Genomic DNA, 224,900 nt, shown 5'->3' with positions numbered 1-224,900 from the left:
ATGTTCCACGGAAAACAGCCAAAGTTGAAACCTTTTTGTCCGGTTGACGTTTTTTGTCCCACTGTTTTCTCAGAGAACGTTTTCTTTTGGAATTTGATCATCCGGATGGAACGACACACAGACAGACTTCTAAAAGCAATTTTTCAGGACAAACCGACACAGCGACAGAGTTGGACATTTAAAAAAAACAGCAGGGGACAGACAGACTCTGGATTTTTGACAATAACTGAAAGGTGGACATCCGGAGGACAAAACAGACTTACCTATCAACGAAAAATGTATTTTGGACATCCGGACACACCGACAGACGTGGAATTTTTGAGATCTTGGAAAAAAAAACGATAGAAATGCTGATTTTGGACATTCGGACATCCGGACACACCGAAAAAACGATGTTGAAGAAAATTTGAGTCTAGAAGGTTCCGAAACCGGGCCGGGCCTTGAAAATTTTTTTGAAGATCTGTTTCAAAAAATTACATTTTTTTCAATTTTTTTTCAATTTTACATCGAAAATTTGAACGGTTTCGATGATTTTTCAGAATTTCTTCCAATTTTGAATAGTTTGACTTTTTCGCGTAAAAATTCAAAATATTTTGAAAAAATTTGACTTTTAAATTTTGGCGCCAAGTACCCGGGAGTATGATTTTAGCCCTTTTTTGTCCCTCAAAAAAAATGTTTTGAAATTTTTTTTGATCTACCGCTTCCCCCCCCCTGTACCCCTCTTCAAACCATTTTCCCCTAAGTTCCAAGCTGAGCTCTTACGTCGGTGCTCCTCTCACAAAAATCCCCAATAAAATATAATGTGTGCTCAAAAAATCCCCTTCGGAAAACCTCACTTTTCAACAAGTTCTACAGTAATCTCTGCGTCTCTCATGATCTCTATACTCTCTCTCTCTCACTCTCACTTCGAAAGATAAAGTACTTGGGGAGGCTCCGCCCATTTGCCGTGGAGCCTCGAAGAGAGTGTGTGTGTGCCAAACTATTATCTCCTCCTCCCTCCTCCATCCCAATTCCATTCTTTTGCAAGTGCACAATAGTGTGGAGCTGTGTGTGCATTTTCTCTTGCAATCACTTTATTTTTCGTTAATTACCCAACCTCAATTAATTAGTTGAATCTGAATCAATCATGTCGCTCGAATACGAGAAGGATCCAGGATGGCAATACTTGAAGAGATCCAGAGAGCAACAGCTCGCTGTGAGTTAATCATCTTAATTTGGAAAATGTGGATACTGTAGTAAACTCGGGGTACTGTATTTACTAAAGATTTAATTTAAAATCGCTGAATTAGTTGTATACTGTAGTAAACTTAGGGGTACTGTAAAAAGTCACATTTTTAATTTAAAAATTGCTTAAGGCGACTTAGTAAACTGGGTACTGTAGCAGGGACATCTGTAGAAAACTTTTGGTACTGTAGAGTACAGTATCTGGGTTCTGTAGAAAGTACAGTACACCTGACAAAGCTTCCACATTTCATATTTAATGAATATTAATTAAAAAGTGCTTATTATTTTCGAATTTTTTTACAGTAAGCTTAATTTATCTACAGTAGGAATTTGAACTTCATTGGTACAGTAGCAGTTACAATATTTTGTTCTAACCTACTGTGCATTTCAAGCGTACAGTATGCTTATTTACTACAGTAATCAAATCTTGTACTGATTCAAACATTAGCCACAATACTCCTAAACTTTTGTAACTTTTTGGTATACAGTAAGCTTAGTTCGACTATAAGGACAAGCTTCTGTGACTTTTTGGTTTACTGTAAGCTTAGCTGGACTACTGTACACTAGACATGGTTACGGTATGTCGAACAACTGTAGCGATTTAAAAATTCCGGAAGTCGGGTACAGTACACGTAGGTTTGAGCCCTTGGCACCCTGAAACTCTATGAACATTTTGTTACAATAGCTTAATTTATAAGTACAGTAGACATGGTTACAGTATACTTGTCAAAAATTTCTGGGAATCGGAGCCTACCGTAGTCAACAGCTGCAGGATTTTCAGAAATACATTTTTGTTAAAGATTTTGGAAAATCATCAATTTTTGAAGTGTTTGGCATCCCGAAATTCTATTTTCAGGATCAATCCCGCCCGTATGACTCGAAGAAGAACGTGTGGGTCCCCGACCCGGAGGAAGGATACATTGAGGGAGAGATCAAGGGTCCCGGACCAAAAGCTGATACGGTCATCGTGACGGCCGGCGGAAAAGATGTGACATTGAAGAAGGACTTGGTCCAAGAGATGAATCCACCAAAATTCGAGAAGACCGAAGACATGTCCAATCTGACTTTCCTCAACGACGCCTCCGTGTTGGCTAACTTGCGTTCCCGTTACGCCGCCATGCTTATCTACGTTAGTTTTGCTTTTTTTTTCTTTTCTAGGAAAAAGTTTCTTTCGGGGAGAGGGGGATTTGAGTGTTGCGTCGTAAGACAAATAGTGTGTCTTAGTGTGTGTGTGCGCCCACGCAGGAGCTATCTTAAGTGGAGCTAAGGGATATAAGGATTTATAGAGAGAGAGAGAGAGAAAAGACACGGGCGGTGCATTTGGATAGGCGACAAAGATCGGCAGATAATTGGGGCACAATAGAGAGCATTAAAATGAAAAGATTAAGCTGAGAGAAGTTCAGAAGTGAGATGATTGAAAAAGCTGAGGCAATGAGATATTGGAATTCTAGGCCACCATCTTTGAACAGCAAAAACTTTGCTCAAAAAAAGGAGAAGTTTAAGTTTTTTTTTGGTATATATCAATGTTGAGAATTGGCTGAAACTTTGCAGAGACACACTTTCGACCCTGCTCTACCATATGGGGCTTTCAAAATCTGGAAAACTCTACACATTTTTGGAATTTTTGGGACTAAAAAGTCTGAAAATCGCCGTATTATGTTTCCCGTGTCTTCATTCCCCTTGAAAGCGCCACGCGGAAAATTTGACACATTTTCAGACTTTTTCAGACTAAATTATCTTGAAAATGAGCAGAATTTTGGCATTCTTTGCACAACCATAGTTGGATTAAAACCTCAGCTCTCTTTTGGTTCAAAAATATTGTGACCTAACTTTCCGAGTTTTGGGATTCTAGGCCACCAACCTCAAACTGTCATGATTATCCTCAGAATTAACGTTTTGAGATTTTGAAAACATAGCCTATAATGTGGACAGTTGTGTGGCCTAAAATTACACCACTTGGGATTCTAGGCCACCAACTTTAAACAGTCATAATTCTACTGAAAATCATTATTTTAAAACTTAGATCAGACATATGAGTAGAGCAAGATCTGAGCATTCTTTTGGTATAAAAACTATGTAGTCTGAAAGTTCAAATTCTCATTGTTCTTAAGTACAATTGGCACCAATCGAAAACGCGCATGTTCAGCTACATTTTGGTATAATCATAGGTTGGAAATATAAGTTTTTAGATGAGTTATGATGCTTTGAAGGGATGGATGAAGAAATTGGGCATACTAGAAAAAAAACTGGGACCGCTGCGACAATCATTTAAAAAAAAGCATTTTCTTTCAGACCTACTCTGGACTCTTCTGCGTCGTCATCAACCCCTACAAACGTCTTCCAATCTACACCGACTCTGTCGCCCGTATGTTCATGGGAAAGCGTCGTACCGAGATGCCACCTCACTTGTTCGCCGTCTCCGACGAGGCCTACCGTAACATGCTTCAAGACCACGAGAATCAGTCTATGCTGATTACTGGAGAATCTGGAGCCGGAAAGACTGAGAACACCAAGAAGGTTATCGCCTACTTCGCCACCGTCGGAGCATCCCAAAAGGCGCCGCCAAAGGATGGAGAGAAGGAGGTCACACTCGAAGACCAGATCGTTCAGACCAATCCAGTATTGGAAGCCTTTGGTAACGCCAAAACCGTCCGTAACAACAATTCGTCCCGTTTCGGAAAGTTCATCCGTATCATGTTCAACAAGCACGGAAAACTCGCTTCTTGCGATATTGAACATTGTAGGTTACTGTAGGGGGTACGGTAGTTATCCAAACCGTGTAATGTTGCAGATCTTCTCGAGAAGTCTCGTGTCATCCGTCAAGCGCCAGGAGAGCGTTGCTACCACATTTTCTACCAAATCTTCTCCGAGTTCAAGCCAAAACTTCGTGAGGAGCTTCTTCTCAATAAGCCAATCGGAGAATATTGGTTCGTCGCTCAAGCCGAGTTGATGATTGATGGTAAGTATGGGCGTTTTAGTTATGCTGTTTTGGCTCTTTTTGGAAAATCGTTGACCCTGATCCTAAGCTCCTTGTGCCTAAGTTCCTTAATTCTCAGATTCTTAACCCGGAACCGAAGTATCTTGAGCCCAAAACGCAAATCTTTAAGCCTAAGCCTAAGATCCTTAAGACAAGGATCCTTAATCTTGAGCCTAAATGTCTTGAGCCAAATCAGAAGTCTTTAAGCATAAGAACCTTGAGCCAGGAACCTTTGAGTTGAGCCTTAGATCATTAAACCTAAGCCTAAGGTTCTCTAGTTCTAGATCCGTAAGTCTGAAGGTCGGACCCTGAAATCCTTGAGTCTAAGATTCTTAAGCCTAAGCCCATTAGGCCTGAGATTCTTAAGCCTAAGCCCATTAGGCCTGAGATTCTTAAGCCTAAGCCCATTAGGCCTGAGATTCTTAAGCCTAAGCACAAGATCCTTCGAACCTAGTCTAAGATCCTGAAGCCTAAGCGTAAAACCTTCGCAATCGCGCCCTACCGACACCTCATCTCCCCATTTTCCAGGAATCGACGACACCGAAGAATTCCAGCTGACCGACGAGGCATTCGACGTCCTGAAATTCTCGGAAACCGAGAAGATGGATTGTTACAGACTCATGTCGGGTCACATGCACATGGGTAACATGAAGTTCAAGCAACGTCCACGCGAGGAGCAAGCCGAGCCAGACGGTCAAGAAGAGGCGGAACGCGCGTGCAACATGTACGGCGTCGACGTCGATCAATTCTTGAAGGCGTTGGTGTCGCCAAGAGTGAAGGTCGGAACCGAGTGGGTGTCCAAGGGACAGAACGTCGAACAAGTCCACTGGGCTATCGGAGCCATGGCCAAGGGACTCTACGCCAGAGTCTTCAACTGGCTCGTCAAGAAGTGTAACCTCACTCTCGACCAGAAGGGAATCGACCGTGACTACTTCATCGGAGTGTTGGATATCGCCGGATTCGAAATTTTCGACTTCAACTCGTTCGAACAGTTGTGGATCAACTTTGTCAATGAGAAACTCCAACAATTCTTCAACCATCACATGTTCGTGTTGGAGCAGGAGGAGTACGCCCGTGAGGGTATCCAATGGACCTTCATCGATTTCGGTTTGGATCTCCAGGCTTGTATCGAGTTGATTGAGAAACCACTTGGAATCATTTCCATGTTGGATGAAGAGTGTATCGTACCAAAGGCTACCGACATGACTTTGGCTCAAAAGCTCACCGACCAACATCTCGGCAAACATCCAAACTTCGAGAAGCCAAAGCCACCAAAGGGAAAGCAAGGAGACGCTCATTTCGCTATGCGGCACTACGCCGGAACTGTCAGATACAACGTGCTCAACTGGCTCGAGAAGAACAAAGACCCCCTCAACGACACCGTCGTCACTGTCATGAAGGCGTCGAAGAAGAACGACTTGCTCGTCGAGATCTGGCAAGACTACACCACTCAGGAGGAGGCCGCCGTCGCTGCCAAATCCGGTGGAGGACGTAAGGGAGGAAAGTCGGGATCTTTCATGACTGTCTCCATGATGTACAGAGAGTCGCTCAACAAGTTGATGACTATGCTCCACAAGACTCACCCTCACTTCATCCGTTGCATCATCCCTAACGAGAAGAAGCAGTCGGGTATGATCGACGCGGGACTTGTGCTCAACCAGCTGACATGTAACGGAGTGTTGGAAGGAATCAGAATTTGTAGAAAGGGATTCCCGAACAGAACTCTCCATCCAGACTTTGTCCATCGTTACGCGATTCTTGCTGCCAAGGAAGCAAAGTCATCTGATGACCCGAAGACCGCCGCTGGAGCCATCCTTCAATCTCTTATCAACTCCAAGAAGTTGAACGATGAGCAATTCAGAATCGGTCACACCAAGGTCTTCTTCAAGGCCGGAGTTGTCGCCCACATCGAAGACTTGAGAGACGAGAAGTTGAACCAGATCATCACCGGATTCCAATCGGCAATCCGTTGGTACTCAGCCTCCGCTGATGCCGGAGCAAGACGCAAGCAGCTCAACTCCTACATCATTCTTCAACGCAACATCAGATCGTGGTGCGTCCTCCGTACCTGGGATTGGTTCTTGTTGTTCGGAAAACTTCGTCCACAACTTAAATGCGGAAAGATGGCCGAGGAGATGGCAAAGATGGCCGAGGAGCAGAAGATTCTCGAGGCAGAAGCCAAGAAGGCAGAGGCCGCTAGAAAGATCCAAGAGGACGCCTACACCAAGTTGTCCGCTGAACGATCCAAGTTGTTGGAGGCTCTTGAGCTCACTCAAGGAGGATCCGCAGCTGTCGAGGAGAAGCTCACAAGACTCAATAGTGCCCGTCAAGAAGTTGAGAAATCGTTGAACGACGCCAACGACAGACTTTCGGAGCACGAGGAGAAGAATGCTGATTTGGAGAAGCAGCGTAGAAAGGCCCAACAAGAAGTTGAGAACTTGAAGAAGTCTATCGAAGCAGTCGACGGTAACCTGAACAAGTCTCTCGAGGAGAAAGCCGCCAAGGAAAACCAGATCCGTTCCCTTCAAGACGAGATGAACTCTCAGGATGAGACGATTGGAAAGATCAACAAGGAGAAGAAGTTGTTGGAGGAGAACAACCGTCAACTCATCGACGATCTCCAGGCCGAGGAGGCAAAACAAGCTCAGGCCAACAGACTTCGTGCCAAGCTCGAGCAGACATTGGACGAGATGGAGGAGGCTGTGGAGAGAGAGAAGAGAATCCGTGCGGAGACGGAGAAGTCGAAGAGAAAGGTCGAGGGAGAGCTCAAGGGAGCTCAGGAGTCGATCGATGAGCTCTCGGCTATCAAGTTGGAGGCAGATGCATCGCTTAAGAAGAAGGAGGCTGATATCCATGCTTTGGGAGTCCGTATTGAGGATGAGCAAGCTTTGGCTAACAGACTCACCCGTCAATCCAAGGAAAATGCGCAGAGAATCATTGAGATCGAGGATGAGCTCGAGCATGAGAGACAATCGAGATCCAAGGCTGACCGTGCCCGTGCAGAGCTTCAACGTGAGCTTGACGAGCTCAACGAGAGACTCGACGAGCAGAACAAGCAGTTGGAGGCTCAACAGGACAATAACAAGAAGAAGGACTCGGAGATCATCAAGTTCAGAAGAGACCTCGACGAGAAGAACATGGCCAACGAAGACCAGATGGCTATGATCCGCAGAAAGAACAACGACCAGATTCAAGATCTTACCAATACCTTGGACGCTCTTCAGAAGGGTAAGGCCAAGATTGAGAAGGAGAAGGGAGTCCTTCAGAAGGAGTTGGATGATATCAACGCTCAAGTCGACCAGGAGACCAAGTCACGTGTCGAGCAAGAGAGACTCGCTAAGCAGTACGAGATCCAAGTCGCCGAGCTCCAACAGAAGGTTGACGAGCAATCCAGACAGATTGGAGAGTTCACTTCTACCAAGGGACGTTTGTCGAATGACAACTCTGATCTTGCAAGACAAGTCGAGGAGTTGGAGATCCACTTGGCTACCATCAACAGAGCCAAGACAGCGTTCAGCTCTCAGCTGGTTGAGGCTAAGAAGGCCGCCGAGGACGAGCTTCACGAGAGACAAGAATTCCACGCGGCGTGCAAGAATTTGGAGCATGAACTCGACCAGTGCCACGAGCTCTTGGAGGAACAGATCAACGGAAAGGATGATATCCAGAGACAATTGTCTCGTATCAACTCGGAGATCTCTCAATGGAAGGCGAGATATGAGGGCGAGGGATTGGTCGGATCCGAGGAGTTGGAGGAGTTGAAGAGAAAGCAGATGAACAGAGTCATGGATCTCCAGGAGGCTCTCAGTGCTGCTCAGAATAAGGTGATCTCGTTGGAGAAGGCGAAGGGAAAACTGTTGGCAGAGACTGAGGACGCGAGATCTGATGTGGATCGTCACTTGACGGTTATTGCGTCGTTGGAGAAGAAGCAGAGAGCATTCGACAAGATTGTTGATGACTGGAAGAGAAAGGTTGATGATATTCAGAAGGAGATCGATGCGACCACCAGAGACTCCAGAAACACCTCTACTGAAGTCTTCAAACTCCGCTCGTCTATGGACAACCTCAGCGAGCAAATCGAGACGCTGAGAAGAGAGAACAAGATCTACTCCCAAGAGATCCGCGACATCAACGAGCAAATCAGTCAGGGAGGAAGAACTTACCAAGAAGTGCACAAGTCGGTCAGAAGATTGGAGCAAGAAAAGGACGAGCTCCAACACGCGCTCGACGAGGCAGAAGCCGCGCTTGAAGCCGAGGAGAGCAAGGTGCTCCGACTCCAGATCGAGGTTCAACAGATCCGATCGGAGATTGAGAAGAGGATTCAGGAGAAGGAGGAAGAGTTCGAGAATACCAGAAAGAACCATCAACGTGCACTCGAATCCATCCAAGCTTCCCTTGAGACTGAGGCGAAGAGCAAGGCAGAGTTGGCTAGAGCTAAAAAGAAGTTGGAGACCGACATCAACCAGTTGGAGATCGCTTTGGATCACGCCAACAAGGCCAACGTCGACGCTCAGAAGAACTTGAAGAAACTCTTCGACCAAGTCAAGGAGCTTCAAGGAGTCGTTGATGATGAGCAAAGAAGGCGTGAGGAGATCCGAGAGAACTATTTGGCCGCCGAGAAGAGATTGGCTGTCGCCTTATCCGAGTCGGAGGACCTCGCCCATAGAATCGATGCATCTGAGAAGCATAAGAAGCAGTTGGAGATCGAGCAGGCCGAGTTGAAGTCGTCGAACACTGAGTTGATCGGAAACAACGCCGCCTTGTCGGCCATGAAGAGAAAGGTCGAGAACGAGGTTCAAATCGCTAGAGTGAGTTTTTTGGAGACTTTTTGAATTTTTATGAAACCGTAAGTGGGCGGGGCTATTAGGAAGTGAAAAACGGTTGAAAGTCGCTAAAAACTGAAAAAATCGGTATTTGACTTGTCCACGTGGAGTACACGGCGTAGTAACGGTTCTTTGGAGTTTTTAGGCGGTTTTACTCGGTTTTTTGAAGTTTTTTTCGAAGCAGTGAGTGGGCGGAGCTAAGGAATACAGGCTATAAGTTCAATTGAAACTTTATAAGAGATACAATCGCGCTCCACCGAACAATGACAACCAAGATGTTTGAGATCCGTGTACTCCACGTGGACAAGTCGCTTTACAAGACTTTCTGATTTTTATCGAATTTTCGCGTTTTTTTGAACCAGAAACCGTAAAAATTATTGTTTTAATAAGCAGGTAGTAAAAACAGTCAAAAATTGCTAAAAACTGAAAAAATCGGTATTTTGAGTTTTCCACGTGGAGTACACAGCGAATTAACGGTTTTTTGCGGTTTTAGGTGTTTTTTTACCAGATTTTTTGTTGAAAAATGTATTAAATCATAGTAATTTACAACATAGTGATAAAAAATTCAAAATTTTCGAAAAATCGATAAAAAACAACAACTTGAAACGTCGCGTTGCGTGTGCGTAGCGGATTATTTTGAAAGATACGAAAAATGTATGTAAAAATCCTTGACACAACTCTTTTTGAGACCGTTGTGCGACGGAGCGCATAAGGTTTCTCCGTGCCGCACAGGAATGCTGTGAGTAAGCGAGCTTATCCACGTGAACTACACGGCGGAAAAGATGTTTTTACGGGGTTTCTAGCTGAGAAAATGTTTCAAACTATCTCCGCCCACATTTTTTGTGTCACAGAAACCGTGCCGCGCAGAAAACGTTATTAGCTCTGTACAGCTCTTACAACTGCGCTCCATCGATGTCTCTTTTTCTCTGCGTCTCTCAATTTTGCACACAATTTTCTTCGGTTTCGGTAGAAACCATGCCGCACAGAAAACTTTATCGATTTTTCTTAATTCTTACCATCAAATTTTCAGAACGAATTGGACGAGTACTTGAACGAGTTGAAGGCGTCCGAGGAGCGTGCCCGCAAGGCCGCCGCCGACGCCGACCGTCTCGCTGAAGAGGTCCGTCAGGAGCAAGAGCACGCCGTGCACGTCGACAGACAACGCAAATCGCTCGAGCTGAACGCCAAGGAACTCCAGGCCAAGATCGATGACGCCGAGCGTGCCATGATTCAGTGTAAGACTTCATTTTAGTAGGGCTGTTACTTGCGGCAATCGCCGGCAAGCCGGCGCCGCTTATTTTCACGTTAATTGCATGAAAAGCAAGTTCATTTCCAAAACTTGCTTCCATCGCCGGTTTTCATTACCAAATCGGCGTCAAACGCCGCTTTTTTGAATCGAAAATCTACTGAAAATGAATGAAAATGATAAAAACCTGCGTTAAACGCCGGTTTTAAAAATTGTATTTGCCGCAATCGCCGGTTTCATTTCCGGCGTGGGCGACAATCGCCGGAAATGAAACCGGCGATTGCCGCCCGAAAACGCCTGTTTTAACAGCCCTACATTTTAGTGAAAAATACAATTTCAAAATTTTCAAAATTTTCAGTCGGAGCAAAGGCTCTGGCCAAGGTCGAGGAGCGTGTGCGTAGCATCGAAGCGGAGTTGCACTCGGAGACTCGTAGACACCAGGAGGCCGTGAAGGGCTTCACCAAACAGGAGAGACGTGCTCGTGAACTTCAATTCCAGGTTGAGGAGGACAAGAAGGCGTTCGACAGACTTCAGGAGAACGTCGAGAAACTTCAACAGAAGATTCGCGTCCAGAAGAGACAAATCGAAGAGGCTGTGAGTTTTTAGCTGCGTCTAGTGGAGCGTACTTGCATATGTAGTAGGTGTGAAAATTTTGTGTAGTCCTCGAAGACAATCGCAAGCATGTTCTCAACCAAATTTTGTCATTTTTATACCCGGAAGTCTAGCGAAGCGCGTTTGCACTCCATTTAGCAGGCTGAGTCGCCGCTCAGCCAAATCGACAAATCGACATTTGTTGTTGCTATTTTCGATGAAACTTTCCAAAAAATATCAATTTCATTAAAAACGGAAAAAGGCAAATTTTCAGCGCACAAAAAAATTTTGTTAAATTTTTGAATTTCGTGCTGTATGACCCTGTACATAGTAGACAGCGGAATTTGAGTTTTGAGTCATTAGAGCTTAAACTTCGTGTAGTCCTCGTGGACAATTGCAAAATTTTGACTTCGTAGTTTTTGGTGCCTTTCTCAGCCTGTCTTCAACCAAATTCTGTGATTTTTATACCAAACGATAGCTCTGGCAATTCGCTACAAAATATAAACAATAAATGTTGCAATATGTTTATTTTTGACGCTGAAATAAAAGGTAGAAACATCAAAATTTCAAAAAACTACCAGAAAATGACATTTTTTGAAACCACGGTTTTTCAGAGTATACGGAGCCTATTTTTCTGATTTTTATACCAAAATATAGCTTTGAAAATGTGCAAGATAATTTTTTATCAGGATAGGCTCGCCTTCATTCAAAATGGACAAAAAAAAGCTGAAATTGTGAAAAAATTTATACTGCAATTTCTCATTTCCATCAGAGGTTTTTCAGTCTGGATTCGACCAAATTTTCCGATTTTTATACCAAAAGATAGCTCTTGAATTTTGCTATCAAACTATTCTAAGGATTTTTGTATAGTCGAAAAATTGAAGACCCGGAAAACTGGTTTTTTCAACTTTGTAACTTAACTCTATCATTTTTATACCGTTACATACAGTACCGCTCAAAAGTGTATCTAGTTCTGCCTTTTTTCAGTAGAAAACGCCTAACTTTGAGAGTGTGCCATAGTAAAACTAACGGTCCCACAAAATAACTTTTTATGGGATCGAACAGACCAAAAATATAACTCCATTTTTGTAGTTGACAGCTTTTTTGTACAGACACTCCCTGGAGAGTTACTCGACAAAAAAAAGTATATTCTCTCCTCAAATCCACCAGTGCAAAATAGTGCGATTTTTGAGCTGTCCCCTTAAAATGACCATAACTCTCTTGTGAGTGTCCGTACAAAAAAGTTGTCAACTACAAAAATGGAGCTCTACTTTTGATCTGTACGATCCATTTAAAATCTACTAGATGGGACAATAAGTATTACCATGACACACCACACTCTTAAACTCGGACCTTTTCAACTGAAAAACCAAAGCTCAATATTTTTTGAGCGGTACTGTAGCTATTAATATTTTTTGACCGTTTTTATTATTTTCACATTACTAGAGTCATCAGGGCCATCACTTTGTGTAGTCCTTGTGGACTATCCCAAAACTTTGACAAAAAACCCGAAAATCCAAATTCCCTACTTCAAACTCCAATTTCTTATCCAAATCTAAACCAATTTTCATAATTTTTTAAACTAATAGATAGCCCTTAAAATTCTCCACATTTTTCATTAAAAATTATCTTTGCAGGAAGAGGTCGCCACCCAGAATCTGTCCAAATTCCGACAGATCCAACTCGCTCTCGAGAATGCCGAAGAGCGTGCCGAGGTCGCCGAGAACTCGCTTGTCCGTATGCGCGGACAGGTCGTTCGTTCGGCTACCGCCAAGTAATTCCCCGTCTGAAAACTTCACCAAAATGCCCCGCCCCCTTTTGACCATCTGAATCCTCTTTCGATTTTTCTCCCCTCACAACATTTTCTCATAGTTTTGTAATTTCCATTTTCCTTTTTTTACATATAAAATTTCTTTTTTGTTATTACATTTACATTTCCCCCCCCCCCCACCCAGTGAACGATTCTCCGTGTCATCTGAATCCCCCTGACGCTCCACACGTCAGGAAATTCAGAAGACGTCTAGCGATCGACCCCCGCCCCCTTGTTCTTCCGCTTTTTAATGATTAGTAGTAGTCAATCAAAATAAAATTCCTTTTAACATGAAAAATTTTGAAAAACCCAAAAAAAAGTGTCTCTAAAAAACGGTGTACCAGAAATAAAGATGTAATTAAGCCATTTCTCTGTGTAAATACACTTCTTTTTCTTAACTTTTTGTCTATTTGCTCTGATAAGAGACCGGGGGGATACTTCAGAGCTCACCACAGATTTTCTCAAGGGTTTCGCGCGGGAAGGTTTTCTAGGAATCGCCTGAGATTAGCAAAGAAACAATAAAAAACTTAAGTTTACTTTAAGTCGCAAATATACTTTTGATGGGGGAAAGCGCCTCTGCGCCTACGCGACAGAAATATTTTAAGAATGATTAAAAATGAGTCCCTTTCCCGCGTTTGGTTTAGAAGTTTGGATTTATCGTTTTGGGAGAGATTTTGCTATGAAAAAACCACAATTCATGAAAATTCAAGGTATTTAAAACGATTATCAGAAAAAAAAAACCATTAAAAAGAGACTGAGGAGCGCCAGTATCGTATTTTCATTATCTACAGTACTCTCGCAAACAGTACGTATTACAGTACCCCCGGTCCTTGAATTCTCAAGATTCCGTTATCTACAGTAATCCCCTGGCTCTACAGTACTATCACATCCTAGCTACAGTATAAATAACTCCTCTTGGCAATAAACGTAAATCTGCATTACTGCAGTAATCTCACGATCATCTATAGTAGCCCTACACTTTTTTCAATGCATCTTTAAGCTACAGTATGAACTTGTACTGCTAAAACGTCAAAGATGTGTAAAAAATAGAAAAAATGAACCTTTGAGAGAGAAAAAAACCAAGCCTAAGGGAAATCAAATCAAGAGACTTTCACTTTTTGAAAATTTTCATTAAAAATAGTCAAAATTCTCTCGTATGCTTCAATTTTTTCGATGTTCAAAAACAAAGTCGAAAGCTCGGCTTTTTTTTGAAAGCTTCACACGAATCGCACATTTGTAATAAAGTTTTTTTCAAAAAATTTCAAGTTCCTTAAGGGGCCGGGCCAATCGGGCCTATTTTTCTCCCTGTAAGAGGATTGTCCTTTGCAAACTAAATGTGAACCTGAATAACTCCCTTTCGACATCCCCAAGACAAAACTTTTGCGAAACTAGAGCCTTCGAGCTCTCCCCTCTAATTAATATCCGCTTGCTCACCCTGAGAAAGGGGGGATTGCTAATCCGGGTTTCTCTGTGAAACACCGATAATGGCAGGTGGGGAATAGAACACTTCCTTAGAATATGAATCCCCCGTTAGTTATCAGTATATCCCCACCTGCCATTACATTTCCGGATTGATAATGATTTGGAGCTTCGGGGAACTAAGGGCAGGTGGACACCCCATTAGCATACTGGACTTGTTCTATAAATTTGAGATCAGAAGATCGGTTATCAAAGTAGATATATGTATCTCAGGATATATTTATGGAGATAGTGCGCTCTAATCGCGGTTATCAGGGTTACGGTAGGGAAAAGGCAAGATTCTAGGATTTTTGACTAAAAAAAATAGGTCCGCTTACTATCTGGCACACGCGACTGTGTCAAATAGCTCTGAAAAGAAGTACAGACAGAAAAAAAAACAGTTGATATGAATGTTTATTATGAAATTTTACTATGACAACAAGACAGCAGATTAGAGAGATCTTTCCATTTTTCTTGAACTTCCTGATGCAATACAAAGACCACACATTCCATGGAATTGATTAAGTGACCGAAAAGCATCTAGATGAATGGTGCTGTAAATTCAGAAATTATCTAACAGAAAACGTTGGCATTACATTTAAAGATGCACACGGCACAACTATCAGTTCAAAATCTACTTAAATGTTTTTGCTATAAAACCCCAAAATTTTACTGAATTCGGTAGAAAACGGCTGATTTACTAATTTTTGAATACTGTATGAGGACCTTCATTGCTATCCCATCCCTTTAAGCTACAGTAAAAATCCCTTGGGTTATTTGGGTGCGTGGGGGGGGGCGTGAGGCAATGAAAAGTGAAAACTCACAAAATAGATATATTAATCCCGTAGTTTTGAGTTAGCCATTCTGTTGACATGGAGTAGTATCTGAAACAAAATTTGCTTTAATTGGATATTTTCCAGAAATAATTATTTTTCAGGACTAAACTGGTGGAATATGTACTCACCACTGGATTCTCCTTATGCTCCATTTTCTTTGATCTTCACTTCCATTCTCTTTTCTTCGCCAATTCCACCGAACATAAAAGATGGAGCAAGTTTGGTTTTCGGTCATTGCACCTAAACTGAGTAAAACTGTGAATAAGAAGAAAACCTTTAACATGCAGACAGAATGCACAAGCAAACGATACAAACTCACTTGCTGGGAAGGTTTGACGGTGGTGACCAGGTGAGAATATCACTAGCAATCCATGTAAGTATTCTGACTATAATAAGTGGTGTGTCCTCGAAAAAGTGAAGGTCAGATATAAGAATACTGTCAAGAACCCGTCTATGAAAATTGAGCAATATGTTACTTTGAAAAGATTCCGACTCAATGCACTTTATCTATTCCTGAAAAAACCAGTAAAAGAAATTTTGATAACCACCAATAGTTACATTGTTGTTTTTCTCAGCTTATATTGAAACAGATGTTTACAGTGCAAACTGAAGATAAGTAAGAGGCCAAGTGATTTATAAAAGACCTGTGATTTATAAAAGAAAACTATTTAAAAATTTTATATAATAGTGTCTAGTAGTCGCCATTTTCATTATATTTACAGTACCGCTTAAAAGTATATTAAATTTTAGTTTTTTTCAGTTGAAAAGGTCCAACTTTGAGAGTTTGTCATGGTAATACTTATTGTTCCATCAAATAGATTTTTAATGGATCGTACAGATCAAAGGTAGAACTTTATTTTTGTAGTTGACAACTTTTTTGTACGGGCACTCCCTAGAGAGTTATAGTCATTTTAAGACAAGAACTCAAAAAGCGCCCTGAAATTGGTCGAGGGAGAAATTACTTTGACGATATGTAACTCTCCAGGGAGTGTCCATACAAAAACGTTGTCAACTACAAAAATGGAGCTATACCTTTATTATGTATGGTTTATACATAATCTATTCTGTGGGACAATCAGTGATACCGAAAGGTCACTTTCAACTGAAAATGGCGAAAGTTCGTTTCTTTTTGCACGTTACATATAGGACGCTGGCTACAGTACGATTTTCGATGAGATTTTGGCAAGAAAATTGAAAAAAATGGCTGAAAAAGAGCCAAAAACCGTGAAAAATGACATTTTGAGTGAACTGCCGGTTTGCAGCCAAAATTGCATAATCCGCATAGTTTTTGTGCTCAAAATAAAATCATTTAAACTCAACATTTCAACAATTTAGGCAAAAACTAGAAAAATGAAGTAAAATTACCTCGGAATATCATTTTCATGCCTGATATTGCGAAATAACTCAAAAAATTACCTTGAAATAACATTTTTGTAATTTTCAGCCCCAAAACCATGGTTTTATGCTAGAACTGTCGGTTTCATCCAACAAACTTGAAAAAATGACATTTTAAAGTGAAAATTGCTCCGAAAATGGATTTTTAAGTCCAAAACCACATTTAAAGATTTTACAGAATTTGAAAAGAGCAATTTTACACATTTCCCGAACTATTGATCCCATACTCACTTTTTCTCACAGAATTTGCATGCCGAACGCAGAAGTTGGACTTTTTGATCTCAGCATTCAGTTTAGCGTAGGTGCCGAGTGACACTGGAAAACACGGTTTTGATTTAGGTATTTCAGAAAAAAAAAGAAAAATGAAACTCACGACTTCTCGGTGTAGCAGTTTGGGATAATCACAAGTGTTGTTGCTGCCCGATGAAAAATGGAGGCATTGTGCCACGCGATTCAAGGCATCCTTATCTGCCTTATTGAGCTAAAAATCAGAAGAATATTATCAAAATTATGAAAATTCAACATACGTTTTCATTTTCCATCAATTTTCTGTTTCCTTGATTGCAGATCACAGGGTTGGCTACTTTTGGATCGTTGACTGGTTTACCAGTCAGCGCAATGATTTCACCTGCAAAAATACTATACTTTTGGAAGAGCCTTTAGCCATAGAGCGCACTAACTCTTTCACTAACCTATCTGTACATATTTGAGTCCTACCGTAACCCTTATAGCCCCATTTATCAGTGAAGCACACTTACCTTGTTAACAACCCGAATTAACCATATAAATATAGAGAATAATTATATTGTTTTAGAATTTTAAAAGAATCAGCACCGATACATTGCTGGGACGACACCTGCACATAGTGTCTAAGGATAGTGGAAGTTATCACTCCGCTTCCTTTTATACTCGTTATCTAGGCTCCGCCCACTTATCACTGGTACCTCTAGACTCCGCCCACTGATATGTAGTTTGGAAAGCAATTTGTTCATGCATGAGTAGAAATCCTGGTTATCAGTATATGCCACCTGCCAGTCTCCGGTCCCGCTCTATAATCTTCTTGGGGAACGGGAAGGAAAAGGGGGATTGGTGATAATCCGGGGACACCTGATTAGCATATTTGGTCTGTGGAGATTGCTCATGTATAAACCTGGATTTGAGATCGAAAGATCAGTTATCATAGTACACATAGGGTGAAGGCGAAAGTGGAGGGTGTCTCGCTTCTCTGCGTCATTTGATGAGTCATGTCTTCACGGTACTGTCAACAACTTAGTGTGTATTGATAAATTTTTTTGAAAAAGTTTTGGTTATGAAAGAAATTCGAGAATTAAAAAATTTGTAGATTTTTTGAAATTTGAAAATTTAAATATGAAACCGAACAGATAGACTTATTATGAGAGATGACGGTTTACAGATATCAGGACCATCCGATAAACCAACATATGTGGACATTCGGACAAAACAGAGATACAGACAGACAATTTTTTAATGATAAGGATTTGGAGAAGATGGTGTGAAAGAGCTATGCTTAGAGAACGGACTTGAAATTGAATAAACAGAAAAACATAAAATAACTAATTTTCAAAAACAATTTCAATGAATTTTTGGAAGCTGATATATTTTTTTTATTTTTCGAAGTATTATAATCTTTTTACAAATTTGAGTAAAATATCGTGAAGGATGATTGTGCTCCGGTGTTTAATATTGCCGGTTCATGAAGTCGTGCCGGGGGAGTTTTAAAAGCGCATCAAATTTGTTCGAAATGGTCTTGAAGCGGAAAACATGATTTGCAGTTCTTTTCAGTCCTGCAAAGCTCGAAAACACGGCATTTGATCTTTTTCAACTACGAGGCCATTCCGCAAAATTCCCTCTTAAAGGAGGACTGAAGTCATATTTTTTATTTCAGATTCTGATACTTTAGAAAATACTGAGCAACTTCCATCGTTGGAGCATGTGCCAAAAATCGCTCTAAATGCCCTAAATTCCCGTTTTCCCAGAATTTTCTGAAGTATCAGAATCTAAAATAAAAAATATGACTGACTTCAGTCCTCCTTTAATTAGATGCGCCATTAGCACCCCCCGGCACAAGTTTGTGAAACGATAATAACTAAAATGTTTTTTTTTCTAAATAGCCCTAATAATCTGGATCCAGTTGTCGTATAAGTGACATGCCCTTCGCCGAAATGAATAAAAACATGAATTGCCCCCTTTGGACATCACCCCCTCTCTTTAAATCACGTTGGTATGGGGAGGCCGATTTCGGTAGGCGGAGCTTCGCCAAAAGTGTCCCCTAACTTAAAATCACTAATTTCAAATATAAATTTTGCGAAACTAGAGTCCTAGAGCTCTCCCCTCTAATTAATATCCGCTTGCTCACCCTGAGAAAAGGGGGATTGCTAATCCGAGTCTCTCTGTGGAACACCGATAATGGCAGGTGGGGAGTAGAACACTTCCTTAGAATAGGAATTCTTAGTTATCAGTATACACCACCTGCCATTCCATTTCCAGGGGATTGATAATGATCCGAAGCTCTTGGGGAACGGGCAGGTGGACACCTCATTAGCATACTGGACTTGCTCTATGAATTTGAGATCAGAAGATCGGTTATCTTAGTAGATATATGTATCTCAGGATATATTTATGGAGATAGTGCGCTCTAATCGCGGTTATCAGGGTTACGGTAACTCAAAGTACTGTAACCCGGCAATTTGAATTTTTGAGTGTTGCCGGTTTTTTGTCTGAACATTGAAGATTTCAGCGTTAAAATATGGTATAGATAATGAAATTGCAGTGTTTGGATCAAAAACCACTTAAAAATCCAACTTTTGAGCTGTTAGTGGAAAAATAGGTGAAAATTTGAATTTTCGAGTGTTTCTGACTCAAAAACTGCATTTTTATCATCTATACCATATTTTAAAGCTGGATTTGTCGATTTTCAATAGAAAAGTCATTTAACTGCTCAATTATTTCTGGCGCACGCGACGCGAGAGATCAGAAGATCGGTTATCATAATAGATATATAATTCAGGTTATGGATAGTGGAGAAAGTGCGCTCTAATCGCGGTTATCAGAGTTACGGTAAGGAGTAGACAAGATTCTGAGCTTCTTGACTAACAAGAATAGGCACCCTGCGATTGTCTTTGCGCTGTGCCAAGTAGTTCCTAAAATACGCGACGCGACCGCAGCGCCTCAGTCGGATTTCTCGCGTCAAGTTGTTGCTGAGAATACCGTGAAGACATGACTCATCAAATTCATTTATTTATTTAATATATATCATAACTGATATTGAAATCTCGGGGACCAATAATATATGGCAGGAATAAACGGCAGTCCCGTTTATTTCTATTATTTGGAAAGAGCGGTGCAGATGTTATCTAAAAATACTTTTTTTAAAGTATAGTACGTGATATATATAAAAGCTTACTGTGATAACTAGACACCGGGCAAGAGAGATTCTTCCACTTTTCTTAAACTTCTTGATAGATTTCACCACAGAATCATGTGTCCCATTATCATGAAGAAATACTGTAAATTCAGAAATTATCTTTAAGAATGTAATGAAAAGTGTGCCTCACGATATATTGCATCCAATATTTTTGGCTTAACCAAATCCATTTTAGTGATATGGAGTATGATCTGAAACAATATTTGATTTATATTTTTCCAGATAGAAGTATTTTCAGAACTAAAGTACTTACAACTGGATTCTCCTTTTTTTCAATGTCATGACTATTGTCAAGATGATTGGGGTCCAGACACCAGCAGATTTAATGAGGTCTTTGAAGCAAGTTTGGTTTCTGCCATTGGTACTAAACGGAAAACTGTTAATAAGAGGTCACAATGAGTAAACTAACTCTCTGGGGCATTTTCCTTTAAACAATCCATTGCTTTCCGTTGTCTTTCAGTGCGTCCTTCCACATTTTTCTTATTTTGGAGGAGTGGGAGATAGAGAACATCTAAAAATGAGATATTGTTTATGAAGACTGAAAATGCGTTTTAGGAAACTTACTGAGAAGAGGAATGGCCCAAAGTTTTATACCAGCTGCCATGATGTTTGGAAGAAATTGGATTCTTTACATTCAACAATCCATTGTTCTTGACCACCTGGTTGTTGCTCGTATCCTTGATTCTTAAAACAGAATGATCATTTGAATTACTGGCCAAGTGAATATTGGAAAAATTGTTAATGTTTTCATACAAACGTGTATGAGAGGTTTCAAAACATCTCAATTTTAAAATATAGACGCATAGCAACTATTCCAACCAAATTATCCATTACTAGCCAAAGATACAGAATTTGGAACTATTCATCCCAAACTCACTTTTTTCTCACAGAATTTGCATTCCGAACGCAGACTTTTGGACTTTTCGATAGAGGCACTGGAAAATACGTATTGATTTTGGTATTTCTATCGGAAAAATTGAACTCACAGCGTTTCTTCTCTGGGTTTCTTGGACTTCACAATGTAGCAGTTGGAATTTTATCACAATGTTGTTGCTGCCCGATGAAAAATGGAGACATTGGGCCAGGTGATTCAAGACATCTTTATCTGCCTTATTGATCTAAAAAAACAGAAGAATATTATCAAAATTATGAAAATTTCAACATACGTTCTCATTTTCCATCAATTTTTATTAGTATCATGATGGTGTTCAGATTCGTTTCGATCCTTGGCTGGTTTACCAGTCAGAGCAACGACATCGCAGCTTATCGCCTGCAAACATGCTCTACGTTTAGAAAAACATTCATCAGTAGAGCTCAGTAACTAGCGGCAGTTATCAACGGAACATACTTACCTTGTTAACAACCCAAAGTAACGATATAAAATTTATCAGTAGAAGAAGGAAAAAATCATCAAAAAAAATCAGAAGAATATTATCAAAATTATGAAAATTCAACATACGTTCTCATTTTCCATCAGTTTCCTGTTTCCTTGATTGCAGATCACAGGGTTGGCCACTTTTGGATCGTTGACTAGTTTACCAGTCAGCGCAATGATATCACCTGCAAACATACTATACTTTTGGGAGAACATTTAGCAATAGAGCGCACTAACTCCTAAGATTACGGTAGTAACCTATTTTTACCTATTTCAGCCCTACCGTACCCCTAATAGCCACAGTTATCAGTAGAGCACACTTACCTTGTTAACAACCCGTAGTAACGATATAAATATAGAGAATAATTATATTATTTTAGAATTCTAAAAGAATCAGCGCCGATACATTACTGGGACGACACCTGCACATAGTATCTAAGAATAGTTGAAGTTATCACTCCGCTTCCTTTTATACTCGTTATCTAGGCTCCGCCCACTTATCACTGACATCTCTAGACTCCGGCCACTGATATGTAGTTTGGAACATGAATTCGGTCATGCATGGGTGGGTACCGTAGTTATCATTATATGCCACCTGCCATTCCCCGGTCCCGCTCTATAATCTTCTTCGGGGAATGGGGGAAAAGGGGGATTGGTGATAATCCGGGGACACCTGATTAGCATATTTGGCCTGTTGAGACTGCTCATGCAGAAACACGAATTTGAGATCGAAAGATCAGTCATCAGGCTTGTGGAATGCTTGTCAAGATAGAATTGTTTGAAATTCGAAGTAAAAGTCAAATAAATAGTTCGAAAAAAGGATTTTATTGAAATTAAATTGAATGACCAAATTAATTGAAGTTTTTCAAACTACTTTATTGTGTAGCAGACTGCATCCGCACAACGTGATTTGCATACATTTCCCTCCGAGACACTTCCGTCGATTGTAATGAAAAATTTCGAAACATTTCCTTAATTGCCAATTGATACGGTTTATGAACAGCAAGCATTGCTATAGTAGTCACTGATCCATGCAACGTTATAGACAGTATAGCGAAATTAATCATTCCTTGATTATAGTAATTAGTGATAATTGAGGACAGTACGGTGATAGCTGGGCCGATGATAGTACAAAATGGGATAACCAATTGAATCACTAATGCCGACATAAAGATTCTATGAATTTGATAGGTTTGAGGGGACATCCGATGGTTCTTCAGTAGTTTTGCAGTATTCCAATAAATGTAGACTAACAGAGCAATGAGTCCACTGAAACAGATAAGTAGCCATACTATAATTACAGTGAGATGGTAGGTGATGTCCTCGACCAGTACTAATATAGGAGCATTGTAGATGTAAGAAGGGAGACATGGTAGTCGCTGTAATCGGCAAACTCTTTGACTGATCTACCGTATTAAGCGACTTACCTGAAAAACACGTTGCTTAGCCGGTTCCTGATCGGGACACAAGTATTTGAAGGGTAGTACATAAAGGATGACAGTCATGTAAAGAGAAACTATCCATTTCCTTCGAATCATTGACCAATAGTGTTTACCACGAAATTCGCAGACTATGAAGAATCGGCTTTCGAATAACACTATTATCGCGGTTATCATGACTGAAAAATTTGATACTTCGAGTAAAGGGTACCATCTGTCGCGGCTCTTCTCGAATATTCCGGAACTTACATCCACAAAGAGCAAAAACTATAAGAGTTTGATCTATCGTAGCAATTCCATAATGTCTCAATACACCTAATGGATACCCCGCAAATGATGGTAACAATAAAAGCGGCATAGTCAATAAACCAATAGAATAATAGAATAATAGAATGATGGTAACATGTAAATTTACCAAATACCACTTCACTTCTTTCATTTGTATCGGTGTTTTTGTAAGAATTATATAAAGTCCAAAGAAATATACTGGTGTGGATAATACCGTATTTGTATGCAATGCGATGGTCAAGAATTGAGGGATATCGATGAAGTTGACAAGTGGGATACATGAACTGTTCATTGTGCAGAAATATACTGACACAATTAGTGAAAATAAATAAATAAATATGGAGGCGGTGAGTTCTCAAAACATGTGCAAAACGATATTATCAGTTATTTTATTCACCTTTTGGTCTAAACATACATAGAATTATGAAAACTCAAACTACGTGCACGTTATCGAATATTGATCTCCAATAGTAATTCCGTAGCTAATCAAACCATGACTTAAAGTGACATTAACTAAAACTTTGGCGGAAAAAGATTTCATGATCGATTTCCAGCTGTCATTTGTCATCGTAGTTTGAAGTAAGTTTATAAAAATCTATGTTTAGACCAAAAGGTGAATAAAATAATGGAAAATATCGTTTTGCACATGTTTTGAAAACTCACCGCCTCCACATTTATTTATTTTCACTTATTGTGTCAGTATATTTCTGCCCAATGAACAGATCCTGCATCCCTCTGGTCAATTTCTTCGATACCCCCCAATTCCTTACCATCGCATTGCATACAAATACGGTATTATCCACACCAATTTATTTCTTTGGACTTTATATAATTCTTACAAAAACACCAATACAAATGAAAGAAGTGAAGTGGTATTTAGTCAATTTACATATTACCATCATTCTATTCGATTACACCGTTGGTTTATTGACTATGCCGTTTGTACTGTTGCCAGCGTTTGCTTGGTATACATTGGGTTTATTACAGTATTATGGAATTTCTTTGATTGGTCAAGCTATTCTATTTTTAGGTCTTTGTGGATGTAAGTTTGAGACCAGAAATGTTGAAAGCGAAAAGCGCGAAAGGCGCAAAAGATGGTAGCATTTACTCTAAACTTCAAATTTTTCAGTCATGATAACCGCGATAATAGTGTTATTCGAAAGCCGATTCTTCATAGTCTGCGAATTCCGTGGTAAACACTATTGGTCAATGATTCGAAGGAAATGGATAGCTTTTCTTTACGTGATTGTTATCCTGTATTTTGTACCATTCAAATACTTGTGTCCCGATCAGGAACCGGCGAAGCAACGTCTTTTTGAGGTAAGTCGCCTAATTGTGCATACGGTAGATCAGCCATAAAGTTTTCCGGTTTCAGCGACTACCGTGTCTCCCTTCTTATATCTACAATGCTCCTATATTTGTACTTGTCGAGGACCTCACCTACCATCTCGGTGTAATTATAGTATGGATATCTGTCTGTTTCATCGGACTCATCTTTCAATTAATCTACATTCACTGGAATACTGTACAACAACTGAAGACCCAGCGGATGTCCCGTAAAACTTATCTAATGCAGAGAAACTTTTTCTTCGCATTAGTGATTCAGTTGGCTATCCCATTGTGTACTATTATTGGCCCAGCGTTAGCCGCTTTATTCTCAATTATTGTTCTGACTTATAGGGTGCGAACCCCAAGTCAGATGAGTTTGGCGAGAACAGGAAAGAGATAGAGATGAATTACGAACAACTTTATTAGACTTTACTAACCAAAAGGTTCTTTCCTTTTATCCTTCGACGATTCCTTCTTCTTGTCCATAGGCGACATCGACGGCGAGGACATCTCAGACGGCGGGTTGGCAGGGAGGTGTTGACGGCTTCTTGAAGCAAGAGTGAAGTTTCCCGTTGATTCCATTTCCTTATATGCAGAAAGATGTGGGGCAGATGGTTATCGAAAGGTCGAATCGTCATAGGCCAAGGTCACGTTCATTCGGTAGACTGATTGTAGTTGGAGTTGACCGGAGGAGAAGTTGGAAGGTTACGTAGAATTGGTTAATGAATTGTTTGTGTAAAGTTGTAGTCTATTGGAGACGATTGTTATTTGTAAGAGCCTGTGTGGCTTTGGTGATTTAGCTAGGTCGTGAATTAAGACCTATTAATTCCGCGACAATTATCACTAATTACTATAATCCATACTTGTCAAGGGCCGGGCCGGGCCGGGCCGGGCCGGGCTTTTTTTCCAAAACTTCAGGCCCGGCCCGGCCCGGCCCAAGCCCGGCCCGGCCATGGCCGGCCCGGCCCGGCCCCTCAGGCCCCTCTTTTGGAGAGAATTTTTTTTTCAAATTTTTTTCAAAATTTTTTTCGAATTTGAGCAAAGTTGGACTAAGTTCAACTTTGATTTTTTTCATAGAATAATGCATGTGTGTCTGAGTTCATATTCATATCGAAAGAATATTTTCAAAGATTTTTTTTCAAGTTTTATAATATAATTACTTTCGCCATTTTTTAATTGTTTAATTTAATTGCCCAAACTGTTTCGCCGCTCGATCTCAGCGGGGTTTCGACCGAATTTAATATTTTTTCGTTATGAAAATGAACTCCCGAAGACACACAGATTATTCTGGGAAAAAATCAGATTTTACCTATTTACACCTTCAAGTTTTCCATTGCCGGAGGCGTCTCGCTGAAAAATTCAGCCCATCTTTCGAAAAATATACTAAATCATGATGAAAAAACTATTAAAAACGAGTATATTGGGAAATTTTTCCCCATGAAAAATTGAATTTGTGGAAAAAATTTGAAAATTTTTCTCAAAAATCCCATATCCCTGAAAAGAGGGGCCTGAGGGGCCGGGCCCGGGCCGAAGCTTTTCAGGCCCGGCCCGGCCCGGCCCCAGGGGCCGGGCCGGGCCGGGCCGGGCCCGGGGGCCGGACCCTCATTTGACAAGTATGCTATAATCAAGGAATGATTAATTTCACTATACTGTCTATAACTCTTCATGGATCAGTGACTACTATAACTATGCTTATTGTTCATAAACCGTATCGATTGGCAATTAAGGAAATGTTTCGAAAATTTTCATTGCAATCGACGGAAGTGCCTCGTATAATAATGTATACAAATCACGTTGCGCGTATGGAGTCTACAGAACATTTAAGATTAAAAATGGCAGCTGGATTTCGATCGTAAAATATTTCGTGCGAAAGTTTCAGCTAATGTCACTCAATAGTGGAGATCAATATTTGAAAATGTGCACGTAGTTTGAGTTTTTATAAATCTATGTTTAGCAGAAAAGGTGAATAAAGTAACTGATAATATCGTTTTGCACATGTTTTGAAAACTCACCGCCTCCATATTTATTTATTTTCACTTATTGTGTCAGTATACTTCTGCACAATGAACAGATCCTGCATCCCTCTGGTCAATTTCTTCGATACCCCCCAATTCCTTACCATCGCATTGCATACAAATACGGTATTATCTACACCAATTTATTTCTTTGGACTTTATATAATTCTTACAAAAACACCGATACAAATGAAAGAAGTGAAGTGGTATTTAGTGAATTTACATGTTACTATCATTCTATTCGATTACACCTTGGGTTTATTGACTATGCCGATTGTTCTGTTACCAGCGTTTGCTGGGTATCCATTAGGTGTATTGAGACATTATGGGGTGTCTACGATAGATCAAACGTGTATAGGTTTTACTCTTATTGGGTGTAAGGTTAAGAATATTCTAGAAAACTGTGATGCTCCAAATTTTTCAGTCATGATAACCGCGATAATAGTGTTATTCGAAAGTCGATTCTTCATAGTCTGCGAATTCCGTGGTGAACTCTATTGGTCAATGATTCGAAGGAAATGGATAGTTGCTCTTTACTTGACTGTTATCATTTATGTACTACCCTTTAAATACTTGTGTCCCGATCAAGAATAGGCTAAGCAACATCTTTTTGAGGTAAGTCGCCTAATTGTGCATACGGATGATCAGCCATAAAGTTTTCCGGTTACAGCGACTACCATGCCTCCCTTCTTATATCTACAATGCACCAATATTAGTACTGGTCGAAGACATCACCTACCATCTCGGTATAATGATAGTATGGCTATTTGTCTGTTTCAACGGACTCATCGCTCTTTTAGTCTACATTTATTGGAATACTGCAAAACTACTGAAGAATCATCGGATGTCTCCTCAAACCTATCAAATTCATAGAGTGTTTATCACCGCATTAGTAATTCAACTGGTTATCCCATTTTGTACTATTATCGGCCCTGGTGTCGTCGTATTAACTTCAATTATCACTGATTACTATAATCAAGGAGTGACTAATGTTAGTGTACTGTTTATAAATTTGCATGGATCAGTGACTACTATAGCGATGCTTATTGTTCATAAACCGTATCGATTGGCAATTAAGGAAATGTTCCGAAAATTTTCATTGCAATCGACGGAAGTGTCTCGAAGGGAAATGTATGCTAACAACGTTGCGCGGATGATGCAGTCTACTACACAATAAAATAAATTTGAAATATCAATAAAGCGCACTTTCTTCACATTATTCCACAACTATTTTTTTGGTCTCGAATCCGTGTTCATGCATGAGCAAACTCAACAGACAAAATATGTTAACCAGGTTTCCACCTGCTCTGTGTTCCTTAGAGAAGACCCGGATTATTATCAATCCTCCGTTCCCCAAGAAGATTATAGAGCGGTGGACCGGAAATGGAGTTGCAGGTGGCATAATCTGATAACTAAGATTTCTACTCATGCATAACTGATTTTTCGATCTCAAACTCAGTGGAGATTAATATCGGAAAAAAAAGCTCAACACACTGGTCAGAGAGAGGAAGAAGTAGTTGTTCTATTGTTTCAAGCCGTGCGCGTTTTGGTATTCTAGGCCACCGGATGGAAAACTAGGCCACTCGAAAATTGCTGAAAACTTGTTATTCGACTGGCTTTTAGTGGTTTTAAAAGGTTCGGCGAAAATAAAAAAGACACCTTGCTTTACAGGACGTGTTGCACTGAAGGCACGACAGAGGATACCAAATGTTAAATTGTTTTTAAAAATGAAGAAAAAAAGTTTTCAGAGTAAAAAATCGTCAAATTTTAACGCATAGTAACTCGTTTCCCTGCAGTTCAAATTTTTCAAATATACATTTTTCTGATAGATTACGAATAGATCTACATTTTTACAATTAAAAGTTTTTTGATATTTATTCACGCTTTTGAGATACAGACGCTCAAAGTTAGGGCGCTAGGAGAGAGCGAGAGAGCGTGCGAAACGAGGAGGGTGTCTAGTTTCTCTGCGTTTCCTCTCCTCTCGCCGCGCGCGCCGTGGAAGTTGGCTACCTTTAAAGGCGCATATCTCAAAAGTGGGAGGAGCTATCAAAAAGTTGTAAACTACAAAAATAGAGATCTAGACTTGTTCTACAAGAATAATGTAAATTGGTGACACCTCGCGCAGAAAATGACACCAAGGGGACATGTCAAAGTTAACCAACTTTTTGTCTGGTGCTACCTTTAAAGACGTATATTGAAAGAAATCTTTATTTCTAAGCTTATTTCAAAACAAAAAATTGCAAACAACAACCCATATAAAATCAAATAAAACTCCGTTGCTCTTCATACAACTGCACTGATTTCAGACTTGACGATTTCGTCTCGATATTGTGATCGTTGTCGACGAACCGTTGAAGCACTAGTTTTGCGTCACGTTTTCTGAAATTATCGATTGATTTTTGGGGAAATTATTTTAAAAAAACCAACAAAAATTCATTCCACATTCTGCCAACAATCTCGGTGCAGACGATGTCTCCGGTGTGGTTGTTAATCATTTTTAGAAGCTGAAAAATGGAAGAAAAAATTGGTGGCCTAGAAATCCCCTAGGGGGTTCTTAGGCCATACAATAATAATATCCGGAGTGAATTTGTGCAGACAAAACTCTGAAAGTAAAATCGCGTGTTGCTCCTTTCGATACACTTTCTTCTTCTCCTCGTCTGGCTTCTTCTCCTCATTCTCATCCACTTCTTGATTGTCGAGGAATCTAGAAAGATCAAATATATATTGGTTGTATAGATCAAAACTAGAGCTTCATTTTTGTAGTTGACAACTTTTTGATAGCTCCGCCCACTTTTGAGATATGCGCCTTTAAAGGTGGTGCGCCCTGAGAGCGAGACGCAGAGAAACAAATCTTTAAAGGCGCATATCTCAAAAGTGGGCGGAGCTATCAAAAAGTTGTCAACTACAAAAATGGAGCCCTGGATTTGATCTACAAGAAAAACATAAATTTGAAAAAATTAAACCGCAGGGAAGCGAGTTACAAGGCTCCAAAGTTCAAAAAATGGAAAAAAAAACTCACTGTTGCAAAAACTCGACAATTTTATGGCTGCTGAACATGTTATAAATCAGGAAGCAAGAATCGAAAAATGTGACGAAAAACACCAAGAGGAACCTGTAATTAAATTATCCAAATTATTATAATTAGTGGTGGCCTAGAAACCCAAAATTTGGATTTCTAGGCCATCAAAAAGCTGCAATTTTTTCAACACAAAAAAACGCGTTGGTGCTTAAAACTTGGTTTAAAGAGTTTGTTTTACGATTTCAACGGCGGTGGCCGAGTTTTGGTTTTCTAGGCCACGAAGTGAAATTCTAGGCCACCAACCTTAAATCGCTTAAAACTTGGTTTCCGACTAAGTTTGAGTGGTTTTAATAGCTTTTAGACGATTTTAACGACGCTGGCCGAGTTTTGGTTTTCTAGGCCACCAGATGGAAAACTAGTCTTCCAGACTCACCAAATATACAAAAACAAGAAGATCTTCTCGTTGAACATGTTCAATGTGAGCACACATTGAATTGAGTGCCTCTGGAGGTTGCCGAGTACTCGGACCTGCAAAAAAATTTTGAAAAATTAGCGTTGGAGCGCACTTCCTCCCCCTCTCACCTGAAAATCACACATAGCAATTCGGGGGAAATTTCCCGAGTGTTCCCAATCGGTCCCATGAAGAATATCATCTAGAATACGCATCCCCCAGTACGGATCATTTTGACCGAGGAATTTGTTGGTCGAGTAGAATTGGAGGAGCGAGTTGAGCATGTAGATGAACTTTGTCACCAGGTAGACGCTGGAATAAGGTTTTTCAAAATATGAACTTCATTTTTGTCGTTGACAACTTTTTGATAGCTGCGCCCACATTTGAGATATGCGCCTTTAAAGATTCTAAATGGGCTTCTGTAGCTTTCGCAGGACCCAAAAATCCCAAAATATCAAAAATAGTCATGATTGTACTTGTTTGAAGCGTTTTGACACGCTGATTCCAAGATACTTATTTTCAAAAAATTTGTGTCAAAAATGGAGGAGTTATGTACAACGGTATAAATGAAAAATGACATTTTCAAAAAATTTCGAAAATCTGTAACTTTTTGAGTTTTGAGTATTCATTGAGATCCTGTGACGGTACCCAGCGTCAAAAATAAGAAAAAGTAGTCACGGGCTACATTTTTGTAGTTGACAACTTTTTGATAGCTCCGCCCACTTTTGAAATATGCACCTTTAAAAATGGGGACTTAGTGCGCCGCTCTCTCACCTTCAACATTTAAAGGCGCATATCTCAAAAGTGGGTGGAGCTATCAAAAAGTTGTCAACTACAAAAATGAAGTCCTTGATTTTATCTACCAGAAAAATGTATGTATTTCACCCCAATAATTTTTAATTACAGAAAAAATATGCCAAAATTGTGACGCTAAACGAAAAAGTGGTATTTTCACAATCTCAAGCGCTTTTTGAAAGAAGCTATGCTACTTTTTGAGGCCATGGCCTAAAAAAACCTCGGCCATCTCCCCTTACTTTGTGATAAATTTGCCGTGTTGCATTCCGAAAATCCTCTGAATCTTCGCCATCTTCGTCGTCTCCTCCTCGGTACGACGTTTTCGAAGATTGTTGGAAATGTGGCGACAGATGATGTCGATTTGCTTTTTTCGGTCTTCTGACTGAAAATTTTAAGCTTAACAGTCATTTTTAGACGGAAAAAAACACTTGTTTCGATGTCAAAAAATGAAGAAAAAAAAGTTTTTAAAGTGAAAAATTATAAAAGTTTTAAGCCTCTATCTCGCTTCCCTGCAGCCTAACATTTTAAAATTTACATTTTTCTTGTAGATCAAAAATAGGGCTACATTTTTGTAGTTGGAAGTTTTTTGATATTTATTCACGCTTTTGAGATACAGACGCTCAAAGTTAGGGCGCTGGGAGAGGGCGAGAGAGCGTGCGAAACGAGGAGGGTGTCTCGCTTCTCTGCGTCTCCTCCCTTCTCTCCAGCGCGCGCCTAGGAAATAGGCTATCTTTAAAAGCGCATAACTCAGTTGGGTGAAGAGATAGAAAAAAGTTGTCAACTACAAAAATGTAGTCCTATTTTTGATCTATAAGGAAAATGTAAATTTGAAAAAATTAGACTGCAAGGAAGCGAGTTACAAGACTTTGAAGTTCGGCAATTTTACACTTTAAAAACTTTTTAAAATTGATATATATTGATATATACACTAAGTTTGACCCCATTGTCCTCCTAAAATAAAAAATCTTACCTCGGCTCCCTCGGCTTTCTGCGCGGTCTCCACCAACTTGATAATATTGATTCCAGATTTAGTCGATAACATACTCCAAAATATCACCGGCAAATAGAAGAACGCCGCCTCGATAGCCATAATAAAAGGTGCCCATTGGTAGTAAATAAGCTGTTGGGACACCCTTTCCTCAACTGTAAGTGGCACCTTGTCATTGGGTTTGACCCAATACGTGTTGTACACAAAACAATAGTCTTCGGCATACTGTTCCCACGCTTTGGTGAACTGGAAATTATAAATATTTGGGGTGGAATGTATATTTTTCTTGTAGATCACATCAAGGGCTACATTTTTGCAGTTGACAACTTTTTGATAGCTCCGCCCACTTTTGAGATATGCGCCTTTCTAGATGGGGTTACTGTAGCTTTCGCGTCGGGACCCAAAAACCCAAAAATTCGAATCTGGTCATAATTATACTTTTTCGAAGCGTCTTGACACGCTGATTTCAAAAATCTTGGTTTCAAAAAGTTTGTATCAAAAATGGAGGAGTTACAAAGGCTTTAGTGAAAAATGAAGAAAAAACATTTCAAAAAGTTTCGAAAATCTGTAACTTTTCACGTTTTGAGTATTTGGAGTTGAATTTCGGCTCATTTTATAGCCTACGTTTTGTACTACCTTTTAAAAAATAATTTCAACATAATAAAAAACTTTAATAATTTAAGCTTTAAGCAGAGAGACAAAAACTAAAGGCATCTCAAATGTCTTCCACTCAAGCTGTGATTTTAAAGACGCATATCTCAAAAGTGGGCGGAGCTATTAAAAAACTACAAACTACAAAAATATACTCCGAGACACCCTCCATCAAACCAACCTGCGCGGGCACCCAACACTGCAACGGCGATCCGACATACTGTCTCGCAGTGATCGTCAACGACATTCCCATAATAATAAGTGTCGAATAGTAATAATTGAGACGGTCCGTGCCGAGATCATCCAATCTCGGCTTGACCGTCGAAAACATGCTTCCCAACATATTCATGTTGCCACCACCAATAGAAGTGCCCTTCGCACGTGGATTCAGATGGTGACGATGGATTCTAGAGGGGACGGCTCTAAACTAAAAAGTGTACACCACTGCCACTGAGAAGGGGAATGTTTCTCGAGAGGCTTTTCTCGACGACACAATCACTTATATCAACAGAAAGACACTGATATGCCTCTGTTATACAGGGGGGCAAATAGTGTAGTGAAGAGGAGTTCGCGCTCTTAGATTAGTAGTTGGAGAGGAGGAGGGGACCGCGCAAGAAATTCTCTTTTTTTTTGAGAGCAAAGGCTAACTATGTTAAGGAGATATTGCGAAAATGCGCTCCGTGGCGAAACAATTTTTTTTTTGCACTTTTTTTGGTTTCACGGTATTGCGGCCTAACGCGCTCCGTCGCACAACAGTTGACATGAGGAGACATTCGGAAAGTGCGCTCTGTAGCAAAAAGTTGAAAAAAAACCATTTGATCAAAATCGAAAGTCCTGGTGGTCCACTCAGAGTACACGATGCACTTTTCAGTAGAGCGTGTTTGCATCATTCTAAAATTCAAATAGTTGGTTTCTGGTGTCTTTTTAATAGTGTCGAAACGTTAAAATTGGTTTTGAAAAAATCGACGAAAACATAAATTTTTCAAAAAAAAATTTTTTTACTTATAATTTTTTGAAACATTTATGTTTTAATCGATTTTTTACCAATTTTAACGTTACAACACTACTAAAATCCACTAAAAACCCACTAAAAACCGATTATTTATAGTGGAGAATGATGCAAACGCGCTCTACTGAGAAATCCACCGTGTACTCTGAGTGGACAACCAGAACTTGCGATTTTGAACGAAATAGGTAGAACTAAATAGTTTTGGACTGAATTATAATGGAAAAACTTTTTAAAAAATCAGAAAACACTAAAAATATGAAGATTTGGTCTCCACTTGTCCACGTGGAGTACACGACTGAGATTCGTGCTGAAACCTGGGGTTTTTGAGTTATTTTCTTTGTGAATCTAAAACCAGAGCGTTTGAAATTTTTATTAGTATAAAAATCGTGAAAATTGGTTCAGTAATCATGTTTCAAAAGTTTTTAGTAACTCTCAACTGTTTTGTTTTTCAGATTTTCAGGCTTAAATTTGATTACATTCAAATGTCAATTATATGGATAGATAGCCCGTAAAATTTGGTACATTTTGATATATCAATTAATATAAGAAGCATCCACTATAAGTCTGAAATTTTCAGCTGAAAATCAACTCAAACAAAAATCCTTTTTCAAACTTCCGCCAAAATCCATAAACGCGCCAGCTCCCTTACTGACGCATGATTGGTGTCGCTGACGCATAACTCGTTTTTTCGCGAATTTCTATTTTTTCTGCTGAATTTCAAGAGTTTTCCATCGTAAAAAAGCGAAAATGGCTGATATGCAGAAGTTCGAAGAGGAAGTTAACAAGCTCAAGACCCTTGAAAAAGGTAATTTATCGATTTTTATCGCCAAAAAAATTCAATTTTTCGCTTTCAGACCGCGAAAAGTACTTCTCAAGTCGCCAGGAGATGGAAATGAGATTGACGGAGAGCAGAAATGTGAAAGCGGTGAGAAAACGGCTGAAATTATTGATTTTTAACACTTTTTTTGGGAATTTAGGAACTCGATTTGATGGACACCGACTCGAAAGTCTACAAACTCATCGGCGCCGTCCTCGTCCGTCAGGAGTTGGAAGAGGCGCGGTCAACTGTCGAGAAACGTCTTGAATTCATCGAATCTGAGATGTAAGCAGTTGGAAAATCGCAGAAATTTGGAATTTTTCCGAAAAATTCCAGAATTTTCCATGGAAAATGGAATTTTTGAGTGAAAAATCGATTTTTTGGCTTAATCAGTGACATTGAGACGTTGAAAATCCAATTTTCCAACTGAAAGTGATTAATTTCGTTGCAGAATCTAGAAAAATCGCAGAAATTTGAATTTTTTCCGAAAAATTCCAGAAATTTCCGTGGAATATGGAATTTTTTGAGTGAAAAATCGATTTTTGAACTGAGAAAACTACATTTCAGAGGTTTTACAGATTGAAAACACAATTTTTCAGCTGAAATTGACTGTTTTTGTTGCAGAATCTCGAAAAATCGGGAAATCGATATTTTTCATTCGACATATTGGCTTTTAGCCAATTTTCATCAAATTTCCACTCTAAAAGCTGAAAAAAAAGAGATTTTAAATCTTTGAAATTGCTATTTTTGAGATTTTCTTGTAGTTTTTGTGATGAAAATCGCGAAAATTTGGAGTTTTTGAGTGAAAAATCGATTTTTTTGGCTCAATCAGTGATATTCAGACATTGTAGACCCGATTTTTCATCTGAAAACGGCAAATTTACACTCAGAAACTGAATTTTGCACCAAACATGAAGAAAATTTGAATTTTTCCAAAAAAAAAAACCAGAAATTTCAGTAGAAAATGGAATTTTCGAGTGAAAAATCGATTTTTGACTTAGTCAGTGTTATTCAGACGGTCTAGACTCGATTTTTCAGTTGAAATTGACTAATTTAGTTGCAGAATCTTGATTGTCTTGGAAAATCGATATTTTTCATTCTTCATACTCGTTTTCAGCCGATTTTCATCAGATTTTCACCTGTAAAAGCTGAAAAATGCGAAGAAAATCGTCTTTTTGCGATTTTTCTCGAATTTATCAGTTTTCTAGGCAGAATTTTCCACATTTTCGGTTAAAAACTGGTTTTTTCCACAGCGATACCCAATTTCAAGCAAAAAAGTGATTTTACATCAGAAAAATGCTGTTTTTGTGATGAAAATTGATTTTTTCCAGAGATTTTCGATCTAAAATTCCAATTTCTTTGAAAATCCTGATTTTACATGTTTTTTTTTCTTTAAAAAATAGTGTTTTTCTAGATTTTTCTCAAAAAATCTCACTTTCCCTTCCATTTTCCATCTGAAAATCCCGATTTTTCAAATTCCAGATTGATTTTTCCGAGGTTTCTGATCCAAAACTCCAATTTCTGAAGTTTTAGGACTTAAAAAAAAAAAATATCCGTATTTTAATGTTTTTTTTGTTGAAAAAATGACTTTTTTACTCAATTTTCCTTAAATAATCTTATTTTTCCTCGAATTTCCTGAAAATCCCGATTTCAGAGGGTTTTTAAATTTTTTTTTGAAAAATCTGTGTTTTTAAAAATTTTTCAAAAAAAAAAAAAACCATTTCTTGAAGTAAAAAACCTTGAAAATCCGGATTTTTCAATGAAAAAAGCCCGCAGAAACTTCAAAAATTGGAGTTTTGTATCAAAAACATCTGCAAAATCTCATTTTCCCTCCCATTTCCATCTGAAAATCCCAATTTTTCCAGAAAACGAGTCGAGGCTTCCATCGCCGACGTGACCAAAAAGTCGTCGGATCAACGTGACAAAGTGATGAATATCCAGAAGACGTTCCAAATGATGGCCCAACAAGCACAACAAGCCGCCGCACAGAAAAAATAATCTCGATTTGACTGATTCTCATCCAATTTTTCCCCATTTTCTGTCCTTTTTTCACCGATTTTGCCCCCGAAATTGTTATTTTTCCCCATTTTTTCCCCATTTTTCTACTATAAAACCGCTTTTTCTTTTATTTCATCTCTCCGAACTGGTTTTTTTCGTTTTTTTTTTCGTTTGTTTGTGTCCCGATCACTTTTCATATCGATTTTTATTTTTTCCCATGTGTTGTTAACTGGTGGTTGAGGAGAAAATTGGGAGTTTTTCAGGAAAAAAACTTGAAAAATCGGATGCAATTTTGCTTTTCATGAGAAAATCACAAAAAGTTTAACTTTTTTGTCGGAAAAACTGGAAAATTGTGAGAAATGCACGTTTTCAGCTCGAAAAATTATTGGCTTTTGATGCAAAATTCAGTTTTTAAGTGTAAATATGTAGATTTCAACCGAAAATATGGGAAAATTCAGTCCAGAAAATGGATTAATTTGCGGGAAATCGATTTTCTTCTCATTTTTCAGCTTTTAAAGGGGAAATCTGACGAAAATCGGCTGAAAACGAGTATATCGAATGAAAAATATCGATTTTTGTCAATTTCAGCTGGAAAATTTGGGTTTTTTCAGTTCAAAAATCGATTTTTCGCTCAAAAATTCCATTTTCCCCGGAAATTTCTGAAATTTAATGTCGGAAATTTTTGAATCCGGGCCGACCGGGCCGGGCCAAGAGGAATTTCGGCCCGGCCCGATTTTCGACAAGTCTGAAAATCTCAATTTTTCATTTTCTTCACATTGACTTGCAAACATGGTTTAGTCTAAAATTTTCAACTAAAATCTGCTTTCTTTTGAGCAAAAATCCCATTTTTTCCCACTTTTCCTTAATTATTCACTCAAAAAACTTTTCTTCTCTTGGTTTTCACCATTTTCAACCGAAAAATCATAGTTTTCACTTAGAAAATGTGGTTTTATTGAAGTTTTTGACCCGAAAACTTGAAAATTCTCTAATTTTCAACCTGAAATCTGGGATTTTGAGCGAAAATTGCAATTTCCACACTTTTGGCGATTCCTATCGAAAAAAGTCCTAGTTTTTGCTGTTTTATACTGAATTTTTCATTATTTTTAGGTGAAAAATCGGTATTTTTCACATTTTTTGGTCAAAAACTCAACTTTTCCCTCAAAAACAACTATTTTTATCTGAAAAACGCCATTTTTATACACTTTTTCGCCGAAAAACTCCAGATTTTCCCTTAATTCTATTATTTTTTTTCCTTTTTTTACACAAAATTCTCATTTTCAGAATCTGAAATTCAGATGTACGGTGCCGGTGGCGGTGGTTACTACTACACACCTCAATACGCTCCGCCCATTCAACAACAGTATCCACCTACCGTACCCCTACAGTACCCCCAACAATACGCCCCTCAGCTACAGTATGCTCCTCCCCAACCACTACAGTATGCTTACGCTGTCGCCCCGCCCCCTCCGACTCCGCCCCCTCTTCGACCAGAACTACAGTATCCCGCACAGGAACAGTACCGCCCACCGCCGTCACCGACTCCTGTGAATTGTACACGAATTTATGGAATTATAATTGGATTGTCGAAAGACGGAAACGCAAATTATTTATTCTATTCGCAAGAAGTCGGTGGATTGGCTTATATTGATAAGAATGTCAAAGAGTTGCATATTGGAAGATGGCTACAGTACGATTTTTGAAGGGATTTAGGGGGAAAATTGGGGAAAAACTCGGAAAAATGACCTTAAAATGTCATTTTTGGAGTTTTTAATCCTAAATCAAATTTTTATGCTGAAACTGCCGAAAAAATCCGAATGAAATGGCTCAAAAAGGACCAACAATGTTTTTCAGTCGATAGTAAAGTTTTTGGGGATCAAAATGTCATTTTTTCAACTCAAAACCCCTTTTTTCGAACAGTTTTAGGCGAAAATGGCCTCAAAACGGCATTTTTGAGCCTAAAATTGCGAAAAAGCGCAGAAAAATGACCTAAAAATGACATTTTTATGCTGCATCATCCGGTTTTCAGCCAAAAATCCGAATTTTGAGCCTAAAATTGAGAAAAAAAACCGGTAAAAACTGCTCCAGAAACGGGGTTTTCAGCAAAAAAAAACGGTGGCTACAGTACGATTTTGAAGGGATTTAGGGGGAAAATTGGGGAAAAAAGGATGAAAATAAGCCAAAAATTGTGAAAAATGACCTAATAGGGACTGAAAACGATTTGGAGCCTAAAATTGCGAAAAAACGAAAAATGACCTAGAAATGACATTTTGAGTGAAAATTGCTCCGGAAATGGATTTTTCAGTCCAAAATCACATTTTGATGCTGAAACTGTCGGTTTTCAGCCAAAAAATCCGATTTTTGAGCCTTAAATTGCGAACAAGAAACGGGGATAAATGACGTATTTTTTTGAAAATTTCACATAAAACAATGAGGGAGAAATCGAAAATTTATTTCAAAATGTGTAGAAAAATATAGACATTTCTATAAATAATACTCAAAAACTGTCACTAAGAGCGAATTTTCAGAACCCAAAATGATCAAAATTGGTCACTGCTGACCGAACTTTTCGTTTTTGTGTTTCTAGGCCACGGAAAACTCTTCCATCCGTTCGTTTCACCATTGTTATTAAATATTTTATTTTGTTTTCAATGTTGTCATTATGATAATACTGAAAAACGAAAGCAGTTGAATAAAAACAATGAAAAAAGCGTTATAAATGATCCGTTTCTTTTTTTCATTATTTTTCTTCAGTACCTTCGTTTTAACAATATGATAAGGCTGACAACATTGAAAATAAAATAAAATATTTAATAATAATGGTGAAACGAACGACTGGAAGAACTTTTCGTGGCCTAGAAACACAAAAACGAAAAGTTCGGTCAGCAGTGACCAATTTTGATCATTTTGGGTTCTGACAATTCGCTCTTAGTGAGAGTTTTTGAGTATTATTTATAGAAATGTCTATATTTTTCTACACATTTTGGAATACATTCTCTATTTCCCTCCGAAATCTCAAAAATCTCATTTTTTTGAGTCCACCACTACAAACTACACACATTTCTTTCCAGACTCGTAGTACAATCGCCCGAATTCCACGGTGAATTCATATTGGATAACACGAATTGTGTGGGATTCGAGATCCGTGATACACTGCCCGATCCGATGTACGCGTCGGCAAAATTCTATCCGTCGAGACACGATCCGAATAATGGAGAACTTATAGTAAGGGAGAAAGTGCGCTCCATTGAGAATTTCGTCGAATTTTGCGTTGATTTTCATTTAAAATCACTGAAAATCTTCTTAAAAAGGTGAAAATCCACTTGAAATGTTTAAAAATCAACTTAAAGATTATAAATTTTAAGGCGATTTTAACTGATTTTAACTGCTTTTCAATTATGTCAAGTCGATGTCCACCGATTTTTACCGGTTTTAAGCCGATTTTTGTCGAGTTTAAGTCGATTTTCATCGATTTTCGATCCGAATAATGGAGAACTTATAGTAAGGGAGAAAGTGCGCTCCATTGAGAATTTCGTCGAATTTTGCGTCGATTTTCATAGATTATCAGTGATTTTTATTGATTTTGAGTCGCTTTTTATCGTTTTTGAATCGGTTTTTATCGACTTTCAGTCGATTTTCACCGGTTTTTAGTCGATTTTCATAGATTTTCAGTGATTTTGATCGATTTTAAGTCGATTTTAATAGATTTTTATCGAGTTTTAGTTGATTTTTATCGATTTTGAGTCCATTTTTACAGGTTTTAGGTCGATTTTCATAGATTTTCAGTGATGTTTTATCATTTTTGAGTCGATTTTAATTGATTTTCAGTCGATTTTGAATCAAATTTTATCGATTTTCAGTGATTTTTATCGATTTTGAATAGAATTTCATCGATTTTGAATAGGTTTTTATCGATTTTAAGTCGATTTTGGTCGATTTAAGTCGATTTTGATCGACTTTGAATCGGTTTTTATCGACTTCAAGTCGGTTTTTATCGATTTTGAGTCAATTTTTAACAAATTTGAGTCGATTTTTATCGAGTTTGAGTTTGTTTTTATCGATTTTCATCGATTTTCAGTGATTTTTTAAAAATTTTAAGTCGATTTTGATCGATTTTGAGTCGTTTTCCATCTATTTGATCGATTTTGAATAGCATTTTATCGATTTTAAGTAATTTTTCACAAAAAATTCAGTGGAGCGCACTTCGCGGACATCCGGACAAACCGACACACACACACACACTTCTCTAATTTCCAGATAACAGCCCGATTCAGTATCCACGCGAATCACCAAACGATGAAGTTCGATGTGCACAGTTACGACATTGAATTCTTGCATATAATCGATGATTTTCAAATGATCAAAGGATCCGATCAGTTTTATGATGGACGCAGTTTCATTGTCGAGGTATTGATTGTGTGGAGAAAAATTATAGAAAATGGGCTAAAAATGACTTAAAAAACGAAAAAATGGTCCAAAAACAGGCGTTTCACACTTTTTTCAACCAAAAATAGTGAAAATTGAGGTTTGTTTCGATTTTTGATGAAAAATCTCGATTTTCCCACATTTTTCGCACAAAAAAACGCCAAAAAACTGAAAAGTGGGCGTGGTCACACGGCGACCTACAGTAATCCTAACCTAATGGGATTACGGTAGGCAAGAAGGTGGCGGAAAACGGAGGAGCGAGAAAGTGTAGAAGTCATTCCTGACACTAAAAATGACAAAAATACGAATAATTTGAAAGAAAAATCGATAAAATCGACGAAAAATACGTCAAAAATTTGAAAAAATCAATAAAAATTGGCAAAAATTGCTCCAAATAATACAAATTTTATCCACAAATATAGGCATCGGGGCGGGGCGTTTTCAACTACCAATATCAAAAAGTTAATCAAAAATAATTCGAATGCAAACGCGCTCCACCGAAAAAATCAAAATTTGAAGCGGGAAATTCAAATTTTTGTGTAAAATTCAAATTTTGCAGCAGGAAATTCAAATTTTTGAGTAAAAATTCAAATTTTTCGGTAAAAATTCAAATTTCTCGGCGAATTTTACAAATTTCAGTGCAGCGCGCTTGCATACTCCTCAAAACTCTATTTTCACACTTTTTTTCACTTGAAAATAGTGGAAAACTGCAATTTTTCGATTTTCTAATGAGAAAATCTTGGTTTTTCCGATATTTTTCGCTCAAAAACGCCAAAAATGTTGATTTTTACTAAAAATGACACTTTTTTAATAGTTTTAAACCTCAAAAACCTGAATTTTCAGCTAACAAATCTCATTTTCCAGGCGCAAGCATCACTCGGCGGTTGGTTGGTTCTGAGAGTACACGAAGATTCGAATCGTCAATTCAGTTGTGATGCTGTAAGCATTAATCCAGGAAAACGTCGAGTATGTGACTGAAATCATGGCTTTATGGAGATTCTGGGTCGTTTTTACACAAAAAATCCCGATTTTAAGACTGAAAATTAAGATTTTTCACGATTTTTTCATATAAAAAGTTGGAAAAATCGAAAAAAATGTCGATTTTCAGCCAGAAAAATGAATATTTTCTAAATTTTGAGCCACGTTTTCAGCCGCCTACTCCACTTTTTTCCTATAAATTCCCGTCCCAATATTTTCAGCTATTGTATCCAATCATCGACTTCAACGTTCAATTTTTGGAGGATTGCTGTCCGGCACTGATTCCGGTGAGGAAAATTGAATTTTCAGCGATTTTTAACGGAAAAATTGCGAAAAAATCACTTTTTCACGATAAAAATGAAGATTTTTCCGAATTCCGTCGACAGATTCTGAATCCTGACGTCTTCACCTTTCTATCCGTATCAAAATTTTAGATTTCAGAAAAAGGGGCGTGGCCAAAACAGGCTCCGCCCCTCCGAAACTAGAATTTTTGCAATTTTTTGTTGAAAAATTGCGGTTTTAGTGAGAAAAAATGGGCGGAGCCTCTCATTGACATCAAAAATTGTATTTTTTATAAAAGGGGGCGTGGCCAAAACAGGCTCCGCCCATTTTTATGTTAAAACCGCGTTTTTTCAGTGAGAAGTGGGCGGAGCCTATTCAAAATATGTGGGCGTGGCCTGAGGAGGCTCCGCCCCTTTTCCCCATAAATCTCCCCAATTTTCAGATTATGACTGGCGACGGATGGCCACATCCACCACAAGGCGCACCACAACAACCGGTTTTTCATGAGGAGGCGGGTCATTTCGGGGAAATGTAAGTGGAATTTTCTGAAAATGGGCGGAGCCTAGCATCCTGACCACGCCCACTTTTTAAAAATTGAAAAAAGGTCGAAACTACTCGAAAATAGACCGATTTTGAGCAAAAAATGGAATTTTCGTTTAAAAATGGGCGGAGCTTGCGCAGCTACGCCCCATTTTCTTAAATTTGGGGGCGGAGCCTAGCACACAGGCCACGCCCACTTTTTAAAAATTGAAAAAAGGTCGAAACTACTCGAAAATAGACCGATTTTGAGCAAAAAATGGAATTTTCGTTTAAAAATGGGCGGAGCTTGCGCAGCTACGCCCCATTTTCTTAAATTTGGGGGCGGAGCCTAGCACACAGGCCACGCCCACTTTTTAATATTTGAAAAATATCAATTTTGAGCAGAAAATCTCGTTTATTCGAATTTTTTGCTAAGCCACGCCCATTTTTTCTATGATTTTTGTGTTTTCAGTCACCCATCATCCTCTGCCAACTCTTATCTCGCCCCATCTCAAATTGAGCTCCAAGAAATCACTGAGAGCATGAGTGCCACGTCGATTTCACAGCAGGCTCCGCCCACCACTCAAATGGCTCCGCCCCCTCCACCACAACCAACTGTTGACGTCACTGGAGATTCAGATGAGGAGATAGACGACGAGGATTCTGAAGGAACGATGGGAACGGCGACGATTCCGGCGAAAGAATACATGAAAGATGTCGCTGGAAAGATGTATCAACGGTTGATTGATGAGAGACCGTTGACTGGGCAAACGGTAGGCGGGATTCGGGGTGGAAAATAGGCTGAAAATGAGACAAAATTCATAAAAATCAGACGAAATTGACTGAAAATGATCTAAAAACCGTGAAAAATGACCTAAAATGACCCAAAATGAGCTGAAAATAGGCGGAAAATCAGAGCAAAATGGGCGGAGCCTAGCCAGGACGGATTTTGTGGACAACAGGACACATAGTCACAGAGACAGACAAAAAAAACGTTTTGGGGGTGAAAATGTGAGAAAAATGACTGAAAATAAGCCATAAACAGTGAAAAATGACTGGAAATGAGCTGAAAATGGGCGGAGCTTAGCCACAAGTATACAGGACATCTGGACGCAAAGTCACACAGATAGACCCATAATTTCAGTCGCAATACGCTCGTCGTTCAAAATATCGACAAATACGTTAAAAATGAGCTAAAATTGCTGAAAATCAGACAAAAATGGCTGAAAATAAGCCAAAAACCGTGAAAAATGACCCAAAATAGGCTGAAAATTGTCTGAAAATGACGAAAATTGATCCAAAATGGGCCAGATGCATAACAAGCTTAAGCTCCGCCCATTTTCTATTAATTTTCGTCATTTTTAGACAATTTTCAGTTCATTTTAAGTTATTTTCACGGTTTTTGGCTTTATTTCAGCTGTTTTTGTCTGATTTTCAGCAATTTTGGCTCATTTTCAGCGTATTGCGACAGAAATTATGGGTCTATCTGTGTGACTTTGTGTCCAGATGCCCTGTGGCTAAGCTCCGCCCATTTTCAGCTCATTTTAGGTCATTTTTCACTGTTTTTGGCTTATTTTCAGTCATTTTTCTCCCATTTTCAGAAATTTCGGCTCATTTGACTCTAATTTCAGCCACAATCCGCCCTGTGTGTCGTCGTCCAACAGATCGACAAATGCGCTCTACTGTACACGGCGAAACGAGACGTTCAAAATGTGTTATTATACGAGAAGAAGTGCGAGGGACTCCCCAATGGACGGTCCCTTGAACTCGGCACGATTGCATTCTTCGAAATTTTGCCACGTTTAATGGAGACGCAGGACGAATTGTTGCCGAGAGCACCGTATTCACATATTGCTGGTGAGGAGCAGAATGAGTGTGAAAATTGGGGGGAAAAGTACAGAAAAAATCACGAAAATGAGCGAAAAATCCAGAAAAATCGGCCAAAAAACGGTAAAAAACTATGAATTTTACGGTTTTTGTACCCGAAATCTTGATTTTAGTGCGGAAAATGGTTTTTTTTTCAATTTTTTTTGAAATGGTTTGAAAATTCTGGAAAAATCGGCCTAAAATCACTAATTTTACGATTTTTCTACTCAAAAACTTGATTTTAGAGCGAAAACTGTCTGAAAACTTATCGGGTGTGTCATTTTTACAATCTGATGGCCTAGAAACACCCCTGGGGACTAGTTTTCCGAAATTGCGGGTTTCTAGGCCACCAGAGAGAGAATTCGTAAAAATTCCAAAAAAATCGGCCGAAAACTAGGAATTTTATGATTTTTCTTTTTAAATTCTTGATTTGATGAGTGGAATACAAAAAAAAATTGACCAAAAACGTTGAAAATGATTGTTTTTGCGATTTTTTCTACTCAAAAACTTGATTTTAGTTCGGAAAATGGCTTTTTTCAGCCTGATGGCCTAGAAATACCCCCGGGGACTAGTTTTTCCATAAAGTCTGACTTCTAGGCCACCAGATAAAGAATGAGTGAAAATACCAGAAAAGGCGGTCAAAAAACGGTCAAAAACTATGAATTTTACGATTTTTGTACGAAAAAACTCTCTGAAAACGGTTTTTTTTCAGTATGATGGCCTAGAAACACCGTCAGGGACTAGTTTTCTTATAAAGTTACATTTCTAGGCCACCAGAGAAAGAATGAGTCCCAAAAACGTGATAATCAGTTCAAAAACTGCATTTTCCCACTGCAAAATGTTCATTTTCAGTGAAAAATCCATCGTTTCCCTCATAAAATTGCTCAAAAACTTAAAAATCCTCAATTTTAAGTCAAAATCTGTGAATTTTAGGCAAAAACTTCCGTTTTAATCAAAAAAATTTTATAACCAGTTAAAATACTGATATTTCCCTTTTAAAATTGCGTAAAAACCTGAAAAAACCCTCATTTTTAAACCAAAATCTACGAATTTCAGTAAAAAACTTGGATTTTCTGCTTTTTTTAGTCAAAAAATGCGTTTTTTTTTTTCAAATGAAATTTCCAATTTTCAGTCCGCCGAAAGTACTCTTTAAGCCTAAACCCTAATAATCGAAATCTGCAATTTCCCACTGCAAAATGTTCTTTTTCAGTGAAAAATCCACGTTTTCCTTTGGATAATTGCTCAAAAACTTGGAAAATACTCATTTCTGAGCCGAAAACGGTTCTTACAACCGCGCTCTACCGAAACAAAAGAAAATAGTGTGCGAAATTGAGAGACGCAGAGAAAAAGAGACAATTTTCAAAGGCATTTCGGTGGAGCGCAGTTGTTACCTCATTAATATCTTTTTCAGTGAAAAATCCATCTTTTCCACTGGAAAATTGCTTGAAAACCTGAAAAACCCTCATTTTTAAACCAAATCTATGAATTTCAGTTAAAAACTTGGGTTTTCTGCTTTTTTTAGTCAAAAAATGCTTATTTTCAAAGAAATTTCCAATTTTCAGTCCGAATGAAGCCATCCACCCCCGAATCTCTCGAAAAAATCGCTCGTTTCCAACAAAAAGTTCGTTGTTTCGGAGGTCTAATTGAGATGAAAGTGAGAATTGCTCTGACTCAACCGAATACAGTGTCAATATATCATCCGAAAGACGAAGAATTGGTGAATGGAGACGATAAAACATTCTATTATCTGAAAGCGACGAACGGAGTGATCGTATCGATTCCATCCGAACGATTGGAACCACATTTGGACGCGAATTTTCAGGCGGAATTCGATTTGATCGCGTGGGTTACTTATCGAAAAGCGATTGGAAAAGTTCAGATGCATATCGGACGGAATGGAGAGGCGAGTCGAAAGTGGACGAATGGAAGGATCGATGAGTTGCCACCGCTTTCAGCAAACAGCTATTTGATGAATGGTACGGATGAAAGTGCTGAAAATCCGGGATTTTCGACCCAAAAATCACCGTTTTTCGATCATTTTCCGCTCAAAATTACCAAAAAAATCGAGTTTTTCGACAAAAAACCCTGAAAAAAACGTGAAAAACCCGAACTTTCAGACCGAAAAATGCTGAAAGTGTGATTATGGCCGAACTTTTTCTGTTTTGGGTTTCTAGGCCACCGATCTTGATATGAGAAACCCGAAATAGAGCCAACAATTAGTTGATGAATGGTATGGCTGAAAAAGCTGAAAAACCGGAATTTCAGTTCGAAAAACACTCAAAATCCTCAAAAACTTGTCTGAAACTCGGCGAGAAAGCTGGAAATCGAGTTTTTAGCCCAGAAATCCAATAGTTTGGATAAAAATCACCCAAAAGTATACTTTTTGAATAAAAATTCCCAAAACCTGCGAAAAAACTGAATTTTCTGTCCGAAAAACCCCTCTAAATCCTCCAAAATTTGTCGACTTCGATATTTCAGTGAAAATCCCCAAAAACCACATTCAGGTAGCAATTATTTGTGATACGGGAAATTTGGGATTTTTGAGCCGAAAATTCCCAATTTTTGATCAATATTACCATTTTTAGGTGTACAAATTGATAATTCTCAAATATGTCAATTTTATACTAATTTTTCGCTTTTTGAAGTTTAGAACTGTAATTTTCAGCTTTTAGGGTTGCCACCGCTTTCAGCTAACAGCTATTTGATGAATGGTACGGATGAAAATGCTGAAATCCGGGATTTACAGTCCGAAAAACACTCAAAATCTTTCAAAATGTGTCTGAAAATCGACGAAAAAGCTGAACCCCGGAATTTTTTGAGCTGAAAATCCCCAATTTTCGATCAAAATTACCAAAAAATCGAGTTTTTTCGACAAAAAAACCCTGAAAAAACGTGAAAAACGCGAATTTTCAGTCCAAAAAATGCTGAAAGTGTGATTATGGCCGAACTTTTACTCTTTTGGGTTTCTAGGCCACCGATCATGAGATGAGAAACCCCAAATAGAGCCAACAATTATTTGATGAATGGTACGATAAATCGGGATTTTTAGGCTTAAAATCCACAAATTTCGATCAAAATTATTCAAAAATCGAGTTTTTTGAACAAAATGTCCGAAAACTGCCGAAACCCCGAACTTTCAGACCGAAAACCAGTCAAAATCGTTCAAAATTTGTCTAACAAGGGAACCTTTTAAGTGGGACCTAATGCCAGTGAAAACGACCTATACAGATCGAAAGAGGATGTTTGAAAACCTATAAATAAACTTTCAAAAGTTGCTTACGTGACGTGTAAGTGACTGAAATCTCGATCTGAAAATTGACCATTTTTACCATTGATTTGCTGTATCTCCTACCACGTTTGTAAAGACTACGGCAGCAGTATAAAAACGTGTTCGATTGGCGCAGGTGGTTAGAGCCTAGGAGGAGAAAAGTTTTGCCCTGGTTCGACCCCCGCACCATTTTTTCTTTTTTTTTTGTTGATCTTTCCCACTTTTTTCAATGAGTTTTTGGAATCTATCATAAATCATAAATTTCAGCACTTTCATCTGTCAACTGGCAGAAGTTTCTCATTAATCATCATTTGAAATGGATTCAGAAGGGAATCACGTTGGTGGTGGTACAAAAAACTTATATGATAGATTCCAAAAAATGACAGAAAAAAGTGGGAAAAATCAACAAAAAAAAGAAAAAATGGTGCGGGGGTCGAACCAGGGCAAAACTTTTCTCCTCCTAGGCTCTAACCACCTGCGCCAATCGAACACGTTTTTATACTGCTGCCGTAGTCTTTACAAACGTGGTAGGAGATACATCAAATCAATGGTAAAATTGGTCAATTTTCAGATCGAGATTTCAGCCACTTACAGGTCACGTAAGCAACTTTTGAAAGTTAATTTATAGGTTTTCAAACATCCTCTTTCGACCTGTATAGGTCGTTTTTGCTGGCATTAGGTCCCACTTAAAAGCTTCCCTTGTAAAACCGGCTGAAAATTGGTTGAAATAGCGATTTTCATTTGTCCACGAGGAGTACACAAGTAATTTTTGAGTGTCGGGACATTCTGAAACCATAAAAGGATGAAAATTAAAGTCTTAAAAGCCAAAAATATCACTTTTCTCTTAAAATCGATATTTTGGCTTTTAAGACAGTAATCTTCAGCCTTTATGGTTTCAGAATGTCCCAGAACTCCAAAAAATTACTTGTGTACTCCTCGTGGACAAATCAATATCTCTATTTAAACCACTTTCAGCTAGTTTTCGACAAATTTTGAACGATTTTGAGTGGTTTTTTGGAATGAAAATTCAGGTTTTCCACAGTTTTCAAGAATTTTTATTTCAAAAATTGAATTTTTGGAGTTTTTTGAGGGGGAAATGTGGAAAAAGCGAGATTTTTGTGTTTGAAAATCAAAAAATCTCGATTTTTACAATTTTGATATCAATTTTAAGTCAAAAAAACTCAAAACTTCTCATTTTTCAGTGATGAGGGATTTTGTCGATTTCAGCTTAAAAATTGATATAAAAAACCAATTTTTACAAAAATCGTGATAATGGTCGAGTTTTGGGTTTCTAGGCCACCAACTTCGAATTCTCAGCCAAAAAGATTGCAAATTTTTCTAAAAATGTGAAAAAATGGCCATTTTTAACCTAAAAATCACGAAAAAACTTATTTTTGAGTCTAAACCCCGCCCACAAACTACAAACTACACATTTCCAGTGACAAAACGCCGATAAGCTCCGCCCAACTTCTTCTCATCGGACCGTCTTCTTGTGTATATTAATTTCTTAATTCTCTTAGTACATTCCCACTTATTTGCCTCTAACTTGTCTATTTTCCCCGCGGAATTCCATTTACTTTGAGTATTCAAGTGCGCTCCACCGAAATTTGTAAAATTCGCCGAGAAATTTGAATTTTTACTCAAAAATTTGAATTTGCCGCTGCAAAATTTGAATTTTTTCGCTGGAGCGCGCTTGCATTCGAATTATTTTTGATTAACTTTTTGATATTGGTAGTTGAAAACGCCCCCGCCCCGATGCCTACATTTGTGGATAAAATTTGTATTATTTTGAGCAATTTTTGCCAATTTTTATTGATTTTTTCAATTATTTTCAAATTTTTGACGTATTTTTCGTCGATTTTATCGATTTTTCTCTCAAATTTTTCGTATTTTTTGTCATTTTTAGTGTCAGGAATGACTTCTACACTTTCTCGCTCCTCCGTTTTCCGCCACCTTCTTGCCTACCGTAATCCCATTAGGTTAGGATTACTGTAGGCGCCGTGTGACCACGCCTCCTTTAACACTAAACCCCGCCCACTTTTCAGGTTAAACACGCGAAAAATGTCGGAAGTGGATAAGGCTCAACTGGCAGCGATCAATAAAGACGTGCAGGCGAATGACACGATTTTTGGAAAAATTATAAGAAAAGAGATTCCGGCGAAAGTGATTTTCGAGGATGATGAGGTGTGAAAATCGAGAAAAAACGCATTTTTATGGAGAAAAATTGGGTTTTTTGGCGTTTTTTGAGTGAAAAATGTGGAAAAATCGGTATTTTTCACTAGAAAAGTGTGAAATTGAGTTTTTCAAAAGCTGAAAACCGGGATTTTTGACCTAAAAATCCACAATTTTCGATCAAAATTATCATTTTTAAGTTAAAAAATTGACATTTTTGGATTTCAAATTCGGTTTTCGGAAATTTTTTTTCGAAAAAAAGGTACATTTTTAGCGTTTTTTGAGTGGAAAATGTGGAAAATCGAGATTTTTTCACTAGAGAAGTGCCAAAAACTGGTTTTTACTAGTTTTTCGGTGTGAAAACTCTCTAAAAATCGATTTTTCGGTTAAAATCCGATTTTTATTCGAAATTTGGACACAAATCGGTTCGAATTCATCATTTTAGACAGGAAAATTGATTTTCCTGTGGAAAAACTGAAAATTTCTTTTGAAAATGATGCCAAAAACTCGAATTTTTAGTTCGATTTACAGATTTCACCCTTTTTTAAATGACAAATACGGAAAAATTCTGGTTTTTTTCGCATTTTTCGCTCAAAAAAACTTCAAAATTCGATTTTTTGAATGAAAATCTCAAAAACTGCGCAAAAACCCGAATTTTCAGTTCAAAAAATGCTAAATGTGTGGTTATGGCCGAACTTTTACTGAGAGAGCTGGCCTAGAAACCCAAAACTGGAAAAAGTTCGGCCATTGTCACACTTTCAGGATTTTTTGGACTGAAAATCGTGTTTTGGCGCAGTTTTCGGGTTTTTTGATGAAAAAATAGTTTTTTTGAAGTTTTTTGAGCGAAAAATGCAAAAAACCTGAATTTTTCCGTATTTTTTATTTAAAAATGTGTGAAAACTGTAAATCGAACAAAAAATAAGGAATTTTCAGTTTTTCCATAGGGAAACCACTTTTCCTGTCAAAAACGAACCGATTTGTGTCCAAATTTAGAATAAAAATCGATTTTGACCGAAAAAATCGATTTTTAGAGGTTTTTCACACCGAAAAACAGGTAAAATCCAGTTTTTTGCAGGAAAAACAGGATAAACTCAATTTGAGAAACCGCTGGCCTAGAAACCCAAAATAGAAAAAGTTCGGCCATGATCACACTCTCAGCATTTTTCGGACTCTAAAATCGTTTTTTTTCGGAGTTTTTGAGATTATTATTCAAAAAAAACGACTTTTTTGGCGTTTTCTGACCAAAAAATGTGGAAAACCACCGATTTTTCCCTATTTTTGACTGGAAAATTGTTTTTTTTTTCAAAATTCTTCAATATTTATAAATTTCCAGGCGCTCGCATTCCACGACGTGACCCCACAGGCACCAATTCACTTCTTGGTGATTCCGAAACGTCGTATCGATATGCTCGAGAATGCGATCGACTCGGATGCGGCACTCATCGGAAAACTTATGGTCACTGCTGCAAAGGTAAAAGAATTTGAGAAAATCGATAAATTTTGAGAAAAAATCGATAAAAATCGACTCAAAATCAACAAAACTCGGTTGAAATCGACGATTTTTGTCGATTTTTCAGCGAAAAACACAGAAATTGCATTAGAGCGCACTTGCATCACTCTGAAATTCAAATTCCTCATAAAAATTGGCAAAAATGACTTATCGATTCAAATTTCCCGCTAAAAGTTCCATTATTTTCATTAGAGCGTATTTTCCACTTTCAAAAATTAAAATTTTTTTAAAATGTCCATTGGAGCGCATTTGCATCACGCGAATATTCAAATTCACTATTCAAGTCGATAAAATGTCGATAAACTTCCGAAAATTTGAAAAAAAAAGCGATAAAAACCACTTGTACCCACGTTTTCACCAAAAGTTCATTAGAGCGCGTTTACATGCTCCCTGAGTTTGAATTTTTCAAAAAAAAAATCTGAAAATTTGAAAAAAATCGATAAAAAACAATTTTATCGACTTTTACACCCAGATTTCCCGTTTTTTCACCAAAAGTTCATTAGAGCGCGTTTGCATTCTTCCTGATTTTAAAATTTTCAAATTCCAGGTCGCCAAATCGCTCAACATGGCCGACGGCTACCGTGTCGTCGTCAACAACGGAAAAGACGGATGTCAATCGGTGTTCCATCTTCATCTCCACGTTTTGGGCGGTCGTCAACTTCAATGGCCACCGGGATAACTCATTTCTCGTATTTTTTCCAGAAATTTCCAGATTTTCCGTGAAAAATTGCTCCAATAAACTATTTTCCCCGATTTTTTGTCATTTTTTGCCATTTTCCCCCAATTTTTCCCATTTCTCGTCTCAAAAATGGCACTAATCGATAGAGTGTTGTCGATTATCTCGATTCCTGACAAAAATACAAACGATTCGACTGGAAACTCGACGGATTTATACGAAGAATGGGCGCGGGGTGATGGACAATGTGAGTCGCGCCGCCGCCGCCGTCAGCGAGAGGGTTTATCACTGCCCTCCACCCTTGTCTCTTTCGGCCGCCCGGTTAGCTCAGTCGGTAGAGCACCAGACTCTTAATCTGGTTGTCGCGGGTTCGAGCCCCGCATTGGGCTGAAGTCTTTTTGCGTTTTTTGATTTTGTTTATATTTATGTAGAACTTGTAATAGAGTGCGAAAATGTGTTTCAAATGGAAAAAATCGCTCAAAATAGCTTTTTCTCCACGAAATTACACTCAAAATGTGTTTTTCCGTATAAATGTAATATTTGCGAAATGGTGCGGTTGCCAAGTGTTTTTACATTAATTTTGGAGTTTAAAAACGCGGAAAATTTGAAAAATTTAAATTTTTAAACCTACAATTTGAAGGTGCACGCGACGCGACCGCAACGCCTCAATGATTTTTTTTTTCAAATTATCGATTTTTATGTTTTCCAGTGCTGCTCCCCCTCATGCTCATCATGATCTTCTTGTTCTGTTCGATATGCGCTCTAATCCAAATATCGATTTTTGTGATTTTCCTGTGTATTCGTCAACTAATCGGCGATAACGACGTCGTGGAGGAGGCGTTCTCGGAGAGGATCCAGAGTTCGCGGCGAGACCCATCGGAGAGAAGTGAGAAATTGGTAAGTGATTGATAGGGGACGGGGACTAGTTTTGGTTTTCTAGGCCGCCAGGCGTTACGTCTTTCAGATGGGAACAGACGCAGAGTCAAGTACACCGCTGGGAGGTGATGGGACACCGAGGAGCCGGAAGTCGCAACTCTCGTCCCCTGCTACTGGAACTCAATCTGTATAGAGAACATAATAAATACATTCTTTTAAAAAACTGGTAATTTTTCAAAAAAAAAAATTTAATGCAACAATCTCCTTACTTTGACATATCCCTGTGGGGCCAGAATTGTGCGAAATGTCCCAAATTTGCATTTTTCTGATAGATCAAGAATAGGGCTACATTTTTGTAGTTGAAAGTTTTTTGATAGCTCCGCCCACTTTTGAGATATGCGCCTTTAAAGATAGCCTACTTCCAGGGCGCGCGCGGAGAGAGGGAGGAGACGCAGAGAAGCGAGACGCCCTCCTCTTTTCGCACGCTCTCTCGCCCTCTCTAGGCGAGCTAACTTTGAGCTTCTGTATCTCAAAAGTGGGCGGAGCTATCAAAAAGTTGTAAACTACAAAAATGTAGTCCTTGTTTTGATCTACCAGAAAATTATAAATTTGGGACATTGGGGACACAATATAACACCAAGGGGACATGTCAAAGTTGAGCCGTTTTTTCAAAAAAGCTCAATTTTCCGTTAAAAAACACTTGTTTTGCAGTTTGTTTAAAGAAATTTCTCGATTTCTTCAAAATCCCGAACTACTTTATTTCCATAATCTTAATCCCTCGAACCAGAGAAAAAATATCGATAAATCTCAATACAAAAATCTCCACAACCGAGTATACCAACTCTGGTTCAAGTCACGTATGTAGTCGTCACGGATCTGAAAAATCGATGTTTTCAGTAATTTGTTAAAATCCTAAAAGCTACCTGTTTAGTCTTCTCCAATTCGCCCTCCATTTTGAACAGCTGGATTTCAGAAGATCGGATGCGGTCGGCCGCCGCGGAGAATTGCTGAAAACTTGGTTTTCATGCTTGGTGGCCTTGTGGGGGATCTAGGCCACCTTAAATAAGAATGCAAAAAAAGTTTTGGAGTAGGGAGGAATCGAACCCGAGACCCTTTGTGCGCGGGGCAAAAGCGCAGCCACTGCGCCATGAGGCACACGGATTAATAGGAGGCGCAGGGTGGTGATAAATGCGGCCTTTCTTGCTGCGCCGCCGACGCCGCCTTTCCCCGCTCGCTACCATGGCGCAACTGGTAAGGAGACCGGCCACCAATCTCGCGTCCCGGGTTCGATTCTTTTCCCCCGCCATTATTTTTTGTTTTCTTTTCTGAGCACGTTGACATATCAGGTTTAGTGAATAACTCGATGTTTTGGGGTATTCCAGGTCAAAACCTACCGTATTCTCAATCTGTTGTGTCGCAATGAAATCGTTGGACTCGAATTGTACTTTAATCTTGAAATGATTCTTCGCCTTCCGATAATCACTTAGCACAGTCTCCACCTCTTTTTGAAGGGATTCCGAGTCTTGAAGGGACCGCTCGAACTCTTCGTACGCCTTCTTGAAAACCTTCTTTTGCTCCTCGGTTTTTCTGGAAACAACACCTTTTTTGGTTCCAAAGATCATATTGAGCAAGAAATCCGTGTGAAATTTTAAGTTTTGTGCAAAAAAGGAAAATAAACAACATTCCTCCTACCTAATTATCCAATTATTTCCACCATTTTCACCTGTCTCACGCCTACCTTCTCAATTGCTCCGCCTCCTCCTGAATCCTCTTCTCCTCCAGTCTTTTCAGCTCCATCTCACGCCGATGTTTCCGCCATTTTGTGCGCTCTCGAATACCACGACTACTCGCTTCCGAGGATCTGAGAAGAATTTTAGTTCTCAGGCGGTGATCAGCGGAAAAAATAAGAAAAACAAAAATTATTGGCGTCGTGAAAGAATCGAACCCGGGATGTGAGATTGGTGGTCAGCGTTGTTACCTGTTGCGCCATGGGAGGCGGGTGGTAGAAGTGGCGGCGGCGCCGCCAAAGGGCGCGCTTATCACCACCTTGGTGTCTCCTTCCATTTGTGTGTCGTGTGGCGCAGTGGCTGCGCTTTTGCCCCGCGCGCAAAGGGTCGTGGGTTCGATTCCTTCCACGTCCAAACTTTTTTGCATTCTTTTTTTTTCTTTTTTTTCGATTCCCCAAGCCTACTGTAGCTCCCAAACCCCTCTAAACACCGGCTCCGTCCGTTTTCGAGGAGTCTCTCTTTCTCTTTTTGTGTTGTGTTTGGTTGAAACGATAATTGGAGTGGTTTTTCTCTCAATTTTTTGAACATCTGCCGTTCAGTCATCACAGCCAACGGGCACCAATTAGAATGGCGCCGACCTTTAAACGTGGGTTCCGCGAGGTGGGGGGGGGGTCTTCCTACCTCGTCAGCTCCTCCTTTTTCTTCTTTTGCTTACCGCTGCCTTTTTTGGCTTTCTTGAGCCACCAGACGGCATTTTATTTCGATTTTTGTAGATATTGTTAGAAATGATGGATTTGTAGATTTTTAGGGAAAAAAGAATAAAAATTGGGATTCACGTGAATATGATTTTTTTTTTGAAAATTCTGAAAATTTGAAGATGTTCCGAGAAGTCACGTTTTGATCAAACTGTTTAAATTTAAACTTTTCTTGTAGATCAAAACTAGATCTCTATTTTTGTAATTGACAACTTTTTTCTAGGAGCGCACCCTGGGGTACTGTAGCACTTCGTAAACTAGTTGGCAGACGGCGCGCGCGCAAAGTCGCTAGGCTTCGGAGAACTACAGTAACCCAGGAAGGGGTCCTAAAAAAAAGTTGTCAACTACAAAAATGGAGATCTAGGTTTGATCTACCAGAGAAATATAAATTTGAGACGATTGAGGTATAATGAAGCCCACGGCGCCATGTTGAAGTTTGCCTATTTTTCAATTTTTTCTAAATTTTAAATCTTTTTTTTGAGTTTTTAAAAATTTAGTCATTTTGTGTTGAAAGTTTGAAACATTTAAACATAATTATTGTTTGATCTACACCTGAAAAACTTGTTTCAAAAACAAAAACTCATATTAATTTCCTAATGAACGGTGTATGTGCTTGAAGTGGTTTTTTCCACCTGGACACTTTTTTCCAATTTTTTCCATTTTATGAAATTTTTATCAGAGATCATAGGGAAGTGCGCTCTAATGCAAAGTTTCCTAGAAAAAAGGAAGAGTTTCCATTTTCAACTGATCACTTGGTTCGGTTCCTAAGTAAAAAATAAATATTTTCAACTGGACACCGTTTTTTTTTTTTCGTTCTAATTATTTGTTCAGCCACCCGGTTTCGGATGGTTTCGTGTCAAACAGACACACACATAAAACTTTTATTTTTGATCATAAATCGACGTTAATTTTAGATTCTAATTTGGACAAAAAAGTAAGTTTTGACATTTCAAAGACTTATTCGCAAAACCTGATATGTCACCATGCTCAGAATAAAAAACAAAAAATAATGGCGGCGAAAAAGAATCGAACCCGGGATGGGAGATTGGTGGCCAGACTCCTTAACCATTGCGCCATGGTGACAATGGTGAAGGCGCCGCGGTACAATGGCACCTGGCGAGAAAGGCTGCATTTATCACCACCTTGGTGTGTTCTCCCTCCTGTGTGCCGCATGGCGCAGTGGCTGCGTTTTTGCCCTAGACCCAAATGGTCGCGGGTTCGATTCCTCCCTACCCCAAATCTTTTTTGCATCTTTTTCCCAATACATCGGCGACAGATTTATCATTATTATTTCTCATTTCTCTTTTTGCAAAACCTACAATACACAATATTTCGAAACCAGTTAACCCTCTCCAAGGCCTAGAAACCACTTTACGTCACATGTAATGAGTCAATATGTACACACGGACGGTGGTTTTGGCATCTCGGGGTGGAAAAGAGAAGATTCGAGATGGTATCTAAACCGTTGTGAGGAAATATTGTTGATGTTTGTTAGGTTCTGGTACTTACCTTTCTTTCCTTCCAAAAAATCGTTTTGTGACTAGAAATAAGTGTTTATTCTTGTAACTGTGTGCTCAGTTTAACTTGAAATGCCAGAAAAAAGAATGCAAAAAAAGTTTGACAGTAGGTGGGAGTCGAACCTGCGACCCTTTGTGTGTGGGGCAAAATCGTAGCCACTGCGCCATGCGGCACTCGAAAGAGTGGGCACACCAAGGTGGTGATAAGCGCGCTCTTTGGTGGCTTGGTGGCGGCGCTTACCCCCGCTACCTATGGCGCAACTGGTAAGGAGTCTGACCACCAATCTCGCGTCCCGGGTTCGATTCCTCTACCCCGCTATTATTTTTTGTTTTCTTTTCTGAGCTCGATGACATATCTCTTTTTGATTAAAACCTCGATTTTTGACCAATTCCCTTTGATCTACCCAACCAATCACATGAAACACCACAATATCTAATACATATGACCCTTCTCCCAAAAAATTGACCAACTGCTGTCTGACTCATGTTACCTGAACCTTGGTGAGGGAAGAAGAGATATCTAAAATGATGTTTATCATCGGTTTTTGTGTGCAGTTTGGTCTTTAGGCTGTTTTTAGGCTTTTTAGGTCTTTTTAGGTTGTTAGATGACAATAAAATGAGTAGTTTTCAAGATCCAGAAGATTTGGCGCCAAAATTGAAAATTCAAAAAAAAAATTTTTTTTTGAATTTTTTTGAAATTTGAAAAAAATTGGTTTAAAGAGTTTTTCGACCCCTTTTCCCTTGCCAACTACTTTCCAACGAAACCGCGCAAAACTTTTTTTGTTGGGATTTCGAAAAAAGTTGCAATAGTGCATGCACTTTTTTTGCCCGTCCCGCTTACGCAAAAGTTCCCGAAAAAGTTTTTGTGTGCCAGTTACCCCGTTACCCTCGGCGCCCCCCTCCCTATACAAAAAAACCCGTTCGTGAACCCCTGGCATATTTGTTCAGTACATATATAATAGTGCAGAGCTGCGTCTCCAGTATCTTCTGCTTTTTTTCTTCTTTTTTCGTGTGTTGCGTCGTCTATTTGGAGGAGCACACACTGTGCTGTGCCAGTAGACTGTGAGACGGTGCCACCCGGTGACCATGCACTTTCACACCGGAGGGGGAACAAACAGAGCAGCTCCGAGAGCGGCGCCTGGCGGAGCACTTGGGCAGCGGCGGCCGAGAGCAGGAAACGCGAAACGGTTTCAAGTTCATGATAACAGTTTTTGGAGGAAAATGTGATAAGAAGTAGTTTTTGAACTATTGGACATTGAGAAAAAGATGAAAAAAAGGTTTTGAGTAGGGTGGAATCGAACCCGCGACCCTTTGAGTGTGGGGCAAAAACGCAGCCACTGCGCCATGCGAGACACAAAGCGGAGGGCGCGCCAAGGTGGTGATAAATGCGGCCTTTCTCGCCGGGTGGCGTCGTACGGCGCCGCCTTCACCCACGCCACCATGACGCAGCTGGTTAGGAGTCCGGCCACCAATCTTGCATCCCGGGTTCGATTCTTTTTCCTCGTCGTTATTTTTTGTTTTTTATTCTGAGCATGGTGACATATCAAAATAAGATTGTTTTGGGGTTTTCTAGGTCAAAACTTTCTTTATTTCGCGCCAAGCCCTGTTAGGTGTCTGAGCGTAGAGGCTGTAATTTTTGATAGGTATAGGTAGTACTTGTCTTTACCTTTAATTTAAGCTATTTTGGGTTCATAAAACCTTAAATAGTCAGAGTTACAAAGATTTGAAAACTTGGGTTTTTCTGAATTTTTCAAAATTTAAAAATTTTGAGTTTTTGACAATATTTCAGATCCCGTGACGCTTTAACCTACATGCCCAGTTTTTCAAAATTTATGTTTTTTTGTAGATCAAAACTAGATCTCCATTTTTGTAGTCGACAACATTTTTGTAGGACATCACCCTGGGGTACTGTAGCTTTCCGAAAATCGGTTGAGCGCACAAAGCCGCTTGGCTTCGGAATTCTACAGTAACCTAGGGTGAGGTCCTACAAAGTAGTTGTCAACTACGAAAATGGAGATCTAGATTTGATCTACCAAAAAAACTTTAAGTTGAAAAAATTGAGCTGAGGGGAAGCCCGCGGCACTCTGTTGAAGTTTGCCTATTTTTTTTCTATTTTTCCAAGTTTTCGAAAAAAAATAAAAAAATCACTTTTTTGCATACCCTTTCCAAAAGTGCTGCTCTTTGCTCTATTATTATTACAGTATCACCGTAGACACAAAACCGCTGCCACTTATTCAATAACGCTCGAAACACAAAAAAATCTCCCCGACGAAAATTCGAGCCAATTACTCTATCCTCCTCCGATTGTTGCCATTCGTTGTGCACATTCAGTCCCTCCATCATCATTCACGTAAGTTTCAATTCTTCTATTCAAAAGAGCACATTCGCCCCCCTATCGCCCCCTGATAAGGAAACTGGTACCTCCTGGAACCGAGCTGACTCGACGCATTTTTTGAGGCGGCGGAGAGAGCAAGGGCATGTACTTTGTTAAGAGAGCATTTTCACTTTTCATTATTATTTTGTTGATCTACAGTACCTGGAGCGCAAGGTCTAGGGACCTTAGGCCTAACCGCCCACATGGCAGAGTGCTCCAAGGAGGTGGCGCTCCCAAAACCAGGTTCGATTTTCTGAACATTTTTACAAGGAATAGGTCAACCATGTCCTTAGCTTTAATTTAAGCTATTTTTGAATTGCTACACCCTCGAATAGGCGGAGTTACAAAGGTTTGAAAATTTCAAGCGGAATTTCGAATTTTTGCGAATCGCATGAGCTTGTCATGTTTTAACCTACGGACCCACTGTCTCAAGTTTATATTAACCTTGTAGATCAAAACAAGGGCTACATTTTTGTAGTTGACAAATTTTTGATAGCTCTGCCCACTTTTGAGATATGCGTCTTTAAAGATAGCGTGGCCGAGTGGTCTAAGGCGGTGGCGGTCCCACACCTCCCCGATTATCCCAGGTTCAATTTCCTCGCCACCAATCATTTTTTGGAAATTTTTGCAATTTTTAGGTAGGCCATGTCTTTAGCTCCATTTTAAGCTATTTTTAAGCTCTCACACCCCCGAATATGCAGAGTTACAGAGGTTTTTAAAATCTCCCTTTTTTCGAATAATAACTCATCTTTAACCTGTCCCCTTTGTGTCACATTTTGTCCCACTTGTCCCAAATTTATATTAATCTTGTAGATCAATACCAGGGCTACATTTTTGTAGTTGACAACTTTTTGATAGCTCCGCCCACTTTTGAGATATGCGCCTTTAAAGCATAAGCGCCCGCGTGGCCGAGTGGTCCTCATCGCCTCCACCCAGACCATCCCAGGTTCGAGTCCACTCCCAGGATTTTTACCGCTTATTCTTTGATACCCATCGGTTTACTTCCTTCTATAACTTATAAGACTTGTCATATGTTTGCGGTCCCCCCCGGGCGGGCGGCGCCGACCCCACCGCGTACCAGGCGTACGGTTCCTATTTGGATTTCCACAAAAAGGGGGAAAAGAAGAAGAAGTTGACGAGAAAGAGAGCGGGGGAAAAAAGGCGATGGCCTCCTCCTGGCGGTTACGCAAACTTTTTGCCTGTCTTGAGCAAATATTAGAGGGGGGCGAAATCGAAAGAGAGAGAGAGAGACGACGACCCCGAATGGAAGGTGTCTCTGAATTCAAGATGATCTAAGATGGTATTGAATAGGCGAAGACGTTGTTGGAGGTCATATGTACACTTTGGAATTGGTTTTTTTGAAAAAAGGTTTTTGAACGAAGAAAAAAATTTTAGGTCAAAAATTCAAAAAAAATTTTTTTGACATTTTTTAAAAACCAATTTTGGCATGATTTCCTGGGCAATTCCAACTTGAAATTGTCTAAAATTTTATAATGCCTGTGTAGATCAAACCTAGACCTTCATTTTTGTAGTTGACCACTTTTTTATAGAATGCGATCCTGGGTTACTGTAGCCTTACCCAGCGGAGGAAGTTGATGCGCATTCTTCATGTGGTGTAGAAGTGCGGCAACTTCCGCTGACTACAGTACCCCAGGAAGGGATCCTAGAAAAAAGTTGTCAACTACAAAATTAAAGATCTACATTTGATCTACCAGAAAAATATGAATTTATAACGGTTTGACAAAATCTGGTAGAATTGACGTCATGAGAAATTTAGAAAAAAAATTCTAGCAATTTTTTTTTCAAAACTTATTTATTACTTATTCGGTACTATATATTTAAAATTTTTATTTATTTCTACATTTTTCATACTGTAGTACCGTGCAGCATACTGTAGCCACCAGCATACTGTAGTCCTTCCACCAGGAAGTGCCGAGTAGCACCTGACCTCCGGTTGGTCAATAGTGAGAGCACCCAGGGGGTTCTTAGGTTGTTTAGTTGTGCGTTGTGGACATCTGGACATCCAGACACGTTGCGGACACACAGACAGACAAATTGCGGGAAACTGCCCACGTGGAAACATTGGTCATTTGCGCTCTCTTTTCTCCCTTTGTGTTTGTTCATTCTTCCGATGGGTTAGTGCGGACATCCGGATTTTGGGACGGACAGATGGACGAAAAACTATTTTATTAAATATAGATTAAAAAAACTCGAATAGGAACTTTGAAAACTTCGAAAAAATTTTAATCTCAAAATTTTTCAAAAAAAAAAGTTTGTTTGAAACTTTTTTGCCAATTTTGACATGGCGCCCTGGGCTATTCTAATCGGAAATTGTGTGAAATTTTTTAATGAATGTGTAGATCAAACCTAGACTTTTATTTTTCTAGTAGACAACTTTTCTCTAGCAGTGCTCCCTGGGTTACTGCAGCTTTGTGAAGTAGTAGATGTTTCAGGCGTAACTTTTTTCACAACATTTTTTCAAAATTTCGAAAAGGTACCGGGCCGTCGTATCAAATCCGAATATTTTGAAATTAATATAGTTAGATAGAGAATTTCTTAAACTCTATTTTTGTAGTTGATCATTTTTCTCTAGATGTGCTCCCTGGGTTACTGTAGGTTCGCAAAGGTGCCGCACTTCTACACCACTCTCAACTTTCGCAGCTTACTTAGGAAGCTTAGGAAGGCTACAGTAACCCAGGAAGGGGTCCTAGAAAAAAGTTGTCTACTACAAAAGTGGAGATCTAGATTTGATCTACAAGGAAAATGTAAATTTGAAACGGTTTGACTAAATCTGGTAGAATTGACGACGTCATGATGACAAAGTTGAGAAAAACTTTTTCCGAATTTTTTTTGTTGATTTTTAAAATTTTCATACTGTAGTTCCGTACAACGTACTGTAGCCATTAGGTAAAATCAACCAGCCATTAAATTAGGCACTTTCCAAAAATTTAGGAAAAGTTTTTAAAAAAGTCCTATAAGCTCAAATTTTTTGGCGTAACTTGAAGGCAAAACCATTTTCTGATGCTACAGTACTCCCACACACACGCTAACCATATATCTAACAGGTGAGCCAACACAGTGGCTCCTCAATTTCACCAATTCCCACAAACTACACGCCGGTCACCCCAACTTCACGTACTTTTACGCAGCGCAAGAAAACGAGTTACCGCTCAAAAAACTGACCGCCCATGTTTGTCCTCCTCGAAGACGATTCTCTCTCTCTGTGATATCTATTTTGTAAAAGAGTAAACCAATCCCCCCTCCTTCCAAAAAGTCAGCCCCGGAAGTGAACAGTTCGCGACCCCCCTTCTCTCTTCTTCCAACAAAACTTGTGTCAACATACAGTGGTAGGAGCGAAAAGGTACCGCCGGCGGGGCCGCGGGAGGCGCCAGCCCCAACCAAAAAAAAACCATCCGAAACTCTCTTCCTACTCCGAAGCCCATCCCACCTGCCATATCCATCCTGGACGACGCTTCCTGGTGGTGACCTTCCGGGGTCTTCTGGTGGGGGGCTACAGCGGGTCCTGGAGTCTTGGAGCCTAAGTTCTTATAGTCTAAGCCTAAGTTTCTGAATCCTGAATCTATGACCCTGTAGCCTAAGCCTAAGGTTCTCCTCCTTAGGACTAAGCCTTAAAACTTATTTGTAACCAATTTTTTCCTAAGTCTATGGGCCTAAGAATTGAATTTTATGGATAAGGTCTTGTAGCCTAAGCCTGATGTTCTGAATCCTCAGCAAAGGCCTAAGACCTTGAAATTTGGTAATAATGGTCTCAAGCCTAAGCCTAAGGTCCGGTAGCTTAAGCCGTGCATGACCAGAAACCTATCTGGGTCTAAGCCTAACTATAAGTCTTAAGTCCTCCCTGAGCCTAAGAATCTGCTCTTTTAGCCTAAGTATTTTGGTTAAACCTAAGACTTAGATCTTCTTACAAAGTTTGCCTAAGCTCGAGCCTCAGGGCCTGGAGTCCAAGCCTAAAGTTCTCTTCCTTAAGCCTAAGCCTTCCAACCCCTATATTTCCTAAGCATAAGCCTAAATTTGAAAAATTCAAGTCTGAGGTCTTTCCTAAGACTCTTGGCTCTGTCTAAGCCTCAGGTCTTCCAGTTTTGAGCTTCAAAAGTCCTTAAGTGTACGCCTAACCCTAAAATCCTGGAGTTTAGGACCCTGCAGCCTTAGCCTAAATACCTTTAACCTACAATTTCCCCTAACTATACTTTCCTTATCTACCTGTCCTCTCTGTATTGCCCTTTTCCTTATCAATCAATTTTTTTCTCGTGATAAAATTTCCCATTTCCATCTGGAGGCGGGGAAAAGTGCATTTCCTTACTCTTACTTATATTCACACGGTTTCTTTTCACTTTCTCTGTTTCCTTGGTGTTTGTCTCCTCTCATTATTCTTTTTCTTTGGATTTGTCTGAAAACTTTCAGAAAAATTCTGATTTTTGTTGAGCCTGAGTCTTAAGGTCTTGTCTAGAATCAAAATTTTGAAAAAATATGAGCCTTACAGTAAGATTTTGTAATTTTAACCCAAAAATTAAGCTTAAACTTGGAAGTTTCAGCTCAAAACTGGAAGATTTGAGGTTTTGGCAGAACCAAGACCATCAGGAAGGACCTCAGACCTAAATTTCTGAACTTTAGGCTTAGACTTAGAAAAAATTGAGTTTGAAGGCTTAGGCTTAAGGAAGACAGCTTTAGGCGAGATTTAGGATTAAGGACCTTAGGCCTAAGCTAGGCTGAAAACTTGAATAAATAAAAAATTTTGGTTAAATCTAAGCCTGTGGGGCTACTTAAGCTTATAAACTCCTAAACACTACAAAATTTTTGTTGAAACTTTTTGGTCTTTCTTATTTCTCATCGTTTTTTCACCAATTTTCTCCTAATTTCCTCTCATCTTACCATGTTTTTTTCCAGATATTCCCAAAAATGAATTGCGAATCGCTGCTCACCGCTCTCGACGTCTCCACACTCCTCTCCTCCCTCTCCTCACCCGACAAAGAGCTTCGACGTAAGCGAAGACGTGGCGAGGTGGCGAATCCATCGAACACTCTCGACGCCTTGGTCGCCCGAAAAGCCGACGATCAACCATTCGAAAAGAGATATCTGAGTGAACAAGAGGCGATCGAAGGACCCGATGATGAGATCGAGATGAAGAAGATGGAGTTGGATCCAGATGTTTCGACGAGAACGTGTTCGACGTGTGGATATCAGGGCAAATGGGTGTCCGAGATGATTCGTCATAAGAGAGTTCACACTTCGGAGCGGCCGTTTAAGTGCAGATATTGCTCGAGGACAAGCAAGTGGAAGGCCGACTTGATTAGACATGTTGCAAGTGAGTTGGAACTGAACATACGGCCTTAAACCTGAGATATCGCTAAAGCCTTAACCTAAGGGAAGTTTGTGAGCTCATAACTCGGCTCGCAGAGACATTCAGCAGATTTTGACTGCAAAAATGGACTCCACGTAGTCGAAATTACCTATGACCGAATTTATAGATCGTTTGAAAGTGGCGTCTCCAAAGACTTCCCTTGTGAGATATCGCTAAAGCCTTAGCCTAAGGGCTCGACTAGAACTAACGGCAGGAATTTCGGTTAAGCCTAAGCTTCCGATACCTTGTTTGAGCCTTAGATCCACAAAGCTCCGTTGAGCCATATATTAAGAACGCCATTGAGCTTAGGTCTGAATGGATACACAAATTTTGAGCCAAAAAATTTTTGACACATTTCTTGGTGACATCCTATTTTAAAAATTACAGAAGGGCTTAACCTAGGCTTAAAAGCCTCGCCAAGCTCAAAAGTGTGCAAGCTGGCATTTTTTTGAAAAGGCTTTTTGGAACGCGTTTTTGCGCCAAAGTTTTCTTGAAAACCGATAATATTTGATATTCGAAATTTTCGAGTCTTCCTTAAGCCTAAGCCTGAAATTAGAAACCTTATAATGATTAAGCCTAAGGCTAAGGATCTTGACAGCCTGAAGCCTAAGCCTAACAAAAATTTTCTGTCAAAGGGACCTCCATCAAGCCCTAATCTCAATCTCTTTCCTTCCAGAAACCCATGGAATTCGCGTTGTCTCCAAATACAGTCGCTCCAAAGTCTTCGACACTAACAGCACCTCCATCGACTCCTCGTGCTCATCAGACTCCGATCGTTGTTCCTCGCTCCCCGATAAGCGACAAGTCTTCTATCGCTGTCAACTGTGTTCGTTTGAAGACGAGCGGGTTTCCGTCTTGACACATCACATCACTCACGTACATAACACGTCTCCATGCGTGTGTCGGTGTGGTGCAAAGTTTGAGGATGTGCAGGGAGCACTGGCACATTCGAATGGAAATGGCACATGTGGACATGTCGATATGATTTATAATGTCATGCCCACTTATGAGAAAGGTGAGCTTAAGTCTTTGCACCTGAATTTTCAGGAAAAAGAATTTGATGGGTGATTTTTTAAAGGGTCTCGGCCTCCTAAGCACATCACTAGGCCTAAATTTTCCAAATTTTCGACGTTTTAGGCCCCTAGCGACTCATGTAAACTCGAACCTAGGTAAGTACAAATTTTAGTTTAAGCGTAATTAAGCCTAAATGAATAAATTAAGCAAAATCTCAATTAAACCTGTTAAAACCTGTTAAAACTATTAATCCAAAGCCTAAGAGACTGCAAATGCGATAAGATACTAAATTCGGTTAATTCGGTTAAGATATTTCTTAAAAGTTTGGTTAAGCTTAATCCTAAGGACCTGAATCGCTAGTCTAAGGACCTGTAGCCTAAGCCGAAAGCTCTTGTCCTTAAGCCTAAGCCTTAGAACCCAATTGTTCTCTTAAGCCTGATTCTAAAGTTCAGAAATCTTGCAGTTTTGAGTTTCAAACGTCCTCAAATTTAAGCCTAAGCCTAAAACCCTGGAGCCTCAGACCCTGTTCCATCCTAACCTCCAAAAATTTCCAGCCTCCCCACTATCTCCATGTCGAAGCGAGTCGTCCTCCGACTCTGGCATCCAAACCGACCCCGAAGAGGATCTGCTCCAAACGATTCCATCGGCTCTCCCAACACCACAACTCGGTGCATCACCACTCCTACTCTCGCCAACTCTTCCAGTCCTTCAATCCCCTCAATCCTTCCTTCCAGACATCCATACCGCCCTTTTAAGTCTCCAGCCGAATCCTTTGATGTCACTTTATTTGGCCTCTTTGCTCCAATCCTCACTTTTAAGTGGGCCCCCGGCTCTCCAGTTTCCCCCGATGGTACCTATGGTCCCACAGGAGGAGGTGATTGATGTGGAGATGTGAAAATCTAGGCCGTGGCCTAGAAACCCTAAATCTTCCATTTTACGTTAACTCAGGTGTCCTATAAGCATTATGAACCATTTTTTGGCGACAAATTGAAAACATTTTTTTGTCAAATTTTTTTGTTGTCCGTCCCCCTACCTACTTAGCCCCTGTCACCCCGTTCCAACCAAATCTTAGGTATCTACTCACTACTGAATCTCGTCCCCTTCCCCCCTCTCAGCTTTTCCTGGTGAAACCCAATTTTTTTTTTAAATTTCCAAACATTTTTTTGCTAATTTTATTTTTTAAGCATATATGTTGTACTACGAGTCATACTTTTATCACATCTCTCTCCCGCTTCTACAATATATTTATTGGTGTGTTATTAGGTGGCCTAGAATCGGATTCTAGGCCACCAAAGTTATTTTGGTCTTCGTGTTTCCTTTATTGTCAAGTATTAACTGAACTGTGAAAGCATAAATTTGTGATTTTTTGAGTGAAAAGTGCAGTCCAACAAGCTCAAGTTCCCATGACACCTAATTAATGTCTGGAACAAAAAAAAATGAAAAAAAATCTGAAAATGTGCTTTGAGCCTAATAAAAAAACTATAAAAACCTGTTTGCAGGCACTTCTAATCAAAATCAGACATATCCCCGTACTCCTCACAAAAAACAAAAAATATTAGCGGGGCGAAGGAATTGAACCCCGGTTGGTCAGATTACCGGACAGGCTCCCTACCAGTTGAGCTACAAGGGCGCGCCGGCTGCGCGGAACAGGGGGTTGTGATAAGGGTGGCGTCGCCGCCCTCTTTTCCGCATCCCCTCCGCCACCCTTATCACCATCCTCAGTTCCAGGCCGCCGAACCGCACCTATAGCTCAAATGGTAAGGAGTCTGACCGGGAAAACGTGTCTCAAGAGTTCGATTCCCACCGAGTGCGAATATTTTTTGCTTTTTGTAAGGAGTACAGTGGTAGGTCTGGTTTTGATTAGAAGTGGCGGGAAACCGGTTTTTGATAGTTTCAGAACACTTTCAGACAAAACTTTTGCTGAGATTAAAGCACATTCTAGATAACGTTTCTCTAAAAATAAAAACCGGTTAAATATTGAAATTTGAGATTTTAAGAAAATGTTTCTGCTTCACCAGGTTTAAGAGATCAGGCACATTTTTTTCTTGAATTTTTAGATTCTAATAGAAAATTATTTCGGGTATCGTACAGTATAACTAAACATTCTAAATAAGAGTGTGGGAGAACGGGAGGGTGCAGAGAAATCAGACGCTCTAGCTTCTCTGCGTCTCCACTCCCTCTCACTTCCTCTCTTCCTTAAGGAGTTGCAATCTTTAAAGGAGCATATCTCAAAAGTGGGCGGAGCTATAAAAAAGTTGTTAACTACAAAAATGGAGAACAAGATTTGATCTACCAAAAAATATAAATTTTAAACTGTTGGCGCAAAATGTGACACCAAGGGGACATGTCAAAGTAGTGCCATTTTGGAAAAAAAATGGAAAAAAAGTAATGGTTTTTTTTCAAACACGTATATCTCAAAAGTGGGCGGAGCTACCAAGAAGTTGTCAACTACAAAAATGAAGATCAGGAGTTGATCAACCAGAAAAATATAAATGGGACATAGTTGGGACAAAATGTGACACCAAGGGGACATGTCAAAGTCAAGCAAGCCTTTTTGAACCAATTGATCCCCCGTACTTCAGGGACCCCAAATCTCATAAAAAATTTTTACGTCAGACCTAATAATGATCTAATGACCAAAGTACGTGTGCTCCCCAAAACAAGTAATCAGACTAATATAGCTGAGATTCTCTGAATTCACGGATCACTGATTTCAAAGAGTTCCCCGATTTCCTCGTACGTGATTTTCACATGAAAATATAATTTTTTCGAAATTTTTCAAAAAACTAAGTTAGGTTTTTTAAATGACTCTGTTCTAAAGATTCAACACTCCTTAGAGGACTAGTTTGGGTTTCTAGGCCATCGTTTTTTTCAACAACTTGTGTGTGTGTGTGTGTGTGTGTGTGTTGTTAACAACTTGTGTTTTTTTGTTGAAATTTCAGTTTTTTAATTTTTTGGGAAAATGCTCCCCGTCACCCTTTAGATCCTCTGGGACCCGTTGAGTGCACCTGACATTTTTCTTATAATTTCTTGTTTTCTGATTCCAGCAGACCAGTCTGGTCATCAATTAAGTGTCACGTCTTCTGATGACTTAATTAGTTGATTAGAGCTGAGCACAGAGGGAGAGGGAAGTCACAAGATAAGGGGTGTATATAAAAAAGGGAAAATCTTGAAAAAACATTTTTGGATCGTGTGTTTTTTTTTCAACAACTTGTGGGTGTGTTCTCAACAAGTTGTGTTTCTTGGGAAATCGTTGTTTTTTGTGTGTTTGTGTGTTGTCAACATTGTTTTTAGTTTCTTGTTTTTTTTGACGGAAATCGTGTGTTTTTGACCTTGTGGGCGTGTGGGTGTGCTTTTCAACAACTTGTGTTTTTCAACAACTTGTGTTTCTTCCGACAAGTTATGCTTTGATTTTCAACCCCTTGTGATTTTCGTTTTTCTTCGTTTTCGCGAAAGTCGTGTGTTTCTGCTTCCACAACTTGTGTTTTTCTCAACAACTTGTGTTTTTTCCTTTTTTTTGTTGTTTTTGCTGGAAAATGTTCGTTTTTCTTCCCACAACTTGTGTTTTGCTGCTTACCACAAGTTGTGTTAATTTCAACAACTTGTGTTTTTTGAGTGTTTTTCCTCAATTTTCAACAACTTGTGTTTCTGTTCCCACAACATGTGTTCTGACTACCACAAGTTGTATTTTCGATTTTCAACAACTTGTGTTTTTCAACAACTTGTGTTTCATTGAAAATCGTGTGTTACTGACCTTGTGGGCGAGTGTCGATGTGATTTTCAACAACTTGTGGTTTTTTTTTCGTTTTTGTTGGAAATCGTGTGTTTTTGGTGTCAACAACTTGTGTTTTTTTACTATTTTTCTTCCCACAACCTGTATTTTTTTCCCAATTTTCCCCAGTTTTTCAGATGGACACCTCCGATTCCAATCGATTCGTCGCCCTCATCAACACATACTTCCACATCTACCTCATTTGCGGTCTCCTCTTCCAGCTCTTGCTCCTCATCCTCATTACCAAAAAATCACCCGCCAATCTGAGTGATCTCAAAATATTTCTATATAATACGACATTTTGTCAGCTTCTAAACATACTCACCGCCTATTTTATTCAGTACAGGTTATTGATTTTTCATTTGACCTACCTATCAGCTCGGCACTGTTCTTACAACTGCGCTCCACCGAATTTCCCTTGAAAAATGTCTCTTTTTCTCTGAGTCTCTCAATTTCGCACACAATTTTCATTGGTTTCGGTAGAGCGCAGTTGTAAGAAGCGTGTGCCGTGCGAATACTTTTTTTCTTCCAGAGCGTTACCCAACTCGACGACAATGGCGGTGCTGGCGAACGGATTGTGCAGAAAATTTGGACCGCATGTGTGTTTTGGATGTTATCACGTATTTGTGGTAAGGAAATAGTTAAAATTGGAAAAAAAACCTTATTTGAGATTCCGTAAAAAAAAATGGCTTAACTTTAACATATCCCCTTTGTATCACATTTTGTCCCCAATGTCCCAAATTTATATTTTTCTTGTAGATCAAAAATCGTGCTACATTTTTGTAGTTGACAACTTTTTGCTAGCTATTCACGCTTTTGAGTTATGTGCCTTCAAAGTTTGGTACCTGGAAACGCTAGAGAGAGAAGACGCAGAGAAGCTAGGCGCCCTCCTCGTTTCGCACGCTCTCTCGCCCTTCCTCAGCGCGTTAACTTTGAGGCTCCGTATCTCAAAAGCGTGAATAGCTATCAAAAAGTTGTCAACTACAAAAATGTAGCTTGATTTTTGATCTACCAGAAAACTATAAAATTAGGACAGTTGGAAAAAATGTGACACCAAGGGGACATGTCAAAATTTGGGAAATTTTGAAAAAATTTAAAAATAAAAATGATTTCTTTAATTCTAGTATTTTCTCATCCGATCCGATATCTTGGCCAATATTTGTGTACTCCTCGAGGACAAGTAGAAATCGGGAGAAAATTTTGGTTAAGCTCGTTTTTGGGCGATTTTTTCCTGGTTTTTGCTATTTTTTATCAAATTTCAATAGATTTTTAATCTTTTATGTAATTCAGGGTATCAGTTCAAGTGTCGCCATGTCTATCACGACTACAGTAGTCTTTCGATACTCGCTAATCAAAAATTGGCGGCTCCGACGGAATTCATTGATAGCGTTGGTACTCGGTAGTCATATTCCGCCGCTCATCGCTACAGTAACCCATTTTTCTGGTTTACATTGCCTAACTTTCCCCTCTTCCAGCTCACACCCTTCACGGCCCCATGGAATTTCGAAATAGTACGGGAGCAGTCTATCCGAGAGCATCCCTCCCACGACCTATCGATTTATACCCCATTTTCGGGATTCGCCGACACCAAATCCCTCCAATTCTTATTTGTGACAGGCGCGGTGGCCGTTGGTGCCTACGGTGTTCCAATGGTATCGGTTTTTATTATTCGAAAAATTCTGGAACTCACTAAAACTCACTCGAAGTTATCGAATAATACGAAGAGGCATACCAGGACTTTGATGAAGGTAAGGGGGGCGGAGCGGGGACTAAGAGTTTTCTAGGCCACCATTATTTCAGGGACTCGCTTGCCAAGCAATGCTTCCACTCATCTCATATTTTCCTATAATGACGTTATACCTGATAACACAATTCACAGCCGAGGAGTTTTTGATTACTGGTAAGTGTCCTCTTGGTGTCACATTTTGTCCCAATTGTCTCCAATTTGTAATCGTTGTGTAGATCAAGAATCGGGCTTCATTTTTGTAGTTGACAACTTTTTGATAGCACCGCCCACTTTTGAGATATGCGCCCTTAAAAGTGACCGCTTGTGACGTCGCCACTTGAAAGTTGGCTATCTTTAAAGACGCATATCTCAAAAGTGGGCGGAGCTATCAAAAAGTTGTCAACTACAAAAATAAAGATCAGGGTTAGATCTACCAGAAAAATATAAATATGGGACAGTTGAGACAAAATGTGACACCAAGGGGACATGTCAAAATTTTGGAAATTTTTGAAAAATCGGGACACAGAAAGGGAGGGACACACATTTGTTAACGCAACAATAACCATGGGAAAGTGTGGCCGCCATAGCTCAGTCGGTTAGAGCGTGGGTCTAATAAGCCCAAGGTCGCAGGTTCGACCCCTGCTGGCGGCAAATGTTTTTTTGGTTTTTGTAAAATCATAACATTTTAAAACCATTGGTATATTTTTTATATAGAAAAAGTGAAAAACTTTTTTGAAAGTTTTCTGATGTGGAAACATTAGAAAACCTAGTTTCCCCCAAATTTTGGGATTCTAGGCCACCGATTTAACCAACTTGAAGTCGCATCCCTAAAAACTGTAAATTTTCAATTTTGAAGTCGAAAACCGTTTTTTTTTTGTTAAATAATACATTTTAATTTTTATGGCCTAGTTTCCCGTGTTTTGAGTTTTTAGGCCACTTTTTTTTGTGTTTTATTCAAATTTTTAAGTTTCATATAATTAGGACTTTGAAATTTTTTATTTTTGGCCAAAAACGAACTTTTTTGTTCGTAAGAGAATGTATGAAATTTTTTATGGCTGTTTTAATGGAATTCTTGGCTACCAAGTCATAAGACGTGATATATATGTTAATTTGTACCGTTTAAATCCGTTAAACAGTGGGAAAAACAACCTTCCGCGTACGAAAACGGCATTTTTATGGTCTGACTTTTGACATGTCCCATTGGTGTCACATTTTGTCCCAATTGTTTCAAAACTATATTTATCTAGTAGATTGAAACATGGGCTACATTTTTGTAGTTGACAACTTTTTGATAGCTCCGCCCTCTTTTGAGATATGCCCCTTTAAAAGAAAGGCTCCTAAGTAGCTAATGGGGTAAGCTGATCGCGCGCTATATTTAAAGGCACATATCTCAAAAGTGGGCGGAGCTATCAAAAAGATGTCAATTACAAAAGTGTAGCTCTTGATGTGATCTACCAGAATAATACAAATTGGGGACAGTGGGGACAAAATGGGCTCCGAGTTTTTCAATTTTCAAAAAACTTTTTTTTTCAATTTTCAAAACTTAAAAATTTCAGAACACCTGCTAAACATAATGACATGTCTACCAGCCCTAATTGATCCGTTCATCTCCTTCTACTTCATCGTCCCATATCGTCACGCAATCCTTCGTGTCGTCGGAAAAAAAGCGAATTCAACAATTGTCGACGTGTCAACAGCACACAAGAGCACACTTCACGAGTGATTTAATGGGATTAACAGTTGGCGTCTCGACTCTTAGTACCCCTCTATGCCATGTTATATTATATGAAAATGTTTCTTAAAATTGTCTTATTTCTATTCTCCGCCTCATTTCTCACTATAACCCACTCCAAACCATTCGAGCAACATGTCATCCGAGACCGTGTGTTCGTTGAAATCGAGGCTGTTCACTCGATTGGTTTGGGTGCTGAAATTCAAATTGTCCATGCCGTAGTCCCCCTCTCCACTGTCCCTGTGGAAGAGGCACTTGGTTCGGAGAGTGTTTGGTATATACCCGAGCAGCAGGAGTTTCCGAAATTGGTAAGTAAGCTAAAATCGATTTGTTTTGACATGTCCCCATGGTGTCACATTTTGCCCCAGAACTCCCGAAATTGTATTTTTCTTGTAGATCACCACTTGGGCTTCATTTTTGTAGTTGGAAGTTTTTTGATAGCTCTTCACGCTTTTGAGATATGCGCCTTTAAAGATGTGTCCCCTATGTGTCACATTTTGTCCCAGATGTCCCAATTTATACTTTTCTGGTAGATCAAACCACGGGCTACATTTTTGTAGTTGAAAACTTTTCTCTATCTCTCCACCCTGTCGAGTTATGCGTCTTTAAAGATTGAGAGACGAGAGAGCGTGCGAAACGAGGAGGGCGTATCGCTTCTCTGCGTCTCCTCCCCCTCTCTCGGCTGGCGCCTTCGAAATAGGCATTCTTTAAAGGCGTATATCTCAAAAGTGGGCGGAGCTATCAAAAAGTTGTCAACTACAAAAATTTAGCCCTGGTTTTGATCTACAAGAAAAATATAAACTTGCGACAATTGGGACAAAATGTGACACCAAGGAGACATGTCAAAATATGGGATATTGTTTTGTCAAAATTCCAAAATGGACTTTTTTATGCGGATTTTTTAAATGAAATGGATTTTTGTAATTTCAGTGGATTTACAACAATATTGATTTTTAAAAAGTTCCTGAGCCGGGATCCGTGTACTTCTCGTGGACAAGTAGGACATTTTGATTTTGAATATTGTATTAATAGGATTTTGTGTGGATTTTAAGAAGAGTTTAAAAAGTTTTTCACATTTTTCAATGCTGCTATGTGAAATACGTCATCAAAACTCCAAAAAATAAGAAATTATTAAAACCGCCAAAAAATTTTTTTCAAAAAAATTGTAACATTTTTTCCGTTTGAAATTTGATCGTACCTCAAGTTCAACTTTGCTAAATTTATACTTTTCTGGTAGATCAAAAATAGCGCTAAATTTTTGTAGTTGACAATTTTTTAATAGCTCCGCCCACTTCTGAGATATGCGCCTTTAAAGATAGCACAACGATTGTGAAAAGACGCAGAGAAGCTAGACATCTTTAAAGGCGTATAGCTCAAAAATGTGAATAGCTAACAAAAAGTTGTCAACTACAAAAATATAGCCCTGGTTTTGATCTACAAGAAAAATATAAAATTGGGACAGTTGGGACAACATGTGACACCAAGGGGACATGTCAAACTTGCAGGCCTACCTAACCTCCCACGGATGGTTCTTCCTTCGAGAGCATCAATTCAGTCGGCTCAAAAAAAGAGCATTCGCAAAGCCCGCCCCAAAAAATGCTCAATTGGATGTGACGAGTCTGGTACGACTGGTACCATCCACATTTGAGAATGTGCAGTTTATTAAGAAAGGTATGTAGATCAAATTGCATTTTTCGAAAATATGATTTTCAGGACCAATGGGTGCGTATATCTACAGTGACGGTGGAAAGTTGCAGAAAAACTCGCAATTTGAGGTAAGAATTGCCTTTTTGGGCAAAAATAACATATATTTTGACATGTCCCCTTGGTGTCACGTTTTGTCCCAAATGTCCCAAATTTATATTTTTCTGGTAGATCAAAAACCGGGCTACATTTTTGTAGTTGAAAACTTTTCTCTATCTCTTCACCCTGTCGAGTTATGCGCCTTTAAAGATTGGGAGACGGGAGAACGAGCGACGCAGACAGTCAGCCGCTCTCGTTTCTCTGCGTCTCTCCTTCCAGGTGCCTTATTTTCAAACGCTTATATCTCATCACCCTTAATAGCTATCAAAAAGTTGTCAACTACAAAAATGTAGCCCTATTTTTGATCTACCAGAAAGGTACAAATCTAAGACAGTGGAGACAAAATGTGACACCAAGGGGACATATCAAAGTTGAGGCATTTTGGAATTAAAAAAGCTGAAAATGGCCAAAAATAGGCAAAAAATGACTGAAAAATCACATTTTTTGGGTCGCAATATGCTTGGAATGGTAAAATTTGGTGAAAAATCACCAAAAATTGGCGGAAAATCAGAAAAAATGGCTAATAATGACAAGAAATAAGCTAAAAATCAGTAAAATTACTATTTTTGAAGAAAATGTGCTGAAATGGCCAGTAATTGGTTGAAAATCCCATTTCGTGGTCAAAAGTATGCTGGAAGTAGGCTAAAAATCACCAAAAACGACCAAAAATAGGAAACATGTCTTCAAAGACGCATATCTCAAAAGTGGGCGGAGCTATCAAAAAGTTGTCAACTACAAAAATGTAGCCCATGTCTTAATCTACTAAATAAATATAGTTTTGAAACAATTGGGACAAAATGTGACACCAAGGGGACATGTCAAAAGTCAGACCATAAAAATGCCGTTTTCGTACGCGGAAGGTTGTTTTTCCCACTGTTTAACGGATTTAACGGTACAAATTAACATATATATCACGTCTTACTAAAATTTCGAAACAAAAACGCTTATATCTCAAAAGTGGGCGGAGCTACCAAAAAGTTGTCAACTACAAAAATTTAGCCCGATTTTTGTTCTATCTATTGAGATTAATTTTAAGACTAAAGCTTTAAAAATGGCTTCAAGACGGGCTATCAAAGTCAAAAAACTTTTAAAATTTGACTTCCAGGCGGTCCCATCGACTCTCACCCGTACCACGGACACTCAAATCGTAAAAACTGGAAATTTGGCGGCGTATATCTACACAGAAGTGCCTGAACCTCATTCCTACGTCCCTGGCGACGAATCCCTGTACTGGCTTATTCGGGCGGTCCCATCTGACACCAAGGGCTCCAGAAGTTTCACGACACGCCTCCATGATGGATCACTTTTGTTGTATCACGGAATGCCGATGCTTATTAAATTGAAGAATTGATTTATTGATTGATTTTTGAAAAAGTTTTGATCTACACTTGACACCCGTCGTCGTTTAATGCGAAATCTGAATTCTCGGCGAAATGAATATTGATTAGTTTTCCGTCTCGCGTTGAGTGGTACTCGCCGACACTGTTCCAGCAGCGAGTCTTGTGGGCGGAGATCTGGAAAATGGAATAAAACACAAGTTGTTGAAAAAAACACAAGTTGTTGAAAAAAACACAAGTTGTTGAAAAAAACACAAGTTGTTGAAAAGCACACACACACACGCCCACAAGGTCAATAACACACGATTCTCGATGAAACACAAGTTGTTGAGAATCGAACCACAAATTGTTTTTTTAATAAATATTATTGTGGAAACCCAAAAAGACACGCACACAAGTTGTGGGAACTAGAAACACAAGTTGTGGTAAAAAACACAAGTTGTTGGAAATCGAAAACACAACTTGTGTTTTTTTTTCAACAAATTATGTTTTTTTTCAACAACTTGTGTTTTTTTTCAACAGCTTGTGTTTTTTTTTCAACAGCTTGTGTTTTTTTTCAACAACTTGTGTTTTTTTTTCAACAACTTGTGTTTTTTTTCAACAAGTTGTGTTTTTTTCAACAACTTGTGTTTTTTTCAACAACTTGTGTTTTTTTCAACAACTTGTGTTTTTTTCAACAACTTGTGTTTTTTTTTCAACAAGTTCTGTTTTTTTCAACAACTTGTGTTTTTTTCAACAACTTGTGTTTTTTTTCAACAAGTTCTGTTTTTTTCAACAACTTGTGTTTTTTTCAACAACTTGTGTTTTTTTTCAACAACTTGTGTTTTTTTCAACAAGTTGTGTTTTTTTCAACAAGTTGTGTTTTTTTCAACAAGTTGTGTTTTTTTCAACAAGTTGTGTTTTTTTTCAACAAGTTGTGTTTTTTCAACAAGTTGTGTTTTTTTCAACAAGTTGTGTTTTTTTTCAACAAGTTGTGTTTTTTTCAACAAGTTGTGTTTTTTTCAACAAGTTGTGTTTTTTTTTTCAACAACTTGTGTTTGTTTTTCAACAACTTGTGTTTTTTTCAACAAGTTGTGTTTTTTTCAACAACTTGTGTTCTTTTCAAGAACTTGTGTTCTTTTCAACAATTTGTGTTTTTTATCAACAAATTTTGTTTTTTTCAACAACTTGTGTTTTTTTCAACAACTTGTGTTTTTTTTCAACAAGTTGTGTTTATTTTCAACAACTTGTGTTTTTTTCAACAACTTGTGTTTTTTAATTTTTTTCCCCAAAAACTAACATCACATCTCTCGGGTCCGGGACACAGCATTCCGTGATTCTCGTTTGCCGAATGGAATGTGTAGTACGATTCCTTATAACAATCACTTATCATTTTCGAGTATGTCATATTGATAGGAAGACTTCTTAGATGACGTCGAATCGATGATTTCCAGCTCATTCTGGAAATTTTTTTTGAATTTTTTTCAAAAAAAAGTTTGTAAATGCGCTCTATTGACAATTTAAAAAAAAACATTGTCTGCGTCTCTTATCACATTTACAACTATAAGAGAAAGAAGGAGACGCAGACGACGAGAGTGTCTCGCTGTCTGCGCCCTGTTCCTCTTCCCTCTCTCTCGCCTCCCGGAATTTAAAGGCGCATATCTCAAAAGTGGGCGGAGCTATCAAAAAGTGATCAACTACAAAAATGTAGCTCTTCATTTGATCTACAACATATCAAAAACCTGGATCCATGGCTTTTTACCTAATCCCATACCGCCCTCTTAAAGTTCAATCTCAATAGAGCGCACTTGCTGACCTGTTGAAATCCTTCTCGATCATCTTAATATTCTTATTCGAAATCAATGGTTTTTCTGCGTCCGCGCCAGTTGTTGGGTTGTATTGCGGCACACGTTCGTGATCTACACCCATACCGTCGAGCTGTAATAATTTTTTTTAAAATTTATTGCAAAAAAGTGAAAATTTGATATGTGTCCTTGGGGTCGCATTTTGTTACCAATTGTCCCGAATTTATATTTTTCTTGTAGATCAAACCTAGAGCTACATTTTTCTAGTTGAAAGTTTTTTGATCACTCCGCCCACTTTTGAGATATGCGCCTTTAAAGTGACACTCCTCTTTTCGCACGCTCTCTTGCCTCCCAATCTTTAAAGGCGCATAACTCAAAAGCGGGCGGAGCTATCAAAAAGTTTTCAACAAGAAAAATGTAGCCCTTGACTTGATCTACAAGAAAAATATAAAATTGGGACACCAGGGACAACATGTGACACCAAGGGGACATGTCAAAGTTGAGCGATCTACACAAACCATATCAATGTGTTTCAGATGAGTGATCGAATTGAACGATGCCTCAACCTCCAACTTTTTGAGACTCTTATGTGTCCAATGAATCCACGTATTGTTTACTTTCGACGGGATCGCTATCATTTTTCCAGTCTCCGTCGCCTGTTCGAATTGGATGCTTCGCAAAACGTGCTCTATTGAGAACACGTTGGCACGCTTGTCTGGAAGAGATTCGGGTTACGGTTGGAAAAGTTGGAAAGACGTAAGTTACAGTGGTCTAGGTTACGGTAGCCTTAGCTAAGAACACTGTAAGCTAGGTTATGGTAGGCTTATCTAAGGATACTGTAGACAAAGGTTACGGTAGGCCCCCGAATTACCATACTTGTCAACCGGGCCGGCTCGTAACTCGCGTCAAAATGAATATTATGAGCTGAAAAATATACCAAAATGTAGATCTCGACGAGTTCTATGTCCGTGATCTACTACGGGCCAGATGGCTATTCATTATTGTGCCGCGGGCCGGGCTAGAATGGCTTTTTTTGGCCATTTTCGCGTTTTTTGGCACTTTTTCCCGGCCCGCGGCACATTAACGCGAATAGCCATCCGGCCCGTAGTAGGTCAGGAACATAGAACTCGTCGAGATCTACATTTTGGTATATTTTTCAGCTCATAATATTCATTTTGACGCGAGTTACGAGCCGGCCCGTGTCGGCCCGTTTCGGCCCGGTTGACAAGTATGCGGATTACTGTATTATGTCAAAAAACTACCACTTACACGCCCTCGTCCTCGTATTCTCCTTCGAATACGTGAAATAGGCGACCGTCGGATTCTCGGCGGCCAGAAATCGGAACTCATTCACATAGTTATTGGCCATTCGGGGGATTATCAAGTCGTCCAAGTCGACGAATGCCACGAATTCTGCCGATTCCTGGAAAATTCGAATAAAATACTGAAAAATTGACTTTTCAGCCAAAAAATTGAAGAAAAACGGTCAAAAACGGTGATTTTTGAGTTGGTGGCCTAGAAAATCGAATTTTGGGAAAGTCAGGACACGGACTAGTTTTCATGGCCTAGGATACCAAAACTCGGCCATCTGATGAAAATAGCGTAAAATGATGAAATTGGCTATTTCTGATGGCCTAGAACACTAAAATTTTGGGGAAAGTTTTTTCAAAATTTTTGGGTTTTTGGTGGCCTAACTTTTGCAAAACTTCGGCCACCTTCCATGTTGTCGGTTGAAAACCTTGATGGCCTAGTTTTGGGTTTCTAGGCCATGAAAACCAGTAGGCCACCATATAAATTTCGACGATTTTTACCATTTTTGACCGTTTTTCATCATTTTTTCGCTATTTTTAGTGGATGGCCGAGTTTTGGATTTCTAGGTCATCGAAATTCGACTAGCAAAATATAGTACGTGGTGACCTAGCTTTCCCAAAATTCGGTTTTCTAGGCCACCAACGTGCCAATTTCATCATTTTCTCGCTATTTTCAGTCAATGGCCGAGTTTTGGGGGACTAGGCCATGAAAACTAGTCCGTGGCCTAGCTTTCCCAAAATTTGGTTTTCTAGGTCACCAACTCAAAATCGTCGGTTTTTGGTCGTTTTTCTTCAATTTTTTGGCTAATTTTTTGATTTTTTGAAAATTTTGGGGTGTGGCCTAGGATTTTTAGGATTTTCCTAGGCCATCTGATCAAAACACACGTTATACCGAATCCTAATGGCGTAGATTTCTCAAAATTTGGTTTTCTAGGCCACCATTACGGGGGTTTCCATATTTCCGACTGAAAACCTCGATGGCCGAGTTTTGGGTTTCTAGGCCTTGAGAACCAGTCCGTGGCCTAACTTTTTCAAAATGTGGTTTTCTAGGCCATCAACTCAAAAACGTTGGTTAGACTGTTTCTCTTCAAATTTGTTGGTTTTTTTTCCAGATTTTTTTGAAATTTTGCGGTGTGGTGGCCTAGAAAAAGCTAGGCCACTGTCTCAAAACGAACCTTGTAGCGTAACAAACAATCGGTTTGTGCGGCCGCTTGACTCCTAAACTCGACATTAAGATTCGGATTGAAATCTCGCTCGTCTCGATTCAACAAATTAATTCGATTCCATGGTTTCAGAGTGACGTATCCCTCCACCTCGTAAACTCTCAAAATCTCGAACATCGGTGAGACAACACTTCGAATGTAGAGATGCGCGTGGGCTCCGAATCGTTTGTAGACGTGAAGAGAGACAAGGAGATTCTGCCAGTTTTCTGCGGCGAACAAGGGGGAGATACACATTACGACGGGCACGGGGTCGGTGGACACCACTTCGAATGGGATCTGGAATTTCGTGAAAATCGGTGGAAAATCTGGGTTTTTATGTGAAAATTTGAAGAAAAACGGTCAAAAAACGGTGAATTTTGAGTTGGTGGCCTAGAAAATCAACTTTTATGAAAGTTAGGCCACGGACTGGTTTCCATGGCCTAGGATCCCGAAACTCGGCCATCAATGTTTTCAGTCGGAAAAGAATATGAAAAAAATGAAGAAATTGTCGATTTTGACGCTTGTGGCCTAGAAAACCAGATTTTGAGATGGCTAGGCCACCAACGAGTTTTTCCTCCAAAGCCACAAAAAATTTTTTGACTGGTGGCCGAGTTTTTGCAAAAGTTAGGCCAGAAAATAGTTATAAAAACTGTCAAAAACGGTGAATTTTGAGTTGGTGGCCTAGAAAACCAAATTTTGGGAAAGTTAGGCCACGGACTAGTTTTCATGGCCTAGAAAACCAAAACTCGGCCATCACGATTTTCAGCCGAATTTATGGAGAAAAAACCGTCGAAATTGGCTATGGTGGCCTAGAAAACCCAAATTTTGGGGAAAGTTAGGCCACCGGAATGTTTATGGCCGAATTCTGACGACCTAGGATCCCAAAACTCGGCCATCGACTGAAAACAGTGAAAAATGATGAAATTAGCTATTTTTACGTTGGTGGCCTAGAAAACCAAATTTTGAGAAAGTTAGGCCACCTATCTTTTTTCATTATTTCTATGGGTTTTCTATGGTTTTTTGGAAAATCGGTTTTTTTTTTTTGAAGAATTTCGAAAAAAAATTGGTGGCCGAGGTTTTGCAAAAGTTCGGCCATCGGCGGGTTTTTGTGATTAAACGATCAATCAACGCTAGAAAAACACAAAACTCAAAAAAAAATCGACTGTTCACGAAAAAAAGTCGGTGGCCTAACTTTTGCAAAACCTCGGCCACCAGTTAAATTCGCCGATTCTCCGGATTTTTCCATGTTTTTAAAAAGCTATTTCAGTGTAGTGACCGAGTAGAGTTTCCTAGGCCATCCAATCCGCTGGTGGCCGAGTTTTCACAAAATTTGTTTTTCTAGGCCATCAATCGGTTTTCGACCGAATTTTATCGATTTTTTTCAAAAAAAAAACTCACGGCCGCATGATTTCCTCCCAATGACACAAATAGTAACGATGGATTCAACACAACCTCGGCAGTCGCCGTCATTGCTATCCATTTGCATGCGTCGTGAATCGTAACTCTGAAATTTTGAGATGGTGGCCGAATTTTTCAAGTGGGTAAAGTTAGTCCCCGCGTTCAAAAAAAAATTGCGAAAATGTCAAATTTTCGAACTTCTGGAGATAATTTTTTGATGGCCTAACTTTGTAAAATTAGTGGCCGCGTTCAAAAAAATTTTTCAAAAAATTTTTTTTTCAAAAATTAAAAAAAAAATTTCCCGACCATGGTGGCCTAACTTTCTCACCTCTCCAACTCGGCCACGGCCATGACACGATTCGTGTCATTGATAACCAACAATTCGAGTTGTTTTACGTGTTCCAATACCTCGAAGTCGGCAGTCGCCAGAATGACCATCGACGAATCGCCCAAACTTTTCGACGTGTTATAATAGAAGGCCGAGTAGACGAACACGTCGTACGGGGCCGAGTGAAACACTTCTTGGTTTTCTAGGTCATCTGGGTCCAAGCGTCTGCAATTTGGGGGGCGGTTTTGGGAAAAAATTTGGAAAAAAAACAAAGAAAAATTGTCGATTTTTAGTCATTTTCACCTAAAAAACCATGGTGGCCGAGTTTTGGGTTTCTAGGCCACAAACGTTTTTTTTTGGGTTTTTTGTGGCTTTGGGGGAAGAACTCGTTGCTGGCCTAACTTTCTCAAAATTTGGTTTTCTAGGTCATCTGGATCAAGGCGGCTGGAATTTAGGGGGCGTTTTTTGGGAAAAAATTTGGAAAAAAAACAAAGAAAAATTATCGATTTTTGGTCATTTTCACCTAAAAACCATGGTGGCCGAGTTTCGGGTTTCTAGGCCACCTACGTGAAAAATACTGATTTTTCGATGACATGGTGGCCTAGAAAACGCGAAAACTAGGCCCTCTTAAAAATATCGATTTTTGTAATTTTTCCCTAAAAACCATGGTGGCCGAGTTTTGTATTTTTAGGCCACCAGCGTGCCGAAAATATGGAAAAACTGTCGAAATTGGCTAGGGTGGCCTAGAAAACCAAATATCTGGAAAGTTAGGCCACGGAGGGTTTCAAAATTTTTTGGTGGCCTAACTTTTGCAAAAACTCGGCCACCAGTCAAAGTTACAAAATTTTTCGATTTTCACCCTTATAGAACAGAACAACCTCGGTGGCCGAATTTTGGGTTTCTAGGCCACCAACGATTCTTTGTGATTTTTGTAGCTTTTTGGAGGTTTCTAGGCCACCAAAACTCGGCCACAATCATTCCAGTGGCCTAGCTTTCCCAAAATTTGGTTTTCTAGGCCACCAACGTCAAAAATAGCAAATTTCATTATTTTCTCGCTATTTTCAGTCAATGGCCGAGTTTTGGGGGACTAGGCCATGAAAACTAGTCCGTGGCCTAGCTTTCCCAAAATTTGGTTTTCTAGGCCACCAACTCAAAAATCACCGTTTTTGGCCGTTTTTCTTCAATTTTTCGGCTAAAAATGCCATTTTTTTCAATTTTTACCGAATTTTTGCTCCTCAACTCACACAAACTGTAATAAAAGTGCGGCAACAAAAAATAAGAATGAGAAAAAGAAGACGACGGAGAGAATCGACGGAATTATTCGTGGAAGCATATTTGTGTCTCAGGTGAACAAAAATCGAAAAATGAAACAAAAGGGGAAAGAAGTGCGCCGTGCGCCGCGCGGGTTGCCCTGTCACGTCTTCTAATCGCCGCCACGGATCTTCTGAAGACGTCAGGAAGATTCTGATGATGTACTAGGGGATAGTCAGTGGGGAGGGGGGACGTTTTCATTTTGGCGAAAAATTTAAAAAAACGATCAAAAAGTGTCATAAAACAGCGAAATTACGTCTGAAAATGGCAAAAAATCGATTTTTTGCCTTTTAAACGGTTAATATATAAGTTATGGGTAAATAGAACATGATAGGGGGTCGATTTTAAGGAAAAAACGGGAATTTTAGGACCAAAAATCCATAAAAATCAGCAGAAAACGGAGCTGGCGGAAGGCGGGGAGAAGAAGAAGAACACGAATTGAGATATAAGAAACGAGAGAGAGAGAGAGAGAATTAGATTGCGATGGCGAAGACGTAGACGATTGCCAACATGGTTTTCGCTTCCCATCGGTACATGTACGAGACTGAAAATATTTTCAAATTTAAAAGGTTTTTCAGATTTTTCAGTCGAAAATTTGAAGAAAAACGGTCAAAAACGGATGAAAATGGTAATTTTTGAGTTCGTGGCCTAGAAAACCAAATTTTGGAAAAGTTCGGCCATGGATTTGTTTTCGTGGCCTAGGATCCCAAAACTCGGCCATCAAGGTATTACGCCGAAAATATGTGAAAAACGGGCGAAATTGACAATGATGGCCTAGAAAATCAAATTTTGAGAAATCTAGGCCACGTACTAGTTTCAGGTGGCCGAAGTCTGATGACCTAAGATTCCAAAACTCGGCCATCGAGTGAAAATAGTGAAAAATGGTGAAATTGGGTATTTTTGACGTGGGTAACCTAGAAAATCAAATTTTGAGAAAGTGAGGCCACCGACCTTTTTATTGGTTTTCTGTGGTTTTTGGGAAAATCAGAGAATTTCTATAAAAGATTGGTGGCCGAGGTTTTGCAATAGTTCGGCCACCACCGGTTTTTGAAGTCTTTTTTCAGAATTCATGAAAGAAACGAAAAATCAATGCTCGAAAAGCACAAAACTTGAAAAAATCTGAAAAAATCTACTTTTCCGAAAAAAAGTTGGTGGCCTAACTATCGCAAAACCTCGGCCACCGGTCAAAATCAACAATTTTCTTTGATTTTTGACACTTTCAGAGCATAAAAACAAGTGAAATTCTTGAAAAAAACTGTTGAAAACCCAAAAATCAAAAAAAAAAGTTGGTGGCCTAACTTTTGCAAAACCTCGGCCACCAGTCAAATTCGCTGATTTTCCGGGGTTTTTTTTCTGATTTTCAAGGTACTTCAGTGCGAGCAGAGTTTCCTAGGCCACCCAATCCGTTGGTGGCCGAGTTTTCGCAAAATTTGGTTTTCTAGGCCATCAAATCGAAAACGTCGGTTTTTGACCGAATTTCTTCGATTTTTCTCATTTTTTCACCTAAAACACGTAATTTTTCCAGTAAAAACCCAAATTTTCCCCCGATTTTCGCCGTAAACTCACAATCGGTGACCTTATTCCAGTAGGAAATGGTGCTAACATTCAGTCCGGAACCGCTGGAAATTTGCAAAAACGACGAGGTGACGACGTATTTGTACGGTTTGCCGGCGGCGACCAACTTCTTCGTTATCTGCTCGACGGCCTTCTGATTCCATTGGACACTGTCTTTGTGGGTGTATGTCGCGTTCGCACCAACCGTCTCGTCGAGAACCTGAAAATTGGGATTTTATGGGGAAAAATGTTTTTTTTTTAAATGAAAATCACGATTTTTATATATTCAGGTCGAAAAACTCAAAAACTTTAGAAAATTTGAGAAAAAACGGGCAAAAACCAACGTTTTGAGTTGGTGGCCTAGAAAACCAAATTTTGCGAAAACTCGGTCACCGGGGGATTGGTGGCCGAGGTTTGACGGCCTAGAAAACCCATTAGCCCTAAAAATAGCTCGAAAATAGCTCAAAAAACAATGCAAAAACAGTGATTTTGACCGGTGGCCGAGTTTTTGCAAAAGTTAGGCCACCAATTTTTTTTCTTCAATTTTCGATTTTTTTTTTTAAGTTTAGGTCCAAAAAAGCGTTTTCTGGTCATTTCCGACAAAAATTGACGTTTTCTGCGTTTTTTTTTTCAGTGAAAAACAACGGTTTTCATGAAAAATTAGAATTTTCCACATTTTTCGAAGTAAAAACCGCAATATCATCTATTTTACTCAAAACTTCTGTAATTTTCTTTGATTTTTCTATAGAAACCATGAAAAATTCAGATTTTTCGATAAAATCTGCGAGAAATCAATGAAATTTCGATTTTTATTGCCAAAAATGTGGAAAATTTCAGATATTTCAGTTGAATTCGAAAAAACGCAGAAAAATTGATGGTTTTAAGCAAAAAACTGCAATTTTCATCGATTTTTTTTGTTGTTTTTTTTGCAGTTTTTCGCTCAAAACCATCAATTTTTCAGTGTTTTTCTCGATTTAAACTGAAAAATCTGAAAATGTTCACATGTCTCTCTGTAAAAATCGATTTTCCCTTCAAACTACAAACTACAAACCTGCTTTATGATCATATGAACATCTTCCTCTGGGAGAGCCATCTTGTTATAATTCGACCGGTGTTATAAACTAAAAATTGGGAAATTTTTCGCTGAAAAAATCTGAAAAAAGCGACAAAAACAGATATTAAACCGATTTGAAACGGTGAAAATCACAAAACAATTTCAAAATTTTCGAAAATTTAAATAATTTATGATTGTGGAACATGGAATGAATAAATAATCGGCGGGGACTAGAGATTTTTAGACACAAAAAGACGGAAAATACTAATCTGGAAGAGAAAATACATTAGGGAGAGGGAGGAAGTGCGCTCCAATGAGAATAGAGTGGTGTAGTCCCCGAGGATAAGAGGAAACTGGATTTTTAGAGTTTTTAAGCGGAATTTTTGACAAAAAACGATGATTTTCGCTATTTTTGACGGAAATCGGGCGTGTTTTCGATGTTTTTAGTTCAAAGCTACTAAAACTCCAGGAAAACATGTAAAAACATACAAAAAAGCGAAAAAAGCAAAAAATAGCCGAAAATCCGACTTGTCCACGAGGAGTACACGGATGAATACTCTACTTTTGCAGTTTTTCGATAAATTTTCGTGAAATTTTCCCGTTTTCGGGCAGTTTTCAGGGAAAACATGCAAAAACATAAGAAAATGCGAAAAACAGCGAAAAATGTAAATTTCCAACTTGTCCACGAGGAGTACACGGAGGAATTTTTGATTTTTTATTGGTTTTGGCGATTTTCAGTGGAAATCCGGTATTTTCAGGGCGTTTTTCAACTTAAAAAGTGAAACACAGCTGAAAATACTTCAAAAACCCCAAAAAACAGGAAAAAATCCAACTTGTCCACGAGGAGTACACGGCGGAATTTTCGATTATTCTTCGATTTTCGTCATTTTTTCTCGTTTTTTTCAATTTTTTTCGCATTTCACATAAACTTTCCTCATTAGAGCACTCATTCACACCTCTAAATTAGAAATCAACGGTTAAAATGGAGAAAATGAAAAATTGAATCGATCGATTATCGATTGATTCTTAAGCCTCCGGCTCAAAATCGACATGAGTCAGACAGTTGCTCAAATCCTTTCCGAGTTCTGGAGTGCCAGCGCACAGCACTTTTCTCGACATGACATCGAACGGAGCGCCCGTCGGATCGGTGACCACGCCCCCCGCTTCGAGGACGATGACGGCGGGCGCGGCGACGTCCCACGCGTGGATACCGTACTCCACGTAGCCGTCACAGCTTCCTTGAGCGACCATTACCATGTTGATGGCAGCCGATCCGAATGAGCGGTGACTGCAAGAAAAAAGTTTAAAAATTTATTAAAAAAAAGGGCGGGGCTCAAATTTTAAGCTCAAAATTGGAATTTTTGGCTTAAGATCGATCTCTAGCAGAGTTTGGCAAATGCGCGCTAATGAGAACTACACCGACATTAAAACGGCAAGTTCGCAAGTGCGCTCCAATGATAAATCTTGATTTTCCGTAATTTTCAAGCGATTTTAAGCCAAATTTGACTGAAAAATCCGTTGAAAAGCGGAAAAATGACTCAATTTTAAGCCACTTTTCCGTTTCTCAACGGATTTTTCAGTCAAATTTGGCTTAAAATCCCTTAAAATGGCGAAAAAACGAGATTGTCCACGTGGACTACACGGCGTTATTACCATTAGAACGTATTTGACAGATTACTAGCTAGGGCGCTTTTGACGCGTTTTCTGCGCTGTCGTTGAGAAAAAATCCAGCCTGGCGCACCTTTGACGCGATTTTCTAGTTATAATTGATGAACTTGGAACTGGGGCGCCTCTAGCGCGTTTTTTAAAATTCTAATTCTAAAGAGTCTGGCGTTCCGTTGACGCGATTTTCAAGCTCAAATTCATGAAAAACATAGTCGGGGGCGTCTGCAGCGCTTTTTTGAGACGAAAAAAAAAATCGAAAATCTCGACTGTCTGGCGTACTTTTGACGCGTTTCTAAGCAAAAATCCCCAAAAATTGTAATTCTGGCGCACCTTTGACGCGTTTTTGAGCTGCGTATCCACATTTTCATTAGAGCGCACTTTGGAACACATGGCCTAACTTTTCACCATGAGGGAAACCTAGGCCACCAATTAGCTCCATGGCCTAGTTTTCTCTCTTCACCGATTTTTAGGCCACCAAGCGGTTTACTTGTTTTTTATGCTCTGAAAGCGTCAAAAATCAAAAAAAAAGTTGATTTTGATCGGTGGCCGAGGTTTTGAAAAAGTTAGGCCACCAATTTTTTTTCGAATTTTTTCGTGATTTTTCGACCACCAATGGCGTAACTTTCTCCTTTTTTTGGATTTCTAGGCCACAGAGCTCTCCTGGTGGCCTAGTTTTCTCTCTTTGCGAATTCTAGTCCCCCTAGAATTTACCCATGACACTGCTTATCGAACATCACCGCGCGATAGCTGTCGACGAACGATTTCTGCATTATTGGAGATCGAATCGAGCCGAGTTGAAGGATGAGCACACTTTCCGCAATTGCTGGAACACCGATTTGCAGTGAAAATTTGAATTTTTTCAATGAAAAAATGGGCAAAAATGACAAAAAATGGTCAGAAAACGTGCAAAATCCAGTGTTCTCAATGGCGGGAAGTGTGAAAATCCAAATTTTTTTCGATTTTTTTTGGTAAAAAACCGGTTTTTTTCAAAAATTTCAAATTTTTCGTCAAAAAACCGTTTAAACAAACCCTCGCACACCGGCCAACACTTGATTTCGCATGTTTCCTGGGCAATGTCGAGCCAACGATCGCCGAATTGAACTCGGTTGTGAAGGCCGAGTGATTGGCAGAGGACCGCCTTCGAGAGCACTGAGAAATAGGGAAAATTGGGTTTTCTAGGCCACCGATTTTGGGTTTCTAGGCCACGGCCACTATTTTTTCTACTGTGAAAAAATGGAGTTTTTGGGGTGAAAAAGGCCAACAACATTAGAACAAAAATCGCATTTTTTGGGAATTTGGGCCAATTTGGGATTCTAGGCCGCCGAAAGATGGGAACCACGGATCACAGGTTTTCTAGGCCACCGAATTGGAATTCTAGGCCACCAGTTCTACGGCCATCAGTTGAGATATCTAAGATACAAATTTGAAATTTTTATGCCACCAATTTCCGATTTTTAGGCCACCAATTTGGGTTTCTAGGCTACGGCCACTTTTTGGGATCTTAGGCCATTGATTTGGGATTCTAGGTCATCGGGTTTTCTAGGCCACGGCCACCATTGTTAGGGTTCTAGGCCACCACCACCAATTCATGAGATTGAAAACGCGCTCCAACGAACTTTTGCCGCTAAATATGAAATTTTGAGTAAAAATTTCAAAATTCGCGCCTCGGGGTTCAATGGAGCGCAATTGCAGCCAATTTTCAACCAAAAAACTCAAAAATTGACATTTTCTGTGCAAAAAAAAGGTGAAAATGGCACTCAAAAATTCGAATTTCCGCCGACTAACATTGATTTTTGGAAGCTCGAATGGGGAATCCATTCTTGAATGCTCCTTTTCCCACTTGTCCCAAATAGAGTTCATTCGTTATCGGATTGTAGACAATTCCAGCGCGAAGCTTCTTTCCGATCGCCAATCCGACGCAGATCGCAATCATTGGGATTCTGAATTGATTGAGAATTTTAGAGTGAAAAATTGAGAAAAATACACAATTTTTGAGTGAAAAATGATTGGAAAGGTCAATTTTCAAGCCAAAAATACCATTTTTGAGTGAAAAATGAATCAAAAAACCAATTTTCAAGGAAAAAAATGCAATTTTTAAGTTTAAAATTTTAAAGGGAATTTTAAACCCAAAATTTGAGACTTTCAGTGAAAAAGGGTCACAAGGTGCAGTTTCAAGCCAAAAATCCATTTTTGTGAAAAACAGCTGAAAAAGTGAATTTTCAATCCACAAATGCAATTTTTGAATGAAAAATAGCTCAAAAAGTACAGTTTGAAGCCAAAAATTCATTTTTAAGTGAAAAATGGTTTTAAAAAAGTGAATTTTCAAGCAGAAAACGCAAATCTTAAACGAAAAACGGTTCGAGGTAAATTTTTAAGCCAAAAATTCAATTTTTAGTCGAAAATGACTCCAAAATTCCGTTCTTCAACCTACAAAGACTAATTTCGAGTAAAAAATGAGGAAAAAAGTGAATTTTCAACCCAAAAATCCATTTTTTGTGAAAAACGGCTGAAAAAAGTCAATTTTCAAGCAAAAAATGCACTTTTTCAGTGGACAATAGTTCGAAAAGTGAATTTCCAAAGCAAAAAATACAATTTTAAGTGAAAAACGGCTCGATAAGTCTATTTTCAAGCGAAAAATCCATTTTTGAGTGAAAAAAAGTGAATTTTCAAGCCAAAAATGCACATTTTCTGCTCACCGATGCACAAAATTGGTGGTTCCATCGATCGGATCGATAATCCACGTCGGCGCATCGGTCCATTCGATTTTGGCGCCACCGGCGACAGATTCCTCGCCAATGAATCTGAAAATAATCAATTTTAATGGTGAAAACGCGTCAAAAGGTGCGCCAAAGCACAGAAATTCTCATTTTTATTCTAATTTTGGCGTTTTCCACCCCTCTCCCTCCAATTTTTCACAGTCGAACGACTTCTCCAGTTACCATGGCGACACACAGCATACATATGCTGTTCTCTCCCTCTTTTCGTCGTTTTATACACGTCTGGCGCACCTTTGCCGCGCTTTTTAAGTTAAAGTTCATGAAAATGAAGGCTGGGGCACTTTTGACGCGTATCTGAGCAAAAATTATAAAAATTGCAATTCCGGCGCACCTTTGACGCGTTTTTAAGCAAAAATTCTAAAAATTGCAATTCTGGCGCACTTTTGGCGCGTTTCTAAACAAAAATTCCAAAAATTGTAAATCTGGCGCACTTTTGACGCGTTTTCCATGTTAAAGTTCATGAAAATGGAGGCTGGGGTGCCTTTGACGCGTTTTTAAGCAAAAATTCTAAAAATTGCAATTCTGGCGCACTTTTGGCGCGTTTCTGAACAAAAATTCCAAAAATTGTAAATCTGGCGCACTTTTGACGCGTTTTTAAGCAAAAATTTCAAAATTGCAATTCTGGCGCACCTTTGACGCGTTTTTAAGCAAAAATTCTAAAAATTGCAATTCTGGCGCACTTTTGGCGCGTTTCTAAACAAAAATTCCAAAAATTGTAAATCTGGCGCACTTTTGACGCGTTTTCCATGTTAAAGTTCATGAAAATGGAGGCTGGGGTGCCTTTGACGCGTTTTTAAGCAAAAATTCTAAAAATTGCAATTCTGGCGCACTTTTGGCGCGTTTCTGAACAAAAATTCCAAAAATTGTAAATCTGGCGCACTTTTGACGCGTTTTTAAGCAAAAATTTCAAAATTGCAATTCTGGCGCACTTTTGACGCGTTTTCCATGTTAAAGTTCATGAAAATGGAGGCTGGGGTGCCTTTGACGCGATTTTCAAGCTCAAGTTTATAAAAAACTGAATTTAAAGTAAAATTATTTACTTTTTTAATAAAATTCTTTTTTTTTTCACTAAAATAATCCGAATTTTCACTTTTCGAGCAAAAATTTCCAAATTTTCGCCGTACCGATGCCCTTTGAATCTGTCGGATAGACCCTGAATAAGAAGTTTCTCGACTGCTTGATCCGTTTCCGTCACCAAATCGGTATTCGATAATTTCGTCTCCACTTTACTTTCAGCCGAGTCGAATGCGGTGCGGACGAGCTGGAAATTGAGAATTTTTCAACGAAAATTAGCTGAAAAATCGGTTTTAAAGTAATTTTTGTCGAAAAATGGTCAAAAGCATGAATTTTTCTGTTAAAAATCAGTGTCAAAACTTCATTGAAAATTATCTTTATAAAATTGGAGGCTGGCGCACGTTCGACGCGATTTTCAAGTTATGATTAATGAAATAAAGGAGCTGGGGCGCCTCCAGCGCGTTTTCTAAAATCAATTTTCGGAGTCTGGCGTTCCTTTGACGCGAGACGCGACTTTCAATTTATGAAAAACTTAGCTGGGGCACCTTTGACGCGTTTCGAAGCAAAAAAATCCAAAAATTGTAATTCTGGCGCACTTTTGACGCGTTTTTAAGAGAAAAATCCAAAAATTGTAATTCTGGCGCACTTTTGACGCGTTTTTGAGCGAAAATTCAGCAAAAAATCCGATTTTTCATAAAAAATATCGAAAAACGCCGTTTTTGCTCCATTTTTAGCCCTATACTAACCGTTCCCGCCTTCTTAACCAATTCGATGGCAAAGTCGACAAAGACTTGTTCTTCCTCGTGAACCGGCTCGAATACCATCTGGAATAATGAATTTGATGAAAAATTAATGAATAGTGAAAATTCGGGGAAAATGATGAAAAATTAAGGTTTTGATGTGGAAAATGGGGATTTTTAATCGGAAAAATGAAAAAAAAGAGGTCGGTAGATCAAACGTGTATGATAGGTCAAATATTGAAAAACTCGAAATTCATAATGGAAAATGCTGCATTTTTCCAATAAAATGGATAAAAAACGTGGATTTTAACCGGTAAAATTCAAAATCTTATGTTTTTTTTTTCTCAAAAATGGTAATTTTGGCTCGAAAATGCTCATTTTTATCAAATTTCGGCGTTTGCCACCCATAAACATCTCTTTTTTGGGAACCTGGAAAAAATGTGAATCTCTAAGCAAAAACTTGGAAAAATAAGCTAAAAACTGATTTTTTCACTATCAAAAGCAAAAAAACCGACATTTAAGCGAAAAATAACTCTGAAAACGGGAATTTTTACCATTTTTCAAAAGAAAAAGTTGATTTTCTACCGAAATCTAGGAAAACTAACAGAGTGTGCATTTTCCGGGTGAAAAACGAAAAAAAAAAAAAGGAAAATTCAGAGAATTTTCGGGAAAAATAGACTATAAACAGGAAAAAATAATGATTCCGGCGCAAAAAAGAGCAAAAATTGCTCCAAAAAGGCAAAAAAAACGAGCAGAAATCCATTAAGGGCGCGGGGGCGCCCTTGAGAAGGGGACGACGAGAGAGTGTGTGAGAGTGGGGAGACGCAGAGAAATAGAGAGAAAGAGAGAGAAAGACACGCAGAAAGAGAGAATTCGAGAAGGAAAATGTGATAAGAGAAAAGAGAAAAGATATTTACATTTGGAATGAAATGAATCATACCAATCAGAGAGAGAGAGAGGAAGGAATTATGATGAGAAAATAATTGTTTATTTATTTAAATGTAAATAAATAATTTTAAATTTTATAACAAAGATATCAAATTTTTATAAACTAAGAGAAATCGTGCAAAAATGGCAAGAAATCGTGTGGATTTTATGGGAAAAATGGCATTTTGTGCCATTTTCAGAATTCTCATCCGAAATAAACCAAATCGACGTGCTCTCTCCACTTCTTCCGCTCGATGATTCTCTCCAAATCGCCGTGTGTCAAGTCTAATTTGACACAAACGATTAGTGGCGGCTTCGCGGTTCTGGAAAGAGGGAAAAGAGCATACTTGCAAAATATCGGCCCGGCCCGGTCGGCCCGGAGTCAAAAAATGAGCACAATTTTTCACAAAATTTTTTGAAATTTTCATCAAAAATAGTCAAAAATCTTATGTACACTTGAGTTTTATCGATATGTAAAACATAGTGGAAAATTCGACTTTTTTGCGAAAAAATCAAAAAAAATTCAAATTTTCAAGTTTTTGTATTAGCCGAGCAAATTCGTTACAACTGCGCCCCACCGCAAACGAGAGAATATCGGTGAGAGACGCAGATTTTTTTCTCGCGCCAACAATTATTTTCACAGTTTTTGACCTATTTTCACTATTTTTTCGAAAGTTTTTATGTAATTTGTTCTTAAAAACAGCGAAAATAGGTCAAAAATGGTAGAAATATTTGTTCGCGCGAGAAAAAATTCTGCGTCTCTCACCGATACTCTCTCATTTGCGGTGGGGCGCAGTTGTAAGAGGGGGTGGGCCGCTAATACTGTGACCCGGCCCGTTACAAGTAAAGAGGGTTAGTCTTACAATTGCACTGAATAACATTCATCTTCTTGAAAACCTACTCAATATTGACAATCGGCACTTTATGAGTGACAATTCTCTGTTTTTCATCGAATTCCTCATGAATTCCTCGCCCGATTTTCGATTCGTCAATATCACAAAACTCTCGTACTTTCAGCTTCTCATCATCGTCTAGACATCTGGAAATCGTGATTTTTGTGCTGAAAATGTGAATTTTCCCTCTAAAAATCAATTTTCCGGTAACAAAATGTCATTTTTCGCTATAAAAACGCTCAAAACCCATTTTTTCTGTCCAAAATGTCATTTTTAGTGCTGAAAATCGTTTCAAATGCGAATTTTTACTGTAAAACATCATAATTCAGGCAGAAAAGTGTCATTTTTGGCATTAAAAATGAGGTTTTCAGTGATTTTTGGCTTAAAAATGTCATTTTTCGCTTTAAAACCCCATTTTCAGTCATAAAACGGACTTAAAAAGTCGTTTTCCCTGCTTCCCAGCACTCCAAATCGTGAATTTATCCCATTTCGCAATGTATTGCTCTTTGAGTCGTTTCAGACGGAAATTCCAGATGGTTTGTTCGGTGACACTATGAGATGCACAATCCGGATGATAACGGTACATCACCACGTCTTCAGGGACCTGGAAATTTGAATTTTTATGATTTTGGAGTGGTAAATCGGTGAAAAACTTTGAAAAGTTGTCTTAAAATCACATTTTTCACCGACAAAACGACTTTTTTCGGATTTTCAAACATAAAAATGTCAAAATTCCAGAAAAACAACAGAACTTGAGTCAGAAAATGCGAAAAAGCCTAAAAATCAGAGTTGCAACGGGCCGGGCCGGGCCGGGCCGAAATCAGAATTTCTCCGGCCCGGATTTTCAGTACTAAAAAAATTCAACTTTTTTTTTTCGAAAATTTTCCGATTTTTTTGGGAAAAAATTTTTAAAGGGGGACACAACTAGTTCTAAATTGAGGGTTTTTTATATGAATCGATTCTGAAAGTGAGGGAAAAGATACATTTCTTTTGGTTTCATGTCTGAAAATGTGTCTAAAGCGAGTTATGAGACCTCAAAATGTCAAAAATCGATGCTAGTCGTGCATATTTTAGTACATTTCAATAGAATTTCTCCTCGTCCTACACGTGAAAGCAATATTTTCAAAAATTGTCAAGAAAATATTCGAAAAATGAACATTTATGAATGCATTTCACGTTCAGACGAGTAGAATTTCTATTGAAATGTACTGAAAATATGACGACGGGGAGCGATTTTTTGGAATTTTGAGGTCTCATATTACCCATCCGCCGGTGGCTGACCACTCGCTCAAAGTTCGGCCCGGGGACGCGGAGTGGGTCTCGACGCGACTACCGTAGTATAAAACTTTTTTATGGCGAAAGTACGGTCAAGAGCCGCCGTTAATCGAAATTCCGCAACGAGACCCACTCCGCGTCCCCGGGCCGAACTTTGAGCGAGTGGTCAGCCACCGGCGGATGGGTAATAACTCGCTTAAAGGCGTATTGTGGTCTGTTGTGATGTTTTCAAATTATAATGTATGAGTTTCGGCGAGTTTATTTTCATAGTTCAAGAATTTTTCAATTCGGTCCACAACCCGCTGAGAGCGAGAGCCGGAAAGTTTGGTCATTGAAAGGGTCGCAGAAAATTGGGGGCCGTGGCCTAGAAATTCGACTTCGAAAAAGTTGATTTTTTGAATTTTGACGGTATTTTCGATTATTTTTGTTGTATTTCTTCAATAATTTCCATAGAAAACGGCAAATATTGATAGAAAAACACTAAAAACTATCGAAAATAACGCCAGAAATAGCAGAATACTGAAAAAAACCAACGGATAGTTTGGCCAGCGAGAATTTTCTAGAAATTTTACTTCTGTAAAGTAGTTTTTTCAGTATTCTGCTATTTCTGGCGTTATTTTCGATAGTTTTTAGTGTTTTTCTATCAATATTGCCGTTTTCTATGGAAATTATTGAAGAAATACAACAAAAATAATCGAAAATACCGTCAAAATTCAAAAAATCAACTTTTTCGAAGTCGAATTTCTAGGCCACGGCCCCCAATTTTCTGCGACCCTTTCAATGACCAAACTTTCCGGCGCTCGCTCTCAGCGGGTTGTGGACCGAAAATTCTTGAACTATGAAAATGAACTCACCGAAACACATACATTATAATATGAAAACATCACAACAGACCACAATACGCCTTTAAAACTGATTTTTTATATTCTTGAGAAAAAATTTGGAAAATTTTCAGACAAAAAAATTATAGAGAAAAAAATTCAAAAATTCAAATTCGGGTCGACCGGGCCGGGCCAGCCCGGAATTTTGCAAGTATGCTAAAAATTGTAAAAATTGGGGAAAAATGGAATTTTCGCGTCAAAAAATGCTGAAATTCTTATTTTTCTGATCGAAAATTCGTTTTTCAGTCCATTTTCAGCCACAAATTCCTTCTTACTTGATTTTTGAACTTTCTGGACTCCAAAATCAGATTTTTGCTCTAAAATTGAGTTTTGAGCTCAGAAATGGCTTTTCTGAACATTTATTATTATTTTTGGAGCAATTTTGGTCTAAAAACGTGTAAAAATTGCAATTTATAGCTGAGAATCACATTTTACCCCGAAAAATAACATAAAATGTGTCAAAACATGTCAGTTTTCAGCAATTTTAAGGTAAAAACACATATTTTTCGACCTTTCGGACTTCAAAAATGTTAATTTCGCTCTGAAATTACTATTCTGGGCAAATTTCCGACATTTTTCGGCTAAAAATGAGAAAAAACTCGATTTTATGTCTAAAAATGAGAAAAAACTCGATTTTATGTCTAAAAATGACATTTTTCAGCTCAAAATTCCATCAAAATCCGTCAAAAATGACCTTATCAAAGATGCATTCGTTGACATCTAAACACTTATAGAAGAAATCTAAATCCTCTGGAAATCCATTGGAAACATCTGTCCTGAATCCACCGACACGATCAAATAGCGCTCTACTGATAAACCAAGTGGGCGCGATTAAAGGGGGTCCGTGTGATGTGTACACTTGAGTCTTTATCTGTTCTCCTTTTATCGAATTCGCCCATTTCGTGTAGCGACTCGTCGAGTTTTCAGGAAATCGATGGAATTGACCGCCTGGAATGAGCAAAACTTGAGGAAAATCATTGCAAGTGAAGACCGGGAAACCCGAAATTCGGAAAATTAAACGAAGCTCAAATTTTGCCGTATTTTAGCCCTCATAATGGAAGAAATATGTATTTTCATCTGAAACTGTAAAAATGTCCGCAAAAACTGATTTTAAGCGACTTTCAGCTACAAATCGGTTAATTATCGCCACAAAATCACGATCACAGATTTTCCAGACGCTAATTTTAGTTTATTCAGTAAAAATCCTGATTTCTCTGACACAAATTAAGAAAATATGGGCTAGAAATCGGAAAGTTAGTACATTTTTATATTCTTTTGATTTCACTGTTTTTTCTGGTGTTTAGATACAAGAAAACCAGCTAAAACTGAGAAATGTGACGTAAGTTGTATGTGCCTTTAACTTTGTCATAGACATAAAACTCATCATATCTCCCATTATAGTGTACTTTCAGCTCATTACACTGAGTTTGAAGGGAGTTACGTCACATTTCTCAGTTTTAGCTGGTTTTCTTGTATCTAAACACCAGAAAAAACAGTGAAATCAAAAGAATATAAAAATGTACTAATTTTCCGATTTCTAGCCCATATTTTCTTAATTTGTGTCAGAGAAATCAGGATTTTTAGTAGAAAAACTACTAAAATTAACGTCTGGAAAATCTGTGATCGTGATTTTGTGGCGATAATTAACCGATTAGTATTTGCACGGCACGCTTCTTACAACCGCGCTCTATCGAAACCGCGAGAAAATTGTGTGCGAAAATGAGAGACTCAGAGAAAACGAGACATTTTTCAAGGGGATTTCGGTGGAGCGCAGTTGTAACAGCTGTGTTGAGCTAATAGCTGAAATTCAAAATCATCTTTTCCAGATATTTTTCAAAGTTTCAGATGAAAAAGACAACTTTCACCTATTATAAGGGCTAAATTTCGAAAATCTTGAGAGAAACCGTATAAATCTACTCGATTCACCTACAAAAACAAGATCATCACTGGATTTCGAAAGCCGCCTCGCCATCTCCAACTGACATCTGATTCTATCAGGAGTGCTGACGTCATCTGCATCATTAAAACACAAATAACGCCCCCGAGACGAACGGACTGCACAATCTTTCGCCGCACCGACGCCTCCTGGTTGAGAGACATGAGAAACGACTACTTTCATACCGAGTTCCTCGAATTCCAGACGGGAATTCTCGAGGATTCGGACAGTGTCGTCCAAAGATCCGTCATCGGCTAGACAGATCTGGAAATTGGGGAGTTTTTGATGGAATTTTGATGATTTTAGGCCATTTTTTGAGTTTTTTGGAGCTTTTTTGTCAAAAATTGTCAGTTCTATGAAAAAACTCAAAATCCCTGAAAAATTCCCATAAAGCGCGAATTTTCAGACTCAAAAAATGGTCAAATTGTGATCATGGCCGAACTTTTCCGTTTGGGGTTCTAGGCCAGCGATCTTAAGTCGCAGAAACCGCTGGCCTAGAAACCCAAACAGAAAAAAATCGGTCATGATCACAATTTGACCATTTTTTGGGTCTGAAAATTCGCGCTTTATGGGAATTTTCCAAGTTTTTGAGCGTTTTCATAGGAATTTTCATATTTTTCTACTACAAAAATCTAAAAAAATGATTTAAGCTGAAATATTAAATTTTGATTTATATTCAATGCTTTTCGAGTCAAAAACTCATTAAAAACTGTCAAACTTGAGATTTTTCAAAAAATTTGACAGTTTTTGGGTAATTTTCTCATTTTTTGTCATTTTTTTCACTGAATTCGGAAAATGTTCGTTTGCTTTCATCAAAAACCAAAATTTTTAGCTGATTTTTCTAATTTTTTGGACTAAAATCAAAATTAAGACAATTTTACCATTTTCCTATCCATTTTTGCGATTTTAAGCATTTTAAGCTTCTGAAAATGCTGATTTTCACACTTTTAACTATATTTTTCATTCAAAACCAGTTAAAACTTCCCAAAATCTACTTTCCCACCGATCTTATCTCAATTTTCTCACGATTTGCCTAATCCCTACCCTTCCCTGACCCATTTTTATTGATTTTTCCACCTGTTCACACCTCAATTCTCGCATTCTCGACAGCCGTTTGTGCCAAGAGACCATTCAACGTCTCCCGCAAGAATTTCTCCGCATTCCGTGCGGGAATAATTACAGAAACGTCGTATTCATACATTTTTCCGGCTGAAAAATCGATTTTTCAAGTTTTTAGACCGAAAAATTGCGAAAAGTCGCTGAAAACGGGCGGAAATTCGATTTTCAGTGACGAAAAATATTCAAAATTCGTTGAAAAAATAAACTGCACGCGGTACGACACTCCGATGTTCCGTATGTCTGCGTCTCTCGCTTTTACACACTCTCTCGCCGTCTCTAGCGTCCGTTTATTCTCCGCCGTTTTCCATCGTTTTTCAAGTTTTTAAATTATTTTTTTTTGTGTTTTCGATTAAAAAACGAATAAATTATTGATTTCTATCTCAAAATTCAGAATTCCAGACCAAAAAATCAATAAATCTAGTCGCTGCCCCATATCGATGCTCAATCACACATTTTGCTCATTCCTGCCGTGAAAATTGTTGAAAAAGGGTCAAAATTATCGATTTAAGGAGAGAAAACCGGAAAGGTAGGCGGTTTGTATGGAAAAAACAGAGGAAAATTAAGAAAAATTAAATTTGAAGCTTGAAAAAATCCAATTTTTGAATTTAAAATGTGATTTTTCTGCTGGGAAACTTGTTTCTAGGCAATCCAGAGTCGAAAAAATGCTTAAAACTAGCTGAAAATACCCAAAAATATGGTTTTTCATCAACTTTTCACACTTTTTGTGTAATTTCCAAAAATTCAATTTCAAACTGAAAAATGCGATTTTCGGGTTGAATAAGTGATTTTTGGGTATTTTGCAGTCAAAAAATCATTTAAAATTGCCGAAAAACTGCCAAAAAGGGATTTTTTCAACGTTTTTTACATACCAGTGTAATTGCCGATTTTGGAAAATTTTCGACCGAAAAATCCATTTTTGACTGTAAAAACAGTAAATTTAAAAACAGTAAAAAAACAGTAAAATCTCATTTTTTTCGTCAAAATTGAGGGGTAGAATGGAAATTTTCGACATCATATCAAAAAAATGAGAAATTTGGGATGGAAATCAGTATTTTTGACTGAAAAAATCGCTGAAAATTTGGTTTTCGACGTAATTTTGGTGGGAAAATGTTCAAAAACGGAGATTTTTTGGATAAAACCTTAATTTTTTATTACAAATTTGAAAACAGCAATTATTCCAATAGTCTGGCGTTCCTTTGACGCGATTTTCAAGCTCAAATCAATGAAAAACTCAGCTGGGGCACCTGCAGCGCTTTTTTTTTTAACGGAAATTTTAAAAAGCTAGAGCGTCTGGCGCACCTTTGACGCGTTTTCAATTTCATCCGATTTTTCCTGAAAAACCGATGATAAACCCCATTTTTAACCGATTTTTCTTCAAAAAACGCTTCAAAATCCGATTTTTTGTTTAAAAAATCTTCTTTGAACCCTAAATTCATTGAAAAAAGCTCAAAAAATAGTTGAAACCCGTCATTTTCAACCGAACTAGTAGATTTTTCTCAAAAAAAAAGCCATTTTTCTTCCAAAAACCGTTTTTTTTTTTCGCTATAAAAAGCTTTTCCCGGAAATCCCTTGAAAAAAACCCAAAAATAGCAGAAAACTGTCATTTCAAACCGGTTTTTCTCGGAAAAACGTTGAAAACTCCCATTTTTGACTGATTTTTCCCGAAAAAAACCCACAAAAATCCCAGTTTTCTGATATTTTCCAGGGTTGGGAAATCCCGGGCTGACGAAAAATTCTTCCGGCCCGGCCCGGCCCGGTCGGCCCGGATTCAAAAAAAGTACACCATTTTTTCACATATTTCTGCAAAATTTTCATTTAAAAAAAGTCAAAATTCTCAAAATTTCTCGTACGCTAATGTTTTTACCGATATTCTAGAACACAGTCGAAAAATCCACTTTTTTGCAAAAAAAATCAAAAAAAAATTCAAGATTTTTTCAAAAAATTTCAAATTTCTACAGGAGCCGGGCCGAGGAAAATTTCTCAGTCGGCCCGAAATTTCCCAACCCTGATATTTTCCGTCTGAAAACCGTCATAAGATGTAACAGATGGTCTCCTCCGAGATGGACACAGCAATCGAGCTTAAAGTAGAGCTTTTTAGCTTAAAATGGATTATTTTACCCTGAGATCACTTGAAACCGTGTTTTTAGACAGAAAAAAAGCCGAATTTGACAGAAAAACTTCAAAAATACGGCATGAAATCGTATTTATTACTTTAAAAATGCTGTTAAAAGCACTTTTTCATTCAATTTAACTCAAACAAATCGTCAAAACCCGTCTCTTTAAATTTTTCTCAGAATCCCTTAAAAAATCTTTAAAAATAGTTTAAAAAAAACATTTTCAAACGATTTTTCTTGAAAAAAACACTTTAAAATCCCTTTTTTAAGCCCTGGAACCCTTTTAAAACTTCTCAAAACTTGTTTACCGTCATTTTTGACCGATTTTTCTCGGAAAAACGCCTTAAAATCCCATTTTTCCCATTATTTTTCGTCTGAAATACCCTCTTAACTACATTTTCAGAAATGGACACAGCAATTTTTACTTCGTTCTATTCTCAAAAATCGGAAAATTAGTCATTTTAAACCGGTTTTTCTCGGAAAAACGTTGAAAACTTCCATTTTTGACCGATTTTTTTTGAAAAAACCATAAAAATCCCGTTTTTCTGATATTTTCCGTCTGAAAACCGTCATAAGATGTTACAGATGGTCTCCTCCGAAATGGACACAGCAATCGAGGCGCGGTCTATAGCGACGTCTCCGCTCTCCTCCTCTTCACTCTCATCTCCGTTATGTAAAATCCAAAAGATAAACTTTTGGTAATCCAATGGGAACATTTGAATCTCTACAAATTCTATCCGATGGCTCTTTGCTCTTCGTGGACGATTCGATGTATGTTGTATCCGATGTCCGTTGTCAAAAGTCGACTTCAACTACAACGACAGAATAATGAGTATAATGGGATGAGGGACGCTTTTGTCAAGATTATCAAGCATGAGGGCATTGGGGCTCTATATAAAGTGAGTTTTGACTGAAAAATCGTATTGTTTTACCTTGAGATCGATCGAAATTGTGTTTTTTTTCGACGACTGAAAATGACGAATTTAAACTGAAACGGGTATTAACACAATTTTCTGTATCAAGACGAGTTTCTTGACGAGTTTGAGCTGAGAATGGCTGAAAATTGCATTTAAGCAGTGATTTTAAACAGAAAATTAACGATTTCCGAGTGAAACCTTTTTCCAGCATTTTGAGGTTATAAAATGCTGAATTTCAATGGGTTTTTTGGTCATTTTTCCACAAAAATGCTTTTTCTCATTTTCCCATCTGAAAATAACAGATTTTTAATGTTTTTTTTGTCATTTTTCCACTAAAAATGGCTTTCTGGAATAGTTTTCAAAAATCCCATTAAATTCTCTTGAAACGCTATTTTTCAGTCTGAAAAAATGGGAATTTTATGTCGAAAAAAAAAAAAAGATACACAGATTAATTTCTGAACTTTTTGGGGAAAACCACCACTTCGGCTTATCTCAATACAGTTTTCCCAGCTTTCCAATGATATATGTCACGTCCTATAACTCCAGACCGAGTCCATGACCTTCCCTAGTAAATTCGAAAAAAATCGGTTTTTCCCATAGAAAACTTCGAAAAATCTTGCTTAAAAATAGTTTTCATCCCAAAAAATCACAATTTTCGCTGTCAAAATTCATCTATAAAATGCGCGTATTCTTCCAGGGTTTCTGGATGACTCTTCCCCAACTGTCGGCCTCATTTCTCTACTCATCAGCGTATGAACGTGTTCGTGATCTCCTCCAAACTCATCTTCACATCACAAATCATTCCGTCGTCTCCGCGTTGGCCGGTGGAATCGCCTCACCGTGTGCACAACTCATTTTCGTACCCACTGATATAGTTGCTCAGCATATGATGGTTCATAATAATCCAGCCGCGTTTGGAGGTGCCAAACCGCCCGTTTTTATCTCTAAAAAACTGTAATTTTCAGGTGGAAAAAAGAATATTCCAGTAGCCGACGCGATCCGGAAGGATGGTCTCGAAGGGAAACGGACGTTGGGGTTACGAGTGATTCGGGCGGTTTATAAAGTTGACGGAATTTCAGGGTTTTATAGGTGAGGGACTAAGTTTCTGACGGCAGAGAAAGTTTGGCCAGCTTTTGTCATTAGAGCGCATTTACTCACCCAAAACAAATTCTTTCCAGAGGCTTCCTATCAGCCATCATGTTATATATACCATCGACAATGGTCTTCTGGTCGACATACTATAATTCGTTGTCAGTGTTTCGGATGATTCGGGAAAAGGTGAGCCTGAAAGTGGCCTAAAATGCTCAAAAGCTGGCCTGAAACCGCTTTTGAAGGGCCTGAAAAAAGGCCTGAAAGTGGCCTAAAATGCTCAAAAGCTGGCCTGAAACCGCTTTTGTAGGGCCTGAAAAAAGGCCTGAAATCAGCCTAAAATGCTCAAAAGCTGGCCTGAAACCGCTTTTGTAGGGCCTGAAAAAAGGCCTGAAATCAGCCTAAAATGCTCAAAAGCTGGCCTGAAACCGCTTTTGTAGGGCCTAAATGAATTCTGAAATGCCTGAAAAAAGGCCTGAAATCAGCCTAAAATGCTCAAAATCAGGCCTGAAACCGCTTGTGAACGGCCTAAATGAATTCTGAAGTGCCTGAAAAAGGCCTGAAATCAGCCTAAAATGCTCAAAATCAGGCCTGAAACCGCTTGTGAACGGCCTAAATGAATTCTGAAATGCCTAAAATCATCCTAAAACGCTCGACAACAGCCTGAAATGCCTAAAATTAACCGAAACCCCGCCCCCTTTTCTTCCAGGTAACCGAACTGGAATACGGTGTGAAACCGATGTCACCATCAGAAGTTGACGATCGGAATCTATTTTTGGATCAAGCGATCAGCGGATCGATTGGAGGTGTCGCCAGTGCGATGGTCACGAATCCACTGGAAATGCTTCGTATTCGGTTACAAGTTAGTCCGAATTTAGGCCTTTTCAGGCCTTTTTTAGGTCAAAATTTCGATTATTTTTAGGTCCACCGAACGACATATCGAGAAACAATCGTCAGATTGTGGAAGTATGAGAAGGCGCAAGTTTTTACAAAGGTAAGAGCGAAACATTTTGTTTGGTGGCCTAGAAAACCAAATTTCGGCGGTTTCTAGGCCATTAGGCTCGAAATCGATGAAAAATTCATATTTTTGAGAATTTTTGCGGTCTGAAAATTGTCAAAAACGGTCCTAGTACGGAATGGTGACCTAGCAAACCAATTTTGGGAAAACTAGTCCCCCGAAATTTGGATTCCTAGGCCACCGACTCAAAATTGTTGTTTTTTGATCATTTTTGCATTATTTTGAGCTCAAATTTGCTTGAAAGTGCACGTTGAAATCGTTTTTTTCGGTAGAATTGCGATTTTTCTGACTCGCGGACTAGTTTTTTCTGGAAATTTGGGTTTCTAGGCCACAGACTCAAAGTCGTCGGTTTCTGATGATTTTTGCTCGATTTTCCATGAAAATCTCGTTTTTAACGTGTTTGGAATCGTTTTCCAGTTGTTTTGTCAACTTTTTTTCGTGGGGGGACTAGTTTTTCCGAAAATTTGGATTTCTAGGCCACCAACTCAAAATTTTTGGTTTTCGGCTGTTTTTGATTATTTTTTGACCCATTTTTTTCCAAGATTTTTCGAGTGAGGGACTAGTTTTTTCTGGAAATTTGGGTTTCTAGGCCACGGAATTTTTTTCTTCAAATAACCTAATTTTTATCGTTTTTTCCACATTTTTCACTAAAAACTCTTATTTTTCCATCATTTTCATCTCAAAATCCTGCCAATTCACCCTTTTTCCACAGGGTCTCGCCCCCCGGATGGTCAACAACGCTCTCTACTCGAGTCTCGTCATGTTGGCCTACGAGAGTGTGAAGCGGTTCTCTGTGTTACCCGAATTCAAGCATAAAATTGTTTGGTGATCCCGATTCCTGCCGATTTTCACAAAAAAAAATTGAGATTTTTGAGTGAAAAATTGGCTTTTTTTGGCCATTTTTCACCCGAAAACTCAATTTTCTTACCGATTTTCTATTGCTCACACGTGTATCTATAAATTTCCTCTTCGTTTTGGTGGCCTAGTTTTTGCATAACGTGGAAACTCGGCCACCAGAATGAAAATTAGTCCAATTTTAGCGTTTTTTGTCCCAAAAATTGTAAATTTTGTGTGTTTTATGTGATCATATCACTATTTTTCGCGATTTTTCTCCTTTTTTTGAGGTTTTTCACCCCAAAATCCCAAAAAATCCACTTTCCCCGCCTAAATCCGTTCTCATAGAACGTATACCCACTCTATTGTATATTCAAGCGCGCTCCATTGAGAATTTCAGCGGTTTTTCACTAAAAATTCAAATTTACTGCTTAAATTATCAATGGAGCGCACTTTCATCGCTGTCCAACATCCACTGTCTGGTTTTTCTCCTCTTTGTCTTTTTTCATTCTCATTCAAATTCAAAATTTTAATTTCTATCGATTTTTCGAGTATAAATTTCAGATTTTTATTAATTTTTTCAGGTTTTTTGGTGTTTTAAACGGTTTTTCGAACCGATTGATGTATATTTTTGTGTATTTCATGTATTTTGTAGTATGGAGTTGTGTAAAACGCGCTCTATCGGAAATCTGAAAACTGGGAGGTCCAGTAGAGCGCGATTGCATCATAACGTTAATTTTTTGTAAAAATTTGAGTTTTCAGCTGAAAATATGGATTTTTCCGGTTTTTGACACGAAAAACGCAAAATTTCCACACTTTTCCATCCAAAAACCTCATTTCAGCAATTTTTGACCTCAAAAACGCATAAATTTCTGATAAAAGTGCGCTCCAACGAATTGTCCGGGATTTTCAGTAATTTTGAAGCGTTTGGCACTGAAAGCACTGAAAATTCGTCGAATTTTTTGAACATTACCCTAAAAATTGCGAAAAACGCAGATTTTTTTAATCGAAAATCCGGTTTTTTTTGCAAAAAAAAACTCTAAATTTCGATTATTAGCTCAAAATCCAAATTTTTCACTCGAAAACCACAAAATTCCCTTCCATCTCAAAAATCGTAAATCGTTTTCACTTGAATATCGCATTTTTCGATTTTAGGCCACGCCTCTAAGCCCCGCCCCTTCTAGAAGATGTCATACCGCCGCGTGGCATCTCGCTTCGACCGCGTCAATCAATGGCTTCAATTCTCGAGACAATGGCATGTGATCGATGCGAATCAACAGGTAGGAGAAAGTGCGCTCTATTGGACTTTGGGGTTTAGAAGAGGACACCGTGTTTTTTTGTAGTTTAGAAATTTGGGAGGTGGTTCCGCACGTAATGGTCTGTTAGTGGAGAAGAAAGAGAGAGAAAGTGACGGAGAGAGAAGTAAACAAGGTCTGGTCGAGGGTTCAGTGACCAAACATTGTAAAAATAAATAGAAAACAAGAAAAAAAATAACGAAAAATAGAAAAAATACAAATTTTTAGATAAGAAATGAGGGATTTATAGACATTCTTAACAGAAAATTAAGTAAAAACCTTTTTCCAGCATTTTGAGGTTATAAAATGCTGTATTTCAATGGTTTTTTGGACATTTTTCCACAAAAATGTCCTTTTCTTAAGGTTTTTCTCATTTTCCCACATGAAAATGACCATACTTGTCATTTGACGGGCCGGCCCGAGGAAAAATTTTACCGGCCCGGGTGGAAATTTTTTTTTAATTTTTGCACCCCAAAAATAATTTTAAAGTGCTTTTTTATCACTAAATTCACTGTAGAACTAATAAAAATCATCAATTTAGTCGAATTTTTGAAGAAAATGCCCCAAAAACCACTTTTTTCAAAAATTAACGCTGAAAAAAAAAAGCTTTTCGCCTAGAAACCGCTGGCCTAGGAAACCAAACAGAAAAAGTTCGGCCATGATGTCACTTTCAGCATTTTTTGGACTGAAAATTTCCGATTTTTGCACATTTTGAAACATTTTCCCGAAATATATAAATCCACATTTTCTCCCGTATTCCAGGACGCGGAACTCCTCGGCGACAAGATTGCCCGTTATCTGGCCGGTAAGCACAAGCCAATCTACCATCCGGAAACCGATTGTGGCGACCATGTCGTCGTGACGAATTGTAAAGATATCGCAATGCACGCATTCGATTGGAAACACACAGTTTACAAGTTCAATATGGAATATCCGAAGAGTAAAGCCGACATTCCCGCGTGGCAGATTCACGAATACGATCCGTGTCGTATCGCGTTTTTGAGCGTTTATAGGGTAAGAAATCAGTCGAATTTGAGGTTTTTAGGCTGAAAAAACCGCACAAAACCACAAAAACCGAAAAAAAGGCGGTGGCCGACTTTCGGGTTTCTAGGCTACCATCGGGGATTCTAAGCCATGTTTCGAAAAATTATATTTGCGGTGGAAAACAACTTTTTAGCGAGTTTTCACCGATTTTGCACTTAAAATAGACAATTTATGGCGATTTTTAATTGAAATTCACCTGATTTTGGCCAATTTCCACGAATTTTTACCATTTTTGCTCAAAAAATGACATTTTAGTCGCTCGGCAACAATCTGCTCCGACGTCGTCTAATCCAACGTCTTCATCTGTTTCCCGACTCGGAGATGCCAGAATTCGTGCGTCAAAACGTCGGAAGTCAACTGCGTCAAGTGCAAGAAGTGGTGAAACGTGCCGACGAATACACGCCGGAAGAACGCGCGCGCTTCCCGAAAGTCGTAAAATTCGCCGAGGGACACGTCGTCGACTGGGAGAAGAGCATTCAGAATCCGGGAAGACACTCGAAACCGGTCCCCGGACAGAAGGAGAAATAAGAATATCCGTTGATTAGGTCTCTTGTAGAATTGTTCCCAATTTATTCAGATTTTGGTTGTTTTGTTGACTTTTTTGATGAATTTAAACCTATTTTATTTATATTTGTCGCACTAGTTTTGTATTTGTATCTGGTGTATACCTACCTATAAGCAAAAGTTGCTACAACGACTAATCTGCGCCGGTCAAAGTTTTTTGTATATTTGCTGATTTACAGTTATGCGTTATTGCTCATTTAATTTTTCCACTGCAAAATCTGCAAAATCAGCAAATCTTGGCCGGCGCAGATTTGTCGTTTTTGCTTTTTTTAGCAGCTTTGGATGTACTATTACTTTCAGCCCTACTACAAGTTCCAGACTTTGACCGAAATCCGCTGGAGTCCATTCAAACACTCCCGCTTACTCAGCTCTTCGTTCAGGGAGAAAACGAAGCGACGTTGCTTCCGAATTCTGCTACAATCTGAGAGAAGATCCAAGGACTGTGGTTCCCAAGGGATCTCATAATCATCACAGCTTGAAATACCGCTTCAAGTTCATTTTTTGGAGGAAGGTGGTCTACTCGAAATCGTAGATCACTCCCGATTGCGCGAAAAGTATTTACAACAACTTTACAACTCCTTCTTGCTCATTTTGACGACGAATCAGTGTGCGTAAATGTGGAGGCAGCGGAATTGTCAAAACATGTGCAAAACGATATCACCCTGCTAATTTTATAAATCGTTTTGTCTAAACATGGCTTTATACGAACTCAAACGACGTGCACCTTTTCAAATATTGATCTCCTCTGAGTTTGAGATCAAAAGATTTGTTATCATAGTACGTTCATGCATGAGTATAGCTCTCAGTTATCAGCATATGCCACCTGCCGTTGTCGGGTCCCGCACTATAATTTTCTAAAGGGAACGGGGAAAAGGGGGTATTGATAATAATCCGGGTCTCAAAAGAGCACAGAGCAGGTGGACACCTGATTAGCATATTTGGTCTGTGGAGATCGCTCATGCATGAACACGGATTTGAGATCGAAAGATCAGTTATCAGGCTTGTGAAGATAGTACGCACTATTGATTAACGCAAGAGTTAGGGTTACAGTAGGTAGTAATATTTGTTATTCAAATACCAAATTATTTAAAACTTTTAAAACTATTTTATTGTGTAGTAGACATCATCCGCGCAACGTGATTAGCATACATTTCCCTCCGAGCCACTTCCGTCGATTGCAATGAAAATTTTTGAAACATTTCCTTAATTGCCAATCGATACGGTTTATGAACAATAAGCATAGCTACAGTAGTCACTGATCCATGCAAAGTTATAGACAGTATAACGAAATTAATAATTCCTTGATTATAGTGATTAGTGATAATTGAAGTTAATACGGCGATAGCGGGGCCGATAAGAGTACAGAATGGGATAACCAGTTGAATTACTAATGCGGACATAAAGATTCTATGAATTTGATAGGTTTGAGGGGACATCCGATGGTTCTTCAATAGTTTTGCAGTGTTCCAGTAGATGTAAATTAAAAGGGCGATAAGTCCGTTGAAACATACAACTAGCCATACTATAATTACAGTGAGATGGTAGGTAATGTCCTCGACCAGTACTAATATTGGAGCATTGTAGATGTAAGAAGGGAGACATGGTAGTCGCTGTAACCGGATTAAAGGAGGACTGAAGTCATATTTTGACTTTTGCATATTTCGATACTCCAGACAATTTAAAGAAAAATTTATCACTGCGTCTATACGAAAAGTTTCTTAGAATTTCCTAAAATATCGAAATCTCCAATAAACAAAATATCGCTTCAGTCCTCCTTTAAGTGACTTACCTGAAAAAGACGTTGCTTAGCCGGTTCCTGATCGGGACACAAGTGTTTGAAGGGTAGTACATAAAGGATAACAATCAAGTAAAGAGAAACTACCCATTTCTTTCGAATCATTGACCAATAGCGTTTGCCACGGAATTCGCAGACTATGTGGAAGCGGCTCTCGAATAATACTATTATCGCGGTTATCATGACTGCAAAATTTAGAGTTTAGAGTAAATGGTACCGACTGTTGCGTTTTCAGCGCGGCACGGTCTCCTCAGCTTCTTGTAAAGCTAGGTGAGGCATTGCGCTTCGAGCTTTCAACATTTCTAGAATACTCCGAAACTTACATCCACAAAGAGTAAAAACTATAAGAGTTTGATCTATCGTAGCGACTCCATAATGCCGTAATAAACCCAATGGATACCCGGCAAATGATGGTAGCAATAGAATCGGCATAGTCAATAAACCAATGGAGTAATCGAATAGAATGATAGTAACATGTAAATTTACCAAATACCATTTCACTTCTTTCATTTGTATTGGTGTTTTTGTAAGAATTATATAAAGTCCAAAGAAATAAATTGGTGTAGATAATACCGTGTTTGTATGCAATGCGATGGTCAAAAACTGAGGCGTATCGAAGAAATTGACAAGAGGGGTACAGGATTTATTCATTGTTCAGAAGTATACTGACACAATAAGAAGAAATATACAAATAAGTGTGGAGGCGGCGACGGCGGAAGTTGAATTCTCAAAACATGTGCAAACTTATCCATTATTTTATTCACCTTTTTTCTAAGCATAGATTTTTATAAACACAAACTACGTGCGCATTTTCAAATATTGATCTCCAATATTAAGTGACATTAACAAAAACTTTGGCACAAAAAATTTTACGATAGAAATCCAGCTGTCATTTTTAATCTTAAATGTTCTTTGTTCCAGATTCCTATGCTTTATAAAATAAAAAAATAAAAATAAAACGAAAAAAAGTACTACTCTGAGTCTAGTTATGATCTACCAGAATAGTATAAATTTGGTTGGTTCAACTTTATTCCACATACAATGTATCATTAATTCAATGTGTAGACTCTATCCGCGCAACGTGATTTGTATACATCAACATACGAGGCACATCCGTCGATTGCAATGAAAATTTCCGAAACATTTCCTTAATTGCCAATCGATACGGTTTATGAACAATAAGCATAGCTACAGTAGTCCCTGATCCATGCAAAGTTACAGACAGTACACTAACATTAACAATTCCTTGATTATAGTAATTAGCGATAATTGAGAATAACGCGACAAAAGCTGGGACGATAAGAGTACACAATGGGATAGCCATCTGAATCACTAATGCGGAGATAAAGTTTCTCTGAATTTGATAGGTTTGAAGGGACATCCGATGGTTCTTCAATAGTTTTGCGGTGTTCCAGTAAATGTAAATTAAAAGAAAGATGAGTCCGATGAGAAAGGAAAGTACCCATACTATAAGTACAGTGAGATGGTAGGTGATGCCCTCGACAAGTACAAATACTGGGGCATTGTAGATATAAAAAGGGAGACATGGTAGTCGCTGTAACCGAAAAACTTTATCCCTGATCTACCGCTTGCATAATTAAGCGACTTACCTTAAAAAGACGTTGCTTAGCCTGTTCCTGGTCGGGACACAAGTATTTGAAGGGTAGTACATAAAGGATAACAATCATGTAAAGAGAAACTATCCATTTCTTTCGAATCATTGACCAATACCGTTTACCACGGAATTCGCAGACTATGAAGAAGCGGCTCTCGAATAACACTATTATCGCGGTTATCATGACTGCAAAATTTGGAATTTATAGTTAATGGTACCGACTGTTGCGTCTCCAGCGCAGTTTTCTAGAATATTCCGAAACTTACATCCATAAGAGTTTGATCTATCGTAGAAACTCCATAATGTCTCAATACACCCAATGGATATCCAGCAAACGATGGTAATAGAACAATCGGCATAGTCAATAAACCCAAGGTGTAATCGAATAGAATGATAGTAACATGTAAATTCACTAAATACCACTTTACTTCTTTCATTTGTATCGGTGTTTTTGTTAGAATAATATAAAGTCCAAAGAAATAAATAGGTGTGGATAATACTGTATTTGTATGTAATGCGATGGTAAGGAATTGAGGCGTATCGAAGAAGTTGACTAGATGGGTACAGGATCTGTTCATTGTTCTAGCATACAGTGCGTCCAATAATCTTAAGACACCCCCTTAAAATGAAGATTCCGAGAGAATGGGATATGATCTGAAAAAACTGTGAATGCAGTTTGATTCAGAATGGTTGAAAACCCCTACAAACAGATTTTCAGAAAAAAATACCTATTTCTGAGCACGTGACCTCAAAAAAACACTTTTTTGGTCGTCCAAAAATGATAAGACACCCTCGATTTTTTCGATTTTTCACGCATATCACTAGTATGAACGAGCTCCAAAACATTATTGATTATTCAAAAACACAAAAAAACCATGCACAATTAAATAACTGGTCTCTACTCCATTATTCTGAACAACTTCAGCCATCCTACTTTTCATGCTTCCAACGACACTTGCAGTTTTTTAATGAAAATGGTTAACTTTGTGACTGTGACACGGCCTTCTTGATAGTCTCACAATATTAATTGTTGGTGGACTATACAGATCACAAATAGAGCTTCATTTTTGTAGTTGATAACTTTTTTGTACGGGCTCATCCTGAGAAGTTATCAATCGTCAAAGTAATTGCTCGCAATTGTTGCCATTTTTCAGTGCTAAAATGGGAGATTTTTGAGCTGTCTACATAGACTGACTGTAACTTCTCAGGATGAGCCCGTACAAAAAAGTTGTCAACTACAAAAATGAAGCTCTATTTGTGATCTGTATAGTCCACCAATAATTAATATTGTGAGACTATCAAGAAGGCCGTGCCACAGTCACAAAGTTAACCATTTTCATTAAAAAACTGCAAGTGTCGTTGGAAGCATGAAAAGTAGGATGGCTGAAGTTGTTCAGAATAATGGAGTAGAGACCAGTTATTTAATTGTGCATGGTTTTTTTGTGTTTTTGAATAATCAATAATGTTTTGGAGCTCGTTCATACTAGTGATATGCGTGAAAAATCGAAAAAATCGAGGGTGTCTTATCATTTTTGGACGACCAAAAAAGTGTTTTTTTGAGGTCACGTGCTCAGAAATAGGTATTTTTTTCTGAAAATCTGTTTGTAGGGGTTTTCAAAGATTCTGAATCGAACTGCATTCACAGTTTTTTTCAGATCATATCCCATTCTCTCGGAATCTTCATTTTAAGGGGGTGTCTTAAGATTATTGGACGCACTGTATGCTAGAACAATAAGTGAAAATAAACAAATAAATTTGAAGGCGGCGACGGCGGAAGTTGCATTCTCAAAACATGTGCAAAACGATATTATCAATTATTTTATTCACCTTTTTGTCTAAACATAGATTTTTATAAACTCTCCTCAAACTACGATCAAAAATGACAGCTGGAAATCGATCATAAAATCATTTGTGCCAAGCAAAAATATGCGGCGGCTCTCTACCGTACTTTTGCCATTAAACAGTTTTATACTACGGTAGTCGCAACGAGACCCACTCCGCGTCCCCTGGCCGAACTTTGAGCGAGCGGTCAGCCACCGGAGAATGGGTAATAACTTAAACTTTGGTACAAAAGATTTTATGATCGATTTCCAGCTGCCATTTTTGATAGTAGTTTGAGGAGAGTTTATAAAAATCTATGTTTAGACAAAAAGGGTGAATAAAATAATGGATAATATCGTTTTGCACATGTTTTGAGAATTCAACTTCCGCCGTCGCCGCCTCCACATTTATTTATTTCTTTCTTTATATGTTGCTAGTATATTCCTGCACAATGAACAGTTCATGTATCCCACTTGTCAACTTCATCGATATCCCTCAATTCTTGACCATCGCATTGCATACAAATACGGTATTATCCACACCAGTATATTTCTTTGGACTTTATATAATTCTTACAAAAACACCGATACTAATGAAAGAAGTGAAATGGTATTTAGTCAATTTACATGTTACTATCATTCTATTTGATTATTCCATTGGTTTATTGACTATGCCGATTCTATTGTTACCATCATTTGCCGGGTATCCATTAGGCTTGTTACGGCATTATGGAGTTTCTACAATAGATCAAACTCTTATAGTTTTTTGTCTTTGTGGATGTAAGTTTCGGAATATTCTAGAAAACTGCGCTGGAGGCACGACAGTCGGTACCATTTACTCTAAACTCTAAATTTTGCAGTCATGATAACCGCGATAATAGTATTATTCGAGAGCCGCTTCCACATAGTCTGCGAATTCCGTGGTAAACGGTATTGGTCAATGATTCGAAAGAAATGGATAGCTTTTCTTTACATGATTGTTATCCTTTATGTACTACCCTTCAAATACTTGTGTCCCGATCAGGAACCGGCTAAGCAACGTGTTTTTAAGGTGAATCGCTTAATACGGTAGATGACACAAAAAGTTTTTCGGTTACAGCGACTACCATGCCTCCCTTCTTACATCTACAATGCTCCAGTATTAGTACTGGTCGAGGACATCACTTACCATCTCACTGTACTTGTAGTATGACTGTTTGTCTGTTTCAACGGACTTATCACCCTTTTAATCTACATTTATTGGAATACTGCAAAACTACTGAAGAACCATCGGATGTCCCTTCAAACCTATCAAATTCATAGAATCTTTATGTCGGCATTAGTGATTCAGCTGGTTATCCCATTTTGTACTCTTATCGGCCCAGCTATCGCCGTATTAACTTCAATTATCACTAATTACTATAATCAGGGAATTGTTAATGTTAGTGTACTGTCTGTAACTTTGCATGGATCAGTGACTACTGTAGCTATGCTTATTGTTCATAAACCGTATCGATTGGCAGTTAAGGAAATGTTTCGAAAATTTTCATTTCAATCGGCGGATGTGTCTCGGAGGGAAATGTATACAAATCACGTTGTGCGGATGGAGTCTATTACACAATAAAGTAGTTTGAAAATTTTTAAATAATTTGCTCAAATAATTTTATTTGGATAAAATACTGTTTTCAAACATTTTATTTAACTTTTACCTTTAATTTCAAACAATTTCCCCAACTCCCTACCGTAATCCTACCTATCACGTTTATCAATAGAGCGCACTATCCTCACAAGTATTCCACAAGTCTGATAACTGATCTTTCGATCTCAAATCCGTGTTCATGCATGAGCAATCTCATCAGGGCAAAATATGCTAATCAGGTGTCCCAGGATTATTATCAATCCCCCTTTTCCTCCGTTCCCCAAGAAGATTATAGAGCGGGACCAGAGAATGGCAGGTGGCATCTACTGATAACTAAGGTACCCACCCATGCATGACCGAATTCATGTTCCAAACTACATATCAGTGGGTGGAGTCTAGAGATGTCAGTGATAAGTGGGCGGAGCATAGATAACGTGTATAAAAGGAAGAGGAGTGATAGCTTCCGCTATCCTTAGACGCTATGTGCAGGTGTCGTCCCAGTAATGTATCGGTGCTGATTCTTTTAGAATTCTAAAATAAATATATTTATTCTCTATATTTATATGGTTAATACGGGTTGTTAACAAGGTAAGTGTGTTTCATTGATATATAGGGCTATAAGGGTTACGGTAGGGTTGGAATAGGGACAATAGTACAGTAAGCTTAGGAGTTGATGTAACACGCATAGATGTCTATCGATCTGTCCGTCTCGATGTCCGTTGTGGAAATGCAAAAAGCGCTACTATCTATGTTCCGGACTCAAAAGTTTTATTCGAATTTTAGGTCCCCGCCAAGACAGTAGTCGGGACTCAATAATTCAAATTATTAAGTCCCGACTAGCACCTACTTATATCACAATAATCAAACTTTCAAATAATTTTACCCTCAATGTCTTCTCATTTTTCCAAATGCTTTTTATAGAAGCTCATGATATCAACACTCACAATCATCACGATCCCTCTGGAAGATGTCAACTTTGTAGAATAGTCTTCCACCTGGCACTATTTGCTCTTGGTTGTGTTCTGCTCGTCAATCTTTGGCATGCTTCAAAGCAACTATCCTGTAATATATGCAGTAGCTTTGGCCCATTCCTAAATTTTATCAAACTGTAAGTTTCTGGGGATTATTGTATTACTTTGTAAAACTTCAGAACGTATTGGTTTGGCTCAACACTCTCACGGGTCTACGCGCAGAAGAATCCACAGTTGTTTGCTACCTCAACCCAGAAAAAGTGAGTTCAAGTCTATAAAGAAACATTTTGATTCAGAAGTTTCATTGTTCTGAACATTCTGACTGTTCTAAAATTTCCATACTTGCAAACCCGGCCGGCTCGTAACTCCCTTGAAACCATAGTTGTCAAGGCCCGTGCAAAAGTCAAATTTTTTCAAATTTTTTCAAATTTTTAGAATTTTTTAGATTTTTTTCGCGAAAAAGTCAAATTTTCGACTATCAGTCAGAATTAGAGGAAATTCTGAAAAATAGTAAAAAATGGTCACGTTTAATATGAAAAATTGAAAAAAATTCGAAAAAAAAATGAAAAAAAAACGGTTCATTTTTTGAAGCCGGGCCTTCGGCCCCTTTCGCGTTTTTTGGCACTTTTTCCCAGCCCACGGCACATTAACGAATAGCCATCCGATCCGGAGACATAAAACTCGCTGAGATCTACATTTTGGTATATTTTTCAGCAGATAATATTGAGTTTCAAGGGAGTTACCCGTGTCGGCCCGGTTTGCAAGTTTGGAAAATTACACCGGTCTAAACAAGGGTTGGGAAATTCCGAGCCGGGTCCAGCCGACTGAAGAATTGTCCTCGGCCCGGCCCGGCTCCTGTAGAAATTTGAAATATTTTTTTAAAAAAATTTATTTTTTTTTGGAACATCGATAAAAATTGAAGCGTACGAGAATATTGGAGAATTTTGACTATTTTTTGATGAAAATTTTTTTTAAAAATTGAGAAAAAATTGTGCACATTTTTGAATCCGGCCCGGGCTGGCCCGGAATTTCCCAACCCTGGTCTAAAAATTTCCCTACTTCATCCTAAATTTCAGTACATGTGGATATGCGTTGGCGCATTCGGGGTGTTTTCAAGAAACCGTTCAAATAGTGCGTGTAGACAATGGAAAGATAGTGGAGGAAACCAACATTGCTGCTTTGAATCGGACAAACTCAAATAAAAAGTAAGTGCTTATCAAAAAATCATGAATAAAATGATAATTTTGGTCAGATACAGTAAAAAAGGGATATAAAAGTCCTTTGTTTTTTGTAGTTTTTTAAAAATTTAAGTCCCATCCCTTACATAATTGTTCGTCATTGGTCAAAAAATTAGTATTTTTTTCAAAGAAAACGCGTTTCTGGCCGTTCACCGTGTTTCTAGGCTGACTAGGGAAGGATCCCGAGTCGAGTTGGAGTTACAGATCGAGATATATATCACTAGAACCAAAATTTTGCGCTGATTTCAAATTTGTATTCCAATTTTGCAAAACGATTCTGTGAAAAAAAGTTATTTGCGTTTTCGTAGCTTCTCAGTGCAAAAATGAGCATTTTCAAGACTCCCAAAATTAAAGTTTTTCTCATTAAAAAAAATTTTTTGTGCTGTACGTGTATTTCCAATCATGAAGATTGTATTGTTTGCGTTGGGACAGAAAATTCTCAGGCAAATTTTTTGTAGATGCCTCATTTTTGAAAATTCAAGTAACTCCACAATTTTTTTCTGAAAATAAAATCTGAAATCAAATTATGCTAAAATCATTTTTACATCCGTACTCATACGTACAACACAAAAAAATTGAAAAAAAAAGAAAAACGTTAATTTTGGGAGTCTTGAAAATGCTCATTCTTGCACTGAGAAGCCAGAAAAACGCAAATAACTTTTTTCACAGAATTGTTTTGCAAAAACAGAATACAAATTTGAAATCAGCAAAAAATTTCGGTTCTAGTGATATATATCTCGACCTGTAACTCCATCTCGACTCGGGATCCTCCCCTAGTGAGCCAAACTTTTGGGCTACTTTGACTAATTTTGACAACTAAAGTGAACAATTCTGAAAAAATGCATTAAATTGTGACATTGTTGCATGTAGAATGAGTCTAGCGCACATTTAGCGCGAATTTTCAAGAATTTCGGCTAAGTTTTGCACCAAAATGGCTCAAAACTTGTTAAAAAGCGTTTTTATCTAAATTTCTGCAAAACTAGCGAATTTTACGTCAAAAAACTTGACAATTTTTCAAATGTAAAATCCGTCACCACAGCGATCTCCCTTTGTTTACAGAAATCCAAACGAAAAAGTAGCAGTGACTGTGAGAACGACAAATGGGTTCAACTTGTGCGACTCCAACAAGTAAGTTTTCCGAAATGTGAATAATGCCACAAAAACAGTTTCAGGCAACAATCCTCTGCAACTTAAACGTCTTATCATCACGAACGAACCATTTGAAAGATGTAAGAGAAACGCAACTTAACAAACGAACAACACCAAATCTACATCAAGTAAGTTAGCTTAGGAGATAGTACGCTCTATTGATAAACGTGACCATTAGGGTTACGGTAGCACCTTTATCAAAAAATTTTATATGTATTTCCATATCATGCGGTGCTGCTTCAACATTCAAATTGGCGGTTTGGAAAATGTGGACTCAATCGGGTAAGTAGAATGCATTTCGCCACCTTTGATACCTTCGTATCGCCGCAGTGATATGGGGGAGTCGATACTCAGCGAATATTTAAATTTTTACAGACTATAAACAACAACCAAAACAAGAAGACGATGATTGGAGGGAATAAATCAGGTACGTGGCTTTCTAGACTTTTTGAAAACGGAATTTCGAAATTAAGTCGCTATTGCAGAGTTTCAACGGGTAGAGAAAATGAAAACCAAGAGTCCATATAAAAAGTTGGTATGAAAATTCGGTAAGTCAAAAATCTAAATTATTATCTTATTTACTGAATTTACAGATCAAAAATGCACATTTGAACATCGTCGGTGACTGTACAGAATCAATATATTTTAGACTTGAAGAACCGGACGTCGATCAGTAGGCACCACGATTATTGAGAAAACAGAAAATGAGTGAGTAACTAGAAACATCGTCCTGGTTTTACCTTTTTATGCCATCTGAATAATATAAACCAATTTCAGAAAATGACCACAATGGACGTAAGCGCTAACAAGAAGAGCCAATGCGGTGAGAGGTTAGTAATGGATAGTTTTTGAAACTGGAACGTTTTGAAACCTTTTAAAGTGTCTCAGTTTCCAAACGCCCAGCTACAGTACAGGTTAAAAGGCTGTAAACTTTGGTCATTTTCAGTTGAAAATGTCCAACTTTGAGAGAGGTGTCATGATAATTCTGATTGTCCCATCAATTTGATTTTTGAAGAACTATATAATTTCCATACTTGCCAACCGGGCCGGCTCGTAACTCGCGTCAAAATGAATATTATGAGCTGAAAAATATACCAAATGTAGATCTCGACGAGTTCTATGTCCGTGACTTACTACGGGCCGGATGGCTATCCGTTAATGTGCCGCGGGCCGGGAAAAAGTGCCAAAAACGTAAAATGGTCAAAAAAGCTGTTCTAGCGCGGCCCACGGCATATTTACGAATATCCATCCGGCCCGTAGTAGGTCACGGGCATAGAACTCGCCGAGATCTACATTTTGGTATATTTTTCAGCTCATAATATTGAGTTTAAAGCGAGTTACGAGCCGGCCCGTTTCGGCCCGGTTGACAAGTATGATAATTTCAACTGAAAATTTCAACTAAAAACGGCAATTTACAAACATTTTGACCGGTACTGTATGTCCTAGTTGATACTCAGCGAATTTGAATGAAATCATGTCTAAACTTTGACCATTCTCGATAAAAGTGTGATTTTGATGCACCAAAATTGTTATTTCCATTTTTTTTGAGTGACTAATTCTTTTTGCAGACATATAGTGTAAGGAAACCACACCTATCAACACAAGTAGACTATAGACAAGTACATCATGGACTTTATCAGGTATGTAATGGCTTTCACAGTTCCCAAAGGTCCGAATCCCCCTGTAACATTTCGAAACTTGCAGAGACAATACAAAATGAAAGGAAAGGCATGAGGAGTTATAATTATGGAGATTTTGGCTGCTTTCTTGGATTTGGTGATTGTCATCTCAATAAATTGATTTATTCCATCCGATGTGTCATATAATTCTAGTTTTTCAGTACTGTCATCAGTTGGTTTGGCGCCAGAGGCGCTGCGGTCGCGTCGCGGGAGCTATTCTTGTTAGACAAGGAAAGGCGTTTAAGCGTAGAATCTTGCCTACCGTAACCTTAATGACAGCGATTAGAGCGACTATCTCCACTACCCATAATTTAAGATATATCTACTATGATAACCGATCTTCTGATCTCAGATTCATATATGCTAATCAGGTCCACCTGTTCCCCCGGAGCGCTGGATCATTATCAATCCCCTTCGCGTCCGGAAATGGAATAGCAGGTGGGGATATACTGATAACTAAGGGGGATTTCAATTCTAATGAGGTATTCTACTCACTAATCTCACCCCACCTGCCATTACCGGTGTTCCATAGAGAGACCCGGATTAGCAATTCCCCCTTTCTCAGGGTGAGCAAGCGGATATTAATTAGAGGGGAGAGCTCTAGGGAAGGGTTTCGCAAAATTATTGCCTGGATAGTCTTACTAGGGAAGGCCTCGGGGTTTTTTTAATTCCGGGTACCGGGATTCCCGGTTTTTTTTTGACATTCCGGTTCCGGTTTTGGATTCCGGATTTTTAAAATATGATTCCGGATCCGGATTCCGGATTCCGGTTTTTTGAGTCTTCTTTTTCCGGAATTCAGAAGTTGAAATTTGGAAATTGTTTTGAGTTTAAAAGGCAGCTATAGTAATTCTTTTTCGGTTTTGATCCTCAAAAGTAGTTTAAAACTTTATATATATATATATATATATATATATATATATATATATATATAACACTCGAAAGACTGGCTTGCCCTTGCAAATTCATCGAATCATTCCGAATTCCGGATTCCGAAATTCCGGAATTCCGGTTCCGGATTCCGTATTCCGGAAAATGGAACAATGGCATTCCGTACAACTCTGGTGCCAACCGGACTGCAATTTTGTTTAGACGATAATGGGTTTGGCATCCTTTAATTAGTATAATTGTGTGCGTCTAATCCTCTACCTTCCGCTCTGGACCATTTTCTCATAGGACACAACGGTCTATACACAATTAGCATTCTTCCTGGTATCCCATATGCTCCACCTCCCTCCTCCTCCTCACCGACGACCTCTCCTATAGCACAGAACGGTTAGGATTATCCTGCTAGCCCGCCCTCCATCACATCTCCTATTACTTCCCGTCCATTTCTGTTCATTTCACGATGGTTCTGAGTAAGCCATTACCCTTGCAAAGTTTACCAAGTCTCGTGCTCAAAAAAGTGATACGCTTCATGCCGCTAGATGGACAGTAAGTTTTCAAATTCAGATATTATTATACTTGTCAACCGGGCCGGCTCGTAACTCGCGGCAAAATGAATATTATGAGCTGAAAAATATACCAAATTGTAGATCTCGACGAGTTCTATGCCCGTGACCTACTACGGGCCGGATGCCTATTCGTTAATGTGCCGCGAGCCGGGAAAAAGTGCCAAAAACGCGAAAATGGCCAAAAAAGGCCATTCTAGCCCGGCCCGCGGCATATTAACGAATAGCCATCCGGCCCGTAGTAGGGCACGGGCATAGAACTCGTCGAGATCTACATTTTGGTATATTTTTCAGCTCATAATATTGAGTTTTAAGCATAGTTGTAAAACCCCGGCTTCAAAAATGGCCCTTTTTTTTCAATTTTTTTTTCGAAATTTTTTCAATGTTTCATCGAAACTATGACCATTTTTTTTTCAGCTCATAATATTCATTTTGACGCGAGTTACGACCCGGCCCGGGTTGGCCCGGTTTGCAAGTATAGATATCATTTGTCTCCACTCGAACCCCTCAAATAACCCATCCTTTTGCAGAGCCCTCCTAACCCGTTGCTCCTTGAAAACCAAGTATCTGGTGAACGCGTGTAAATCATATGAATTGATACTAGACGTTACCATAGGAGAACGAAATTGCTACATACACTATGCATTACTACGTGGCAGAGATGGAGTACGGATGTCGGGGATATACCGTAGCACTGATCTCCTCTTGGACAGGTATGTGCCCGGGTGGCGTTGACCGCCTCGCATTTTCAGCCGATATTTGAAAATGCGACGAGAAAGAGTGTGCGAAATGGAGAGACGCAGACACACTCTCTCTCTCTCGATTCTACACACTCTCTCTCGTCGCATTTTCGCCCACTTTGAAATCTTTCAGCGCCCAAAGCGCCTCCATAGGCACATCCCTGCTCTTGGATTCCAACTATGAAAACTGTGGTACCGCGGAAAAAGAAGTGAAACAGACACTTGATTTAATAGATGCGTTTTGTGACTCTCTTGACGCAAAGGTTGTTAGTCTTGAATTAAACAGTGACTGTATTGAGGATCAAATGCCGATGATTATCCATCGGGTACGCAAGCAACAACCGCTACTAAAACATCTCACATTCAACGCGTTTAATCCTTCTGAAAATATTCGAAGGCTTGTCATGCATAGTATCAAGACTGATGAGTTAATGATTGATGTTATATTTAATTGCGACTACTTCTCCAAGAATTCTATCAACTGTGAAAGATTAATGATGGAACGACGTAACGAATGGTTCAAGTTATCCTCGACTACTGCAACAAGAGTCATATTGTGTAAGGCTAAATGGACAGAACAGCAGGCGAATGTTTCCCTGAAAGAATGGGTCAGAGGAGACCATCCGAACTTGTTAACCTTTACCGTCGACGTCATAGATCATTTTAGCCCTGAATTGATGATTGATGGATTGGAGATGCTGAATGCAGAAGAATGGAAGAATTGTGAGCAGGAGGGGTGGGTTCATTGTTTATTTTTCGAGTGCTAGTCGGTTTTGGTTTCGGCGGTACGAAAACCTGAATTTTTCAATATAAAAACCATACTTGCAAACCGGACCGGCGCGTAACTCGCTTGAAACTGAGTCATATGAGCTGAAAAATATACCAAAATGTAGATCTTGACGAGTTCTATGTCCGTGGCCTACTACGGGCCGGATGGCTATTCGTTCATGTGCCGCGGGCCGGAAAAAGTGCCAAAAACGTGAAAATGGCCAAAAAAAGCATTCTAGCCCGGCCCGCGGCATATTAACGAATAGCCATCCGGCCCCTAATAAGAACCATACTTGCAAAGCGGGCCGGCGCGTAACTTGCGTCAAACTCAATATTATGGGCTGAAAAATATACCAAAATGTAGATGTCGATGAGTTCTATGTCTGTGGCCTACTACGGGCCGGATGGTTATTCGTTAGTGTGCAGCGGGCTTCCAAAAAACGCGAAAATGTTCAAAAAAGCTATTCTAGCCGGGCCCGCGGCACATTAACGAATAGCCATCCAGCCCGTAGTTAGTCACGGAGATAGAACTCGCCGAGATCTACATTTTGGTATATTTTTCAGCTCATAATATTGAGTTTGACGCGAGTTTGACGCGAAGGCCCGTGTCGGCCCGGTTTGCAAGTATGTAAAAAACCAGCCTATCTGCCCCGCCTTCGTCGGTTCATCCGGCTGGTCCCTCTTCATTTACGTGGCATCTCAAATGTGCCCTCATAGCTGAGTGATCTAAAACGGCGGTCGCTGTCCAAAGCAGTTCGGTTTTGCCCACCCCCCGAGTGCCTCAGACAACGCCCAATTGTCTTTTATATATATTATAAAAGAATGATATGAATAACGCATTTTTCAGCTTCAGTGGAGGATCGGACCACATACATGAAAACTTCATTCGAAATGTTAATGGCACCATTGCAGCATTCTGTATCCGGGTTCGACCTTTTGGAGATGTTCTATCTTATCTTCGGTTTGCTGTGCTCAAACATTGAATCTTTATATTTGATTTGAAATTCTGTAGGGAATACTGCAAAACCTGTAATAGAAGATTCCAACAATTGAATCAGCCCTCCTAAGGATGGGAACTTCCTTTTATTTCAGGTTTTACAGTATATGTCAATTTACCTATCGTGTTACATTATTTTTTACCAATGTTTGCGTCTACTTATAAACATACTCGCAAACTGGGCCGAAACGGGCCGGTGCGTAACTCACTTCAAACTCAATATTATGAGCTGAAAAATATACCAAAATGTAGATCTCGACGAGTTCTATGCCTGTGACCTACTACGGGACCGGATGGCTATTCGTTAGTGTGTCGCGGCAGGGAAAGTGTCAGAAAACGGCCGAAAAGCCATTCTAGCCCGGCCCGCGGCACAATAATGAATAGCCATCCGGCCCGTAGTGGGCCACGGAGATAGAACTCGTCGAGATCTACATTTTGGTATATTTTTCAGCTCATAATATTGAGGTTTAAGTGAGTTACGAGCAGGCTTGGTCGGAGTCGGAGAATCGGAAAATCCGATTCTCCGATTCTCCGACTTTTTTCGGAGAAATTATCCGACGGATAATTCTCCGACTTTTTTTTTCGGAGAAATTATCCGTCGGATAATTCTCCGATTTTTCATTTCGGAGAAATTCTCCGATTCTCCGAAAAAAAAGTCGGAGAATTTCGGAGAATACCGGAGACGACGACACTCAAAACCCTGTTTTTGTTGTATTTTCACTGGTAAAAGCTTTGAATGATGATTAAACATGTTTTAGAAAGGTGAATTCAGAAAAAAGCAACAGGAAATCCCTTTTAGAAGCATTTTTGGGGGCATTTTTGGATTCTCCGAAATTCTCCGATTCTCCGAGAAAAAAAGTCGGAGAAAATTTCGGATATCCGATTCTCCGAGTTTTTTTTCGGAGAAAAAGTCGGATATCCGATTCTCCGACTTTTTTTTCCGAAAAAATTTCGATTCTCCGATTCTCCGAAAATTTTTCTCCGACCAAGCCTGGTTACAAGCCGGCCCGTTTCGGCCCGGTTTACAAGTATGCTTATAATAATCACGACTTGAGAATGTGTTATGAAGAAAACAAAAGCTTTCTATTTTATCATTGATCTACTTTTAATTATCTTACATTGTTCTCGCTAAACAAAGTAACTTCAAAACATGTATATTTTTTCAATAAAACGTAAATTCTTACAATTTCCAATTTAAGTAAAGGGGCTCTGGAAAATGTGCTCAATCTACGGGTCCACTTAGTAGAAGTCTTTATTCAGGCTTCGGGACATTTCGCCACTAGACGTTTCGCCACCGGACATTTCGCCACTAGACGTTTCGCCACCGGACATTTCGCCACCAAAAAAATGGAGAATTTCCGAAGCTTTTTAGAGAAAAAGCTCATTACTTTAATATACATAATCAAAGCGTACTAGGGGTATGTTTTTTCCTTAAAAAGCTTAGGAAATTCTCCATTTTTTTGGTGGCGAAATGTCCGGTGGCGAAACGTCTAGTGGCGAAATGTCCCGGAGCCTTTATTCATTATTGTATTTGCTAACAACACACCGCAGCATTCTTGCCGGTACCCCCATCTTACCGTATGCTCCACCGCTCTCCTCCTCGTCGACGACCTCTTCCACAGCACACAACGGTCGTAACTGTCCCGCTCGGCTGCGTCACGTCTCCTATTATCGATTCTTCCCGCTATTTTTGCTTTTTTCACGATGGTACTGAGTAAGCCGTTGCCACTGAGAAAGTTGCCAATGGTTGTATTCAGAAAAGTGTTATCCCACTTGTCGCCAAATGAATTGTAAGTTTTTGTGTCAATAAACTATTTCGTATTTCCATTTCCTTTAGAATTCTCCTGGCTCAATGCTCGAAGATAACCAAATCTTTCGTCCGAGCTTATTATCCGAAGAAATTGACGATGTCAATGTCCTTCTGTCATTTCGAGATTCAAATCTTTGAAGAATGTGGTAAATGTTATGAGTATTCTGCCACTTCTCCTGATCCTTTTCGCCATCCAACAGTCTATTGTTGCTATCCGACGGAGGAATCAATAAAAAGAACACTCGAGTTGATGGATACATTTTATGATACACTCGGTGCAAAATTGCTGTTGGTCAAGTTATATTCTCTTGGAGAAGTTGATGCTTCAATTATTATCGATCGGGTACACAGGAATCAACCAGTGTTGCAAAGACTCAAGTGGAAAGTACTGCAAGTATCTGAAAGTACTAAAAATTCCATTTTGGGGAAGTTGAAGTGCAAAGAGCTTATTCTTGAATTCTCCAAATGGTTCAAACTCTCCGACTTGTTATCATCCACGTGTGACAAATTCGGATTGGAACGATCTACATGGACTGGAGAAGATTTGAACACTTTCTTGAAGGAATGGGTCAAGGGTCGACTTCCAAACTTATCTTTTTTCTGGATTGATACCAATTCGCTTTTTGATCAAGAATCAGCGAAAAATGGATTGGAGCTGTTGGATTCAAACCTGTAAGTCGGATATTGCCGGATATATACCTTTAAATCGACATTTTCAGATTTGTTCAGCCTGACGATTGGACACTCAAGTGGAAATTCATCCGGAATGTAAATGGAAGTTTCGCCGCATTTCATTTCAATTCAGATGATGGGCTTTTTCTTTCATATTTCAAGTTTGTTGAACTTCCGTGTCCTAGAAACACGAAAACGGAAAATTTGACCAGTAGTGACTACTTTGACCGTTTTCGGGCTGAAAATTCGCTGTTTTTAGAACCATTATCATAGGAATTCCCAAATTTTTATACATTTTTCGAAATACATTCTCAATTTTTCCCAGAACCCCCTTTTTCTGGAAACGCAAACTTTTGCTCTTCCTACTTTTGCAGTTTGCCACAGGATGATGTTTTTGGTAACAAAGATATCACTGCAATGCGGCAACATTGCAAAAGTGGGAGGAGCGAAAACTTGCGTTCTTATTTTCGAATTTTCAAAGAATACCTATAATTGATGAAATAAAATAATTCTGAATATTCAACTGGTTTAATGAAATTCGTCGCTCGTATTATCATTTCTTCTTTATTATGTCATTTTATGAAAACACAACCGTTGTGCGACGGAGCGCGTTACGCCTCGCACTGGCGTGATGAAGTTAAAGATGTACAACATGCGTCAAGGTTATTCAATAAGAGCCCAAAAAGAGACAGGAATGCGTGTAGAAAAGTGAATAGACCCTCTAGATATACTTAAGGAATTGAAGGATGAAGAAAGAGAGAGCAATCGAAAGAAGACCAATTATATACATCGCCTTATCTCTGCTAACACTCGGGCGGTTCTCAGCAAGAACATGTCCATTAAATCCGATGAGCTCCGGGCTCAACGATCGATAATTGATCAGGACGGAGTCGGCGCCAAAGGAAAGTTCCTCATGGAGAAATTCGCATATGGCGATGGTGTATTCCTCGGTGAGAACCGGCGTCAACGGAGTCGACGTGGTGACTTCGAGAACGGCGTGAGGGTCGGTGAGACGGCCACGTGTCATACGGCAGTTGGTGTCAATCTGTGGGAAAAGGAGCGTTTTTGAGAGTTTGAGAGCCTCTATTGGGGGTCTTACCGCCACAAAAATCTGACTTTCCGGTCTTTTCATTACTTTGGCCATGTGGACGGCAAAGCGGGACCTGGAAATGGTTGGGTTTTGGTATGCTTCTAGAGACATTGTCATGAAAAATCGAACTTTTTCTTTAAAATAAGCATTTTTCCATGAAAATCGGTTTTTAATCGGTAAATTATGAATTTGGACAGCTTTTTGTCTAAAAATATGATTTTTAGCTCAAAAATCGCACTTTTTCGCAAAAAAAACGAATTGTTTGATCAGAAAAACTGAATTGTTACCTAAATAGAGCAAATCTTCCGGGAAAACAGCTAAATTTTCGCTCAAGCAGCTGGTTTTACCTCAATTTTCACATTAAAAGAATATTTCCCACTTGAATTAAGCTTGGAATCAGATAATTCAACTTAAAATACTGGTTTCGTTCAGAAAATGTGCAGTTTTTTTTAAATTTTATTAAAATCCAGTTTTTCAGGTCGAAATTTCAATTTTTGAGCTAAAAATCGCATATTTTTAGTCAAAATACAGTCCAAATTCTCAATTTCTCAATGATTTTCTGTTTTTTGTCTCTCCTTCTCACTTCAAACTCATCCGGCACATTTTTGTGCATCGTTTGCATTTTGATGACTGGCATTCTAAAAAATTTCCTTAAAATTTGAAGAAAAAAGGAAAAAATGAATGAAAAAAGGTATTTTTATGCGGTTTCTACCGTAAAAACTTCAAAAAATTTCAAAAAAATTGGGGAAAAAACCAATAAAGTTATTCTACTGGCTAAAACACGAATAAATCAATAGAAATCAACTGGAATTAAAGTCCACAAAGAGATCTCAACGCCTCTCCGACATCTCCGTTGGTGTCGATGAGTTTTGCGCGTACAGTGGCCTCCGGAAGCTCCAATTCGTTCATTATCAACTGTAAATCCTCCTTTTTGATATTGATTTTCGGACGAGCCGGTGCGGACGCGTTGAACAGATTTCCCAGCGCGTCGGTGTTCAATTTCAGGTCGTCGCCGTCCTCTTTTGTGTCGGAAACCTGAAAAATTGGGGTTTTTGGCTCAGAAAAACGGAAAATGGGTTTGGAACCTTACTTCCGGGATGTAATGCTCATCAAAGTCACTTTCCTCGCCGCTTGAGCTCATTTTCTAGGTGAAAATTCGATTTATTCGATAAAAATTTACTTTTGAGGCTCCGAATTCATTTTTTCGTCGTTTTTTTCTCAATAACCATCCAAAACTACATAAAACACCTCGTTTTTCTTCCGAAATCGTTTTTTCATAGAATTTTGAGGGAAAATTGAGTTTGTGAGATTAGAAACACAATTTTGAGTTTAAAATGAGCTTGCAAAGCTCAAAACCCCGATTTTCCCTCAAAATTCGCTTAAAAACAGAATTTTTGGCAAAAAATAAAGGAAAATCGAAATTTTTCATGATTTATTGACTGAAGATCGTGTTTTTGGCAGAAAATTGTGAATTTTTAGACAAAAATCGTGAAGACCTAGGTTCCGAGTCGAAAATTGTAGTTTTCACTCTGAAAACCGCATTTTTCAGCAAAAAATTCGAGTTTATAGATAGGAATTGCCGTCTTTCAAAAAAAGCTGGGGTTTAGACATAAAAACAGAGATTTTACGTGAAAAACCGTGTTTTTCAGCCGAAAATGATGATTTTACCATGAAAATCAGCGGTTTTCGCGAAAAATCCTTCAACAAGGCAATTCTGGCTGAAATTAATGGATTTTAGGAGAAGATATGTGATTTTTGAGTAAAAAAAGCAGAACAATGAACCGAAAACCATTTTTTTGCGGTTTTTTTCAGGGAAAAATTGAACATTTTGATGAAAAATCGGGTTTGTGAATTTCGCAAGCTCATTTTCAGCTCAGACACACACAATTTTTCACTGAAAATGAGCGATTCTAAGCTCGAAAACCCAATTTTCTTTTAAAATCTAATGAAAAATAAGTTGTTTTCGTCAAAAATAAAAATATTGGAAAAACGGAGTCTTTTATGTAGTATTGGGTGGTTTTTGAGAAAAAAACGACGAAAAAAATGACTTCGGAGCCTCAAAAGCAACTTTGTCGTCCAGAATTTTTTGCAAAATCCAGAAATTTCTATGGAATCAGAGAGAAAAGTGAGAAAAGAGATTGTTACACTACTCGGCGCCGGCTATTTGCTCTCTTCGTGCACCTCGCAACACCAATAGGTCAAAATGCGCTGACTCACTTTCGACAACTCCTCGCTTCCCCAGTTGTGCTTGTCTACTTGCTGCTTCTCCTCTTCATCGGCCATTTTCTGAATGAAAACTTGATTATTTTTGAAAAATTCTTAGATTTATCGATTTTTCAGCTCTTCCGCTAGCGATTTACAAAAAAAATTATTGAAAAATGATGAAAAATGAGGGAGAAAACTTGATTTGAAAAAAAAATTCCGAAAAAAATAAATAAATTTCTGCCAACGACACTCCGAAATCACGTGGCGCGTGTTGTTTATCACGTGGTATTAAAACCGCGCGAAATTTGAATTCTAGGTTTTGGCGCTAAACTATAAGCGCGCGTAAAAACGGAGCATCGTTGGGCACTTTTTAATTATTAATGGTCCCATTTCTGGGGACCACCGGGGCCGGTTTTCGTCAATTTTTTTTTGTTTTCCGGTTGTTTTTCGGTGAAAAGAATAAAAAATTAGGTAAAAATGGGCAAAAATGCTATTGAATAGTAGAAAACCTTGGTTTTAGGCTGCCTAGCACAATTTTGTTGAAAATAACATGTAAATTGAGCAATTTTCAAAGTTTTGAGTCATTTACGATGTGAAAAACGGCCAATTTTCTATCGAATTTATGGAATTTCTCAAAAAATCAAGATAAATAGGTGTTTTCCTGGAGAAACTCATTTTTTCCCACAAAACCTCCGATTTTTCTAGAGAAATACTCATTTTTATCAATTTTTCAGTTTTTTCACTCATCGATCGTGAATTCTTTTCCAAAATCACGTTTTCTGATAATTAATTTGACATTTTAACGAAAATACACTAATTCTGCCGATTTTTCTCCAAAACTGCTAATTTTCAGTGCAAAATCAGTATTTTAGGCTGAAAATAACGTTTTTCAGATTGAAAATTCATGAAATTCCACGTAAAATCTTGATTTTTATGTCGAAAACCCAGATTTTCTCGAAAAATGTCAATTTCCATCGAATCTTCCAGCGATATGCTCAATTTCTAGCTGAAAAATGCGGTTTTCAGAGTGAAAAACTAAAATTTTCGACCCGAATTCTTCATAAGTGGCGATTTTTGTCGGAAAATTTGAAATTGTCTGCCAAAAACACGATTTTCGCTCAAATTTCGTTATTTTCTTACTAAAAACCGTCAAAACATTGTCACCTTCCTTTCGCATTCGTCACCTTTCTAAATGTTTTTATTCAAAAGAGAAGACAAAAAAAATGCATTTCGTCATGATTCTCTCCCTGAAAAATCACATAAAAGTGACGATTTTGATGGTTTTATGCATTTTTTGGTCAGAAAAACTGGGGGTTTTTAGTCGGAAAAGTTGGTTTTTGGCTCAATGACGTATTTTTTGCAGTTCCAGACGCAGAAAACTGCTCTGAATTCATTTTTTCGTCGTTTTCTTCTCAAAAACCACCCAAAACTACATAAAACACCGCGTTCAAGACCTCCAAACCTAGATTTCCTTCCGAAACCTTTATTTTCGGCAAAAGACTCGTTTTCTCATCAAATTTTGAGGGTAAATCGGGGTTTTGGAGCTCAGAACCGCTCGCAAGCTCATTTTCAGCTCGGAATCACAATTTTTTGCTGAAAAAATTACTGTTTCTGAAATGAAAGGAGATTGCGAGTGGTTCTAAGCTGAAAAACCCGATTTCCGATCAAAAATTTATTGAAAAATGAGTTTTTTCTCCAAAAATAAAGATATCGAAAAACAAACTAGGTTAAGAAGTCTTGAAAGGAGAAAACCGGGTGTTTTACGAAGTTTTGGGTGGTTTTTGAGAAGAAAACGACGAACAAATGAATTGGGAGCAGTTTTTCGCGACACTGGAACTGGAAACTTAAACGTTTCAGAATCTCGAAAAATCTCGAGTTTTTGACATAAAAATTCAGATTTTACGTCAAAATTCAAGAATTTTCAGTCTGAAAATCGTGTTTTTCAGGCCAAAATGATAGTTTTCAAGAAAAATCCGAGAAATTAGGGGATTTTGGCTGAAATTAGATTTTCCAGCCAATTTTCAGCTTTATGAAGCCAATTTCCCGCTATTTCCCTCCTAAAACTACACTATATCCCATCCGAATCTCCTACTACTGTCGAAAAAATAAAGTTTCGACAAGGATTTTCAAAAAAAATTTCGCGCGCTGAAACGCGCAAGCGCATAAAGTTGTGGGCGGAGCTTAAACTGCAAGCGGCGCGGTTCTTAATTTGGAAAAAACAACTGGAATTAGAACCGCGCCGCTTATTTAAGCTTGCAATTTAAGCTCCGCCCACAACTTTATGCGCTTGCGCGTTTCAGCGCGCGAATTTTTTTTGAAAATTCTTGTCGAAACTTTATTTTTTCGACAGTACCAAACCACACAACTTTCTCCTCCTCCTTATTCTCATATTATGCAACACCCCAGAATTTTCACTTTCACAAAGAGAAAATTTCGAAACCTTCCGTTTTCACACTTCAAATTTCACACCACCCCGTCGTTTCCTCTCTAAGCCACTTAAAAGGTGTAATAATGAGTCAGTCGTCATCGTTGCCTAACGTCATCTGAATCCTCCTTCCGAATCGATTCGAAATTACCTTATTGAATGATTTTCCTCGAATACCAGCCAATTTTCAGTGTAAAATCATCATTTTCGGCTGAAAAACACAGTTTTTCGACGTAAAATCTTGATTTTCATGTCAAAATTTCAGATTTCTTCGAAAAAAGACAACTTCATCTGTAAACTCGAATTTCTCAGCGATCTACTCAATTTCAAGCTGAGAAATGCGATTTTCAAACGATTTCTGTCGGAAAATTCGAAATTATCTGCCAAAAACACGATTTTCAGCTTAAAAATCGTGGAAAATGCCGGTTTTTGCCCAAATTATGTTTGCCGTCCTAACGTCATCTGAATCCTCCTCCTTCCGAATCGATTCGATATATTCGAATCGGTCGTGACCAGTTAGGGGGGAGGAGGACAGGTTCTTGTGTCTGTGGGTTATTCCATTGCTGTCCACCCGCACATCTGCGGTTTTAACGTTCCTTCTTCTCCTCCTCGTAGTCGCCTTCGTCGTTTTATAGTGGTCTTGCCGTGATTTCCATTATGAAAACTCCAAAAACCACATGTTTTTTGGCGTTTTGAGCGATTTTTTTTGATTCCAGGGCTATCAGAATCGCCTATTACGCATAAATAGGTCAAAAACTACCGATAGAGGTGATTTTTAAGCATCTTGGGTTGATTTTGGCTGAAAATAAGCTTGTTAGTCGAAGCAGATTTTCCGATTTCTAGACGGTCTTAAATGTGTGGATTTGAGAGTTTTCCGTGCAAAAATCGCATTTTTAAAGTGATTATTGAGTCAATCATCTCTATGATTCTGAAAATAGGATAGAATTATAGAGAATTCCATCTTCACTGTCAATCTAGGGCTGAAATTCTCAGTTCTACAGTAAAATGCTCAGAAATGTACACGTTTGAGAGATTCTCGTAAGGAAAATCTTCATTTTCAAAGTTTTTCTGTCGAAATCGGTCAAGATTCGGAAATTCTGTGATCACCATCAATCTCAACTAGAAACTGCTGGTTTTGAGACTGTTTTCAGTCGTAAACTCGCCGATTTTCAGATTTCAAACGATATGAGCTGAAAATTGCAGTTTTCTTATCCGGGTGGTTCGTATGCAGTTCTTAATGAGGACGGTTCTGAAACCGAAAACCTCAACGTCCTCTCAATATTCCTCCAGACGGCTTATACTCGTATTGCTCCAAATTGAGACCACCCAAAACTAATCCGCTGTGTGACATCTGTCCTTCCCGCCTTCATTACATACATATTGTTCTATTCCCCCTCGGATTCCACACCAGAGTTTTTGGGAAGTAAACTCGGAAGTTAGACGGAAGTCAGTTTTATTTCGACAATATGGAACGAAATTCAAAAATATGAAGTTAATATGTTGTATTGATGGTATTACTACCCATGGAGCATAAAAAATTCCGATATTTTTCTTATCCCCTACCAGTAGACCCGAAAAAGCAGCCGAATTTGAAACCCGGAAGTCGGAAGTGAAGACTTTTTCAAGTCTACTGGTAGGGGATAAGAAAAATTTCGGAATTTTTTATGTTCGAAGGGAAGTAATACCATCAATACAACATATTAACTTCATATTTTTGAAGTTTGTTTCATATTGTCGAAATAAAACTCACTTCCGTCTAACTTCCGAGTTCACTTCCCAACAACTCTGTTCCACACATCTGTTGCATTATCTGAGTCTCTCAGTCTGAGAGTCTCAGACCATAAAAGTGTCAAATTCTGTCAGAAAAACGGCTGTGTTTTTTGATTTTTCGATGATTAACATTTGTGGCAACAGAGATAATCAATAAATGAGGTCTCTCTCTCTCTCTGATGACCACATTCCCTCTGTCAAGGACGTTCTTTCGCTCTTAGTCACCCCTTCCTTCCCCCCCCCCCTCAAGTACACAACACAACCAGGCGGTCGGTCTCTTTTTTATCAACATTGCCCTTCCCCACCGTCGATTTGCGCGGTCCATTCACCCACCCGCATCGATTGGGTCCGTCGTCACTAAACGGCGTAATGTGTTGGTGTTGGACAGTTGTGTTTTCCACAATTGGATTCTTGACGGTTTTCTGTAGAAAGTTCTGATTCTTCGTCCAAAATCGCGTTTTTACTGAAAAAATCTCGATTTTCTGATTAAAAAACGGCGAAAAATGATGCTGAATTGATCGAAATCGCTCAAAATTGGATAAACAGTCGGGTTTTAAGTTTTCCCACCAATTTCTAGCGATTTTGATCAATTCAGAATCAATAGACGTAGTTTGGGTCTGGACATGCCTGTTCCTCATTTATCGCCGTTTTTCCAAACAGAAAATCAACTTTTTTCAGTGAAAACGCTATTTTCTACCATTTTTCACCGGAAAACTTGAGATTTTCACGATTTTCTCCCACCTGCCAGTTGGTTTTCCCAGAAAATCGGCTGATTCTCAATAGAGCACAGTTTCATCACTTCAGACTGTCTTTTTCTAGAAATTTTGAGATTTCTTCCTCTGGAAATGCTTTTAGAGCATGTTTTCATTCTTTAGAGATTTGTAATTTCTCTCTGAAATCACTTTTCGATTAAAATTGAGCTGTATCATTTTTCCTCGCTCTAAATCTGAAAATTTGCTATTTTCCACTGAAAAAACATGATTTTCCCCTTTCTGACTTCAAATTTTAACTTAAGTCATGAAAATTCTAATTTTCTACAACACTTATTGATGAAAATCGAGTTTTTATTGCAATTTTCCTCGATTTTCGAGCCCAAAACCTCAGATTTTGAGGTTCCAAGGAAAATGGCGATTTTAATAGTTACAAAGAGTTACAAAGAGCAATTAACAGGAAAAAAACTGAGAAAATGCAAAAATTCTATGAAAATCTGAACATTTCACTCAAAAAACCTGATTTTTCAGTTCAAAAACACAAAATTAGGCATTGGTGGCCGATGTTTTTCAAATTTGGGTTTCTAGGCCACCAGACGGAAAGCTCTTCCACCTCCGTTTACCAGGATTTTCCACGTCAAACCTTTTGTTTTCCCGAAAAATCGAAATTTTTCTGAATAGAGCATGTTTTCCTCCCTCTAAATCACATTTTTCACTAAAATAACTAATTTCTCAATAGAGCGCACATCCCTGATCATTTGTAAGCCACCAACTCCAAAATCGTGGCCTAGAAAACCAAAAATCGGCCATCAAACCCGTTCTTACTGTTTTATCTCATTTTTCTATCAAAAAGCTTCAAATTTTCACTAAAATCGTTGCTTTTTGATAGAAAAATTGAGCTGAAAACGGTAAAAATCCCTTAATGGCCGACTTGTGGTGCTCTCGATCACGATTTTCAGGGTTCGGTGGCCTAGAATCCCGAAACTCGGTCATCATCCCGATTTTTGGGTGTCTGAACCAGTTTTCAAGCTGAAATCGACCGAAATCGCTAGATGGCCGAGTTTCGGATTCCTAGGCCACCAAAGTTTAGACAACAAAAAACCACTAACTTGATTAACACTGTCCCCCTATCACACTGATAGAGTCAATATATCAGTTGTTTGTCTTCTCTGTCCACATGACAATAGCCCCCCTTCCTTCCTTCCCCTTCTTCATCATCATTACAAAAACGTTCGAAAATCGTTTTTTTTTAATGTGGAAGGGTGTGCCCCCAATTTCTTCTTCCTTCGGTTTTTCGACACTATCTTGATTTTCCTCCCGCTAGTCGGTGTAGGTCAAAAAACTTAGTTTGACTTGACTAACGCGAAAAACATATTGCCACATCCATATGTCAGTTATGCATCAGTAATCTGACATTTTTGGGTTTCGTTTTTCCGTTTTTCGGGGTATTTTTTAGCCCCCAAAATTATAGGAGAAGACTCCTAAAATATCGGAGAAACAGTGTAAAAGTGAGAAGAATGGGTGATTAACCGATTCTCCAGGTCGCCTTTCACTTTCTCTCATGATAACCTCCTTTTACGGGAGAATCGCCACACTGTTGGAGACGTTTTACCCGGCGGAAAATGAGAAAAAGAAAAATGGAGAGAAGATGAAGCCGTGCGGTGACGGATGATGTCCGGCCAGCTAGATTCTTCGTCGTCTCCTTTTTCTTTTCTCATAGACGTAGACGATGCCTTATTTGCATTTATACGACCGACTACTGTCCCGGTCTGTAGCGTTTTGTGTAACTTTTGTGTTGGAAAGTTCACAATATAGCGATTTTTCTTCAGAAAACTCGAGATTTTGAGGTTTTTACCGTCTTAAAATTGCATTTTTAAGCGATTTTTGAGTCAATCTATGATTCTGAAAATGAGCTAAACCTTCCTTTCGGTCTGTTTGTTGTTGGGATATTCACTCCATTTGGTATCGTTTTGGGTCAAATTTGATGCAGGCTGGCTTTGATCCGAATTTTTGACGTTTTCCACGGTTTCCCGTCCAAAAGCGGCGTGTATCGGTAATATAGACCCAGACCGGCAATTTCCATAGACCCAGACCGGCAATTTCCCACAGATATCTGGATTCAAACGGCTTTTTTGCTGAAAAATCGAGTAGAACAGCAATTTTCAGCTCAAACTGAAAATCAGCGGGTTTATGACTAAAATCAGTCTCAAAACCAACAATTTCTAGTTGAAAACTGACGTCTTTAGGATTCTGAATCAGGGATGTGCCTATGGAGGCGCTTTGGGCGCTGAAAGATTTCAAAGTGGGCGAAAATGCGACGAGAGAGAGTGTGTAAAATCGAGAGAGTGTGTCTGCGTCTCTCCATTTCGCACACTCTTTCTCGTCGCATTTTCAAATTTCGGCTGAAAATGCGAGGCGCTCAACGCCACCCGGGCACATACCTGTTCTGAATCTCATTCTCCAGATTCCCAGGATCAGAATGAAGACCTGGAGAATCAGATTCAGAATCCTGACGGCGTCAGTTTTCGAATTTTATGAATTTTGAATTCAGAATCCTGATCTATGTGCAAAACTGCCCCTGAAAACGATTGACCGACTCATTTGAGCCATTTTCGTCTCGAAAACTCGAGAATTTGAGGTTTTTCCGTCCAAAAATCGTATTTTTAAAGCGATTTTTGACCGACTACTGTCCCGGACGGCTTGTCGCTCGGTTTTCCACTTTTTTTTCTCGTTTTGTGTAACTTTTGTGTTGAAAAGTTCACAATTTGCGGTGTGACAGTATAGTTCAGCTAGCAGAGTGGCTACTGTAGCATTTTCATTGTTGATGTAACTTTCTGGCCGACAGATTGAGAGAAGGGGAGAAGTGTTGTGAAAACATTCGTCACTTCACAAAATTGCATTTTGTGTGAAGTTCTCGAGCGGAAGAAGCTTTTTTAAGACAATTTCAACAGGAAAGTCGGAATTTTCATTCTTTCATTGGTCTGAAAAAGACGAAACACATATATATCAAGTTCGGATGAAATTTTCAGCAGAAAACCGGAATTTCTATTCAAAATCACTGTTCTAATGGGTTTTCAGCAACTTAAATATTGAAACTTTGACTGTGGAGCAATAAAAGTTGAATAATAGGCATTTTCCAACTTTTTCTGCTTCACAGTCAGAAATTCAGTATTTATCTCGCTAAAATCCATTAAAACAGTGATTTTGACTTGAAATTTTGGTTTTCTGCTGGTACATTGCATTGATTTTTACCCCAAAAACTTGGATTTTTGCTAAAAATGGTAAAATCCATAGCCAGACGGTGAAAACAAGTTTCAGAACTGGTATTCAGCTGTAAAACTCAAGTTTTCGAGTGATTTTGAGCGTAAAAACTCGATTTATGCTGAAAAAAGATTCCACTTTTCGTCATTTTCAGCTCTAAATGGACCATTTTTGAGTGAAATTAAATCTATCTGAGAATGTCGAGACACAATGGGAGCTTTGAGAATCGTGATCACCCTCAATTTCAACTAGAAATTGTTGGTTTTGAGACTGTTTTCAGTCGTAAACTCACCGATTTTCAGTTTGAGCTGAAAATTGCAGTTTTCCAGCCAAAAACCTCAAATTCAGAGGCTTCCAATTGTGAAAAATCCATTCGAGACCTCCAACAACCCAAAATCAGTCGTTGATGGCCGATCTTTTTCAAATTTGGGTTCCTAGGCCACGAGACGAAAAACTCTTCCACAAGTTTTTCTGTCGAATAACGACGGAAATCTTGTTCCGAAATCTCTGGAAGCTTTTCGAATCGAATCGCTATGAGCGATTTGCTAATAAAAAGTAGAAATCTCGAAATCCTGCAGGTTTTCCGTTTTTTTCTCCTTCGATTTAGCTAATAGCCATTGTTCTCCGTCCCATCCCCCCTCCAGTTAGCAACCACCTCCAATTTCACCTTCAAACCAACAGTCTCAATCTCTTTTCATCATGAATTTGACCTTCTGATCTCAGAATTTTCTCGAAACATAGATTTTGAGGAATACTCCGTCACTTAACGTTCTCTGAGCGTTTACAAGCGTTGTATTCTGAATCCGAGAATCTATTGTGGATTTCAGAATCTTGCATCAATTTCTCTGGAAAACTTGAAATTATGAGGTTTTTCGTCCAAAAATCGCATTTTTAAGCGATTTTTGAGACAATTATCTCGATTTCTAGATGTTTCTCATGAAAATTGCTATGATTCAATCTCAGGGCTGAAATTCTCAAAAATCGTGATTTCTCACCTCAGAATGCGAAGAAAATAACATTCTTGAGAGATTCTGCCGAAAATTTCAGTTTTACTTGATTTTCGAGCTCAAAAACCCTGAAAATCCTCTCAAATCTCGAGTTTTCAGCCCGAAAAATGCAAAAAAGTGGTCTTATGACCGAACTTTTTCAAATTTGGGTTTCTAGGCCATGAGACGGAAAACTCTTCCATCTCCAATTACACGCCAGTTTTCGTCATTTGAAGATGAGAATTGTTATGAACCGTCGAAGAGCATTCCCACTCGTGGCCTAGAAACCCAAAGTTCGGCCAGCAATGCCTAATTTTTCATTTTTGAGTGAAAGTTTCAGATTTTCAGAGTCCGCATGCGTGGCCTAGAAACCCAAAATTGAAAAAATTCGGCCACCAATGCCTAATTTTGCGTTTTTGAACTGAAAAATCAGGTTTGAGTGAAATTTTCAAATTATGAGAGTTCGAAGTCATTTCTGACCGAACTTTCTCAAATTTGGGTTTCTAGGCCACGAGACGGAGAGCTCTTCCACCTCCGCTATTCGATGACTTTTAACCTATTCCGTCACAATTACTTCATTAATGCATTCAATTCCATTCAATTCCATTACATAACGGTAAATCATAAACCAGTTATCCGAATTGTTACATAATTGCGGAACCCCCCACTCCGCTTATGACGAATAATCGAGAGAAGTAGCTAAACTCTTCTCTGACGACGACAGCGTCAAGTAATCGGATTCCATTTCCAATTTTCTACTATTTTCCTTATCCTATTCCATCCACATCGCCCATCTCCTTCGTCGTCGTCTTCAATTTCTTCTTCGTTTCCTTTCATTCCTATGGTATTACTAATAAAAAAACCCTGAAAATTCTACCAAATTGCGAATTTTCAGCCAAAAAATGCAAAAAAGTGGTCTTATGGCTTACTTTTTCATTTTGGGTTTCTAGGCCACTCATGCGTACTCTGAAATTCTGAAAATTTCACTCAAAAACCCGATTTTTCAGCTCAAAAATGCAAAATTAGGCATTGCTGACCGATTTTGGATTTCTAGGCCACGAGGGGGAATGCTCTTCCACGGTTCTGATGTGAAATCGGTGGTGGAAGAGCTTTCCGTCTCGTGGCCTAGGAACCCAATTTAGAAAATGATCGGCCAGCAATGACTAATTTTGGGTATTTGTGCGGGAAGATCAAGTTTTTTGAGTGAAATGTTCAGATTTTCAGAGTCCGCATGCGTGGCCTAGAAACCCAAAATTGAAAAAATTCGGCCACCAATGCCTAATTTTGCGTTTTTGAACTGAAAAATCAGGTTTTTTGAGTGAAATGTTCAGATTTTCATAGAATTTTTGCATGTTCTCAGTTTTCTCTTGTTAATTGCTCTTTGTAACTCTTTGTAACTATTACAATCGCCATTTTCCTTGAAATTACCAAATAAATTTCCAGAAATGTCGTCGTACTCGTTGTTCCTCTTGGCCGCCGTCGTCGCCCTTCTCGCCTTCACACCGTCTGTCTCAGCCGAAGGAGACGATCTTCTCGAATACGTCAAATCGATTGAGCCATTGACTATTCGCAGATCTCCACTCGCTTGTCCACTTCCAGTCGTCGGATCCGCTTGTCCTGAGGAGAATGTCTTCTGGTACTTCAAGTGTTGTGGACAGATTGCCGATCAGTGTTGTTTCCGTCTTCAGGTACAGAGAATTGATGGAAAAGAGCAAAAAATACCGAAAAATTGGAATTTTTTGATCAAAAATGATGAAATCGACTATCGTGAAAAAAGTTATTCGCGTTTTTGTGGCTTCTCAGTGCAAAAATGAGCATTTTCAAGACTCCCAAAATTAACGTTTTTCTTATTTTTTTCTATTTTTTTTTGTGTTGTACGTGCAGTTCCAATAATGTTGATTGTATTATTCGTGTTGGAACATCAGAAAATTTTCAGACAAATTTTTTGTAGATGCGTCATTTTTGAAAATTTAAAAAACGTCACAAAAATTTTTCTGAAAATAAATTCTGAAATCAAACTATGCCAAAACCATCTTCACATCCGTAGTCATACGTACAAAACGAAAAAATTTGAAAAAAATGAGGAGAAACGTTATTTTTGGGAGTCTTGAAAATGCTCATATTTGCACTGGGAAGCCACAAAATCGCAAATAACTTTTTTCACAGAATCGTTCTGCAGAAACAGAATACAGATTTGAAATCAGCGCAAAATTTCGATTCTAGTGATATATATCTTGACATGTAACTCCATCTTGACTCGGGATCCTTCCCTAGTGAATGACTTTTTTTCAGCTTTTCAGCGGTTAAAAATGCCCAAATTGATGGCCGAGTTTTTCAAAAAGTTAGGCCACCGATTCAATTTGGTGGCCTAGAAGTTCAAAAAGTGGTGGCCTACACTTTAGATGGACTAGACGGACTAGAAACTCAAATTTTTTGGTGGCCGAGTTTTTGCAAAAGTTAGGCCACCGATATTTTTTTTGAAAATTTTAAGAAAAAGTAGCTGAAAATCACTGAAAAACCGAGGTTTTGGCGAAATTGTTTCTAGACTTTCTCACGAAAATTATAGCGAAATGACGATGTGGAAAACATGTGGAAAATTGCAATTTTTGTGATTTTTTCCTGAAAAATCATAAAATTTAGCCGTGTACTCCTCGTGAACAAGAGCAATAAATTTTTGGAAAAAATGTGAATTTTTATAGATTTTCCTCAATTTTTCGCCAAATTGAGTGTTTTCTAACGATCTTTCATGGAAATTCAAAAAAAAATCATTGAAACCATGAAAATCATGAAATTTAGCAGTGTACTCCTCGTGGACAAGAGGAATTTTTTTTTGGAAAAAAATAGTCAATTTTGGTAGATTTTTATAGATTTTTTACACTTCTTTTGTCAAATTGAGTGTCTCTAGATGATTTCTCGTGAAAATTCGAAAAAAATTGATCAAAATCAGAGCAGTTAACGAAAATCAACCGTGTACTCCTCGTGGACAAGAGGAATTTTTTTGGAAAATTTGTGGTTTTTGGACGATTTTTCTTGATTTTTCGACAAATCAAATGTTTTTGATGATCTATTGTAAAAAATCGCAAAAATCTGATGTGAAATTGAAGAAATTAACGAAAATCAGCCATGTACTCCTCGTGGACAAGAGGAATTTTTTAGTCGATTTTTTTCAAATTTTTAAATTTCCAGGACTGGGTGACCGTACTCCTCCTCTTCCTCGCCGTCTGCACCATCCTCTCGATCATCATCAACTGCGTCCGATGCTTCTGTTGCGCCTAAATCCTCTCCGTCTCCTCTCCTTCTAAATTTTCCAATTTCTATGTAATTTCACTTTTTTTTTCTCCTCAAAAATCACATTTCTTTCTCTCGGGCAACGCCGATTTCCGCATTTTTATGTATTTTTTCTGAAATTTTCTCATTTTTTTTGTCTGAAAATCTTTTTTTTTCAAAATTTCAGCCAATTGCCATAATTTGCTCATTTTCATTTTCAGTATAATCCAATCCTCCTCCTACAGTATTCCCCTCTTGCCTCTTTCTCTCTCTCTCATTTATTATCGATTATTACTATATACAATGAAAAAAGAAACGAGTAGGCGTAATTAGCATAGTTAATTAGGTATCTCCTCCCATCCAATTAAGCCCAAATTCGAATTGTACAATCCCAACTGGCGGAGCAAACGGCGGTTCCGTCTGGAGACGTTCGGAGGCAGCTGATACGGTTCTCGTGACCGTAGAGCACAGAGTGACGGACACATTTTAGGGAATCCCACACGCCGACACGGTAGTCACCGTAACCCGCGAATAGAATGCGACCTGCAAAATTTGAAAATTTGAAAAAAAACACGGAAAAAAAATTTTTTTTGGTGGCCGAGTTTTTGCAAAAGTTAGGCCACCGATTTATTTTGGTGGCCTAGAACCACAAAAAATGGTGGCCGAGGTTTTAGTGGCCTAGAAACATCGGAAAATCGAAAAAAAAATAATAAATTTTGGTGGCCGAGTTTTTGCAAAAGTTAGGCCACGGACAATTTGGTGGCCTAGGATTGCAATTTTTTTTTTCAAATTTTAGTCTTAAAAAATGGTGGCCGAGGTTTACATAGCTTGTAATATCCGGAAATCCAAAAAAATGTCAAAAAATTTTTGGTGGCCGAGTTTTTGCGAAAGTTAGGCCACCGATTTATTTTGGTGGCCTAGAAACTCAAAAACTGGTGGCCGAGGTTCTGGTGGTCTAGAGACATCGGAAAATCAAAAAAAAATTGCAGTTTTTTTGTGGCCGAGTTTTTGCGAAAGTTAGGCCACCGATTTTTTTTCGAAACTTACCACTCAAACTGAAATCCACTCCGTTGACAGGGAACAATATCGACTCCTTCTCGTAGACACAAACTTGTCGATCGGCGCGTAGATCAAATAGGCGGCACTGAAAAATGTAGAAAATGCGCTCCGTTGAAAACTGTGAATTGGTTTGGCGGGAATTCAAAATTTTTTTCGAAAATTTTTTTTTGAACTTCGCGGGGTGTCCAATAGAGCAAATTTGAAAATTTGACCTACCGTAGCGTCATCTGACCCGGTGGCAAACGCATCGCCATTCGGATGGAATCTAACTGTATTGATGTCTGCTTCGTGTCCTTCGAACGATTGGACACACTGTCCCGAACGAATGTCCCAGACTAAAGAGTGCTTATCGGCACCGGCTGAGATGAACGTGTTGCCGGTGTCGCATTTGGGCACGTCGATGGCGAAGACGTCGCCGGTGTGGCCGTGGAAGTTCTGGAACACGTTTAATAGGGATGCAAAAAAGAATTGGAGGGAGTTGGGGTCGAACCAAAAACCCTTCGAGTGTGGCGCGCCGCCATTGACCACTCGGCCATCCGTGTCTACTCTTTAGTTCGAGCAGAGGGCGTAGATAAAGGTGGCGGCGGTCGGCGCCTGTGGAGGTGGACAAGCCGCCTACCAATCTAGCGACCCTGGTTCGACACCACCACCCCCTCTAAACTAGTTTTTAGCAAATGTTTATTTTTTTGTTAACTCTTATCCTTGAAATCAGGCCGTACCTGAATCAACTGTCCACTCTCCACATCCCAAATGGCGCAAGTCGAATCCCCGCTTCCAGTCAAAATGAGATTGTCGGAGCGGAGGAATGTGCAGCATGACATGTACGAGGTGTGGGTGGCCACTTGACGCTTCTTCTGGATGATGTCGTCCTCGAAAGACAATGGGACCACGCTGCACTTGTTGTCGAGGCCTCTGAAATAAAACATTTTGGTTTAAAGTTTCAAAATTTTTTTTTTGAAAATTTTGAATTTCCCGGAAAATCTTGTCCACGCAGAATACAAATTTTCTGTACATTAGAGCGCGTTTACTCACCCGCAAGCGATCATTTGACTCGACGGCGAGAAGGCGCACGCCATCACCCAAGTGGTTGGCATCGTCAACGCGTGCTCCTTGTTCGTGGTGAATCCGTCCCACACGATCACTTTTCCGTCCTGGAAATTGGTTCATTAGAGATAATTAAGTATAATTAACTCGCGAACAGGCATTAAAACAAATTTTCATTAAAAAAATTTTTGGCTGAAAAATGAAGTTTTTAAGTCAACTTTGACACGTTGCCATACGGTCCCCTGTGAACGAGCCGTAAAATTTTTATTATAGTTTGATAGATCAAACCAAGATCTTCATTTTTTTAGTTGACACCTTTTTAAGAGCTCCGCCCAATTTTTAGATATGCGCCTTTAAAGATGGCCTACTTAAACAAGGCAAGCTACAGTACCCTCTCATTAAAGGCGTATATCTCAAAGGTGGGCGGAGCTATCAAAAAGTTTTCAACTGCAAAAATATAGAGCGAGTTTTGATCTACAAAACTATCTGAAAATGTTTAATTTTGTGACAAAAAAAATAAAAAGTTACAATGTTTCAAAGTTGACCAAAAATGTTTTTTTTTCGAAAAATTCAGAAAATTTTTTAATGGATTTTTTTCAAAAAAAAAGACCCCCTACCTGGGAAGACGACACAATATGTCTCTTATCCAACGACCAATCCATACATAGCACCTTTCCAACGTGTCCCTTCAAAATCCGGCGTTGCTTAACACCAAGGATTCCCATCACGTCGAGCCGTTCGGCGGCTTGTTGGACTGAAATTCAAAACTTGTCTGGCTGTGTGTCTGTGTGTCCTTTGCTTACTTGGAATGTCATTGAGTTTATGTCTCTCCTGATCCAACTTCTTTCGGAGCTCCTCGGCTTCATTCGCCAACTGCTCCAAGTATTCCGAGCTGTAAAATTCCATTTTAAAAAAGGTTACGTCCTCAAAAAATATATTGGTTGTGTAGATCACATCAAGGGCTATATTTTTGCAGTTGAAAGTTTTTTGATAGCTATTCACGTTTTTGAGATACGGAGGGTCAAAGATTGGGCGCTGGGAGAGGACGAGAGAGCGTGCGAAAAGAGGAGGGTGTCTCGCTTCTCCGCGTCTCCTCCTCTCTCCCCGCGCGCCCACTGGAAGTTGGCTATCTTTGAAGGCGCATATTTCGAAAGCGTGAAGAGCTATCAAAAAACTTTCAATTGCAAAAATATAGCCCTGGTTTTGATCTACAAGAAAAATATAAATTTGGGACAACTGGAGCAAAATGTGACACCAAGGGGACATGTCAAAGTTGACTAATTTTCGATGGTTGACTTACCCCTTCTCAGTGGTCGTTGGCTGCGAATTCTCGACCATTTTCGACGAAGAAGACGATTCGCCGGCGTTCCCACTCATTTTTGTCAGTTTTTTTGTTGTTTTAATTTAAATTGAGATCGGTTTAGTGAGAAATGAAGAAAATGAGATTATGCAAAATTGAAGGGGGTGTGACACAAGAATTGGATGAGACGGGGGATTTTAGACGGTTTGTTGTAGGTTTAGAGGCTCATTCCCTGAAAAAACAAAAAAAAATTGGAAAATTGGATTGAAAACCAAGAAAAAAGGAACAAAAAAGAAAGAAAAGCCGATTTCAAAGGATAAAACTGGAAGTGAAAAAATGACTAACTTTGAGCCGGTGCCATATCAACCCCTTTGAGTAAATTCTTACAAATTTATATTTTTTTATTGAACAAAAATAGGGCTATATTTTTGTAGTTGACCACTTTTTGATAGCTCCACCCACTTTTGAGATATGCGCCTTTAAAGCCAGACGGCTGGAAAGCGCGCACAAGAAAGCTAGACATCTTTAAAGACGCATATCTCAAAAGTGGGTAAAGCTATCAAAATACTGTTAACTACAAAAATATAGCCCTATTTTTGGTCAATTAGAAAAATATAAATTTGGGGCACCTGGGACAAAATGTGACACCAAGGGGACATGTCAAAGTTGACGGATCTCATAAGTAAGAGGAATGTGCTTTTTTCATAACTTTGGAGAGAAATTACTCAAAAAAATTGCGAAAATCATGTAAAAACGTAAAAAATAAGCTATGCGAATCACAATTATCATGTTTTACGTAAAAGTGCTTTCTAGGGGCTCAAAATTAGAAAAAAATTTTAGTCCGGTTGAAAATTTTGCGATTTTCAGCTATTTTAACTCAGCAAAACGAAATTTAAGACACTATAAACCCAAAAAAAAGCAAAAAAAAGGGCCGCCGCCTCGGTGCCAATCGAAATATCTCCCTTTCCACTTGGTGCATCCATGTTTCTCCGTCTCTTTCTCCCTCACTCTCTATTTCTCTAACTCTCTCCGTCTCTCACTATCTCTCTCTTTTCATTTTGTTGCTTCGGGGCTGTATGTATGTGTATTCCCCCTTTCTTTTCTCCTTTGCTGCTGCTGCTGCGGTGACGAGAGAGTAAGAGACGGAGAGAGAGCGGCGACGCGGTCGCGTCGCGGCTCTTGAAGAGATGAGACGCTGGTGGCTCGGAGCTTTAAGAAAGGAGGAGGAATGGGTATTGAGTAGTGGAGAATAGGGAAAATTATGGGGGAGACTATTTACGTCATCGAGAGGGTGTCTGGTGGTGTCTGAAAAAAAATTGAACAAAAAACGTAACCTGCGACTTAAAATCTAGACTTAAAACATACGATCTTAATTTTAAAAAATGAAGAAAATGATTTTTTTTTAAAATTTCAATATTTAAGGGTTTTTGACAAACCTTCAACCCAACTGTTTCAAACTCAAAAAAAAATTGAGCACTTAAGTTTTTTTTTGAAGGGTCGAGTCCCTAGAAAGCACTTTTACGTAAAACATCACAACTTTAAAAAAATTGTTTTTGTTAAAAACATGTTTTTCGCAATTTTTTGAGTAATTTTTCCCCAAAATTATAAAAAAAGCACATTCCTCTAACGTCGATTTACTTTTGAGATCGGTCAACTTTGACATGTCCCCTTGGTGTCACATTTCGTCCCAAGTGCCCCAAATTTATATTTTTCTTATAGAACAAAAATAGGGCTATATTTTTGTAATTGTCAACTTTTTGATATCTCCGCCCACTTTTGAGATATGCGCCTTTAAAGTTAACCTACTTTCAAGGGGCGACGTCCCAGGAGTTAACCTTAAAAAGCACATATCTCAAAAGGGGGCGATGCTATCAAAAAACTTCCAACTACAAAAATGTAGTCCTTGTTTTGATCTACCCAATAATTACAAATTGTGAACGATTGGGACAAAAAATGACACCAAGGGGACATGTCAAACTTTGGAATTTTTAATAATTCAACGACTATGAGTGTTCTGCAAGCATTGTCTACATATTCGGAATTCGCTTAAAGTTTTTAATTGGGGATTCTTACTGTAGGTATGAATTGCGTTAATTTAATAAAAACTGCATTTCAACCTCCTGTTTTTTTCAAGACGGTTACATCTGTATCACAATCTACAGTATCTTCTCATTAAAGGCGTACAACTGAAAAGTGAGCGGAGCTAGAAAAAGTTGTCAACTACAAAAATGTAGTTTAAGACCAGGTCTATTAGAAAAATATAAATTTGGGACTAATGGGACAAAAATTGGCACCAAGGGGACATTCTAGAACTTTAAGTTAAAAAAAAGAATTTTTCACGGTGCTAGTAACTACCGTAACCAAAGTTTTTTCCGATTATCAGTAAAGCGCATTATCTTAGCAACGTGTCATCAGTGTACCCCATAATTTTCACCATTTATTTCAGATCGGTAAGTTATTTATTCAGATCCCAACCCGTCATTTTTTTTTCCATCGAAAAAAATCCAGCTCCTCCACGTGTACCTAAAAAACCGCTGCCACCACCACTTCAAAACTTCTACGTCACCGAAATTTTTGTATTCTGAATAGCTCTATTAGACACAAACAAAAAGTGAGCAACAGGCTCATCGGGAGAGAATTCTCCAACTTCAAGAGCCCTTCACCTCTTTTGTGAATACAGTAGCGGGAGCTTTGTAGGGAAAATATTCGGAAAAGAGAGAATTCCGGATTTTGGAGAGGAAAAAGGACACGCCTACCCAAAAAAATTTCGATTGGAGATGAAGAAGCCGAAATCGAAACATTTTCATTATAGTTGCCACCCTCAACGTCAATTATCCGATTTTTGTCAGAAGGTGAGTTTGTTGCATTTTTTGACCGACTTGAAAACGGTAAAAGCGTTTGACATAATATTTTCTATGTAGATCAAAACAAGGGCTGCATTTTTGCAGTTGTAAGTTTTTTGATAGCTATTTACGCTTTGGAGATATGACGCTTCAAAAAGTTGGAAATTTTAAAAAATCGTGAAAATAGGCAAACTTTGACATGTCCCCTTGGTATCTTGTTATCCCCAATGTTTCAAAATTATATTTTTCTGGTAGATCAATTTTAGGGCTCTAATTTTGTAGTTAAAAGCATTCTAATAGCTATACAGGGTTTTGAGATATGCGTCTTTAAAGATAGTCATTTGTTTCAAATTTTGCAAAAAAAAAAGTTTTCTGAAGAATCAGAATTTTTTGAAATTTGTTTTTAGTTAATGTTTTTTTTTAATTGGGTTTAATTTTTGACACTTTTATGTCATATTCCTGGTTACATTGTTGTAAATATCACATTTTCCCTTTTGTAGGTTTAGAATTTACGTTTTTCGAAAAATTTCGAAATTCAAAATTTAAGTGTTTTTCACAGGGTTTTTTCAGCAGTTTCTTTTCAACCAACTAAACCAAATTTATATTTTTCTGATAGACCAAACATAGGGCTTTATTTTTTCAGTTGACAGCTTTCCTCTAGCTCCGCCCACTTTTGAGATATGCGTCTTTAAAGATTGCCTACTTGGGGGAAGGCAAGCTACAGTATCCTAAATGTGCATATCTCAAAAGGGGGCGGAGCTATCGAAAAGTGTTCAACTACAAAAATGAAGCCTAAGAACTGGTCTACTAGAGAAATATAAATTTGGGACATCTGAGACAAAAAGTGAAACCAAGGGGACATGTCAAATTAGGGAACTTTTCAGTTTTTTCAAATCTTTTGCGTTTATCAGTAGAGCCCACTTTTAGCATACTTTGTGTAACAGTCCTTGAAACTTTAGACAAGGTACAAAAACGCGCCAACGACGCCCCAGATAGTCATAACTGCAGTGACCCGAAACCATTCGCCAAAAAACAGGATGACCTGTCGCTTCCGCCCTTTTAACTTTATTCCGAACATTTTTGAAAATGCAATTGAGCGTGTAGTATGTTGACTGAAATAGGTACCACACCTTGATACTGAAAACCTATAAAAGAGAAGAGGCCAAACAAATATGACACCCCTATATCATCACCTCACTTCTCAAATATTCTCTTTTTCAGAGAAGAAAAGAAAAATGTGGCATTTCTCCGCTAAATCCGTTCTACTATTATTATTGGTGTTGGTGGCAACAGTGGCCTGCCAGTATAGTACGGAAGAAGGAGAAATGATTGGGGCGGCGAGATCGAAGAGAAGCTATTATGGAGGTTATGATATGTATGGGTAAGTTGGGCCAAACCGAGGAGTTATGCGTTTTCAATGGTTTTCAACAGTTTTCATTTTAAAAAACACACTTTTCCGGTCAGGACAAAATTGGAAGGTGGGATTTTATACCCGTGGTTTCATACCCGTGGTGCGCGAGCCATAAAGCTAGGCGTAACCGTGGTCAGATTCTCAACCGGACCGAAACGGGCCGCGACTTGCTTGAAACTGAGTTTTATGAACTGAAAAATCAGTTTTCCTCATACTTGCAAATTTACGGCCCGGCCCGAAGGCCCGGCTTCAAAAAAAGGCACCCACTTTTTACCAAAATTTTTGGCTTTTTTTGAAAGTTTACATTAAAAAATTCAATTTTTTGATGCATAACTAGCTTTTGATTCAATTCTGAAGTATAGTCAAAAATTCGACGTTTTTGGGAAAAAATTCAAAAAAATTCAAATTTTTGTTCAAAATTTTAGTTCAAATTTGTTCAGCCGGGCCTTCGGGCCGGGCCTTGTAAATTCTCGTCACGGCCCGGCCCGGCCCGGCCCGTTGCAAGTATGGTTTTCCTCATTTTCCCCTCAAAACTCCAAAAATTCGATTTTTAAAATAAAAATTTCCGAGTAACCAATTTTGAACATTTTTGGGTTGAAAATTCGCTTTTAGTGGGGGTTTTTGAGTATTATTTATAGAAATGCTCATATTTTTCAGCACATTTTGAAATACATTCTGAATTTCCTCCAAGGGATCCCTATTTTAGACGTTTTTTTTTCGAGAAAATTCGTTTTAAAATGACGATTTTTAGCAATTTTTGAGTTAAACTAAACCCCATACTTGCAAACCGGGCCGACGCGTAACTCGCGTCAAACTGAGTTTTATGAGCTGAAAAATATACCAAAATGTAGATCTCGACGAGTTCTACGTCCGTGATCTACTACGGGCCGGATGGCTATTCGTTAATATGTCGCGGGCCGTGAAAAAGTGCCAAAAAACGCGAAAATGGCCAAAAAAGCCATTCTAGCCCGGCCCGCGGCACATTCTCAAATAGCCATCCGGCTCGTAATAGGTCATGGACATAGAACTCGCCAAGATCTACATTTTGGTATATTTTTCAGTTCATAATATTGAGTTTCAAGGGAGTTACGAGCCGGCCCGTTTCGGCCCGTTTCGGTCCGGTTTGCAAATCTGAAAAATACACTAAAATGTAGATCTCATCGAGTTCTATGCCTATACCATACGTCAGGCCGAATAGCAATCGTTAATGTGCCGCGGGCCGGGCTAGAATGTTTTTTTGACACTTTATCCGCGGTATATTAACGATCAGCCACCTGGCCCGTAGTAGGTCACAGACCCGGTTCACAAGTATCGTCACGACGCTTAACCTTATGCCCGTTCGAGCCGCGAAATGCAAGACGAGTTGCGTTTTTCCAAGATTTTGCAGTTTTTCTCTATTAAAACATTGAAAACTGATACAAAATGTTTTGAAACCGCTTTGCTTTTTTAACCGCGACACCTAACCTAGATTCTGAGTTTTTGAGTCTTTAGGCATAGGCTTACGGTACCCTGAGAGGTTCAAGATTCTAAGTTTTTGAGTCTTCAGGCGGATATCAAATTGTCTTGTTTCAAAAATCAAAAAACTGCAAAAAATATCATTAATCGTGCATACCGCGTAACCCGCTTCAAACTCAATATTATGAGCTGAAACATGTACCAAAATGTAGGTCTTGACGAGTTCTATGTCTGTGGCCTATTATGAGCCGGATGGCTATTAGAGAATGTGCCGCGAATCGAGCCAAAGTGACACATGGCCCATGACGCGCCGTCCAAAAAACTGTACCAGAGGCTTCAATCGCTCCGCGCCGCGCTTCTCGAGCAACTTTGCTGTAGTGGGTCTTGTTGCAGTGACGACTTCTGGTATGCCGGACGGATTATTGGAATCATTGTGGGCATCTGTCTCCTACTCTTCTGTTGCTGCCTACCGTGTGTCTGTATTGCGGGAATCTGGTTTGCCGGATGGTTTGGACTCAGAAACCGGAATCAGAAGAAGAATGTGCAACAAGGTATGGTAGGAGGGTTCTAGGGTTACTGTAGTTCCCAATTTTTGACTTCGACATGTGCCCTTGGTGTCAGTTTAAGTCTTTTTATTTAAAATGGTTATCGTATCTTTCTTGTCAAAAAATGAGTTTTTTTTTCAAATTTTCACCGAAAAATCAGTCAGCTTTGATAAGTCTTCCTACTATCAAACTTTATCCAAACAGCCCAAAATTATATTTTTCTGATTGATCAAGCCTAGATCTCCATTTTTGTAGTTGAAAACTTTTTGAAAGCTATTCACGCTTTTGAGATATGCGCCTTTAAAGACTGGCTCCAAGAATAAGCGTTGATTGAAAATTGTCATGTTTGACGTGTCCACTTGATGTCAGTTTTTGTTTTACTTGTTTCAAATTTATATTTTTCATGTAGATTAAGTTAAGGGCTACATTTTTGCAGTTGAAAAATTTTTGATAGCTCTTCCCCCTTTTGAGTTATGCGCCTTTAAAGATGGTCTACTTCCAGAGCGCTCGCGCGGGAGAGGGGAGGAGACGCAGAGAAGCGAGACACCCTCCTCTTTTTGTACGCTCTCTCGCCTTCTTTTAAGACGCTAGTTTTGACGCTCCGTATCTCAAAAGCGTGAATAGCTATCAAAAATCTTTCAACTACAAAAATGTAGCCCTTGGGTTGATCTATCAGAACATAAATAAAAAATATATATATATATAACTTTTCCGGTGAAATATGATGTAATAATCCCAAATTTCAGTTTAGTCTCCTCTCCAATCATCGCCACCCAACCGTCCCAATACCCGCAACCTATCGCTTCTTCTTCTAATTATCCCGATGTCCCTGGCAACGCTAATTATATCCCAGTAACCCGTCAAGCTCCTCCTCCTCGTCAAGTAATCCACGTCGACTCGTCACCAAGAGATTCTGAAATTTCGCGTGTCATGGTACCTGGTGATCAGGTCATCTATTCTGCCGAAGACCGATATTATACGTCGTCGACGGCTCCGGCAACCGCCCATCGACCCGACGCGTATAATGTCTCGAGGTACTAATTCTATTGTGTCTTTCATTTTTTTTTCTTTCTATTTTCCTTCTTTTTCTATCTGCTTGTATATTCCGCAATAAAAATACCGTTTTCGAAACTTCCTTGATTAAAAACCAATGATATTTTTAAATATAGATATAGACCAGAGATAAATCTCCATTTTTGTAGTTTACATCATTTCGATGGCTCCGCCCACTTTTGAGTTATGCACCTTTAAAGGTAGCCTGTGTTAACTGAAAGTTGTCTCATTTTGACATGTCCCCTTGGTGTCATTTCATGTCCCAACTGTCCCAAATTTATATTTTTCTGGTTGAAAAAGTTAAGGGCTACATTTTTACAGTTGACAACTTTTTGATGAATCCGCCCACTTTTGAGATATGCGGCTTTAAAGCCACACATCTAGAATGTGCGAGGGTGCAGTTCGAGAGAATAGACATGTTTAAAGGCACATATCTCAAAAGTGTGTGGAGCTATCAAAAAGTAGTCAACTACAAAAATGCAGCCCTGTTTTTGATCTATCAGAAAAATATAAATTCAAACTATTTTGAATGTAATAAGAAATTGTGACGAAGTCTCAAAGATAGCCAATCTTGGAGCGACCGAATTTTCAAGTTTTGTGATTTTTCTGTCATTTTAATGAAAACTGAATGAGTCACGTGTTTCATGAAAAAGGAATAGAATCAATTTTCAAGAAGATGTGAGAATGAGAAAGAAATCTGATACATCGTAAGGATGAAGTGCCACGGACCCCCCGTGGCTCAACTTCTGAAGTTTTTTCTCCAATTTTTTTTAATTCAGAAGATTTCAGAAGACGTCACTCGCTTTTAGGTGGACCTGTCCATCCGGTCATCTCCCAAAAAAAGGAGAATCTTTTTGGAGAATTTGGAGGGGGGGGGGCATGCACCACCAAAAGAATGGACGATAAATTTAATTTAGAATTGGGGGGGGGGCTTTGAGAAAGAAGAAAAGGGGGACAAGAAGCTTTTCAAACTAGAGACTCATCATCTAGATTTGAGATTCTTCCCTCCTTTTTTGAGGAATATTGAGGAGTTTCAAGAATGGATGAGAGTATTGTGTTTTGTTACATTGGTGGATTTGGCTTAAGTGAGTTGCAGTAGAAAAAACGCGTTCCCTTGAGGTAGTATGGGCACTTTTTGGTAGGGATCATCTATTACCACGGCGCATGTCTTACAACCACGCTCTTCCGAAACCCAAGAAAAGTCTGTGCGAAGTTGAGAGACGCAGAGAAAAAGAGACATTTCTCAAGGGGATTTCGGTGGAGCGCAGTTGTAAGAACTGTGCCGAGTTAATACGTGAGTTTCTAGACTTACCTCCGCCGCGTTGACCTACAGGCGCGCGCGCATTTCTCGTCGCAGTTTTACTCAGCGTCGTTACTCCCTTTTGAAGAGGTTACTTTCTTTTTTAGTTTTAAGGCCATTTTCATACTTTTCTTGTGGTTTTAGGGGGTTATAGGGTTATTCAGGTCATGCACAACTGTATACATTCTTCCTTATTCACGATCGTCGAGAAACTAGTTTTTACAAATCTCAAATCTCAATTGTCAGTTTATCGTTGGTCTAACAGCATTTTCCCCTTTTTCATATTTCGACATACTTGTGTAAAAAAAAACTCTAGTAAAAGGGAAAAGTAGAAAAATGTGGAATAAATGTGAAAAATAAATTTTTACACCTGAAATAAACCCATTAGGATCTGACAACGGCACATTACTCCTTTTTGTAGATTTTTACCTCTTTCTTTGGGTTTTCGACCGTTTTGCCCAGTTTTTGGAGCTGAGACCTTTTCCTCTGGGCTTTAGACTGGTTTTGGTCATTTCGAGTTGTCTGGCTTCAAAATGAATAGTTAATTACATTTTATCTTAGTTTTACCTGTTTTTTCGTGCAGTTTGCTGAAAATTATGTCAAAGTTGTGTGGGAGAACTGTAAATGAATTTTTTTACCCTGATTGTGTCAATCGCGTTGTTTAGCTAGTAAATGTGTATTTATTTATTTATTTATTTATTTTGAATACGCACGCAAGGTACGTGAAAATTAAGAGTTGAGAGTTCAATATGTCCGTGTCCGTTATCCTTAAAAACGTGAACTTCCTTCATTTACTGTATTTCCTTTTCTTGTTTCTTGCTTTAAAAGAAGTTTCGAAAGTAACAAGCAAGGACCTTACACGATTGATACCAGGTGAAACACACAAGATTGGCGGCCGCATTATTACTCGAGTACAAAACACGAACTTGTACTTCAATTCCCGAAACTTTAGCCAATGTCGATCTTTTGCTTTCTTCATCTTTCTTCTATATAACTTCCTGGTTTTTCTTTGACTTCTCATCTTACGTTTCCTAGCAATTTGAAGCTCCTCTTGCACCATCTCCCATTTTTTCTTCTGTGACCTAATACGACGTTTGATCTCCTGCCTTTCTTTCCTAACAGCTCTTCTAGCAGCTCTTCTGTCGGATTCCCGTTGTTCTCTTAACTCCGCTACCAGCTCACGGATACACCCACTTTCTTTTAAATGTTGAAAGATATCCTCCACATCCACATTCTCTTTGAACCTGTAGTATTTATTACTGAAATTTCAGCCGATGCGCAGTCAATTTAGTGTTCACAGTTAATGATGGAAGATACTGAGCACTTTTGCAAGAGATGTTTCTAAACCAAACTTTTTGAAATTAGTATAAATTTTGCCTAAAATTTCCCTCCTGCTATTCCCTTTTAGGTTTTTTTGAAAATTTCCGTTCGTTTTGTCATAAATATCAAAAATAGTGTGACCGCCAACATATTCAAGATGTTTTTTTCGCGTTTTTTTGAGCCAAAAATGTTATTCGTGAATAAATAAAGAATAATAAGACACTTCATTAAAACCTATTATTCCAAAAAGAGAGAAATAATCAAAATAAGCGTTCATCATCATAAAAACCTTCTTTTTTTTTTGAAAAACTGGCTTAGTCCCTAACTAGCAGAGTTGTACGAAATGACATTTTTCGATTTCCGGAATGACGAAATAACCCGGAATTCCGGAATTTCGGAATCTGGAATTTTCGGAATGATTCGATAAATTGGCAAGGCCAAGTCTTTTTTCGAGTGTTTTTAATGATAAATAAAGTTTTAAACTACTTTTGAGGATCAAAACATAAAAAGAAGTGCTATAGCTGCTTTTTAAAATCAAAAAATTTTTTAAACTTCAAATTCTGGATTCCGGAAAAATTAAACTCAAAAAACTGGAATCCGGAACCGGAACCGGAATGTCAAAAAAACCCAGAATTCCGGACAACTCTGCTAACTAGAACAAAAAAATTTCCGTACATATGCACGGGACGCTCCTTACAACCGCGCTCTACCGAAACCGCAAGAAAATTGTGTGCGAAATTAAGAGACTCAGAGAAAAAGAGACATTTTTCAAGAGCATTACGGTGGAGCGCAGTTGTAAGAACTGTGCAGAGCTGATATATCTGCCGGTTTGTCCGGATATCCAAATATTGCAAAAAATATATTTAGGGCTCCTTCCCATCTCAGAAACTAAACTCTCTCCCTCTATGCTTTTTACGTAAATGTCTAGTCTGCTGACCCGTCTCCTCCTCCCACTCTCCTAAATTGAAACTTCCCCCATTTTCCCCCAAATCCCACCAGAATCCACTTCCTCATTTTCATTTCTCCAGTTCCTTGACGTCTTCTGATGCTTCTCGATGATTTTTGAATCTTTTCATTGTCCCCGCCGCAAGCTCCGCCCACTTTTCTCTAAAACTGCACAAAGTGCTTTGTCGGGCACTGCACACCGTGTGAAACAATGGGTTTTGTCCTTTTTCTCACAATTTTTTGATTTTTCTCATGATTTCTAGAATTTTCTCACGGATTTTTAGTTTATTGCGTCAGTGAGTACAAAAATTTTTTGACGGGCACATGTTCCTTATTATTATTTTGCTGAGCTAGAACAGCTGACTAACTTAACGGTGTTGGTTTACGCTTTTTTTTTTGAAAAACCAGTATTTAAGTGGTTAAAAGTAATTTGAAAAAAAACATTTCGGAAAATTTTTTTTCGCAATTTTTTTTGGAAATCTCTGATAGCTATCTACATTGATAGGTTTTTAGGGTTTTATAGATTATGTACTTTTTTCGATGTAGAAGAGACGCAGAGAAGCCAGACGCTCTGGCTTCTCTGCGCCCTCCTCCTTAATCTACCCCTCGAGCCTCGATAGTCAACTTTGACCTGTCCCCTTGTGTCACATCTTGTTCCACTTGTCCCAAATTTATATTATTCTAATAGGTCAAATCAAGGGCTACATTTTTATAGTTGAAAGTTTTTGATAGCAGTTCACGTTTTCGAGATATGTGCATTTAAAGATTGACACTGTTAGGAAGCGTTAATTGAAAATGGTCACGTTTTATATGTCCACGTCGTATCAGTTTTTATTCAAATTGTTTTGATATTGTATTTTTGTTATAGATTGAACATAGGGCTACATTTTTGTAGTTAAAAGTTTTTTGATAGCTATTCACGCTTTTGAGATATGCGCCTTTAAAGACAGATACCTGAAGAACAACTCGAGGGAGACAAAGGGAGAGACGCAGAGAAGCGAGACACCCTCCTCTTTTTGCACGCTGTCTCGCCTCCCAATCTTTAAAGGCGCATAACTCGACAGGGTGAAGAGATAAAGAAAAGTTTTCAACTACAAAAATGTAGCCCTAGCTTTGATCTTCCAGAAAAATTTAAATTTGAGACAATTGGGACAAAAAGTGACAAATCAGGGGGACTTTTTCAACACAAGAAATCTTTAAAACTTCATTTCAATTCAAAAAATTTCATTTGTTTTTGTAATTTTTGCTTATTTTAATCCTTCATTTCACTATTTTCAACATAAAGAAGATCTCTGAAATAAATTAAAAGTGTCCCATAAGAAGACTTTAAGGAGAACACCCGATGTGTGGTTTTTGAAACAGAAAATAGGAAAATAATTGAGAAAAACTTATTATTGTTTATATTTTTGCTCTCAAGACGAGTTTTTGAGCTCTTCAATTTAGAATTTATGAAAAATAGCAGAGCGGGAGGGGAGGAGCCTAAGAGGCTTAGGCTTAACTAGTCTCATCTCATTTTTCTTGTTTTTTTTTCGGTTTTTAAATAGGTTTTTGCTATTTTGAGCATTTTTCAAATGATTACCGTAGTCTTCTTGGAAAAACTTCTTTTTTTGAGTCAAATAATATTTTTTCGATAAAAAATCGATCTACTTTGAGATGTCCCTTTGCTGTCTCTTTTGTCCCTGTGGTCCCAAATTTATATTTTTCTGGTAGATCAAAACTAGTACAACATTTTGGTAGTTGGAAATTTTTTGATAGCTCTTCACGTTTATGAGATATGCGCCTTTAAAGAGAGTCAATTTTCAAAGGGCGCGCAGGGAGAGAGAGGAGACGCAGAGAAGCGAGACGCCCTCCTCGTTTTGCACGCTCTCTCGCCTCTCAATATTTAAAGACGCATATCTCGAAAGCGTTGATAGCTATCAAAAAGTTGTCAACTACAAAAATGTAGCTCTATTTTTGATCTACCAGAAAAATATAAATTTAAATAATTTTGAGTAAAACTGAATGCTTGAAAACTGACGAGTTTTAAAAATTTAATTTTTTTCAAAAAACGTTCATATCTCAAAACCCTATATTGCTATCTGAAAGCTGTCAACTGCAAAAATGGAGATCTAGATTTGATCTACCTAATCACTCACTCACCTTCCAGAACATTCTGCTTTCTGCTCACTTTTCTGCTCTTTTTTCTAAGATCAAACAATTATTTCTCTCAATTTTTATCAAATTTAATTTGCAAACTCCACCACTATACAACTACCGGAAAAATTGGTCTCGTGCAGCCACTGACTGATCATAATCGTTTAGTCCCCCCCACCCTACGTAATTTAACCCAATTTCGACTCTCTCTCCCCTAACTCTTTTTGTTTTCGGCGGGGCGGGTGGCCGCCCCGCCCGTGATTTCTAGAAATTGGATATATTGGAGTGTGTCGTGTGTCATAAGGAATCAGTCATCACTATATATTACGTTGTAGCACTAGATATCAACTTCCACAGAATCTGAAAATTGATGAAGTTTGACATGTCCCCTTGGTGTCACTATTTGTCCCACGTGTCCCAAATAAATATTTTTCTGGTAGATCACATCAAGGGTTACATTTTTGCAGTTGGAATTTCTTTGATAGCTATTCACGCTTTTGAGATATGCGCCTTTAAAGATTGTGAAGCGAGAGAGCGTGCGGAAAGAGGAGGGTGTCTCGCTTCTCTGCGTCTCCTCCCCCTCTTCGCTGAAAGTTGACTATCTTTAATGACGCATATCTCGAAAGCGTGAATAGCTATCAAAAAACTTTCAACTACAAAAATGTAGCGCTATTTCTGATCTTCCAGAAAAATATAAATCTGGGACATCTGGGACAAGAAGTAACACCAAGGGGACATGTCAAAGTTGGTAAACTTTCAAAATTTCAAAATTTTCAACTTTATGCTACTCTCCAATTTTTTCAACCTATCTCAAGTACAATCAGCTTGATTTTTGATTTTTGATCACATTGACTTTTGTGCAATCTCATGCAAATCAAAAAGTCTATCCTAAGATTCTGAAAAGATGTTTGTCACAGCTTCCCTTTGCAAAGATCACTGTTTTCTAGCCACGTGCTGTCGCTGCTGACTTCTTCAGACATTCTGATCATTTTGTAAATTATATTATCCATAGGTAACTAGCCAATGAGAAAAATCAGTTCCCGGTAACCCAGTTTGAGTCGCTTAGAATCACTTAAATCCAAAACGTGACCCACCACAATACTCGTTACAAAAAGCAAAAAAGAATGAGATAGCGGAAGAATCGAACCCGCGATGCTCAGATTACTGGCCAGAGTTGTTACCGGGTACACCATGAGTGTCGGCCGGCGCGGCGAATCAGAGGGTTGTGATAAGGCGGTGGTGGCGGCGGCTTTATCACAACCTTTGAGTTCGCGCCGCCGGCCGACACTCGTGGTGTACCCGGTAAGGAGTCTGACCAGTAATATGAGCATCGCGGGTTCGATTTTTTTGACCTCCCATTATTTTTTGTTTTTTGTAACGAGTATTGTGGTTGGTCACGTTTTGGTTTTAAGTGATTCTGAATGAAGTTACAGTACCTCAAGAAGTCAAAAATCACAAAAAAGTGGTTCCCATAATGTACTTCTCTCCTAATTAGTTAATTAGTCAGAGTGACTCTTTTTCCTCCCTCTACTTCTCTGCGTCTCCATCTCTCGAGCTCTCGTCACTTGTCAATGGGCGTTGACTACTTTAATTTGAAGGGAACTGCTCTCGAAAAGAAAAAAAAAACACTTCTCTTCTTTTTCTCTGTTTTTTTCTGTGAGATGGGGATTAGGCCAATTCCAATTCCAGCGAACGGAAATGAAATGGGATTTCTCTCTATTTTCGATTTTTTTTCGAGAAACGCGAAACGCGCATTTTTTTCAGTTCTTTAAAAAAAATTGCACTGCTTGATAGGTTACTGTAGCTGCAAACACGCTCTATTGACCCGTTGAAAAGACGCCAGACGACGAGATTGTCTAGTCGTCTGGGTCTCCTACAGTTTTGACATATCTAAGCACCGAAATTTAGAATTTTTGGTCTTGGATCATGTTTGCTAAGGTTTCGACTAACTTTTGTGCGTAAAATGGAAAAATTCGATGGAAGATCAAAGCTCAGATTCCAAAACCTCATAACACTAAGACCTCTCACTCAGACCAATCCAATTGTCTCCTTCTATATTTTCACTATATTTTTGGTCATAAGGCCTATTTACCTGGAATATAATAGAACGCATGATTTTATATAATTATGTAATTGACGTTCTGATTGTCTGATTTGGCTTCCGGCTTCTAGAACATTCTGGAGAACTGGGAAGGGTATTTAGGCGATGCATAAAGCCAAGTACAAGGTAAGTTTTTTTTTGGACGCATTTGAGTTTGAACCATTATAGAATAGATGCGTCTCAATAAAACACTTCTTACAGTAAATATCTATAACTGACAGCTCCAAAAATTTAGTGAAAATAGGTCAACTTTGACATGTCCCCTTGGTAACACTCTCTGTCCCAAGTGTCCCAAATTTATATTTTTCTGGTAGATCAAAACTAGGGCAACATTTTTGTAGTTGAAAGTTTTTTGATAGCTCTTCACGTTTTTGAGATATGCGTCTTTAAAGATAGCTAGCTTTCAAAAGGCGCGCGGGTCGAGGGGAGGAGACGCAGAGAAGCTAGACGCCCTCCTCTTTTCGTACACTCTCTTGCCTCCCAATCTTTAAAGGGGCATATCTCCACACCGTGAAGTGCTATCAAACAGTTGTCAACAAAAAAAAAGTAGCCCTAGGGTTGATCTACCAGAAAAATATAAATTTGAAACTACTAGATCAAGAAGCAATCTTCTGGCACTCTTCTAAAGTTGGCTTATTTTTTGAAATTTTCTAAAAATTGACTTTTCGCGCAGTGTACTGCAAAGGGCTTCATGTTTTCAAAGTTTGTTACGACTTTCACCAAAAAAACGCAAAATTTGAAAAAAAAAACCTTAATCGTTCAACTTTTAATGAGTTTCGACACGTCTCGGTTCTAAAACGTCCCAGTGTTCATATTTGACATTTACATCAAAGTGAATAACCAAAATTCATTAGACCGGAAAACAAAATTCTGACATTTTTAATATCTTGAAGGTGTGCTAGATGTACACCGCTAGAAATTTGAACTTCTGAATAATTTGACATATTTTTTTCAGTTCCAAAGTTTCCCATCGCATTTTCACCTGCTCTTTTTGATTTCTTGGGTTTTCGGTCTTTTGAAAAAAAAAGTCTCGCCTAATTTTTCCCATTTTTTTTCTTAAGAACGGCTTGGTTTTACTCGAAATTCGTTTTTGTTGAAAGCACGCTCTATTGACACTGACTCAAGCTACCGTACCCCTAGATAGCCTAGAAAGTTCGCTCTACTGACAATTAACGTTTACGCATGTTTTTACAGTCGCTCCTTGCAAATGCGCTCCACTGATAATCAGTTTTCCTTAAGATCTCTGAATTACTATACATCATGTTCAGTAGTAGTAAATGCGCTCCAACGACACCAAGAAAACAATTTTTTGCAAAAGCTACCGTACCCCCAAAATGTCATTTGTTCCCCCCGTTTAATTGGTTTCATTTGGTGATTTCTCTCATTTCCTATCTTCTTTTTTCTCTTCTCTTCGCTCGTTACTCCTCCCAACTCATCTCATTTTCTTTTTTTTTGCACAAGGAATTTGACATTTGCAAACTTTTTTTTTGAAGAAAAGTATTAAAAAACGAGAATTTCAAGAAAATTGAGCATTTTGTGTTTAAACAGCAAGCAGAACGCATCAGAGTCTGTCTATGTGTCTGTCTGTGTCTCCATATGTCCGGATGTCCGGATATCTGTGTGTCCGGATGTCCAGTGAGTCCTCTAGCCCAGTAGCCTTCTAACCAGGATATTAGGGGATGTCTTTCTGTCTGTCTGTGTGTCCTGGAGTTCCAGATGTCTCGGATTTCCGGATGCCCCAGACGGTCAGAAAGAGATATCAAGATTTTGAAATTGATTGAGAATTTCTGCCATTTTTATTCAAAAAACAGAGATTTTTCCACATTTTTTGAAGATTTTTAAAGATTTTATAGAAATTCAAAAACAAACAAGTTTTATTGAGAAAAATTGCGTTTTCAGCTGATTTTACTCTGAAAATTGTGAAATTCTTGTTACAGGCTCCGCCCATACAGCTCGGAATCTTTCTTCATGAAAAACTGAAAATTTGGGAAGCAAATCGACGATTAAATAGTTTTTTTGATGAAAAAACGTATTTTTCTCGCGATTTCAGCTAAAAATATGTTTTTTTTTGCTCAAAACTGCAAAAAAACGGTGTGTCTGTACAGGTTTCCGGATGTCCGGATGTCCAGTCACCGTTCTAACACTCTTCTAACTACACTGAAGGATGCGTTAGGATCATAGTTGTCCGGAATCCGGATTCCGGAATTCCGGGTTTTTTTGACATTCCGGTTCCGGATTCCGGAAAATGAAATTTTTCATTCCGATTCCGGATTCCGGATTCCGGTTTTTTGAATTTTTTTCCGGAATCCTGAAGTTTAAATTTTAAATTTTTTTTTGAGTTTTAAAGACAACTGCATTACTTCTTTTTCGGTTTTGAACCTCAAAAGTAGTTTTAAACTTTATTTATCATTAAAAATACTCAAAAAAAATGTTCCGGATTCCGGAAAATCATACTTGCAATCCGGGCCGACCCGGGCCGACGGTTTTTATTAAATAACTTTCTTCAAAAAAATCGTGTCGGGTTGGTTAATAGCTCAAATGATAGGTATTTGGACCTATTATCAGACAGAATCAAAACAAACTTTGCAGAAAATCCACAGAGGCCCCGGGCCGGCTAAAACCGTTGTCGGCCCGGCCCGGCCCGGCCCGGACACTTTTGCCCGGCCCGGGGCCTCTGTGGATTTTCTGCGAAGTTTGTTTTGATTCTGTCTGATAATAGGTCCAAATACCTATCATTTGAGCTATTAACCAACCCGACACGATTTTTTTGAAGAAAGTTATTTAATAAAAACCGTCGGCCCGGTTCGGCCCGGATTGCACGTATGCGGAAAATTAAAAATTTGATTCCGGTTTTTCGGAAAATGGCATTCCGTACAACTATGGTTAGGATGTGTATGACTGTTTGTCTATCAGTCTGTATGTCCACATGTCCAGATGTCTGTGTGTCCGAATATCCACCAAGACCCTTAATAACCATTATAACTAACCTCTAGCTAACGAAATCACAAAATTCCTGGAAAAACTTTTCCTTAAAAACAAAAAGTGCAACCTTAGTACCTATTGACACCCTCTCCCTCCGTACCCTTTACTTCCCAATTATCCGGATTTAAAAATACATGTAAACGGAGCAATTAACGGCTTGAGCCTATCATTTTGTTTTTTTCCCGTTTTTTTAATTGACGCTTTTTGTTATCAACTTACTTCTGGGAGGTTTTGGGAAATGACCTATTTTCAGACAGTATTACTGTACTACTGGTGATCCAAAACTTTCCAATTTTACATTTATCTTGTAGATCAAATCTAGACCTTCATTTTTGTAGTTGACAACTTTTTGATAGCTCCGCCCACTTTTGAGATACGCGTCTTTAAAGACAGCCAACTTTCAAGGGGTGAAATTCAAGCCGCCACCTTTAAAGGCGCATATCTCAAAAGTGGGCGGAGCTATCAAAAAGTTGTCAACTACAAAAATAGAGAACTAGGTTTGATCAACCAGAAAAATATAAATTTAATTTGAAAAATTTTCAATATTCAACGTTATGCACTCTCAACATTTGTTAAATATCAAAAATACGATTTCCTATAAATTTCAATAACTTTAAAGATTTCCAATAAAAAAAAATTTTTAGAAAATTTTTTAGAACTTTGTTTAGCTAACGTTCTTTTTTAAATTTTGTATAATTTTTGGATTTCTATAGTATATCCCTGTTTATAATGTTGAAAATAACAAAATTTCGCTTTTGTAGGTTTTGATTTGTGATCCCGTCCCCAGATCTTCAAATTTTCCATTTTCAAGCCCCAATAACCCATTTCAAAATGAGCCAGTCTCTTTTAAATTGTATTATATAAATAGATTAAATCGAGAGCTTCCTTTTTGTAGTTGACAACTTTTTGATATCTCCTCCTACTTTTGAGATATGCGCCTTTAAAGACAGCCAACTTTCAAGGTGCGACATCACAGTGGTCACCTTTAAACGCGCATATCTCAAAAGCGTCAATAGCTATCAAAAATTTGTCAACTACAAAAATGTAGAGCTAGATTTGATCTACCAGAAAAATATAAATTTAATTTGAAAAATTTTCAATATTCAACGTTATGCACTCTCAACATTTGTTAAATTTCAAAAATACTCTTTCCTATAAATTTCAATAACTCCCGTATGATTCATCTAATATCATTTATATGAACGTTTTTTAATACATTTATTTGTTAATAATTGTTGATCATCATGTTGAACATCGACCACATGTGTCATCTTCAGCGTCCTTGTGATGATTTTTATTGGATTTCGTTTTTTTTTTCACATATTGCAATTCTACATAGTTGTCGTTTTCAGACTATGAAATCTCAAATATTTTTTAAAAGTTTTCTGAAGGCTTACACATTTTTAAGTAATCTATTTGCATGAATTATAGTCGTGCACCAGTAAAGTTAGATCATCTATCAGACAGTCAATTCTAGAAACATTTATTATCTAGGAATCAGGAGCGCTGTAAGTTAAACTAACATTTTCAGAACAACTCAAAATTGCGTCCAAGGCGCGCCAGTCAACGGCTTCCCTTGAGTTTGCTGAGTTATATCATTTGTAAACGCGTCAGAGGTGCGCCAGACTGAAAATTCAACAAGCTTTGCCGGGAAGCCGCGTTCAAATTTCTAAAAATTGAAAAATGCGCCCATTCGTTCGAAATTTCAAAGTGTTCAGCTTCCCACGCCTTTTCCTTAAACCTGAAAACTTGAAAACTTTTAAAAAATCAGAAAACCTCCTCCACCTCTCACCACCCACTCTCTATTTTTGTTGTTGTCTCGAAATTTTCATAAAATTTCGAACCGACTCATCTCGTCAGAACTCTTCTGCTCCAATAACCATTTTCTAATTTTTTAAACTTTTGATTATTTTAATTTCACACGTCCTCTGCCCCGACTTGACTCTATTCTGAAAATTCTGAAATTTCTGAAAATTCTGAAAACTCCTCCTTCCGCACAACTATGCTCCAAAATTGGATGTCTAACTTGGTAATGACACTTTTCTAATCGTTTTTTACGACCCGTGGATCCCTACATTCTTCATTTTTACCCCTCACTATTTTGCAGAAGCCCGTCTTCAATTCAATCAACCAAATTGGAAGTGCTGAAAAAATGGTGTCTCCGATGGATTCGCACGAGCCGAGACGTCGACGCGGATGTGCGCGCATCTTTTGTTGTTGGTTAGTTTTTGGGAAATGGGGATTGACCATTTAGATCCATCTAAAATCAAAAATAAGTGTACCCTCATGATCGTTACAAAAATCAAAAAAGAATTGGAGAGCAAAAGAATCGAACCCGCGATGCTCTGATTACTGGCCGGCGTTGTTACCGGGTACACCATGGGTGACTGCCGGCGGCGCGGAACCTAAGGTGTTGATAAGTCTCCCCGTACCGCGCGCCGCCGGCGGCCTTATCACAATCTCTGTAGTCGCGCCGTCGGCCGACACTCCTGGTGTACCCGGTAAGGAGTCTGGCCGCCAAAATTTCATCCCGGGTTCGATTCCTTCACCCCGCCATTATTTTTTGCATTTTTTAACAAGTACGGTGGTATGTTAATTTTCCAGAATAGACATCGAGAAACCTGAAAAACTAGTGTCCCGCCGTCAAAAGCTCTTTGAGGAGGGGTCTAATGAAAATTGGAAGCATCAAAAAACACTCTTGGCTTATTAGGAAGTATGTAAATTGGTGAAATAAAACTTTTAGAAAGTTAAAAAATCACGTCTGGCGTGGCTTTTGCGCGTTTTTCAAACCGTAAAAATCTTCCTTTAATTATTCAATTCAGCCATTAAAAAAAAAAAAATTTTATGCTCGAAAGGCCTAAAGATCACACTTTTCATATACATATGTATGTGGGAAACTAGAAACAAAAAAAAGAAGGAAATATCGAAAAAAAAAAGAAATCTCACGTGCATCATCATCAGGCGTGACGTTGACGCGTTTTGAGTTTGAGAGTATCATAGTTACCTAAGTACGGTAGACTGAAACCCTAAGTTACCACCAAAGTTTATGTTGGCTGGCGCGACGTTGACGCCTTTTTAGAGCGTTTGAGCCCCAAAACTGTTTTTTTTGGAAAAAAATTTTCGGGCCCAAAATTTTTTTTGTTCAAAAAAAATAGCCCATTTTCAAATTCTAATCCATTGCACTTTTTAGCCACCCTCTTTGGTCGTATTTTTTTCAAAAAGTGTCCCGTTTCCCACCCATTGACTCTACTTCCTGCTGTCTCCTCTAATTCTCTCTATGCTCTTGCTCTTTTTTGCTCTTTTTGAGCAATTGTCTTCCGGTATGTCCTTTGGAAGACTGGAAACGACTTGGAAACGCAGAAACTTAAAGAAAAGCTATAAAAGAGGGAGAGAATAATGGGGTGGCTTTAATAGCAAAATGAAAATATTTAGTCAACTTTGACATGTCCCCTCGGTGTCACTTTTTGTACCAATTGTTTCAAATTTATATTTTTCTAATAGATCACAAATAGGTCTCTATTTTTGTAGTTGACAACTTTTTGATAGCTCCACCCACTTTTGAGATATGCGCCTTTAAAGACAGCCTACTTTCAATGGGCGACGTCACTGCACCAACCTTTAATGCGCCATAACTCAAAAGTGGACAGAGCTATCAAAAAGTTGTCAGCAACAAAAATAGAGGACTAGGTTTGATCTATCAGAATAATAAAAATGGGGGACATATAGGACAAAATGTGACACTAAGGGGACATGTCAAAAATGACTTGAAATTCGAAAAAAGTGAAAACATTCAAAATCCGTCAACTCAAAAGTGGGCGGAGCAATCAAAAAATTATCAACTCCAAAAATGAAGCCCTTTTTATGATCTACAAGAATAATATAAATTGGGAACTTATGGGACAAAATGTGACACCAAGGGGACATGTCAAAGATTGCTTGAAATCCTAAAATTACAAAAAAAACTGATCTTTGTCACCGTTAGAAGAGGATGAGCACAAGGGGATTAATTTGCAGACATGCAACAATTTTTTAGTCTTGACATTGCAAAAAGCAGACATACAAAATGCTCAGAATGGTGATGTCTGTGATCTCATAAAAAAGAAAAATTTCGAAAAAAAAATTTTTGGCTTAAAAAAAGTTTTCACGGTAAAAATTTAAGATTTGACCATATATATTTTTAGTGGCCTAGAAATATCCTAGTCCGTATATTCTCTAATAAAAAATGTTCAAATGTTCAGAGTGATGTCTGTGATCTCATGAAAAAGAAAAATTTCAAAAAAAAAATTTGGCTTAAAAATTTTCAACCTTATGCAAGCTGGCCTAGAATCCCAAACCCAAAATTTCCTCTACCACCAAATCCAATTACGCTCGGCATCCTCTTTTCCCTCTACTATATATAAATAGAGGTCCCCCTCTCTATTCTGTCAACTATTTCTAATTCCGGGCATTTAGAAGAGGGGGGAGCTGGGGGCGGAGCTTCGGGCCTTCTGGGGCATTGAGAGAATGCTTCTTTTTTCTTCGCTTTCTCTCTTTTTTCTATACAACACACGGAGCAGGGACACACGCGACCAATTCAATTTTGGATCCCCCTTTGCTACGCTTACCTAGCCTAGCAGAAGAAAAAGTTTCGATTTTATTTATTCCCTAGAAAACATGAACCCAGAAAAGGTGTCCGGTGACCCTCAAGAACCGGGACCCTCTATCCACGCGGCGTTCGTTTTTGACCAATTTACGAATGGAGTTGAGATGATGTAAGTGTTTAAAACTGTTTAAAATCCATTTAAAATCAATAATAAGTATACCCTCATGATCGTTACAAAAAGCAAAAAATAATTGGAGGGCAAAAGAATCGAACCCCCGATGCTCAGATTACTGGCCAGACTCCTTACCGGGTACACCACGAGTGGCGGCCGGCGCGGCGAATCCCAAGGTGGTGATAAGTCTCACCCGTTCCGTGCGCTGCTGCCGCCACCGCCAGCCTTATCACAACCTTTGGAATCGCGCCGCCGACCGCCACTCATGGTGTACCTGGTAAGAAGTCAGGCCACCAAAAAACCGACCGGGGTTCAATTCCTCCACACCGCCATTATTTTTTGCATTTTTTAACAAGTACGGTGGTATGTTAATTTTCCAGAATAGACATCTGAAAACCTGAAAAACAAGTGTTTGCCTGCAATGGAATTAGGTTAATCACATTTTCCCTGTTTTCTCTCTCTTGTTTTTCATTTTCCTTAGAACCAGAACTTTGAACAACATAACCTCCTCACCGGAACGAATTCTAAAAGAAGCGGAAGAGAAGAGTGGAGCACTTTTTTTTTGCGAAATTTTTTTTCTCGAAGGGCTACCAGATGTTTGAAGAATTGCGTGCAGATTTTAGTCTCCGAGTAGGAAAAATCCGGGAAAAATGGGGGAAATAAGTAATAATAACCGATATTAGTACTCTCTTTGCAACACTCACTTGTTTATTTTACTACTCGTTCTTTAGTTTTTTAGTATTTTTTTTTGGAAAATTTTTGGGAAAATTTTTTTTTGGTCAAAAATTTTTTAAGGCCTTGTCCACGTGGGCTAATGGGAAAACAGGTGAAAAAATAAATTCTTACTATCAGATCAAATATCTCAGAGGTTCGCAGGAATCTGAAAAAAACTTACCAGGGTGGTAAAAAAAATTTTTGGACTGAAAACGCAAAAATATTTTTTTCCTTAAAATCGTTATTTTCATGATATTCGTATCATTTTAACGTTAAATACGTTGTAGATCAAATTTTCGCCCCAGAACCGCTACGCGACCGCGACGCAAGCGAAAAAAATTTAAGGTGAAATTTAAAGTTGCTGTAATTTTGCTCAAAGTAACCGTAGAAACTTGAAATTTTGCCAAGTGACTGATTAAGTCCTGGCTATCCGAAAAATTATTTGAAAATCAGTTTTACCTACGCGGAGCGGTCGCGACGCGTCTCACTTACATAACGCCAAGGTGGGGTAGCTCAAGGTCCAAAACAGGCCAATTTTTATACTATTTCCGTATTTCTACCCATTCTTCTATCTATCGTCCAAATCATACACTTCTGGGTATCCCAGGGGACAATCCGCCCATTTTCCGTCATTTTTACGCGATTTTCCTCATTTTTACTGGATTTTTGGCACCAACGCTTCCTCTAACGTCTTCTGAATTCTGAATCTCTATCCACGTCAATTGGCTTCTCCTCCCCGCCCGCCAGAATATCCAATTGAATCAACTTTGCGCTGCCGCTCCGCTTCAACGCACTTTTAACTTTGAGAGAGCGAAGAAAAAGTTTTTTGAAAAAAAAATTTTTGGCGCTCTTTTTTTTTCTGGGAGACACATAAAGTGTACACATAAAAGAAACAAGAAGACGACTTTTAAAAGATGGGCGCCACTAAATTTTTGCATTTTTTCCGTCATTTTTCCATCCAAAACATCAAAAATCTAACGAAATTGGATTTTGAGCTTTGTTTTTAGGGTTTAGGGTATAGAGGTGGTGCTCTTTTGGAGAATCTTCTGGAATCTTTGAAAATTGCAGATTTAGGGATTAGAGATTAGAAAATGCTAAAGGAAACGTAGACCAGAATGTTCTTTTAATGGAAAAAATTTTCTTTTAATGGAAAAAAAATTTCAAAAAATTTTTGGAACTTTTCAAAAATTAGGTGCACCGAATTTTTCATGGGTACACTTATGTTTTATTATTTATGACTTTTGGGTGTTAATTTCTTGATAGCTTGAGTCCTTCCTCCAAAAAACGCTACGCGACCGCGCCACGCGGTCGAAAAATGCATAAAAATTCAAGTCGCTCTAAGTTTTTTTTCTAATTTGTCGCAAAGGTCTGAAATTTTTACAGTGGCTTAAGCAGGATATGTAAAGTTTATAAAAGTGATAAAACATGACACAATTTTTTTCTAATAATGGAAAAAATGGCCAAAAAATGTTTTGGTCAAAAAATTTTGGTCACCTTTTTTTTTAATTTATGACACCTAGTATACTTTCATTTTTTTATGACCTTGTAGCCTTTAAACAAGTATTTTTAAGGTCAAATCTAATTTTCCCGCCAAAAAACTAAGAATGCTCAAAAAACTCAAAAAGTAGTCCAAGAGCCCTCAAATTTTGAAAGTAGCACCTTTACCAAAGCCAAAACACGTAAAATTCAAAAAAAATGTTTAACCGCTACGCAAGCCGTGACGCATCTTAAATGAAAAAATTTATTTAAAAAAATTAATTTGCAAAAGTTTAATCACTCCAATTTTTAAAGCAGTCGTAAAGTTTTTAAATTTTGTCACTAGCCCCCTAGGCCATCAAAACAATTTTAGGCCACCTAAAGTTAGGCCACCTTATCTTGGACATTCTCAATAGAGCGCACTTCACAAAAAACCAAAAACAACACTTTTTCCACTTTAACCCAAAGATCCATTTCCTCTTGTCCCCCCTGTCTCTTTGGCTCCGCCCCCTTTCTCTCCCCCCTCCAGAGCATCTTCATAATTATGGCAATTTGATTGTCCTCTCTCTCCCACTCTTTGTGCTCAATTCTCTCTTTTGCTCCGAGTGAAACAAGAAATAAATGATCGACTATAAAGTGGGGGAGTGTTTGAAATCCGATTCGTCATCCCCCTCTCTCATTTCGAGTTTCTTCCGGTCTTGGTGGAAATTTGAATATAAATTTAATTTTGGACTCTTTGTGCTAATAGGAGTAAGGGGGACTGAAACAAAATGTTTTTAAACATTTTTCAAAAAAATGACAAACTTTAAGATCCCGTCACGGACACAGTTTCAGACAAATTTTTTTGAATCTACATTTTTCTGATAGACCAAAAAATGGGCTTCATTTTTGTAGTTGACAACTTTTTGATAGCTTTTCACGCTTTTGAGATATGGGCCTTTAAAGATAGCCTAATTTCAGATTCGGCGCGCGGAGAGAGGGAGAGAGGCGCAGAGAAGCGAGACGCCCTCCTCGTTTCCCACGCTCTCTCGCTTCCCAATCTTTAAAGGCGCATAACTCGACAGGGTGAAGAGATAGAGAAAAGTTGTCAACTACAAAAATGAAGATCTAGTTGTGATCTACCAGAAAAATATAAATTTGAACTATTTTAGACAAAATAAGACTACGTGCTGGGTTCTCCAAATTTGGCTTTCTTCAATGCATAGATCTCGTTCTCTGTTTTTATCGCCTCTTCTTTTTTCTCAATTCTCATCTCCAAAAACAACAAGAATCCTAATTGTCGAGAAGATGAAGAAATAGAACAAAAACACACAAAAAATATAACACAAAGCAGCTATAAAAAAATAGGAGTGGCTGGCTGTGAATAGAACACCTCTAAAAAATAGGCGACAAAAAATTGCTGCTCAGATTAGCGATTTTGAGCTCTAGGACGCTTACGACATAGGTTTTTCGATTCAAGATAAACCATCACTTTTCAAAATCTCACACCTACAGTACCGTGCAGTAAAATATACAATTCGGTCGTTTTCAGTTGAAATTTCCCAACTTTGAGAGTGTGTCATGGTAATACTTATTGTCCCATCAAGTAGATTTTAATGGACCATACAGACCAAAGGTAGAGCTCCATTTTTCTAGTTGACATCTTTTTTGTACGGACACTCCCTGGAGAGTTACGGTCATTTTAAGAGGACAGCTCAAAATTGCACAGAAATTGATCGATTTAAGGGATAAATTTCTTCGACGATGTAACTCTCTAGGGAGTGTCCGTACAAAAAAGTTGTCAACTACAAAAATGGAGCTCTACATTTGATCTGTACGATCCATTAAAATCTATTTGATGGGACAATAAGTATTACCATGACACAATCTCAAAGTTTGGCGTTTTCAACTGAAAAAGCAAAACTTAATATACTTTTGAGCAGTACTGTAGCTGCAGTAGCAGTTCACGTTCTTGTCAGTATCTTTATCTGCCAAACCCCTGATATGATGATGGCCTTACGTTTTCCCTGGGCCATCAAGTTTTTTTTTCAAATTTTCCGTTTCCTGGCCTCCCATCGCTATCCTTAGCCTCTCCTGACTCATTCATGACCGACTAAGTAATAATTATTTCCGTTTCTATTTCCATATGCATAAACTTATATTAACCCCCTTTCGGACCCCCACCATTAACTAAGCTACTTGACTTCTCCCGTTTTCTAAATACCACTTCCAATTCCACTTTTTTTTCGAAAAAAACAACAATTACGTCATTTTCTGACTCTGCAGGACACCATTATATGTGTCGGCGTAAATTAAATTTTTTCCCCGACAATTTTATATTTGTTTTAACTGGGAAACTAAGAGTCTAGTTAGTCAACTTTTTACTTTTCGTGAGAACTTTAAAAAATTGACTTTTGTGCAAAATTGGTACAAAAATCCGGTTTTTTTCAAAGTGTCATAACTCCATTGGTATTGATGCTAGATTAATTTTGATTGTAAATTCAGAATCCTCATGTTTTGAGCTTTCCAGTTATATAAGTTTTGTCTGAAAATTTTAAATTTGAGTAGGTCAAATCAGGGTGGGAAAATGTTATACCAAGGAAGGTCAGCCTGCAGCCGCGGGGGCAGGCTGAACTCGTCAATTTTAAAGTTTTTTTGAGCAAAACTATTGATTTATGAAAACTAGGCCACCGCTAGAAATTCTAGGCCATTAAAAAAATTCTAGGCCGTCTAACGCTAAAAAACCAAAAAATCATCCACCTAATTGCCTTCAATTTTCCATTTATTATAGTCTAAAGTATATATATATTTGACACATTCTAAAATATGGCAAGTTTATGACAAAGAACAACTCCAACTTTTTTTTGAAGTTTAAAAAAATTATTTGAAAAACTTGAAAAACTCTATTAAACTCATCTAAAATCTAAATTAAGTATACCCCCATGACTGTCGAAAAATGCAAAAAATAATGGCGAGCAGAAAAAATCGAACCCCCGATGGTCAGATTACTGGCCAGAGTTGTTACCGGGTACACCACGAGTGTCGGCCGGCGGCGCGACTCCTGAGGTGGTGATAAAGCTGCCGCCGCCGCCGCTTTATCACAGCTCTCAGAGTCGCGGCCGGGCCGACGCACCTTTGGTGTACCCGGGAACAACTCTGGCCACTAATCTGACCATCGAGGGTTCGATTTTTCCTGCTCGCCATTATTTTTTGCTTTTTGTAACGAGTATTGTGGTGGGTCTAGTTGGGGTTTAAAGTGGGTTTAAAGGTGGGAAATTGAAATTTTGAATATTTTTACACGTAAAAATGAGAAAACCGGCATCAAAAACCTGGTAGAACTGAATATATTATGATGCCAAGATTTAAAAAAAAGTAAATTTTTCGCAAAATAGAAAAATGCCAAGTTTTTCCAAAAAAAAACTTTTTTCTGGAATTTCTGAGTATATGAGACATGAGTATGTAGGGTATCCATAAAATATTCCCACGCGGTTTTCATTCGAAAAGTGCTCCGGCTCCACTCATTTTCTATTCCGACACACACAACCCGTCTGTTGTCCACCCTTCCATTCCTGATGGCGTAAAAAGGGAAAACTTGAAAATTCCCAGAATGAAGTGCAAAAGATGAAACATATCTTTTATTTTCACAAAAAAATTAAAAATTACTTTTGTTGGGCCCAAAAAATATTATTTTTAAGCATTTTTAAATTTTTAATTTTTTGCAGGCGCTGCTCGATGCCATCGCTGTCAAAAATGCCGTCAGCAGCTCGTCAACTTGTCTCCAACATGTTATCCTTCTTATCATCGCCGTCACCGCAGAATAGGTATGTATTTTGATTAAAAATTACTTAAAATTAAAAATCTGAAAAAAAAAATTTTGAAAAAAATATTCAAAAAAAATTGTTTTTGAAAATTTTAATATTTCCCCTAAATCTGAAATTCACATTGTCTCAAAATCAAACTAGTTTATACGCAAGCTTATAGGTACGTACATACGTAAGTATTTTTAAAAATTTAAAAAAAAATTCGAAAAATTTTCAGATTTTTTCCCTAAATCTGAAATTCACATAGCCTAATACTCATTCCAGTCTAAATATATAAACCCACGCAAACGTTTTTTTCAAAATTTCCCATAATCACGAGGTACCCCTGAGAACACGGTGACTCACCCGCTTTTTCTGTTTAGCAAGAAGTTTGAGACTATGTAAATGCGCTCTACGGAGAAAAATTAAAAATTACGTGGAAAAATAAGCTGGTGGCCTAAACTTACGAAACTAGGCTATTTTGCAGTTTTGTTCTGAAAAAACTTAAAAAAATTTTTTTACAAAATTTAAAAATAAAAAAATAATGTGATGGCCTAGAAAATGCAATTGAGCCTTAAAAACTCAAAACTTGAAAATTCATAAGTTTTTTAACTGTGTTGCCTAAAATGGTCGACATCTCCCTCTAATGACCTAAAAACCCCATGCGTGACCTAGAAACCCAAAACTAGTCCTCCTTATATAATCGTAGATCAAAATCAAGGCGGAATGTATGCTCAAGTGTAACTCTAGAAGATTCGGAAGTTCACTGAACTTTTTCGAAGCTTCCTATTCTTTAAATGACTGTGTGTAAACTGATATGAACACAATTTTTGAAAACTTTTGGAATGCTCTTTTAGACTTTTTACATAGAAAGGGGATCTAGAATCGTTAGATAGCCGCTGGACTTTTTAAAACCGGACGGTAAAAACCCGGTGAACATTTTTTTTTCATTTAAGTTTTTGGAAGAAAGGGGGATTTTTAAATGCCTAAAATCGTTACAAACAATAATAATGTCTGACATACTGTATATTTAAATAGTTGAGTAAAATATCAAATACTCTTCACCTACATCAAAATCTTCCCGTTCTAGACAAACCGAGATTCTAGAAATTTCCAAAAAATATGACCGGATATTCAAGCCATGACTATGACGGCGCCCACCTAGAGTCATTTAATCTTCTGATATATTCATTTCCCCCCGTACTTTTTCGATACTCTTTTAATTTCCTGTTATGAGGGACCGTGATTTTCCGAAAAATACGGAAGAACACAATATTGTTTGTCTGCATATGGTCATCTAGTTGTCTAAACTGATCTATTCTCTTATTCATATCAATTTTTGTCATGATTTTAGACAAGATTTGGCGTTTTCACGTTTTCAGGCGCATACCTTAACGACCTGAATCCAAAAATATAATTTTCACAAAATTTCGACAGACACAGGTGAATCGCGACTTACGTATTATTTGTCACTTACGTATAATTTGTACCCATTAGACGTACATTTGGAAAGTCGCGAATGGCTTGTCTACAATAGATGAACTAAAGAAGAGTGGCGAAAATCAGTTCGCGACTCACCTATTATACATGAACTTGAGTATAATTCACGAATTATTTGTGATTTATACCTCACTTACGAATAAATCATTAATTATTCGCATGATAAGTTGTACCCAGCCCCATAAGTCGCGATTCACCTGTGGAATCCATCTGGGTTACGGTAGTTCGAAGTTTTACCTAAATTGTTACATTTTCTAGCCTAAATTGGCGGGAATTTTCAGAGTATTTGAAAAAAGTTTTTTTTTCGAAACTTTTCTCAAACTATTTTTGGTACATTTTACCATTTATATTTCAAAATATACTCTACAGACTACTAAAACTGTAGTCTCTGAAAATTGGAGGCAAATTCGAAGATGATTTTTGCAAATAGAGAAATGGTGAGGACTTTTTACAAAAAGTTTATCGAGGACTAGTTTTCCCAATATTTGGTTTTCTAGGCCACACCTTCCCAAGATCCCTGAAAACCCTAGAGACACACCCTAAACAATTTTTTTGAACAAAATTTGAAAAATTTTATCTTTAAAAAAACCTTAAACTAGAACACCTTACGTGTTTTTAAGTTCTACCTAGTAAAAAGTTTTCCCCCTTTTTTTCTCCAACACCTCCAACATAAAACTACCTAAATATCCAATGTCACCACACCCCCTTATACCCAGACCCCAACAACAGAAAAAGTTGTCCCCCCTCCAGAAGTAAGTAACTTGAAAAGGGGGGTGCTCAGTGCCCCCCTAGGCAGGCACAACCCCTCTCAAATTTCGAATGCAAGAGATTTGTGCTCCGTGAGCATGGGGGGAGCTCGGGGAGCAAAAACGCAAAAAAATTTTTTTTTGCTTTTTGTGTTTCACAAGCCCCTCCGGAAAAGCGCAAAAAAAACACAAACATTTTGTCTTCTCGTTTTCATTTTCACTCTTTTCTCTCCTTAGATCGATTCGAAAAATGTCTCTTGGGAGATATTAGACACACACACATACATACACAACTTCTGGAGAGCTTCTGCCCCCTCAATGTTTGTTTTGTGACGTTCTCTCCAATTATTTTCTTCTTATTTTCTTCTTATTCCTGAAAGAAATATTCAGAAACCCCTCTTTTTTTCCGTACTACTTACGTTTTTCTTACATGCGCTGGCGCGCCGTCAGCCCCTGTCTGTGCCGGGTTTTTTGTTGTTTCCCTATTAAATTGTACATATATTCACTCCTATTCCCCGAAAAAATAGAAAGAAACCATCAAAAACCACCCAAAACTTAAAAAAAAAAGGAGTCTAGCGCACCTGCGGCGCGTCGACAGGTCGCGGAGAACACCGCGCACCTCTACGCCCTTTGCCACGTGTTCTCAAATGTGCGCACGTGGCCGAGTGGTTAACGAGGTAGACCGGTAGGTGGAGGGTTTGGAGTTCGATTTTTTCTGGGCTCATTCTTTTTTTTACTTTTTTTGAAATGCACTTTTTCGATGTCTGGAACCTTTTAGAACACTTTTTGTTAGAGTTTTCCCCCTCGTCACACATTTTTTGTTGGATTTTTTTCTTTAAAACGCCATGTTTCGTGCGAAAAGTCGAATCGGAAGTCGACGGCGACTTCCGATTCGCGCGAAAACTCCCCGACTATGTATAGATCTAATGCTTTGAACTTTTAGAGTCAGAGGAATGGATGCCACAGTAATGACCTGATATGGAAAAAGAAGAGATTTAGCAGTAGAGCGCATTTTAGAAAATTGAAAAAGAAAGAAGAAAAAAGTGCATTTGGATAATTGCGTTTTATTGGATTTTTTTCGGGCGGGGGAATTTGGTTTGGTGAGGTCCGTAGATCACGACTGCAAGAGAGCTTCCACTCCGTAAAATGTCATTTTTCATTTTGGATTGACGGAAAACGGAAATTTCCTATATTTTCCCCAATTTTACGGAAAATTGACGTTTTTCTTTTGTCTTGACATCATAATATATTGAATCCTTCCAGGTTTCCGTTCAATCTTTCCATTTTTGAGCCTAAAAATTTTTCATTTTTCATTTCCTACTCTTAAACCCACTTTTAATCAAAACTAAACCTACCACAATACTCGTTACAAAAAGCAAAAAATATTGGGAGGTCAAAAGAATCGAACCCCCGATGGTCAGATTACCAGCCGGACTCGTTCCCGGGTACACCACGAGTGGCGGCCGGCGGTGCGGAACACAGAGTTGTGATAAGGCTGCCGCCTCCGCCGCTTTATCACAACCCTCGGAGTCGCGCAACGGTCGGCGCACCTTTGGTGTACCCGGTAACAACTCTGGCCAGTAATCTAAACATCGCGGGTTCGATTCTTTTGACATTCCATTATTTTTTGCTTTTTGTAACGAGTATTGTGGTAAGTCTCTTTCCCTATTTGGAGCTCCAGAACATGACGTGACCTCTTCTAGAATTCTTCTAGAATTCTGAATCCATCCTCTACTAAAACCCATTGGATATTCTCTTTGAGAACCCAACCACAATACACAAAAACAACATTTTCTCTCCATTTTCTTCTTTTTTTTCCATCTCTCTCACGAGTTTCCGCTCCTAAAGAAGAGCTTTTCCATCTCCCTCTCTCAATCAGATAACATGCGTTTCTCCTCTTTTCGTTTTTCGAAGAATCCAATCCATTAAGCCGCGAAAGGAAAAAAGTGGGCGTGGCCTACTTTGATTCGAATTAAATGGGCAGGAGGAGTACCTTCTAGAAAGTAGTTTCTTTCACTATTTATTTTTCTGCGTAGTTTGAAAATTTTGATCGGCAAAATTTTTGATCTACACATTGCTTTTAAAAATGCTTAAAACAAGCCGCCCGAGATTCATGATTCATCAAAGATCGCATTCCACTTCGAGGTAGGTTATTTTAAAAAAAATTATCTGAAAAAATTTTTTTTTCATAAAAAATGTTTTTGTGTTATTTGGAACATCCTCTATAAGCTCTGGAGACCCCTTTTTGACCTACTTACTCGATTCTTCACTTTTTCCCTCTTCTCCCCCTATGATGTCGTCCCTCATCATAATCACATGATGGGGCACGGACTCCTCTCCTGAAGAATCTAAACGCAGGAAAATCACGTAGATGGCAAAATTGACTGAAAAGAAGGTTTCAGACATCGAAATAGTGCATTATAGAAAAGAAAAAAAAGAAAAAAAAAGAATGAGCCCAGAAAAAAATCGAACTCCAGACCCTCCGCCTACCGGTCTACCTCCTTAACCACTCGGCCACGCGCGCACTGTTGAGAACACGTGGCAAAGGGCGTAGAGGTGCGCGGTGTTTTCCGCGACCAGTCGACGCGCCGCAGGTGCGCCAGACATTGTACCACATCGTAAATACATGGCTATGGGTGGTTTTTGATGAGGAAAAAACACTGAATATATAATTTTATGAGAGGAGAAATAGAAAAACAAGAATATAAAAGAAAAAAGTTATTTACCCTCTCGAATGTTCTACTCTTTAAAAAACACCGCGTAAATAGGCGTGTCAACTGCATCTCGTTAGGCAAATGAGAAAATGCGATCATTTTTTCTCTCATTCTCATTTTTACTGCTGAAAACGCCACACGTCTCTCACTATTACTACTTTCTATTGAAATTCCCGATGATTCTATTGAGATGGTGTGTTTTTTTTTAGAAGGTTTAGACAGTTTGGCGGTTTTGAAACTAAAAAATTCGAATTCAGCGTAAAATTTTACCCTACTAAGGCTGTTACGCGACGCTCTAGGACCCTCTGGCACCCCAGGAAGGCCCCGTGGCCTAGAATTCCAAATTTTGGAAAACTAGTCCCCGCACTCAAAAACCATCATATCATACCATATTCAACTTCCTGAGTCCGAATTTCACATTTTCAGCCCTCAATTCCCTCGTTTTGACCTTGAAATCCATAATTTTTTGCAGTGTGTCCGAGAAGGGCGCCTCGTTCAGCACACCACAGGCGAATCGGAAGAACAAGGTGAATGGAAGTAGAAGGATGAGCGATTCGAATAATGTCGCCTACAGTAATGGGTCGAAGGTGAGGGGGTGATGGTGGCCGAGTTTTCCATGGCCGAACTTTTTTCGAAATAATTTTTTTGTTTCAGAAATCCTTCGAAGGCAACATTGAGAAGTGGGAGCCGAATGTGTATGAGAAGGTAAGTCTGTGGGGTTTTCTAGGTTTTCTAGGCCACTAGAACATTAGAAATTGAAAAGCATTTAGTAAAAACAAAAAACAAAAACATTTTGGTCGGGGCAAAACTCGAACCCCTGACCCACCTCCTATCTGTCTACCTCGTTAACCACTCTGCCACGCGCACACACTTCAGATATCACGGTGGAGGGCGTAGAGGTGCGCGGTGTTTTCCGCACCTTGTCGACGCGCCCAAGGCACGCCAGTCTCCATTTTTTCAGATTTCCCTCCTGAATATCACTGAAATAACCCCCGTTTTTTCAGGAACTTCTACGCCGTACGTGGTCTGATGAGTTTGATAATCTTTACGAGCTGGGATCCGCCATCTACTGCTACATATTTGACCATAATCCGAACTGCAAACAACTGTTCCCGTTCATCTCGAAATATCAGGGAGACGAGTGGAAAGAGTCGAAGGAGTTCCGGTCGCAGGCGTTGAAATTTGTGCAGGTATCGTTTATGGGAATTAACACAAAAAATAAGAAAACAAAGTATTTTTCAAAAAAAAAATTTTGAAATTTTTTTGTGCCAACTTTGAGGTGTCCCCTTGGTGTCACGATTTGTCCCAACTGTCCCATATTTATATTTTTCTGGTAGACCATAAGACGGGCTACATTTTTCTAGTTGGCAACTTTTTGATAGCTATTCATGTTTTTAAGATACACGTGTTTGAAAATGACTCTTTTTTCACTTTGGTTCTAACTTTTACATGTCCCCTTGGTGTCACTTTTTGTCCAAACTGTCCCAAATTTATATTTTTCTGGTAGATCAAAACAAGATCTCCATTTTTGTAGTTGACAACTTTTTGATTGCTCTTCACGCTTTTGAGATATGCGTCTTTAAAGAGGGGGAGGCGAGAGAGTGTGCGAAAAGAGGAGGGTGTCTCGCTTCTCTGCGTCTCCTCCCCCTCAGCTCTCTCATTCGTTTAAGTCGGCTATCTTTAAAGGCGCATATCTCAAAAGCTTGAAGAGCTATCAAAAAGTTGTCAACTAAAAAAATGGAGATCAAGATTTGATCTACTAGGACATATAACTTTGGGACAGCTGGGACAAAATGTGACAGTAATGGGACATGTCAAAGTTGACCGATTTTTTTACTTTTTTTTCCAAAATTTTTGGTATTTTTGGGTCCCCGCAACGAAAATAAGTCAGTTTTTTATAATTAAAAAAAAGAAGTTATCCAGACGCTCGCGCAAGTGGTCAAAAACATCTACCATATGGAACGGACGGAATCGTTCCTCTACATGGTCGGACAGAAACATTGCAAATTTGCTGATAGAGGATTCAAGCATGAGTATTGGGATATCTTTCAGGTAAGGCTTCTATAAAATATTGAATTAAAGCGTGGCCTAGAAAACCAAGAGTTTGAAAAAGTTAGGCCACGTAACACTTTTTCGAAGGAACACAATTTTTAGCGGGTTTTCCACGTTTTCTAACAAAAAATCAGTAGTTTGAGCTTCCAGACCCTTGAAAACGCAAAAAATCGAAAAAAAAAACTTGGTGGCCTAGAAACCCAAAAATTTGAAAAAGTTCGGCCATCAATTTTTTTTTGAAAAAAAAAACGTATTTTTGGGGTTTTTAACGATTTTCGATGCAAAAAACCCCAAAAAATTGAAAACAGAAAAGTTAGGCCACCAGTGAAAAAGTTCGGCCACCATTTTTTCCTGGAAATTACATTATTTTTGGCGGTCGTTTTCACATTTTCACACAAAAAATCATGAATTTGAGTTTTCAGGCGCTCTAAAAAAGCTCAAAAACTCAAAAATATTTTGGATGGCCTAGAAAACCAAAAGTTCGGCCATCAGGTTTTTTTTTTGAAAAACAGCAAATTTTAGTGGTTTTGACGATTTTGAATGTATAAAAACAATTCAAAATTTCAAAAAACTCAAAATTTACAAAAAAAAATGCGTGGCCTAGAAAACCAAAATTTGAAAAAGTTCGGCCACCGAATTTTTTTTGAAAAAAAGTTATTATTCGTTGTTTTTCTAATTCTTCTCATGAAGACCATGAGTTTGAGCCTCCAAATCCTCAAAATCTAAACATTTTCCAAAAAAACTGCGTGGCCTAGAAAACCAGAAATTGAAAAGTTAGGCCACCGAATTTTTTTTTGAAAAAATCGTATTTTTGGGGTTTTTAACGATTTTCAATGCAGAAAAACACCAAAAAATTGAAAACAGAAAAGTTAGGCCACCAGTGAAAAAGTTCGGCCACCTACCAAAAAAAATTTTTTTTATCTAAAAATTCAAATTTCCCGCTTAAATTCCTCATTTTCAAATATTTTTTCTTGCAGGACGCAATGGAATTTGCACTGGAACACCGTCTCTCCACGATGGCCGACCTCGACGAGGCGCAGAAAAAAGACGCGGTGACGGTGTGGCGAACGTTGGCACTGTACACGACAGTACACATGCGAAATGGATTTATCGACGGTCTGAAAGGTGTCAACAAGTTTCCGCCGTTAGTCTGAAAATCGATTATCGATTTTTCGAAAATTTTCGAAAAAAAATTTTTTTTTTTGAAATTAAAAATTTTTTTTCCCCCAAAATCAATTTTTTATATTTTTATGTCTTAAAGCCTCTTTCCCACTGTGATTTCTCTGTTTTCCCCCATTTTTTTCTGTAATTTTTCGCTTTTTTCACCACCACTCAAATGCAAACGCGCCCCACCGAACTTTACGCGGGAAATTTGAATTTTTGAGTTCAAAACACGATTTTTTTCAATTTTCATTGATTTTTTGGTAGTTTTTCACATTTTCGAAATTCCCAAACATTTTTTCGGTGGAGCGCGCTTGCATACCCCGTGAGCGAGGGACTCCAGTCATCAGCTAGTCAGGGATATTTTTGAATTTTTAAATTTTTTTTCATGTTGAGAAAAAAATCGATAAACCTCATTTTTTGTAAATAATTAATTTTTTTTGTGTATTTGTAGTGAATTTCTGGAAAAAATCGATAAATTTTTTTTTCTAAGTTTCGAAAAAATTTGATCTCAAAAAAATCCGCCAATTCCTGCTGATTCCAATGGTGGTATTTTCAGAGTTTAAAACGCGCTCTATCGAATTTTACAAGCGGTTTTCTGTTTGGTGGCCGTGGCCGCGAAAATGCGAAACCTCGCCCACCAAATAGAAAAATCGCTTTAAAATCCGACAGAGCGCGTTTTAAACGATGTAAATACCACCATTGGAATCAGCGGGAATTGGCGGATTTTTTGAGATGAAATTTGAAAAAATTTTCAAAAAATTTCAAAAAAATGAAATTTTTTTTTCAAAAATTTACATTTTTTTCAATTAAATAAATCACTATTTTATAATTAACCTAAACAATGAATACCAGTACAATAAGACACAATAAGTATATTAAATACAAAAAATTCAAAAAAAAAAATTAATGGGCGGCCTCTTCGTCCTTCTTGAACTGTTCGTACTGTTGCTCGGTGAGCAATTTCTTGAGCTCATCCTCCGATTTCACTTTCAGTTTGTACAGCCATCCCTTCTCGAATGGACTCTTATTGATAAGCCCCGCCTCCTCTTCCAATTTCACGTTTTTTTGGGTTACTGTACCCGAAATGGGCGCGTAAATGTCGGATGCCGCTTTGACTGATTCGACGGCGCCCGTCGAATCACCCTTTGAGATTTCGGTGCCCTCGTCGGGTAGTTCGATGAACACGACGTCGCCGAGTTGTTCCTGGAAAATGCGCTCTATTGAGAATCGACGTCGTGTAGTCCTCGTGGACAAGTCAATTTTTGGAAAATAGGAAAATGTGCTGATTTTCGACAAAAGTAAGATTAAAATCATGAAAAAACACAAAAATCTACGAAAAACGAAAAATCGGTCGTGTACTCCTCGTGGACAAGAGGAACTTTTTTTGGAAAAATGTGGTTTTTGGTCGATTTTTGGTCAATTCTCATAAATTTTTTTGTCAAATTGAGTGTTTCTTGATGATAAATTGAGAAAAATCACAAAAAATTATAAAAAACGAAAAATCGATCGTGTAGTCCTCGTGGACAAGTCAATTTTCGGTGGATTTTTTCGATTTTAGCCATTTTTTTCTGTTTTTGAAATTAAATTGAGTGAAATAGCTCAATTATAAGTAAAATTAGTGTAAAACCATGAAAATCGGTTGTGTACTCTTCGAGGACAAGTCTGGTGGTGTTATTCCAGATTTTCGCATATTTTCGCATATTTTCTTACAATTTTCAAAAAAAAAATTGGAAAACAATGCCACACACTTCAAACTTGCTATTTATGACTGAAATTGACAAAAATCGACCTAAAAAACCCAATTTCCCGAAATTCCTCTTGTCCACGAGGAGTACACGGCTGAATTTCGGTAATTTCTTCGATTTTTGTCAAACTTTCACGATTTTTTACGATAAATCATCTGAAAACACACAATTTGACCAAAAATCGACAAAAATCGACCAAAAACCACGAATTTTCCAAAACATTTTTTCTTGTCCACGAGGAGTACACGGCTAATTTTCATGATTTTTCAGGATTTCGATCAATTTTTTTCGAATTTTCATGAAAAATCATCTAGAAACACTTAATTTGCCAAAAAAACAAGAAAAATCGACCAAAATTCACATTTTCTCTAAAAAATTTCCTCTTGTCCACGAGGAGTACACGGCTAAATTTTATGATTTTGATCAATTTTTTTCGAATTTTCACGAATTTTCAGCTGAAAATAAGGAGTACTAACAGTGGCGAAGTCGGTGATGCCAACGGTGCCGACACCGTTCTCCACGACCACCCATTCGTGCTTCTTCGTGTAGAGACGGCCTGAAAATTGACTTTTTTTTCTAAAATTTTGAAAATATTTAATTTTTTGTATATTTGCGCGTAGAAGTGAACACCGCGACGAGAAAATGCGGAAAAATGAATTTTTAGAGTTAAAATTCGCAAAATTCAAAAATTCAAAGTCTGCAAGTGCGCTCTAATGAGAAAATGCGATTTTTGGCCAATTTTTCACATTTTTAGGGCTAAAAACCGCGATTTTTCGCGATTTTCACCCGAAAAACCAACCAGAAGAGGCGAATCTCACTGCGGAACGGAGGGAAGGTGCGGAACGACGAAGAAGGCTCATGCCTGAAAAAAATCGATAATTTTTTTTCGATTTTTGATGGTTTTTGGAGAAAAAGAAGAAATAAAGTGTTGCGAATTGTATTGGGCAAGGGTCTCTTCGTCGTTATCAGTGTGTTCTGTAGATCATAAAATTTGCGGCGGGCATCAAAGATTAGATGATACTCAAAAACGGCAAAAAACATACAAAAAAACGAGTTTTCAGTCGGAAAAAATGCTGAAAATGTGATCATGGCCGAGTTTTGGGTTTCTAGGCCATCGATCTAACGAGGCCTAGAAACCCAAATAGAAAAAGTTCGGCCATTATCACATTTTCAGCATTTTTTGGACTGGAAACTCGTTTTTCGGTGTTTTTTTCGCGGTTTTTGCGTATTTCCATAAAGATTTACATGTTTTTCTACTCATTTTGACCAAAAAACTTAAAAAAAACAATTTTTTGAAAAAATTGAAATTTTGGATTTTTAGACAAAATTTTACATTTTTTCAGTTTTTTCAGGGTTTTCATGAAGTTTTACAGCAAAAAACTAACAAAAAATGTGAAAATTAGAGGATTTGAGCAACAAAAGGAATATTTTTATGATCAAAAACCGTTTTTTTTTCAGATTTTTGCAATTTCAAGAATTTTTTCAGTTTTTTTCATATTTTTAGCCTAATTTGACTATTTTTTCTGCATTTTTCATGTGAAAATACCCAAAAAAGCTCCGTTTCCTCAAGTTTTTCTAGTTTTTCTCTCGATTTTTAGTTTTTTAGTGTACTTCGTTCAACTCGCCTGTTCTCCTCTATTTTCTCACATTTTTGCATACCTCCTGGCTCAAAAAATAAATCGATAACTCACTTATTTTTTAAAAACTCAATTTTCCCAAAAAAATCCACGAAATTCGACTATTTTTTAATCTGAAAATGAGCGAAAAACACGTTGAAAATCGCACGAAAACCGAAAAGTCCGCAAACACCGAGACGCACAGTCACGTCCAATGCGTGCGATTTGACGACGGATTAGTTCGCGGAAATTACTGTTGGAGAAGGCTGAAAAGAATTGCAGTTTTTGTGAGTTTTTGTCTGTGAAAATGAGATTTTTCAGGTTTAAAATTGTGGAGAATAATCTGAAATTATTAATTGCAAGTTATTTATCCAGAAAATCCATCTAAAATTGGCGAAAAAATAATTCCAAAAAAAAAGTTGTTTTTTTCATAAAATAAAAATAAAATTCCAATCAAAACGTTTATTGAATAGCGATGGTTGTCATCAAATACCCTTTCCCATTGTGTTTATTTCCGATTCGCCCCCATTCATAACACATTCTCTGCTATCAATGGTGTGAAGCGAGACGGCCACTAGCAATATTTTGAGCATTTATTATAGTTTTTGGCTGTAAAAACGTCTATTTTTAAGAGAAAAAAACCGAAAAATGAGTGGGGGTGAGTTGAAAATAGTTGAAAATCAAAAATTTGAAAAAATAATTTTGAGCTTGAAAAAAAAAATGAAAAAAATCGCGGAAAAATACTTAAAAATGCGAAAAATCTGTTTAAAATTACCTAAAAAAAAATAAAAAACGATTTAAAATTCAAATTTAAGGAAAAAAAATTTTGCAAAAAAAATTTTTTTTTTCATTTTTCCCCAAAAAAAAATCATTTTTAGACCAATTTTTTGAGTAAATCTCAATTTTTTGCTCAAATTTTCAATTCCGGCTTACAAAATTGGCTTTAACTTCATTTTTATGATAATTTCGTCATTCCCTTCAAAAATATCCGAAAAATTGAATTTAATAAAATATTTTAACCTTTTCCGACCGAAATTTAGCGTTTTTTTCCTGATTTTTACACTGAAATTTGATTTTGACTATATTTCCTCTTAAAAATCAAAAAAATTGAACAAAATCGAGTCGATTTTGCCAAAAAACTAAATTCTGGACATCCGGACACCGGGGAGGTCGTGACAGACTCAAAACATAAAAATTTGCTGAATTTTTATTGATTTTTGGTGAAAAATCATAAAATTTTCACCAAAAATTCAAAAAAATTAGCTTAAATCACCTCTAGAATCGAAATTTTGACATCCGGACATCCGGACATCAGAAAATAGTAAAAAGTTGTCGATTTCTGATCAATTCTGACCAATTTTCAGTAATTTTCATGCAAAATAACAGATTTTTTGGCTATTTTTACCCCTAAAACACTGAAAATTCGAAAAATTCTACTCAAAATAGTCAAAATTCAAATTTTTGGGAATCCGGACATCCGGAGACCCAGGAAATTGTGACAGACAGTAGTAAAAGTGGTCAAATACCAAAATAAACCGATTTTCAGCTAAAAAATTCAGAAAAATCAACCAATTTCGTTTTAAAAAAAGTTAATTTTTCCCAAAAAATAAAATTTTAAAAATTGAAAAAAAAAATTTTCAAAAAGTTTATAAATCTCCACTAATCTGGGGATTAAAACCACAAAAACCCACACAAAAACATTTTTTTAAATCCATTTCAATCAATTTTTCGAAAATAAAATGCTTTCAGAAAACTCTCGAAAGTACTCACTAGGAGTCACACCACGCGCCGCCCTTTCTCGTGTCGACGCCACGTCGACACCCTCTTTGGACGTTCCGCAGAAGGTGAGTAGGGGGGAAATTGGGGAGAAAAATAGTAAAATTTAGACATTTTGAGCAAAAAATTCGAGAAAAAACGGTTGAAAATACATGAAAATAGACGAAAATCAGATTGGTGGCCTAGAATCCCAAAAAATGGGTTTTCAGGCCATCAAATCCCGTTTTTAACAGTTTTCTGCCTGATTTTCTGTTAAAAATCATTCAAAATAGTTTAGGCAAAAAATTCGAGAAAAAACGGTCTAAATAGACAAAAAATCGAATTGGTGGCCTAGAAACCCAAAAAATCGGATTTTAGGCCGTGAAATCCCGGTTTTAAACAGTTTTTAACTGGCTTTTTAGCTTAAAATGAATCCTCAATAGTTTAGGCAGAAAATTCGAGAAAAAAACGGTCAAAAATAGATGAAAATCGACAAAAATCGAATTGGTGGCCTAGAATCCCAAAAAATCGATTTTTAGGCTATAAAATCCCTGTTTTCAACTGTTTTTTACTGGCTTTTCAGCTCGAAACTACCAGTGTGTCTTCTCGAGAGAAAATTCTCGAGAAAAGGAATTCTCGAGAAATTCTCGAGAGATCTCTCGAGAGATTTCTCGAGAAATTCTCGAGACATTCTCGAGAATTCTCGATAGTTCTCGAGAATTCTCGAGAAATCTCTCGAGAGATCTCTCGAGAATTTCTCGAGAATTCTCGAGAATCTCGAGAATAGGTTTTTGAAAATTTTGTTTACTATTTATGGCGCGGTGCGGAATTTCGGAGTGTCGTTGTTTTTTTTGTCAAATATTTGTATTATTAAAGGTTTATTGACAAAAATATAGTTTTAATCAATTTAATCTCAATCTCTATTACACTTGTTCACATACTTATTTTAGTAAAATTGGTTTTTTGTGAGTTTTTCGTGAAATCACTCCTCGAGACCTGAATTTCTCGAGAATTCTCGAGAAATTCTCGAGAGATCTCTCGAGAGATTTCTCGAGAAATTCTCGAGACATTCTCGAGAAAAATTTCTCGAGAATTCTCGAGAAATTCTCGAGAGATCTCTCGAGAATTTTCTCGAGAATTTTCTCGAGACCGTCTCGAGAAGACACACTGGAAACTACCCAAAAACCCGCTTTAGGCGAAAAATTTGAGGAAAAATGGTCAAAAATCCGAAAAATAGACAAAATCCAATTTGGTGGCCTAGAAACCCAAAACTCGGCCACCACTGGAATTTTAGAATTTTGGGTTTTAGGACGGTTAGAAATGAAATTTTCACAGGTTTTGGGGAGTAGATGGCCTAGGAATTCAATTGGGTGGCCTAGAAACCCAAAACTCGGACAAAAATGTCATTTTCAACAATTTTTCATCAAATTTACCTCCTTTTTATGCACACTTCGATGCATTTTTCCACTTTTTCTCGGTACGGTTCGGGAGGTGCAAAAGCATCGAGAAAAAACGGTTGAAAATAGACGAAATTCCGATTGGTGGCCTAGAAACCCAAAACTCGGCCACCACTGGAATTTTAGAATTTTGGGTTTTAAGCCCATTAGAAATGAAGTTTTTACAGTTTTTGATAAGTTGGTGGTCAAGGAATCCAATGAAAGTGCGGTGGCCGAGTTTTGGGTTTCTAGGCCACCAAATTTTTTGTTGAAACTAAGCAAAAAAGACCGAAAAAAGCGGAAAAAAACAGCCAAAAACTGCAATTTTAGATGGAAAATCGGACAAGAACGCTCATAACTACTGTAAATTACTATAAAACAACGAGTTTAAACTGCAGCATCCACTAAATTAATATAATAATGGCTCAAAGCACTATTCAAAAATTTGGTGGCCTAGAAACCCCAAACACCTATTTCTAAACATAAAAATCGAATTTCTATCTGAAAAATTGTCAAAAAAAATCACAAAAAAAAATGGTGGCCTAGAAGTCAAAAAGGCCAGGAAAATGAGTTTTTGAGCTCAAAAAACATTCAGAATGGCCTAGAAATCAATATTTGAGTTTCTAGGCCACTATTCAAGGCTCTAGCTCCAAAAATACCGTTTTTAACCGAATTTTTGAGCTTAAAACTCCCAAAAAACCCATTTTTTCCCCTAAAAATCGCCTAAAACTACTGTAAATATGAGTCATTCGAATGCAATAAAACGATGTAATCATATTGCTTCTGTATGTTTTTGGATCCCTCCATCGCTTTTGAGCCGTTTTTTGTATATGTATGGGAATATATACAAAACGAGAAGGCAATAAGATATGGGAACAAGGAAGATTTCATTTTATTGTATTTTCTGATATCAGACGACGCTTTTTTCTCCTGATATTTATTTATTCCTACTCTGATACTGAAAATTGGGAAAATGCATCGAAATTTGCATAAAAAAGAGGTAATTTTGAAGAAATTAAGGCAAAAAATCGTGAAAATAGTTGTTTTTTACCCCAAAAACATTTGAAAATCGCCAAAAATTGGTACCATGGCCTAGAAAACTCACTTGGTGGCCTAGAAATCCAAACCTCGGCCACCGAACTTCAATTGGATTCCTAGACCACTTACTCATCAAAAACTGTGAAAATTTCATTTCTAACGGTCCTAAAACCCAAAATTCCAGTTGTGGCCGAATTTTGGGTTTCTAGGCCACCAATATTTTTTTTCGAAAATTTTCAAACAAAAACGTTATATTAGGTTTCTAGTGTCAGAAAAACCAAAATATCTATTCGAAAACGGTGAAAACCCGAAAAAACTGCGAAAAAACACGAAAAATCTCGAAAAAAATTTGGTGGCCTAGAAATCCAAAACTCGGCCACCGAACTTCAATTGGATTCTGAGACCACTTACTCATCAAAAACTGTAAAAACTTCATTTCTAATGGTCTTAACATCCAGAATTCTGAATTTCCAGTGGTGGCCGAATTTTGGGTTTCTAGGCCACCAATCGGGTTTTCGTCGATTTTCGTCTATTTTTGGCCGTTTTCTCTCGAATTTTTTGTTAAAAGTATCGAAAAATCGGTTTTATAACGTCCCTATAATCCTAAAATAAAAAATCAATAAAGATTTTTTCAATTTCCAGACAACAAATCGTCGATTCTCACTCGCCGCCACCTTCCTCGACGCGACAAAATCGAATCGAAAGACATCGTTGTGTGTTGGTACGTTTGAACGTTCTCCTCGTTAAGTCACACAAATTTTACAAAAAAAATTCAAAAAAAAAGAAGAAAAATCGAGAAAAATAGAGCGATAACATCGGGGGAAGAGTACTTTGAAAGGGGAAAGAAAGGAGTGGTGGGAAAATAACACGAAATATGGTTTTCAATATAGAAAAATAGATCAGAAATCACTCTTTTCCACGAAATTTCAATAGTTTAGGCAAAAAAATCGAGAAAAACGGTCAAAATAGACGAAATTCGATTGGTGGCCTAGAAACCCAAAACTCGGCCACCACTGGAAATTCAGAATTTTGGGTTTTAAGACCATTAGAAATGAAGATTTTAGTGTTTTTGAGGAGTAGATGGTCTAGATATCCAATTGAAGTGCGGTGGCCGAGTTTTGGATTTCTAGGCCACCAAACTTTTTTTCTCGTTTTTTCGTAGTTTTTCACTGTTTTTCATAGATTGTAGATAGATTTTTTTGGTTTTCTGACACTAGAAACCTAAAATAACGTTTTTGTTTGAAAATTTTCGAAAAAATAAATTGGTGGCCTAGAAACCGAAAACTCGGCCATCGACTTTTTTTTTCGAATTTTTCGATTGAAGCTCGATTTGTTAGAGGAATTTAGTTTAAGAGCAGTTTTTAGCGATTTCTACAACTTAAATCTCTCAAAAAACCATGAAAATCGCTCAATTTTTTGTCTGGTGGCCTCATACTTGTCAAATCACGGGCCGGCCCGCGGGCCGGCCCGGGCCGGGCCCTCGGAAAATTTCAGGGCCCGGGCCGGCCCGCAGGGCCCGCAGCAAGCTTTTTTTTCAATATTTTGACGGGCCGGCCGGAAGATTTTTTTAGCGGGCCCGGCCCGTGACAAGTATGGGTGGCCTAGTTTTGGATTTCTAGGCCATCAAATCGAAATTTCACTGAAACTGCGTTTTCTACCACTTCAAAATGTTCAGAACGATTAAAAACAGAGAAAAACGGCGAAAACAGCGAAAAATGTTTGGTGGCCGAGTTTTGGATTTCTAGGCCACCAAAATTTTTTCGAGATTTTTTGTTTTTTTTTCATAAAATTTTTGAGTTTTAAGTGATTTTAGGTGTTTCTAAGCACATAAATCTTTAGAAACACCATATACTACCGAAAAATCAAGAAAAAGCTTGGTGGCCGAGTTTTGGATTTCTAGGCCACCGAAAGTTTTTCGAGATTTTTTTGATTTTTTTCAAATTTTTTTGAGTTTTAGGTGATTTTAGGTGTTTCTAAGCACATATTTCACACGACCATGTCATCTAAACCAACATTTCTTATCAATTTTTATTACTTTTTCCCTCCCTCTTCCCAAAAATGTATCAGTCACCCCTCCCATCTTATCGTCACTTTCTTCGCCCCGTCTTTAATTATTATTATACTGAAATATAATGTCGACTAGAATGACTAACGTGAAAATCCGTCCGACGATTTCGATGAAATTCAAAATGCGACCGAAAAAGTTGGAACGACCGGTGTCTGGGGACTTATCCCGCCAGTTGGAGGGACTCGACTTGCATTTTCCGAATTGGAGACGAGATATGAGTGTTGACGAGGAGAATGGTGCTTTTTTGAGTGAAAAATTGTGAAAATTTGGTGTTTTTTACCCCAAAAACCCTCAAAAATCGCTGAAAATTGACCATGGCCTAGAAAACTCACCTGGTGGCCTAGAAACCCAAAACTCGGCCATTAGCAGTTTTTGATTGTTTTTGAGTGAAAAATTGTGAAAATTTGGTGTTTTTTACACCAAAAACCCTCAAAAATCGCTGAAAATTGACCATGGCCTAGAAAACTCACCTGGTGGCCTAGAAACCCAAAACTCGGCCATTAGCAGTTTTTGATTGTTTTTGAGTGAAAAATTGTGAAAATTTGGTGTTTTTTACACCAAAAACCCTCAAAAATCGCGGAAAATTGACCATGGCCTAGAAAACTCACCTGGTGGCCTAGAAACCCAAAACTCGGCCATTAGCAGTTTTTGATTGTTTTTGAGTGAAAAATCGTGAAAATTTGGTGTTTTTTACCATAAAAACCTTAAAAATCGCTGAAAATTGATCATGGCCTAGAAAACTCCGACTCGTGGCCTAGAAACCCAATACTCGGCCACCAAACATTTTTTCGCGATTTTTGCCGTTTTTCTCTGTTTTGAGTGATTTTGAACCTTTTAAAGTACGAAAAACGTGTTTTCAGTAGAAATTTGAGTTGATGGCCTAGAAATCCAAAACTAGGCCACCATTCGAAAAATTACTTTTTTTCTGAATTTTTAATTTTTTTAAACTGTAAAACATTATTTTGCACGGATTTCTGCAATTTTCAGCAATTTTTATAGTCCAAACTCCTCAAAAACAGTGAAAATCGAAAAAAAAACAGATTTGGTGGCCGAGTTTTGGTTTTCTAGGCCACCACTGTAAAAAGTTGTTAGAAACTTTCAATTTGCTTCTAAAACTGTTAAAAACATCGTAAATAGGTCAAAACCGCGAAAAAACACGGTGGTGGCCGAGTTTTGGGTTTCTAGGCCACTATTTCTGGTTTTCTAGGCCATGAGTTTTTTTTTCCGATTTTTTCACGGTTTAGGGGTAAAATTAGTGGTTTAAAGGGGTTTTTGATAGTTTTAAAGCCTAAATATTCCAATTTTAACCTATTTTTTGCAGAAAAAGACTATCTCAACCACAATCGAGTAGTCCGCCCGGCGTCGGCCGCCATCGTCGACACCGACCACCTGAATCGTCCGCTTTTTTTCGAGCGAAACGAGGAGAAGGCGAGCTTTCGAAGCGCGCGTAGCGATTCCATCAAACCCCAGGCGAAGAGCCGTCGAATGGGACGAGCGATGAGGGTGATTGTGGTCGGAGGTAAAAAAGTCGGAAAGACCGCCATTTTGAGACAAGTCGCGTGTGTTGAGGATATTACGAATAAGGTATGTACGAAAAATGAAAAAGTTCCAGAAAAAATGAGTGAAAAAATCGAAAAATTCACGAAATTTGGGTCGGTGGCCTAGAAACCTAAAACTCGGCCAGCAAAGTTATTAAGTGGAAAACTGAGTGTCTAGGCCACCAGATTCCAGAAAATCTAAAAATTTGAGTCGATGGCCTAGAAATGCAGTTGGTGGCCTAGAAACCCAAAACTCGGCCACCAATTTTTTTTGCCGGTTTTTCTCTGTTTTGAGTGTTTTTTAAACGTTTTGAAGTGCAAAAAACACATTTTCAGTGAAATTTTGAGTTAATGGCCTAGAAATCCAAAACTAGGCCATCAAGTTAATTTTTCCGAATTTTTTAGATTTTTTCACTGTAAAACGCTATTTTACAAGGAATTCTGCAATTTTCAGCCATTTTTATAGTCTGAACCGCTCAAAAATCGTAAAAATCGCAAAAGCTTGACAATTTGGATTTCTAGACCTCCAAAAACTCGGCCACCATCGTGAAAATTCAGAAATTTGCAGTTTTTGCCATTTTCGGCGATCAGAATACTTAGAAAAAATCAAAAATAAGATGATGGCCGAGAAAACCAAAATTCACGATTTCTAGGCCACCAAACCCATAGAAACTCTCAAAAAAACATCGGTGGCCTAGAAATCCATTTTCTGGAATTCTAGGCCACCGACCTCCCCGATGGCCTAGAAACCCAAATTCTGAATTTCTAGGGCACTGACATCATTGATGGCCATCAGATTATAGGAAGCATCAAAATTTGAATCGATGGCCTAGAAATGCAGTTGGTGGCATAGAAACCCAAAACTCGGTCATCAATAATTTTTTGTCATTTTCGGCAATCAGAATTCTCAAAATTCACTCAAAAATACGACGATGGCCTAGAATACCCAAAAATTGGTTTTCTAGGTCATCACCATCCCTGCTGGCCTAGAAAACTCAAATTCTGGATTTCTAGGCCACCGACCTCCCTGATGGCCTAGAAACCCAAATTCTGGATTTTTAGGCCACCGAAACCTCTTCCATCATTTTCAGCCATACGAAGCGACAATCGAAGACACGTATCAAGTGTTGCTCGAAGAGCCCGACAAAGCCCGCGAAATTCTGATACTCCACGATACGGCGGGCGTCTCGAATTACGGTCCAATTGAGCTGAAAAAAGCCTATGTTCAGGCGGCGGACGCGTTTGTGCTGGTCTACTCATCAGCCGATTATGAGTCATTTAATCGAGTCGATTTGTTGAAGAAATGGATTGATCGACAGTTTGGAAAGGATAAGAAAGAGGTGTGAAAATGGCGAAAAATTTGGTGAAAATGCTCGAAAAATGAGCTAAAATCGCTTAAAAAAGGCTCAAAATGAGCTAAAATCGGCTGAAAACGCTCTAAATCGCTCTAAAACTGAATAAACATTGGCTGGGGCGCCCGCGGCGCGGAATTCCTTTAAATGGGCTAAATATCGCTAGAAGTTCACTGAAAATGAGTGAGGCTGGGGCGCCTGAGACGCGATTTTTCTGCTAAAGTCGCTAAAATCGGCTCAAAAACGCACTAAAATTGAGTCAACTGGGGCGCCTTCGGCGCGAAAATCGCTCAAAATTCGCTAAGACAGACTGGGGCGCCAGCGGCGCAAATAATTTGAAAATCGCTCTGAATTCACCGGAAATGAGTGAGTCTGGGGCACCTGAGACGCGATGTAGCAGCTAAAATAGCTTAAACTCGTCTCAAATTGCTCAAAATCTCACCAGAATTGGGGAAGAAACTACTGGGGCGCCTTTGACGCGTTTGAATAAAAAAATTCGGCTAAAATGGTCGAAAAATGGCTCAAAATGAGCTGTAATATCTTAAAATCGGGCCAATTCGCTCAAAAAACGCACTAAAATTGAGAAAAAAAATCGTCTAGGGCGCCTTAGACGCGATTGAGTAGATGTTTGTTGAAAAATTGGCTAAAATCGCCCAAGATTCACTGAAACTGAGCTGAAACAGTTTTCTAACGAAATAGAAAGAAATTATCTGAATTTCAATTGAAATTTTTGAAAAATCAGGGGAAAAATTAGCTAAAAATAGCCAAATGTGACCTTCCTTCACTAGACAAACGATCAGCTGACAATTTGTCAAAAACAGAGGACAGCAACTTGTTATTGAAAATGTATGGGGCGCCTTTGACGCGATTGAGTACGTTTTGGTTGACAAAAATTCTACAAAAATATGTTAAAATCGCTCAAAATTGACTAAATTCTTTGAAATCGGCTAAAAATTTAACTGAAAATGGTCAAAAATGGCTTGAAAACGTACATCAGTATTGTCTGGGGCGCCTTTGACGCGGTTGAATGGAAAAATTCGGTGAAAATGAACGAAAAAGTCTGAAAATTGCACAAAAGGGCGGTCTAAATGGAATTTTGTGCAATTTTCAACATTTTTCGATTATTTTCACCGAATTTATCAAAATCAATCGCGTCAAAGGCGCCCCAGCCGATTTTAAGCGATTTTAGCTGCTAAATCGCGTCGCAGGCGCCCCAGCCTTACTCCCTATCGGTCAATTTTGACCGATTTTTAGTCTACTTCAAGGAATTTTCACTATTTAAAAAAGTGCAGATGCGCCGCAGGCGCCCCAGCCTGTCTTAACGAATTTTGAGCGATTTCGCGCCGAACGCGCCCCAGCCGACTCTTTCGATCATTTTCACCGAATTTTTCTTATTCAAACGCGTCAAAGGCGCCCCAGATAGTTTTTACTCAATTTTCGCGTGTTTTTGAGTAATTTGAGCCGATTTTAAGCGATTTTTCGCCTATTTGCGCCCCAGCCTGTCTTAACGAATTTTGAGCGATTTCGCGCCGCAGGCGCCCCAGCCGGTTTTTAATCAATTTTAGTGCGTTTTTGTGCCGATTTTAAGCATATTTTGAGCCATTTGTCGTAAAAATCCGAAAATTTGCAGGTCCCTATCGTGGTTTTGGCGAATATGAGAGACCGACCGGCGACAGTGGATAGTGCATTCGCTCATAGTTGGGCGGCACGTGAGAAAGTGAAATTGTTCGAAGTGACGGCGAAAGACAGACAGAGTCTTGTCGATTTCATTCATTACGTCGGACATCGACACTTTCATCCAACTAGTGAGTCATTTTCAGATCACATTTTCAGACATTTTCAGATTAGACTCCGCCCACTTTTTTCTAGAACGTTCTTATCGATTTTTTTGAGGAAAAGAATGTAAAAATATTCTCCGCTCTTTTTCCGAAGAAAACAGAAAAGTAATGCATTTTTTAAACTATATTTCAAGCCGAAAAACGCAAAAAATTTGCTGAAATCGGCTGAATTTAGGCTCCGCCCCTTTTTTTTCTAGTTTTCCATGTTTCTTTCAAATTTACTCGCTTTTGCTGAATTTTTAGTTAAAATATCTCAAAAATTGGTTTTCAGTCATTTTTCAAACCGAAAATTCGAAAAAATTTAGCTGAATTTAGGCTCCGCCCCTTTTCAGCAATTTTTAACTGATTTTTGTTGATTTTGAACCGTTTTTCAATGGTTTTACACGATTTTTCCCTTGAAACTGTCTGAAAACGCAGTTTTTAGTCGAAAAATTGAGAAAAATCATCAAAACGAAAAAGCAACGCGCCGCATCTGCAAAAAGGGGCGGAGCCTAATTTTTTCGAAATTTAATCGATTTTGTTCATTTTTCACTGTTTTCGCACTGAAACTGGCTGAAAATTACGATTTTTAGCGAAAACTATCATTTTCAGACAAAAACCCCAAAAAAATTAAGCTCCGCCCCTTTTTCAGCACCCTAATCCTCCCATTTTTCAGAAGAATCGAAATTCTCGCTCTCGAAAAAGCTCAAATCGGAAAAGTCGACGAATCCGGCGATTCTAATGGACTTTTAATTGTCTAAACCTCATTTTTTGTGATATTTTTCTGAAAAATTTTCAAAAGTTATTTTTTTTCTGTGATTTCCCCCTTGGCCATAATTATCGATTTGTGCCTTCTGTTTTCCCCAATTATTGATTTTTTTCGCATAATTTGTACCCAATTATCTATTTAGGCACCCATTTTTACAGTATTTCAGTCAAAATTTATGTCCCGCCCCCAAAAAATTAAATTATGCACTATTCAGGTCCCCTGTATGATATATAATAATGAAGTTGAGTAATAACAATTAAAGAAAAAGTGGGCGGGGCTTAACAATCAGAAAAAAGTGGGCGTGGAGACAATAGAACAATAATTGATGAGTGAGAAGAAAAAAAGTCGAGATTTTTGTAGTTTGTAGTCTGTAGTTTGTAGTTTGTGCCTTTCAGATTTTGTGTTGTTGCGGGTGATCGTAGTAGTTGAGTTCTGGAATTTTTAAAAATTAAATATAATTAATTAACTTAATTATTCAAATTCTTACCAGAATAACCTCCGGTTCGTGGACTCGTCGCGTGATCCGGCGCACTCTGAAACTGGTGGGGGTTATGAGTGGTGGCCTAGAAACCCAAAACTCGGCCACAAACAGTTTTTGATAGTTTTTGAGTGAAAAATAGTGAGAAAATCGAGAAAAACAGTATTTTTCACGCGAAAACCTTCAAAAATTGACTTTTTTGAGAGAAAAATCCTGTAAATTGGGTGTTTTTAACCCAAAAAACCTTTAAAAATCGTCAAAATCGCTGAAAATTGATCATGGCCTAGAAAACCCCATTGATGGCCTAGAAATCCAAAACTCGGCCACCTAACTTTTTTTCGTGGTTTTCGCAGTTTTTCTCCCTCAAAAATCATCAAAAATCGCTGAAAATTGATCATGGCCTAGAAAATTCCGACTGGTGGCCTAGAAACCCAAAACTCGGCCATCATCACGGTTTTGGTGAAAGATTGGGCTTTTGCATCAATTTTTGATCTGAAAACGGCTCAAAATCGCTAGATGGCCGAGTTTCGGATTCCTAGGTCACGAAAAGTGTAGTTTTCTGTCAAAAATTACAAAAAGTTGCGGAATTTCGAATCAAATGCTCTAAAAATTTCGAAAATCTCGTTTTTATGATGATTTGCAGACATTTTTTCCAATCCAAGCACGTCGCAGGCGCCCCAGACGACAAGAGGCTAGATTTAAGCCGATTTTAAGCGATTTCAGCTTCTAAATCGCGTCAAAGGCGCCCCAGAATCACTCAATTTCTGTGAATTTTAGTGATTTTCAGCATATTTCAAGGAATTTCGACTATTTATAAAAGTGGAGACGCGCGTTGCACGCGCCCCAGATAGTCTTAGCGGATTTAGAGCGATTTCGCGCCGAAGGCGCCCCCGACTCAATTTTAGTGCGTTTTTGAGCGATCTGAGCCGATTTTAAGCGATTTTAGCTCAATTTGAGTCATTTTTCGAGCATTTTCAGCCCAATTTCTCGATTTTTCGCAATTTTTCCGCCATTTTCCTCCCTACCAACCGGTAAAGCGGCAGCTTCCGATACATATTTATCGAATAGAGCTCCGATGACCTCCTCCGTTTTCAAGAATCCATTGGTATCCATCATGAAATAAATGAGAAGAATTCCGTCGGCACACAAATAGTGATGGACGAAATTGTAGCGATGATCTTGGAGACGCGAGTCGAGTGGTTCGCCATCCAATTTCTTCTTTATCAACTTGTAGATCATCACTTCGTTTAGTTTACGACTTCTGATACGGAATATCCATTTGATTGTTCCAATCACTGAGAGAGAGGCCAGCTGGAAAAATCATTAAAAATTTGAGGTTTTTTAGACGAAAAATGAGATTTTTAAGAGAACAATTGCGACTTTTTCGGGTAAATTTGAGCAAAAATAGCGAAAATTGGAGGTTTTTTCGACGATAAAAGTGATAAAAATGAGATTTTTAAGCGAAAATTGCAGTTTTCCAGGAGAAAATTGTGACATTTCAAGGGTTTCTGAACAGAAAACGAACTTTTCAAGTGAATTTGAGCTGAAAATCGCCAAAATTAGGAGTTTTTAGTCCAAAAAAGTTATAAAAATGCATAGTTGACAAGGCGGACCCGACTTCAAAAAATGACCATTTTTTCCAAAATTTTTTCAATTTTTCATAGAAAATGTGACCATTTTTGACTATTTTTCAGAATTTCTTCTAATTCTGAATGATAGTCGAAAATTTGACTTTTTCACGAAAAAATTCAAAAAATTATCAAAAAGCGTCGTTTAGTTTACGACTTCTGATACGGAATATCCATTTGATTGTTCCAATCACTGAGAGAGAAGCCAGCTGGAAAAATTGGCGGTTTTTGAGCAAAAAATAGATATAAAAATGATGTTTTTAAGCAAAAAATTGCGACTTTTCGAGGGTTTTTGATCAAAAATTGAACTTTTTTGGGTAAATTTGAGCAAAAATAGCGAAAATTGGAGGGTTTTCGACGATAAAAGTGATAAAAATGAGATTTTTAAGAGAACAATTGCGACTTTTTTGGGTAAATTTGAGCAAAAATAGCGAAAATTTGAGGTTTTTCGACGAAACAAGGGATGAAAGTCAGATTTTTAAGCGAAAATCTGAATTTATCTAAGTTGTTCACCCAAAAATTGAACTTTTTCTTGTAAATTTGAGCTAGAAATGCAATTTTGAGATCGGTGGCCTAGAAAACCAACAATCAGGAAAGTTAGGCCATATAAGGACTGGTGCTTTTTTGGGCGGAACAATCGTAAAAATTAAGATAAAAATGAGATTTTTAATCGAAAAATTGCGACTTTTCCAGGTTTTCTGAACAAAAATTGAACTTTTTCGGGTAAATTTGAGCAAAAATAGAAAAAATAGGAGGTTTTTCGACGAAAAAATGGATGAAAAGAGATTTTCAAGCGAAAATTGCAGTTTTTCCAGGTGAAAATTTTGATTTTTCCAGGTTTTCTGAACAAAAATCGAACGTTTCAAGTGAATTTGAGATGAAAATCGCAAAAATTGAGTGTCTTTAGACGAAAACGTGATAAAAATGGGATTTTTGGTTGTTTGGTTAAAAATATAATTTTAAAGTTAATTTGAGCGGAAAAGTTGAAAAAATTGAAATAAAAATTTGGATTTTCGAGGTTTTTTAAACCAAAAATACAACTTTTTCGGGTAAATTTAAGCTGAAAATGCATTGGTGGCCTAGAAACCCAAATCTAGGCCACCAAGCTCAAAAATGGCGACTTTTTGGTCATTTTTTATCGATTTTTGAGTGAAAAATCGTGAACATTGGGTGGTTTTTACTCAAAAACCTTAAAAATCGCTGAAAACTGATCGTGGCCTAGAAAATTTACTTGGTGGCCGAGAAACCTAAAACTCGGCCATAGGCAGTTTTTGAACGTTTTTGAGTGGAAAATCATAAAATTGTGGGAAAATCTCGAAAAAACAGTATTTTTCACCAAAAAATGAGCCATGGCCTAGAAAACCAAAATTGGTGGCCTAGAAACCCAAATCTAGGCCAGGGGGATCAAAAATGGCAGTTTTTTATCGATTTTTACGTCAAAAATATCGATTTATGGACTTTCTAGGCTTTGGTGGCCTAGAAACCCAAATCTAGGCCACCAAGCTCAAAAATGGCGAATTTTGGTCATTTTTTTATCGATTTTTGCTTTAAAAATTGCGATTTTTCTCGATTTTCGCGTGAAAAAATCGATTTTCCTTACCACAAGAAGCCAAAAATACAATCCGATGAAGATTTTCTCGTTGATCACATTCATCGGAATAATGCATTGTGCTTTATGATTGACAAACTTATTCACCGACTCTTGTAACTGATATTCACAACCGACGAGTATCGGAAAATATTGGAATCGATTGTAGGCGTTCTCCGTCAGAATCGCCGCGAATTTCTGTTTATCGGTGAATGAATAGAATTCTGGAGGTGTACGGATGGGCGGGGTGATGAACTTCTCCAGGAGCTGCAAATTGGGCGTGGTTTGAAAGACTCCGCTCACTTTTTAAGAGGAAAATTGGCTAAAATCGGTGATTTTTCAGCGATTTTTCACCATTTTTCATATTAAAAAAAATTTATTTTTGCTGTTTTCAATAAGTTTTCAGAAAGGAGAGGCTCCGTCCACTTTGAGAGAGGCTCCGTCCACTTTGAAAGAGGCTCCGCCCACTTTTTAAGAGGAAAATTGGATGAAATCGGCAATTTTTCAGCGATTTTGAGCCATTTTTAATACTTTTCATTCATTTTAGCTGATTTCAATCAGGAGAAGCTGAAATTTGGAAAAAATTGGGATAAGGGGGCGTGGTTTGCAAAATGCTCCGCCAGGGATGTGCCTATGGAGGCGCTTTGGGCGCTGAAAGATTTCAAAGTGGGCGAAAATGCGACGAGAGAGAGTGTGTAAAATCGAGAGAGTTTGTCTGCGTCTCTCCATTTCGCACACTCTTTCTCGTCGCATTTTCAAATTTGGGCTGAAAATGCGAGGCGCTCAACGCCACCCGGGCACATACCTGTGCTCCGCCCACTTTTTAGGGGGAAATATGGCTGAAATCGAAGCAATTTTCATCAGTTTTCTACAATTTGAAGCCATTTTTCATACTTTTTAATTTTCAGCTGATTTCATTGAATTTTCAGAAAGGACAGACTCCACCAGGAATGTGCCTATGGAGCCGCTTTGGGCGCTGAAACAATTCAAAGTGCGCGAAAATGCGACGAGAGAGAGTGTGTAAAATCGAGAGAGTGTGTCTGCGTCTCTCCATTTCGCACACTCTTTCTCGTCGCATTTTCAAATTTCGGTACATACCTGGACTCCGCCCATTTCTTAGGTAGAAAATTGGCTGAAAATGGGGAAAAATAGCCTAAAATCGATCAAAAACTGCCGATTTCAGCCAATTTTCATCCGAAAAGTGGGCGGAGCATCTCCTTTCTGTTAATTTCATTAAAATCAGTTTGCTGAAAATCGCTGAAAAATTAAGGCTGAAATCGGCTAGAAAGGAGAGGCTCTGCCTACTTTTTAAAAGAAAAGAGGATAAAATCGGCAGTTTTTGATCGTTTTTAGGTTATTTTCAGAATTTTCAACTAGTTTCAGGCTGTTTTTCGTTGATTTCAGACGAATTTTGAAGATTTTCATCAAATCTGGACTGTTTTCTACCAATTGTTTTAGCAGATTTTCAGAAGTTTTTCTGCCAAAAACACATCTTTCAAATTTCCAAAACGATTTCAACCAATTTTCAGCGATTTTTGGCGGATTTTCATAGAATTTGAGTTATTAGTGGGCCAATTTCAATCGATTTCAGCCATTTTTGACCGGATTTTCCTTACATCAAAGCCCCAAGTCTACGAGACAGGTTTCCATTCAATCGTTTTTCTGCAATTTCAGCCAATTTGAAACGAGTTTAGCTGGATGATTTCGAGTTGATTTTCAGCCATTTTCAGTCAATTTCTGCTATTTTTCAGCCGATTTTCAGGATTTTAATAAAAGTTTGACCGGTTTCTAGGTAAATCAGGCAAACAATTTCAACCATTTCTGGCTGTTTCTAACCGATTTCAGCCAATTTCCTCTCTGTTTCCCTTTAGTCGATTTCTACCCAATTTCTGGTATTTTCAGCCGATTTTCAAAATCTGGGTCAATTTTGAACAATTTTCAGCAAATTTTCAACCGATTTCAGCCGTTTTCCAGTCATTGTTCAGCCGGATTTCCCTTACATCGAATCCCCAAGTCCACGATTCGACATCCAAGAATTTGCAGACCAAATTGATTTGAACAATGACGTTTGTGATGAAGAACAACTTCGTAATACTATAAAGAACACTGGGAAATGCCGAATTGAATGTAATCCACGAGAAATATCCCATCTTGTGAGCACGTCGATATTTGAAGTGATCATGCATATAACTGACAAGACGATCCACTTTCTCTTTTGTCTTATCGAACGTCTTCTCACTGTTGATCTTTCCAGCGTAGTCCACAATGAACGCCATGTCTATGTCTGCAAATTTCAGAGATTTTTAGGCGAAAAATTGAGTTTTTTGAGCTGAAAATGATGGAAATCTGGTAAAATTATGTGGAAAACTACTTTTTACTGTCAATTGAGAATTTTCGGGTGAAAAATGATACAAATCAGCCGAATATTTTCGTGAGAAAAGTGAACAATGCGGTGAAAACACGCGATTTAAGCCAGTCTGAAAAATTGAACATTTCAAGGCTGAAATCTACGAAAATCGGGCAAAATTAAAGCATTATCATGTGACAGATGGCTCAAAATATAACTTTTTGAAATAAAAATGTAAAATTTTCAGCATTTTTGGGTGAAACAGAGCAAAATGCTGTGATTTTCAATTAAAAAACCTTTTAAAAACTGTCGAAAAATAGTTTTTAATCAGTTTTTTTTTTCTTCAGATTTTTCAGTATAAAAACGCGAATTTCGATGCTACAAACGGACAAATCGCATTTCTGGCGGATTTTCTTCGAAAAATCGCTGAAAATCTCAAATTTTGCTCGTTTTTCGAGTTGTGCACCTAAATTACGGTCTAAAAACTCGATTTTTAATGGAAAAAAACCCAAAAAAACTGGCAAAAGTAGTTTTGAAGTCAGATTTTTCAAGCTGATAAGGATGATTTATAATACTATTATGAATTCATTTTTATCTGTGCATGGGAAGACCGCGCCGCACTCGCGCGGCGGCCACGCCCATTTCTTGCGGCAGTGTTCAAAAATGGAACGCAGCGTTAAAATGGGAGTGGGCGTGGCCGCCGCGCGAGTGCGGCGCGGTCTTCCCATGCACAGATAAAAATGAATTCATAATACAGACGTAGAAATCGCTTTATGGCGAATTTCATCGAAAATCACAGAAAAACTAGCATTTTCTTACGATTTTCTCAAAAAATTGGCTGAAACTACGGATTTTGACCGATTTTCAGCAATTTCAGCCAATTTTAACTGCTTTCGGCTAATTTAATGCCAATTTTGTAACAAAGTTTTACCCAAAAACGCGATTTTCCATGTAAAAAATTCAAAAAAAACAGAATTTCCAGCCATTTTTCACCCAAAAATCGCAAAAAAACCTGGAATTTTCCAGATTTTCCCTTGTTTTCCATCATTTTCAGCCCATTTTTCCTCTATTTTAACTACAAACAAATCAATTTCTACATGTAAAATCACTGAAAATATCAGCTTTTGCTAGTTTTTCGAGTAATACACCTAACTTTTAGTTCAAAAACGTGATTTTAAATGAAAAAACCAGGAACAAACTGTCGAAAACTAGGTTTTCAGCAATTTTCAGCCAATTTTGTAGGGAAATTTCACCCCGAAAACCCGATTTTCACCTAAAAATCGCAAAAAACCAGGAATTTTCCAGATTTTGCCTCGATTTCCATCATTTTCAGCCCATTTCTTTCTGAGCTAAAAAATAGCGAATTTTCCCGAGTTTTCATCGATTCCACTAGAAAATCAGCGCATTTTCAGCCGATTTTCACCCAAAAATCGCTAAAAACCTGGAATTTTCTAGATTTTCTCTGAATTTCCATCATTTTCAGCCGCCCATTTCTCTTCTCTTTACTACTAACAAATCAACTTCTGCATATAGGACCAACACCAGAATGGAAGAAGAAAACAGCAGACTTGAAAAGCGAAGAAGAACGGAACCCATTGATAGTAATTAACTGATCCATCATCTGAATATGATCCGAATTCCGATGTTCCATTCTTCACTTCGTATCGAAATGTACCGTAGAATAGGCAGAAGTTGTGGATGTATTCACGCCACGATTTCAGATCTGAAAATGAAAAAAAAAATTGGTGGAAAATGGGAAATTTGACTCAAAAATCGCTGAAAAACGACATTTTTGGATTAAAAATGAATTAAAATCGGTGAAAAATGAAAAATTTTGACATTTTCCGGGGGAAAATCGATCGAAATCGGATTTTTTGGGATTAAGCTAGGAAATAGTGGTTTTTTCGAAAAATCATTTCAAAAATTGCATTTTTCCAATGAAAAATCGCTTAATATTGTATTTTTCGAACAAAAAACAATCTGAAAATGAAAAATGAAAATTTAAAGAGATTTGGAGGTGAAAAATGTGAAATTTGACTGAAAAATCGTTTAAAAATGTTATTTTTAGTACGAAAATAGGTGGAAAACGAGATTTTTGTTGAAAAAAACGGTTTTTTGGAGGTTTTGAATATGAAAAACGGGGAAAATTTCAAATTTTCTGGTGAAAATCGGTGAAAATCGAATTTTTTCAGCGATTAAGATGGAAAATAGTGAAATTTTGTCGAAAATATCATTTTTTGAGCATTTTTTTGAGCAAAAATGGTTAAAAATTCGATTTTCGAACAAAAATCGGCTGAAAGCGCACTTTTTACCATTTCAGATAACGATTTTGCTGAAAATCGCTAGAGATCACTGATCTTAACCGATTTTCAGCAAAATCTTTATTTGGAATAGTAAAAGTCCGATTTCCACCGATTTTTATTCGAAAAATCCAATTTTGAGCAATTTTTTATTGAAAAATGCCATTTTTCAGTGATTTTTCTATAAAATTTTGCGATTTTTCGCTGAAAATCACTGAAAATCAATGTCGAAACCTGCTAAACACCGAAATCATAGTCCCCACTTTCAAAAACACCAATAAATTTAGATTTTTCACTCTGAAAATACTCAAAAAGGGTTTTTTTTCTCCAGAAATATCATTTTAAAGTAAATTCAGAGTGGAAAAGCCGACTTTCTAGCAATTTTTTGAGGTAGAAACCATAAATTTCAGATTCAGGAGGTTTGAAAGTGTGGAATCACCAATTTTCAGAAAAAAATTTGAAAAATTCAAAAAAATTTTAAAATTTTTTTTTGATTTTTTATGTATTTTTCGTCGCAAAACTCAATTTTCAGCAATTTTCCACGATTTTCAGAATTTTTCTGCATATTTTCAGATTCTGGATGTTTTTTGACCAATTTTCAGAAAAAAAATTAAAATTTTTTTTTTGATTTTTCAAGTATTTTTCGGCGAAAAACTCAATTTTCAGCGATTTTTCAGGGGTTTTTCAGCATTTTTCGCCGATTTTTCCCGATTTTCCACCCAAAAATCGATAATTTTAACAAAAAAAATTTTCCAAAAAAAAATCCAAAAAATTGACCATCATGTTGCTTGGGAAGCATGCAATCGATGGGATTTCCAAAGTGTTGTTTCGCCCCGGTGAGCAACACAAAGAATCCGAGCAAATAGACGGTGAACAGGTGCAGACGATCGTAGAATTCGTAGAGTTTCGCCGCTTTGAACGGTTTCGTGATGAAATCGCCGATTATCGGTATTTCCCAAATCATTTCGAGTGGGAAACTGCAAAAAATCGATAGTTTGGACGTGGTTTTGGGTATTTTCGAAAAAAAAATTTGGAAAAAATCTCACTTTTTGACGGAAAATCGGTGAAAAGTGAGTAGCGATCGAAAATTGGCGGGGGATACAGTAATCCGTTTAAAGGCGCATAGAGTGTCGGGGGAGCGATGGGTCTCGCAGCGAATTTAGGTTTTACTGTATTTTTGAGGATTTTCGGTGTTTTTTCGCCGGTTTTTATAGTTAAAAACTGAAAAAAAGAGAAAGAATTGGTTTGAAAATTTTAAATTCTAAAAATGAGCTGTGTGCAATCGCGCTCTACTGCTAAATTATTATTATTATTATTATTTATTTACGCATGCTCGATACGTGAAAATTATGAGTTTTTTTTTCAAACGGATGCTTTTTAGTCGGTTTGAGAAATAGAAATAAACTAAGCTTCTCTAAATCCCTAAAAGAAGGTTAAAAATAGTCTACTTTTAATTTTGGAGATATGTGCAATCGCGCTCTACTGCTAAATTTGTTAGTTTCACTCTGAAGTCGTGTTTTTTTGTATTTTTCACAGGTTTTGAAAGGAAACACTGGGTGGCAGGGTTGGGAAAATCCTCCTGCCCGGCCCGGATTCAAAAATGTGCACAATTTTTTTGAAATTTTTTTGAAATTTTCATAAAAAAATAGTCAAAATTCTCCAATATTCTCGTACGCTTCAATTTTTATCGATGTTCCAAAAAATAGTCGAATATTGGACTTGGAAAGGTTGAATCAAGGATTCTTACTCAACTGAGATAAACTTGTGCCCGGGTGTCAAAAGAATTAAAATTATTCCAAGTTTTAAAATAACTTACCATCATTCGAATCATCGCTTGCTTCTCACTGTTGCATCGACTTTGTTGTCCATGTCACTGATTCCTTCATCCATTGTTGCACATGTTGATTTTTATGAAAAAAAGCAAGATTGGAGGATGTCAATTGAAAAGAAACAAAGAACACATTTTTGTTGTACTATTTATTGAAATTTTGATATTCTCTAGATCGGGAGGATTCAAACCCGCGTCTACTGAAGTAACCCTCAGCCCGGATAAGTATAGACCTCACGCAGCATAACTGACCGTGTCTAACCGGAACCGACACAGATAAGAATGGTGGGGGAAGTTAAAGTGAAAAAGAAGTTATCCCATTTTTGGATATTTTTATGAAATTCTGATATATTCTAGTTCGGGGGGAGGATTCTCCATGATTCTAGGGGTTCAAACTCACGTCTATCAAACCGGCGGTCGTATCATTCATCTCGATCTGTTGATTTTTTGGTAACCGCCATCCTTCACGACGATTCGTTTGCTCTGTCCACATGACTTCAGCACTGAAAAAGAAAACACTAATTTGTAAATTCAGTGAGTATACAGAGAAGAGAGAAAGAGACAAGAAAAATCATTGTTATGGGAATATTTCAAAGATGGTCAATAAAAAAGAAAAAATAGAATAGTCACCATCGAGTACGGAGAAATAGTAGACGACTGAGCCAAGAATATGAGAATAGGAGACTCGGGGCCAGTGGGCGGAGTCTAGCAGCCATCTGGTGGTCTAATATAATAAGTGATTTCTCATGGAGATAAGTGAGCAGGTTGTTTGTGTTAACAGTAATAAGACAATAGGAAAATTCAAATGAATGTGAAATAGACGACCGCCATCTATAGAATGACAGGTGTGTCCTTTAATCCGACCGTTCAAGGTTCCAAGTTTCCCACAAAGACCGATTTCCCAAGGAGATAAGGAGGCAGATGGTAATATGTGAAGGAAAATGTCCCCTACAATATACCGAAGTAGGAATAATAATAGGGGACAGCGAAAACAATTTTTTGTTAAACTTTGACAGTAACTGAAAAATGAAAAAGAATACGACTATTTGGGTAATTTGAGGCTTTCTGGAAACTTTTAAAACGTGAAATTGTGACTAGAATGTACGAAATCAAAATAACGCGGTTTGAAACATTGAAAATACTAGCCCGTCAGTCTCAAAATCGCGTAAATTGTGTTCTAGAAGAGATGTCGACAAGCAGTTTCTGCCAATTTTCAGAAAAATTAGTCACCAAATTAATTGGTTTCCTGCAGACTAGTGTTCTCGATCAATAATACAGTACCCCCATTTCATACAGCACCTCACAGCTATTATTCGTTCTCGTACCCCCGAATTTCGTTACGTGATCCATCGAAATATTGACAGGTGTCCCAACTTGGTACATGTTCTTATTTATAAATGTGAAGATGACGGTTCGCGTATTCTTTTTTCTTTGCCGCGATCTGTGTACTTATTGCTCTCCTTGACACCTGTCACTTATCTTGATGGGAAATCTAATAGATGATGACAAATAGGCCACGCCCCCATGCCCATATGACGCTAGGTAGATAGAATACAGTCAGTTCTCCCTCGCACTCTCGTTTTGTGCGCTTTTTTTCTTTCTAGATTCCTTGAATAATTTTTTTCAAATTTCGTGGGCATTAGAAATGCGTTGAACACTAAGATTGTCGGTTTTAGTAATTTTTCAAACCTTTCCACCAGTCAATAGTTTACATTTTGAAACACGGGTTCTCCAATGTGATGTTCAGGGCGGTTCTTCGGAATTATCCTGTTCTCTAACCGTGAGTGCCTGTGACTAAATTCACTTGTGTAGTTCTGTATTAATTAGATATTTAGTCTTAAAAATACTTTTTGTAACACGGGTTCTCCAATGTGATGTTCAGGGCGGTTCTTCGGAATTATCCTGTTCTCTAACCGTGAGTGCCTGTGACTAAATTCACTTGTGTAGTTCTGTATTAATTAGATATTTAGTCTTAAAAATACTTTTTGTAACACGGGTTCTCCAATGTGATGTTCAGGGCGGTTCTTCGGAATTATCCTGTTCTCTAACCGTGAGTGCCTGTGACTAAATTCACTTGTGTAGTTCTGTATTAATTAGATATTTAGTCTTAAAAATACTTTTTGTAACACGGGTTCTCCAATGTGATGTTCAGGGCGGTTCTTCGGAATTATCCTGTTCTCTAACCGTGAGTGCCTGTGACTAAATTCACTTGTGTAGTTCTGTATTAATTAGATATTTAGTCTTAAAAATACTTTTTGTAACACGGGTTCTCCAATGTGATGTTCAGGGCGGTTCTTCGGAATTATCCTGTTCTCTAACCGTGAGTGCCTGTGACTAAATTCACTTGTCTAGTTCTGTATTAATTAGATATTTAGTCTTAAAAATACTTTTTGTAACACGGGTTCTCCAATGTGATGTTCAGGGCGGTTCTTCGGAATTATCCTGTTCTCTAACCGTGAGTACCTGTGACTAAATTCACTTGTCTAGTTCTGTATTAATTAGATATTTAGTCTTAAAAATACTTTTTGTAACACGGGTTCTCCAATGTGATGTTCAGGGCGGTTCTTCGGAATTATCCTGTTCTCTAACCGTGAGTGCCTGTGACTAAATTCACTTGTGTAGTTCTGTATTAATTAGATATTTAGTCTTAAAAATACTTTTTGTAACACGGGTTCTCCAATGTGATGTTCAGGGCGGTTCTTCGGAATTATCCTGTTCTCTAACCGTGAGTGCCTGTGACTAAATTCACTTGTCTAGTTCTGTATTAATTAGATATTTAGTCTTAAAAATACTTTTTGTAACACGGGTTCTCCAATGTGATGTTCAGGGCGGTTCTTCGGAATTATCCTGTTCTCTAACCGTGAGTACCTGTGACTAAATTCACTTGTCTAGTTCTGTATTAATTAGATATTTAGTCTTAAAAATACTTTTTGTAACACGGGTTCTCCAATGTGATGTTCAGGGCGGTTCTTCGGAATTATCCTGTTCTCTAACCGTGAGTGCCTGTGACTAAATTCACTTGTCTAGTTCTGTATTAATTAGATATTTAGTCTTAAAAATACTTTTTGTAACACGGGTTCTCCAATGTGATGTTCAGGGCGGTTCTTCGGAATTATCCTGTTCTCTAACCGTGAGTGCCTGTGATTAAATTCACTTGTGTAGTTCTGTATTAATTAGATATTTAGTCTTAAAAATACTTTTTGTAACACGGGTTCTCCAATGTGATGTTCAGGGCGGTTCTTCGGAATTATCCTGTTCTCTAACCGTGAGTGCCTGTGATTAAATTCACTTGTGTAGTTCTGTATTAATTAGATATTTAGTCTTAAAAATACTTTTTGTAACACGGGTTCTCCAATGTGATGTTCAGGGCGGTTCTTCGGAATTATCCTGTTCTCTAACCGTGAGTGCCTGTGATTGAATTCACTTGTGTAGTTCTGTATTAATTAGATAGTCAGTCTTAAAAATACTTTTTGTAACACGGGTTCTCCAATGTGATGTTCAGGGCGGTTCTTCGGAATTATCCTGTTCTCTAACCGTGAGTGCCTGTGATTAAATTCACTTGTGTAGTTCTGTATTAATTAGATATTTAGTCTTAAAAATACTTTTTGTAACACGGGTTCTCCAATGTGATGTTCAGGGCGGTTCTTCGGAATTATCCTGTTCTCTAACCGTGAGTGCCTGTGATTAAATTCACTTGTGTAGTTCTGTATTAATTAGATATTTAGTCTTAAAAATACTTTTTGTAACACGGGTTCTCCAATGTGATGTTCAGGGCGGTTCTTCGGAATTATCCTGTTCTCTAACCGTGAGTGCCTGTGACTAAATTCACTTGTGTAGTTCTGTATTAATTAGATATTTAGTCTTAAAAATACTTTTTGTAACACGGGTTCTCCAATGTGATGTTCAGGGCGGTTCTTCGGAATTATCCTGTTCTCTAACCGTGAGTGCCTGTGATTAAATTCACTTGTGTAGTTCTGTATTAATTAGATATTTAGTCTTAAAAATACTTTTTGTAACACGGGTTCTCCAATGTGATGTTCAGGGCGGTTCTTCGGAATTATCCTGTTCTCTAACCGTGAGTGCCTGTGATTAAATTCACTTGTGTAGTTCTGTATTAATTAGATATTTAGTCTTAAAAATACTTTTTGTAACACGGGTTCTCCAATGTGATGTTCAGGGCGGTTCTTCGGAATTATCCTGTTCTCTAACCGTGAGTGCCTGTGATTGAATTCACTTGTGTAGTTCTGTATTAATTAGATAGTCAGTCTTAAAAATACTTTTTGTAACACGGGTTCTCCAATGTGATGTTCAGGGCGGTTCTTCGGAATTATCCTGTTCTCTAACCGTGAGTGCCTGTGACTAAATTCACTTGTGTAGTTCTGTATTAATTAGATATTTAGTCTTAAAAATACTTTTTGTAACACGGGTTCTCCAATGTGATGTTCAGGGCGGTTCTTCGGAATTATCCTGTTCTCTAACCGTGAGTGCCTGTGACTAAATTCACTTGTGTAGTTCGGTTTGAATTAGATAGTCAGTCATAAAAATACATTTTGTAACACGGGTTCTCCAATGTGATGTTCAGGGCGGTTCTTCGGAATAATCCTGTTCTCTAACCGTGAGTTCCTGTAACTAAATTCACTTGTGTAGTTCGGTTTGAATTAGATAGTCAGTCATAAAAATACATTTTGTAACACGGGTTCTCCAATGTGATGTTCAGGGCGGTTCTTCGGAATAATCCTGTTCTCTAACCGTGAGTGCCTGTGATTAAATTCACTTGTGTAGTTCTGTATTAATTAGATATTTAGTCTTAAAAATACTTTTTGTAACACGGGTTCTCCAATGTGATGTTCAGGGCGGTTCTTCGGAATTATCCTGTTCTCTAACCGTGAGTGCCTGTGATTGAATTCACTTGTGTAGTTCTGTATTAATTAGATAGTCAGTCTTAAAAATACTTTTTGTAACACGGGTTCTCCAATGTGATGTTCAGGGCGGTTCTTCGGAATTATCCTGTTCTCTAACCGTGAGTGCCTGTGACTAAATTCACTTGTGTAGTTCTGTATTAATTAGATATTTAGTCTTAAAAATACTTTTTGTAACACGGGTTCTCCAATGTGATGTTCAGGGCGGTTCTTCGGAATTATCCTGTTCTCTAACCGTGAGTGCCTGTGACTAAATTCACTTGTGTAGTTCGGTTTGAATTAGATAGTCAGTCATAAAAATACATTTTGTAACACGGGTTCTCCAATGTGATGTTCAGGGCGGTTCTTCGGAATAATCCTGTTCTCTAACCGTGAGTTCCTGTAACTAAATTCACTTGTGTAGTTCGGTTTGAATTAGATAGTCAGTCATAAAAATACATTTTGTAACACGGGTTCTCCAATGTGATGTTCAGGGCGGTTCTTCGGAATAATCCTGTTCTCTAACCGTGAGTTCCTGTGACTAAATTCACTTGTGTAGTTCGGTTTGAATTAGATAGTCAGTCAAAAAAATACATTTTGTAACACGGGTTCTCCAATGTGATGTTCAGGGCGGTTCTTCGGAATAATCCTGTTCTCTAACCGTGAGTTCCTGTGACTAAATTCACTTGTGTAGTTCGGTTTGAATTAGATAGTCAGTCAAAAAAATACATTTTGTAACACGGGTTCTCCAATGTGATGTTCAGGGCGGTTCTTCGGAATAATCCTGTTCTCTAACCGTGAGTTCCTGTGACTAAATTCACTTGTGTAGTTCGGTTTGAATTAGATAGTCAGTCAAAAAAATACATTTTGTAACACGGGTTCTCCAATGTGATGTTCAGGGCGGTTCTTCGGAATAATCCTGTTCTCTAACCGTGAGTTCCTGTAACTAAATTCACTTGTGTAGTTCGGTTTGAATTAGATAGTCAGTCATAAAAATACATTTTGTAACACGGGTTCTCCAATGTGATGTTCAGGGCGGTTCTTCGGAATAATCCTGTTCTCTAACCGTGAGTTCCTGTGACTAAATTCACTTGTGTAGTTCGGTTTGAATTAGATAGTCAGTCATAAAAATACATTTTGTAACACGGGTTCTCCAATGTGATGTTCAGGGCGGTTCTTCGGAATAATCCTGTTCTCTAACCGTGAGTTCCTGTGACTAAATTCACTTGTGTAGTTCGGTTTGAATTAGATAGTCAGTCATAAAAATACATTTTGTAACACGGGTTTCTCCAATGTGATGTTCAGGGCGGTTCTTCGGAATAATCCTGTTCTCTAACCGTGAGTTCCTGTGACTAAATTCACTTATGTAGTTCGGTTTGAATTAGATAGTCAGTCAAAAAAATTCATTTTGAAACACGGGTTCTCCAATGTGATGTTCAGGGCGGTTCTTCGGAATAATCCTGTTCTCTAACCGTGAGTTCCTGTGACTAAATTCACTTATGTAGTTCGGTTTGAATTAGATAGTCAGTCAATAAAATACATTTTGAAACACGGGTTTCTCCAATGTGATGTTCAGGGCGGTTCTTCGGAATAATCCTGTTCTCTAACCGTGAGTTCCTGTGACTAAATTCACTTATGTAGTTCGGTTTGAATTAGATAGTCAGTCAAAAAAATACATTTTGTAACACGGGTTCTCCATTGTGATGTTCAGGGCGGTTCTTCGGAATAATCCTGTTCTCTAACCGTGAGTTCCTGTGACTAAATTCACTTATGTAGTTCGGTTTGAATTAGATAGTCAGTCATAAAAATTCATTTTGTAACACGGGTTCTCCATTGTGATGTTCAGGGCGGTTCTTCGGAATTATCCTGTTCTCTAACCGTGAGTTCCTGTGACTAAATTCACTTGTGTAGTTCGGTTTGAATTAGATAGTCAGTCAATAAAATACATTTTGAAACACGGGTTTCTCCAATGTGATGTTCAGGGCGGTTCTTCGGAATTATCCTGTTCTCTAACCGTGAGTGCCTGTGACTAAATTCACTTGTAAATTGGAATATTTAAAAGTATTTTCTGTTTTAGCCTGAATCAATATATTGATGTGCATTCAAAAACTTCAAACTGAAATTTCTCAGTTAATACTTTTTAATTTCTCTGTAAATTAGCTGAAAAATAGATTAATGTGCGTAAAATCTGATGCGTTTTACCGTTTGTCGATCTCTTTTTCGAAAAAAAAAAATACGCAATTTGATGTCTGTAAACACCGAGAAGACGTTCCACTATACAATTTTCAGCCATTTTTTACGTGTTTTCCGCCCAAAACCATAGATCAAATGATCAAGTTGCGTCTCCTTTTTCCTAATATATATATATAAATGATGACAATTGTTCTCTAGTCTCCCTTCTTTTATATATATCATCATTTCCCCCCTGCTTTTCCCCACATAACCCGTTCCCCCCTTCATCGAAAATCTCCTATTAATTGGATTGTTTTGTTTTTTTATTTATTTATTGTTGTCTCTGTAATCTGATTTATTCCGTTAGCTAAAAGTTTTAAATAAAAAAATAATAATGAACAAAGAAAAAACCAGTGATGATGATGGCGGAAGGATACTGCGGTGGTGTAAGAAGTATTTGTTGGAAGGTGAGTCGCTACGCAGTCTGCTTAGCTAGAATCATCGCAATTTTGCGGTAGAGCGCGGTTGTTGAATCATTTTTTGTCATTTTACGGTTTTTGCGGTAAATGCTTCTTAAAATGCAGAGTTATGAGTCGCTACGCAGTGAATACATGTGTAATCTCCAATTTTTGCAATAGAGCGTGGTTACTTACGTTTCTTACTCACGTTTCTCTTCAAAAGTTTCGAAAAAAAATCGTTTCAGGCCAACAACTCGACGAGAAACATGCTGAGAAGGTCAATAATTTCCCTGCAAATCCCACAATTGCTGACTATTTTTTCATCAAGTACCGGAAGTTTGTTGCGGTTCTGATACCTTTCTGTTTTGTGCATGTAAGTGTGGGATGGGTTACTGTAGGAAGCAAAATTCTAGCAGAATTTGAAAGAAATAGTTTAGGATTGGGTCATTTTTATCGGTTTTAATTGAGTTTTGGCATATTTATTGGCCTAGAATCCAAAATTTTAAGGTTTCTAGTCCAACATACTCCACCTCCAATTTCTTCCAGACCCTCTGGTGGTGCACCGCGTTCCGCTACAACTTCTTCCCCCTCTACCAATCCTACTGGCATATGCCGGTCACCATGATATTTGGAGCCCTGGTAGCCGGGATGACAGCAGAAGGCGCCGGTGCAGTAGCATTCCCTGTAATGACCCTAGTCCTCCACCTGGATCCCACAATAGCCAGGGATTTCTCACTAATGGGGCAGTCGATAGGTGAGTACAGTACCGTGCAGTAAGATATACAATTTGACCTTTTGTGTTACGGTATTTCTGAAAAAGTAAAATATATGTAAACCAGAGTTGCGGGGACTTCCGACTTCCGTTTTGAAAATTTTACTTCCGACTTCCGACTTTCGTTTTCGGATGTTTACTTCCGACTTCCGTCATTTCATAAAAGTGGAATTTCCGAAAAGTATATTTTGCAGAAATACAAGGAAAAATGGTCTAAAAGGGCAGAAAATAGGCTTTTCTTCAGCCAAAAACTAATTTTCCACTGACTTTCGCGAATTTCATGATATTTTCTTTGGGAGCTTTTAAATCTTTGCGAAAAAATCTACTTCCGGGCATTTTTTCACTTCCGACTTCCGACTTCCGACTTCCGTTTTCAAAATTTTACTTCCGACTTCCGACTTCCGACTTCCGGGCATTTTTCACTTCCGACTTCCGACTTCCGTTTTCAAAATTTAACTTCCGACTTCCGACTTCCGTTTTAGAAAAAGTCACTTCCGCGCAACTCTGGTGTAAACTATACAGAACACAGGTAATTTATCACGAAAATTTAAAAAAAAATGGTCGAAATCCTGAAAATTATAAAATTTTTTCATGTTTTTTTTGACAAATCAAAAGTTTCTTGATGTTTTATTGTTAAAAATCGCAAAAATCTGAAAAAAAAGACAAAAATCGAAGTAAAACACCGATTTCCACAAAATTCCGCTTGAAAATATCTGGAAAAAACCGCCCAACATTAAGTTTTCCAAGAAATCCTGCTAAATTCATGATTTTTCAGCATATCGATCAATTTTTTTTGAATTTTCACGATAAATCATCTAGTATCTCTAGAAACCCTAGACCTGAAAAAAAAATTGTGAAAAAAGAGCCCAAATTCACATTTTCTTCAAAACATTAAGTTTTGCAATAAATCCTCTTGTTCACGAGGAGTACACGGCGAAATTTTATGATTTTCTGGATTTCAATGATTTTTTTGAATTTTCATGATAAATCACCTTTGTTCTGTATGGATTCCACATTATTCACTTTGTAGGACAATCAGTGGTACCGTAACACCCTCTGGTCATTTTCTGCTACGTAGGTGGCCTAGGATTTACACGGCCATCGATTTTATAGGCATGATGTCTTCCCTGGTGTGCGTTGTTTTTATGAAAGTGAAGTTTGAGTCGATGGCAGTGATATTTGGGATCCTAGGAGCGATTCCAGGCTTCATTTTTGGTGTTCATTATGTAAGTTTTTCCAAAAAAATTCTACAAAACGCCAGAAATTCCCAGAATTTTTCAGTTCGACCCCCTGTTCACTGGCGCTCAAAAAAAGATGATGTTTGTCTCGATCTGGACGGCGTTCGCATTTGCCTTAGGCCTTTTAAACGCTCAAAAAAAGCGACCGACTTTCGTAAAAATCCCCGGTTTCTCCGTCTGGAAGGCGGCTGTTCTCTTTCTCACAGGAATTGTCGGGGGCGTCTTTGACGCGTTCGCCGGGAGCGGAATAGACATTTGTATGTTCTCGATAGTGACGTTGTTGTTTAGGGTTAGTGAGAAGACCGCCACACCGACGACGATGATTTTGAAAGGTAAATTTTGAATGGTGGCCTAAGATTTTTCTAGGCCATGAATTTCAATTTCACAATTTCAGGAGTCGTATCGGTTTTTGGGTTTTGGTATCGTGGCGTCATGATGGGCGATATTTCGGAGACGGCATGGAAATACTTCGCGGTGACTATCCCGGTGGTAGCGACAATGGGTGAGTAGCGACTCGGTAGCGATACGTAGCTAAAGATACCGCAAAACAAAAGTTGGGAGACATTAAAAGCCTCAAACTCTTTGTATTCAAAAATTGTGTCCTTTATGTTTTGAGGGCGGAGTCTAAACTGGAATTTTCGACAAAAAGGGAAATTTTTCACAAATAGAGCCTTGTAAATCTACACTGACTCTCGTAAATCTACACAAAGTGGGAAACATCCGAAAAGCAATATCTCTTAAACCCACATGACTGCTCCGTAAATCCGCACAAAAACGCAAAACCTCGTAAATCAACACAATCGGTTGCTCGAAAAAACCGTATTCTTGTATGACGCAAGATACGTAAATCTACAAATGGCTCCAAGGCGTTTCAAAACCGCGGATTTTCAATTTTCATTTGAATTTTCAGGCAGTGTAACTTTGAAAAATTGTCAGTGTAAAAATGTCAGTGTAGCTTTTCACTGTTTTTTTGCTCAATTTCGCTGAGCACCGACTTTCGATACAGAGCCTTGCAATTTGTTTTTCACAGGTTGTGACTAACCAAGTAAATTTGTCTAGCCACTTGTTAGTTCAGTATCGAAAGTCGGTGCTCAGCGAAATTCAGAAAAAAACAGTGAAAAGTTACACTGACATTTTTTCAAAGTTACACTGCCTAAAATTCATATGAAAATTGAAAATCCGCGGTTTCGAAACGTTTTGGAGCCATGTCCTACATTTGTTTTGGTTTACCTATCTTGTGTCGATTTACAAGACCGTTTCGTTTTGGATTTTCCGATTTGTGTCGATTTACGGAGAATCAGTGTTGATTTACAAAAGAAGGTTTTTTCATGCCGTCGATTTACGAGGCTTCTCGTTTTTGTGTTGATTTACGAGGAGCAAGCCGTGTGGATTTACAAAAACATAGTTGAGACGGTTTGTGTTGATTTACGAGAGTCTACAAGAGATTTACGAGAGATATATAGTTTTTACAAGTTACACCAAGTTTGTAGTTTTACGAAGAATAGTGTGGTTTTACAACCGCTCGGCTATAAAGCTATAAATAGTTATGTCGATTTACGGCACACCAGTGTCGATAATGACAATGACACCTTCTTGTGTAGATTTACGCGAGCAATGTGAAATTACAGGAAGTTCAAAGTCATCTCAGTTTGAAAAAGCTACAGTAAACTCAGTGTCGATTAACTGAGCGTCCGTTGTTTTTAGGTGGTAATGACTCGTGTCGATTTACTATATTTATGTAGATTTACGGAATATGGAGCTGTGTCGATTTACGATAGCTCGATTCACAAATTGTGCGGATTTACGGGATGATTAGTGGCGATTTACGAGAGTTAGAGTTTTTGAGTTATGTGGATTTACAGGGCTTGTGTTGATTTCCGATTTGTGTCGATTTACGGAGAGTCAGTGTCGATTTACCAACCGCCACCACCAATTTGTCCCCTTCCTCCTTCAACTATACCCATTATCTTTGCAGCACCAATTGGCTCATTCCTCGGCTCGCATCTCCATCGACAAGTCATCGCCGGCCTCATTTACGTGTTGGAATTGGCCTCCCTGATTGGTTTTCTGCTCACTAATCCCTCGTGGCCACTCATTTCGATTGCAGGTACACCCTTTCTTCTTTTTCTCTTTCCAGAATAATGTTTCAGTGGCAATCATCCTGTTGGGTTTCGCGTTTTTCACACTCATCGCCAAGTCCGGAGAGGGGTTGATGAGGGGATTGGAGGAGCGAGAGAGTGTGGAGAAACGAGAGAGTTTCGAGATGAAGGCTTGAATAATTTAACGTTTTTTCCACTTTTTTCTTATTTATGAACCCGTTTTTTGACATTTTTAAGTGTAAACTACATAAAAAATGAAAACTGAGAGATATCGGTGTGTTTGTGCATCCGGATTGCGGATTTTCAATTTTCAAAATGGTCAGTGTAAAATTGTCAGTGTAGTTTTTATGTATTGTCCCAATTTCGCTGAGCACCGGCTTTCGATACGGAGCTAGGACTTGGCTATTCTAGGTAAGAAGGGTGTATTTTCCTCGTTGCAAATCAAAAATTTTAAAGTTTCGAGCTTCGTAAATCGACACGGACCCTCCGTAAATCTACAAAATATGATTTTTTAAAATTGAAACAACTCGGAATTTTGGTAAATCAACACAAGCCCTGTAAAAAATCCACATGACTATATGTAACTCAACATCCTGAACTCTCGTAAATCGTCACTAATCTTCCGTAAATCTACACAAGTGGAAAATAAAGCTTCCGAGAAGCAAGAAAAGCTTGTAAATCCACACAACTCATCGTAACTTGGGAACTGAGCTATCGTAAATTGGCACAGCCTATTTTGTAAATCCACATAAGTATAGTAAATCGACACGAGTCATTTTAACTTGAAAACAGCGGAAGCTCAGTTAATTGACACTGAGTTTACTGTAGCTATTTCGAACTGAGACGATTCTGAATTTCCTGTAATTTCACATTGCTCGCGTAAATCTACACAAGAAGTTGTCAATGTCATTTACCCGTAAATCGACAAGTGCTGTGCCGTAAATCCACATAACTATCTATAGCTTTTTTAGCCGAGCTGTTTTTTGTAAATCCACACAAGCTCCGTAAATCTACACGAATTTATAACTTCTGAAAACCAAGATCTCGTAAACCCACATTATTTCGTCGTTGCTCGACGGAAAACCGTTCTTTTGTAAATCCACACTGACTGCTCCGTAAATCGACACAAATCGGAAAATCCAAAAGGATACGGTTTCTCGTAAATTGACGCAAGATACCGTAAATCTACAAAAAACCGTATGATATGGCTCCAAGGCGTTTCAAAACCGCGGATTTTTTCAATTTTGATTTGAATTTTAGGCAATGTAACATTGAAAAATGGACAGTGTAAAAATGTCATTGTAGCCCCTGGTTACTGTCATCTAAACTTTGCTGAGCACCGACTTTCGATACTGAGCTAACACGTCAAGTCAATTTGAGTGAATTCTAGTCACGATTTAGCTCCGTATCGAAAGTTGATGCTCAGCGAAATTGAGGCAAAACAGTTTTTCACAACCCCGGATTTTTGAACCCCTGGTTACTGCCTTGCCTCAATTTCACTGAGCGTCAACTTTCGATACGGAGTCTTGCAACGTGTTTTTTCACAGTTTGTGACCAGCCAAGCCAAACTGACTTGTCACATGTTAGCTCCGTATCAAAAGCCGATGCTCAGCGAAATTGAGACAAGACAGTGACCAAAACACAAAAGCTACACTGACATTTTTACAGTGCCTAATTTTTTTGCGCTATCGGGTTCCCTGTAAATCCCGTCGTTCTCACCACTTTTAACTACGTGCCGCCCGTTTTTTTGGCACCACCAAAGCTCTCCTCCAGAAAAGTCGAAAGTATGCAATTATCCCTTTTCTCACTTCTCGAGTCCCCCCCTCAACTTCTTCTAAGCCACTTTTTACTACTACTACTACGACAAGTATTTTCAATTTTTCCCACGTACTTATTTATCAGAGTACCCCCCTCTTGACATCTACAACTACAACTACTAGTAGAGTGTCATAAGTCTTCTGAAGTCTCTTTTTTTCCTTCCGGGGGTACCCAAAAGCCGTCAACATTCATGATCCCTCTATTCAACGCCTCTTTTTTGACACTAAACTAATTTGGACGGGAGGGAATGGAGGGGATGGCTTATGGAAAATGATTAAATTTGGGTTTCGTTCCATATTTTTGACACTTTTTGAGTTTTTATATATAGCTTGGGGTTACTGTACTTATTTAGTTTATTTAGTTTACTTACAAGGGAACCTTTTAAGTGGTCCTTAATGCCAGCGAAAACGACCTATACAGTTCGAAAGAGGATGTTTCAAAACCTAGAAATCAACTTTCAAAAGTTGCTTCCGTGACCTGTAAGTGTCTGAAATTGCCATCTGAAAATTGACCATTTTTACTATTGATTTGCTGCATTTTGCCCTCTCGCCTCCTCCAAATCCTATCACGTTTGTAATAAACTGCGGCGACACTTTAAAAACGTGTTCGAATGGCGCAGGTGGTTTGCGTCTACGTGGAGGAAAAAACTGAAAACTTTTCTGAAATTTTTTCAGAAACCTGCAATTTTTTAATAGTCTTATTTATATTCATGTGGTAGATTAGATCTAGACCTTCATTTTTGTAATTGACAACTTTTTGATAACTCCGCCCACTTTTGAGATATGCGCCTTTAAAGGTGGCAACTTAGTGGCGGTGGTTACAGAGAAGCACACTTTTAAAGGCGCATATCTCAAAAGTGGGGGGAGCTATCAAAAAGTTGTCAACTACAAAAATGAAGATCTAGACTTTACCTACCAGAAAAATATAAATTTATAAAAATTGCGCAATTCATTAGGCTATGATACATCGTCAAAATTTGGGATTTTTCAAAAAAACTTTAATTTTTTTGAAATTTTTTGATTCGCCTATTTTTCCAGTTTTTAGTTATTATGACTGGAATGTATGGTTACAGAATAATCTGTCTTTCTGTCGGTCTGTGTATCCGGATGTCCGTCTGTCTCAAAACCCGTCCAGTTGTGTATTATTGGGATTGGCTGACCCTAAAAACCCCAAAACTTCAATTTTCACAGTTTTTCAAGTTTTTTTACGTTTAAAAACCGCAATTTTTGAAATTGATGGCCTAGAAGAAACCTAGTCCATCATTTTTGTAAAGGTACAACGGGGTACCAAAATGAAAACGGTGTCAAAAAATTTTAACCCGTAAAACTTAAATAGTTCTGAGTTGCTGGCTCGGTGACCTAGAATCCCAATTTTCGGGGTTTCTAGGCCACCAACTCAAGAATTTGTGTTCCTAGGCCATGACCACTTGAAAATTTTCGAATGTTCACAAAAAAGAAAAGTGTGTGCACTACTAATTCATTGAAAAGGCGTCCCGCTTTTCAATTTCTCTGCGTCTCTCACCACCCCACACTCTTTTTCTCTCTCTCGCTCAACTTAAGACATCCCCCCCCCCCCCCCATTAGAAAGGCCTCCTTCTCTTCTTCAAAGTTCCCAGGAAAGGGGGCGGAGCCTATTTTGAAGACGTCGTGTCGCACAGAAGCATACGCACACAGCCATAGCGGGTGTGGGTCGTCATTTTTAGCACTTCTCTTTTTTTGAGGAGGAGGACGTCTTCTTGTTTTTTTTTGTTGTGAGGAGAGAAAAAGTGTCGAGGTCCATTCGGCAACCACTATATCACTTTTTCACATCTTCACTTTTTTTTTGAAGAAGGATGAGTGAGTGACTTTTGACTTCTGAACACTTTTTTTGTTGGGAGGAGGAAAAGTATGATTGGTGACCTAGAAATCCAAATTTTGGGGAGCCAGGCCATGACCTAGAATTCTAAATTGGGAGTTTCTAGGCTAACTGGAAGCTAGGGGGGCTAGCTTACCGAAAAATTGTGTTTCTCTTTTTTTGGGGTTTCCTAGACCAAGTTCTCTCGGATGGTTGACCTAGAAATCCAAATTGTAAGTTTGTTAGTTTTTGACTAGATTTCTCAAATTTTGGGTTCTAACGGTAATGTAAATAACGTGAATTCGCGCTACCTTGATCATTTTGGTAAGTTCTGAGCGTTTTTGGTTTCCAGACCGCCAATTTGACTACCAGTCTGTGGTTTTTCGGTTGGTGGTCTGGAAAACCCAATATGAAGAAAAATAGGCTCCCAGACTGTTGAGTTTACGGCAATTCCAAAAATCTGTGGTTGGTTTTGGTATAAAAATTTACGTTAAAATGTTTTTTTTTTCAAATAACTTGCAATCCTGTACAGTCTGAAAAACTTTTGGGGAACCGGGGACTAGTTTTCTCGAACTTTGGATTTCTAGGCCACCAACTGTGAGGCTAACTAGGGAAGGCACTCGAGCCAGTGTGGGGTTATGGGGCGTGACAAATATCATTGGAAAGCAGAAAAAACGCCGATTCCAAATATATATTCAGTTTTTGCCCTCGAGGCCTGGTATTCGAGAAAAACGGGGTCAAAGTTTAGACCCTCTGACAAGTCATTATCTTCCTGACGTGTATCGGCATGGTGGCCATGGTGTAGGCCATGGTAGTAAGGCTACGAGATATTCTGAAGTCAAGACATTTGAAAAAAGACATATTGTGTTTAACTTATTTACAGTACCGTAAGTTACATCTCGACAAAGTAATTTTTCCCTCAAACCGACCCATTTCAGTGCAAAATAGTGCGATTTTTGAGCTGTCTTCTTAAAATGACCATAAGGGAGTGTCCGTACAAAAAAGTTGTCAACTACAAAAATGGAGCTCTGGCTTTGTTCTGTGTGGTGTATACATAATTTACTTTGTGGAACAATCAGCAATACCGTAGCACCCTTTCAAAGTGGGTCATTTTCAAATGAAGATTGCTTATCGTACTGTAGCTTCTCTCCTCCTTGGCCTGACTTTTCCCCGATTTTGGGTTCCTAGGCCACCCCATTATTCCATACGTACTAATCCCCCTACTCCCATCATTTTCTTGTACTTCTTCCCCCATTTCTCCACCCGCTTCTTGCAACATTTGAGCCCTTATGACACTTGTCCCCCCCCCCCCTTTTCCACTCCTCCACTCTTCCCCATCATTTCAAAAGAAAAAGAGTACTTCTCCATCCATCTCGTAGTGTTCTCTATCAAAATCATCATCGTAGCTACTACACATAAATACGAGAAAAAGAAAAAAGGGGGAAAAATTTTGTCACATAGATATCTTTTCTTTCTTTTTTTTGCTGTTTTTTGACAGCTGACTTATTTGAGAGATGGGAGAGATGATCAGAGAATGTGTTCGTTTTCTCTTTTTGTTTTATTGCCTTCTTCAATAGATATCTCATAAAAATGTTTGCGTTTTTATGTGTTTTTACACTTTTTCCCCTTTTTTTGTGAAAATCTTGAAAATCTGACTTTTATATTATAGCTGAGATAAAAATGAAAGTGCGCTCTATTGATAACAATATTTTTATATTCAAAATTAGCAATATAGCGCATTTGCTCTTGCTTTAATTAATGGTAAAAAGATAGTGAAAAAGTGAAAATCTTTGCTTTCTAGGATTTTTTGTTAATTTTTTTTGTTGATTTTTTGCAATTTTTGAGATCCCGTCACGACTTCATTTTTTGTTCATATTTTTTGAATTTTATATTTTCTGATAGATTAATTCTAGATCTCCATTTTTGTAGTTGACAACTTTTTGATTGCTCCCCCCACTTTTGTGATATGCGCCTTCAAAGTATCGCTTCTCTGCGTCTCCTACCCCTCTCTCCCTCGCGCGCACTCTGGAAGTATGCTATCTTTAAAGGCGCATATCTCGTAAGTGGGCGGAGCTATCAAAAAGTTGTCAACTACAAAAATATAGAGCTTGGTTTGATCTACAAGAAAAATATAATTTTGAAAAATTTGGACCACATAGGATACCGTGACGGGCTCTCAAA

The 224,900-nt window shown here is 38.2% G+C and overlaps 35 protein-coding genes across 35 annotated transcripts; 18 read left to right on the top strand and 17 right to left on the bottom strand.

The window, feature by feature from the left end:
• Positions 1-1,126: 1,126 nt before the first annotated feature.
• On the top strand, positions 1,127-12,636 carry GCK72_000168 (uncharacterized protein; the record flags this gene model as incomplete). Its single annotated transcript, XM_053722313.1, has 8 exons — positions 1,127-1,195; positions 2,081-2,353; positions 3,517-3,964; positions 4,016-4,183; positions 4,730-9,006; positions 10,052-10,256; positions 10,626-10,861; positions 12,496-12,636. The coding sequence occupies 8 exons, from the start codon at positions 1,127-1,129 to the stop codon at positions 12,634-12,636; spliced, it is 5,817 nt and encodes a 1,938-aa protein (XP_053590958.1).
• GCK72_000169 (uncharacterized protein) lies at positions 6,178-10,370 on the bottom strand (the record flags this gene model as incomplete). The annotated part of the gene is made up of 3 exons (XM_053722314.1): positions 6,178-7,461; positions 7,549-8,748; positions 10,038-10,370. The coding sequence occupies 3 exons, from the start codon at positions 10,368-10,370 to the stop codon at positions 6,178-6,180; spliced, it is 2,817 nt and encodes a 938-aa protein (XP_053590959.1).
• A 4,009-nt stretch (positions 12,637-16,645) lies between the features above and the next one.
• GCK72_000167 (uncharacterized protein) lies at positions 16,646-17,353 on the bottom strand (the record flags this gene model as incomplete). Its single annotated transcript, XM_053722312.1, has 4 exons — positions 16,646-16,672; positions 16,731-16,838; positions 16,885-16,985; positions 17,302-17,353. 4 exons carry the CDS (start codon positions 17,351-17,353, stop codon positions 16,646-16,648), a joined length of 288 nt encoding a protein of 95 aa, XP_053590957.1.
• A 2,739-nt stretch (positions 17,354-20,092) lies between these two features.
• Positions 20,093-20,406, bottom strand: GCK72_000166 (uncharacterized protein; the record flags this gene model as incomplete). Its single annotated transcript, XM_053722311.1, has 3 exons — positions 20,093-20,166; positions 20,212-20,313; positions 20,367-20,406. The coding sequence occupies 3 exons, from the start codon at positions 20,404-20,406 to the stop codon at positions 20,093-20,095; spliced, it is 216 nt and encodes a 71-aa protein (XP_053590956.1).
• Positions 20,407-20,686: 280 nt separating this feature from the next.
• On the bottom strand, positions 20,687-21,372 carry GCK72_000165 (uncharacterized protein; the record flags this gene model as incomplete). Its single annotated transcript, XM_053722310.1, has 3 exons — positions 20,687-20,737; positions 20,789-20,920; positions 21,262-21,372. 3 exons carry the CDS (start codon positions 21,370-21,372, stop codon positions 20,687-20,689), a joined length of 294 nt encoding a protein of 97 aa, XP_053590955.1.
• Positions 21,373-22,052: 680 nt separating this feature from the next.
• Positions 22,053-24,815, bottom strand: GCK72_000163 (uncharacterized protein; the record flags this gene model as incomplete). Its single annotated transcript, XM_053722308.1, has 3 exons — positions 22,053-22,556; positions 22,605-22,795; positions 24,671-24,815. The coding sequence occupies 3 exons, from the start codon at positions 24,813-24,815 to the stop codon at positions 22,053-22,055; spliced, it is 840 nt and encodes a 279-aa protein (XP_053590953.1).
• GCK72_000164 (uncharacterized protein) lies at positions 23,760-24,633 on the top strand (the record flags this gene model as incomplete). The annotated part of the gene is made up of 3 exons (XM_053722309.1): positions 23,760-23,946; positions 24,034-24,224; positions 24,280-24,633. 3 exons carry the CDS (start codon positions 23,760-23,762, stop codon positions 24,631-24,633), a joined length of 732 nt encoding a protein of 243 aa, XP_053590954.1.
• A 2,073-nt stretch (positions 24,816-26,888) lies between the features above and the next one.
• GCK72_000162 (uncharacterized protein) lies at positions 26,889-27,425 on the top strand (the record flags this gene model as incomplete). Its single annotated transcript, XM_053722307.1, has 1 exon — positions 26,889-27,425. One exon carries the CDS (start codon positions 26,889-26,891, stop codon positions 27,423-27,425), a length of 537 nt encoding a protein of 178 aa, XP_053590952.1.
• A 1,084-nt stretch (positions 27,426-28,509) lies between these two features.
• On the bottom strand, positions 28,510-32,501 carry GCK72_000161 (uncharacterized protein; the record flags this gene model as incomplete). The annotated part of the gene is made up of 9 exons (XM_053722306.1): positions 28,510-28,627; positions 28,676-28,752; positions 28,814-28,952; positions 29,268-29,360; positions 29,701-29,795; positions 29,850-30,030; positions 30,753-30,895; positions 31,484-31,747; positions 32,334-32,501. The coding sequence occupies 9 exons, from the start codon at positions 32,499-32,501 to the stop codon at positions 28,510-28,512; spliced, it is 1,278 nt and encodes a 425-aa protein (XP_053590951.1).
• Positions 32,502-33,908: 1,407 nt separating this feature from the next.
• Positions 33,909-35,976, top strand: GCK72_000160 (uncharacterized protein; the record flags this gene model as incomplete). The annotated part of the gene is made up of 4 exons (XM_003091475.2): positions 33,909-33,966; positions 34,016-34,086; positions 34,139-34,263; positions 35,844-35,976. The coding sequence occupies 4 exons, from the start codon at positions 33,909-33,911 to the stop codon at positions 35,974-35,976; spliced, it is 387 nt and encodes a 128-aa protein (XP_003091523.2).
• A 1,295-nt stretch (positions 35,977-37,271) lies between these two features.
• GCK72_000159 (uncharacterized protein) lies at positions 37,272-47,694 on the top strand (the record flags this gene model as incomplete). The annotated part of the gene is made up of 10 exons (XM_053722305.1): positions 37,272-37,663; positions 39,045-39,198; positions 40,231-40,380; positions 41,263-41,337; positions 41,598-41,663; positions 42,101-42,189; positions 42,650-42,950; positions 43,809-44,034; positions 45,606-46,019; positions 47,579-47,694. The coding sequence occupies 10 exons, from the start codon at positions 37,272-37,274 to the stop codon at positions 47,692-47,694; spliced, it is 1,983 nt and encodes a 660-aa protein (XP_053590950.1).
• A 1,678-nt stretch (positions 47,695-49,372) lies between these two features.
• GCK72_000158 (uncharacterized protein) lies at positions 49,373-51,672 on the top strand (the record flags this gene model as incomplete). Its single annotated transcript, XM_003093309.2, has 3 exons — positions 49,373-49,495; positions 50,817-50,954; positions 51,541-51,672. 3 exons carry the CDS (start codon positions 49,373-49,375, stop codon positions 51,670-51,672), a joined length of 393 nt encoding a protein of 130 aa, XP_003093357.2.
• A 129-nt stretch (positions 51,673-51,801) lies between these two features.
• On the top strand, positions 51,802-52,738 carry GCK72_000157 (uncharacterized protein; the record flags this gene model as incomplete). The annotated part of the gene is made up of 3 exons (XM_053722304.1): positions 51,802-51,916; positions 52,379-52,566; positions 52,610-52,738. 3 exons carry the CDS (start codon positions 51,802-51,804, stop codon positions 52,736-52,738), a joined length of 432 nt encoding a protein of 143 aa, XP_053590949.1.
• Positions 52,739-53,352: 614 nt separating this feature from the next.
• GCK72_000156 (uncharacterized protein) lies at positions 53,353-54,342 on the bottom strand (the record flags this gene model as incomplete). Its single annotated transcript, XM_053722303.1, has 4 exons — positions 53,353-53,421; positions 53,469-53,552; positions 53,940-54,132; positions 54,284-54,342. The coding sequence occupies 4 exons, from the start codon at positions 54,340-54,342 to the stop codon at positions 53,353-53,355; spliced, it is 405 nt and encodes a 134-aa protein (XP_053590948.1).
• A 15,275-nt stretch (positions 54,343-69,617) lies between these two features.
• GCK72_000155 (uncharacterized protein) lies at positions 69,618-72,512 on the top strand (the record flags this gene model as incomplete). The annotated part of the gene is made up of 5 exons (XM_053722302.1): positions 69,618-69,692; positions 70,354-70,491; positions 70,539-70,811; positions 70,864-70,963; positions 72,346-72,512. 5 exons carry the CDS (start codon positions 69,618-69,620, stop codon positions 72,510-72,512), a joined length of 753 nt encoding a protein of 250 aa, XP_053590947.1.
• A 68-nt stretch (positions 72,513-72,580) lies between these two features.
• On the top strand, positions 72,581-75,675 carry GCK72_000154 (uncharacterized protein; the record flags this gene model as incomplete). The annotated part of the gene is made up of 4 exons (XM_053722301.1): positions 72,581-72,829; positions 74,027-74,192; positions 74,235-74,296; positions 75,430-75,675. The coding sequence occupies 4 exons, from the start codon at positions 72,581-72,583 to the stop codon at positions 75,673-75,675; spliced, it is 723 nt and encodes a 240-aa protein (XP_053590946.1).
• A 31-nt stretch (positions 75,676-75,706) lies between these two features.
• On the bottom strand, positions 75,707-81,793 carry GCK72_000153 (uncharacterized protein; the record flags this gene model as incomplete). Its single annotated transcript, XM_003093290.2, has 8 exons — positions 75,707-75,838; positions 76,941-77,100; positions 77,457-77,578; positions 77,964-78,160; positions 78,715-78,868; positions 79,931-80,254; positions 81,356-81,461; positions 81,684-81,793. The coding sequence occupies 8 exons, from the start codon at positions 81,791-81,793 to the stop codon at positions 75,707-75,709; spliced, it is 1,305 nt and encodes a 434-aa protein (XP_003093338.2).
• A 1,674-nt stretch (positions 81,794-83,467) lies between these two features.
• On the bottom strand, positions 83,468-85,641 carry GCK72_000152 (uncharacterized protein; the record flags this gene model as incomplete). The annotated part of the gene is made up of 3 exons (XM_003093314.2): positions 83,468-83,538; positions 84,561-84,768; positions 85,600-85,641. 3 exons carry the CDS (start codon positions 85,639-85,641, stop codon positions 83,468-83,470), a joined length of 321 nt encoding a protein of 106 aa, XP_003093362.2.
• A 987-nt stretch (positions 85,642-86,628) lies between these two features.
• On the bottom strand, positions 86,629-91,882 carry GCK72_000151 (uncharacterized protein; the record flags this gene model as incomplete). Its single annotated transcript, XM_053722300.1, has 7 exons — positions 86,629-86,890; positions 87,979-88,090; positions 88,297-88,416; positions 89,053-89,207; positions 89,964-90,068; positions 91,169-91,305; positions 91,805-91,882. 7 exons carry the CDS (start codon positions 91,880-91,882, stop codon positions 86,629-86,631), a joined length of 969 nt encoding a protein of 322 aa, XP_053590945.1.
• Positions 91,883-92,930: 1,048 nt separating this feature from the next.
• Positions 92,931-98,911, bottom strand: GCK72_000150 (uncharacterized protein; the record flags this gene model as incomplete). Its single annotated transcript, XM_053722299.1, has 5 exons — positions 92,931-93,048; positions 93,627-93,764; positions 94,053-94,222; positions 97,705-97,974; positions 98,798-98,911. The coding sequence occupies 5 exons, from the start codon at positions 98,909-98,911 to the stop codon at positions 92,931-92,933; spliced, it is 810 nt and encodes a 269-aa protein (XP_053590944.1).
• Positions 98,912-101,683: 2,772 nt separating this feature from the next.
• On the top strand, positions 101,684-104,796 carry GCK72_000149 (uncharacterized protein; the record flags this gene model as incomplete). Its single annotated transcript, XM_053722298.1, has 7 exons — positions 101,684-101,842; positions 102,558-102,780; positions 102,826-102,949; positions 103,039-103,138; positions 103,659-103,811; positions 103,872-103,943; positions 104,680-104,796. 7 exons carry the CDS (start codon positions 101,684-101,686, stop codon positions 104,794-104,796), a joined length of 948 nt encoding a protein of 315 aa, XP_053590943.1.
• A 1,192-nt stretch (positions 104,797-105,988) lies between these two features.
• On the top strand, positions 105,989-107,668 carry GCK72_000148 (uncharacterized protein; the record flags this gene model as incomplete). The annotated part of the gene is made up of 3 exons (XM_003093299.2): positions 105,989-106,081; positions 106,859-107,110; positions 107,396-107,668. 3 exons carry the CDS (start codon positions 105,989-105,991, stop codon positions 107,666-107,668), a joined length of 618 nt encoding a protein of 205 aa, XP_003093347.2.
• Positions 107,669-108,810: 1,142 nt separating this feature from the next.
• Positions 108,811-111,473, bottom strand: GCK72_000147 (uncharacterized protein; the record flags this gene model as incomplete). The annotated part of the gene is made up of 3 exons (XM_053722297.1): positions 108,811-109,314; positions 110,734-110,853; positions 111,381-111,473. 3 exons carry the CDS (start codon positions 111,471-111,473, stop codon positions 108,811-108,813), a joined length of 717 nt encoding a protein of 238 aa, XP_053590942.1.
• Positions 111,474-121,709: 10,236 nt separating this feature from the next.
• GCK72_000146 (uncharacterized protein) lies at positions 121,710-123,547 on the top strand (the record flags this gene model as incomplete). Its single annotated transcript, XM_053722296.1, has 3 exons — positions 121,710-121,750; positions 121,911-122,500; positions 123,393-123,547. The coding sequence occupies 3 exons, from the start codon at positions 121,710-121,712 to the stop codon at positions 123,545-123,547; spliced, it is 786 nt and encodes a 261-aa protein (XP_053590941.1).
• Positions 123,548-125,246: 1,699 nt separating this feature from the next.
• Positions 125,247-126,124, top strand: GCK72_000145 (uncharacterized protein; the record flags this gene model as incomplete). The annotated part of the gene is made up of 3 exons (XM_053722295.1): positions 125,247-125,332; positions 125,380-126,024; positions 126,082-126,124. 3 exons carry the CDS (start codon positions 125,247-125,249, stop codon positions 126,122-126,124), a joined length of 774 nt encoding a protein of 257 aa, XP_053590940.1.
• Positions 126,125-126,745: 621 nt separating this feature from the next.
• Positions 126,746-127,225, bottom strand: GCK72_000144 (uncharacterized protein; the record flags this gene model as incomplete). The annotated part of the gene is made up of 2 exons (XM_003091479.2): positions 126,746-127,069; positions 127,124-127,225. The coding sequence occupies 2 exons, from the start codon at positions 127,223-127,225 to the stop codon at positions 126,746-126,748; spliced, it is 426 nt and encodes a 141-aa protein (XP_003091527.2).
• A 699-nt stretch (positions 127,226-127,924) lies between these two features.
• Positions 127,925-129,397, bottom strand: GCK72_000143 (uncharacterized protein; the record flags this gene model as incomplete). The annotated part of the gene is made up of 2 exons (XM_003091481.2): positions 127,925-128,149; positions 129,332-129,397. 2 exons carry the CDS (start codon positions 129,395-129,397, stop codon positions 127,925-127,927), a joined length of 291 nt encoding a protein of 96 aa, XP_003091529.1.
• A 10,519-nt stretch (positions 129,398-139,916) lies between these two features.
• On the top strand, positions 139,917-141,747 carry GCK72_000142 (uncharacterized protein; the record flags this gene model as incomplete). Its single annotated transcript, XM_003096780.2, has 2 exons — positions 139,917-140,159; positions 141,658-141,747. The coding sequence occupies 2 exons, from the start codon at positions 139,917-139,919 to the stop codon at positions 141,745-141,747; spliced, it is 333 nt and encodes a 110-aa protein (XP_003096828.2).
• A 355-nt stretch (positions 141,748-142,102) lies between these two features.
• Positions 142,103-144,747, bottom strand: GCK72_000141 (uncharacterized protein; the record flags this gene model as incomplete). Its single annotated transcript, XM_003096781.2, has 7 exons — positions 142,103-142,281; positions 142,786-142,882; positions 143,014-143,232; positions 143,517-143,709; positions 143,830-143,948; positions 144,459-144,595; positions 144,645-144,747. The coding sequence occupies 7 exons, from the start codon at positions 144,745-144,747 to the stop codon at positions 142,103-142,105; spliced, it is 1,047 nt and encodes a 348-aa protein (XP_003096829.2).
• Positions 144,748-151,145: 6,398 nt separating this feature from the next.
• GCK72_000140 (uncharacterized protein) lies at positions 151,146-152,436 on the top strand (the record flags this gene model as incomplete). Its single annotated transcript, XM_053722294.1, has 2 exons — positions 151,146-151,401; positions 152,147-152,436. 2 exons carry the CDS (start codon positions 151,146-151,148, stop codon positions 152,434-152,436), a joined length of 546 nt encoding a protein of 181 aa, XP_053590939.1.
• A 27,021-nt stretch (positions 152,437-179,457) lies between these two features.
• On the top strand, positions 179,458-182,118 carry GCK72_000139 (uncharacterized protein; the record flags this gene model as incomplete). Its single annotated transcript, XM_053722293.1, has 5 exons — positions 179,458-179,499; positions 179,567-179,617; positions 179,917-180,102; positions 180,836-180,964; positions 181,942-182,118. 5 exons carry the CDS (start codon positions 179,458-179,460, stop codon positions 182,116-182,118), a joined length of 585 nt encoding a protein of 194 aa, XP_053590938.1.
• A 913-nt stretch (positions 182,119-183,031) lies between these two features.
• Positions 183,032-184,733, bottom strand: GCK72_000138 (uncharacterized protein; the record flags this gene model as incomplete). The annotated part of the gene is made up of 3 exons (XM_053722292.1): positions 183,032-183,331; positions 184,350-184,429; positions 184,673-184,733. The coding sequence occupies 3 exons, from the start codon at positions 184,731-184,733 to the stop codon at positions 183,032-183,034; spliced, it is 441 nt and encodes a 146-aa protein (XP_053590937.1).
• Positions 184,734-187,228: 2,495 nt separating this feature from the next.
• On the top strand, positions 187,229-197,246 carry GCK72_000137 (uncharacterized protein; the record flags this gene model as incomplete). Its single annotated transcript, XM_053722291.1, has 6 exons — positions 187,229-187,333; positions 190,361-190,439; positions 193,108-193,370; positions 194,416-194,664; positions 196,307-196,481; positions 197,170-197,246. 6 exons carry the CDS (start codon positions 187,229-187,231, stop codon positions 197,244-197,246), a joined length of 948 nt encoding a protein of 315 aa, XP_053590936.1.
• A 1,451-nt stretch (positions 197,247-198,697) lies between these two features.
• GCK72_000136 (uncharacterized protein) lies at positions 198,698-206,567 on the bottom strand (the record flags this gene model as incomplete). Its single annotated transcript, XM_003096793.2, has 5 exons — positions 198,698-199,051; positions 200,969-201,223; positions 202,957-203,240; positions 204,817-205,026; positions 206,381-206,567. 5 exons carry the CDS (start codon positions 206,565-206,567, stop codon positions 198,698-198,700), a joined length of 1,290 nt encoding a protein of 429 aa, XP_003096841.2.
• An 8,328-nt stretch (positions 206,568-214,895) lies between these two features.
• GCK72_000135 (uncharacterized protein) lies at positions 214,896-219,244 on the top strand (the record flags this gene model as incomplete). Its single annotated transcript, XM_053722290.1, has 8 exons — positions 214,896-214,968; positions 215,205-215,332; positions 215,506-215,713; positions 216,845-216,957; positions 217,013-217,301; positions 217,364-217,471; positions 218,945-219,076; positions 219,120-219,244. The coding sequence occupies 8 exons, from the start codon at positions 214,896-214,898 to the stop codon at positions 219,242-219,244; spliced, it is 1,176 nt and encodes a 391-aa protein (XP_053590935.1).
• Positions 219,245-224,900: the final 5,656 nt, after the last annotated feature.

This window comes from Caenorhabditis remanei, chromosome I, assembly GCF_010183535.1.
Source record: "Caenorhabditis remanei strain PX506 chromosome I, whole genome shotgun sequence".
Taxonomy (NCBI): domain Eukaryota; kingdom Metazoa; phylum Nematoda; class Chromadorea; order Rhabditida; family Rhabditidae; genus Caenorhabditis; species Caenorhabditis remanei.
Note: the sequence above shows the minus strand (reverse complement) of the source record. Positions and strands in the feature narration are given on the sequence as shown.